Here is a 255,116-nt window from a genome sequence, read left to right on the forward strand (position 1 = left end):
CACTAGGTCTCTGCCTATTAAACAATGAACTGAGCAAAATGAAAGATTTAAATTATCAAACATTCATTATGTGTGCCCTCAGCATGGTAAGAATTAAGGACTCCTATGCATAACAGGTAATATGAAAATTAATAGATACACAAAATAACTTGAATGTGTTGTCAATCAACTATTTGTAATTCAAATCTCACTAAAAGAATATTAGAAATCTACTGCATCTATGTGCCCTCTTTCCTAAATTAAAGCATTCACAGATTTAAAAATTCATGACTGTTCTACTTTTGGTCACATCTGGGTGAGAACTACCAGCCTCTCCTGAGATCCACGTGTGTTGGAACTTAGGGTGCTGGGAAACCAAGTGACAGCCTCCTGATGAGCGGCTGTGACCTGGCAATCTGCAGCCACCCCAGGATGAGAACTACCAGCGTCTCCTGAGATCTGTACCATGTTGGAATTTAGGGCGCTGGGAAAACAAGCAACCAGCTCTCCTCCCTCATTAAGTGGCCGTGACCCTACTGGTATGTGGACTGAGAATCAAGCATCTCATAACCCCCCCCCCCCCGCTCTTAGCAAATGGGAGCCAGAGATCTGAGCATCTCCTGGGAGGTTGACCCAATGTAGCAAATGGGGGAATTTCCTTTACCATCTCTTTGAAGGCAAATATTTTTATCACTGTTTTAGTTTGTTCTGATTAAGGGTATTGCTCTATTCAATATTCTGTTTTGGTAAGTTCTATAATGTTCTGTATTTTGTTTGATTTTGCTATACTTGATTGAAATAACAACTATTGTGAAGATAACTAGATATACTACGGTACCTATTACTGTTATCCTGGTAACTTGCTGTGTAGTTCTGTACCTATTTCCACCATATTGTCTAAATTGGCTTTGTTGTCTTATTCTGTTGTATTTTACTGTCTTCAAAATAATAAAAAAGTTTTTAAAAATAAAAATAAATGTATTGTGTTCTATTTATTATTATTGATCTTGAGAAGTTATGTATAGCTCTTAAAAAAACAATATGGATTTAAGAAAGTTACACAGAATAAAAAGGAGTGCATTAACAAATGGGAACAAAATGTGATCAAAATAAAATCATTTTTAAGAATGAATTAAATTTTCACTATTATTAATATTTAGCTAAATCTTCAGTAATATATATTATGTAATTCATACCTAATATGTTTCTGCATTTCAGAAGTGAAATATCGATTTACTGAGATCTGTTGGTTAATTTGTTCAACAATATTCATTGAAAAGTTATTATATTTGAACCTTTTGTTGGAACTTTAAGGAGGGATAATAGATAACTAAGTTTTTCTCCACATTTTGCACCAGTTGAGAAGGACGAATTTGATTAAGAAGAAATAAAAATGCTACAGTGAATGCTGTTAGGCAACCTGACGTAGCTGCAAGGGGAACCATGGAATCCCTACCATTTGTGGAAATAGAAAGACACAGTTTTCCTCAACATCAAACAACAGCCCTTTCCACAGCACAGCAGAGAGCTGAGTCCTGAAGACTGATCAGGAGGGAGACGTGGACAGAGCTCTCCACCTAATTACTGCTGCCACAGATACCCACTGGTAAACTTTCCCTTCTTTTATGAAGAAGAACTTACACAGAAGCACAAACAGGAATAAAGAGTAGAGCAACCTCTAATTTTTCTCCTCCTCCTTCCTTCTCCCTCCACTTCACCATTCCTCTCTTTATCCTTTTACTCTTTGTCCTTCTTCTGTGTAAGGGATTGAATAAAGGGCCTTCTCACTGAGCTATGTACGCGGACACCCTCTTTTCCTTTTTTCAATTTAGAGACAGGAGCTCATTTAGTCATTAGTTGCATGCTGGCCTCAGACTTGTAACCCTCAACCCAGGTTGCTGGATTCACCAGGGTGCACTGCCACTTCTGTCTCTAATGTTTTCTTTGAAAATGCTCAGGATGTGATTTTGAAATCTAGTTTTTGTTTGCATTAAGAGTACTCCCACCTTCCAAACTACTGTTCTGATATTTCTACTGTCTACCTTTTGTGATTTCAGGCATTCTTTGCAGGTTTTAACCTAGCGTACTCTGTGGCATTAATTGCATGAACTATATTGGCTGGAGACAACATGAAAACTATAGAGAGGATAAACAAGGGGGAGTGGAAGAGCAAGGAGGAGAAAAAATGAAGGAGGAAAACTTAACCCTGTGTTTTGTCATTTTCCTTTTAGCAGACACAGCTCAACGCAATTCAATGTGTGGTTGAAAAGGTCAGTATAGATTCAGTACAAAGGTCAGACATAGGCACTAATATCGATGGCACAATACGATGTGTGCTAGGTTATTAATGATCACTCTGTGTGTTGCAGGAGACTTCAACAAAGACTTCAACACAAGTACGAAAATACCCAAAATACAAAAGTTCACTATTTGCTTGTTTTAGTGGTCTGGAGAATTATTTCTGCTCAGATACAAAATGTCTGGTCGCTTGCAAAACCAAGAACTTAGGGGGCCAGGGATTTAGCTCAGTGGCATAAGCACCTGCCTGGCAAGCGCGAGGAAGTGAGTTCAATCCCCCGTACTGCAAAAAACAAAACAAAACAAAACAAAACAAAAAAAAAAAAACAAACAAAAAAAAGAACTTAGTTTTCTTGTGACTTTACTTTTGCTAAATGTGTTTCAGTAAGTTATCAGTTCTTCTGCAGTAACCAAAGCTAACAATTTGTAAAGACATGCATGTAGTACATAAGAATGTAATCTACTTTGAGTCAAATTTCATAGTACTGATTTTTTTTCCCTAAAAAAGTATTTGTATATGTGTAAGTGAGTGTAACTTTACTAGATAGTTCCTGGATTTGAAGTAGCAGAGAGGGCAGATGGATGTTTTTAAAAAATGAAAATTAAAAGAAGATAGAATTAAACATAAACATACAAAGTAACAATTTTTGATAATTTTTGTACAGGATAGCAGTGAGATGGAAAAGATTTACTAATTAGGTATGATTTGAAAATAATTCTGAAGTGCACTTAGGTCTACATACAGACAATAAGGAGAAATATGGGCAAATTGGAGCTAATCAAAATAAATTTGTGTAAAAGCATACAAAGAATAAATGTTAATTAAATGCATTTTATTATGATTCCTTGTTATTTATAAAGACAGTGGTTCATTGAAAAAGAGTTATATCATATTAAAATACTTATTTCATACCATTTTTCTTGAATATATTGACTAAGCAAATATTTTTCAAATATGTGTGCATATATATGCATTTATATATAATATACATTTTGTATACAATAAAATTATACTTAATTTCCCACCATTTGCATATTTGTGGCAAATCACTTTTAATATAGCTCTTAAAATCTGGAATGCATTACCTTAGCAACATGCTGTTATAGATTAAAAACTGGTGGTCAACTTGATACCAGCTGGGTTACATCAGCATGGTGCTGAACGTAGATGTTCCAGCTGACGAAAGTTGCCAGCATAAATAGAGACGTGGCGAAGGAGAAGATGTGCATTGAGGTGCTGAGGCATTGTAGGTTCCTTACATGTGGCTGTTTGAACAATTAGGTTATCCTAGAGAAGCTCTGGCCCTCACATCAAGCATTGATTCCTGGTCTGGAGGGGAAGGCATGTATCTCTTGGTCTCCAGGATGATCACGCTGGCTTCCTGGCATGTACTTGACTGCGCATATCATTGGAGGAGCTTGGGGCCTCTGTGTCACTGAGGATGGCTGTTGTGCTTTTCAGGACAGCCCTGGTCTTTGTTGTGAGCGTGACTTCTTGGCTCCAGTGCAGAACCCTCATCCCACTAGCACAGCTCCTTCACCCTGCTGGCATAGACTTTCTAGCTTCCACCAGTGACCTTTGGGCCTTCCCAGCACGGATCTGTAAAGGAGACTGGCGTGAGACCTTCTTGTGGGTTCTAGACCTCCAGTTGGATTCATGGGAGGCGTTGTCATGAGCTGTGTCTTCATCTGGACTCATGTGGGACATTGCTGTGAGATTTAGGCCCTTGGCAAGATAGTCTATGTCCTTAGTGTTGTGGATAGATTTCCTGCATTTTCTTGTGTTAACTCTGGGTGGCCATTATAAAATAATATTATAAACTCCATGTTCTGATTCTAATTGTTCTCCTCTCAACCCCTGACTATAACACATGCAATAAAAATTACTTATTCTTCATTCATCATCATAATTTGTTGAAGTATTTCAGATCAGAGGCTAAATGCCAAGTTATTAACAAAGGACTTATAAAGAAAGTTTAATCCAGAAAATAATAGTAATATTTTTATCAATTACTAATGTGCTAGTGGTCAATATAAGTTATTAACTAATATTATTCTCCAAACACACTCTTGGTACTGTTTATGTCATCATTTTACAGATGAGGAAATGTATATAAAAGTGAATTATATTATTTCAAGTGCATGATGCAAGTACTATGGAAAAATATGTTTAGAAACTAAGTGCAGGCCAGGGATTTAGCTCAGCAGCTCAGCACCTGCCTAGCAAGAATGAAGTCCTGAGTTTGATCCCCAGTATGAAAGAAAGAAAGAAAGAAAGAAAGAAAGAAGCAGAATTAGTACACTTGGATGAAATAAGCCTGATAAATAATAAGATAAAAATGTTAATTTTCTTTCTTTCTCCTATTCTTTCTTTCCTTAGTTTTTCCTTTTCTGTCTTTTTGATAATTTCACTACACAATTCAGGCTGGCCTTGAACTCACTTTGCAGTCCACGCTGGCCTCAAACTTCAGTGATCAACGATCCTTCTACCTCAGCCTCATGAGTGCTGGGACTCCAATTTTGAGTTGAAACAGAAGAATCAGTTGTTTTTCTAATAAGAAATGGCAAATAATTTTACATAAAGAATTCTGAAAAACAAACATATAAATGTCTGTTACTTTTTATTTATAGAAATTCTTCCTTTTATTTCATTAAGAAAAAACCTTCTTATCTATTTTCCTCCTGTATGCAATAAGTGAAATCATAATTACGAAAGGTAAATTCCTGTAAAGATTTATGACTAATATTGTATGTCTGATTACTATTGAGATGCAGGTAGTGTATGATTCTTACAGTAATAAATATGCTAGATCTTTCTTGTTTGCTAATAAATTTTTAGAAACTCCTTCATTTTGACAGCTTAAAAGGAACCTAAATTTTTCATTCTCCAGTTTAATAAGGAAAATAGCTATGTCTGACAGATTTACATATGTAAGATTTTCTGAGCAGTAATGAAATTATATATCATGGCTGCATAATTTGCTCTTGCCAGAATAAATATGTATATATGGTTTCAAAATATTTTTTACTGTTGGGTAACTAAATAATTTACAAAACCCTGGTAATGTGTTCTCCAGTATTTTCAACGATCAGATACTTTTAAAATTATTGATTCAAAACACAAGATGATCATTTGTCACTGAAATGCATTGTAATAAATATAAACTAATAATATCACAAAAATATTGCCATAAGATCAAATACTAAGACCAGCTTTTTCCTACCTATAAAATTCCAGGGACGAAACTTTGAATTTAGCGCACTAACATGAATTGTTTAAAAGTATTTGAGAGACTCCTATGTAGTAGACCTGACATAGCTATGAATACAGTACAGGAATTTAAATCACAGGGCTAACTTCTGTCTACAGAAAATCAGGGACAAAAAGTAAAACAGAGATACAGTTGTACATTAAACCATAAAGATCAGGCTACATTCCTGCACGAAAACTGCATCAATGCAACATTTCTTGCTGGAAACACAGGAAATAAGAAAAAAAAATGCATACATGGGGAGGTTCCTGGACAGAACAATTGTAGGTGTCAGGCTCAGTCTAAGTAGGAGGCATACAGATACAATGGACTTGAAGTCTTCGTCAAGGTTTTATCCAAAAAATGGAGATTTCTGGATTAGGTCTGGGGCCCAATGAGGGCTAAAATTGTCCAAACTAATTATACTAGTATGACCAAGCTTCTGCTACAGGAGAAAAATGTGTATACTCTCTAGGGTTGAGCAAAGTTGAGGTCAATGAGTTTCCTACAGATCATAATGAGTGAAATAAAAAATAATTTTCCATTTTTGTACAGTCTTATAAGTATTTGAGTGTATATAATTAATGCTTATAACTTGGTGTGTCTAGACAAAACGTATATACTCATGAATAGAATCTTTCTTAAAATAAAAGAAAATGCTATCACTTATACAGCACGAACTGAACTGAAATATATTCTGTTAAGTACAATAAGTCAGCCATAGAAGGATTAACGGTGTGTGATTTTACTTGCATTTGAAATCTAAGATTTACAGTATGGAAGCTGATAAGAGAAAGGTGGTCCCAGGAGACAGGAAAGAGGGCAAGTTTCAAGTTAATTATCTAGAGGAATAAGTCCACCATCATGCCGATTGCTAATGATGAGATGTTATGTGCCTAAAATTCATCAAAAGGGCAAATATCTTAAGTGATCTTACCACAGGAAGAAAGAAAAAGGAAACTTTTGGAAGTGATTGACACATATCTTATCTGGATTGTGGAGACATACACATAAAATTTTAGAATTAAAATTCATTCTGAATTTTTGAATTACCAAATAAAATGAAAGGCATCCAGTATTTTTCTGTTGTATTTCTTATACTTACTTGCAGATCTCTGCTTGTCTCAAAAGTAAAAAATCCTGTTAGCATTGAATTGTTAAGAGATGCACCAAACACATGAGAGAATCATAGTATTGCCTATAATATCGGGAGAAAATCACTGCTTTATGGTCAAGTTGTGAGTTCTTATTTACAAATATGACATTATTTTAATGGCCAATGAATGACTTTGTGATGCACATGATATGGAAATAGAATCTGAGAAAAAAAGTATGTTAATACAAATTTTAGAACGAAGCACTAGAATTAAGAATAAAGATTCCATTTTATAGGATATTGCACTGTACTAAAGTAAATCAAAGTTAGTATGTGTTATAATAAAGTTTCATATGGAGACATTTATGGCACATAGTATATATGATATTTGGATATTAATTTTCATAAGAATTTATAAAATATAGCCCTTATCACCATATTTACACATAAATTTTTCACATCCAGAAATTGTACGTTTAAACTTGAATTTGAAATTGTTCATCTTTGAACTTGAATTTTTTACACTGATACACAACTCATGTTTCTATATAATAATTGTGTAGTATGTAATATTTTGACACACATACAAGTTGTATAATGTTTGTTCTTTTTTTTTTTTTTTTTTTCCTTTTCATTGGTACCAGGGATCGAACCCACGACTGCCTGCTTGCAAAGCAGGCGCTTATGCCTGAGCTAAATCCCCAGCCCCAAGTTTAAAGTCTGGTAAATGATATCTATCTCAAGCATTTGTTGCTTTGCACTGAATTTCACAGCGTGTTCTAACTTTTTGAAATATATGGCATATCATTATCTATATTTGATATATTTCTCAAGCTTGTATATAATATACTATATATAAACATATATTCATATTTATTTTTAATTTCTACAATACATAACAGCATATGTAACACATAATGAGTATCTAACAAGTGTTATAATCAAATTAGTATTACTTAAAACTTTCAGGACATTGCTTCTCAATTCTGTTGTTTTCTTAAATTCAATTGTGTCCATATATAGATATATTTGATTACTTCATCATATCTCTATGTGTACTGAAAAATTTTAAACTTGAAACATGCACTCCATCCACCGTTGAGGAGGCTTCCTGCCAGTAGCCAGCTCAGGTCCAGAAGGCAGTGGTCAGTGCTACCCCTGCACACACTCCAGCCCCCCCTGGGGACACCTCCTTCAAGTAGCCAGCTCAGGCCTGGGAGGTAACAGCCAGCCCTGCCCCCATGCACAATGGCTGCCCTCAGGGAGGCTTCCTGCTGGCTGGGGCCAGCACAGACTGGGAAAAACAGCAGCCAGCCCAGCACTAGCATACCCAGTGGCCACTAGTGATACCTGTAGCCAGCACTAGCCAGGAAAACCAAAACGTCACTCTTCAGAGAAAGTGTAGCCATCACAGGAAGAGCCTAGGACCTCACTACCTGCATGTCCAGAAGAAACCAGGAAACTATCAAGAGGAAGAAGCAAAGGCAGTCTCTGGCCTCCAACTCATGCAGAACAAGTCCAGCAGATTTAAGCACAGAAGAGATCTGGAGTTTCACCCCTGAAGTTTCAGAAGTGATGGCAACTGAAGTAATGAAACAACTTCATGAGGCTACAAAAGAAATTAGGACAAAATACTATTTCAGGTAAAAGAAGAAATGCAAAACATGATAAAATAATTGCTTAGCACTTCTAAAGGAGGCATAGCTTTAAAAAATAGAGGAGCATAGGAAAACGAGGGAAAACCTGGAACAAACAATATTAAAAATGTTTAGAATACATAAAAAAGATTCAGAGTTATCCAGGAAGTTAAAAAATTCCATTGAAAGATGGAAAAACCAGTTGAAAGAAACTGAAGATAGATTTTCAGACCATGAAGACCAGTTTGAAGCTTGTGATTGTAAAAGGAAAGATCTCTTAACAATAACAAGAAACCAGGAAATCACAATTCATTGGCTGCAAGATGACACAAAATAAATTCAGAATCATAGGTGTCAGTGAAAAAGCAGAGGTCAACACAAATAACATAAAAACTCTCTTTACAGAAGTACTAGCAAAGCACTTCCCAAGCAGGGAAAAAAGATGTGATTATCAGATAAGGGCATAGCTAGCCATAACTAAAATTCATCTACACCCATATATATAATAATCAAGACCGCATAAATTCAGCACGAGAGACTATACTAAAGGCTGCTAGAGAAAAGAAACAGATCATCTATAAAGGAAAACCCATCAGAATCACAACAGACTTCTCAACACAAACCATCAATTCAAGAAGAGGCTAGAATGAAGCACTTCAAATCCTGGGAGTGGGGGGGGCAACAACAACTTCCAACCCAGATTCATGTACTCTGCAAAACTATCCTTAAAAATTAGTGGAAAAACAATATACTCTCATGATAAGGAACAACTGAAGGAATTCATGACCACCAAACCAATGCTACAAAGAATATTGAAGGACATTCTAGAGAGAGATAAAAATGGCCATGGTTCCAGGAACAGTGGCAGAGGGAGATCACCAAGTGGGGCAGATAATTGAAATGAGGGCAAAAGTAGGCAGCCAAAGGCAGGAAATAGCATAGCACAGAATACCCAATATATGTTGGCCATAACCGTTGATGTAGATGGCCTCAATTCACCAATAAAAAGAAGCACAGGCAGAGTGGATCAGGAGACAGGATTCATCAATATGCTTTATAAAAGAAACACATTTAACTCAAAAGAGGGTCTATAGACTGAAAGTCAAAGGAGAGAAAACAATGTTCCCTATGACAGGTACCCAGAAAAAAGTAGGGGTAGCTTGCCAATCAACTGCAGAATGGATAAGAAAGTTGTAGTATTTTTATACAATGGAAAGCTCTCCACCTATAAAGAAAGATAACCTGAGGTAAATGGATACAATATGTGATCATGCACTCGGCTAAAATGGTTTGGACTCACAAAGTGAACATCATGCTATTTTCCTAGTATAAAAACTAAAGGACTAATGTTGAGTGTGGTGGCACATGGCTGTAATCCCAGCACTTGAGAGACTGAGGCAGGAGAATCAAAGCAAGTTTGAGACCAGCCTGGACTACATAGTGAGCTCAAGGCCTGTCAGAATTGCATGCATAGTGAGACCCTCTCTTAGAAGACAAAAACAACAACAAAAACCCTAAAAGAGTTAGTGGAATCCAAAATGCACAACGGGTATTGTGAAAGTGAAAGGGGAGGAAAGGACTGTGAAGGAAGGCAATGGCCATTGTTGATCTATTTCCTGTTTTTGAAACCTTGTTCTGTTTATTTTGGCTTTTTTCTGTTTTATTTTGTTTGATTTTATCATATTGGATGGCATAGACAGCTATTTCAGAAATAACAAAATGTATCATGGTAGGCAGCCATTACTGACTTCCTATTATATTGTTTCAAAGCCCTGTTTTTCTGTCATTATTTAGTTTTGATTGATCTTATTGTATTTTGTTATGTTTGATTTTATTATGTCTGATGGTATAAGCAGCTACTTTAAAGATAACAAGGTGCATTATGGTAGCCACTGTTGTTTTCCTATTATCTTACTTTGAAGTCCTGTATTACTTTCATTATTTTGTTTTTATTAATTTTATTTTGTTCTGTTTTGTTTGCTTTATTGTGCCTCATGGAATGGGCACTTATTCTGAAGGCAACAAGAACCATTATGGTAGCCATTATTGACTTCCTTTCATCTTGTTTGGAAGCCGTGTAACACATTCATTGTTTTGTTTTGATCGACTCTATTCTGTTTTTATGTCATTTGGTTTTATTGTCTTCAGAATAAAAAAAAAATTTTTTTAAATCTTCAGTTGTTGGTTTGCATGTACAAGGCCCTGGGTTCAATCTCTAGCACCAAAAAAAGAAAGAAAGAAAAAATAAAAATAAAAATATCCTAAATTGTATCAGGAGTTAATTACTAATGTTTTAAGTTTTAAGGCTAGTTATCTTAACCAGGAAAATTTTTCAGAAGGCATGATAAAATATACTGTATATCATGAAGTCTTTGTTGTGCACCTCTAAGAGATACTGGTAGACAGCTTTCACGTGCTGCCAGGTCTGACTGAAGAGACACAGTAGAAGATGGGTGCTCTCACTCCCGCAAGACTAGCTACTAGTTCTTTCCACTGGCCAGCAATACACAATGTTCTAGTTTGATCTTTCTGGCTCCTTCTTCTGTGAGTGCCTGGGGGTGTTCTCAGAATATATTCAGGTACATACGGACGGAATTTCACTGAGTTTTTGTCTAAGAAAGGCCAACATCAGCCTTTATACAATCTCCTTCTCCATATTCTTCAGGGAACACAAGCCTTGGGAAATGCACAAGTAAAGCAGAACCCTGAATGTCCTGGTAGGAACAGAGTGTTGCTGGAAAAGGGGAACAGGAAAAGACTGGCAAGGTTTGTGTATGAGAGGAGAGATCCACATATACACTAGGGCTCCAGCTCATCTATACAAAGGACAAAATCTGACAGGGTCACTCCTCTTCAGCCACTTTCACAGTGCCTGAGAAGGCTAAGCTTAAACAGGCCATGACAGAATCTGACAATCTCTACTCAATGGAAAACACAAACAAAACCAACAAAGACCTACAGCAGGAGAAGCTGCATGACACGACTCTGAGAAGTAGAGCAAATGGTTGGCTCTAAGTCGTGGGAAGAACAGGTACTGAGATAAGCCTCCTGACCTATTATACAGCACTCAAACCACAAATTTTCACTAGAAAAATTTGAAAAAATGCATGCAGAGGAAAACAATAGCAATAAGCTTCCAAACCAGACTAAATTCTGATTAGAGTACTAATGCACATGCTAAAGGCCTAACAAAAAAAGAAAATTGAAAAAAAAAAAAAAAAAGCAACAAAAGAAAGGATTGATTCTTTACCAAAAAAAAAAAGAAAATTGCCTTTTATGTCCGGAAACTTGCCTAGATTTCAACATATTATTATGAAGAACGTAAAATGGCAAGAAAAAGCAAGCTGGAGTGATAAAGCAAATTCGTAACAAGCTCAGATGTGACACCATTGCCAGAGCTTTCAGTCTGGGATCACTTGTCACACTAAACCTTCACCAAGTTCTGAGAGTAACATGGAAGATGGTTAATTGGAAATTAGCAAGAATAACATCATAAAACAAAACAGAATGTGAAGGCACAATACAATGTCCTAATGTACAGTGTCACCGCAGACCACCTAGTTAGTAGTATGAAGGAGTCCCTCCACCTCAGTAGTATGACGTCAGAAGAGGCCTGCTGGAGACCCTGCTGCAGCCTGCCCAGTCTTAAAGAGGAACCTGTCAGTCCTGGGAAATTACGGAGGCCTAATGGGGAAACTGAGCTAGAGGAAGCAAGGCAGGGTGCATAGCTTTGGCTCGCTGACAGTGTCAGAAAAGCTGAAGGAAAAAAATTGAAAGAAACTTTAAATATTATACAGAGACTCATAATGGCCTAGATTTCTAGATTTTAGTCAGAATGACCCTTCAATCCAAAAGCCTTGAGAATCTGAACTCCAGCAGACAGGTAATTGACAGATACCTTCACCGGGCTGACAGGTATAAAGATATCCTAACATGCAACTACAAACACACTTGAAACAAATTACAAAAGAAACTCCCAGTAAGAATTAAAAATTAGCACTAACTAAATAAAAGATAACAAGTTAAAATCTTAGAAATATAAAGAGTATAATTTACAGAAAACAATGGACAGGCTCAATAGCAAAATTGAGAAGGAAACTAAAAATTTTGTTTTACTTGAAGATAAAGCAATAGAAATTGTACAATAAATAATCAAAAGAAACAAGACAGAAAAGAAACTAGAAAAGTCTTTGGAACCTGAAGGACCAGTATAAAAATTTATTTGTGTCATTTAATTGCTAGAAGAAAGTAAGGCTATGGCCATTAAAGTGATAGAGGAGAACAGCTGTAAATTTATAGATTTGAGAATGTAAGCAAATATTAAACAAGTTAAATTGAAAGCAGTTTGCTTCAAGTGAGAGTTCTGATAGTGAGAATTCTGAAAAATATAAAGGAAAAAGTGTGCAATATACAGAGACAATAAACTCTTAACTTGAACAGGTGAATTCAAACAACAGTAATTTTGTCATAAGAAGCCATAAACATCAAGGGGTGTGACTCAGTGTTTTTCATCTAATGAAAGTGTGAGGGCAGAAAAGCACTGTCAGTCCAGAACTGCGTATGGAGTAATGCTTTCCTTTCCAGTGAAGAGGAACAAATTGAAAGCATTTTCAGATTAAGGAAATTTAAGAATTTATGTCACCAGGCTGAAGTCCAAAGAGTAACTAAAGGAAGTTCTTTATACAGAAAGAAAATAATGAAAAAAAAAAAAAAGGCCAACAAATTGAAAGATAAAAGTGTGGGTAAATACTGTAGACTGTCATTCTTTGCTTTAGTATATAAATTATGTTTGATAGTTAAGGCACTATAGTGCTACCTTATCTGATTCTTAGGGTACATAGAGAAAACATTTCAAAAAGTCGTTTTAATCAATGAAGGAGAATAAAAAGATATAGAGATTGCTATACCAATGAGCTGCAAAAATCGTGACACCAGTAGAATGTATTGTGTCTACATGAAACAATTTTATTAGGTGATGCCAATTTTCTTTTTGCCAGAAATCTGCAATCTACATTTTTCATATTACTCATACTGTTAGACCTCTTAGTTTTTTTTTTTCTAGTCACTAAGTATAAGATAGTATCACGTGGTCATTTTAATATGACTGATGTCAAATATCTCTTCATGTGTCCATCAGTTATTGTCAATTTCAATTTATGAAAAGAGTAACTATTTCACTTGTCAAATTAAGATAAAAGAATACTTATATATTATATGTATGTGCTGGCTATTTCAGGATTTGATAAATAAAAGTGTGAGTGGCCTACGTATCAATCAATAGGTGAATGAATAAAGAAAACATAGTATATATACAAAACAGAGTACTACTTCATTAAAGAAACATAAATGAATCTTTTATCAAAATTGATGTATCTTAAGATAATAATGTTGATTGAAATAAATCAGACACAAGCTTAAATTCTGCATGGTTTCTTATGTATGACAAAGTGAAATGTGAACTGTAAAATAAAAGCCAAGAAGAAATAGAAAAATGCATCTTTTATAAAAGCGAGGAGAACAGGAGATAGGAGAAGAAGGGGAAGAAAATGAGGATGAGAAAAAAAGATTTAAAGTGTATTAGACACATGTTCTATCTCCCTAGAACAAGTGTAATCATTAGGTACTTCAAATATGCTAAATTAAAAACATCAAAGTTGAGGACAAAAAAGAAAGAAAAAGAACTTTTGCATTAAGAATTGTCATAAAGTTTAGAAACCCCAAGCTGAAAGATTTCTGGATTTCATTCTACAATTCATAGAAGAATTAAATTTTCTTAAGAAAAGTAATGATAATTTCATGATTTGTGTGACTATAAGAAATTTCTAAGTATTACTCTAATTTCTATAATCTATATTAATAATCCTCAAGTAAATAAAGAGCACTGAGTGCTACCAATCGGAAAAAAAAGACTAGAATTGATTATAATGGAAACATACATATGCAGATCAATCAATGCTTTGTAGAATTTTAGAGAAATTGTCACTGTGGAAGGCCTGGAAACTGACAGATAATGCGAAAGTGTTTAATTTTTTGCTCTCTGTATTCTTCAAGGAATATATGTAGGCCAAAATATGAGCAGAATGGTCTAAGAAATATTGCATTTAAATAGCTTTTTTTTCATAAAATGATGTCATAGAAACATTTTGCTTTATTAAACGTGAAATTAATTTTGTAGATAGTGCTACTTTCAACACTAATGCTCACTCAAATCCTTAAGTAAACAGATCATGAAAAATTGTTTAACACCTCAATAAAAAGTTTTCTATTTTACTTGAGAGAGATGTCACAATTGATGACAGTCTAATACTGTTTGTGAATTTATGTCCCTAATAAGCTAGATGTGGAATCAAATCTTATAGGCTTTGTGAATACAAATCTGGGTATGTTTATTCTTTCATAACTTTAACTGGAAAGAGCACTGTATTTTATAACAACTATACAGATTATTCCAGGGCACACGGATAATTTAGACTGATGAAATCTTGTTGAATTAAAACATTGTTTTAAGACAGACACATTTGGGACAGAGACTGAATACAAAGCGCTGAAATTCTGCAAAAAAAAAAAAAAAAAAAAAAAAAACCTGAAGGAAGGAGAATTGTTAGTGTATCAGAGAGAAAAATCTATGACACGGAAAGACAAAAAAGATCCATCCTTATTGTCAACTATTCATAATACAGTGATAGATTTTGAAAGAAGAAATAAAAATGAAAAATATTTAAAAGTAGTCAGCAATTATAATTATTCTCTGTAGGTGTTCACAAAGTAGATTGACATCTAACAAGATACATATACTATAATAAAAAATGAGGAAATATTACTATTTTAAAAATATTTATGCACTGTCTGGGCCAAACAATACGAAACTTTTTTGCTACTTATTCAGAATAAGGGTTTCAAACAGTCATTTATAATTTAAATTGGATCTAATAGATCAAATAATTGAAAAATTAACAGGTAGTGAATAGCCAACCAAGAAATCCATTATCAACATCTTCACCATTATGTTTAATGGTTAGACATTTTATTGAAATTATACCATCAATGGAGAAAATAGAAAGATCAGTACAATCAGTACAGAAAATAGAAAGATCAGTGTAAAATGTGTTATTCAAATAAAGACAAAAATGCAAAAAGAATTCAGAAAGAGCCTATAAATTACTGTCTGTTGTGTATTGAATGTGTAAAATATGTTGTGTATTAAATCTGTGAAATATATCATACACAGAAAAATTATCGAGCAAACTTGATAAAAGTGTCATTTTTATATAGTCTTACATCATCATATAAAAATTCACAAAAATATGCAATTTTTTGATCATGCTATATTAAATAATTAGACTGCTAAGTGATGAATACTAAGCATAAAATAAAATATGTGAGAAGCTGAGTACATATAAAGAACTTCAAATATTTGACTCATTGGATTTTGCAAGATGGTACATTTGTGGTTGTACAATATGAAAGTAGTTGAAATTTTCCACAATAGAGAAGACATTACCTATGTTTGAAGGAGACTTCCAAGTAATAAGTTTTACATTTCTGCCAAATACATTTGAAAAAAAGTATTTGTCCATCAACTTGTCTTGCAAGTTTTAGCTTTAGGAAGAAAAAAGAAGAAGTAGACCCATATATTTTAGCATTTATGAAAATACCATTCATGAACTGTATATAAATGTTTAACAGATTTATTAAAATAAAGAACTTGCATGCATACAAATATGGATATGCACTGAAAAAGACTAGAATTAAAGTATGCTATTTACATGTATAACTCCCCTAAAGGAATGTAGTTATTGTGTATTATAAACAAGTAAAAATTTAAAAAAATAGATTCTATTAAACACTTGTGACAAAGTTTTGACTATCAGAAAAAACCATGATAGTCTGAAGGTACAGCCATCATTCTCTCATATTGCTGTATCTATTATGGATTCTAAAACAGTATTTTCTAAATAGTATCCCAGAAAAGATCAATATGAGATCCTATAGAATCAATAGAGATGGATAGACCATGCAAAAGTTATTCTCATGGGGAATATATGTGTCAATTAGCCTGGCTTAAAGTATAAAGTTATCTATATACTAGAAGGAAAGATAATTGCTTATGGAATGTATAAAGCATATTGCCTATTTTTTTCATTTTTCTCCATCACTTTATCTGAATGATTTACAGGACTTTTCTCTGTAGTCAATAAGAAGATTTCTTTATAAATTTTAGATTTGTAGATACCTCCTCCAAATCCATGAATTACCCAATGACATTTACTAAAGTATTTATCTTCTAGCACATAATATTATGTCTTTGCTATCATATAAAGGTCCTTGGTAAAACTGGATTTTATTTTTATGCATAATGTGACATATTTATCTTCATGCAATCCACTAGGGTATCTTTTCTTTCCCTATATGAATTGAATTACAATGTAATGGAATATGATACAATAAATGCATATATGCCCATATGAATGAACTAGTGAATTCATGAACTGATGTCTTAAAAACAGTAAGAACACCGTTGATTTTTTGGTGTAATAAGAAATGGGGAATCACAAAATATTTTGATTCAGAGAAAACCAATTTAAAAAGTCTTCTGAGGCTAATGTGTGGAAATCATTAGAAGCCTGAAGACTGCCGCATTATGTAAATCTGTACTACTGATGACAAAATAGTAGACAGTCAAGTGATGGATGCTAAATATAAGAAAAAAGTCAGTAGGTTTGCATTTTGTTTTTCTACTGATCTTGCTCCAAGAATTCAATGATGTCCAATTTACTCCTGCTTGTATAACGCTTAAAGCAGGACCTAAATATATACAATCAATACATAATTATTGAACTTTGAATGGAACAACAGATAAAAGAAGCAGTAATTCAACTTCCAAATATAAACAATGATAAAAATTATAATAATGAGTGATTTGTTTCATGTATAGAATAAGAATATGAAAAATAACACTGAAAAAACATGATCAGATTGAAACAATAAACAGATGTTAAATTCATATGTTGGTCATCAAAAGGAATTCACTTTTTGGATCATTAAAAAATGGAGTTGCAGCCTGGTCATGGTGCTGAATGTCTGTAATACCAGTGCTAGGGAGGCTGAAACAGCAGGATTGCTGAGAGTTCAAAGACAATCTGGGCTACATAGTGAGTTTTAGATCAGCTTGTCACAAAAAAGGGGAGTTATAATGAGTATAAAAAAATCAAACCAAAAATTTACATTAGATTTCTAAGTTATCCCTGTAGAATACAGAACAAAATCAAAGGGAGACTCCAGAGAGAAAATGAAGCAGTAATTTATTTGCTTTGCAAAACTAAATCATATAGCTAAGGAAATATTGCTGCAACCTAATTTTAAAAACAAAAGCAAGCCAAATCATTGGATAGAATATATGCAAGAACACATTAAAAAATAGTACAACTCTTAAAATACCTTTCTAAATGCCAATTTGGCTTCTGTTTGGAAAAGCAAGAACTAATTCTCCAGAATACGTTAGCAACAGAAATCATCAGCAAAAGAAATGTTTATGGTATGAAACATATGCTCCATCTATAAAAATAATATTTGTGATAAAATGTTCAGACATCTTACATCTTATGAAACTTAAAAGCAAAGTAAATTTAGAGTCGACAGTGGCTGAATATATAAAAACATGTACAATACCATAAAATCCATAATTTACTGTGTTATTTGACACACACCTGTACCTTTTGGGAATTTACAGTACTGCAACATATCTACAGAAGTGCCACTTTATATAAGCATAACACCTAGGTACAGAATGCTCATATTAAATTTACAGTTTGCAGAATAAGAAAATGTAAGGTGAATTTCAGTCTCATTACTCACTTTGAAGTAATAATTTTTGGAGATTAGCATGACTAGTTTATACTTGCATTCTAATATTGTAAAATAAATAATATCCAAATTTTCTTGTAAATCAAACAATATAGAAAGTAATTTGCAGATAAATATTCATAAAATAATATACTGTAGGATGGTTTTAAAGACATGACATATACATCTTATGATCAAAGGAGTACAAAAACTTTTTATAGTATCCATGTTACAATTTTTCCACATAATTCAGAACCTAGTTTGCTTGAGAATATTAGAATGAATGATATAAATAAATTTGTTATCATTGAGAGTGATCCATATAATTGAGAGTGATCTTGATATACAAGTTAAAGAGTTTTATACAAAAGTGTCACTGCTTCACACTTTAAAGATTCTTCTAATAAAACATATGTTTGCATTTATCATGGATGCATGTATATGCCAGTGTATTTAATCTATCCTTTTTTTAGTAAAGATGTTAAAATATTTTTGTAACATCAGTATACATTAATACTGTACATTTGTTTGATTTCTAATAGGTTAAGCTCAAGTTAGCATTTTCATTCCTCCTAAAACAATGGAATATTTGTGATACAGTGACTCAGTTCAGTGAGATAAAATTCACAAAAGGAGAAGGGTGCTGCGTGAAGTTTCCTCTGGGCAGCACAGGTGTCGGCTCCCGTTAGCAGCAGCAAGAGTGAGTCCTTAGGAGAAAGTGAGGGAGAGATGAATGGGTCAAGGTGCAGGGTGGTGGGAAAACTAGGTGCTAAAACACACAGCAACCTAATTAACTTTGAAGATGTTTCAAAACTTCAATAAATCTATGACAATGTTTTCTAGACAAATAAAAAAAGTTTAAAAATAATTAAGGGAAATGTCTGTTATTTAATATACTCAACTATCAACTTCTGGAGCAGGAATGTGGTAGGAGGCATTAGTTCTCTACACAACTAGCAACTAGATTGCGCATAACCAAAACAGGAAATATATACCCACATCCCATTGCATAAAATGGGTTTTAACTAAAAATATGTAATAAAAATGAACAAGAGTTTTAAAGTTTAGATTATTGAATCGCCAATTTAAAATCATTTCTCACTTAACTGAGATGTATTTCCTCTTTGTATGCACACAATTCTCAAGTGACTATAAAAGCACACCAGTTGTAGAATTCACACTTCTGAAATAGTAGGATATTGTGGCAAATGTTAAATGCATTGAGCACCATTATATGGTAGCTTAAATGTATTAACTGTTATTTTACTAGAGAAAAAAATTTCTGTTTATAAAAAGGAAACTTCCCATAGAAGGACAATGTGAGTTGGTTAAATGTAATATGTTCAGAGGAAATATGATTTTGCAGAGATTAAAAAGTGCAAGTATTCTATATTACAAATTCAGGCTAAAAAATTGACCTTTTAAATGGAAGTTAAGAGTTGACCTTGAGTGTGCGTGAGGGCATGAGGATCCACAAAGCAGTCTTCCAAGTTACATAAAATACAGAAGAACAAAAGAAAAGAATGAACTTCACTTCTAGTTTGGAAGGTATAGAGTTAAATATAGAACAAAGAGGAAAATAGAAGAAATAGAGAAGAACAACACCTATAAAATATTCTTTACTACTGGAAAAATAAAGAATGCACATGTACTTTTATTTCTTTTCAGGTTGCATAATTTTTTTTTTGCTTTTTACTGAAATATTCCATTGTTTTTTCCAGTAGTGAAGAGTATTTCTTAGCTATTGTTCTTCTCTATTTCTTCTACTTTCCGTCTTTCCCCCAAATTAGTAAGACAGCAAAAGTTCCTGAGTCAGCATTTGCTTTAGCGTCAGGTGACATCTCTAATTCCAAGTTCAGTTCCTGTTCCATCTCATTTCTGTGCTTTACTTTGTCTTTGTAGGAGTTGTCTCGTGTGTCTTCCTTACTGTAAACTGTTCCCAAATAGATATTCTAGGGAATTTTCTATGGCACTTCAAAGGAGTCTTCAGTCTGCTCAAAAGCAAGAAACAAAAACTGATCAGTCATATTAAAATCTTCATAAGTACATTATGAAGCCTTTGTTTTAACAACATTTAGAAAGTTGGGCTTTTTCAAATTGTTACCAAACAGGCCAGAATCACTAAAAACTGCTGAAGAAATATAAATATTTGCATTTCTTAATTAAATGTGAATTTCACTATCGTATGTCATGCTCATTTCATATTTCACATTGCCATCTATGCTTGCTACGGTATGAGAGTAACAAAAAGTGGTTGTAATGTAGTGGATAAATTTAACTCAAATTTCAGTTTTTCTACAACATGAATATTGTTTGCACAAATTGCTTTTCTTTATGTGTAAAGTATCAGTAATAGCTCTACAAAAGAATCATATATTCATAAATATTAATATTATAATATGTGCAAATTTCTTTACATGGAATATAGAAAATGATGGGTATAAAATTGATTTCCTTATTTTTTTTTTATTTTTTCTACTTCCACACTGTTTTTTGTGTTCTCACAATATAATTTTTTCCTTTGCTTTTTTGAGATAAGGTCTCTATATTTAGTTAAGGCTGTACTTGAACTCAGCAATCCTACTGCCTCAGCCTCGGTAGTGGGATATAGAGTGCAAATTAACCTTTTGATAAAACCCCAAAGATCACAAAAGGAATAAAAATTTTTATTTTCATGATTTTTAAGTGTAAATATACATGCATAACTGCTTCATATAAATTGTTTTTGATTAGTGCTGAAGCCATGATTCTCATTTGTTAGGTTTCAGGTAATTAGGAATTATCCCCAAATGATCATGTGTCTACAATTGGCCTTTTAAAAGCTCACTGGACAACGGGCTTGCTATAATTGAGAGTGCTGTTAGGAGGAAGGATCTGGTCTGAAGACGCCTGTTCCTGAAGGGAAGGATGCACCTCCCTCCTGGGCTTTTTTCTTTATCCTTTCTGTTTTCTAACCACAATGCCATGAGCTCATTCCGGACCCTTGCATCATTATCTTCCTACTTGGTCAGACAATCATGCAAGTATTGAGACTTCTAAACACTGTGATCTAAAGAAATCTCTCATCCTTTATATTATGGGTATGGGACATTCTATCTTGGCAGTAGGAACGTGCCTAAGACATCAGACAAGTAAAAAAAAAAATGAAATTGATCAATGATAGTAGTTCTATTCTGTTTTAACAGCTGGCATATCATACTCACAGATCAGCATTTTTTGTGAGTGTTGTGGCATTTTTTTAAATCAGCATATCTATGTAGACTGTCACTGATGTACTCAAGGATTATGATGTTTTCATACTAAAAAGTATGTAAGTAACTAGAAATATTCAAGTCAGGAAAGCCAATGTTGAGACAATGCAATTATAAGTCAGACATTAAAGAAAGGAATAACTCAATGCAAATCACTTGGGCATTTTAATGTTATGTAAACAGATTCAAATAAAGCTCCTGAAGGTATGAAATCACTCTTAAAGTCGATTATTTCCTTAAAGCTTCATTAAAATCCCAATGGCAAAGATGGGAGACACAGGAAGATAAGATTTCTTTAGATGTCATCTAGTAATCTTATCTTTCAGATATAATAATTGGATCTCCAAAGGTAGCATTTTTATGTTTATTTAATTGTCTCTGTAATAGGAGAAAGGGCTAAATATAATACACCTTTTTTTAAACAAAACTGTGGATTCAGTTGACTTAAGATGCAAGAGATGCTGCTGGAAGGTTTCTAGCTGTTTATTTCATTCTATTTCTTTCGTGGAATTTGGATTATTTCAAGAAATTTAATCCTAAATTCAAACCAAGAGTCCGAGATAGCTAGGTTTCTTCTGAGACGGTGGTTAAACTCTAAGGAGGAACTCAGCACCACTTGACATTCAACAGCCACTGATGGAGGCAAACAAAAACTGCATTGCAGCAAAGGAGTACACGGTAGCCCTTACATGTGTGGCTGTCCTGTTACAGGCCTGTAAACCGGTGCACTGTCAAGCATTGATGAGGTGTCTGTGTCCATGGATTGTCACAATGTGTCCCTCCCTCTCAGATTGGAATTAAAGCAGATTTTATAAACCCAAAAGGGAAAAACAAACACATCTTATTTCTCTTCTCATCTCCTTTACTTGTCTCTCATTACCCTCTCTATCCCTCTCTCATTCCCCCAATAATTTTTTTGTCTTTCTTTCTTTCTTTCTTTTTTTTTTTGTGTGTGTTTTGTACATTTATTTTGGTTGCCTTAATGACAGTTATTTTGAGCACATATGATTCCACCTAATTTCAAAATTCATTATTCATTTAAAAGTATGTCAATGATACACACACTTGGTGAAATGAATATTTCTTCACCAGCCACCAAATTTAGAAACTAGGACATTACCAGTACTGCTACATCTACCTGTGCATTCATCCAATATCTCATCTGCCTCTTTACACAGTAAATACAATCTTGAATTTTGTTTATCATGCTTACAATTTTTCATTTTATTTTATTTTCTGGTGGGAAGAACATCTATTTTGAGGTTTCTCCTAATACATTCATAAATATCAAATACAGTTTCATTAGTTGTAGGTACAGCGATTTAGAAAAAAAACTTATTTTTCCTTTCTTGTTGTCAACACCCATTCTGCTCCATGATGTTAGATTTTGATCTTGTATGAGTGGTATGAAGGAGTATTTATCCTTCTGTGACTAGATTATTTCACTGAGCATAATAATCTCCAAATTCATCCACAGTGTTGCATATCTTGGGACTTTCTGATTTTTCTTTCTTTCTTTATGAGTGTGTAGAATTCTCCTTACTTTATTTATTTGTCAATGGATACTAAATTTGTCTCCATATCTTGGTCCTTATGAACAGTGCCAAAATAAACACAGAAGTGCTAATATTTCATTGAGATCATGATTTGTACAAAAAACACACAATACAGACCAAGTGACCAGAAAACATACTTGTTAGTATTGCAATTAAGATGAGAAAACCAAACAAAAAGAAAAGAAAAAGAACATACAAGTGTTGGCAAGGATGTGAGGAATTTGAAATATCTGTACATTTCTTGTAAAAAGGAAAAAAAAAAACACTAGCAACTAGAGAAATTTATTTGATGGTCCTTAAAAATTAAAAATAGAGCTCTAAGATTTTAAATATCAATTTATTTCATATGTACATTATGCACTGCTAATATTATGTTGTTTCGTTTTTAACTGTATTTAATTTTTTGAAATTATAATTATCTTAGATTTAGTATTTTCATACTGTTTTCACTCAAGATTATGATTTTTAAATTATTCTATGTTGTATTAAACTCTATCTTTGTTCCTCTAAAATATTCCACTCTATCAGACAATTTGTTTCACCATTTTTGACAGGCAATTATTTCAATTGTTTGCAATTTCATGCATTTTTTAAAATATTGTGCAGTAATTTCTTCATGTTTAACTTACATGCACATAACTGTTTGTACAGTTTGCTTTCTAGAATTATTGATTCAGAGCAATGAAAATTCAGACATGATGCAAAATATATTCCAAAGTGTCAGCAGTTTAGCTTCCCAACAACAAGATATGACAGACTTTACTAGCACATATACTTGAGAGTTCATGGCACTATCAAGCTTTAAAATTTTTGCCAAGACAGTATTGTATTTCATTGAACATGACCACATGCTCTTTTCCTATCCACTGAAATTGTTGTAACTAATCCTTTAGTCCAAAGTTGCTCTTTACCCTAAGCCCCTAAATTTTAACTTGTCCAAAACTTTGAGAAAATGCTGCAGCACTGGGGAAGGAGGTGTGTCATCTTGCCTTAACTGCACATTCCCAGAACTTTTCTTCTTCCTTCTGGTTTCATTTATCTCCAATAAGCAGCTACCCTATAATCCATTTCTGTGTATTCTTATTGCTTCATTCAATGATGTGCTGTAAAATTATTTCAATATAACTCTAAACCTGTTAAAGTATAGAACAACTCATAGTTGCAAAATAAGGCATAATTTCCAATACATTTTACTTCTTTGTGGCATTTTTGAGGTTAGTTGTGATTAATCCCTTTTTAATGATGGGCATAAAGTTTGTTAGATGTAATAGAACAAAATTCGCCAAAAATCACTCTGTCAATGCAAGAGAACTAAGTTATCTGCCTTCTAAACCGATTTATCTATTATAGAGTTAGTATAGCATAGAGAATTTATTTTTACAGATCATCTACATAGTAATTCATTTAAAAAATCATTTCAAATAGAGTGAAACAAGATAGACCTCATACTGTATTTTGGAAGGCAATAATCAGTGAAATTTCATTTCATCATAGTTTTTAGAAACTACCTTTTTTAAAAAAGTTTATTTATGTCTGTTAATACTAATATAAATAAAATCAAATAGTACCAGGAAGCCATTTCAGTCATTTTGTTTGTCTAGACAGTTAAATTTATGTGCTCATACTTGGTATGATTTTACATGAACAGAAAAATATGTGATATTTTTATAGAGTTAAAATAAACATATTAAATATTTGGCTTTGAAGTATTTAATACTTTCAAAATTGATGAACAGAGTTGATTATCTTGCTTTTTAAAAAGATATTGCTCTATTCTTTAACGTCCAGCATAGCTTTCAAAATTCCCAGGTCAGGGAGGCAGTGGGAGGATGGAGGGCTAAAGGTAAGAGTTTAGAATGCAGAAAGCTGAGATTAGAAGGTAGAAAACTCTCAGAATGCCAACTTACAATACAGAGTCAGAATACAGAAAGCTCTCTCTGGATGGGAGGAAAGCAACTACCACAATGCATCTATGAATCCATTTGGCAAGTAAATGCCACGTAATAGCCCTCTGCCTAGCAACCTGCCTCGCAGCTTCAGGCCCTCTTAGGTCCTGTACCTGGAGCAGCTTGTTCATGTGACTCAGCCTCAGGGCTCTTTGTTCTTAGACCAGCCTCATTCCAGGTCTGCATGTGTGATCAGTCTCTGGTTTTCACCACTCTGATCTCCTCCTTTTCTGTTTTATAGTTTCAAGTGATGAGTAGTCTGTTGAAGTTGGAGAAGCTGTGTCTGGAGAACTCTGTAGAAAACTTTCTCATTTTTAAACACCTTTTATTTTGAGGAAACTTACTCACTAGATTAAAGATTCATAGTTCAAGGTTTTCAAGTCTCTGCATTTAGCAATTTAACAGCTTTATAACACATAACAGTAGTCAGTTAATGTAACTGGAGATTATAAGGTGCTAGTGATTTGATTTTTTTCATCATTAGCATATTACTATGGGATTGTTCTATGCCTCTTGTCATTATACTTTCTGTAGGACTTTAAGATCAAGTTAAGGTGAGACCTATATGAATTATAATTAATCTCCTGTTATCTATCGAGATCAGTTAAGTCTCTTCAGGATTTACCTTGGAACTATGCGTGGGAGGTTTTTTTTGTTTTGTTTTGTTTTGTTTTGTTTTGTTTTTTGTTTTTTTCTCCTTTTGACTTCCCTTAAGCATACTATGCATCACTGATAACTTTTCCCTGTTGTAGCACAATGTCCTTGGTCAGAAGATTGGGTGCTCACCAAGCTATCAGCTGTCACAGCAGAGATCCTGCTATGTCCTGGGTCTTCACTGACTTTGGAGGGCAAGACCAAAGTGTTGGCTGTCCTCCTTGCCCATCTGTGTTTTTAGATTTTTGGCCCTTCAATCTCAGTTGTCTAACATCCAATAGAAAATGTTAATGGCATTACATTGTATTGAGAGCATTGACCTACCAACCATGGATATTTTAGCATTTGAATCTCTGTAGAATGTTAACAGACAATAGCTATATATTTTACAGAGAAAATTAGAAATGAAAACCAAACATTGTATCAGAATGCAAACACGATGACATTTTTGTAACACATCTTTAAAATTTTGTTGTAAAATAGCCCTTTTAGTCAATCATTCCCATCTAGTACATAAGTTTTACTTAACTTGATGACCTTTAATGGAATATACATATATCATAAATTTTTGCTGAAGATAGGTGTTTAAATCTTAAAGAAAAGCCTATTACCATAGAGAATCTCTGTTTTATATCTTGGAAAACCTTGTGACCTGAGACAAATATATTTAATATATCATCAGGTTAATAACAGTCAATTGGCATAACCATATGAAAATGTTTTTACCAGAACATCTTTAAATCAAAAATCTTTTTGTCTAGAAAACTTATTTGATGATGACTATTGTAAATCTATCACAATGATATATTTTAGTAACATTTATTAGGGCATCCACCATAAAGCTATGGAAATCACTGGGGCTTCCGATTAATAAACAAAGGCTGGGATAACTTCCCAGGAAGCTATTTCTTTATTCACAAAATGGAGCCTTGACCAATAATTTTCCAACCCTGAAAGGTCTACAGTTAGTTATCTTAAAGATTTTTGAGGACCTGAGAAAACAAATTTGGTGTCACATTGACCAGCTGGAAACCCAGATAGAAGAATGTTTTTAAATCCATAACCCAAATAAAATTATGGTCAAATAATCAAAAAATGTAGAAAATAAAGGAAAAGAGAAAAAATTGAGTTCAAATAAAAAATGCTGTTAACTGATTGGACAAATGGAATAAACAAACAAGTACACATCTTAACAGACTGGACAAACAGACAGACAATTTAGAAAATCAGAATGCACTCAAATGTAACTTTGACTAAATTGAATTATTACAACTTTTATAATTTTAAAAGTTTTTAATTATAAATTTGTCAGAAATATTTGTAGATTGTTTACTGGGGATTTCTTATAAGAATGTGGAAGGGATAAAATAGTTTATCAGTAATTAATAAATATTTATCTATAATTAATATCTATAATTAATATATTTTAAAAATCTATTTTATCTTAAGAATACTAGTAACTTTTGTGTCCCTTTCTTTTCTTAACTTTCAGCTTGGTTATCTCCATGTGCTTCATCAGACCCTTGATTTCCATTTTTGGTTACCATCTCCTGGGTGTACTGGGTCAGTTCCTCCAGGTCAGGCCTAGCCCCATCCTTAACTATCCTTTGGAACATGATCTACAAGGCATAATTAACACAGGACTGAGAATCATGTCTTTGAGAGGTTTAATAAACTCCTTATCTGGGTATCAGTTCATGATACAGTTGAACAACACACTCTCCACCCAGAAAGAGTGTTCTGCATTCTTTGAAAGTATACCATCATACCATTGACCCCAAATTAGCACTGGGCTGGGTCACTTCCATTGTCTAGTATGAATATCATTTCAAAGGATCCATCCTTGTTTTTTTTTTTTTTTTTCTTTGCCTAACTGAGTTTTCTTTGTCTATGTAATTTTACACCTAGTAGAATTTTTTTAAAGTTCATAGTATAAACTGCCAAGTTAAGTCTATTAAGAGGTATACATTTTACAGGGAAGGATTCCTTTTGATTTTGAAGTTGAATTTTGAGTATATGTCTAGCTCATTCAACAAATTCTTACTCTTAAGGGCTACAAAGGATTTTCATGTAAGGGAAATATGAAATGCTTGGAATGAAGCTCTTGAGTAGGCCACTGTCAGTCTTAAGTGCCTTCAGGCAGCCAAGGATAGGAAAAGTATCCAAGTTATAATCAATGACATGTTTAGCCACTTCACCAGTATGGATAGAAGCATAAGTAAATCTTGAGAAAGTATCTGCTGAAATGTGGACCCAGCAGAGAGAGCTAAACTAAAGAATGTGAGTGACATCCGTTAGACAGAGATTACTGGGGTGTAATCTTTGGAGTTTAGCTCCCATAATAAATTTGGAAAGATGTAAAACGCAGGGAAAAAAATTAACAATTTGGAAATCCCACTTCTGCGTTAAATGGAACTATTCACAGAGAAACATTTTGATGGAAGGCGGAGTGGGAGGCAGAAGTCTGCTGAATGGCATCTGAGGGAGTAACGGTGACAGTAGCCAGCAATCTGTCTGTTGTAGCATTTCCCACAGTGAAAGGCCCAGCAATTGGGAATAAGAATGTAACATATCAGTAAAATAGGGGATAGTGCATGACCAAAGGACAACCTGGAGTGTGAAATAAATGACACAGAGCTTACTGGTCAGCGTGCATAGTGGCAGGTTCACTGTAGTACCCCACACCACACAAGTAAGAGCTATCTGAAAAGGAGTTAGCTAGAGTGGATGAACAATCTGGCAAGGCCCATATGGAGCCTGTAATTTAGGGGGTTTTGTGCAGAAAACAACAACCTGTATCCTGTGTTTGGGTGCCTAGTGCTCACACTCGCTGCTCCCACCTCTGGCTGTGGGCTCCATCTCTGGCCCCCACCCACCCACCCAGGAGAAGAGGGAAGTCACCACCCGTGCAGCCATGGTGATTTTTAAAATTTAGGTTGCTGTGGCTCCCACAGCCCTAAGTTGATTGTGGCACAAAAGCTGTGGCATGGGCAGGGTGCCAGTTTAAAGGTTCAGTGGGGTTCAGTGGCGTTCACATTGCACATGGAATGTGGGACTGGCGGGGTTTTGCTCCTCTGCCCACTCATCACAGCCTGCAGTGGTGCATTGACATCAAGTGCACACAGTGGCCCCTGAGAGCTGTCCCTGGCACTGAGTCTGATGCATTACACAAAGCAAGGTTGGGCTGTGCTCTCTCAAAGAAGCTCTCCATGGCACAGCGACATCACTGTTTGGCAGGTCCAGGGCAGGTCTTACTGGAAGTTTCCTAGAATAGGTCAGCCTTTCACATCAGTTTTGTATTTATGCTCATTTGTTCAATGATACCCTTGGTGACACCGTACAGATACTAGGTTTCACTGAAGGGGCAGGTAATGACTGTGCTGCCCTTACAGGTGTAGCAGAAAAATTTTGGGCAAAAGGTCCCTCATATCCACAGCTGAAAAAAGTTACTTGTTTTTGCCCTTTCCTCTAGAATGGATAGCCTGAGTGATAGCATTGCCAAGGTAGATCCGGGGCCACTGTCTACATATATCTGAATCATCTCACACAGCCTAGTCCATTTTTATTGGCTCATAAAACCTCTTTACACCATTTATTCACATTTTCTTTTTTTTAATTTTATTTAAGGAGAAAAAAAGCAGAGAAAGGGTACAAGTTATACAGATTTACAGAAAAAAATAAACAGTAGGAAATCACTAGTTAATGGATTACATATTGTCATCTTAGAAATAATTGTTCAAGTCACAAAATTAAAGCTTGTAAAGTGGACATTCCAACAGTGAGACTGCAAACAGTTCTGTTCAATGATCCAACAAAACTCAGTGATGTCATTATCTATCTTACACACTTATACATACATGCAGTTATATCGTTTAGAGCGCTTTCTTTTCCTCTCTTTTGTACAATGACAATTACCCATTTTGGGTTTTGTTGCTCCCACAGTTCTTATTACTTTTTTGGAAGGGAGTAGAACCAAATGTGACATAACAGAACAGAGTCAATCAAATCAAAAGGGTGGACACAATAGATAATGTAAAAGCATAATACAAGGTGATCAACAATGGTTACCATAATGCCTCCTGCTATCTCTAATAGAATTGCCTATATCATCAGTTATAATAAAATTGAACAAAACAATAAAGAACAAAACCGACAAAACCAAAACATTGGAGATATTATAGGTCTTCAAAAGTAGATAATAGTCAACAAGAACAGGCGTTATAATGAATCTCACTATCTTCACAGCTGTTGCTTATACTTTCGAACCTGGTACTATCAAGCAAAACATAATAGGGGGACATCAGTCAAAAACAAGATGGTGAGAGTAATACAGGGCTTTAAATCAAGATAATGGAAAGTCAAAGTGGGTTACTATAATATATCCTGCTATTTTTAATTTATTTTTCCCTTAATTAAAAGGATAAAAATAAAAAAGTAAATAATGAAGTGAATATTGAGATAAAAGAGGGCATAACAGCAAAACAGCATAGATCAAAACATAACCATTTAAGCAGAATAGTGTTTCACCACAAGATATTCCTGACATAAAAGTAGTTACCATATTGTCTCTTTCCTTGAAATCTTTGAGTATAACTTCGTACACTGTAGCATCAAATATATCAAAACAATGTAAAACCATTTAAGAGATTGACAGCATTACAGGGTATTTAGAATCAACCAACAGAAAACGAACAATGGTTTCTGTATAATCTCCTTGTCTTTAAAAGTTTTTGCTTATACTATCATATATAATAAAATCCAATAATATACCGCTTGTTTAGACCAATAGAGACAGAAGAACAAAAGTTTGATGAGACTTCAAAACAAGATGATACTAAATCAGTATTACCTATTAAGATGTCATTTTCTCCAAAATAGCTGTTGCTATCATTCAATCTTCTCTGCCTCATTTCTGTTGAGCTCTTTTTCTGTCATTAGTTGTGAGTTTGTCTTCTTTATTTTGTTTTCTGCTCCATTCATTGTGGCCTCTCTGCCACTATTTCTGGATTTTTTGTATTTTTCTTTTTAGAATATCCTGTAGTATTCTCTGTAGAGTTGAACTGGTGGTTGCATATTCCCCTAGTTCCTCTTTATCCTGGAAGCACCTTGTTTTCCATCAATTTCCAGGGATAGTTGTGCAGGATATATCAATCTTGCCTGGAGATTATTATCTTTCAAAGCTTGAATTATTTCCCCCCACTCTCTTTGTGATTTGATGGTTTGTGCAGAGAAATCTGCTGTAATTCTGATGGGTGTTCCCTTGTAAGTGGTCTGTTTCTTGTCTCTGACAGCTTTTAATATTCTGTTCTTGTATTGAATTTCTGGAATTTTAATTATTATATGCCTGGGTGTTGCTCTATTTGGGTTGTAGGTGGCTGGGGTCCTGTATACTTCATACGTCTGAGTATCTTTACCTTTTGCTAAATTAGGAAAATTCTCCTGGATTATTTCTGTGAGTAGCTTTTGTACTTCATTTGTTTGTGTCCCTACTTCTTCTTTTATGTTCTTAATTCTTAAGTTATGGATCCTCTTATCATCTTCTAGTCTTTGTATTATTGCTGTTTGTTTCTTTGTTACTTTTAAGAAGTTTTTCATTTCATTCTCCCATATTGCTAATCTGCCCTGCAATTCAGATACTCTGTCCTTAGTTTCTTTCAAGCTGTTATGCCAGTTTTTGATAGAGTTTTTAGTTTCCTGGTACTCTCCCTGCCGAACCAATGTAGACACAGCCGCCGCGTGGCGGGAAACCCAAATCGCGGCTTCCAATGGTGCGGGCTCCAGCTTCCACACTGAGGCTTTTCTGTTCCTGTTATAGCACCAGGATTGCACTCCAAGTTGGTTTCTCTCAGCTCAGTTCGTTCTCGGGTCAGCAGGGCATATCTCCACCTGCTCACGACTCCTTACTCTGCACCATTCCTGAATTCCAAGCTGGTTCTTTCAGAGAGCCTCCATAGCTGCTGCTATCTGTCCGCCATGTTCTCTCGCATTTATTCACATTTTCAAAGGTCAATTGTTGAACAACTAACTTAAAGGATGACTCCATTTTATGAAGGGTAGAAATCTCAGTATATGATCAGTAAAATCCCAGACTGAGAGGTTAAAGCAAACACTTGTTAAACAGTTAATGTTACGGTGAATTTTCAAGTGGAGTTCACAGTGAAACTCTCCTCTAGTGAGAACGTATCTTTTTTGTCCCCCACCACACCTTCCTTGTCTAATTGGTCAAAGCTAGGGGGTTTAAGCTTTATTTGGGAAATTGTTGTTCTGCCATATATATATATATATATATATATATATATATATATATAGAGAGAGAGAGAGAGAGAGAGAGAGAGAGATAGATAGATTTTTTTGTCTTTTTCCTTTGTATCTGTACCAGGGATCAAACTCATGACTGCCTGTTTGCAAGGCAGGTGCTTATGCCGCTGAGCTAAATCTCCAACCCCTCATGATTTGATTTTAAAATAGTTCTCTGAGCCAAATCCTCTGTGGTCATCTCATCAAGCATATTAAATCATTCTTTAACCCAAGTCCACTGAAAAAAATTAAATTTTGGAATTAATAATACAACAAACATTTCTATATACATTTCTGGTTCTTATGAATCTGTTTGCCCCATCTTTTATACCTGATGATATCAATATCAATACACTCTGTGATTGATATTGATACTATCAATGCACTTCTCATTTAGGTGTAAAATAAAAAGTGTCCCTTACTTGCAATTTCTTTGTCCCTCGGTCCTATTCAGGTGCTAATATGTCACATGCAGCTCAGCTCTCAAAGTTTCCAGGGGAAATGATGGTGGGCAGACGGAGCTATAAAGATAAAATATCGGAGCACAGAAGTTGAATTTAGGTGGATTCTTCTCTCCACCTAAAAAGGGAAAGGGAACGTTCGCTCTGTGTGGCTCATTTATGCACACCTCTGGCAGGTTGATGGCACTTGACATCCCCTTGTCTAGCAACCCACTTGGTAGCCTCAGAGCAGCTTGCATTCTGGAATTGGAGCAGCTTGTTCATTTGGCTCACCTCTTGTGCTCTTTGTTCTCAGAATGGCCTTGTTCCCGATGTGTGATAGATCTTCAGCTTTAGCAACTCCTCACAATTTACAAGTGAAATATATATCTTTTGAGTGATGTAACCTTTGAATGAATGAATGAATACTTAACATCTTCTTACTCACTTTTATTTTCCAAAAAAAAGATTCTGAGTTCTCACATAGTACTGTTATCAGACAACAGTTCCTAAACACCTGTTTTTTCTTCTCTCTTCTGTCTCTCTCATTCTCACTGTCATTTTTTTCAAGTCACTGCACTTCATCTCTGTTTATTTACATTTAATCCGACTCCTTACCTTACTCCAAGCATAGCTAAAGTTGTCTTCTTCTCAAAACCTTGCAGCAACTTTCTTTCTGCACACCCTTCATGCCAATATTTTCAAGTCTACATAATCAATCTGTTTTTGAATAAAGTAACTCCCCCAAAAGTTTAACTTTATCCACCATATATTTACATTTTCATTAGTAAGTGAATCTCTGCACTTTGTTGATTTTTTTCCTAGTATATTTTGTTATGTGAAAGTACATAAATGACTAATTAATACATTTTTATTGACACATGTAAACCTCACATGAAAATACACTAGTTAATACTAAGTTTGGCCTTTGGTTGCTTAACACATCAACTCTAAAATAAATTTGTTTACATGAAATTAGTCTATATTCAAAACACAGTTTATGCAGAATACTTTTGAGAATGTAAAAATATGATAGTTGGAGAACACATATTGCTTCACTTTTACCAATTTTCAAAACAGCAAAATGTGTATATGAAATGAATTTGACTATATGTGTATATAAATGAATTTAATGAATCAAAATAAAATATATGTAGAATAGATAATAAGAATGCCATAGCATGGAAATATAATAGAAATTACAGATAAAACAAAATTAAGCACATTAAATATTTACTCCAAATACATTTTCTTAAATCCAGAATAATGTCTGTGTACTATTAGACATAATTTTGGGCCTATTTCAAATTTTTGCTGTCAATAAGCTATTCAAATTAATCTGTCAATTATAGTATAGAAATTTTACCGTATTTTGCGAATTCTATGCAAATGCCCAAACTTCCAGGCTGAGACTTTTAGTTCTTTATATCCTAAAATTCATCACTTTTCACAGAGTAATATTTCAGCATTTGAACATGTATATTTTGAAATTTTTCTACAGTTTGTAACATGTTATCATGTCTCCATCAGATAAAAATTCTTTTGAATAAAAGTTCTGTAAAAAGCCTTCACATGTCCTAATCACAATATAGCATTATCCAACTCTGCAACTAAAAATGCTATGAATTTACCTTATGTTACTTAAATAGGTATCAACTATGTTCAGTGAGCATTTTAGGCTGATTAGATGATTATAAATTTACAGAAAATATCTAAATATTTCGGCAGTGATAGACCTAGCATCCTAAGTCATGGATTTCTCTTAAATATATCAAAAAATTATAAAGTTTGCTCTACTTAAATAAGAACTAGGAAATAGCATTTAGCATTTACTATAACTCTTAGCCAAAGTTTCATAACAGAGGTGTCTGGGATGAGCAGTAGCTAGAAAAGGGTAAAATATTAATGGAAGTTTTCTTAATGTTTCATTTTTAGAACCAGAATATGTTAATAAGGAAATAAAGAAGAGGAGGAAATTCATTTCAGAGAAAACACAGGCATGAGAATTCTGAGAAGAGGGAGGTGATATTCCTGAGGAGGGACTGATTTCTAATAGAAGGAAAAGTGTTCTATGATTGAGCCAAGAGGCAAAGGGGAGAAGTGCAGTGATGCAGTGACACCACAAAAGGGAACAAAGGGAATACCAGATAACCAAAGTGCTGTGTTGTCCACGGAAAATATAAAATATCAGTCCTGGGTGGCTCTGCCCATGCATATCCCAAGCATTTTCCTTCATCACAGCACACACTTTGCTTCTCTTTCCATTGAAACCTCCTCTGCCTCCATACTCCCAGTTAATTTCTTTATTTACTTCATGTCTCTGTGCAAATGTCGGAGGTATTTTCTAACTATTCTATTCAAAAAGCACAGTGGTCAGTTTCTGTACCTTGTGTTATGGTTTGTGTTCAGACCCCTCTGCCCACATACCCAGCAAGACTCAAGCAATCATGGACCCACCAAATATAGCTTTTGTAATTAGTTTGATATCTAGCACTCAGATTGATGGTATGAGTGCTGTACCCGCCCAGGGGTGCAGTGTAAGGACCAGAAAAAGGGTGTCTTTCTTTTGCAGCTGTCTTTTGCTGTTTGCTGCTTCCATGAACTGCTCCCCACTACCCTCCACATCTTGCCGCTTTGAGCTAACTGAGTATGTCCTGAATCTCTTCCCTAACTTTGGGCATCAGACATTTTTGTGTCAAGAATGAGAGAGAAAAGTTATCAACATGCCCTATAGCTTGTTTTAATTTTCATTAAGATATCATTAGCTAGCCTGTTGAGTATTCATTTATTTGTAACAAATATACATATGAGAAAATAAACAGTATTTTATTTAGAGTTACCTAACACATTACCTAAGACCACCAGTATGTGGGCATTCGCTGCTTAGTGTGTATTTACAGAGGGAATATATCGATTTTGTTGTGTTGGTGGGAATATGCAATCGAAAGCAGAAAGCAAGCATACAAGAGGGTTCAGAATTGATAAAACTGATAAAAAGATATTCAGAGAATGGAAAACATTGGTTTCAGATATTTCTCAGGAGACTTTCCAATCTTTATTGACTAATTAGAGCCCCCACCCATGACAGGGTGATTACAAATTTATTATGGTGTCATCTTCCGTGTGTCATTTATTTCTCTAGGTTTTCTTCAGTTATTTGGTTGAGGAAAAAGGCAGAAATTAAAGAGAATGATAGACATCTAGCACATGAGCGAGCAATCATAACCAAATATGATACCATTGAGAAAAAAATACTACTAAAATAAGTACAAATTATGTATAATTTAAAGAAAGTTTTGAATTTTAGTTAAAATAGATAAGGACTATTATTTTTATGTAACAGGTACAATGGAAATCCTCAAATATTAACACTGTATTTTCATTGTAATTCTAATTTATTTCCATGATTTCAACCTTCGAAACAAATGTCTTTCATATTATGTGACATTTCAGAACTCATAAACTTTCAGTGAGCTTAAACACATAAAGGGATAGTAATTAAAAATAGGTTAAATTTTTAGCAAAAAGAATATGCATATATATTCTTCTATTCTATATATATTTTCTTATATTCTTATAAGAATATAAAGAATATTATTTTATCATATTAAGGTGAATTACAAACTATGGTAGTAATTCAAATTCACAATATATGAATACTTGGGCTATTGCAAAACTTGGTGTAGTTAGAGTAATTGTCATTCACATTATGGCCACGTTTACATAAGAAAAATAATTTTTTTAACTTTACACTTTTGTTCAACTGAATTCTAGAACATAAGTGAATTTTTACTTTTGAAATGCAGACATCTCACTTGAAGTAATAACTTTGAGATAAATCATCTGTGTTACCAAAATAGGAAGAAAAACTCACCAATTTTGTCACAAATAAATAGCTTTTAGTAATGTTTTTAAAAAAAAAAAAAACAGAGCAGCTGACAAAAGCAGAATAAAATGTGTCAAGCTCTCTGTGCACAGTGAGAAAAATAAAATATGTTCAGAATAGGAAAAGGGAACTTTCAGAGGAAGGAAAGGAAAATGGAATTCACTACCTACCTACAAGGAAAGACTTCAGTAAATATATCACATTTAATTTCTTTAAATTTGTATGAAAAGTAAGTAACTATTTAATCACTATGAACAAGAAATCTAGAGAGAGAGTTCCTAACATTGGATTCATTACAAGCAAGGCAGATTTAGCTGTGTCTTCCTTGTCATTTCTTCTTTTTGAGATGGAACATGAAACCGGATACTTCCTTGGTAATGGAGATGTGTGTACCAATTTTGTATGTTGGACTCCATATACATGTCCTGGGAATGTTGCATGTGTGAGTCCCAAATGCTCTTAAAAATCTCTAATTGTAAGTCGCTACATTTCTTCTAGTTATTTGAAGACCTGATATGCTTTAATCTATAAATGTATTTACATGATAAGATATTGATTAAAACTGAGAGTTACTCCAGAATTGGTGCTTCTGACATCCCCATGCACCCAGAGTATTACCAGCCCTTCAAGTTGATGTGCTAAACTGATATTTACTGTTCAAACCCAGGTGCTCAGTGGTATCCAGATGAACAACCGAAGTGAACTTTACTTTGGTGGAAGTAAAAAAAAAAAAAAAAAAAAAAAAACTTTAACCAAAGTCAACTCTGGAGGTTCCATTTGACCATTTATTCCCCTTCTTAGTTATTTTCTCAAAAAAAGTAAAAGCATAGCAGCACAGTTTGTAATAGCTAGATCTTCGAAGCAGCCCAAATGCCTGTCAATTGAGGAATGGATAAAGAAAATACACGGGGCTGAGGAATGGATAAAAAAAGACGCATGGGGCTTTGTAATATACAATGGAGTATTACTCACCATCAAAGAAGGCAAACTGGAGTTACTTCTAGCTAAATGGATGGACCTTGAGATCAGGTTCTTAAGTGAAATAATCACACACATATGCATAAATATTGCATTGTATTTCTGGTATAAGAAGCTGAAAGTGTAAATAACAATCAAAATTTATAATAAAAATTGTGAAATTTTATGTAATTGTTCAAAAGGAAAGAGGATTAGGGGAGAAAAAAGAAAACACTTAGAAAAAAAATGAAAACATGGTTTTATAAATAAGGAGACAATGGGCATTGAAGAGACGGGAGGAAAATGGATAGAAAAGATTGAATATATATCATGTACAGGTACGAATTCCCTATGATGAATCTAATGTGATTATTGTGTATTTCTAAATTGTACCAATATACATAATTTAAAAAAATATTTTTAAAATATAGCTCTGAGGAGCTAGGAGAACTTCAAAATGCCACACATTACTATCTCACTGTGTCTGGTTGTGCAAAAGCCTTTTCTAAGAATGAAGAAAGAGGATAGAGAAAATAATAGGAAATAGAAAACTCCACACTTGTGTTTCCTCAATCTGAGACTTTCATATCCCCTCCCTTTCCAGGAGAAAGAAACAAACGCTCATCCCCGGGATCAATGTCTGATATTTGGTCCAATCAGCTGGCAGAAAGAAGGAAAGAGTGTGGTATAGATTATGGTCTCATTCTGAGATAATTTGGAATAATTCTTATCTCCAAAGACAAATCCCTACATTTAAAGTTTCATTTTTGCCTTGAAGGTACAAATGGTGATGCAAAATCATGTTTTCCAAGGTCTCGGAAAATAAATGCTTCATCCCATGCAAAAATGTCACAAGCACAAACACTTCTATCCTCAGACTTTCGTAAACGTCAGTGTGAGGTATTGTTCAAACTACGGCTCTATAATACTATGATTTGTGCACACAGATGTATGTTACGTAGCAAAAGTCTATTTCCCATAAAATATTGCAATTTGTGTACTAGAAGACATTTTTCATTTTATGGAAAAAATTAAAACTAAGTTTTGTAACAGTAATGGGAGATTAGCAACAGTTAATAAATTACATATTGTTATCTTTAAAGTAATTAGTGTAAAAAATGTGTACTGAAAATATTCTCCAACCTGATACCAGCATGGACTTTACTTTTCAAGGATCTGAGGTATATTACTTATAGTTAAACATGTTTTTTCAGCTTCCTGTTCCTCCCTTTTTCCTTTTCCTCTACCCTAATTTTTTTCTTTTGAACAATCTTTGAATTTCACAATATCTATTATACATTTTAGATTTTATTTGCTATTTATGTTTTTCACACTAGTAAGACAATACAATGTTTACACATATGAGCCTCATTTATTTTACTTATGAATATAGTCTCAAATTGCATCTATTAATTCTATTTATGAAAGTCTCAAATTTACCCTTCTTTATGGCTGAGTAATACTTCATTCTACAAAAGACTGTAACACTTTTATCCATTCCTTAGTTGAAGGGCATTTCAGTTGTTTCTGAGACTTAGCTATTACAAATTGTGCTGTTATAAACATGAGTTCAAATATATCACTGTGGTGTGATGTTTTGAATTCTTCTGGGAAGATATCCTGAAGCAGAAAATCTGGGTCAATTGAGATCTTTAGCTTAGGTTTTTCCTGGAATCTCCACATCGTTTTCACAGTGGTTGCACCAGTCTACACTGTCCCCAAAAGTGAATAAGGTTTCCTTTTTCCTGACAGCCTCTCCAGCATTTGTTATTGACTGATTTCTTGATGATAAATGTTTTTCTAGAGTGATATGAAATATTAGTCTTGCTTTAAATTGCATCTCCCAAATGAGAAAAGTTGTTGAACATCTTTTCACATATTTATTTGCATTTGTATTTCTTCATCTGAGAAGTTCATATTTATTTCAGATGCCCATTTTTGAACTGGATCTTTGAATTCTGGGGCTTGAGGTATTTTTTTTTTTCATTCTTATATGGTCTAGATATGTCCTTTGTGTGAGGAACAACTGGACATATTTTTTCCTCACACTGCAGGTTGCATTTTCACTCTGTTGGTGATTTTTTTTTTTTTTTTTTTTGTGCCAAAGGTTTATAATGAGGCGAAATTTTATCTGTTGATTCTTCGTAGTATTTCCCCTGCAGCCTGGGTTCAGTTCATGTAATACATGCCTACACTTATATCTTCAAGATATCCAACTACTTTCTCTTCCAATAGATCTGGTGTTTCTGTTTTAATATTTAGATCTTTGATCTATTTTGACTTTAGCTTAGTGCACGGTGATAGCCATTAGGAAAGAGGAAAGAGGAAAGAAAACTGGCTGATCATCACAGAGAGAGCAGTTCATGTTGGCAGAATTCACTGCTGGGCTGCAGCATCCTGTATTTGGAGGAACGCGAGAGTCAGGGGACCTGGTATCACAGCTCTATTCCGTGGGTCTGGATTTATCCACACTTTCTTTCCTTTCCTTTTTTAAGCTTCCTAAAATGGGGGAATTTGCCTGTGATCCAGTGAACCACAAGCAGGTGGGCTGCACAGCCATGTTGTTAAGTCCTTTCTCTGGGTTTTGCTTGACTTATGGTCTCCCATTATTAATTCATTTTGGTTCAAGGTGTGTGTCCCTCTGCTTTATCGCAATTATCTGTGTTTTTGGTTGAATTTCTCTGATCAGCTCTGAAAGAGGAGTCTCCTCTATTCAGCCACATTGTCTCTCCACCATCAGAAGATTTTTGATGGCCCAAAATATATTATTTTGCAGATTAATATTATAATTATTAAGTGCAACAAAAAATAAGATTGCTGAAGCACAGTACCAATCAGAAAAGAACATCATTTCCATGTAAATAGTGACTAATTATGTGGTCCAGTTTGGCATAATTATTTACCAAATGTTAAATTCTTTTTAAATAATCATATTGAAAAGGAATTTAACTCTTTTGCCTTATTAAACAAGAACATTTTATCATGACTGTACTCAAATTGTAATTTTTCCACATTCAAGTAACCAGCAACATCTTGGTTTGATAAAGTATTTAAGAATGCTCAGTATCTAAACAATATTTCCTTTTAACCAACACATCAAGATAATACAGAGTTTTTAAATGACCTTACTTTAAGTAAAATACACAAAATTTATTTTAGTTGCATAGCAGTTGACTAATGATCAAAAATAGTTGACAAGTCATAATTTTTAGCTGTTCTGTCAAATATATTTAACCAGAAGAATGTGTTGTTCAGTTAAAATATGTACATTTCTGTTTTTGTGTGCAACAAGTGATTATGCATAATCTAAGTGTGTGTGGAGCAAGTATGATGATACAGATGCAGAGTTGTCAAGCTGAATATGTCTGCACAGTGAAAATCAGAGACTAAATTATACTTGTCTTTTTTAGAATATTTTTACGAGAGAATATATATTCATGAGCACAGAAAATATCTGAAAGCATATATGTTAAGATTACCAGGGAGTGTCTAGATTGTAGAACTAAGTTTCATTTTTATTTAAATTTGTTCTAAATTTTAAGATATGAAAACTAACAAATCTACAGAAAAGTTACAGAATGGTTAGCATCAATGAAAGCTAAAACAGCTCAACCACTGAATCTTAAAGTGAAATGCGTTGAAAAAGAAAAAAATAAGAAAAAAAATCCATGTTACAAAAGCAGAAAACTAATTACTATTTATGGAAACCTACATTTAAAAATGTTTTCCCCACCAAAGTGTACAGGGTTAATTCTTTAAATAGTCTTGAATTATATTAGGAAAATCTAATGGAATCAGCTATAACTGGCCACCACCACAACATTAAAATTAACAAGGACAGTTTTCTAGAAGACGCTATGACAAACACAAGGATGTGCTCTCCTGGAAGCAAACAAGGACAAATTACTTTACTGCTGTTGTACAAGGTATTATCTACAACATTTATGACAAATACCTTAAGGTTACATTGTAGCAGCCATGCTTCAGTAACCAACACTATTAAAAAGAGTTTCAATCCATTATCTACCGAAAATCAATGAACTGTAAACTATTCTGCCAACCAGCAAAACAAAGTCAGGTCAAATAAATTAGGCAACATTGCATGAGATATTAGTGGATTTTGAAATTTTCAAACGTCAGCAATAAAATATTTTTCTTCATTAAGATAGGTGGAGAAATGAATACTTATTTTAGAAGCTCTGGTTTGCTGGTGGTAAGCAAAACACATGTCTTGCAATTGACATAGTGATAAATTGATATAAAGTAAAATAATTGAGAATTAATAATGCAGATCATTCATGGCTAATATTTAGCTCAGTAACTGCTATGTAACATTGTATGAAAAAGTAATATTGTCATGTTTTTGTCATAGTGTTTGAAAGAAAAAGGTGATTCCAAATCATCACCTATTTAAACAAATCGTATAAACAAACAAGCGGTAAGCTTGTGGGGAAGGGTGATACTGGGTGGTGTGTGACGGTGTTGAGAACACATGAGTGTCTGCAGCGTGTGTCTCACTGTTTTCACACCCAAGGCTTTCTGCAGCCAAGTAAGTATCCTCGGTAATGTCAGAGACATTTGGTAGAATTGGAATCTCCAAGCATCACTAATGATGACTTCTATGAAGTAGAACTGATGGAGAAATTGAAAACACTGTTTTATTTGAGGGCATCATCATGATGATGATCATACTTACCACCATAAGTTTTGGAGTCTGATATGGGCATTAACCTGAAGACTTTATAATTATAGGCAAATTTCACAAACTTGCTAGTGCTATAGAAACATACTAATTCTGATCTCATGATGACTACTAATATTATTTGTTATGGTCTGATTATCTGTATTTTTTTGCTCAAACCTAACTACCACATGATGGTATTAGATGAGACCTTGGAAAGTTGAATTGAGTAAGTGTTCTCAGGAAAGATGCCCAAGCTGACATTAAATCCCTGGTTTTTATGGACTTCTACACTCCAGAATGATGAGAAACAAATTTCTGTTTCTTATAAGTCACTCAGTCTATGATATTTTATTATGGGAATCTGAACAGTCTTGGACATTATTAACATTAAATAAATACATCTATGCAAAGTATCAGTACAGTGGGTGGTACTCACAATGTATCATATATGACAACTTTCATTATTATGCATAATTCAAATATCTGTTTTGTTCACATTTTTCAATGACTATAACACAAAAATATTTAATTATTTAAATGCAATAACTCTAAAATAAACATGAAAATGTGCCTTAACAATGAAGAAATAACCTAGAGCCCCCCAAATTACCATAATAAGCATTTAATAAAAGGTGGAAAAATTACTTCAAAATTCTCTGTTTCAAAAATGCACCTCGAGACTATAATGTAAAAACAAATAAATCAGACACACAAGCTTAAATATTGCATGATTTCTCTAATATGAGAAACCAAAAGTACACACAAAGAACTCAATGCAGTAATAACTCAGTTTACAAACACTTCTCTTTGCTAAAAGTTTGTTCTGCAAACAGAAGCACTCAGCAAAATGTTGCTTCGTTCTCCATCTCCATATCAGGTAAGGAACATGGATGTAGTCATTTTTCCCCAAATCAGGGAATTTGTTAAGTTCAGTAACCAACCAAAGCGCCAATGTAAGTGACAGATAATGGGAAACAAGGAAATAGATTTTTTTGCATATAGGAGTGTCCAGAGATGGAGAAGAAGTGAGCCGAGGATGAAAAAGGTTGTATTAGGCACGTGTACCAACTCCCCATCAAGAATATACTAATTATGTACCACAAGCATATACTAATAAAAAATTTAAAAATATATTGATAATAGCTATCCAGAAATACAACAGGACCGTAAGATACAAGTAAATTAAATAATATTTTCATATTATTGCAATATATAATTCATTAGGAAGTTCGCGGACTCTTTGAAATAGTGGTGGGTTTTAAGGTATTTGCTATGAAAAATCTGTTGTGAGAAAAATCAAGATGTTTCCCGTGGGAATTGCTATCACATTCTGACTTTCAGTGTTTCTTGTTTGCATAGTTGAATCCACTATGATTGTGCATTTGCTATTCTACCAAATAAAAATGCTGCATAAGCTAGAAAGTTTAGCAGTCTTCCATGAAAAGACGCAGAACAACTCGCAAGACACTGCCTTAAGCAGCTCAAAGAACAGAGGGCTGAAAGAAACTGATAAGCTCTTTTGACCCTGTATAGCTTAAGTAATGATACAACACATAACAGAAATATGAAATTTTGCTGTCCATGAGTAACCTCCTTGAAGATGAAAATACTGTTAAGATTGCCACAGTGGACTTTGAAAAGTAGAAAAGTCCCTCGTATATCCAACTTACATTATGTAATATTTCACTGTATCCTGTGTAGTTCACACATACGCATGTCAGTGCTAAGCACCCATCTGTCTTAGTTACTTTTTACTCCTTGCTGAGACAAAATACCTGTCTTTTGTATAAAGCTTTATTTCAGTTTTTGGAGGTTTCAGTCCACACTTAGTTGACTCCAAGGCAGGCGGATATGGCTGGGCTGCAGTTCATGACGGATGCAAACACACAAAGGAACAGGCAAAGAGCAAGACACATCTTCTTCCTGCCATTACATCACATCCTGGCTCCACCACTATGTGGGTGGAGCACTGACACCATCAATCCAAGCACTAGACAATGAACCAATCACAAATATACAATGCAAACTCATGAGGCCTGGGGGCCACCAATATAAACCATGACACCACCTAAAGCAAAACCTATTTAAAACAGCAATACCTTGATATCAAATCGGACTACATTCACTTTCTAGCACTGGAGTTAACTGAAAGTAATTCACCTCATGAATTAATGCAAGAAAATACTAGATACATGATACAGAGAGCTTCACATATCTAATTATTACATTTATAAAGGTATTTATCACAGTTTAATTACTATAACAATGTGTTTGACAACATAAACTTAAAAGTATCCTCCACGATGTTCTTAATGAAATTTCTAGGCTCAGATCTTCAATAAATAAGGCAGGCTTTAATTTAAGTAACATATTGGATATGATATACTGGTAAAATGAATTTTAATTAACTTTTAAAAAAATAAAGCCTTAAATTTGATTTCCTTAATCTTTATGTTCACTATAATGATTATAATAGGATTTTAAAATTTTCTCTGTCTTACTTTTTTAACACTACTTTAAAGATTATATGCTTTTTAAATAGAGATTAGGTGATTGTGTATTTGAAAGTGTGTATCACTGTATGTGTGGAGAGAGAGAGAGAGGGAGAAGGAGAAGGAGAGGGAGAGGGAGGCTAAGTATAATTTACCATGGTAAGAACTGAAGTCTGACACAAGAAAATATCACAGATACATCTTCAGCTTACTTAGGTTTCAGGTCTTTTTGGTTAACTATGATTGAATTTCTTCATAGGTCTCAACCTAATTCAATCATTAATTTATAGAAATAAGGTTCATTCTGGGGAATTGCACTGTCCATATGAGTCACCTAAGCTTTCTATTTTCTGATAAAGGTACTTTGGTGACTATGATATGTCACAGAAAGTCTGAAAATTATAGTAAATGCAATGAATTGCATTCTATGCTTTAATTCTAATCTTTTACTTAAAAAAGTAACTGACTCTATGTAGTATTATTATAAGTGTAAGGTGTGCAGCCCTATTTTCAACACTGGTTTACCTAAAAAGTTATTTCTCAGATGCTCAAATACAAGCGTGGCTGAGCTTTACAATCCAGTCTATAAAACAAAGAAAATTGTTACATAATGAGAAATGCAATCACTCTTAATGAGAATTCATTAATTTGTGTATCACAAGCTTGTTTTCTGAGATTTTTCCAGAGCAAATTTTATATAATCAAAGAGTTAGCATTTTATGTAATGGACCATGAAATAATGTTACTTGCATAATATGATTTTCCCCTGTATACACTGTGATTCATTAATGTACACAAACAGGCTGTACATAAAATTGTTATCTGTAGTACACTTTAGACTGTTATAAGAAGAAAGCAAATAAGAAACAATATTTTCTGCTTTACTTTCAAAGATTTTGAAATTTAAAATGTTTCACAATAAATATTTCCACATTACGGTTATTTCTGATAACAGTTTCTTAATAAATATTTACTACATGAATGAACAAAAATCTGAGAGACATTTAAATTTACACACAAAGAACCTAGTGGCATTATAAAATATGTTTGAAAAGAGTGTTTTCTGAAAAAATATCAGAGAAAAGGACTCCTGTTTCCTTTTGTCACATGACTTAAATTACTGAAAATTTTATGTTTTTCATGCATGTATAAAAATTATTTCCTCCTACACAGAGCTAGAATAATATTGGCCATCAAGCAAATACTTGGCTTGGCTTTAAATTTGTTTTAAATTTTAAAACTGTCACCATAGACACTGAAAACAGAGTATCTTTAAAAATCCATTACTAATTTTCCTACTGTTTGGCTTTGAAGGCCTTTAATGCATTCATTACCCTGTTCTGATTAGTTTTATACTGTTTGTTTTGTATGAATTCATTGTCTGTGAAGATACAGACAATTATGTAGAAGAAAACAAGAGACATTATGGCAACCACTGTATATCTCAAGTTGTCTTGCTTTGAAATCTATGTCACTTACCTTGTTTTCTTCTGATCTGCTTTGCTCTGTTTTGTTCTGTTTAGTTTTACCCTCTTTAAAATACAATTTTAAAAATCACCTGAGTAGAATTAATTGCAAGTTTGTGCTATTTCAATTTTAATATCATATCAATGTTGAAATGTTAGAAGATTCCTTACTGTTTTGGGTATTATTTGAGTGTGTAACCCAGACTTTCATGTACAAGAAGTATCGTCCCCATTGTGATGTTGTGAGAGGTGACACTGAGGTGTGATGGATCTTTAGAGTGCAAGACCTAGAAAAACATGCTCGGGGCAAAGGGGAATCACTCTTGCTAGGAGGCCTGGATCAGTTCTCATCAAAGCAGGTTGTTAGAAAGCAGGAAGGACCTTGAATAATTGGAGATCTTTCTATATGCGCCATGTCTTAGTTACTTTTCTCATTGCTGAGAAAAAATACTCAACACCCAAAAATTGAAGGTGGGAAGATTTATGTATCTCACAGTGTGCAGAGGTTTCAGTCCATAATCAGCTGGGTCTCGGGCAAAGTGGCTTGGCAGTGGGGTATGCCAGAGTAGATACAGTTCATGGGGACACAGGCAGCAAACCACAAGGGATGCGCACAGCACTCTTTGTCCTTTCTATCTTATCCAAGCTGCTCAGGACGGGTGGCACTCACACCCTTGCTCCTAGTGCCCTTAACCCGAGCATTGCATGGTGACTCGATCTCAGTGTCACACAGGCTAGATTCAGTCACCTCGGAAAAAGCTCCATCTATGATTGCATGAGGCTTTGGGGACATCCAGACACAAATCATAAGAAATCATTTCTCTTTCTGTTCCCCTGCCATGATATAATGTATCGGGAGGCAGGAAGTGGGGTTCATCAAATATTAGGACAATGGTTTTAGATTTTACAGTCACCAGACTCATGAGCAAAATTAATCTCTTTTCTTCATAGTATCGCTGACCTCAGATTCTTTTTCTATAGCAGCACTAAATAAAGTCACAAACTGGGAGAAATTTTTCAAGAATAATTATTTCAGATTTATGGCCTTTATTTTTAAAAATGTCACACCATAGAAATCAAGAAATAGGCACTTGTTAGAAAATGTTCTAATGGTCCAAGAAAAATTGACTCCTTAAACTGTTTGCCAACCAATATCCTAGTAGAAAGAAGCCATTTTCATTTAAAATTTACAACTCTATTGGTCTCTAAATTATTTCTTACAACATAAAACATTTAGTAAAACTATTTCTCTACTCTGAGTGAGGAGCCATAGAATTGTTCGGTTACAGCTCGTGTGCACAGTAGAGACCCATGGCTTCAGTCACATGGTTTTCATCACTGCTAAGTAATTACAGGTGAGAGGAACTTATTTCTAACAAAGTCTAATTTTAGTTACTGTAATTTATAAATACCTCTCTCTGCCTGCTAAATATTCCTTTAGAATACATTGATAGTAACTGGAAATTGTATTCTTAGGAATTTTTTTCTTTGCCTGGGTTTGACTTCCTTTGTGCTTTAGCTTTTCCAGTTCAAAATTAAGCTTTTTGTACAATTTTCAACTAATGGTGGTTATCCTAACTGCATTTATATTAGCATATTATATAAATCATGGCAGTTGGACTCCTGACACAGTTGGAAATTGATATGATTATAATAAAGTACAATGTTTAAAATACAGAAATATATTTTCAATTAAGCTTAATCCTGTTTCATTCTAAAATATAGTTGAATAATTTGAAGTAATTAAATCTTGACAAATAACAATATGTTAACTTACAGAAGAGCTTGCCGAGGCTTCTTCAAACTGACTGCTCAAGGTCAACATCTATGAAAGTCAAATAGTAAGAGTTAGATGACCTGAAGATATCTTAAACCTGTTACAAGAAGAAATTTTTTGACAATTGTTCTTAATCCTTTTTCCCTGTGAAATTTTAGTATCATGGTATACGTGTATAGTATCCATTTACCTTTGCTGACCCTTGGAGGACCACAAACTAAAACTACAGTAATATCTGAAAGGTTCCCACCCCCAAAATAAAAGTTTCCATTCCCTGGAATAATATATCGCATGTTGATGATGCATATAATTTACTAAGACATCACTGAACGACACACAGGAGGTGCCAGGACACAAGTTATATTTCTACAGAAAAACAAAATGATTCCTATTTATTGAGACATTATGCATTTAGAATCTGACATTTTATTATATTTTAGCCTATTCCCAGTGATACAAATAATTTAAAATCTCATACAAAGTACTTTAAATGCTTTCATTGCTTAGCTTGAGAATCTACCAGTCAAAATCAGTAGCAAATTTTAATGATCTTATTATATAAAATGAAAGATAAGGAATTTTTTCTAGACAACACAATAGTAATTTATAGGTTGTATTTGCCTTTTTAAAAAGTTGGGTCACAGTGTAATCATATTAAAAGTTCATTCAAACACAGTATTCTATTCAAATCAAGGATTGTTGTCGGAAGGATTGAGGTGGGGAGTGCAAGAGCTTAATTAAATCCCTCCTTCTTTTATCCATATTTTTCTCTGTAACTAATCCTTTGTCCTTTACAAACATACTCAAATTTGAACTACCTGTTGCTTTAAACACATAATGGACATAGGAAAAAAATAGAGTCCACTTTTAAGTTTTCAAGGATTTCACTGTTGGTTGGCTTTGGAACATAAAGTATGTTATAGTTTGAGTCTGAATGTCCCCCAAAGCCTCATACAGTGATAGAGGTGGGCTTCTAGGTTTGTGAATGATTTAAGGTCCCGTGCTGGGATTAGGGGTGTGTGTGCTTGCCCACGTGGGTGTGGCCTATATACAACATAAGGGCAGAGTCTTCTCTCTGTGCTCCTCACTTTTGCTCTCGCAGTTGTGCTGCTTTCTGTCACAAACTGTTGCCTCCTATCATGAGCCACCTGCCTTAAAGCCAGCTGATTATGGACTGAAACCTCCGCCAAATGTGAGTTAAATAAACCCTTCCTTCACTTTCAGTGTTGGATATTTTGTCTCAGTGAAGAGAGAAAAGTAAACAAGAAATATCCAAGATAAAGTAAATGCATAATTTTAAAACAATTTGAGATCATAGTTTTCTTGCAATTATAAGTAAAATTATATACGATAAACACAGTGAATAATATTTGAATACAAGTTGCTCACTAATATATTTAATTAGGTAATAAAATGTTACATAATAATTTTTTATTATTTTTGACAATTAAAATACTCTGTCATTGATATTTGTCTTCAGTTATTTTGATTTTTCAAATATCTAGCCAACAGAAGTTTCAAATTAATGTTGTCAAGTAATAATTTAGGTCTTTGTCTAATCAAACCATAAGGAATGACCTATTTCCTAATGCATCTACTCAGTCTTCATGGTGCCAAAAAGAATGCGTGCATATTTATTGTGTGTTCTACTTAAGAGAAAAAAATATTGAAAAAGATAATTTTTTCATTTCCCATCTATAAAAAGTGACATAAAATTAAGCATAATAAACCACTATGAAGAATTTACATATTTTGAAGAAAATGGTGATAAAAGAGTTAAATCTATCTTAAACTTGAGGGTGTCTACATTATTGAAATACAAAAAACTTGAAATGTATTAATCATGCTGCTGAACAACAATGGTGCCATAGAATTATCATCAGAAAATTGAATCCTTCTCCAGCAATTGATACAAAATAGAATTTTCAAGTAAATCATTTGTTCACTTGAAAAGATGTGTGCATATGTATGTCAATGCCATTGTGATCTTGTTTATGTTGTAGGGTTTTTCACATTTCCTCATATTGTTTTTATATTTAAGCAAATTTTTTTCTGACAGATCATTTAATAGCCACAGAGCCATCTATGGAATATCAAAAGCTAAAGTAACATAAAGTAAATTAAATTTAAAATGTTGATACCTGCAGAATTTTTAGGGAGCACTAATTTTTTTATCGCATATTCTTATATATTTGCCAGTTATCAAAGATGGCTCACATTCTGTTTTTATATAGATTAATACAGTTATTTTGAAACAGAGATACAACAGAAATCCTTAGTCCATGACATGAGCAACTCAGCTCAACCAAAATCTCAGCCCTTATCCCCCAGTGGCCTGGCATTTCTGTAGAACCCAAACTTTACATCCACACACTACATCACAGACTGTAGTCCATTCAGCTGTCACTATTCCACCATCATGTATTCACTAAATTATTCTTCATGTGATATTTTATAGTTAGTGATTTATCATATCTTAAAATACAATGGGAAGAAAACCTCAGCAATATTTGCCTCTGCAGTATCCTAATAGCATATATAATAAAGAATAAATAATATTTATTATTAATATAATAAAAATATTATGCTTAAGTAATTGTGAATTAAATTATCTGGAACTTTCACAAATTGCAGTTACACTGGTTTTCTGATGGATCTAAATGGCAAAATCTATGTTGTTATCAAAGTTTAGCTCAGAAATTTTTTTGAAACTAGAGGAGAAATAAATTTGTTTTAAAAACCTGATGCTGGCCTGTAAAATAATCTAATTTTTTTCTTTTAGTGTTTTAGATTCAGTGGCAATTGACTATTTACTACTGATAGTAATCATTTTCACATTTAATGTAGTAAATAGTGGAATCTTTGTAGACTGGGTGTGTGGGCTTATGGTAGATGGCTTTCCTGGCATGATCAAGAATCTGTACTCAATTCCTGAAGGGTAGTAAAGGGGAGAGCTTGTGTGAGGTTTGTGTCTTGATGTCCCTTCAAACTCTAATGCAGTCATGGGAAGCAGGCTTTTCTGAGGTGGCTGAATGTAGAGTTTGTGATTGATTCATGGTCCAATACTGGGATTATGAGTATGAGAGCTACACTCACCCCAGGGCAGGTATCCTGCATAAAATATAAGGGACAGAAAGAGGCTTGTCCCTCCCTGCCCTCTCTCTCAGGGTTGCTTTTGTGTTTTTTGCTACAAAAAACTACTGTCCCTCTACCATGTGCCACTGTGCTTTGGAGTCAGTGAATTATGTACTGAATTTTCTACACAATCTGAGTTAAACAAATTTTCCTACTTTAACTTGTAAGGATTGAATATTTGGTCTCAGCAATGAGAAAAGTAACTAAGATAGCTTGTCTACCCAAGTGAGGCTCTAAGATGCTTCCTCTGCACTGTCCAAAATTAACATATACAAATGTATAATTAGCATATATAAATATATCATTTATAAGTATATATAATGTACATATTCAATATAAATCCAATATCTAATGCACATGTCCATGCATAAAACCTGCTACATTTTATAGACAAAACCTTCTTGTGTATTTCTCTGCTAGTCTGACAAGAACAGGAAGGAATGATTCAACATAGATTAAATGTCCAAGGAACTCACTCTATAAGAAAAAGACTTATATGCCATTGACTTGGTTGAGATTTGAGAATTTAAAATACAATTAAGTCAATAAGATACCTGGACAGAGTGATAGCCAGACATTTTTAAGCAAAGCTGAAATGAGAGGCCTAAAATCTCAATTTAAATATACTTTTTAAAGGTTTATCCGGATCAGACCTCTTGTTCCAAACTCACAGGAAAGGAAACTAGCCTTAGAGGCCCACAGCAGGGACTGCCATAAAGCTGTTTTCTTCCCTCAGTAAAATTGATGCAAAGGCAGTGTGTTGGAAAAATCCAATGCTTTTGTAAAGTGGAAACTCAGTTGAAGGATGAAATCGCTCCATTTCAGGTAGCAATCTCTCTAGAAAGCCTTTCCATTTATTTGGTCAAAATGGAAGTTTTTCTCTTATGAGACACTGAAGGGTGAAATTAAGGCTTTACTATCCTTGACACCCCCGCTGAGTGGAATTTTGAAGAGAACTTGGGCCACGTTTTCTGCTGGAATTATTAAGGCATCTGCTCCAACCAACTAAAATTAACACTGTGTTTTCAACATCTGGAATTTGAAAAAGCAACTAAAATTTGAACAGCAACTTAACTTTACTTGTAATGATTTAAAATGTATATTTTCCTTTTATGAGGTATATAATATTACTTGTAAAATTGATTACTTAATAAAATACTTATTTTAGCATCATATACCATGTACAATTTGCATAGATATAGAGATACTTAAATATATATGCATTTTTATATTTTTGTGCATGCTGATTTCTTTATTGTACAATAAATATACACTTTTGTACACATCTTCCATATACATATAATCAATATACACTGTATTCAAGAATTACCTTGGGGTTCCATAAATTTTATGTGATTACCTAAGTGCTTATTAAAACAGTACAGATTAGAGGGGGTAAAAGGAAAATAAAATGCGTGTGTGCATGTGTGTGTGTGTGCACACACACACATGTGTGTGCATTTTAATTTAACAGATACTCCACTTTACTTTCTTTGGAGTAAAAGGCCATATAGCATAGGGATGGAACATGAGACTTAGAACACATTGATATTTGCAATTTAATATACTATTTTGTGATTGCAAGTCAGCCGCAGAGATTGAAAGACAATGCATTAGGGTTGAGGTAGTCACTAAACCTCTCTGACTCTCAAATTTCACTGGTAAAATATCAATAATTTTATCTGTATTTTAATCTTCAAGGCAAACTTACATAGCTACTACAAGCAATTTTTGCCTTAACTAGATGTGCAGCAAATAATTTCTCCCACATGGATAAAAATCTATGGAAATCCGTGGGGATCTTATTTATGAGTCCCAGCTCCATGAACACTGATCCAGTTGGACAATGATCTGAGTACAAGCGAGGGACTGGTTTGAAGACCTGGTCAAGATGGCCATGAAGCATCAGACTGTGAGAACACAAACCCTAGTACTCACGGAATTACTCCTGAGACTTACAAGGTACAATAAGAAAGAGATGATTAAGGTTCCCTATCATAGCCTAGAAAAGCAATTGCTTGTTTTCCCTGAGTCTAGTAGCAGCTTGCAGTGATTGTCTTCCCATCCTGATCCTACAGAAGCTGAGAACCCTCTGACTTTTTTTTCTGATGCTATCAACCACATCATGAGTATAGACTGCTCTCATACCTGAACCAACATATGGTGGGACAGCCTTGCTTTCTTCAGACTGATACAAACTCAAAGGCTTTTTCAGACTCCCAGGAGGCTTTAGGTTATTCATAGCTATTGAAAACACCACCATTTGGTGATACTGTTTATGTGATTTAACCAAAGTAATGTAATACTTACACAAAACAATAAATCCTAATATACTTCTTCTTGTGGCTAGATTTAAATACTGGACAGGTGGGAAAATACAGAAAGGAATGTACATGCCCATCTGAAATAAGACCTACTATTCCCTTTTGAGACTCATTAATAGGCTGAGGATGAAATTCTGGCCAAGGTCAGGCTAGTTAGGCACATCCTGCTGCCTGGAATTCTGTTAATAGTAGCACTAATCAAGTATGATTTATACAGACTTAGTGGAGTTGGTCACAGCCCCTAAATGTACAGCAAACCTAAGTTGTAGAGTAATGTCATTTCATTAGCTGTTGATCTAGTTGAAAATATATGAGAAACATTGGTCTAATAGCACAAATTTTCTCTTGTAATTCTAGAGGTCAGAAGTCAGACATGGATCTTATTTTCTAGAACTGTATTTTCCCCCAATGACTCTGGAGGATATTTTCTTTCTTTATCATTCAGGCTGTTGGCAGAAATGATTTCCTGGTGTTTGCAGGACTAAGGCCAATATTATTTTGCAGGACATTCTCACCTTTTAGAAACTGTCTGAAATGCTTGGTCTATGGTACATTTCCTTTCTACTAAGAATCAGCTACCATCTTCAAAGGCAGTGACAGTAGTTCTAGTCCTTATTCTGTCAAACACCAAGCAGAGATTTTGCCTTATCTTTCCACTTTTAATTAATTACATAGTTCTAAAGAGTTAATCTAGGAAAATCTTTTCATTTATTTACTTTTCCAGTGATGTACATTGATGCTAAGGTTTGAAACATATTAGGCAAACACTTGATCAATGAACTATATCTAATAGGTAGCAGGTATTAAGCTTCCTAATTAATATCAGCTGCTTAGCAGCCCCAAGTACCCCTTGCAAAACTCCTTTGCTATAAAAAGTTACATGTTCTCAATTTTCAGGAACTGAGGTGTGAACTTTTTTGGGAAAGTATGTTTTACTGCCGTAGGAATAATCTTACAAAAAATTTAGCATTTACCATTAATATGTAGGATCAAGAAGTAAATGACTGGAAGATGCCAGTTCACTGTAACCCTCAATGTCCCTCAAAATCCTCACCGAGAGCAACTATGAAGTAGGTACTTACATAGTTTGGTAGGTCAAAGTAATTACAATATGGCTCCTTTATGATATCTCAGTCTCTGGGTGATGACATCCTGTTCAACCATCCTGCCCTCCTTGGCAGCTGGAGTTATCTCTGGTCTATATGACACTCCTTGCAAACTGGAGAGAAGGAAGCTGGTCCTACAATCCTGTTGCCTTTGCTTTTCACTATTCTGTAATATTTCTGCTCTGGTCATTGACTTTCATTTTCGATCTTCAGTAGTAGGGGCAAACCTCATACTTGCTTAATCATTGCAACAGATTGACATGTGAACTCTCAAAGATAGTGCCCAGTCTAATACCACTAACATTCCAGGCATTATCATTTGAGAAGAAAGCCTGTACAGATGTATTTTAATGAAGGGTCTCATAACGTGATCATCTTGGATTTACAGTGAACCATGAGTGCAATGGTTGATGACCTTATAGGTCAAACTTCAAAGCAGGAAAACACAGAGATGAAGGCCATATGGAAACGAAGACAAAGACTGTGGTTATTTTTCCATAACTGAAGGAATTACAAGAGCCACAGAAAGAAGAAAAGAGCAGGATTTACAGGAGCCACTGATAGAAGAATAAAGGACAAATCTCCCCCAGAGCCTTTGGGGAGAACATGGAATGCTGGTGCGTTGTTTTGAGCTTGTAGCTTCCAAAATAAATTTATTTTACCTAAGTTACCTAATGTCACTAAATTAATGGTGACATTTCATGACACTCTTGAAAAACTAGTAAAGTCATTTTTCGGAATCATTTTGCTGTTGGGTACAATTCATGAATTTGGGATTCTTTCTCACAAAGAATACATACTTTCTTTTTTATTGGATATTATAGTCTGTATTACCAATTACTGTATGGTGGAATTTCCATAGAAGGGATTTTAAAGATTACGTTGCTTCTCTTTCCACAGTACCTACAAGAGGATCTTGTTCTTTGTCTTTTCTTTTTTACTAGCATTGTTCCCAGAGTCTACCATAATCAGGATCTTAAAACTCAACAGAATATTTGAAAAAAAACTATACATCTTGATATTTGTAACTTATGTCCTTGGAAAAAAGCAATGATGTATGCAAAGTATTCAGTACCCACAAGTATTGAATCTATTCTTTCATGTGGATCCACAGATAAGTATAAACTGTCCTATCTCAATTGCATTTTTGCTATAGAAATATACAATTCTATGACCCTAATATCTACAAATAGTAAGAGAACTATCATAACTACATTATAAATTAAAGAAGAAAAGTTTCCTTTGAAGTGACATTTGCAAGAAAGTTCAAATTCATTTCATATATCTCTAGGAGCATAACAACTCTCAGGCAACTCAGCTCTGTTTAGAGGACTTCTAAAAATTCTGAGTACAGTCATGACAGCAGCAGATGATGATTTTTATAGACAATGAAATGCTATTCTGAAATTTCACATTTTAATAATTAATTTCTGTAACACACCTGGTAGAATTTATGAGGAAACCAATGTTTTTCTTCTCAGTATTGGTAGAGGTTGGTAATAAATAACAAAGTATATTTGTTTTACTTAGATATTCCCCTTCAGATGCCTGTATTTCTACTAAAGTTTAGAAATGTGATCAATATAAGAAAGTTTCAACCCCTTTTCCATTACATATATTCCTTTTAAATGTTTTCCTGTATGTTAAATAATAATACAATTTAATTATCATTTTAAATATAGTAGTTACTGATAAATAGTAATTAGAGAATTTAGTATCACGACATTTACAGATAGTCAAAATACAGTTTATATCAGAGAATATTTCACTCCAAAACAGGAATAGGACTGTAAAATATTTATGTACTAGTTATATTGAGCACAACTGTGAAAAAATCTAATGTGAACACAAATGTAATCAAGCTGTCCCCTTCTTCTCTTTAATATAAAGAAAATATTTGATGCTTGAAAGCTAAATACGACTTATTTACCCTACAAATAATTAACAAAATTAGTGTTCAATTCCGTATTTTTCTCTTGAAACAATGGAATTCATTTTCTAAATTACCAAGCTATATTTTCCTTTAAAAACTTTGTATTTTGCCTATAACCTCAGCGCTTGACAGACTGAGACAAGAGAATTGCTGTGAGTTCAAGGCCAGCCTGGGCTACAGAGTGAAATCGTGTTTAAAAAAAGAAAAAAGAAAGAAAGAAAGAAAAAGAAAAAAAAAAAAAAAAAAAAAAGCAAACAAGCAAAAAACGAACTCCATATTTTGAAAAATATATCTGTGTTACTCCTGAAACTGTTTAATTGGAAAACAGTACAGGTCCATTTCAAATATTTCTTAAATGAAAGAGGGAATGTTGGTGAGATAGTTGAAAATCACCTAAAGCAATGCATAATCCAGAAGTTTGTTCTGTCTCCTTCTCAGGCCTCTTGACTGATTTCAGCTCTCCCTCATTTAGCTCCAAGTTACAGTGAGATATTTTCCACAGATCCAAATTCGCATTTTAAAAGAATATTTCCAAATATTAACAACGAGACTATGTATTTCTCTGGAAATTCTAACCATAATTGTACTTCGTTGCTTCTGATGTGGTTAATTCCCATACTACAATATATATTCTTAAAATTAAGTGGTTTGCATACCCAAACGTTAATCAGCTTCTCCACTCTGAGGTAGGAGTAATGTCAACCCTAACTATTGAATGTGACCTGAAATTTTAGAATGGAGTCCCGATCCATTCTATAGAGAGAATCAATGCATGCTAAAGTAGAAACTAGCTTTAAAATAAATTGAAAGAAAGACACAAAGCAAAACAGCCATCCCAGAGTAAGAAGTGGCCAACAAATACTTTGCAGAGGATGCTAAAAGAAAACATTCTAAAAAGCAATTCATGGCACGCTTGTTGATTTTACAAATGGAGCTCTTTTATTATCAAACACAGAGAAGAGTCTGAATTGATAATGTCTCTATTATAAGATAGAAGGTTACTTTAATCCAAATGCAAATAAATTTGAACAGTTAGCCACAACAGGATCTAAAGAGAAAGCTATTAGAAAAGGTCACAATAGGGCAATTCCCTTGGCTACCTAAGTATAACAACATCCTGCCTAAAGAGTAGGAAGGAGGTTAGTTTAGGAGATTATTTCCGCGCCTTCCCCACCATTACCATAGCACACAGATGTCTGCTAAGTACAGCTACCCCTGATTAACTGGCAACCATTGAATCCTTCCCAGAAATCCTTCCCTTGACCCAGGTTCTCTCGGTCTGCATTCTACACAAAGCGGAAGGCCGCAGGGCTGCAGTTTCCAGTCAAGTGTCTCACCTTCAAATCCGTTGCTCCTACCCCTCCCCTGAGACACATGAAAGGATCTCAGAAAAGAAAATTGGTTATTCAAGAAATTCAGTTTTCCCAAAGAGCTAGAAATTTCATTAAAACAACACAAAGCTGTGGAGCAGTGAAGGATTGGGGTTGGAACCCAGTTTGACCCCATCTGGAGACCTGAATTTAAACAAATTCAGTATTTCAAAGTCCCCGTCTGGTCTGTCCCCTTGCTTCATATAGATATAGGATAAAGAGGAATATTCCACACAGGTGTGGAGTCCACTGCGACCTTCGCCTCTGCTTCCCTGGCTCAGCCCCTCTGCACTGATGCTTGCTCCATCCCCGGTGGCACAGGGCTCATTGCATGACCTTCCAGTTACAGGCAAAGAGTACACTTACCATTATGCAGTCCACATGGATGGATGTTCTTTAAGTATTCTTTTCCAGGTATCTGTTTCCTCTCGCCTTGCAGGTATCAGTGTGAATTGTCATTTCCCATAAGGACACAAAATTGTAATTTGTTAATTAATCAGCTTATTTCTCCGGTTGACCTTCATGAGGACAGATGTTGCATTGTGCCCTGTCAATATCTTTATATGCATCATCATGAAAGACAGACACTTGATTATTTTAACATCTATTCCAGCTTCCTTCTAGTTTTTTCCTCATATAATGCTGAATGTCAATTTTTTTTTTTTGATCTCTTATAGTTAGAACTGAATAGATGAGTTACATTCTGGAAAAATATGGTACTCAGGCAAAGTATAATCTACAAGTGATTTCTGTGGAAGCTGCACAACCAGCAGGCTGGACTCTGGGTTCTTCCTTATGCACAATCTCAGTTAAAGTACAGCTGCAGCAGATGGAACACAGCATTCTGGTACAGAAAGTACCACCTTTTATTTAGGATGGTCTTGTGTTAACCTGCTGGGAGTCAGCCTAGGGTTTTCAAGGCTGAGCAGGCTTCTCAAATTCTTCCAAATCAAATTATGTACCTTTCTGTTGCATATCTAGTTTCTGTTATCAACAATTAAATTCTGAGCGATCTAATAATAAATAGTTTTCATCTTCACATACTTTATTATTTATTTTGTTAAATAAAAATTTTATTTAACACATAAAAATGTAAAAAATGTATTCACAAGTAAGGAAGCATGATTTTTTTTACACATATACATTGTGGATATATGGTCATATAAGATATATAAATCAGTTTAAAATATCCATCTACTCTAGTATTTATGGCAAAAACAATTAAAATTGTTTCTCCCAGCTTTTCAAAGTGTACAGCATGTTATCACTAACTATAGTCAAATTGTGCACAACAGCACACTAGACTAGCTAATGCTGTCACCCAGAACTCAGTGATCATTTCTATCCCCCTCTCCCACCATTTATTTATTATACAAGTGAATAAGTAATGAAAGTGTACATGGTCTCTGAAATTACAGAGAGTGTCTTAGATCAATATAAGTAACTTGTATTTTTAATGAAATGATGTAATTATATTCTCCTTTTATGCTTTTTGATTTATACATTACAATGCATGTGAAGTAAGTAATGAGAGACTGTACCATTTGAAAACTCATATTGTCTCTTCAAAACAGGAAACGCAAACTTTTCACCTTAGTTAAAAAATATTCATATATACTTCTTTATATGAACTAATACTAAAATCCAATTAAAATATTTCCCTTAAAAAGAATCACATGCTATTAAGTAAAAAAGTAGATAAAAAAATGTAACACTGAGACAAAGTAATAAAAACATTCCTCATATTTATGTTAGGTTAATAAGTAGCTATTTGTTGAAATTTAAAGGCTGGAAAGCATTAAAACTCAACACTCTGGATAAAAGGACAGAGTAGGGCTTTTAGAATTTGTGTAACTGCAAAATGTTTTCCAATAATTAGTCCAAGGGTAATGTACAAATTATGATATGCTCATTAATATGGATAACAACACTCAAGCTCTTTTTACCCTAATTGTGGCAAATAAATGGTTTCTTTGAGAGAAATTAAATTAATTCTATCTGGCATCATTCCATATACAATTAATTAATTATATGATTGATTTTCCCTGGCTGAAGGTGGAATTGTTCTTTTAATACAGACTCGGGTAATTACTGGTCCATATGCTGCTAGTCTCACACCTGCTTCACCTTGGCACGGCAAGGTTCGCACACGTCCCTGCTCTTTCCAGCCTCTGCCAAGGACAGTGCCAGTAACAGCCACCAACCTGCCTCAGCATAAGACGAGCCAGAATCCCAAGCACTGGGTGGCTGGTTATAAAATGTGGTTCATTTATGATGTCTTTTTCTAGACAATCTTAAGGTAAATAAAATTCTTGAAAATATACCATTTGACATCATCGTTTACAAAAAATAATTATCCCTATCACTACCCTCCCAAAAGTTCTGCACACTTGCAAGCCTGCATACTTTAGTGACACCACAGGAATCACCTGAGGTCATTTTCCTTGATCACAAAAGGTATCATAACGTGGTTTGAGAATACTGGCAGTGGCTTGCAATTTTTTAAAGTTTAATTCACCTATGTGTTTAAAAAAAAAAAACACTCTGTGAGACTGAACAATATAATTCATGTTCGAAATTTAAACTTTATTTCAGGAAAAGTCACACTGCCATTAATTTGCCATGAAAAAGTATGTTTAAAGTGCTTTTAACACATGTGTTTCATCATTCTGGCCACCTTGTGAAGCCGTTCTGAAGTCTTATTTCATGAGCGTGTTTAGTTCTCTGTATTGGCTGCTTTGATGTTCTGAATCAATTCAAAACATTTAATTTTCATGCTCCTTTTTGTCTTTGGGGAACACCTAGAAATCGCGGTGCTGCCTTCCCTGAGTAAGGTGGTGAGGACACAGCATGTGCTTTCCAGACTGCCTGTCCACTTGGCGGCAGCTTTCACCGTGTCAGAAATGCTTCTGAAAGTGGCGAGATCAAGGAGTTAAGTGTACTCAAAGTGGAAAAGGAGTGCTGATGGCTGTCTCTCACTTTAATCACAAATATGCGCTGTATTTTTTTATCAGTGTACACACATGTGCACAGAGACACATATATATGCACACACACTGTTCCTGGATCCCAAGTTATAAGCCTACTAAGCCAGAATTTTGCTTTAGAATGTGTCCTATATGGATGCAATAGGGCAAAAAGGCAAATTTAAGAAATACCACTCTAACAGATAAGAATATTTCATAAAACATTCTGCTTCTATATTCAATTATGTTTTTCTCACCCTGTAAATTCTACTGGGCATATATTCAGTGATATTATTTCAGAATGGTGGAATGGAAACTGACTGTGAAATGTGCATGTGGTTTATAATTATTTCTCCCTTAAGTTTATTGACTTCCTATTCACTTGGCATTAAAGTAGAACTAACCTCACATATTTGAAAAAAAGAACTGTAATGAAAAATTAAATCGAATTTGGTTAAAGAGCAAGTAAATGATTTTTGCTAGTTACTGATGTGTTGATGTTTCCTCTTTTCTGTTTTCCCATAATTTAGGGAGAAATATAGAGGCTGCCAAATGTTGTAGGGATTTAAAAACCATTAAATTAAGCATAATAAAGTGATAGGGAAAGAGAAAGTGATGGCCAGTAGCAGCGAAATATGAAATGAAAAATCTCTCAATTATGTCAACAACCATTTTAAATTTAACTGTGTGAATTAAAAAGCTGTAAATCTAGCAAGTGGATAAAGTACACTCAGCTGTACAGGAAGCCAACGGTCATCTGAGTAAAAATAAACTGTAATTTCCCAAGGGCTACTACATTGCCTTCATGAACCTAAATTAATGCCACTTGTTTAAACTCAGTGGCTACATGTTGGAAAATGTAATAGAATTGTGAATTTTTGTGACACAGAAGCTATTTTAGCTATTAGCCCCAAACTGTTCTTTTCTAAAAATTAAGAAATTAAAATGCATTATAAAAAGTATTATTTGGCCAAAATTGCTCTAATTTTAAGCCTGGACACTAAACAGGGGTTTCATTCTCTCATTTCCCAATATGTCCCCTTTCTCTACTACATGTGACAAGAGCTCCAATTGAACCAGCTGTCAGTAGTGTATTAGAGACACTGCAAGAACATACATAAATTCAAGCCAAATACATAAGCTACGTCAGTGACTCTCAAGTTTTAGATGCAATCGAGTATATCTGAAAGTCTCCATATAATAGATTTTCAGTCTCGTATCTAGAGTTTTTGATTCAGTATGTGTAGGACCAGGCATTCTGAGAACCACTGTGCTGTATAACAAAAAAGTGTTCAAGTGTTTTAATGCATATTTCCTTTATATCCAGTTGTCTGACAGTACTTGTAATATTCAGCTGACCATTACAATACTTTAATTGTCTTATTTTTTCAGAGCTATCCTGTGCTTTCCCCCTCTAATTTAGGACTAAAATTATGTGGAACTACCTTGACCTGTAGCAGTCATTATTTCCAAGATCAAATCTCAAATTTTAACTTAATCAAGTAGCTAACAATGATGTAAATAAACAAGAAAGATTCTCTTTTGTGCATGCAAAGAACATTTACTAATTTTGTTCTATTAATGACTGTTGTTTTTACAAAGGTTTACAAAATTTATTTTTGGTTTCAGAAATAGTTTCTAAAAATTGTATTCGTTATGTACATTATGTATTAGTCAAGTAAACTCATGCTGACATCTTGGTTCCATAGCTAATTTTCATTTCTCCATCCCACACTCTCATGTCTTAAACATCTCACCAGTTTCCATTAGTCTGACCATTTCCTTCTTTTCTAAAATCTTTCACAAAATAATCTGTTGACCAAAATTCTTCCACAAATGACTTTTGTCTTTCTTTTGTTGCAATTAAGTGTTATTTAAGGAAAATAAAATCCAAAGCTAAAATTTCAAGCATCACAGACTTTAAAGAAGCTATCAAAGTTCAAAGCTGTTTTTGAATCCCTTGAAATTTGATTTTAGTGTCTATATTTATTTAATTCTGCTATATTTTCAGGATTTCATGGTAACTATCTTCATCAAAATAATATGCACTTTGATTTCTCTTACATGAGAAAATGAACATATAAAGAGCAAAATAAAAGTCAGATAATAGGAAGAAGGGAAATAGACTTTTTTTCAGATGAGAAAGGGATCAATAAATGGAGGCCAGGAGAGATGAGAAGGAAGGAGAGGGGAGGAGCGTGTTAGGACGAAAGAGCCGAGACGTGCTGTGGGCCTCCACCAGCCGCACACACATACTGCAGTCATTCTGTACTGCGAGCATGTAAAATAAAACATGAGACCAAAAATAGATCACATACAAATAGCCAACTAGACATTTATCGTTTCAGTTTATTTCTGAACTGACTTTTAAAACCCCAGGACAGGGGCCAGGGATTTAGCTGAGCAATAGAAGTGACTGCCTGGCAAGTGTGAAATCATGAGTTCAACCCCCCGGCACCAAAAACATAAAAATTAAACATAAATATAAATGAATAAATAAAACCTCAAGGCAAATGATTACTCCTAAAATGTATTTTGTAAACTTGAAACCAGAGTCATTTCATCTGCCTTCTGTTCTTACTGGGAAAAATGATGGCGTTCTTTTTTTAATAAAATAATTTGAGGTTTCTTCACATCTAACATACACTCAGCATATGCTGTTACATTTTCTGTAAAAATATGTTAAATTTGTACAGTCTTGCTGCATAGCAACCAAGAGCTCCTATGTAATAATGTCTAATCCAAATTAAATATAGATTGTTCTTTAACATTTGAAAAGCACAAATGAATAGAATAATTATTTCAAGAACATTAATACATATTTTATTTAAAAGATTACAAAAACAAATTCCACAGTTCATTCCTATTTCCAATTAACTGATTTTGCTTCATTTGCTTTATATCATTTATTTATTCTCTTCATTTGTTTCCCCCTTCTTTCTCTTCTTCTGTGTGTGTGTGTGTGTGTGTGTGTGTGTGTGTGTGTGTGTGTTTCATTTTTTTCTTGTTTTCTAGCCATGCTAAAATATGTTTTTGGTAAGCAAGCACCTCGCCTCCCTGGTAAGTGGCTGTGGTGTGGCAGGCTGCAGCCCCTCCAGGGGGAGAACCACTAGCATCTCCTGAGATCCGTGCCATGCCTGAACTTAGGGCGCTGGGAAACCAAGCAACCAGCCTGCCTCCCAGCTAAGTGGTAGTGAGCCTACCCGTGCAGGGGCTGAGAGTCAATCAACCCATTTTCCCTACCCCCTGTTAGCAAATGGGAACCAGAGATCCGAGCATCTCTTGGGAGGTTGACCATATGCAATATAGCAAATATGGGGGATTTCCTTCTACCATCTCTTTGAAGGCAAATATTTTTACTACAGTTTTGTTTTATTCTGTTTAATGGTACACCTCTATTCAATGTTCTGTTTTGGTAAGTTCTATAATGTTCTGTATTTCATTTTATTTTGCTATACGTGATTGAAAGAACAACTATTGTGAAGATAGGGATACCTATTACTGTTATCCTGGTAACCTGCTTTGAAGTTCTGTGTCAATGTCACTACACTGTCTCATTTGGCTTTGTTCTGTCTTGTTCTGTTGTATTTGACTTTATTCAAAATTAAAAAAAAAATAAAAAAAGTCTTTGGAATCACATAGATGGGCTGAAAACAATATGCTAAAATCAGTTAGTGTGCATATTCTAGTCCAAGTATGCATAACCAATCATTACATTGCATTTAGTGGCTTCCAGCCAAAGGAAATGAAATACAATTTGATCAACATCAGTGCATGTAGATACAGTTCAAACAATTCTTGTATTGCAGGGATGTATATGCATACCAATCTATACATTTAAATGAAACTCATAAATTTTAAATATATACACTATTATAATTTGAACCTGAGATGTCCCACAAAGGCTAATGTGTCAAAGGCTTGTCCCCAGACAATGTCATTATTGAGATGCATTTGAAACTTTAGGAAATGATGGCTCCTTCAAGGAAGTAGGCCACTGATGACTACCTTTTGAATGATATGATTTATTTCTGCCCCATTCCCCACCCACCTCTTTCCTAGCCACTAAAAGTAAGCAGATTTCTCCACTAAGTCCTTCTGCTATCATATTTCTACCTTGCCACAGGCTTGAAAGCCAAGAATTCAGTCAAGAGCAAAAATAAATCTTTTCTACTTTAAATCAATTTTCTCAGGTATTTAGTTCACAATAATGGAAAGCTAGAAAATATACACAAATATGTATATATGCTACTTTATGCTGAATTTCACTGCTTCAATATAATGATCAAAATCAGTATTACACTTACATTTTGTAATTTTATTATTATAATGCTGCAGACTACATATAAGACACATATAAAGATGTAATGTCATTTAGCTAAAATTTCAATTAAAACATATTTTTTGTAGTGACACAATTGAGCAGAATGGGTACAAAGGCTTTGGTAATATCTAGCTTATATTTTTCAAGATCACTAATGTGTTTCACAACATGCAAGTAAACAAAATGCAGAGTAGTTAAAATGTCAATTTTTCTATAGAACAATGAAAAATTAAGTAAAACACTGGTAATGAACTTTGTCAGGATTCTAACAAGGAGTTAAATGTTTAGAAAACTAAACAATCAGCACAGAAGAAAAACTAATCACTGAAGACAACTTATGTAGGGTAAGAAATCTTTGTGGTACTTTCTCATCTCTATTGACCAGCATTATCCTGACCCAAATCTAGAAAAGATAATAAAATGAAAAGACTTTTAGACAAATACACTTAGAAATATACATGAAAGTATTATAAGTATTATAAATTCAATACTTGGAAAAAGAGTCCAACAGTCTATTCAAAAAATGTACACTATGAGCAAGTGGGATGTATACCAAAATGCTAGGGTAGTGTCCTGTAAGAAAAAATTTTAAAATACCACATTACAGCTAGGAATGTAACTCAGTGAAGTTGTGCTTGCCTACCACTCACAAGAATCTGGATTCCACCCCGAGAATCACCAAGACCAAGACCAAGAACAAGAACAAGAACAAGAACAAGAACAAGTCCAAAACATACTAATGGAAGGAAGAAAGGAGAAATAAAACATATCATCATCTCAAAGGAAACAGAGAAACATTTGACAAAACTCAGTAACATCTGAAGGAGAAAAATAAAACATCAATGAAGCAGGAGGAATGGTTCCCTAAGATAGGAGACAATATATGAAAAACCCTTATGTAAACTAATGATCAACGGTAAAGCCTCAGAAATTTTTCTTCGTAAGATCACATACAACACAGGATGCTGACTTTTACTGTGTTTCTCAACATCATACTCTAAATTTTTGCCAGATGTTTTAGGCAAGACAAAGAAATAAAAGACATTCAAATTGAGCAAAAATAAATAAATAAAATGAAGGAAACTTTCTCTTCATTGATGATGTTAGCTTACAGAGAAAATTCCAGCAAAACAAAGACAGTATTATAACAAATTCAGGAAAATAATAAGCAGCACACAGAAACATCAGTTGTACCTAAGCAATGAACAATATAAAACTAAAATTTTAAAAATTAATACTATTTCCACTGTCATCCAAAAGAAAAAAAATATATAGAAACCAAACAGGTAAAAAAGTTATAAACTGAAACTTACACAAGTACATGGAAAGACATGCCGTATTCACAGATAGGAATATAGTACTTAACACTGTTAAAATATCAAAATGCCCCAAAGCATTGAGCCATCTCAAGGTCATCCCCATCTGAAACCTATTGGCAAGTTTGCAGAAGTAGCAAAGCTCAAATTCATGTGAGATTTCAGCAGATACTGGCTATGCAAAATGTTGAGAAAAGCAAAGTTGGAAACCCACACTTCCTGACTTCAAAATGTTCAACAAATAAATGGTAATTTTTTTTAAATAGAGCTTTTACAACCATCATCTGGGAATATTTATAAATTAATGGAAATCATTTTATGACAAGAGAACCAAGACCATTTGGTGGCAGAAAAAAAAAATAGTTTCTTTCCAAAATGCTGCTGAGACAACAGGATATCAACATACAAAATAAGGAAATTGCACTTCTGTCTCATACCATTGACAAAAATTACTTTACATTAATCACTTACCCAGTTTATTTTTTTATTTATAGTAAAATTATAAAATCATAGGGACAAAATAGGGGCAAATCTTGGACTTAGAAGTGCATTTTTAATTGACATCAAATGCATAGGCAATGAAAGAAAAAATACATTGAATTTTTCAAAATTTAAATATGAACACATCAAAAGACAAAAACTGAGAAAATGAAAAGAAAATATGAAGAACTGGAGAAAACATTCAGAAATCGTATTTTATAATAGTTTAGAAAATACATGAGGAATTCTCACAAGTTAGCAAGAAGAAAACTAACACAATTAAAAATGACAAAAGGCTAAAATATACATTGTGAAAGAAGGTACATGTATAAATGCCTAATTAGCACTTTAAAATATGCTCAATATAATATCAGGATTGCTGGGCTTGAGAGAGGGACAATTTTGTAGTTACTCTGTTCCCTTGGTTTCCCTTGGGCATAATGAACATGTTTTAGATCTTAGGTAGAGTGGTGTTTGTGCAGCATTACGAATGTAAGAAATGCTAATAAATTGCTCAATTTAAAGTAATTAATCCTATGTGATTTCACTTCAATAATAAAATAATAGTCAATGGCTTAGAGTTACTAAAATTCTTTCAATTTTCAGTAATCCACTTTTATTTTAAATTTGTTTTAGTTTTAATTTTAAAGAATTGTGATGTGATCATAGTCTCATGTCATTTTATGTAAGGTTGTAAATTACTTTTTTATCATTGCTGTAAAGAAAGCTAATATAAATCAACTTGTAACAGCTATATGAACTGTTGATCACATTATAAGTAGATTACTAGTAGTATGCTATTCACATCAAACACAAAAAGGTATACTTTCAAATCTAATTGTCATACTTTATAAAGTTTACTGCAATTCCAGTATTATATAAATAGTTTAAAATATCAGAATTTACAACTTTAATTAGATGTGTGATACAATGTCATCTTTCTCATACACTTGGAAGTGTGTGTGTTTGTGTGTGTGTGTGTGTGTGTGTGTGTGTTTACAAAGGATTGAACCCAGAGTCTTTTCACTAAGCACATCTTTAACTCTTTTCCTTTTTTTAAATTTTGAAATAGGATTTCCTTAGCTCACTAAATTACACAGGCTGGGCTTTACACTCCTGCCTCAGTCTCTCAGAGTGCTGACATTATAAGCCTGCAGCATTGGGCTTGGAAATTTTAAAACTAACATACAATAATCATATAGAATAAAAGACATGGGGATTGCATATAAATCTAAATATACAATCAAATTTAAATAATGAAAATCTAAATATAAACACATATAAATACTTATCCATGGTGACACATTAAAGCGGATGTGCCAAATACCTAGTGGAGACTGAAATTTAGTGGTAACTAAAAAAAATAAGTATCTTTGAAGCCAAAGTCATTAAACAAAATGAATGCAATGTCATTCCTTGTATGTAGTCTCCTGTCAGTAAAACAAATCAATTAGGAATTGACTTTGATGGCCTTTTAACTTTCAGTTGAATTTTTTATTTTCCTTACACACATCAATTACTGCCCTGTCACATTAGCTTCTAAAAAGGGGCCCATTATGTGATCTGAATGAAAAGATTTCAGTTGCCAAAATAGTTCAAGAAAACAAGATTCCAAAACACTGCACTAAAGGCACATTGACAACTGGATAGAGTCTTACTGAAAAGAATACTGACCACTTTTCCAGGAACATTTCGTTTGAAAAAGTATTATCTGCAATAGCAAGTACAAAGCCTGCACCTCAACAGAGGAATTAAGCCATTATTAGGACAATAATCTGTGTCCTACAATGAATAACACAAAGCACCATTTAAGCCATAGATACCAGGAAAAAAATAATGGCTGGGGTTTGTCGTTCTAGCTGTCTGCACCTTGAGAGCATACCACTAAGGGAAATAGATGAAACACACACACACACGTAAATATTGCATTGCTTCTCTGGTTTGAGAAACTAGAAGTGTAAATAAGAATTAAAATGTTTACTAGATATTATGAAGTAGGAATAAAATGCACATATGGTAAGGAGAACTAGAGATGGGGACAGAGGAAATGAAGAAAGGGAAAAGAAAAAGGTGAGGAGAGAAGATAAATGGACACAACACTTTGAGGGAAAGAAGGATTGAAGGGAAGGTAGGGGATGGGAAAAGAGAATTAAGACATATGTCATGTTTATCTTTATACAAAGGTGGCACGGAGGGGACAAAATTCATATGATGAATACGATCATTACGTATATCTAAAATGTACCAATAAATGAGAGAATTTCAAAAAAATTTGGACTGCTCTTGATAAGTACTAGGTTCCGTGTGTTTATTATCTCTTAATTTATTATGTCTTCTCTCATTATAATGGATACAAACCTGACTCTTCATTTCCTGGTTCTTGTTTGTCTTCCTCATGTCTTGTTTTTGGTTCTAAAATGTTAGTGAGCAAAGGGAGAAGAGGGAGATACAGAAGTAGAAAAATGGCACTAGGACCAACTCGTGAGCAGCCTCAGGTTGTGCATTCCCTGTGGCTCACGATGGCTTTTATTTAACTCCAAGAAGAATAAGTCTCGTCTATCTGTGCCCTGCACTATGGTTGTCATGTATGTAAGATACTGATTCTAGAGTTCAGCTTCACGTCTCAAATCTATCTAGGAAAACCCACCCACCTTTCATGTTTCAGTACTGGGATTCATAGATGACTTATTGGTTACATGTCACTACACCGCTCTTTGTTCTTTTGATGTTAAATTCATTCATTTCAAGAATATTTTAAAATGCTAGTCGGTGAGAGGAAGTGTGCTAAGCAGAGCTGTTTTGTCCTCCATCTTTTTACCCCCAGCTTGGCCACACACTTTCCTTCCTGGCACTTTCTGCACACTGAATCTTATGAGTCACAGGTCTAGAGCACAGTTTACCCAGCTGTGATTCACATCCAAACCCAGCTCTACCTCATGAATGAAGCATATTCTCTGCATTTTTAAAACTTATAATTTTAAAAATGCAGCAGAGTCTTACACGAACTAAATACCTTATTTACAATCTTGATGTTTACAGCAAATGTCTGCCGGTTCCTAGCCATGAGTATGACTCCCAGGGGCCTGTTAGAATGTTTATATGTAAAAGTTTATTAAGCAGATGCATCAAATAACTTATACCATGAAGAAAATTTGTGACAATAAAAATTTTAGTTCATTTTCTCTAATTTATTCTTCTGAGGAAGATTCTATACAGTTCTAAAATTTTTAATTTCTTTAAACTCTTTTCCATATAATATGCACACAATCAATAGCAACGCAAATGTTTTCCTCCCATGCACATATGGGATAATTACTTCTGGTGATAGAGGAATTTATTACTCTACCCACTATAGAAAAGCCAGTTTTTCATCTACTAAGCACTTTTATTTCAGTCTAAGCTCAGTCTCCAACAATTTTATATGTACGTTATGCTGAGATCTGGCTAAAATATATACATTGCTGATCTATTCACTGAGAAATGAGAAAAATGAAATAGTTGGCATGTGTCCATTTTCTTTATTTATCTTTAATAATATTATATAGATATTTACTGTGCTAATATATTTTATAAACCACCACATAGAAATTCAAAACTTAAGAGCCAAAGACCAAACATTTGCAGTTTTTTTACACATTACAAAGTGACATATACACGCTATTTTTCATATTGCTATAATTTTGTAAGAATTTTTATTTACCAAAATATTATAAAAGAAAACCAAGAAAAGTTTCCAACAAATAGCTAATGCTAGTGAATTTAATTTCTGGATGTACTATAAGTTTTTATAAACATTAAATCATATTAATTATTGTAAATGTCTGCTTATCCATATGCATAAATATAAATTGAGTTCTTTAAAAATGTTGAATAAATTATGCATCCTAATAAGTATATACCAAGGACATAATTTACTAATGGCCACAGAGTAAAAGGTTCAAATACATATTCATAATTTCATTAAAATATATACTGTGACTTACTTTTGTTTTTATAAGGCTAATTTTCAAATGTCTTTGTAATCATTTAAGATGAAGACTGCATTCCGATAAATAATGACATTGAAGTTCGCCTATCTGATGCCATCATTTTGTGAACCACACTAATGCCATAGAACAATGCAACAATATCACTATTTTCAGAAGCTACAACAAATCAGAGTCAACATGCAGAGATTGTTTTAGAAAAGTCTACGATAGTGATTTATGCTTTAAAAATGTTACTACTCAAGTTATAATATTCCAGTCTACTACAAAAAGTCAGATGCACCACTGTTTTCCTTAATTTACAATGTATATTACATATGTATATTACATAAACATAACTATCAAATGGAGATTAAATGTATAAGGTCATTTACATAAAAGTAATCTTTGCTTTTGAAAAACTGTGTAGTTTAAAATTGACATTCACTTTTCTTAAAAATCTATCTCCTGTAACATGGAAGTCAAATAAATGAAGTGAAAAAATCCTCACTTTTTGTATTAGTGGGGATTCATAAAAATGTATTGAATGAATCAAGACATTATTAATGTCCCTTAAGTAGCAAGTAGTTTTGTGTCTGCCACAAACTTATGGTAAATATGATTAGATATAAATATACATAGTAAGAGATCATACTTCCCTTTAAATAGAGACAAGTGTGTGATGTCTGTAGTAGTTCATTCCATGTGATAACTCACTCAGGTAGAATATTTACATACAAATGTAGACATACATAGACACAGTATACACATGTGATATGTATATTCATATATCTATATGTGATACTCATATATGGTACACACAGATGGTTACATAAAATACAGAGAGATATAGAGACAGAAAAGACAAGAGACAATGTACTAATATATGATATTTAAGTACATATATATGTATACACACACACACACATATATATATATATATATATATATATATACACACACACACACACACACAATGTCATATATACGATGCTAAACTGCCACCATGTTTTTTATTATGATAAAAATCTACCTTAATCTTTGGATTTTCACTTCTTTTTGCACATCATTGGTTTGTTTGACATTTGGGGACACCTGAATCTTGACATTTCAAGTTTTTGTGGTATTAGAATTTTGATTTTTAACAGCTACATAGTAAGCCATTATGTTGGTTTTAGGAATCTGTATTCTCAATGAAATAGATAAAAGTCACCATCAAACATCAAACTGTCAACATCAAACTGATAAACACTTAGACAATCTTACAGTCTTTTAAGTGTTGAACAGACCGAGCTTCCATTTTGGCTAGACTTTCCAGAATCCTGCATTTCCACAGTAAGCCCCATTACAGACCAAAGAACAGCAGTAGTCCCAAGGAGTGCAGGCCTGATCTTGGTGCACCCTCGTGACAAGATATGCCAGTATCACCTACAGCAGCTCCGAAGAGCTGCCATAAGCCCTCATCTCCCCTGACTGAAATGTCTTCTACCCTGGCATTTTACTACAGTTAGTAAGGTCTCAAATTAAGGAGAATGAACTACTTCTTCATCCATGTTCCTATTTCACTTTATTCTTAAGAATCATTCTGATATGTTATTGATTGCAATCTGCAAGTGCATCTGCCTGTATGGACTCCAAGCCCACATCCAGTACGGTTGGTAAGTCATTTATCTTTCCATTTGAGCATGGAGAGTAGCTGCTGACAGACAAATGTTATAATTATTGTTTGTCCTAAGTAAATCAAATAGGAAAGTGTATTTTTTATAACCAGTCTACATTACATACTTCTGTTAAGAAATGTGGAAAAAGTTTCTCTACAGATTTGTGAGATACAAATACAATATTTGAACAGATGATGAATCTAAACCATACCAGTATCACTGACAATGACATTTACCTTTAGATATTTATATTGTCAAGTCATGAAGCACTGATGCATTTTAACCTTGGATTTGTAATAAAACTTAAAACTCATAAAAGAATTGGGAAAATTGGCACTTAAATGTTTTTGGCCATTTAGCTTTTATATTTCATATGAGTATAAAAAATTCATATGATTCACAATTATGAAGCTATTAGTGAATTCTAAAGATTTTTAAATCAACTGAATAAAAAAGAATTCTATATTTAGATACTGTAGATACTTTAATGCCAGAACTTGGAAACAAGCTGTATATATATTACAACATATTTATAATAAACCACAAATTTATAACTTTAAGTCGATCACTGGAAGTACATTTAAAAATCTTCAAATTGCTTATTTAAAAATGAAAAAAATTTCTATCCCCATCTCTATTGGCTTAAAGTGATAATATCTAAACAACCTAGATATTCCAAAGTTAATTTTTAAAATTTGATACTGTTTTTCACATTTTTATCATAATTATAATAATTGTTTGCAAAAACAGGTACATTTAATTGACTCTAATGATTCTGAGACAAGACATCAAAGAACAGAAAGTCTCTGGTAAATTTAAGTGTTTATGTGAATACTTATAAACAACAATAAATGCTGTTGTCAGGTTGCTCAGCATAGTGGATAAGCATATTTATTGGAAACAAGATAATAGTTTTGATAGTGCTAACACAAGGCTATAAAGAAAACAAAATTAAATCAAGATTCATTTGTCTTCTTGTGTCATATTTTCATCCAAAATTTGTTACACTGTATTTCAGATATATGAGCAACGCTATTTTTATTACAATAGAAAAAAGAGCTAGCTGTCAGGTACAAAGAGAAATATTCGGATTTGGAGGTAGACAAGGGCAAAAGCAGGTCCACCTAGGCATCAGAAGGAAGCGCACAGTAAGAAAACAGGCGTTTCCAAGAGCACCACACCTTGCTCTCATCTTGCAGATCAACTTGCGATGTCTTGAAATCAGGATCTTGAAAATTTGTATTTAATCTGCTTTTCCTGTCCAAGAGCTTTTCCATTTCTTTCAACTGGTCTTTCAGTCTTCTGTTTTCTCTCTCCAGTCCTTGCTTTTCTGTTTGAAGTAATTTTGTGCTGTCCCACCCTGAGGTACTTTCTGCTTGCAGTCTCTCTAGCTAAATACAAAAAACACAAACACACAGCACTTAATATCTGCAATTTCCAAAATTACCCAGCAAACAGTCCATAACTAAGAAGCTATGTGGACAATCTAATTCACACAATTTTTAAAAAAATATTTCTATTTGTTTGAAAATTGGAAAGCTGAAATGTTATAAGAAAAGAGGTCCCTTAGATAAATATAGTAATACTTAGCTCATATTACTGTGACTGTTTGGACAATATTCATTAAATATGTGTATCAGTGAAGAAAAGATGAATTATTTTTCAATTTCCATACTCTATTAACGTATGTGTCTTTATTAATGTATATTTATGAATTAAAAAGAAAAAAATCATTCATGGGGAATTTCCATTGCCCATATTTTACCTATATGTTTATTCTTTCATTTGTCTGATGAAAGAAAACTTATGCATAAATGCATGCCTTTTAAGTTCCAAGATTGGCACTTCAGAACAAAAGAAGAAATGCAAGAAACAAGAAATGTTATAAAATAGTACATAAATTACTATGGTTCCAGTACTATGAAATATAGTCAAATGTATGAAAGTCAGAAGCCAGTTTGATTTTCATAAATTAGAGGTTAACAAATTATGGTGCACAGGCTGCAACTGGCCCACTTACTTTAAAATGTTCTGTAATAAGGGAGTTTTGTTTTTAATGAACTCTAAGTTACAGTTAGATAGAATCAAGAAGCTCTGACTTTTAAATACACATGATATAACTGTAGATATCAACTCTGTGCTACATGTATTAAAAATTTTAAGTTTGTTATTGTTGTTGTTTTGTTTTGTTTTGCTTCATTTTGTTGGTACTGGGGATTGAACTCACTACCTCACACTTGCCAGGCAAGCACTTATGCTACTGAGCTAAACTCCCAGCCCAATATGTAAAGATTGTGAAAAGATAAATACCTGAGGATAGAGAGATAACTCATCTAATTTAAGCATTATACAATGTATACATGTATCAAAACGTCATATTCTACCATATTATGTGCAATATTAATTCATTTACATCAGCTAAAGAATTAACAAAAAAATAAGGAAAACCAAAAGCTCATAAGGATGGGAAAAGGAGGAGTTTTTATAATTGTTGATGAAAATGCAAGTAAGTACAGTGCAGAGGTTACTCAGAAGCACAGAACAACGACAAGAGCCTGTGATCGCACTCCTGGGTTATGTGTCTTAAGGGAAAGGGATCCTGTACTGAAGAGGGAACGTACTATGCTGTCATTACAGCACAATCCACAGTAGCCAGAGACGGAAGGAGCAAAGAGGTCCTTTGACAAGTGAATGTTTACATAAACTGTTAATAGAGGTTGGAAGAGGATAGGAAGTGGAGGACATGGAGCAGGAGTAGGTAAATGGGCACCAAAGGCCTGTCAGTGGGAAAGAAAAGAAGTCCTAATATTCTGCAGCGTTTACAGAACAATTAGTTGTACTTTTTAAGATAACTAGAGCAAACAATTTGAATGTGCTCATAACATGGAAATAATATTTGAGGACATAGAAATATTCATTACTCTGATTTAATTATAAATCTGGGCTGTATTATAAGCTTTAAAACTGTATACCATAAGTAAATAAAAGAATTATATGTCAGTGAAAGTAAATATTTTTAAAAATCACTAGGTTTTTCCTCTAAAATCTAATCCTGGACTCTGTACTTGAATCCTAACTTTATTTCTAAATAAGCTTAGTCAGGTAATTTTATCTCCCTCGTGTGGACAATTTCTTCTTTAACCTGACAGTTTGTGAGAAGTGACAGCATTCAAATTTATTGGAAAACACTTTGTATATCAATGTACTACACAGAGAAAAATGTGATATAACTATATCATATTTGCACACACACATATGTCAAATTGTCAAAGACATTTATTGAATGAATATGATTAGAGAAAAACCCTTAGACAACATAAAGAGTTAAATTTAGTGCTGGTTTCCCCATGTACTCATTGATTGATTCTGAATAACACACTTATTTTTGTGGTATTTATTGTTTACTTAATAATAAAAGTCATAGAATATTAGCCCAATCAGATTATGGTACCAGAGAGTCTTAATTAGATCAAGATTCAAAATTCTCTGTAAACTGTGTAAGATGATTAAAATGTGAGGCATTTAATATCCAATTGTTAAGAATAAAAATTGTAAATGATTTGTTTTGTACAGGTAGCTTTTAAATGGTTTAAATACAATCTATTGTTATATAGTATTATACTACTATAAAGCATGCTTCCATAACACAGTAAATTTTAAAAGAAGCATCAACTTGTCAGCATTAATATTATATTTCAATAATATCCTTTGAATTGAGTTTTGATATCGAAGCCTAAAAATTGCTTTTATGTGATTATATATTGTATCTTGTTCCAGAAAATGTTCTGTTCTCAAATGAAGAGATGCTCTAACTTCTCTAAAAAACCAAAATTACTTTCTTGGCACTAGACTTCATTTATCAATCAAATATGGTAAACTATGGATTACATTTTAGAAGGTGTGATTTGACATTTGAAATGTCCATTTGGGAATATGAGGTAAAACTCAGAATTCACAAATTAATTTAGAACATATTACTTTAATTAAAATTAATGCTTAAACTTATCAGCACAAATATAATAAATATGTAACAAAAATAGTGAACAGCTTGATGAAAAATTAATGTTATATGAGTGGATATATTGTTGGATAAAGAGAAATGCAATGTTATTTGTGAAGGCTTTGTAAAATTATAGACACTTAAAGGAATTGATAAAAACAATATAACGGTAGCAAAAGTGTAACTAAGATCGATAATAAGTAACATGATCTGAATAAGCACTCTAAGTCTTAAAATGAGTGAAGTGAGAAAACTTTCCAACAGGAGTGGTAACGATGATTAAATAATAGCATCGGATTTTTGCTGGTCATACATTTGTTACATTATGAAAACTGTTTCATATGTATTCATGATATACATCAAAAATTAAATGTCACCTAAAATGGAAAAATAAGAATATAGTTTCTTCTTGTTTTTTTCCCATAAAATGTACAAAATTCACTACATTGATGAGATACTCAATTGAAAGCAAGTTAAAATAACGGAAGAAGAATGAAGTTCTAATTCAGGTTTTCATAGTTTGTCATAAAATTTCTAATACGTTTTTTAAACGAAAATGAATTTCATTAATTTTCTTCAAATGATCAAGGGAAAATCCTAAATATTTGAAATCAAACACTAATATATTATGAGTTTTAATTAACAGTGTATTTTAATGTTAAACCTTCCAGATTATACAGAAATTATTGAAAAATATATTTGAAAATTTTAATGTACAAACATTTATTAAAGTGAGCCCTAGAATAATTGCCATTTTATGGTCTATTAATACTAAACATTAGAGAACAAGACCAATAAAACTTAGGCATTGTAAACATTACAGGACTTCCAAAGAAGACAACAGTCAAAACCAGAATGGGCATCTTAGTGAATCTTATTGCCTTCAAAGTAGTTGCCTATATCCTCAAACTTGATACTATCATATAGAATGGAACAGAGTCTAATCAGTCAAAACAAGATCATGGGAGTATTACAGGACTTCAAAACAAGTTAATAGGAAATCAAAAAGAGTTACTATATATATATCCTAATTTTTAAAATTTTTCCCTTAAGTAAGACAAACATAAGAAATGACTAAATAATTTTTTAAAAGAATAAGGGGGAGATTGAGATAAAACAGGACATAACAATATAACAATAGAGGTCAAAGCATGACTGTTTCAGCAACCTAGTACTTCACCACCATATAACCCGACTTAATAGTAGTTACCATAGTTTATGTCTTTTTCCTTGAAATATTTGGATAAAACTTCATATACTCTAGCTTCAAATATTTCCGTATCAAGAAGCCCAGAATAAAGCCTTTCTAATTAATGAGTGAAAACTTTATAAGGCTTCAAGGGCACCTAATGGGGAATCATGATTACCACATATTTTTATATATTTGAATCATTACTTACATTAGGGAAACTATTCGGTATTCACACATGCGAGATTGATTTATTTCACTTATGAGTATGGTCTCAAGCTGTGCCCATTTATTGATAAATATCTCAATGTGATCCTTCTTTATAGCTGAATAATACTCCATTGTATAGAAATACAATATTTCACACTGAGAAAAATACATAAATACCCAACATTTCTTCTCTTTAACAACTATTTTTGGGATTCTTCTACATGCCAGAAGCAAAAGAAATAGTGGCTATATTACTTTAAATCTCAACTAAATATGTGAAATATGTATAAATTGAGCACATTTTCAAGAAGGGATAAAAATTCCTGAGTACCATGACAATACTTGCCGTCTGCCGTCTGTGTGTGTATGTGTGTGTGTGTGTGTGTGTGTGTGTGTGTGTGTACCATATCTGGGCTTTAACTCAGGGCCTGACTGCGTGCTAAGCTACATCACAGGAATTTTACACTTATTTTGAGACCAGGAATCACTAAACTGCCTAGGCTGACTCCAAAGTTGTGATCATCTTGCTTCTGCCTACCAAGTATTGGGATCACTTGCCTGCACTATCAGCTTTTACATAGCGGTACATTTTACTGTTACCTGACACCTCCAGAGTTTCTCTCTACATTTACTCTGACCTTCTCATTACTCTTGTCCTAGCTGCATTGCAGTTTTGGGGCAGATGAATACGTGAGGAAGAGAGGATTTTCAGTCAAATTACAGCTAGTCACAGTTTTCCCTCCACCGTGACTGCCTCTATTTTCTTAAAAATAGAACCAACCTCTTCTCATCCTTTTGGCTAAGATCAGGTTAAAAATAAGATGACGAAAATCTTTTCTACAGTGTAGAGAGGAATACATTAATTCTCTTAGTGAGTATACCAAGCCCCCAAAGTCAACATAAATATTTAAGTCATAAATTTGTTTTCTAAGGAACAAAATATATCAAAGCCAGTTCAAATACTGACAGATCAAATAGTGCTTAAATTGTTTCATTAAATTTTTTCAAGATCAACTGAGCAAAACTTCCAAGAGAATGCAATATGTGACATTCTGCAGGTCAGAAAAGTCAGCTAGGAGCAGTATGATTGCTTCAGTTATGGACTGAAAATACGCAGAATCTTCACATTGAAAAAGACAACTATTAAACTTCATTATGTATCCTGTGATTTTAGAAGAAAGAGGCAGAGGGAAAGATTTGCTGTTTTTCTGGCAGTAAGATACCCTTAAGAACAGTGACTAAAACAAGGAAATATACAATTGTTATTTTAGTATAATCCTATAAATCTGCACATACCACATATGAGGGATTTGGGGGTACCAAGAAATAGAAGAAATTTTCAAGGTAGATGAGAAGACCTGTCTATGGCTCTTCTAAATTTCTCTAATCCCATTCCTAAACTTTTTGTACTCATACCACACCAACAGCGGGAAACATACACAACATATTTTAACAGGGTCTGCTATTTTCTGAATCCATTGAATTACAGTACAGCCAAATTTTGTTTGTGCTTTGCTTTTGTTTTTATATATTTCTGAGTTCTTTTTCCTTTTCCTGTCTCTTTTCATTAACCAATATTTCAGAACAGAGGCAATTTTCTTGAATCACATTTAAAAATCTGGCAACTCAAATTGGATTAGGTTCCTATTGTTGATGCCATCCCATCTTTTAACTGTCCCTATCTAAACATGTTTGAGGCAAATATAAATTGGGGGAAATCTGCTCACAAAGAAAAGTTTAGAACTAAGCTGTCCATAGTTAAACACAGTTCAATGACAGCCCACTTCTGCTTAGACAGAACTCAGCAGCTCAGTTAATGATTTGGTTCCCTAATGTGTGGCATCACATATATTTTAATTTTATTTTATTTAAATCCTTCAATAATTTCTAAAAGTAAAAATTGCTTCAATAATTCAAAACAAAATGTGTTACAAATTTAAATATTAAAGACAAGAGGCCAAAACACATTTCTGATTGAACAACCATCAAGCACTGTAAGCAACTTTTTAAAAATGTGTCTATAAATAAATCTAAATGTTTTAGAATGACAAGAGAAAGTACATTTATTAAGACTTCAGTTATTTTTGATAGAGAAAACACACAGATTTCTCAAGGTAAAAATTGGTGATGTTTAAGAAAAACCAGAGAAAAGCTTTAACTTAAGGTCAAATAGGGAAATAGTTCTTTTTTGCAACTTTACCAAACATTTATATGCTAGACTAGTTTTATAGGAAAGTGCGAAACTTTATACACTAGATGCTTATAGAATTTGAGAAGTGAAGCACTTAAAAATGTAGATCTTTGCAATGATGTCTCATGCCTGAATTATAGCACTAAGGATGATAAGGCAAGGGGATTACCACAAGTTCAAGGCCATCCTGGGCTCCACAGTGAGTTCAAGGCCAGCCTTAACTACATAGTAAGACACTGTATCAAAAGAAAAAAAAAAAATTGTGGATGTTGTGATCTTCTTCCAGTAATTACAGGATTCAGAAGTTTATATAGAAGTATCTATAATAGGACTTAATTTTGTACATTACTAATTACACCCTCAACTCTGCTCTATTATGAGGCAAACACATAATTCTTAATAAAATCTGGCTCAGAGCAGAGGCCATGGTGGAACTCTCAGACCTGTGAGACCACTAATGCTACAACTGTGGATCCCATGCCTTGGCTAAACCACAGCCAATTTGGAGCTATCTTTGGATTATTTCTCCCTTGCATGGGACAGCAAAAGCACCAGTCAAAGAACACAAAAGTATGGAACACGAGATTCAAGAGTATGGAACAGAAGTGTACGGAAGAGGAGATTCAACCTGGCTGAGTAGAGGAGGAGTCACGTCCTAGAAGCTGAGGAAAGATCCACTTAGAAGGAATGACTTGGCAGATCTGACTCTTCAGCATGACTGAATAGAGGATGAACCATGTTGGAAATACTCAGAGAACATCAACAAGAAACACAGTCGGGAGGAGAATGTATCGTAACAGCAAAGACACAGAGACAGAGTAACGAAACATAATGTGGTGACTATGTCTGAATTCTGCTGTGAAGATTGCACCCAAAGAACACTTTTCAGACACAAACTCAGAACTTTCCACAAGGAAGAGAGAACCAGCTGGAGACTGAGAGCAGCTGAAATCTGCTCGGAAAATGTGGGCTACTGCTGGCAGATTGGTGTTCTGTAGTAAGCAGTTGGGCAGTGACCTAAATTCATAGCCTGAGGCACAACTGCAGGACAGCTGATGGGGATGCAATGATAGGGAGGGGTTTAGTGCCTGAACCTGTGTCCAGAGAAGCCCCTTGTCTGCAAGCCACGCTCCACACTGTCAAGTTTCCAAAATGGATGAGGAAAAATCAGCCGTGGGAGACAGCTGTGGTTGGAGAGCGCACCAGAGGGCGTCCTGCCCTGGGCCTGGAGCCGGTGAACACAGACCTGGATCATGTGATCAGAGGCCAGGTCAGCTCTGGACTGGAAGGTCACATGGCCACCCTGTCCCCACTGTATGCAGGTGTCTGCATCCAGCACCATGCCAGGGGCAGATTGCCACCTTAGACTTCTTGCATCAGCAGTTGGGTTTTGGCTTGTGCTCTGCTCCTTATTTCTAGGCTTTGAAAAAGAGCTATGTGTCCAATACAATAGAAAACGTTCTTTTTCATTGTGCTGTTTTCCTCTTTCAATTCATTTCCAGCCTCCTTCTAATCCCTTATGTGTCCTCTTTCTTCTATTAAGGGCATGTGTGTGTCTGTGTATGTATGTGTTACCCTGCCTCTTGCCCTTTTCTGCCAATATGTTTTATACACGGTAAGGGAATTCTCCTTTGTCCCTTTTTATTTCTTGTACTTCTATCCATTTCTTTTTAGTGACTACTTTCTCCTGTTTCTTATCCCTCCATTTTTGTTTTTTTTTTCTTCTACTCCCTCTTCATCTGTCTCCCTTCAACAATTACTATTGAATGTTTTTTTTTTTTTTTTTCCATAAGAGGAGACATAGTTACCACACTTATTGTGCATTATCCATGTGTCAATACTTGGGCAGTTATGATGTAACAGAAAATCCCCCTCTCAGTCAGTGTACTTCAGTTTCTTAGTGACCCAGGAAATAGTGCCTGTTCCAGTTCCAGCTGTATCTGTCTTTTAGATACAGCTGGCCACTGTGTGCATAGCTGGTCAGTATGATGCACACTGTATAAACCAATCCTCAGTTGACAAGCCATTTTGCCTCTGTACTTCATACTTGCTTATCCCATAGAAACCCCAGAGCACCAGCGATCAGGGCCAGACCCCTTGAGGGATCCCAATCAGTGCTCATCATTGTAAAATATCTGCCTCCAAATTCTGGATGTTGCTGTTTACTGTTGCAATAGTGCTTAAACCATAAGTGAATTTCTCCTCTAAGATAAAGGGAGATTCTAAAGTAGGCCTCACTACAGTTTCTCAATTCTCCCAATAAGTATCACTGTATTTGGTTAGCTTGTTACCACTGTAGCGGTTTTGATTTTATAGGAATATTTCTGGGTCAGTGGACAATTTCATGCCAGTGAATCGGTCTGCTAATTCTATCACATACCGGGAGCGGGAGCGGAACAGCAGGAGGGACTAAACACAAGAACTCAGACTGGATCAAATTCTACAAGAATCCCTGCAAACTAGCAGAAAGAAGCCCTGAACCCGAGTTAGTCTGGTTACTGCAGTGAAAGTCAGAAGTCACTGAGGTCTGAGCACTCAGAGGCTGATAAAGGAGTTACATATGAAACACACAAAGTCTTGTGAAATATTTAATCTGTATTCTCATTGGATGTCTTAAAGGCTTGAGATTTCATTTTGCAATTTTTTTTAAGAAATGGAGGGCCATGGTATGTTCTTTTTTATGAGTTTTTGTGTTTATGACGTTTTTACTTTGTGAATTTTTTCTTCTATTGGGTCTGATTTAATAGATATCTAGGCTCTCTCCCTCAGCTCCCTGTCTAGCTACTTCAAATCAACCCTCTCAGTATTATCACATTTCTTTATTATTTCCCCACATGTGCAAATTCTTATTGCAAGTTTTTGATTTCCCTACTTAGCTCCCCCACAGTCACCCCTCGTACTCCAGTAATTTTTTGTCATTTTTTTTTCCTTTTGTCTTTTTTGAAACAGAGTCTCCCTATGCAGTTCAGGATGGCCCAAGGCTCACTTTGTAACTCAGGCTGCTCTTGAGCTCACAAGGATCCTGGTGCCTTAGCCTCTGGAGTGCTGGGATTGCAGGTGTGTGTCACCATGCCCAGCTCGCTTCTCCAGTATTAACTCTTGATCCTCCCCAGCCTAAACTTTGGCTCTTTCAAATCTTCCCCAGCCTGTTGCTCTCTGTCAGCTGCTTCTGACAACAACATAGCTTCCCTTGATCACAGAGCAAAGCTTTCTCCCATACCTCACCCTTCCCCCACAGATATCCTCTGAAAACTCTTACTATTAACTCTTAACACTACCAAAAGTGTTCTAATACAATAGACCCCACATTAATTTTTTTCTTATTTTTTGCTATTTGTCTCATAAGCTCCTCTACTCCCAGTGCCTTATACACCTCATCCAATAACTTGGCATTTTTCTCTCTCCATTTTACCTACCTCAGTGCAGAAAAGTCACAAATAATAAATTGTCATATTATGCACAGAGGACAGACAAAGGGAGAGAGTGCAGCTGCGGGGATGATCCCACAGAAATCTGAGTAAGAAAGATTCAGTTCACCTGTAACTACGAGAATTTTAAAGAAGGAGGTTAGAAATTATGAGTGAAATTGATTTACCAGTGCCTTGATCAGGGGTTTCCAGCCTGCAGAAATATGATTTTTAAAAAAGAAACGAGGTTTCTGTGGTATTTTGATATGGTAATCTGAACGAACTAATGAACTCATTTATTATGAACATATAAAGGAATACAATCTCTATACAAATCTCCTGTATGAAGAAAATACAAGCATCAAAGTTTTAAAAATACATCTCACAAAACCATTACAGAAGAGAGAAAGTCAATAATGATATAACATGAATAGAATTAAATCAGAAAAAATTAAATTCTAGAACTGAATGCTTATCAACTAACAACTTATCAAATGATTACAGAACCACAAAGCCTGCCCTGCCCCGTGGAGTTGGTTCACGTATATGACACATCACAATTCTGTATTTATCCTTTTTCCCTAACTTTTCCTCAGTCTCGACCCTTTTCTTATTTGAGAAATCTGTCTCCCTGCTTCCTATTATCTTTTATTTTGTTATTTATTTATAATTTGGGTTTCTTATGTAAGAGAAACTATGAGATATTTAGACTTTCATGTCTGATTTATTTCAGACACACAATATTAATATCAGTATTAATAATATTGTCTGGCAGTGCATTCATTTTCCTAAATTTGACTCAAATTTAGCTTCCTTTATGGCAAAGTGGTACACCTTTGTGTGTAAATATCATATTTGTTTTATCCATTCTCCTGATGAGGCATATAGGCTGCTTCCAAGATTTAGCTATTATGAATTGTGCTAGTATAAACATGGGTATGCATGTATCACACTAATACAATGTCAGTCACTCTTTGGAAGAAAATGCCTAACAGGGAACTAGCTTGGCTAAATGGAATTTCTTCTTTTAGTGTTTTTTTGAGAAATGTTGGTACCGATTTCCACAGTGACTATACTAGTTTCTATTCCCCCTCAGCAATGTAGAGAACTTTCTTTTTCTCCATAGGCTGGCCAGCCTTTATTAGTATTTGATTTCTTAATGATGGCCATTCTTTCTGGGATAATATCAGCGCTACTTTAATTATATTTTCCTTGTGACTACTGACATAATATTTTTTAATGTATTTGCTGGCCACTTGTACTTTTTTGTGAATTTTTTTATTAATTTTATATGTCTGTTTTTATCACATCCTTCATTTGAGGAGGTTCTAATTTTTTTTGAAATTCTTTATTACAATGTTCTACATACTATTTCCCTCTCTGACACAATCCTTTCCCCTTTTGTAGGTTTTCTTTTTGATTCTGTTGATTGTTTTGACCTATGGATTGTTTATTTTGCTGTTCAGAAGATTTTTAAATTGATATGATTCCATATGTTGGTTCTCAAGCTTTCCTGTGTAATTAGGGTTCTTTTCACAAAATCTTTGCCTGTGCCTATGACCTTTAGAGTTTTACCTATATTATCTCTTAGCAGGTTAAATGCTTCTGTTTAAAGATCTAGTTGTACAACCAACTTTGATTTTATTTTAGTTCATGGTGAGAGATATGGGACAAGTGACATATGAACAAAGAGTTTGATTTAATATCAAAGGGAAGGCAATGGGAAAAGGAAGAGATTTAAAACGTGTCATTTACAAAATACCCACAATGAAGGTAAACTTACATCATAAACACGAGGTATTATAATAATAACAATAACAACAGAGAAAGGGGTTTCAGAGAGAGATATCAGGAGGTGGGTGGGAGGAAAGGGAACAAAAAAGAATCCAGGTGTTCTGCATACATGTGCTTACTGCTGAAGACAAATGTAAATGTCACGTATTGCAAATATGTATTAACAAAATAAAATTTTAAATATAGCTAATAGGTAGACTCTCAGAAGAAATAGGCCATGCAGAAATCTCAGCCTTCATCGAAGGGATCCTTATGGACAGCGATATTGGGGTAAGTCATCATTTTATGCCTACTTGGGGAGGAAACAAATAAGTATATATACAGGCATAATTAAAATCCAAAATTTGAAAAGGGAAAAATTCAAATAAAAATTAAGAAACTGTAACATTGGAAAAAGGCTTGGTAGTTTTCTAGAAAGCTTTGCATATATACATACACTATGAATTAGGAATTCCACATTTACAGAAAAGAAATCCTATTGTCAAGGTTATTATAAAAGACCTGCAGAAAAATATTTACATGAGACTATGCTTACATGTTTATTTGTTATGCTCAAAATATATTAAAGAGAAGATTGTTCATTTTCATAGGAGAATTGATAATAAAATTTCAGTATATTCATACAACAAAGCACTATCATCTTCTAAAAGAAAAAAGAAACAAACTACTCACAAAATTAAGATTTAAAAAACAACATGATGAATAAATCACTCACATAGAGTACTGATAATACGTTTCCCTTTCATGAAGTTTGAATTAATCTGTGGAACTTCTGAGTTTGTTTGATAAATGATGTAAATCAACTTGAGAATTTTCGTGGCTTTGCAGATGGTCTGTTGGAAGAATCTACATTAAACGTGTGTTTGCATAACTCATGCTGCATTCACCAGTGTCATTCAATATAGATGCATTAAACTCTGTGTAAATTGCATTTTAGGAAAAGAAGTGAACAAGACTGAATATTAAATTCAAATGGAAAATTAGAAATATGCATATAAATGAAGTATTTGTTTCTCTACTGAAAAGAAATGGAAGCAATTATATAACCTGAAAAATGAAGATGTCTAGCACTCAAATAGTTTCAATAAGATAATCTGCTTTGCTTTTTTTTTGTGGCTGATGTTTGTTTGATTGTTTGCTTATTTACAAAGGTCTTTGATTCCACGCTTAGTGTATGTAAGTACAGGGTGAATGCAGAACATACTTATGTTTCTAAACAATTAAGCACTCAGTGATTAATGAGGAAATGTTACAAGTGTTTCAAATGCCAAATTTGAGACAATTTGAAAATCCAAAACAAAAGCAATGCCTTAGTCCATTGGGAAGCTATAACACAATACTGCAATACATAAACTTTAAACCAGCGCTACCAAAAACACTTTAAAAAATCACACATAAAGAAAGGGGAGACACCACTACAAAAGATCTCAAAGAAAAATATAGATCTAACTGGGAGAAGAGATAAACCAAAGAAAATATAATAAATAATGGAAAACAATAAAATGAAAAATTCAGTAAATATAATAATGTCAATATCAAGAGTCTTAACTTCCTAATTTATAGTTTTATTCTGCTATGATCCCCTGGAGAAAATAAAATATTGTAATTCTTCTATATCTATTTGAAGAAACTTGATATTCTATTATATGATGTGTTTTGGGAAAAGTTGACTATACTGCTGAGAAAAATGTTCATTTGGTTGTTGGGTGAAACAGGTTTAGATATTTTTTGAGTCAATTTGCTCAATAGTGTGGTTTGACACCGATTTTTGTTCAATTTATGTCTAGTGCACTTGTCTATTTTTGAGAGTACAGTATTAAAGCTACCTGCTCTGCTCATGTGTGTTTCTCTCTCTTTTTATGCCCAGTAGTTTTCATTTTATGAAAGCAGGAGTGGCATATTTTTGTAAAGATGTTTACAATGTTTGCTGTTCTTGTTGCATTGTTTCCTTTACCAGTATGTATTGGCTTTCCTGTCTATTCTGATCACTTTTGGCTTGACGTCTTATATGTCTGAAATAAAATAGCTCTTTGACTTTCTGGGTATGTGCTTTGTTTTTATATGAGATATGTCTATCATAGGAATCATCTGCTTGGATTTTGTTTTTTTGTCAAATCTGTCAGTCTAGAAAAAGAGATTGAAGAGAACATTAGGATGGAAAGATTTTCACTATTCCTGGATAACCAACATCAATAGTATCAAAATGGCCAGACTATAAAACCAATATATAGATTTAATGCAGTCATGATCAAAATACCAACAATTAGAAAAAAATCAATACTACACTTTATATTAAACATGAAGAGACCCACAATGGACAAAGAAATGCTGAATAATAATAGCAAAACGGAAGACATCATAATCTTGGATTCCAAGTTATATTTCAAAGCTGGGGAGAAAACATAGAACTGGCGAAAAAAAAAAAAAAAAAAAAAAAAAAAGACATGTGAATTAGTGGACCAGAATTGAGAATACAGAAAAAATTCCTGCCATCTTCAGCCATTTGAGCTTAGACAAACAAGCCAGAAATCTGTGCGAAACAAAAGCAGCCTCTTACACCAGTGTTAATGGGAAAACTGCTTATGCACATACAAAAGTCTACACTCATATCTTTCATCTTGTACTAAAATAAAATCAAAATGGTTCAAATAATTAGATATGAAAACACTAAATCTGCTGAAAGATAAAATAGGTAAAACAGAAAACTGGCTGCACAACAAAGTGTAACAACCACCAAATGGGTTTTAATCAAATTAAAAATCTGTGCAACAAAGGAAGTAAGAACAGAGTGAAGAGATAACATACAGAATGGGATCCATTTTACCACATATTCTTCAGATACAAGACTAACATCTAGAATGTATAAAGAACTCAAAAATTGATGGAATCCCCACAGCAAAAGACCTAACCAAATTTAAGCAATTAAAACGAACATTCATCTACCAAAAACGAATTAATATATCTACATGAAAAAATGTTCAATAACTTTTTGGCTTTTACAGAAATGCAAATCAAAACAACACTGAACTTCTGTCTTACTCTAGTATAACGGCTATCATCAAGAATTAAAATATGAGCTGGAGATATAGTTCAGTGGCATAAGTGCCTGCCAAGCCCCCAAAAATAAAGAATTGAAAAAACAACAAATGTGGCCACGATTTAAAGGAAAAAGGAAACTTAGTGCACTGTTGCTGGAAATGTAAACTAGCACAACCACTATGGAAATCATTCTGAAGATTTGTGAAAAAACTAAATATAGATATCAGTAAATTATACATCTAAATAGACAACACTCTCAAGTTTCTGTTCTGTGTTTCCTGGATACTTCCCTCTCTCAGCTCACAGCTGTGACTGGATGGGTATTGTCTGTCAACAAGCTAATATTAAAAGACAAGAACACAGTAGTGATTCAAGAATTGATCATTTTGCTGTGTTAACATGAGCTATAAGTGCATGTGAGTTTTACTCGTAGTGGCCCTGAGAAGGAGTGGTGAGAAGAAATCTGTCCAGGACCTGGGGAAGGACTCTCATCACACTGCTCAATAAAGAAGCAAGTGACCTGGGAACAAAATAAAGAAAAACACTCGAAAATTTTGGATCATTTGGCTGCTCCCAGGTTCCTTGACAAAGCAAGGCCAGTCTGCTAGGGACAAAGAGACTTTGGCAATAGGCAGAGAGATGCACATCTGTGTATAATATGAAAAATGTAGATCTTCGACTTCTATCATATTCCTTGGAGATTTTCCATAACACAGGGGAGATTTGCTCACCAGATGAACAGACAATAAATTCAGTTACCATCAGCCACTCTTTGCTTCTTTATCAGAAGTTAAATAATGGGAATAAATCACACGATTACCATAGCCTCAGTTAAAGGAAGAATGTGCATAGATTCAATGGGTGGCCTTCCTCTACGCAAAACTGATTTAGCTATTCTCCTGTTGAATGTCAAATCTGTGACCATCAGAGAACAGGAGCCACTTGGAAGCATGTTGAATATGTCAAATCTTTTCTTGATTTAATTTTCATAAAAAATGAAAATTACTCTGAATGTAAATTTTTTTCTTCTCCTTTTTTCTTGTCTTTTTTTTTCTTGTCTTTTTTTCTTGTCTTTTTTTTTTTTTCTTGTCTCTGCCAACACATTGACTGAAGGATTACAGCACATGGTTTTACCAAAAGCATCCAGAAAAACATCATCTATAACCTAAGAAAATCCTGAGATCTAAGATGGAAAAGAATTGGGTATATTATCAAGAGGTGGACCTATGTTCCAAATATCACTTTGAGATTAGCACTTAGCCTGCTAAAATGAGATGGTAGAGGGACACTTCACAGAGACACAGCCATGTGCTCCAACTCACAGCTAGCACGTGGAATGTGTCCCAGAACCAGTGGTAGCAATGTGAATGACCTTTCTCGCCATCATTACCATTGTTTTGCTTCACAGTTAAATTTATAATTATACTACTACACAGACGTAGATTAAATTACAGATAAAACATGTTTCCACTGTACATTATAAACATATAGTATTTTTTGTATGTTTCAAGGTTTTTATTCACTTACTGAGGTTAAATGTTTAGGGTATTTCACAAAATATTGCTTTAGTTTTGATTGCAATGTTAAAGGGGCACTTCAGTGTGACTTTGTATATATAGCTTAAGTTTTTTATTCTTGAAGAGGAACATTTCTCAAGTCTGAGTCAGTTGAAAAGCTCAATTACTCAAATATGTCAGTGAGCCAAAGTCCAACGGGAACATTTGTCCAAATTCAAAGACAAATGTCAATTTCTATGGATCGATTATGTAAGAATCTTCAACTTGCCTGACCTTTTACAGAAAAGTTCTTAGACGTTTATGGTGGAGAAAAGAATTCCCCAAAAGATTTCATAAATGTCAAAGTATGTACTTGAGTGCTATTTGAAATTTAGTTTCCAATTACTTCTGACCAGATTCAAAATAATTTGTGAAAAAAAGTTGTAAATGGGTCTTACCTGGGACCAAGTAAATGTCCTTTAAATTCCCTAATACACGTGTTTTTATCTCAGCTCTCCACCTCATCGCTTCCTGTCCCTTCCTCCACCCGCCACAAAGTAAAATTGATGGTGAGAGTGAGAATGTTTCTCTTTCACTTTCTTTCTTGTATTCATGAGTTGTCACCATGTCAAATAAGGAAAAGATTAGAATGACACCGAGGATTAATGGATATAACATAAGTGAGGGAAAATCTTTGTGGAGGTCAAGATGTTTAACTCTGAGAAGAGGAAAAATAGAATAGTGCAGACAATTCAAAAGAACAAGAATGTTAAAAACTAAACAAACCAAAAAAATGGTCAAGACTATCAGATAAACACAAATGTCAGTATTACCAAAAAGGCTTGACCATCAATATCAGGAAAGTAACCACCTTTTTTTTTTTTAATTTCTCTGCTAAATCTTAAATTATAGAGCCAGTTTATGAGGGTCCATGCACAACAAATAAACAACAAACTACAGTGAAAAGAATAAACACCTGTACCGATGATCAGGAGAGCAGAAAATGATTATACACAGTGCTAGTGCCACAAATTTGCACGTAGATATTAAACATTAAAATATAAAGAACTTGAAACTTTTCTTGCAGCAGTAGGACAATTGCAGGTTTCTTTTCCCATAAGTTTTCCTTATTAATAATGGTAGTAACTATATCAGAGTAGTTTTGTTGGAAGTATTCCACTAATTCATAGCATGTAAACAGAAATAATCTGTGAAAAATGTTTAATGATAGATTTCAAGTAACATAAAAATATTGTTTTAGACTCATTTCTTCATTTTTATTAAAAACATCACTCATAATACACAATTGAAGAATAACATATGAAATGATCATATTCTTTTCAAGATTATTTATACTAATAAACAACAGGAAAAATAGCCTGGCTGTCTTATGACAGTGAAGAAACGTGATATGATGCTATTTTAGGTAGCATACAACTGTTATCTGCATTCAGCTGATAAAATTGTACAGAACAGGGCTTAGGATTTAGCTCAGCAGCACAGGTGCCTGCCTGGCAAGCATGAGATTGTCAGTTTGATCCCCAGTACCCCCCAAAAAACCCCACAAAAGTAAACAAACAAAACCCAAAATTATATGGAACATTAAAAATTCTATTAGTGCCTTCAAAATAGCAGCTTGACCACACAGTTCATAGCATTGGAAAATTACCAGATATCTATTTACCAGTAATTAAAATTCATATTTGCAATTCTTTTTTCTTTAGAGATTAATGACTCAATTCCTGATAATTTATTGTGTTGTCACTCCATATCCAATTTAAAAGGCTAAAGGAATACATACTTTAGTATACACATTTTTTCTTTAGTTAAGATATTATTTGTAGCAAAGATATTTTATAAGGATGAAGGAAGACATTAATGATAGGTAGGTAAAGAAAGGGAGAGGAAAGATATGTGTTTACTCGGATCTATTCTCCAAACACATATTTCCGATCAGGTAATCAGAGCTCCAAATTGAGCTCAATGAGTCAAACTATTTTAAATATTTATTTGCAAATTTCTGTTCATGGAATAACATTTCTCAGGTAATCAGCTTAAACAGTAAAGACTCTCAAAACAACAAACTCTGTTTTGAGTCAGTGAACACTTCTAGCAGTCAACTTTCTTATCTGTAAATTAAGCATTGAATAATTAGTGGTTTTATTAGGGCATTTCTATTTTAATTTTCTTTCTCATAATTTATCTATTTTGCTGTTAAAAGGAAGCAATAGATGTTAATGCACATGGCATTAAATGTCATTTAGAATTTAAATAAGTCAAATAGTTATTATTTAAATGCAAGCAAGATTTATCTACCCTTTACAACCACTGATTTTTGTTTCCTAAAATTAACCACTTGAACTTTAGACTTATTTTTTCTGACATTTATATAGTCATATTAACTCTATTCAACTTTGAATATTTGTATTAACATTCTATGATGGAAGAGTTATTTTATATTTTCTTCCTTTTATTTCCCTCTCATAAGCCATCTCCCAATAGAGAACATGGTTTATATTCTGTCTTAACATTGTAAAACAAATTTACCTGTGATCTAAATAGGGTACTACATTATATGTATTTCGCTGTACATTTTTGCATTTATTGGAGTTCTTGAGTGTCTCATTTTCTTGTGCTTAATTTTTAATGCGCTTATCACTAATCTGGAACATTCTTATGCAAAGAAAAATTTCGTAGACAAATGAACAAACTCAAAATATTATCTAGCAGTGTCATTATGATTAGACATCTTTCTACGTTAAGTTCACCAGAGGTGTCTACTTTTACCAGAAATTCAGAAACAGTTGCTGAACCAAATCTGTTTGCTTTTATTTTCTAACACTTAGTCTTCTTTAGAGTACTTTGTGAAGTAGTAGGATAAATAATAATTCTTTGAGTTTTGTTTAATTTTTGGCTTAAATACACTGTTGGTTTTTTTTTTTTTTTTTTTTTTTTTTTGGATAATTGTATAGGAATAGACTTTGAACATGTAAAATATCTTCTTTGAGAATTTTGAAAACCTAACTCCACTGTTTTATAATTTCTGGAATTGTGTTTTAAGACATCAGATAATATTTTTATTGTTGATCATTGATCTTCTCTCATTTGTTTCCCTGTAGTTGCTTTTAGGCAGTTTACTTTGGTCATTTTAAATTTCTTAAATTTCACGGAATGGAGTTTGTGTGTTCCGCAGGCTAAGCACTTGGATGGAAAGTTTCTTTTTCAGTATCTCCTTGTGTTGTAGTTTACTTTCTGGAAGATTATTGCAACTTAAAACCCAAATCATGCATGTTCGTATTTGTTTCTGTTATAATTTTACTTATGAACAAATTTTTTTTCTAGCCATATGGCTATTGCATGTAGTATTCTGTTGTTTTCCCTGCTATAAAAGAATCTTTTCAAGATATCGAGTATAGAATTTTTAAAATGCCATCTCTAATACAAGTTGGTTCAATAATAGATTTTATTATTTATATAATTGTTATGCAACTTGGTGCTCTGCGATACACACATAGTAAAAGATTACCACAGTGAAGCATATTAACCTTTCTCCCATCTCACATAGTTTTCTATTTTTTTGGGGGGGAAAGAACAGCTAAAACATCTGCTAAATCTACGTGCTGTGTAATTTTGTTACCTGTCACCCTCATGTTACACATTAGATGGTTAGACTTCATTACACCTGGTACTTTGTATCGTCTGTGCTGAGTATTTCTACTGCTCACTCTGCTGGCAGCTATTATTTTGTTGTCTCGACATTTTAAAGATTTTTATTTTTAGACTTTGCATGAAAGTTAAAGTGTACATTTTTTTCTGACTGATTTTATGTCTTATAATGTCTTTCATTCTTAACCATATTCTTGGTACACTGAATATGCATTATACGTACACAATTGTTTTATCCATTTGTTCATAGACAGACCCTTAGGTTTTTTCCATAACTCTGTTGTTGCAAATAATGGTACAATAAATATGGAAGTGCAGATATCTGTACAAAGATTTCAATCTATTTGGATGCATATCCAGAAAAGGGACTTCTGGGTCATATATATGGCTGTTCTATTTTTAACTTATTTTGAAACCAGCACAATGACGGGATCATCCTGAATTCTCATTAATGGTGCACATGCATTTGCTTTTTTCAAATGCTATCAGTACTGTTCTTTTACTACTGAGTATTTTCCTTTAGGTTTCCCCATTTCCACTTTTTAACTTCATGGTAAAACTTTTCCATAACTGGGAATTTTGTGTAATTCTTAATTAAGAATGTGTCAGACTATTGGAAATTCAAGTGGGAAGGGTCGTGCTAACCAGTGGGCTGAGGCTCATGGAAGTTTGGGTGTCTCTGATTAGGTGTCTTTGAGGACACTGTCAGGAAACTGTGCTCCACTTGTGCATAACATAAATTTTTCTTCAGGTCAGGTCACTTGCTAAAGCATACCATGGTTTCTCTCTTCATCGTGTACACTTCTGTTTGTTCGCTCTGTTTTGAGTAGGGCACTCCAACCACAGGTTCCACATAATACTCCATGGTTCAGAGTTCTTTTGTTGCAGCTTTCTCAGATATTAAACTTCTAGTCCTCCTCTATAGCTCAAATATACTTGTTGCCTTTTGATGTGAGATAGAGAAATCTCTGATTGAAAAACTTCACACATGTGTTTGCCCCAGTTTCACTCTGACCCTCCATTATTATAGCTACCTGTACTCTGTGGGTCTTGAAGAGAGTAAAAGAAAATGTCTTGAGCACAACTGTGCTGTAAAGAATTTGTCTGCCTCTTAGGCTCCTCTGGAAAATGTGACAGTCTTTTTGTGTTTGTAAGATTTTTGAGTATTTTTATAGAAAGAAAAACCTGAAATAAAATGTGTTCTTCAAACAATGATTAAATTCTGGGTTTGTTGAGGAAGAATATTAAGTAGATAGATTAGATATATATATATCAAATCAGATTCTAGAAATTAAGTAATGGACTTTCTAAAAATGCAAGACAATGTGAAAAAGAACACACTGAGATACTATATCATGAGTTGTCACTGCCTTAGCTCATTTCTCTGTCAGCATTTGATGCTTAAAAATAAAGGAAATGAGAAAAATCAGACATACTTAGGAGAAAAATCACATGGATAGAGTTATGGGAAGAAACCACATGGCTATTCTGACATTTGATATTTCTATCTTACCCTGTGCTACAAGAATGAAGTTATATATCTGTATGCAAATAATTATCTTGTTTATTAATTTTTATTCAAGCAGCTTAAACTCTGACTTCCTAAATTTGCATCCACTTTACTCCACTTTGCTCTTGCAATGAAAATTATTAATGTCTTTTAAATGCTTAGGAGTATTCCTAAATTATAAAAGGATAATCCTGGCTGAAATATTTTTGAGTTTTTGAAAAATGACATTTTCCATAATCAAGCATTATATTATGAAGCTGTAGCATAGTAAAAAGCATATAACTTCTCTTTTTCAGGACTGGTACAAAAAAGTAATGCTTCTAAAAACTTGTAAAGAAATTAAACTCAAACAGTAAGGTGAATATTTAAAAAATGATTAATCGTTGATAGTGCAAAGCAGGGTCACATAGTGATCAAGGTAGTGAGGTTTAAATCTTATTCACAATTTGACCGGAGCATGTTATTTTATGATTCCTCATGCTTCCTCATTTACAAAAAAGTGAGAGAGAAAAAAGAGGGACAGAAAAACAGAGAGAGACAGAGTCAGAGATGGAGGAAGAGTAGCAGAAAGACATGACATAAATAGAAATAAGGAACATGTGTTATAATGGAGGTTGAGAAGTTCTAACTTCAGCAATCAGCCAGCTGAAGAACCAGTTAAATCTGATGTTTTAGTCAAGTATAAAGGTAGGAAAAAAATCAGTGGTTTCCACTTAAAGCAGTTAGGCATCCATAGTTTTCTCTTTCCTCAAATTGTATGTTCTTATTCAGGTCTCTGATTGATTGGATGGGGCCTCCCCATATTAGTGAAGCAGATTAGCTCTACTCAGTCAACTAACTCAAACACTCATCTGATGTAGAGATGCTCTTATAGATACAGCTAGAATAACCTTCCTCCATTGTCTAGGTGCCCTATGGTCTAACTGATACATGAAATTAACCATAACGTCACCTAATAAGGTAGATACGCTGAATAAATGTTTTCCAATATGATCAATAATTATAAGATACATGAAACCTATAATGCATTCATGAACATTAGTCATAAATAATGAATAATACACCATCTGAAAAAAACACTAGGGTCTCTGTGCATCTCTCATTACTTTTCAATATTTAAGGCAAAAATAAACCTATCAAGTAGATTTTCTTCCTTTTTTCTCTTTTCCAAGATACGTGTGTCATTGCTAAATACACACTAACAAAATTCCTCAGGTTAAAAGATTCAGTTCAAGAACAGCATGTTTGCAGTTGAACTGATCAGTACTAAAAATCAATCTGATGCAACACTTAAAAATAATTGTTCCAATAACCCCCTGTCCATACCAGAATAAAAAAGTAAACAAAGTTTATTTATAAATGCATAGAACCATTTTAATTAATTTTTTCCTTGTTTAGATATTTGAAATATAGGTAACTTTCTAATACTATTTGATGAGATCAAGCACTTTTATGGTGCTATGGCCACAGACTCTAATACTATTTGAGAGAACCATCTTACTCATTAAAGAAGCAATCCGATTCAACAGAGATTCAGTGGCCATTGGCTTTCTTCCACTGACTCTTTAAACTAGAGGCATCAAATGAAAATTGGGTTTAAATGTCTTAGTTGACTAATCTTTATATTTTTGTCTTTTAAAACATTATACTCAGCAGTCTGTATCAATTACTGTCTTCATCTATGAGGGCTGTTTTAAAAACAGTAATTTAAAATAGGGAGCTTATAAGCAATGGAAGTTTACATTTTATAGTTTGAATGCTAAGACAGCTGAGATAAACCAGTAGATGGGTAGCTAGTGAGGGCTGCTTTCTATTTCATAATTGTACTTTCTCTTTGGCTTCTCACATGGTAAATGGGATGAATTGTCTCTGAGGTATTTTTGAAGTCCCTAATGCTATTCACAAGGGCTCTATTTTCATAACCTAATCAAGTGCCAAAGGCCACATTTAATGCCATCACCTTGGAAATTAGGATTCAAGCAAATGAATTCGGATAGGTGGGGCAACACACAAACACTTAGATTGTAGCAATGGCTAATGTGTTTTGCAAACATCAAAAATAACATCAAATCTTACTGTACATGAATAAGGACAACTACCCCTTGCCTCATTTTGAATTTTTTTTTTTACTTTCAATCTTGTAAATGGTTAATATGGAAGGCTTTTTTGATTACATGCTTTATCTTCCCCTCATTTAATCAATGGTCATTTTTCAAAGCACCTCTTATAAATTAATCATCCAAAATCAGGAAACTCCAGTATTCAAAATGTTCCAAAATTATAAAACGTTGCCTTACATCACAAGGAAAAAATTTCATGCCATTCAACTTTGTTTCATGAGAAATCATTTAAAACACTGTGTGAAATTGCCTTCAGGCTATGGACTTAAGGTACATACGACCAAGATGATTTTCATACTTAAAGTTCTGATCAGATATTTGCAAATATTTTTAAAATCTGAAAATATTAAAAATTAAGCACATTCATCCTGTGTAAACAACACATTCCAACACAATGAGACCAAAAAATCTACTGTCTAAACTTCTTTTTTTTTATTTTTTCAGTGCAAGGAATTGAATGTGGAATCTTTTCACTGAGCTATGGCCTCAGTCTTTGCCTTGTTCTGGAGACAGAATCTCACTAACTAGATAAATTGCTCAGTCTTTCATTGAATATCAAGCCTTGTACCTCAGCCTCCCAGAGTGCTTAGATCTCAGGTGTGTGCTACCATGCCTGGTTCCGTCTTAAGTTTTTATGTCATGTTCATATTAACGTGAGATTTGGGCAAAAGATGAAAAATGTAATTGCTCATTTGGCAAAAGGGTGCATTACTAAAAGGTCTCAGTTTATATGAAATTATGTTTTCTGGGAAATATTTTTGGGAATAATTGATATTGAGGACTTAAAATGTTAGTGGCATATTAGGAAAAATCTCCTAAGTTTGCTTCTGGCCATATGGCAGGCAATTTCAGCACTTTAGAAGAACTGGACAGCACTTGCTGACCAAAGGGCCAGGAATAGTTCAAGAGTGTGTGTGTGTGTGTGTGTGTGTGTGTGTGTGTGTATCCTCTAAATAGCATCAGAACAAAAAGGCATCACACTGAAGATCTCACATAGTTTGAAATTAAAAAAAAAAACACATCAGGGGCTCTAGTAACTCTCGGGCTGACTTCTGAACAGAGGTAAACGAGTCTTTAAACTAACGCTGAACAGCTTTTATTAATAATTATTTCTATCCCATCCACAATCTCACTGGACTACATTCCACAGAAGAAATAAACCTCAGTTTGTAACTGAACCATCAGTATGGTTTAACTAGAAAGCTCTTCCTACATGCGCGATAACCAGGAGTATAATTCGGATGGAATATCCAAGCAAAAGAGCTTTAAATATTTGATTTCATCTTCCACAGTGCAAAGCTTTGAAATGTTATTCAAGGTATCTGACATGTCTCATATTATACGACCACCAGCTTTCAGTCATTATTTCCATTGTATATGTTATCAGTTATCAGGTTTCAGCAAATGTGAGACTTTTGGCCTTAAGAATTGATTTATTTAAACGTATATTTGTCTAAATGACCAGAAACCATGACTATCTGTGACAGTTTGATTTTAAGTTTCCCCAGGCTATTATTTTCTCATATCAAAGATAGTTTCATAGATTTTGCTTTGAGATTTGTCAATATGAAACCAGAATATTTAAGTTCCTATCACTGACATCTGAATTAACCTGCTTATGACTTTTCATATTACGTTTCAGAGTTGTACAACCATTCCCAATATAGTCATAGTATTTTCAACAGTCTAAATCTCTTTACTAGAACCTGTAAAGTCAATAAGAGGTATTCTGATACAAGAGATTGAAATCAATTAAAATCAGCACCTACTGTGACTAGCTCAAAATATTAAATTGCCATTCTGGATTTTTAATTATGCAATATCCTCTTAGACAATGGTGATATTATTTAACTTATTTGTAAACAGAAGCTCCAGTATATCATCTGAAATATCTGACTGGAACAAATTCCTCTTGGCATCCTGCAAATATGCAATGTAACTCTGATACATTTGGAAACATGCAGTGAACTACTTGCTTTTTGAAGAACATTGTGCCCCTCTCTGATGACAGATTTCTAAGGGAAGATCCATTTCCCATTTACACCACAATGAAAGACAAGCCCCTAGCACAGCACTACTATACAATACAGTCAGAATTAAAGATAGAGCTTATGTTTTAAGAAAGCATTATGAAAACAAACTTTTTCATTTTTTAATGCAAAGTAAAAATATTTGTTCTCTTCTCGGTATGTTCTTTTCTCCTACCATAAAAACCCTATGATGAATTTCTTTCAGGTATACTATATAGCTCTTCTGATTTCATAATATTCCCAAAATCAGCACACTTGCTGATATCTACTTTATCATAAGTAGAAAATAAAGGTTTTTTCACTTTGTTAGTATTCCATACAACCAATTTTAAAAATAACATTTATTTCATGCTAACAATATAGTGTCCTTGCCATATCAGCAGAGTGCTTTTTACTTGTCTTTTACATTACTTGACTTTCACTTTGTCTGGCTAACTGCTGTCCATCTTCACACGTCAACCTTGGTATCTTGCCTTTACATTTGCGTATATCACTACACTTTGACAATTAAAACATGTGACTCACTAAATGCGATGGTTAAGCTTAATTGATAATTTGACTGGATTAAGAGAATACTGGAGAGGTGAATGATCCATGTGGGTATGATGCTCATCAATGGATTTATCCAATGATGTCATAGCTGACTGCACCATGACAAGGTGGCGTCCAGTTTGAAGTGGGTCACTGGGAGACTGAGTTCCTTTGAGAGTACATCTTTCACTAGTTCTGTTCTGTGCTCTCTGCTTCCTGCTATCTTACAACACCCTGTCATGTTGTTTTTTGCCTTAGAGCGAGCTGACCATACACTGAACCCTCTGAAGTTGTGAACCTAATTAAACCTCCCCATCCTTTACGTTGTGCATGTTGTGTATTTTGTCTTAACACTAGGAAAGGTGTTCAATACACTGCATTTTGCCATGTGGGTCTGCTTTTAACTTAAGTCCACCATGGCATAACTATGGAATCCTCAGTGTTCAATCTGAGTGCCAAATAGATAAATATTTTTTAATAAATCATTGAATTAGACATTGACCGAATGAGAATGTAGCCTCATTATTTTGTTGTTTGGGGTTTGCTTTGTTTTTTACTTCATTATTACTGCATTTTGCTTATGCACACAGAACTAAGTTTTCTCTCACATGGAGAAAAATGCCATCCCTGAGCCTCTATCAATAATACAATATTTCTGTGCATGAAAAAATTATAATCTTACATAAAAAAACAAAGATGATTACTTGTATAATCACTGAATTAAAAAATTTACCTATCTGGTCCTTTTGCAAGCAGCATTAATTTGGAAGTAGTAGATTTCCTGAACTGGATACGGCAGCATATATCTCTAATCCCAGCACTCAGAGAGGTTGAGATAGGTAGATTACAAATTCACCTAGCCTGGAAACTTAATGACAATGAAATCTCATCATGAAATAAAGTATTAGATGTATCTCATTGCCAAGCCCCATGAGTTCAATTCCATGCACTGAAAGAAAAAGACTATGTTTGAAAAATGAAATAAATGATATAGTTGTTACTTTCAGTATATATTACATTCATTTAGAATTTTGTAAAAGAATAATTGACCTTAATAACTTTTTTTTATTATGTGGAAAAAATTTTAAGCATATAGAGTAACAGAAACAACATGTATCTTTGGAAGAATACTAAACAATAGTCAGTGCCATTGTGGGTAATTTATTAATATCAAAAGGAAGTTTATGAAACAGTGGCTAAAATATCTTCAGTTTTTACCACTTCAGTACATTAATGGCCTTTGTCCAAACATCATCTATGGATCAACATCTGAGGAAATACATTCAAATTCTAGGAGAAGCAGGCATAGCAAAGCATTGTAGATTGAGAAGTTATGGAAAAAGATTCTAGGTGAAGCAATCTTTAGCAAAGATAGCCTCTTTCCCATGGGAAACTTTAAGTCTAATTTTGGAATGATTCATTCACATTAAAAGATGCATTAACCAAAGCCACATTTATTGGAAATCTATTTGGTAGCAGAGTATATGGTGCACTTACTTAGAGATTGTACCTTTAAAATTCAAACTCCCTTACACTTGAGAAGACACATAAGTGTAAAAGAATTCTGATATAATTTTGTAGTGCTAATAACATTTGAAATTCTTGATGGTTTATGCAATCTAGGATATTCCAAATAAAATGTGAGACAACACATATTTACCAAGTGTCAACTATATGTGGTGCAAAATTTTTAGTTATTAATATATATGAATCAATTAAAATTTTAGGTGAGATTTGAATACCACTTTACAGATAAGCAAATAAAATCAGAAAATCTATGTAATTAATGAAAAGCTAGACACCAGATAGCATCAGGATAAAAACTTAGACTCGGGTCTTTTGAATTTCCTAAATGTTGAGTAAATGAAATACATAAAATTTCAGATTAGTACGTGAAAAAGGTGAAACGGCTTTTTAAAGAAGGAGCTGAAACTGGGTGTTTTAATTGAATGAGGGTGTTTTAATTGAAGTTTTACTTTTAGAAAATTGTCCATTCACAGGCACTTCTAAGAAATGCAGGGAAATCTCATGTGCCTTTATCTGTTCCTCCAGTGATAACGCCCTGCAGATCTAGCACAGTACTGTACCCAGACACCCACAGTGACACCATCAAAGTAGGAATAATTTCACCACCACAAGGAACCATTATTTGGCTGTTCTGAAGCATCACTACTCAATCTGCTCACAATTGCATTATTTGTAACCATTAATGTATTCTCTGTTGCTAGATTTTGTCACTTTAAAAAGGTTTCATAAGCAAAATCACAGAACTCTGCAGTCCTTAGTTTTGATCTTCACTCCACCACTTCTCTGCATATTCACCCAGATTGTTTTAAATGTCAAGAGTTCATCCTCTTTCATTATTAAGAAACACTGCAAAGGATAGATTTAATGGTTCATTATTTGCTCATTGAAGATCATAGATATAGTCTCCATGGTTGGATGTTTACAAATAAAATTTCTCATGAAGTTCCACCTAATTTTTTTTTAGCATAATTTTCTATTCCTATGAGAAAAACACTTGGAGTTAAATTGTTTGGTCACATAATCATTGCTCTTCTGACATTTTCTAATATTGTTATCTTTTTAAATATTTCATTTATGATAAATGTGTGATTCACTGCTTTGCATCCTCACTAACATTTATGTTAACCTTTCTGATATATATGTAGTTAAATTTTATTTGAGCTTTATTTTACATTTCCCTGATGATTAATATTTTAGCATATTTTCATGTGTGTATTTTCTATAGGCATAGCCTCTGAGTTCTTCATCTGAAAATATCTTGAAGGACATTTTCTTTTTTCTTTCTTTCTTATTCCTTTCTTTCTTTGTTCTTCTTTTTTTTTCTTTCTTTTTTGAAATGGCAGTTTAATCAGAAGATGTTTAAAACTTGAACAACTGTGTGCCACTTCCAGAATGGGTTTTCCTTTGTGGTGCCCTCTTATACTGTCAAAATATTTTTCCTAATTTTCCATGACCTTGACTGTGATTTGAATACACATAGATATCATGGGAATAATATTTCTTTGAGTTCTCTAAGCTTCTGGAGTGTAAATTGACCCTTTTCCTAAATTTGGGGAGTTTCACCTCCTTTTAGCAGTGTTAACCGCCCATTTCTCTTTCCAGTGACACTATTATAGGTTTTTATTGTTGCTATACGTCTCACACATGCATTAGCCTCCATTTTATCCAATCACTTTTCTCTGACATTCAGATAGAATATTTCCATTCACTTATCTTTGAAATCATTGATTCCTTTCTTTATTTCATTCATTTTTTAAAAATTTCTGGTATTTTTAATTCTGTTTCCTACATTGTACCTCCATTATATTTTCCATTTGTTGGTTAAGAATTTCACCTTTTTCACTGAGAATTCCTGTTGTACTAATTTGTTTCACACATACAATTGCTGGGTTAAACATTTTCATGAGAACTATTTCAAAATTCGTGTCAAATAATTGAAACATCTCCATATTCTCATGATGGCATCTCTTCATTGTCTTGTTTCATGTGTTTTGAAATAGTCTTAATCTTGGTATGATAAATAACATTCTATTGTATTCTGGATATTTGGATCCATATGCCATAAAAATGGATGACACCCATGTTGTGTTTTACATTTCAGTGTGCCTAACATGCTGCTCTGTAGTCAGAAGGGAAAGCTCTGTCCTGTTGCTGTCAAATGAAGGCAAAAGTGCAGGTCACCCATGTGGCCTCAGCTAACACCTGAATGGGGTGGGTGAGGATCACTGTCTCTGGTAAGGTGGGGATGAAGCACATGCTTCCAGTGGGGCTTCTCCTGACACTGCCAGAGGCAGGACCTCACTACTCACAGAGAAGGATGAAGTCCTGACTGTGTTCAGGCTTTTCGGCTGCCTTCAGTGGTGAGGAGTTCTGCACGGCTGGCCAGAGTAGACCTAAGTAGTCTCACATGGACTTTGCTAGTAGGGATGGTAATACTTCTAAATATCTTTCTGTGGTATTTAATTTGTTTCAAGCATTATGGTGGCGCATGCCTATCATTCAAGCAATTAGGGGGCTGAGGAAAGAGGATTTCTCTGAGTTCAAGGTCAGCCTGAACTGCATAGTGAAATCCTGGCTCAAAAAGACATATATATATATATATATATATATATATATATATATATATATATATTCCTCTAAAAGTTTTGTCTTACTAGGAAAATGCTTCCTTAGTCTTTTAGCAAAATCCAAGTGGCATCTTTATTTTACATGTTTGTTTTTCTGTCTGTGACTGTTGGTGTTCCCAGGTTCTTTACTCCAATTCTGAGCCTGCAAGCCAGCAGACCTAGTAAACTCACCACTATGCCGTTTCTTGACTCCTAAATGCCTATATGCTATGCTTCTTCTCTCTGAGAAGTTTCTGAATGTTTGAGTTATATATATTAAAGTTTTAAATTATACTTAGTGAGAATATAAATGGGACATTTGTATATATATATATATATATATATATATATATATATATATAATAAAAACTAAATATTCTCTTGAGTAGTCTATATCATTTTTTAGGAACTTAAGAAAGAAAACTATATGCCTAGGGTTATGACTTGTACCTAAGGATCCCCATGAACTCTTAATGTATCGTGAACTCTAATGTAGTCACAGGTGGAACTTTTTGGAGTTGGCTTGACCTAGGTTGTGTGATGCTGGAATTAAGGATGTGAAGCTCCCTGGGTGTGAGTGTTACCTGTCCAAAGTGTGAGTAGTCTGGGTGGAATATAAGGACAGAAGGAAGGTTTTCTGTTTTGTTATTTGATTGCCTCTGTGGCTTTGCCTTGGTGTGGACTGTTTCTCCTCTGTGATTCTCCTCTATCATGCCATCCTACTTTAGAGCCAGGTGACTATGGATTGAAAACTACAATAAGCTTTTCTTCCTTTAAATTTGGGCATTGGTATTTTGTCTCAATAATGAGAAAAATAAGACACACAGATATGCATGCGCATGTGGAAGTTTATGACAGTGCCAACAGCATATCTAAAAATATTAGCAAGTCCATTCAAGTTACTTTTAACTAAATAGAAGTACAGTTGCACACTGAATTATATGCAAACATAAAAAACCATGATATATCTAAACAGACTTGCAAAAGTTATATTTAGTTATCGTGTAAGTCCAGTTTATTTTCTACATTTTCTATTTCTCTAATAAACTTGCTTAGACCTGAATTTGTTTAAATAATTAGAAGTTAGTATCCAAAAATAATCATATCACTTTAAAAAGAGGATTTATCATTAAAAGATTCTTTGGACCAAAGTTATTATTGATGTTTAAATGCATATTATAAATTTGAAAATAGTTGCTATCTATTAGAAAAATAGATCTGCAATCTTGAAATTGGAAAAATAGCAAAACAAATCTACTGGAGGATTGTTAAAATATCTTGGAAACTCTAAAGACTCAATCATAAGAAAATAAGCTGATATTTTAAAAAATTATCCAAAATATTAACACATAGTGCACCAAAGATGATATAAGCATAGGAAAAATGTTCAATATACATGTGATAAGGGAATGTAAATAAAACTACAAGGACATACCACTACAAAACGATTAAAATGACTGAAATTTAATATATTGACTGCACCAAATGCTGGTAAAATTGCAAAGTGAGTATTCACTCATTGCTGGCGGGAATGGAAACGCTGCAAGCATTTTGGAAGATAGTTTAGCAGATTCTTACACAGCAAATATATCAGATGATCCAGCAATACTAGCATTTATGCAAGTGAGTTGAAAATTTAATCCCACAATAAAACCTGCATGTAAATGCTTAGAGAACTTTTTTTATTAATGATAACCAGACTATGGGTGCAATAGACATTTTCCAAAATGTAAATGGATAAACAACCTGTTGTACATTCAGACAATTCAGTACTAGAGAGAAATAAGCTATCAAGCTACAAAAGATGTGGAAGAGCCTCACATTCATATTGGTAAGTTAAAAAAGGCAAACTGAAGTTTGAAAAATGGGATTATTTCAAGCATATAACACTGTGGCTGAAAATATGCAGAAAACAAAAACGAGGAGCAGTTGCTAAGGTTTCAGTGCAGTGAACTGTACCCTGAAAATGGTATACACGTGATATAACACATTTGTCAAAATTCATAAAGTACGCAGCACAAACTAAACCTTAAAGGATAATACGGGTTTTGGTTGATAATGTATCTCTGTTGGGTCGCTGACACACTACACTGATGACAGATATCAGTTGTAGAGAAGTCTGTGGATGAAGGGTGGATATGTGTGAACTATTCTTTTTCCTAATTTTTCTATAAACTTAAAACTACTTTTTAAAGCTTTATCATATGTGTATATATATATATATATATACACATATATATGGATTCTAATATATAACTATGTATGTATCAAGGATATATATATATGAAATACCCTTGTTTTTTTTAAGGAGAGTTATAAGGATATATCTATGTATCTATCTATATATATATATATATATATATATATATATATATAAATAACCTTTTTTAGAACAATTGTATAGAGCATTATTTGCATGTTCTTTCTTCTGTTTGTATAATTACCTGCTAAACAGCTTTCATGAAATGTGCAGTGCTTGGCAAGGAAGCTTCTCAATATTGAGCACAAAGAGAAAGTATCACCTACACTGATGGTTTAAATCGTTTTAGAAAGAAATAATGCAACCAAGCAATCATTTTCCCTTTGAGTAAGATTTACACTTTTCCCCACAATAATTTTATGTGACCTGTGCAGGACAGACCAAGAACGGCCTTGGTGAAAGAATACCTAACTCCTCAGAGCAGTTTGGAAATAATTTCTAATATGAAAGCACTGTCTCAGACAAGTTTTTATTTACAGTATGTAATTTTCTCAAAATTCCTGTGGAATGACTGTCATTATAACTAATATTTTAGTCAGGAAACTCAGACACAAAGAAGCTTAAGGAGGAGAACAAAATAAACTCATCAACATGTGATGGAGATGTCTCCGGTTCCAAAATTTCTGTGCTTCCCATTATGCAATGTGCAGCTTACATAAAACATACTCCACAGTGATCTTGGGCTTAGTGAATTTTAAAGGAAACAAAATGCCTGCTACAAATCACTCTTCTCCAATCCTATATTTTACTAACTTCATTCCATTTCCTAACTTGTTCCTACATGTTTGTATTCAAGATGTTCTCCAGAATCATCTGTTATCAAATAATTTGTGGTTTTCTATTTTTAATTCAGCAACACAATTTTCCCTAAAGTATAAATAATTCAACCCCTCTTCCTGTCTCCAGGGACAATAATTCAACCAATATCTCTAAGTCTAAGAAAGCACTGTGAGCACAAATTTGTGAAAATATATTTATTGTTGCTGCAGACAGGAAGGGAAAATAGATGTTTCTACCATACTACTTTGCAAAGTTAAGAAATAAATTATTTATGACAAAAGTGAGTTTATTCTACATCTCAGTATTGCTAACTACCAGTAGCAGCATTAATTCCACCAAAATCTGTGTGCCACATGTCTTGTAGGTCACTGATTCTGAAAATAAACACATATAATCCCAGGAACAGATTGAACTTTAACAAGTATTTGCTCATAATAGCTCTTGTATTGGCTATCAGGTGGCTTTGCAGTCAAATATTTTATGTTTCTAATGTTCAAATAGTTCAGATCTAGTCATCAGTAAATATTATTCCATGGTGTTTTAAATCATATATAAGCTAAAAATCACTATATAATCAACACACACATTGTTGAGTAACCAAATCACCTCAGATATACTACTTAGAATAATATACAGCTTAATGATTATAACATATGTTGTTCCTTTTATTCAATATCTTACCTCTGATTTCAACTCATAGATGATTCTATCATTGCTGTTCTGATAATTAGATTCTTCTTTTATATTTACTGATGCTTGTTCCATTTCATTTTCATGTAGCTCATGAAGAATGTCAAACTGAAAGAGAAAAACTTTTAAACTATAATCACATGTTTCTATAATATCTGGCTGTAGGATTTCTACACAATTCTTTCATTGTCTTTATGTCTTTTATTTTTCTTATTATTATAGCTTTTGAAGTAGAATCATTAAAATGTTTGTAGTTGAAGGTACTAATTTGCTTGGGAAAAATCAGAAAATGGTCACTAATTCCAACTCATGAATTGAAAACTGAGCAAGACACCATTACTTTCATAGGTTTTTAAATGATTGATCAGTTAATTTCTATATTTATCCCGTTAATCCTGACCTTTTATTCCTGCATATTAATTATTACCTCAATATTTTAATATTTGTATTCATATCTGTTTTCTATAAAATATAAATGGCTAACTATAGCAGAAACAAATTTGGATGATGGAAAAATATATACAGTCGCTGGACTCGTAAAATTTATATAGAACAGCTGCAAAAGCTGTCAATACATTGCCACAAGAAATTACTATATAAAAACTTAAGGTTGAAAACTTTGTAAATTTTGCCACAATATATAACAGCAACGATAATGATAATTGTAATAATAATAATAATTATTATTATTATGTTTTTCTTAATTTTATAGGTAAATGTTTGCATTATTCAATGTGTATTCAATCTCTGATAAGTTAGAATTTAAAAACTAATATCACACTGTACACTTAAAAGTTTAAAAACTTCATGACAAAATTCATGATTTTGTCAATATTATTAGTAATATTCTAGGCTCCAGGAACTGACCTCGATATGTACTCCTTTAGTTAATGCTAGCAGTAATCTTGTATATTAAATTTTACTATGATCATCACTACAGAATGGAAAAAGTGAACCACAGAAAATCTTAGGCAAAATAACCAGAAAAATCAAAATTTAAGAATATTTTTCCTGAATTCGTTATCTAAGCCTTAAATCAACACTGCACCTGCATCCATGTTGTAAAGTTATTGAAATAATTTTCTGAAAAGCTATAAAATGATATAGGAAGTGGAAATACAGAAAGCACAGCAGAAGACGCCAGAACTCACACCCACTAACGTGGAGCACAGCAGGGAGGAGGCTGATGTCCCACAAACTATGCAGGGGATCCATAGTCAGGACGGGACCGTGAAGAGCACATGGAAAGTGGGAAGAACTCCACCTTTTACGGTGGATTGTTACGATTTCCTGTTCATCATAATGTAAGTTAAATAGACGGTGTGACTTTTTAATCCCGAGCCGAGATGAAAGAGTCACTTTTTAAGAAAAGAACAGCAAGTACAAGTGTAAAATGAAAGCAGCGGGCTGGTCTCGGTTCACCAGGGAAAGTCCAATTCGTTCTGATAACTCGGCGCCCCTAACTTAACTTCTGAGATCCTAGTGTTTAGTCCAGAGGGACCCGTATCAATAAATTCTCCCCTTGTGAAAAGGAGAAAATAAAGGAAAGTTCTCTAAACAATAAGAAAACCCCACATCAACATACAAAGCATTCTCCTCCATTCATTAACACCAGGGGAAAGTCAAGGAGCTCTGAGTACGTAAATGATTTAAGAACAGAGTTTTTTGTTTTTTTTTTTTGTTTTTGTTTTTGTTTTTGTTTTTGTTTTCAGAAAAGTAATTAATGTCTGTTTCAGGAGCCAGTACATTCCACTTATAAATTTCACTTCATCACAGGCCGGTTTCAAAAATCTTAAGAATAATAGATTGCTCTTTGGTAATTTTTAAAAAGTACAAATCTTTAGAAAAATTGACTTAGAAGATGGAGAGGCTAAACAGTGTCCTAAAGTTTGGCCCTTCCTCCTGGGCTCTTTCTGCATCACTCTAGCAGGCAGCTCACAGGTCCTCCTGGCCCAGCACGCCTGCATTCTCCAAACATTTATCACCAGCCTACACTTCACTCTTGAATTTCAGGTGCCCATCTCCGACCTCCTACTTAACACACCGATAGATATCTCACACTTACCACACAGAAATGGCAAACTTAGACCTTCTCGCTCAAATCTGTGTCTTTATTAGTTTTTGCTGTTTCAACAAATATCAACTATCTTTGGCTTTCATCAAGCCAGCAGTGTTGGTTGTTGACTCCAGTTTCAAACATGCCAACCAAATTAAAATCAGTCACTCAGCTTCTCCTTTGTAAAATGTAATACGTCCTGTTCTCTCCACTTCCAAATACTGTCTTGATCAAAACCACCATAACCTGCCACTTCAGTTACGTTAATAGCTTCCATATTCACTGTTTCTTCCCATGGCACCACTCAAAATAGAAACCAAAGAAATCAACTTTCTAATTCAGATCATGCCACCCCTCTTCTAAAATCCCTTTACTGTCTTCCTAATCCACTTAGTATGTAAGTCAAACTCCTTTAATGCTTTTCTCTATATCTTCTCTGCCCCTATTTCCTACTTCCTGCCTTTATTCTACTCTTCTTGCTTTTCTTGTATATTCCAGACATAATGAGAGTAACATAATAAATAAAACATCACACAGATGCAACTATTAAAACAATATAAGGGAAAATTGATTAACCGATTATTGAAAAAACTGCTTTCTCTCCTTGAAACCAAGTTAGTTTTATTTATTTTAAAATCACACTTTGGACACAAAATAACCTTAATCTTGTTGATAGTTTTTCAACTTTCGTTTCAGATTAATGAAGCTGTAACAAAATCTATTGAGCAACTGAAAAATTTGAGAGAAGTAGATTCGGTTACTAAAGATGATTAATTTAGCAGCATTATGTCACCTGGAAATGATATATCACATTAGTTAAATTGAAAGTGACAGGATTACGCAACATCAGATAAAATGAGTGAGTCAGCATTGGAAAGCATGTTCTGAGTACACTTCCTTTTATTTAATACCTATTTATTTTCTGTAAGGCTTTTTTCCCCTTGAGGTTGCACCATAATATAATTCCATAATTATACTTTAAAACCCTTCTTTCAATACTGCAGTGTTTATGAAAACTTAAACTAGGCAACTTGCCATGTCTCTGACTTCAAATATATCTGCCATAATTTTCTCCAAGAAATTTAGCAGTATTTGATATAAATATACATTGTATTTTCAGATATACAAGGAATGGTAAATCTGCAGATGTCTAAAGAATCAAAACTATGTTATTCATATAAACAAAATATTTTCCTACTAATGTAGATACGGCTAGAAAAGCAAAATTTATTTCAAATGGCTCAAAAAATATAATCTAACATATTCTGTTATTTTTATACTATTTCTCATTTCATCTGTCAAGATGATTAAAGAAGATTATATAATTAGACTCCATAATTTTGTTCTTTGTGAAACAGTACATGGAATATTTATGTCTATATCATTAATGCTGCAACATAATTCAATCTCTCCTGAACACCAAATCTGCCATTTCTCCTTCAGCTCTTCATAAATGTCACTGCATCTTTCATGATGGAGAAAGAGAAGCCATGCATAGTAAAGCTCCCCAACCACCTAGTATAAAAATCTAAATGTTTGCATTTACATAAATCTTTCCTCTTGCCACAGAATTTAAGTGACTGTCCTAAGATCAAAGAATAATCATTCCATTGGCACTTAGGATTGACAATTTTGACGTCTTTGCCACAAAAATTATTCCTTTTCTGTATATAAGTTGTCTCGATTTATTCCCCTTAAAATTTTGCTGCTTAATATTTTTCATTTAAATTGAGTTCAAGGAAGTGTGAAAGGTCAAGAATAGAAAAATCTCCCTCTATTCCAGACTTGGAGTTTCCCTCCTCACTCAGGACTACATTGGATTCTGTATTCCTAGACTTTCCAATACACAATATTTAGTCCACTCTCAAATGTCTGAGAAAATTGGACATGGTTTGAACAATGCCCTTGTTTAAAGTCTATCTTGGCCTTACGTGTAAAAGGACTTTCCCTGCTACTCTCTTGTCAGATCTCTACGTAATTTTCCCTTTGTTCATTTGTCCTGCTTTGTGCCAATCATCCAGTCATATTTTCTCACTGGGTGCTCCATCCAGGGCAACCCACCTACTTCTACAACCTCAGCCACCATCTCTTTGTTTATTGTTCAAATTTCTCATCTGTACTCATAAATCCAACATCTTTCTGTAAGGGTTAATTCAGAAGGTTGCCTTGTTTGGATTGAGAACTGCCTAGTTTAATGTAACACACCTCTGGAGTGTTTGATGGTCTAGAGCGTGTTCCTAGAGTGACTGGAATGCAGGTCAGTGAAGTACGGGGGAGGGAAACCCACCCTGGCTATGGGTAGCACTATCCAACAATCTTGCAGCCCGTATGGAACAAAAATGAAAGAATGAGGAACCTGTTAGCCCATGAAACTTGATTCTGCTTGAGCAGGTGCATTGTTGCTGCCGTCATCATGGTTTCTTGAGGCTTTCAATGCAAACTCGTATCAGTGACTCTCTAGGGAACTTCTGGTCCTTCAGCCTTGGATCTGAACTGAAACCTGGGTCCTTCTTGTTCTCCAGGTTCCGGCTCTTTGAACTGAGCAATTACTGGATTTTCTGGTTCTTTATCTCTCAGTCTGCCTTTGTGGAAGCACCTGTCCTCTGATCCTGTAGGCTAATCTAATAGAAACGCTTTCATCATTATATATAAATCATAACACCTATTTGTAATTGCATGAACTATATTGTATTTATTATATTTATTGGTTCTCTTCTCTGAGAATTTTAACCTATAAACCTAACATTGCCATCTCAATTTCAAAACAAATTTATAATATAATTAATTCTCTTTCTCCATAAGTTTTTTTTTCAGTGATACATCGTTTTAATATTTGGCCAACTGATTGAAAAAGGTGGAAATTTCTTAAATTCTCCTCTCATACATCCCTTGAAGTCACACATACAGTTAGCCACCAAACACTGGTATTTATTTTTTAATGTACGTATTTACAATTCTCAACATCTCTACTCATGCAGTAAGTTTAGAAAATTCAAATGCTGCTTTCTGGTGATCATGACAGACTCCCTACAGTGTCTCTATCATCTTTGCCCCCAAATTTCTTACTCACTTCAAAGTCGAGTCATTGTGTTAAATTGCAATCAGGCCGACCCAGGTCAACACTTTTCCTACACTTGCTCTCTTCATTGTCCTCGTGTTGACAGGTACATTTTCAATTTGGCACCTGGAGGAAGTGCTGAATATCAATGAATTCAGGGTTAAAGGCCAAGTTTTATCAGTTTGTCAGGTTCTAGTATTATATTCTCCTCTAATAAAAGAGGAACAACGTAAGAAGGAAATGTAACCAAACAAAAGGACACTTTAAATTTCAGGATATCAAACAGCAAGGTTACACAGAATTAGGTATAAATGTGCAGAGTATTTTTTTCAAATGCACTGAGAAATTACAAAGTGCTTTAATTCATAGCTTCAAAATTTTTAACATTTTTTTCCAAAGTAAATGTTACCTAATTCTCTCCTCTCACCTTAAAAATAGTAGATAAACCAGTTTTGCTAAATTATAATTTGATTGCATCCTTCAGCTCAAAATAAGGATCTTAAACAGCTTACCTCAATCGCTTCTAAATTCTTTGGGTCTCTTTATGTATCCACTACATTTTTAAAGTCTATCTTAGAGCAGTGTTTCTATGGCTTGTGTCTAATATTTCCCCAAAGCCTCATGCAGTCATAGGTAAGGCTTTTTTTAGAGGTAGCTGAACCTAGAGTGTGCAATTGATTCATGGTGTGATTAAGGACGGATGATTACTAAATCAGTTGACTGATTGGTTTGGCACTGTCATAAGTCCAGTAGCCTCGATACAATTTAAGGAACATAAAGAAGGGCCAGTCTTGTCCCTTGATTGCTTTGAATTGTTTCTCTTCTGTGTGCCCTGTGTGCCATGCCACCCTGCTTTGCCACCAGCTCTATGGACTGACAGTGCTACAAATTGTGAGCTAGATAAACCTTTCTATGCTTAACTTATAGGTTTTGGGTATTTTGTTTCAGTAGTAAGAAAAGTAACTAAGACCAGTACATTTATTTTTAAAATATTTCTAGTATACTTAAAGTACTGATATTGTGTAGTCAAATTCAGCAGTGTAGCTGTATACAAAATCAGTACTCAAAGATCAATAACAAACTCACCGAGAGAGATATTAAGGAAACTTTGCCTTATACAATAGTATCAAAAATATGAAGTATTTAGGACTCAATTTAACAAGGGATGTTAAAAAAACAAAAACAAAACAAAACAAAAAAAAAAAAAAACCTTTACATTGTAAGCTACAATACACTGAAAAATATTAAAAAGGATACCAGAAAATGGAAAGATATCCTTTGATCATGGGTAGGGATAACAAATACAGTGAAAATAGCCATAAACAAAATTGTTATACAGATTTAATGCAGTCCTAATCAAAATACCAATAACATCACAGGATTAGAGAAAACAATCCATTCATTTGGAACCAGAAGAGATCAAAATAGAAAAAGTCATACTGGGCCACAAAGGAAAAACAGGGGATATCACAATTCCTGACTTGAAATTATGCTACAGAACTACTGTGATTAAAAAAAAAAATGTGGTCCTGGAAAAAAAATATTAAAAAAAAAAAAAAAACAGGCTCAAAGATCAATGGAACACATTAAATGATGCAGAATGATCTCCAAACATACTAGGGCAATTTATCTTTGACTAAGGGACAAACATGCTTACTTGAAAAAAAGATTGCTTCTTTATTAAATGGTGGTAGAAAACCTGGCTTTCTACATCTCAAAGTTTAAATCTATACCCCTGTCTCTCACCAGGCACTAAACTAAAATCAAAATCAAATAAAGATGTAAGTATTAAACAGAAACACTGAATCTGCTAGAAGATAGAATAGGTAAAACTTGAAGGCATAGGTGTAGGCAGAGACTTTATGAACAAAACTTCAGTCACACAGAAAATATTACAAAGAATCAGTGACTTATGAAAAAAACTTTGCACAGCAAAAGAAACCAACAGAGTGATGAGAAAACACAGTATCCGAAAAATGTTTGCCTGTTGTCCTTCAGACAAGACTAATGCATAGAGAAATAAAATAAAAAGATCTTTTAAATTTAAAGACCCAGTCCAAAATGGGCAACTGAAATGAATAGACAATTCACAGGTAAAAAAGTGAAAATGGCGAATAACTATGTGAAACAAAAGTTCAACATCACAGATCATTTGAGAAGTGCAAATTAAAACAATGCTGAGATTTCATCTCACTCTAGAAAGAATGGCTGTTATCAGGAAGGAAATCAATCAAATACAAATACTGGCAAGGATGTGAGAAAAAAGGAACTCTTTTCTACCGCTGGCGGGAGTGTAGACTGGTGCATCTTGTGTGGAAATCAGTGTGGAGATTCCTCAAAAAACTAAGACAAGGTTTCATTTGACTCAGCTATTCATCTTCCTGGTATCTTTCTGAAAGACGTAAAAGCATCATACAACAGCGATATATGTATAGCCATATTTATAGCAGCATTCCTTGTAATATCTAAATCTTAGAAATAATCCAAATGTCCATTTATGGATGAATGTAGAAAGAAGACGTGTTTTTTTTTTTTTTTTTAATGCAATGGAGTACTTCTGTCTCATAAAGAAGGATAAGCTTGAGCTTATCTAGCTAGATGGATGCCTCTTTGAGGCCAAAATCTTAAGTGAAGTAAATTGACATAAGTTTAAATATTGCATTGTTTCTCTAGTGTGAGAAGGTGAAATGGTAAATAGGGACTGAAATATATAACAGATATTGGGAAATAGGAAGAAAATATTCAAATAGGAAAAAGAACAATAGGGAGAAAAAGGGAAAGGAAAGAAGGGAAAAGAAAACAAATTCAATAGAAAAAATGGAAACAAAACCTTTATGAATAAGGAAGGGAAGACGGGTTGGACAGGGGAGAGACTTGGGTAAAAAGAATCATGATATATTACATGTGGTTTGAATTTCCTATGACAAATTTGATCAATATGCATATCAAAAATGTACAAATAAATTAATTTTTAAAATATTGGCATTGTAAATAAAATGATTATATTGTGTTTTATTGTAATAAATGATATCTAGAAACTTTAGAAATCTGTAATTGCTATGGTCTATTCAAAATCTCAAACATTCTAATTTTATTACTTAAAAATTATTTTTCCCTTCTTGTTTCTCTCCTTTTCCCTATCCCAACTGTTCTTTCCTTTTGAGTACTTTGTTTCTCTTTCACATATATATATATATATATATATATATATATATATATACACACACACCCAAACACACACACACACACACACACACACACACACGATAGATAACTATGTGACCAATCTCTGTAAGTTCATCCAAAAGAACAGGCTGTGCTGTCATTGTTTGATCATTTCAACATTTTATTCATTCCTAAAGCTTGTAACCTGAACAACTACTTCTAAGATAACAATATGCAATATATTAATTAGTGCTAACTTCCTACTTTTTTGAAATCCTGTATTTATTCTATCCTTTTGTCTATTTTGCTTTTTTGAAATAAAAATATTATTTCATTTGCTCCAGACTATAATATTGTCATGTATATTAATACTTGAAGGATTATCTTACTTTATGATATTCAAGAAAATTTGTATGCAAGTAATGTGTACATATGTTATGGCTATATGGCATCAAATGATAAATTTTTATTGGATTTAATAATCTTAAGCTTTATGGGACACAGTTGTTTAAAAACAAGATACTAAATGTTAGCTCACGGTAACTATTAAACATAAAATAATCTGTTACTGGAAATGAATCATTTAAAGAGATAGAATTTTGTATCAATAGATGAAATTACTTATTGATAGAATATATAGAAATTATGAACAATTTTATTTTTTGTTAATAGAGACATTGAAAATGTTATTCTCACATTAGTTAGAAGTGGAAACTATTTTGCAATTGGAAAGTCACTGTTATAGTTCTTTTAAATATTTTTTCTAATCATATGACAAATACACGTTTTTCTAATGCTGAATGTTATTCCTTATTACATAGCAATTACCTAATCCAGGTAGGTCTACTGCAACTTTTTTATGAAAAAGAAAATTAGAAACCAGATGAAATTACAAAAAATTTGTGACCCAATGAATAGTTTGATTTTCATCACCAATATATAAAAATATAGCCTTGTTAGGTATACTCAACTGTGACAACACGCATCAGAGTAACACTGGAGATTGGTCTTCATTTGAAAAGTGAGTGGAATTTCATACGTGAACACAGGAACTTGCATTAAATCTTGGTCCCCTGGCAGGTTCATGTATGAATGATTACTTATGAAAGTTGTAAATCTGGGACTGAAAATCATGTAGCTATTTCTGTGGAGAATTGTGGGAAGTAGTAATATGTGGTAGTGGCAATTATTTTATGTTGTCTGCAAAATTCTCCATAAAAACAGGCAGAGCAGTCAATTTAACAAGATAGAAAATTGTGTATATAGGTAATAGTTTTACTTTGCATTTTAGATACTCATGTTTTAAGATGACCCACTGACATTTCAAGTGAAATTTCATATGACCCATTGCGTATTATCAACATTTATTTTACAAAATTAAAAGTAATGAACAGAATCTGAGACCATAAAACTATACAATTTGGGGTAGACATACTTGGCAAGTGTGGAAAGCCAAAGAAAAATCAATAGATGAAACTAGAAGAGAGTTCAGAGTCTGAAGGCCCAGAAGAATTAAAATTCTATACACTTCTCAAAAATAAATACAATAAAACCAAACAAACAAAACAAGACACCAAAACATCCTCCAAAAATACCTATTAACTAAGAGAAAAGTGCCAAGAATACAACCTGTATTGAGACAAAAGTAGTAACACTGGGAAAAGATTACAACAATGCAGACAAAAATGATATATAGATGTCTTAGTTACTTTTCTTTTTTCTGAGACATAATATTTGATGCCCAAAGATAAGCTAGGAAAGCTTTACTTAGCTCACAGTTTGTAGAGGTTTTAGTCGATCACCAGCTGGTTCCAAGGTAGGGTGGAATGTTGCAGAGGGGCAACAGTTCACAGAGGCAGAAGACATCAAAATCAATCGAGAGAAGTGGAGAGGTAAGTGTCTATCACCCCTTAAATTATATGCAGGCTACCAGCCTGAGGTATAGCACTCATGCTCTTAATTACAGCATTGGACCTGAACTCAATCAAAAATTCTAAATTCTTCCATCTCCGAAAAAGCCTGACTGTATGAGTCTTTGGGGGACACAAACTATAGCAAGGTATTAGAACCAAGAGTTTTAGGAAGGCACAAGGCTGTAGCTGTGGACACTTCATACAAATATTAAGTATAATAAACTCTAGATCAGTGAAGTCAAAAATGTTCCTTGGTTCATCTTCTTATTTTTGTGACTATTAATTTATATAATAATGAGAATGAGAAAAACATAATAGTGAGCCATATATAATGCAACTATAAAGAAAAAAGGGTGAAAAATACGTTCTTATCTGTAATGAAAACATGCTATAGATAATGAGACACTAGAGAAATACATGACACAAGCAAAGAAAAGAACTAAAATTCCCAGTGTAACCTGGATAAAACTATTAAGATGTGAATAACTCTAAAACATCAAAACCAGAATTTAAAATGAAATAATACTCAGGAAAAAATTATAAATAAAATTAAAACAATTTCACTTCACATTATATTTTCATAAAGTTTGAAAAAAAGCAAGCAGCATTAGGATCTCATGCATTTTAGCTGAAACATATTTCCATGAATATCATAGAGTGGTTCTCTCTGGACGATCGTTTTCATTTTATTTCTTGCATTTTTGTGTATCTTCTAGGTTAAAATAATAAGTATAGAAACTAGAAAAAGAAAAAACACTTCGAATAAACTAGAAGGAAAACAAGAGTAAATAAAGGAAATGGATAGTGACCGGAGAATATAACAATGAAGAAAATATTGGAATCCCAGAAGTAATGAAAAAGATTTAAAATTATTTCAGAAGCTGTACCAGAAGAGAGGAATGAATGGCATTTAGTATGTTTATAAATTTTCCTAATCCTTTCCACTGAGAGCACTTGGAAATAATAACCATGTCAGTAGCAATGCACTGCAGCTATCTATGCGCAGACTGTGCACATTTTGAGATATTTTTCCCCAAGCAAACCGTGGCTTCATTAAAGAAATGGTTCACTGCAGGTCTAAAACACAGTAATCTGCTGTATCTTACCATTCCAGAGAATAAGAAACATCCCAACTGTACTTTGTAGAAGTATAAAAGCTTCATTCTTCCAAATATGGTATTTTTTAAGAATTAAAATATAATAATTGTAACAGATCAAAATTTATTCAATAAACTGAAACTCATAGTACATAATTTTATAATAAAAGAGAAAATCAAATTTAATCAACCTTGAAAAATCGTAGTGAATCTATTCACTGTTTTGTTAACTGACAGGGAAATATACCGCATTAGGCTGAGTTATCCTAATGAAAAATAAGATACATAATGCATACCTGTTGTATTAATTAGAAATTATTCAGATAGTCATTTTGAATAATTGCTGCCGCTTTGTGATACTCTTTGGCTCTCAGTTGCAATAAAGTGAAGGTCGTTACTTGTTTCATAATCCAAGATTATATATTGTCACTGACAACTTGTTTGTGCCCACTGATTCATTCAAAGGCCAAACAAAAGTCACTTAAGTCTCAAAGAATTATTTACTATTCTTAACATATTTATCTACAAGGTAATAAAAGATATTACACGTTCAACAGAGGATCAATAACAGCTTGCAGAGAAAGTTGATCTGAGAAATTTATATTTCACCGAAATGTTATCTAGCATATATTTCCACATACAATAAAATACCTAATAAGGGAATATAATAAACTGTCACTAATTATACAAATGCATTTATATGTTATATTTTATATATAGATATATAGAGAAATAATTATGCAAACTTATTTCATCATTGTGGAGATGTTACTTTGTAAAATTATTTACAAGTACAATTCCTTTAGAAGTCAATCACTTCATTCCATTTTTAATCTGAAAATATCACTATTTTCCCCATAAGGCTCAGATTACTCATTTCTAATAATTTTAGATACTAGATCACAACAAATAAATTTTACTTCTTAGTCACAGGCTCCAAGTAAAATTTTTGGGAAAGGATAACATCAAATAGTCCAAGTGTACAGGGAAAAAAGCAAGAATCCTGTACAGTAGTTGTGGTTTTGATAAAATTCTGGTATATACTTGGATGCATCAGACTATACAGGCATCCAGTTAGTTTACATTCCATAAAAGGACAGAGGTGGACTAGATTTTGTTCTAAGTAATTTTCCAATGCTCTAAGAAATTGAGGCTGACAGTCTGTCGATAGGAAATTAGTTATAGGAAGAGTAAGTAACAACTTACAAATCAGGTAAAAATTTAAGTATAACATGAAAGAAGATAATGAACTTTTACATTAACTCAACAAAAAAGAAAAAGAAAAGAAAATTTCAAAAGAAGTTATAATTTATGAAAACATTTATAAGTGTATTATTTATAGAGTATATAAGTGACTTTTAGCTTTTAAAAAATCATGTTAAAGGAAAACAAGATTAAAAAAAAAAAAAAAAAAAAAAAAAAAAAACTCTTCCATTATATGATCAATATAACACTGACTGCTAGCCAAAAGGAACAAGAGACAAAATTTACCATACTCGGAAAAAAAAAAGAAAAAGGAAAAGCAGAACAAAAACCATGAAAGAATTGTAAAGACACTGAATATTAAGTAATCCTTAAGAAATAAGAACCAAACAAAAACAGATTAAAGATTGCTCAGCTTCTTCTTGTAGAAAGTTCTCAGTCCACAGAAAAGGGAGGGCAGAACTTAAAAGATTTCTTTTTTTTTTTCTTTCCTTTTTTAAGCATCTGCATTTAACCTTTATAATACATAAATACCATTCATCATGGGGAATCAGTACGAATACACACAATGCCTGGCGATCCTTTCTGAGGAAGGGGTATGGGCCAGCAGTGTGCTGAAACTCTACTCTTGCAAGGAAGGGCCCTGTCCGGCCGAGAACCTGTAGATGAGGGCTGCAGACTGTGCAGCAGGGTGGTGACTAATTCTCAAAAGAGTGAAAAGGGGCCTAGGATTTATGCAAGGCCAGTACTGGCATCATCATCTTGATTCCAAATCCCTCCTGGAAAACTTCATTATTCACGTTGGTTATCTGAAGTACCTTAAATAGCTTTGTTTCAGAATTCATTAAGAAAAGGAGCCACAGATTGGAAGCTCCTGTGATTTCATCAGACAAAGCTTAAAAGCTTCCAACCCAGAAGAATTTGAGCCAGGTGTGGTGAAGCACATCTGTAATCCCCGCTGTCAGAGAGTCTGAGACAGAAGCCTTATGTTCAAAGACAGCCTGGGCAATTGAGTAAGATACTGGCTCAAAATGAAGTTTTAAAAAAGACTGGAGGTATAGTTCAGTGGTAGATCTCTTGCCTGCTATGCACAGGCTCTCCCAGTAATGAAATTAGGTATCAGGACAAAGGTCAAAAATATGAAAATATCAGCACTGAGCCAAGTAAAGTTTGTAATAACAAGAATCCAGTGCCTATTATACATTATGCAAATGAATATGTGATTGATAAGAAGAAAAATCAGTCACTTTAAACTTACCCAAAAAGGACAGGGACAGTACAATTGGTAGGGACCAAAATGACCTCAGTGTTCCCTTTAGCTTTAAGGAAATTTAGACATGTTTATTTGTTCACATAGGCCTCTCACTTCTTGGAAAGTTTACTTTCAAAAAATTCGTATAATTATATATTTTTTCTCTATCTTTTGAAAATAAGTCTTTTTCCCACCACTTGCTGGTCATGTAAAATTCTTTCCAAAGACCTAGAAACCATCTCTATGAAGTACGAACTTTGAAGGATCAATGACCTTCCCTCCTGGTAGCTGGGAGTAGGTGGGACCTGAGTTCGGTGACTGCCAATTAATAAACACAATGACTACCTTAGCAAACACAGATGGTGTAATTATAGAGAATAACATTTGAAAACAGTAAGATCTCAAGGTGATTGACATGCCATTGGTCAATCCTAGCATCTATCAGGTTTTTTCTATAGCTCATCCTATGAGACCTCATATTTATCAATGAGCAAAAAGAAAGGCAACTTGAAGCTCTCAAGTAAATGGTGTTTCTAAGAAAGACAAAAACTATTTGAAAAGAACATAACCAACATTTTTCCAAAATTAATAAAAAGTGTTTAATTCTTGAATTTTGATCCATGAAATACAAAACATGTTGACATCAGATTTCTTAAAACTAGTTTTCAAGAAAAAAGTCTTAAAAATTGCCAGAGAAAGAGACACACTGATGTCAGCATCATGGGTGAATCTGTAGATATTTATGGTGATTGATGAAAGATAAACAAACAGTAACGCAAGTGGTTTGATTCTATTTATATACAAATATGTGAAAACTAATTCAAAACGGTGGAAAGCACATTAGTATTTTCCTGGGGGGCCACAAGAGTATACATATCATAGCCAAGAGGTTGTGGAATTGATATCTTCAAGGCCATGGTATTTTAGTTTCCAGAATTGAGACACATTCCTGAGAAGGAGGTAGAGGGTTTTAAATTGATTTTTTCTGAAATCTAATAGGATTAGATTTTCTGTAATAAATTGGCATGAAGGTTAGTTGAACCTTGAAGTGAAATACAGAAAAATAACAATGTTATCATTTAGATAAAAAAATGTTCCCCAAAAGTCTCATCTGCTGCAAAGTTGATTGAATCATGGTGTACTCTGTTCTCATCAGTGAATTGTTCGTTCCCCTGATGAGCTCAGTAGCTAAATGTGCTGTTGGGTGATGGTCCTGTCTGGAGGTGAATCGCTGATGGCATGGCCTGGAAGTGTGTACATGTGTCCCCAGTTCCTCCCTTCTTTCTCTCCCTGGCTGCTGTGAGATGAGCAGCTGTCCTTGGTCAGGTTCTTAGAATCACCTGATTAATCCACTGGAAACCAGGAGCACAAAAATCCTCCTTTAAGCAGTGGGTGTTAGGTATCTTTCTCAGTTATGGGAAAATGACTAACACAAAAAGTATAAACATAAAAGCATAAATGGCTAATGATATAGGTGGAAGGTTATTTACTGCAGGATGGGTCACAGGAGCCAAAGACTGAAAGAGAGAATGTGTATCCTTGGGAACACAATTAAAAAACTTTGGAACAATAACACTGACACATTCTACAACCACTTAAAGACATGACTTATAGTTGTGTCCATAAAATGTTGATCACCAGTGTAAGTTATAAAAAAGTTTATAACATTATTCAGTATTTTAAAAATCACAAAATATTGGAAATGCATGTAAATATTTACCTTTACTTACATGCACACTTCATGTAAGCATATATAAATGTCTATATAAATACTATATATGTAGATGTACCTACAATTCTATATATGATTTTATGTTTTATATGCAGGAAGATAACCTTATTACTGAGTGATGTAATATAAATAGAGCAGAAGAGAGAAAACAAGCGAATATGCATGCAAAAATAATGTTTTCATTGAAATTAAAAATAATATAGGGTAAAATACATAGATTTATGTAAGATTATATGCACATAAAATACATGTGCATTTTAAAAATGGAAGTGGAGAAAACAGTAGCAAAAAATGAATCATTTCTTAAAGGATAAAAATCTGCCACTAATGTGGAATGTTCACCTAATTTTGTTCTAATCTCTGGATCATTTTTCAATAAAAGCTTTTAAATATTGTGGAGCAGTGCATTTGTGGAATACAAGTTAGAGGCTCTGTCCTGCATACTCAAAGGAAACATTCTCCTAGTTCAACGGAAAATGTATTATGCATACTTTGCGGAGAGGAAATTTGGGCTCATTTGTTTCCCAAATAACCAGCAATAAGTAGAATACTTTAAAAGATTTCACAACTCTTTGCTCTTTGAATTCAAATTAAATAGAAGATGAAAATGGATTCAAGGATATATACATACGTATTCTATATTATTATCTCAGTTTTGGTATTTTAGTCAATATAGCTATGAAACCAAATCATTATTGTGACTTAATAAAAGTATCATATACAAGTATTTTCAATATATTATTGATTTTAATATATTATATTATGTAAAAGCCTTTAAATGTCACAGAATATCACATTCTTGGTTACCTCTTCTTTCTCCACAACCTTGATGTTTTTTACCTAACAAATTGAAATTTCATGACTTCAATGTTGGAGGAAAAACATATTTTAGATTTTTGCTTATAGATAAACAAAATGTTGATCTTATAGATAAACAAAATTAGCATTAATTCTTAATTTCATTTAGCATGAAACTACATATAATCACAATAGTCTAAAAGTAGGGAAAGTCAAATAACATTTTAATGAGTTTTATTGACGCTTAGAAGTATGATTTCATCACATATCTTCATCAAATTATTAGTGCCAGCTTCTGTTATATCAAAAGAATATTTTACATTTTTTGCATGGTTTTAGAATTGAAATGTTTTCCTTTGATTCTCAGCCCTCTCTCAAACATGAGATAATGTCTTTATATTAAAAACCAAAGTTTTCATTAAAAGAAAATAATATTTAAATTTGTGTCCTTTGACCCAGACATGCCTCAATATTAAATTTCCTAATGTTTTCGTCTAAATAAGGTTTTCGTGTGTTCTTTATCAGAGTATGACAGAAAAGGAGTCTTACAGAGATGATGGAAATTCTATTTGAAAATTTATAACAAACAAAAGAAGTCAATGCATAATTCCAATGTATGATATGCCCACAACAGGCAAATCGATAGCATAAAACTAGTTAGTGATTATCTCAGACCAGATAGAGTCAAGAGTAAAGAAAAGTGACCAAAAATGGACATTGGAGTTCTGTGGGCTGATGAAATGGCGCTAAAGTAAATTAAAGTGAAAGTTACACAACCCTGTCAATACATTAAAATCCATGACAGTTGAATTATATGGTACGTGAGAATGTAAAATGCAAAAATTGTTTTAAACAAAAGGATTCCAGAAGTTATATCTTAGAAGTTCTGCTGCTGGGCGAATTCTTAAACAACCGGAATCTTAACCAACTTTGACTTCTTAATGTATTATTGGAACTCTAACATTAGAAAGAACAAAAATCTTGCTCACTTTTTAAATGTATTTTATAATTTAACATTGAGATTGGGGTTGAATGTTGCGGATTTCAAACTTCTTAAGCTGCCAGTGTTGAAATGGGACTTGAACACTTTACTATATGAGTAGGACACTGCTTATTTCTTATGTAAGTGAGGTACTCTTGGAAATACTCTGTCTTTTAGAAATTTTAATAATTTGGTGACAAATCTGTTACCAATTCCCTTTGCCTCCTCTAACATGGCATTCTTGAAATCTGGCGAAAGAAGTATGATCTGTGCAAATCTTTTCTGCAACCAAACAGCTGACGAAATCACTTTTCCGCTTTGGGACTTTGTGCTTTCTTGTATAAACAACAAAGATTTTAGAATCAGCGAAAACCACCTATGTAGTGACAGAAAATCTCAGAATAATGTCAATAGGTCAAAAGAAAAGAGTCATAATTTTTAGCAACTTTTCTTCTCTTGTCCTACACCGTTTATTTTCCAGCCTCATTGAAGTGCACCTTCAGGTGCCTATTGAATTCTGACCAAGAATGAGACCCTGAGACAGCAGAGCAGGCCCCAAGCACGAGTAAAGGGACTGTTTCTACCTTTATAGGGAAGGGACTGTTTCTGCCTATATAGTGATATATATCACACTAGAAGGAAGCCTAGCCATGCCTGCACTGTTGGCGCACTGGCAGCTACATGAAGAACGTGAGTTTGCAGTACCAGCCTGCTGTTTACCATGCGGAAGAAACACGCCACCAAGCGGATTGTTGGAGAATAGAGACAGGAAAGCGCCACAGGTTAAATTCAAGTTTTATGGATCCTAAAATCTTTAAAACTTAGGGATAAAGAAAAAAACTGGAAATGACTATTTATTTATAATGAGAAACACCCAAAGATGCAGAAATTTTGAAATCTGACAAGTATCAGATGACAAAAATCAGAAAAGACAAAATTATAAAGCCCAGAAAAATAACCAAACTTGTTGTGGATTGGTAACTGGTGGTCCACTTGTAGCCAGGTAAATTAAATCATGTGGTGCTAAATGAGGATGTCCAGCTGAGGACTGTTGCCAGCTTAAAAGGAGATCTGGAGAGAAAAATGTACGTTGTGGATTCGCCTAAATGGTGCTGCTGTTTGGAGCTGTATTTCTCCTGGAGCAGCTTGTATTCTGGCTGCCCTAAAATAAACTCAGCTGTTACCCCTGGAGGCGCTTTGGACTTTGTCCCTGAGAGTGGCTGCAGTTCACTTTGGGGAGCTCTGCTCCTTACTTTGAGCATTGCTTCTTGGCTCCAGAGGGGAAGACGATGTGCTGCTCAGTCTTCAGGAGAAGCTTGTCATGCTGGCTTCCTGATTTGAACTCGGCTGTTGTCATCATCTGAGGAGCTCTGGACTTCATTGTTGCTGGGGATGGCTGTGGTACTTTTCAGGGAAGCCCTGGCCCTTATTTTGAGTGTGGCTTCTTGGCTCCAGTGTAGAACCTTTAACCTACGAGCACTGATCCTTCATCCCATTGGCCTAGATTTTCTAGCATCTGTCACTGATTTTTGGGCCTTCCCAGCACAGATCTGTTTGCATGAGTCGTTGCTGTAGGCTGCAGGACTTCAGTTGGACTTGTGTGAGACATTGTTGTGGGCTCTAGGTTTTCAGAAGAATTCATGTACGGTATTGTTATGCAATCTAGGCCCTCAGGGTGTTGACAAATTTCCTGTACTTCTTGTATTTAACTCTTGTGACTATTACAAAATAATCCTGTAAATTATTTGTCCTGTATTGTCTCATTCTCTTTGAAACCCCTAAGACACTTGGATACATTAAAAAAGTTTAATAATAACTCCTATATAGTAATACATTTTTATAGATTTTGAATTGTGCTTTGATCAGCCATTACTATGACAATGACTTTGTATTATCATTTTTCAACAGAGGTCAATCTTTCTTCCAGAATAGTTGGCCATTTTATAAAAATTATATTGGGGTAAATCAACTCACAATGTATAATCTATTTGGTATTTTGAATATTTACTCTTTGAAGCATGTGCCTTACAAGCATGGGAATTTTAAGAAATTATATTTATGTATTTCCCATTTAAAAGTATAGTACTTGTCAAGTATGTTTTTCTGATGAGAGAACTTGTATACTGACTACCCATACAGAAAAAACAGCCAAAAAACATTCTTCACTACACATGACTTGCATGACTCCTCCACGCAACTCTGACTTGGCAGGATTCCAAACACTTGCATAGCTACTGCATGGACAAGAGAGAGGACTGACTGCAGGGGTGGTGACGACAATGTCAGTATGCAAAGAGACTAATATATAAACAACTTTAATTAATTTATTTTAAAAATTGCACTAAATCTCGTGACCATATATACACATTCTAGGACCTCTGTCAAGGTCCTGAAGGGACCCTAGCAAGGGAAAGGCGAGAACTTAAAATTCTTCAGCTTGATTCTCTGTCCATCTCTGCAGTGAAGGATCATGCACCATATCTTTCACAGAGTGAAATGTAGTTTAGTGAAAATGAACGAATCCGATATCTTTATGTAAGTATAATATATATATGTATATATATATATATATATATATATATATTTAAGCCCACCTAGTAATCAATATGAAAAGAAAGTTAAAGCATATGCTTCATTTCAAATTTGAAGTTACTAGCTAAGATCACATATGGCTGTATCAATGCCAATAATGCAAAGAGCAAAAGAATAAAAAATTGTAGACTAGAAGGAAGCCAGCACTTGAATCGAGTTATGGCTCTTTTCTTAAGGCTTGTATATTAACCAGGGTTCTCCTGTGAAACAGGACCAGTAGACTGTGTTTCATATACATATGTTTCATATACATATGTGTATGTTAATGTACATATGTGTGTTTATACATAGCTGCACATATGTGTATACACACAGGTAGATCTACACCTATAGAAACATATATAGAGAGAGCATGAAAGATTACATGGGCTTAGTCTTACAATCTGCATTTCTCAAGTTGGTGACCCAATAAAAGGCAGGAAAAATTCAATATCTCATGGGAAGGTAGTCACTCAGACTCATAGTCATAGGAATATCAAAAATTTGTTCTACTTAGCCTTTCAAATTAGGGAAGGAGAACCATTCACATTGGAAAGGGTAAATATTTGTATTCAGTCTATGTATTAAGTGTTAATCTCATCCAAAATATTTTCAAAAATACACTGAAGATGTTTGACCAAAAATCCAGTGCTCTCTTTGGCAGCATATACACTAAAAAAAGTCTAAGCAATTTGTGACTTCTTCAAAGCAACCCAAAAAAATTAAGCATCACAGTTCATCTTGGGGATCACCATGATCCATGCCAGCTTCGTGATCTGGTAGTGTAAGGCAGTAGATTTGAATTTGGAATACACATTAGAATAATGAACCTCTCAAAATAGACATCTAAGAAGTACTTCCAGCCAATTAAATAAAAATCTGTAAAGAAGGTCCTAGAGATTCAAAAATCTCTGTCTGTGTCTGTCAGTTTGTCTGTCATCTATCTATCTCCATCTTTCTATAGTTTTAAAAATGCTTTCTAATTAATGGTGAATCTAATGAATTCTGATTCAGCACAACTCCATCAAAAGATCTTATATTCGTATTATTCATATGAGAATCACCACACAACATTCCATCAGCATCTAATTTTGTGCCCACCAAAAAAATGCTTTAAAATAAATAATTATATAATCTATTGGCTTTGATTTAATTTTAGTACCATATCACAAAGGAAAACGGCCTGAAGTGAAAATCACACATTCTAAAATACGTTTCAAACAGTATCTTCTGTTCCAAGATATCAGTATGTGTTATCAACCTTCCCAGATGATCCCTGGAAAAAAAAAAATACTAGGTAGAAGACTGTCTTGCTTGTGGTTTCTTAATTCTCACCTGAATCACAGACGCTAGAAGGGACACACCACACCCTTGAAGGTATGTAGATGTGTAGATGATGCTGTGTGTCTCTAACAAGCCTATATCCCCTTCTCACCCCAGAAGCTAAGCTGAGTTCCTGCTGTATTTCGGTCTATTCTCTTGGATAAGATAAAATTGTAAAATTGTTCCACAATCGAATGATGCTATCCCATGATTGCCAATGACCCCGAAGTAATCTAAGTCAAGAATTTAGCTTGGCAAGTGTATGATGAGTAACTAGAATGTGGTCCAAAACCAGAAATAGAAGATTTGTGCTTCAAGGCAATCTATGGATTAGAATGTGGAAATGGTGTGATATACTAACATTCCAGGATTACACAAAAGTGGCTTGCACAAAAGTGGCTGTTATTTTTGTGGCTTTTTTTGTTGTTTTGCTTGCATTTGGTTGTCTTTTCCTTTCATTTCAATTTCTTGCATACTGTTACTATCTACTCTTCTTAAGTGAAGGAACTAAGATTTCGGTTAGATACTGCATGGTTCGTTTCATTGCTGTTCTCATGCTGCTTATTATTAAATAACTTTATTTCAGGATACCCAAATAAAAAATGTTTCACATTTTATTTTTCAGCTCTCATGATTTTTTTATTTCAATGAGTTTAAAAGTATATGTCTTGAAAGTGATTATTACTTTTCAAGTACTTGATAATTCTAAATTTATCATTTCAGTTGTTTTTATGACACAGAGAAAGAATTTTTTAAATGGGATTACATTCCTGTTTTCTAGCTGATGTTTTAATCAGCTATATGCATGGCATATCTGGTGACTACTTAGGGTAGCCGGAGAGAAGGGGGGAAACTTTGAATTCGTGAAACGTGGACCATGGAAAATTCCACCAGGTAGGATATAAAATAAACTATTTTGGAGTGCTAACCATTACACAATGGAACTCACAAAATACAATATTTCATGAGATATATGTCCCTACTGTGTGAGACATTACCTGTGTCTGAGGTAACTTAATCTCTATGTAATTTGCTTTGATACATTGTCCTTTTTTTTCTTTTAGCCTACTATTACTATTATACTCAAAGCTATTAATTCATATAAATTAAAAATTAACTGGTTTCTTCATATTTTGTTTTAAACTTCAAAATGTCATTGTCCAAGTTAAATAAATGAATGTTATCTATTTTCAACATGTTCGTATTTTTATCATTTTAATTTGCTACATGAAAAGTGGATTTTGAATAGCCTAAATTTCTTTTGTAATTCTCATAATATTCTTACAGTTAAATACGTCATTTCAGTGTTCTGAGGGTTACCTTGGCAATAGCTGTAAATTACCCACCAGCAGTGTAATTAATTCTGATGTATATAATTTACTGCTTATATTACTCTTAATTACATTTGTTTAAAAAGGTCTTGAAGGTACTTAAACTGGGTCCCGCATGCTTCATTTTTCCTCTACATTTACAGAATTCTAACATGGTGTTTTATCTACCATGCTGTTAGCCTGATAAGCTAATTTATGTCACACAAAGAACAAGCTGAACATATTTCCATGATGGATGGAACTTCAGGGAAGAAGTCTCACTGTAGTGTCCTGAAAAAGCTAAAGTCCTCTAGATGCAGTGCAGTAGAATCTCCAACTTAAAAAAAGCCAAGTGTAAAAGTTCAAATACCTTCCTTAAACCAGAACTATTCCCAGCTCTCAAGAACAGAAGTACATTTAACTAGTAAAAAAAGTACTCACAGCACTTCATTTAGTATTAATCACAAATTTTTAAGGCATTTATTCAAAATCACATGTAAGGACACTAATAAAACAGGCTTCATCTATAATAGCATAAAACTGATAACTCAATGGGAATACATAAACTAATTAAATAATAAATACATGTTTTGGTACGGTCTTATAAAATTTCAACACTGCTTTGACACAAACTAGAAATGGAAACAAACTGTGCATATGAATATTTCCCCTTTAGCAAAGGAATATATAAACTGAAGTGAATAGCGAAGGATAACCAGCTGGAAAGACAGGCAGAGTTGTCAGGTGGTGTTGCATATGGAGAAGAGAGCACAGTCTGTGTCACTGAGTGAAAAGAAGTTAGGTTCTTTTGATGAAAGCAAAAAATTACCACCATACAAGTGAGCTTTCCTGTTGCTGAAACCAAATGCCCAACACCCATATCTTAAAGATGGAAATGGTTTGACTTCACTTACATTTTCGTGATGGGTGGCTCCAGTGAAGGACCATCACAGTGCAAAGGCATAGTAGTGCAAAGCTTCTCTATCCATGGTGCCCAGAAGGCAAAGCAGGTGAATAAAGCCACAGAGAAAAAGGTGAGGAACCAGATATGGGCCCCCAAAATCACACCTCCATTACACACCCAGACACATCCAACTGTGTGGTTTACTCATTCTCCAAGCCAAGTAAGTTAAAAATTAAGTTTAATTATCATATCTCAACCCTTGTCAACTTGACACCCCACCACATCTCCTGAAGACAACAGCAATTTCCTAATTCCACCTAACATGATACAACTGTCCAACCTAAAGAAAAATTTCAATAATCTCTTCCACAATGTCTCAATAGTTTTAGCATTTTTCAAAAGTCCAAGTCAAATTCTCACCTTAGACTCAAAAAAACCTTTGCTGTAAACTTGTGTAAAATTGAAAAGTCAAATTACTTAATGCCAAGATACAACGGTGCGAGGTAAATATTACCATTCCAAAAGGGAAGAATAAAAAGATACTAAAGAACAGGACTAAAGCAAGACTGAAAACCAGCAAAGCTAACACTTATAACATAATAATAGCATATCTGGATCCAGGATATAGTGTTGAAATGTGAGGTGCAAAGAACTGGGACAACCCTTATACATATGTGCTTGCTGATTAGAGCTTATGTGGTCTCTCACTTGGCCAGGACGCACTTATGGTCAGCAGCTTTCCACAGCAGGTATGCAACATTTCTGGAATCTCAAACATACTTAGGTCTCCATTCCATCTGGCACTTCATCCTACAGCTTCATGTACTACTCCTCCACAGCTTCTTGCCTGGTATCAGGTCTCTTTTTGAAATTTGGGTGAGATTCTCTATGACCACACAACTCTTGCAATCTTCGTAGTGGTAAAACCAGCATGATACAGACTTTGCTAAGGTCGGCTGTCAGTAACTAGCTTCCCCCCACCATATACATGGTTATAGAGGCTTCTGAGTGCCTAAATAGCTGAGCATAGTGAAATGAACCCTGAGGAGCCAATTCCTTAGGTGGCCCCTCTGGATCAAAGGACTCAAGGGCTCTCTTCTCAAATAAAATATTTACATTTTTATACACTTGATGATTTCTGAAATACCACTAAAGCATCATTCTTTTTTGTTCCAGTTCAAAATACTCTGTTTCTTTCAAATTACACTGATCTAAAAAAAACCACAGAACCTCTTTTGGCCCCATCTATACCTGTGCTTCTTTGGGGAAAGAGTTTAAATTGTTCAAATATTTTTGTTGTTCTTGTTGCCAATTCTATCAATCTAGCTGAAAGTCGGAAGTACATGCCATAGCCTGAATTTTTGAGATGCCTTGAAATTAATCTACCAAATAAATTAATCAACTGCCTTTAATCTCAGTTTCCTGCAAATTTTATGCCAGAATATAACACAAATGATTTCTGTAATCTAATTACTAATGAGGACCTTTCTCCCAACTGAAATCTTCTAACCCTGGCCTTTAGACATTCCTCAGCATTGTGGTCTTCTGAGCTCTAACCAGAATCATCCATCAGTTTCCGCGTATAGCATTCCTGGATTCATCTAGCTTTTGTTTTCAAATCTTTCCATACTTTTCCCACAAACTAGTTTCAAGTCTCTAAATCATATGGTCAGGTATAGTTACACCAATGGTTCTATTCTCAGTACAAATTTTCTGTATTAATCAGTTTTCACATTTTTGAACCAAATATCTGACACTCACAAGTTAAAGAGTAAGATACTTCTTTCATTTGCACCTTGAGAAATGTTGGCCCATGAATGACTGACTCCAAGAACATCATGGTGAAAAGACATGGTGGAGTAAGATTAGTCCCTGATGCTTAGTTCAGAGGTAGCAGGGGGCCAAAGCAGCTAAGTAGAGCCAGAGAGGAAGATGTAAGGGACCAGATGTGTACCCCAATGTCACCTTCATGGCTCACCCACGCATATCTGAAAGTATGATTTATGGATCCTTGAGGTGGTTCATTAGCCAAGAAAATCGACTATTAAATTTCACAGTCACAGACAGTAGCTGTACGCTAGTGTGGACAGGACAGAATGACACAGAAGGGACAGGAGAGAGATTGTAGGAGTAAAGCACATGACAATGTAGGACACTTTCGCTACTCAAAGCATACATTCCCGGGGATAATCAAATATTCCCCTAGTACTCCAAGTATCTCTGCATCTATTACTCCTCCCACCAATAGGAAAAGGGAATTGGCAATTTTTTTTTTCATTTTACAAAGAACAGCACAAAGGAGAACAGAACAAATCAAATAAGAACAGAAGAATGCAAGCAACGTAGCACTTTACAAGACAACCAGATATCAACAAAAGCTGCCATAATGTCTCTTTTCTTCAGAATAGTTGAGCATACCTTCACACACAATAATATCAAACAACAGTATAGTATAAAATCATTCAAAAGAATGAAAGCATTACAGGGCTTCAAACCCAAATAACAAAAATGAACAATGGCTACTATAATATCTCATTTTCCTCAAAAAATACCATCATACATAATAAACTCAAATAAAACACAACAGGATACAACCAATCAAAACAGAAAAACAAAAGCATGGTAGGACTTCAAAACAAGATGACAGTAAGTCAGCAGTAGCTTGTTTTCTTCAGAGTAGCTATTCATACCATCACATATAATAAAATAAATAAAAGAATAAAACCAGTCAAACCAATGAATGAAAGCATTATAAGACATCAAAACAATCTAATAGGAAACCATGATTATCATAAAATATCCCATTATATTCAAAATAGCTGCCTCTACCATCTAATAGCATAAAATCTAGCAAAACAAGACAGAACAAAGCCAAACCTATCAAATTTTGTACACAATGCAAGAGTTCAAGATCAGACAATAAGAAACTAGCAGTAGTTTCCACCTTCCCCTCCCAGGTGTTTCCTCCTTGATCTTACATTTAACTACTTTGCTTTCGGACCCCATTAACTCCTTCTGTTTCTTATTCTAGGGTTCATGCATATGAGTATGAACAGTTTCAGCCATGACCATGATCTCCAGTTGCATCCATTTACCTGCAGGAGCCTTCAGATTATTCTTCTTTATAGCTGGGTAACTTTCCACTGCATGAAAATACCGTATCTTTCTTATCCATTCTGCAGCTGATGGGCAAGTTACTCTGGCTTTTTTTTTTTTTTGTCTCTTGTCACATGAAACAATTTTTTTCTCCTTTGATTTTCAGTCTATTTTCAGTTAGACATATATTTCTTGTAAACTGTAGATCGAGGGATCTTGTTTTTGATCCACTCTCCTTGTGTTTCTTTTTATTGCTGACCTGAGGCTATGTACATTAATGGTTATAACCAGCATGCATTGGTTTGTCTCTGCCCTGCCATCTTCCTGTTGTTGACCCTACACATTTCCCCTTCATTCAATTGCCTGACTTGTTCTGCAGTCTTCTTCTGCTGCTGTTCCTGGAACTGTAATCATTTTATATCTCTCTAGAATATTTCTTAGCACTCTCTGTAGGGTTGGTTTGGTAGTCATGAATTCCTTCAGTTGTTCTTTATCTTGGAAGTATCTTATTTTTCCATCAATTCTGAAAGATTGTTTTGCTAGGTAGATCAATCTGGGTTGGAAGTTTAAAGGAGGAAACTGGACACATTTATTTCTGTTCCATCCTCCACTCCCATCCCACTTCTATGGGAAAGAAGTATCAGAGCGGTACATATATTCTGCAACCTTTCTTGAGAACAGTGACAGAGTACCCCTGCAAGGGAGTATAAAAGCTTCTACTTCTTTGGGTATGTAAGTAAAGCTCTTAATATGAGGGTTTAACGTTAAGAAACTCACTGTTATGGTTTATATCTTAGTATCTCTCAGGAAACTCATGTACTCAGGGGGGAAACTTTTAGAAAGGAGTCAACTATGGGGATGCTGTAGTTGAACTGGTGTTAGGAGATAATCCTGGTTAGAAACGGGTGATTGGAGGTTTGACCCCCAAGAGCATAGCTCTTTCCTTGATCCTCTCTTTAATAGATTCCCTTCTTAAATATAAGCCAATTTCTTCACAAATTGATCTGTCAGCAATGATGAAAACAATATTTTAATTAGTTCATTTATTAATAAGTTAGCATATTTATAAGTACAACTATGTTAGGAAACAGGTTGATTCCCGTATCACAAACTAATTAAATGCTTACCAAATCTATTTCATATTTTGGAATGTAACATACCTAAACATATTTCTCAACATTTTCTACAATTCAGTGTTGCTATGCAAATCAGTGCTCACCTACATGTTGTAAAAGAGAAAGTAACAAATAAGACACTCCTTCATGATCTTCCCATTTTTCTGTTTTCTAACATTTGATCAAATGCCTGCATCCACACATGTGACCACTGGGACCCAGAGGACAAAGAGTTAGTGAATAGAAACTACCCTCAAAACAGGGGTAGGAATTGTACATGAGTAAAAAATAATTGTGTCCCAGAACTCAGAGAAGATGGATGAGTCAGGAGGATCTGTCATTTGAACCCAACATGAGCAACTTGGCAATTTAACAAGTCTTTTTTTAGTCTCCAAAAAAGAAAGACAAGAAAAAGAAATGAAAGTAGCTTAGTTTGAAGATTTTGGATTCAACCCCTGGAGCTATAAAGTGAACATCTTTTAGACAAAATTTTATCCAAAAATTCTGAATTTTTTGTTATTGTTTACTGGAGTAGTTACAGTAGAAATTTTATGATATCATTATGGGCCATCCATTAAATTCTCCAAACAGGTAGGTGGATTTGGATTTCCTTAGGCTTACAAGTTACTTGAAAGGCAGCTATTAATCTAGTAAAAGAAAAGTGATTGTGGTATTTTCAGTTAAAGGAAAACATGATGTAATTTAGGGATTTACAAATATCATCCACCCGTGTTGGTAGAGGAAAAATGAATTAAAGGAGGTCAACAGTGGTAGTGAAGTGACCTGGAAGACAAGAAAAGTAATAGATTATGAGCTCTGTCTGTAGAAGTAGCAGAAGGAAAAGCATCACAGGAGATACACTTCGAAAAAAAGAACTGAAAAGTTACAATCAGTTTCAGTCACTTTTAGGAATAATTTTTCAAGCCACAAAAATTTCAATGAGATCACATTTCCAGTTAGTTTTGACCTTGTAGCTCTGCTAGTGTTCTATTAAACAACTATTTCAAATAACTATCTTTAAGCACCAATTCTTGATCTCTACAGAGTAACTCACATATGTCATATTTTTGTTTAGAAGGTAGGATATAGGTATAGAATTTTAGCTGCTTATTACTAACAATTTTAGTTTTCTACTCTCCCCACTTCATAACTCTCTTTTTGAAGTTTCTGAGATCAGACTTCAATGTAAGTTATGAGTACCATAAAGGATTCCAAAGTACCTGTTTCTTATAAATTTTTCAAAGTTTCTATATTAGCAATTAATATATTTTTATGATTACAAAAAACTCAATAAAATCTATAAAAAACGTGCAGTACCAGATAAAATCACACAGGTCTCAAGAAAAATGAAAAGGCTACCCTTCATTTTTCAGCTTCAGACTAACGTTAGTAATATTTTTATATATGGCAAAGGATCCCTTCCACTATAAAAACAATCAGCTATTGACTTTTAAATACAGTATCATAGTTATTTGTAATCAATGGTACTTACATAAGTATTTGATCTTCTAGACTCAGAGATTTCATAGAAATGATTATTTCAGCACTACTGGAATTTATAATCTAATTTAAATCAATATATACAGACATTCGGAAGAGCTGAATCAGTATTAAATTTAACACAGGAAAAGCAATTTGGATTTAATTACCACTAGTGCTCACTGTCTTGGTTGCATTTTGAATACTTGGATTTCACAATTTAATTTCTCTTTTCTAAATGTCAGTTATTTAAGAATGATTTTTCTCTAAAGAGCACCAGATTTTAAATACATTTTTAAAAATCTAGGTCTATTAAGCACATCTGTTTCCAATTCAAACATTGCTAATCTCTCCATTAGCACTTCTTAGCTCAAAATATACTTGCTTTCAACAATTTTAGTATCTACAAAATAATTGCATTCGTATGTGATTATTTTTTACATAAAGAGCCACAGTAAAAGTGGAAGTCGCTATCAAAACTTTTGAGGAATAAGGAAAGATACCATGGAGTTTCCAGTTATTGCAAGGAATTTTATGAATGTTAACAACTCAGACATTGAATATTTTAAGTTTATATTGATTATGATGCCATTTTCAAGTATCTTATAAAATCTTTATTCTATTACAATCCATTAAAAAGAATTAAATAATTACATGTAACTCAATATTTTACTAGTTCTGTTTTTAAATATTTTTAAATTTTCATATTTTATAAAAATTTAAATATATATGCATACAGCATTTGTTCATGAATCTCTAAATACATCACAAGTTCCTAGTAGGAAAGTAGAAATATTTTAAATTTCATAAAAAGTGCAAACCATGTTTTTGTCTTTGTTTATAACTTTTCATTACCTACAATAAAAATTATGTGTTATTGTCTTGTTTAACTTCATAGTTCATCTAAATGAAACATAAAATCAAAACTTTTTCAGCAGTGTTTTATTCTAAAAGCCATATCAATAGCTTACCAACTAAAGTCATTATATTGCATTAATACTTAGAATCAACCATAGACTTAATTTTCACAGTAAAATGCTCAATTTATTTGTTCTCATACCTATGTATCTTTGTTAATCAATTTAGAGTGGATACTTTCAGATTTACTACTAAAAAGAAAACATCTTAAGAAGAAACATTTTAAAATATATCAGTATATTGCTTTGTAAGTCAACTCAATACCATGAATTTTCCCCAAAACTTTTGCTACATAAATATTACATTACTTGAACAAAAAAGTTTTTGAACTAAAAGTGACATTATCAAGTCTATACTGCACACCAGTGGCAGGAGATTGTATATGCAGGTGAGTTTTTTTAAAGACCAATTCTATATTAAATATTAGCTTTCCTAGTCATATTTAACATTTTTATTGCATATAAACACACTCTAAGAATAACGTGATTTTTGTGTTGAGAACTATGCTTTCTATAAAATGTTAACTAACTACAAATGTTCACTCTAAGAATATCATTTTCATTTAGGTACCTGTACACATATAAATACTATAAATCTACATATTCATGTACAGGAGTGAGCTGGTGCACACCTAGGTATACTGCACACACACCTGCTAAATGTGAACCTATTTGGAAGAATTTCATGTCATTATTATTGCTCATTTTTCCTTCCTTTTGCTCATTATATTTTCTGTCATATCTACTTGGAACAACATTTAGTAAACAAAACGTATACAATTATTTTAATTAAATTAATTTTAATTAATACATCAAAAATTATATGTATTGGGTACTATGTGATTTTGCAATATATTGGGTACTGTAGAAATCATGTTAAAGGTATCTACCACCTCAAACATTTGTTAGTTCTTTATGATCAATACATTCAAAATACTTTTCCTAGTTTTCTGAAATATATAGTACTATCAGTACCACAATTATCCTATTGTGAAGTAGCACACTGGATCCTCTTCTTAGACCTAAAAATTAGTTCGTATCTGTTGCTTAGTTTTTCCTGATTTTTCTCCTTCCCTTTCCTAGTGTTTATTTGTCCCCAGTTTATTCTCCAATTCTATGAGATCGATTTCATTTATAGTGAGACTTGCAGTACTTTCTTCTGTCCCTCGGTTCACTTAACATAATGATGTAAAGTTTCACCAGTAGTGCTTTCAATGACTGAATTTTCATTCTTTTTATTTTTAGAGTGATAAACATTTGAGAATCATTAAAATTAGAGGGCTAATGACAACATTTTTTGATAGTTCAATAGAAAAGAAAAAAGTAAGTGGTTTAGAACTATAATGTCAGTATGAAAAGAACCTAAATTTACTTGAGATAAATTGTTAATATCAGATATCTTTACAAAAGATTATAAAAATTGTTTATTCTAGATGACAGGCTATAATAAGATATATTCAGCAGTCTCTTCATATGTGCTTTGAATGGCTCATTAAATGCGGTGTGTAGCTGATCATTAACCATATATATATATATATATATATATATATATATATATATGGTTATTATGTATACACACATATATATGGTTAATGATCTGCTCGCACTTGCCAGGCAGGCACTGTGCTGCTGAGCTATCTCCCCAGACCTTACATAGTGTTTTGTACCTTACATACATACAATTATATTTTCTCAGAAAATACAAGCAAAAACTAGCATGAGCTGCAAAAGTGTACTGTGTACAGCATGGCATCTTATGTACTTAGTCTGAGTAAACTACTGAGTTTTGCTTTCAATAGTCTCCTTTAGAAAAAATGCTCTTAGAGGAATTTTCTTACAATTCCCTGTTGCACACCATGCCTTCTGCCTTTGCTCACTGGGGCACACTGCGAACCGTGGCTTCTGATTCTCCCCTCGCACCATTTGCTACCTACCTCTTTCCCATGTGATGCCCTTGACCCCTTCAGTTCTTCATATTTCCATTTCCACAGAGACAAAGCTGACTCCATTTGCTCTATTTCTTTTTCCAAAGCTGCACGCATTCTAAATCATTCCAGAATTAAAAATAAAGCAAAGTAGACATGATTTTAAATAATATTAGGAATGTATCAAATTTTCTACTTTCTAATTTCTGATGTGTAATCATTAGTTGAGAAAATGTTTTTCAACTTAATAAAATTATAAGTATTGAATAAATGTGTTATTCTGTTAATTAGCTATAGTAAACATTTAATTTCACTCTGAAAGCATTAAATGTCTACTTGCTTTGTACTATATATTTCATGCCTTTTTCTCAATTCACATTTCTTTATTTCCTTACATAGCAACGTATTACATATAAACATATATATGTAATTTTAACATGGTTTTGATTCATCTTCATATTGTGACTGTGCTTGAATGAATTCTCTGAGATGACACAGAATGCTTACATAAGAATATATTTTAAATATTTGAAATTTGTTTTAATAAAACAACTTCACTGGGATCTTTATAGTATTTAACATAATTTAAATTTTCCATTTGTAGAAGTGAGAACAGAGCTAAGATTAAAACCTTGCCCTTTATTTCAAAACCATTGATCTTTATCTTTGGCCACAGTATTCATTAGAGTGAGTCACTGAAAATAATTGTTTTACTTGTGGTTGTCAGCACATATTGACCTTTGCAAGTGGGCTATCTTCATCTGTGTGGTAGGTTAGATTACTATTTAAAAACACCATTCTTTTTCTTTAGTTTCAAGGACAGAGCTGATTTCCTCATCAATTAATTCCAGGCTTTGACAACAAATATTATTTTATATAACAAAAGCAGAATTTGATAAAGTAATTATGTGTTTGGAATCTAGCTAAATTCTGATTGTTATGTAACACACTGAGATATTTGTGATTGTTAGTCACAGCTTTATTGTATTTATGGCTAATAAATTTATACATGGATCTATTTCAGTGATATTGTTTCACTAGAAAGCTTTTGAATACATTCACAGAGCTAGAATATATATGTAGAATCAAAATTGAATGTCATGTACATATTTATAAGAAACATGACTTTATGAAAGCAATATATGAAAATAATTCAAAATAGTCGTAAATATATCCATTTAACCCAGTCAAATGGATGAAATATCTATTAAAGACGTATTAATTATACAACCATGAATCAAGCCATAATATTAAAAAGAATATAAAAGAAACAGTAATTAGCTTTACTGCAGAAGATTAATGATTCAAAAATGGAATCTTTATTAATGCAACAAATATATCAAAAAAATCAACATAGACATCTAGGTATTATGAACAATGCCTATGAATTATCTATAGCTTCCAGTTAACATTGTCAGCCTAAATTTTTGACAGCTGAGCAAATTTTGCCAGTATAGTTTTCTCACTTTTTACTGTGATATAACTTTTGTCTTTAGTGGCTGTGTTTGGAATGCTAAGAAGTATAAAGCACAAAGATAATTAGCAAACAGTAACGTTTTTGCTATTAAAAAGTCTGTGTACAAGTGTTTGCATGCTGAAATATGTGGCATATATCTAACATGTGAGTACTTCCAAACTTCCAGATGATAATGTACATTAGAAAATTAAAAAGATAATGGATATTGGCTAAGACTTGTGAATTTAAGGTGAGAAGTATGAAAAATTAAAGTTCTAGGATTGTAACTTTATGGCAACATTCAAGGTAAGCATCATGCTAACTTATTAGATTTACATGCATAAAAATTTGGAATATTTTGTTAGTAACTGCAAAAATTTTAAAAGCAAAAAAATATTAAATTAGTAAAAAGAGATTTTAATCAATTATATTTGTGTATATTTCTCCTAAAATCAACTATGAAAATTATTTGTTTATAAATAAAATTATAGAGAAAAATTATACTTGGTAATCTCAGAAATCTTAGATAATTAAATTCACAAATTATGTATCACTTTTTGATATTGCACTTTGGAAATTCAAATGATAAAGATTCAAATTTAACTCAAACTTCTCAGAACAAAGTGGCTCATTTACTATAAAAGCAATATATGATTAATATGATTACAGAATTTATGATTACAAAATAAGTATGGTCAAAATTATTAGAGAACAATTTTTTCATGAATCTATACCTATTTCAAAACTTTTTCTAAATGTGCATTAAATTTTCAATTTTAATTATATGAAAAAACCCTAAAGTAAAGTTATATCTAGATTAGGTCTAAACCTAGAAAATATTCAACAACAATTTATAAAATAAAAATAATGTAATTTACTAAAGAAAACTAGCATGAATAATAACTTGTTTTACTACTACTACGACTAGTTGACAACATTTCAAATATACTAGTATTTGGAGTACATGTCAATTAAAATAAGTAATATATTAGTTTCTTTCTAGATATTTTTATCTTGTAAAAAGCTGTAATTTGGTCATAAAAGTGAGAAGACAGGTTATGAAAATGTGATGCTTGAATATTTTAGTATGGTTTTATAAAAAATGATTTCATAGCTTTGTGAAATTGAGCATTAAAGACATTGCACATCTAAATTTATGCAGCAGAGGGCACTCTATAAAACCTTTATTTTATCCAAATTAATTGTTTCACAGAGATTTTCAAAATTGATTAATCTTATATTTAAATATATAACTCAATTTAAAGAGTATTATTATTTAGTGCTACTTGATGCAATATAATCCTATTTAAATGACAAGAAAGCAAAGAAATCCTAACATTTATTCTAAAAGATATTGCATATTTCATGCATATATTCTGTAAAAGAATAAAAATATAGATACTATATTAAAATACAGCATTTTGAAACTTACAAAATACATTTTTAAAAATAAAATGGCTAAAACACAAAATTTACAGACTCTTAAAAGCTAAGCTGTGTAAAATTATTTTTAAGGAAAGATGTATTTATATTTCTTCCCAATTCTTTCATACTTTATTACCCAGTATGATCTCATAGTAAATGGAAGTAAAATTTGAACATCTAGACGGGAAACTATTCAAGATTATTCTCAGAGGTGAAAGATCTAAAACATAAATATCTATAAATAAATACTGACCATTTCAACTGTGGAAAATTTCATAGAAAAATTATCAGTATTTTCTGAAAGAACTTATTAGTGTCATAATATTTTGTGAAGTCCAAATAGATAATTACTAACAATATGACTCCATGTAGATGCCCATTTTTGTAGTAGTCTATAAAATTTAGCAGTTTCCTAACTTTGTACTTACACAACTATTTCCTTCTATTTTTCTTGAAGCCAAGGGAATGAACCCAGGGCTTATTTACAACTTCAGTTTTTTTGTTTTGTTTTGTTTTTTGTTTTTTTGTTTTTTGAGATAGTTTATTTCAGTCTAAACTGCTCAGACTGGGTTTGAACTTAGGAACCTCCTGCCTCTGCTTCCAACGGAACTGGGAGTACAGACATGAACCATCAGACTCACTTACTGTACTTGGGATGTCTTTAAGTCTTCAGAGATATATAAATGTTCAGAGCATAAGGAGCTTCCAAACACTGAGAAATATTCATAAAGCTGAATAGAATTCTACATGCAAATAACTGAGTAATTTTAGTTCTGTCGATGTAGAAATTCTTCTCAGGACAATAGTGGAAAAAATTCCCTGGGGTTAAAAAAAAAAAACCTTAAAAATTTAAAAAAATTATAAAATTCCCTGAGTTTCCTCTGCTGGTTCTTGTGCACTTGTCAGGAAAAATTTTCCAGCAGATAAAAATTCACACCAAAAAAAAAAATCCTACATTCATATCTCCATAAAATTCCATATGGAAATCTTTGAAACATTAGACATTTTGTAGCCAGCAACACTATATCCTCAAGGGAACATTCTGCTGTGATATTAACAAAAAAAAAAAAAAAGACCCCAATTGCCTCATGTTATTTCTATGTATATATGGATTAATGGATACATGAGCCATGACTCATGACATCTGAGGGATACTTTCTCAGGAAGAATTATAGATAAACAAAACTAAAACGAAAAAGTCCCTTCACTCTCCCTGTAATCTGGCTGTGGCTACGCATGGTATACGAAAATTTTGTTGAAAACTGGAGAATTTACTTATCTGAATCTTGTTCATTGAACACAAAAAGTCACAAATGTATTTTGCATATATGTATGGGGTAAGAGCACTAACAAAGCATACGATTATTATTAAAACTGGTACCTTAGAATACAAAAGGTTACATCAAGGGAAATGTAACATACTATTCCTATTAGACTGAGAATGGGTTTGAGAAAAGTTTATTACTACCAAAAACTAAGTCCTTCAGGAAATACAAGCATGAAGGATCAAATTTGACTGAGACTTTTAGGTCTAGGTAAAATTGCCAATATGTATGCAAACATAAATTTTATTCTTTTTTCCACTACTATCTCTGGCCTTTATTAGGAATATGTTCCTGCTAGTAGAAAAGTATTTAATCTGTACACAAATGTTTGTGTTGTCATAGTCTATTAGTAAACAAGAGATTTGAAAAATAGAATTAGTAGTGCTAGAAAATTTCAGAACTAATAGGAAACTGGCTGACAGAAAAGGAATGGCAGATGAAGGGCTTATGATATTTGTGAAAGACTTGTCTGCCTGATCACTATTGCAGTCCATTTAAATCGGGGAAATTAAAACCACTATATAGTACATACTTATGCAATATAGTGGGGATTATATATATATATATATATATATATATATATATATATATCCATCTTGTTTTTCTGGCTGTTCCTGTTAACAGTCTTGTAAGTAAGGAAATGAACAAATAGTTACTTTCAGATTTTATTTTATTTTTTAAATACATATGTATGTCCTGGGGCATACAAATCCATGATAAAAGTACTTTCCAAAGATGTCTCCCACAATGACTGCAACTTCCATTCTCATAGCATAAAACAATTTTGCCACTCATTCATTGAGACTGCACTCTCCCTCAAACTTGAATTGACCTTTGAGAAAGGGACCTCTCTAGGTCTGCACTAAGGGACCAGAAAGATGCTCAATGACTTTTGAGGCATGATTAATGAAACAATGTATAATAAATCTTTGAATGTTCTTAGGATGTTCACCTGCCATCTAACCAAGTCAAGCAGTCACAAAAACAGAACATGTTGCAGGAGTTCCAACAGAGGATCCAGGAAAGAACCAAAGCCAACCAAAAGTAGGGTGAATGAGTGAGACTTCAGTAATCCAACTTTCAGGCATTCAGTCATCCTCAGCCTTTGAGCCACCCAGCGGATGATGTATCTGAGAGAGAAGCTATTTATGTCAAGCCAGGCTCGAGACTCACCAGCACAATACACAGTGGCTAAGGCTCAAGAAATCATGAGTTAGGAAGGATTGATCCAATAGATAATTGGAACACATGGTCACTACCTCTAAGATTGCAAAAGAGACAAGAGCTTGCTAGACTATATAACTAGAATATATCAACACTAAATGGGGATCTAGGTCATTCAGTAACGAGTTCAGTGTTTTTCCTTTATAACCACAATGGACAATGTTTAAGAAATTCTATTCTGTGATCAGTATCTCACAAAACTGTAACTTTCCTGTTGATATGAAACATATTTGTTCATTTTTACTGAAATGCTTAAGTCCGATAATGGTGTAAAATAGATAATATGCTGAAATTTTAGCCATATGTAATAAGAATTCAAGTGCAATAAGTATAACTCTACCAGAGATGGTGAGAACATGCTATGATAAAACTCACTTTAAAATAATATTAGTTAACAAGTTACAAATTTTCTTTCAAAATTCAAAATGTGAATATATATAAAAATCACTTTTCAAACTTCACAACAAAATGACTACACATGGGTTAAATACATTTTTAATGCAAAGTTATCAGACTTTTCAACTTTAAACGGCTTGAGTCCCAGACTTGGTTAAAGGAGACAATAATTAACACTTACGCTCTTTCTTTCCACAAGGTTTGCTGGAACTTATTCAAATGGGTCTGCAACGCTGAAATTTTAGTTCCTTCCTCCATTAAAGGCAGGTTTCTCGCATGCAGTCTGAGTCCAGGGACCATGGCACAGTTTCCAGAACCAATAGTCTTGAGTAAATCAGTAAAATCTGAATTGCTCTTCATGTCCTCATTTAATTTATAAAGGTCAATGACCACACCTTCCTGGGGGGTGGAAAAGCATGGAACAATTTTATTCTTGAACAGTTTAATTTCCCAGGAGAAAAATCAGGAAAAAAAAGTTTTTCCAAAGAAAATTACTGTTATCAAGTGTTATCAAATCCAGATTTTCATTTCATTATCATTCCCTAAGAGTGTTGTTATATGACCAAGCTATATCTCATTCCTATTGAAATTTATTTTTCTATGTTCTCTATTATTACAATAAATTAATACTACAAAGGTTCTGCTATATTTTTGTTTTCTTTTTCTAAATACAGCTAAAACTAGCTCTGAACAGACCTCAATAGGTGTAAAAAGTTGTTTTACCAATTTTTCATGAATTTTTCTTTAAAGTCACTTTATCACAAGCTCCAAAATAATGCCAGCTGATTTTTTTTAAAAAAATGTTTTTGGAGGACAGAGTAGAAAAATTTTTCAAGCAGGTCTTCAATATTTTAATAGGTTTATTTATTGAATTCTAGTTAACTAATCAAATCTCAGATAGCATTTAATATACATATCTTAATAATGGGAATCAATTTAATAAACATGGACTATTACAAAATACTGCTTCCAAAATCATATACCATAATTTCAAACTTCACTGAATTTATACTATAGATATTGACCTGTAATTTCAAATTTCCCTGTCTTACAAAATTTAAAGGAAAAAAAAAACTCAGTTCAATCGAAATTCCAATAATTAATTTTAATATTTTCTTTCAATACTTCATATAATAATTGCACTGTCTTGAAAACAACAAAGTAAGTCATAAATTTCATTTGATTTTCTTTTTAAAACTTTACTAATACCTGTTAGTCTTTGACCTTAACGTATAGAGGTATGTATCATGAAATGAAATACTAATAATTGAAATGCATGCATGTGCGAAAAATCCTTTACTTTCTCAAATTCAGCCAGCTGACCTGTAATAATACAGAGATATTTTGTGGATTCTGAACACATTATCTTAGCTGTGTTTCCTCATCCCAGTAATTTTATTCAAATTTATATATTAATACAAATGAATTTTGAGGCTATAAATCAATATATTCCCAATAATATACATAAAGTTATTAGCAGTTTGTATGGTCAAGATTTTAAAAATTAGAAGCCCAAATAAGCAATATTTCAAAGTTTTTCATTTACAGAGGAATCTAGTTTATATACAACATAAATTTCAACCAAATAGATCTGAGATTTCCGGCCAACTTACAAAGCTGCAGGATATTAACTAAGGATCTAAGAGACGCAAGTGTACAGTAAATGCAGACAGTATAAACTGATACTATGGTGAGAGACTACATGAATCCCTAAAATTTCCTAAAGTGTGTTCCATAGGTCATTAAGAATATATATAAATATCAGAGTGAAGGGGTGGGGTGGAGTTTCAATAAACAGCTAGATTGAACAAACTTTTTTAACGTTTTATTTTATGTAAAATTTTCAGAAACCTTGACACTCAAGTTATACCAAGAACATCCAGATGTGGACCATATGAACAGTTTGGGTTTTTCTGTGTTTATTCAAGGTATCATTTCACAAAGAATAAATTGTGAGGCCAAATTCCCAAACCTCAGAAAGTATTTGAATTACCCTAGAATTTTTTAAAATTATTATTGACATAATTAGGATGAATAGAGATAAATGTTTCCAAATACTTTTAGCTCACATTAAGAAGTGCTGGGTTTTTTTTGATATAAATATTAATGAAGACACTGCTGAATCATGTACCTCAACAATTCATATGCTGAAGTCCTGGCAGCTAAAATCTCTGGATCTGACTATATAGTATTTGGAGATAAGATCTTTAATAGGGTGGTAAAGTTAAAATATGGCCATTAGAATGGTGTAATGATGTTGGCCATGTAAGCAGAAGAAATTTGGGAACAGATGTATAGAGAGAGAAAAGATGACATGAAGACACGCGGAAAACCCGGTACTCTATAAGAGGACGGGCCTTGAAAGAAACTAACCTTGTTGACTGACACTTTGTTCTTAGAATTTTAACCCCTAGAACTGTGAAAAAAAATTTTTGATTGCTTAAACTACACAGATATTTGTGCTTTGTTAAGCAGTTCTGGCTAACACACACTCTCCACTGCATTTATCAGCTCCCACCCGGTCCCATCACAACATACAACACTAAATCTGCACACAAGCTCTGGTTTCCTCCTTGGATTTTTTTCTTACCTTACTATTTGTGTTCTCCTCTCTAGGAAATTGTCTTCTCACCAAACACTCTCCAGTAAATTCGTACATTTGTGAAGTAGCCTGACACTGGGCTTTATTTTCGTAGGACATGTCTACAGTAGCAGAAAGCTCCAGGTTCTGGGTGATGTTAGCTTCTGATGCCTCCTTTTGAAGTGACGGCTTTTGTTTCTGTTTAAGTGCATTCAACTCCCTCACTGTCATCTCTAATTTTATTCTGAGTTGTCTCGCTTCCTCCCTGGCACTGTTCCTTTCTGCTCGAACTTTACTCCATTTTTCTCTCCAGTTTGCAGTACAATCTGACCACCATCGCATGGTCTTTTCCATCTGAGCTGCTCTAGCCTTGACTTCTTCAAGTTCCCAGAGCTGAAGTTCTTTGCAAATGTCCCAGCTGTTGGTGCTGAATGAGTGAGCTCTGTTACTGTGCCTGGCATGAGATTGCAGTCCATAATGCTGAAAGCAGGAATTAATGGGATCTCTGGGGAAGGAGGCAGGCACCACCTTGTCACAGTGTGGATTTATTGATGACTGTTGCATCTAGAAGATTTGTGGCTTCTCCAATAATTGATGAACAGAATCAAAAATTGATTTTATCTTTTAAGGCCTTAAAAAACACAGAGAATAAAATTACGTATTAACATTTCCCCTGCAATTATTAGAACAAGGCTTACATGGAAAAAACAAGATTAAAAGGGATGTATCTTTTCTGTGTTGCATATTTCTTTTTAACATACCTAAAAATATAAAAACTTTTACAAACTTGTAATTTCTATAAAAGTAAAAATTACTGACAAATTTTACCAAATAAATATCAAAAAAGCTGTAAGTCTGAAAATGAGGCTAGCATGTGATATAAATAATTCATTACAAAAAGTCTAATTTTATTACGGTAATATTCTTTGTGATATTGTCCATCACAAAATAAATTTGTAGTACTTATTACCCACTAGCTACACAGTGGTCTCCTTTTCCAGAGTGAATGAAACCTCCATTTGTTGAGATAGAGTGCAAACTCTAGTCACACTGTGTGGACAAAGTCACTCACAACCCCAGAGGCTGAGTTATATTTGATCTACATCTTCCATGTTGATCTCATCCCTTTGACTGTTCAGTAGTGTCAAAGCAGGCATATGATAGCTACGGAAGGAAGGAACATCAGGAGGAATTCTGTTTACTCTGCTTTCCTCCTGCTTGTACAAAGATATGTTTGAAGAAGCAAGTATAACAGACCTGTCGTCACATTTAAAACGATGGAACAGAAAAGGAATAGAGCCTGATTTAATGCCTAAGCTGCTGCATGAGACCTAGAATGTTTGCTTATGCATTCCTTGCTTCATGAGAAGGATTATCTGTATTTGAACTGTGATGGTTGCGTATTTTACCATAGGGAGCAGAGAGCACATCTAACTAATATATACATTAATTTCCTACTTAGGTTAATACTGTGATAATACTAAGAATAAAATATTATGAATAAGATATGCTTCTTGTTCTCAAAGATTTCATAGTTTAAGATGCAAGCATATATAAATTTTACAGTGCATAATTTACACCAGAAATATTGTATTTATTTATTTGCTCAAATTTTTCTGGAGTCAATGATAAATTCTCAGGGAATGTTCACGGTGGACTCACAAGTACTGTTAATCACAACTCTCTCTTCACTATGAGTATACTTCTCAGCATAGATAATATTTAATAGATTTAGAAATTTCAAAACTTTGTAAAGGAATAGAATTAATTTTCCATGTAAGTACTAAGGAAAAATTAATTTGAAAATACATAGTATTTCATCAATATGTGTGCACATTACTTTGATTAACATCATAATGTAGCTTTATTGTAAAATACAACAAATAAAATGTTTACTTTCATTTTTAAAATAAGAAATATTTCATTTTTAAAAGTTTTACTCAGATTTTAAAGTTTTTAAATCTTTTTTTTTAAATAACAAAGTTTCATAATTGTTGAAGATTACTCATATTTATTCTCAGGTATAATTTTATGGTATAAATAACTTTTGATATTTTATGTGCATGACATTAATTTCTCTCATTTTTAAATTTTATTTTATGTAGTGACAGATCATAAACTGTCTCACAATGACCCATCTGTTTCATTATCCTGAAAAATTTACAAACCATTTCTTCATTTACTTGAAAATATATTAAAAGTTTTAAAGACCATACAATAAAGACTATACAATTAAAAGACTTTAAAATATTAATTAGTATACACTTTAATTTGTAGTAGAAAACTCGTATTTTTCAAGTGTTCTATAAAGCTGTCATACCAGTTATTCCCTTATTATTGTATTTATTATAATAATATAGACTCAGGATTTTAATTATTTTATTAAAATTGTTATATGCCCAATCACATGTGAATTAGTTCTGAGTTGGAGTACTGTAATAGTTCTCCTCATTTACTGTAATTCAGAGAGTAATGATGATATGACTGACTAAATTTCTTTAACCATTACTAAACCACAATCAATACAAAATGAAAGAAGTAAGTTTTATGAGAAACACACACATATATAAAATACTTTTTTCAATTAGAATTCCAAACTGAAGACAATTAAGTTAAACATACAAAGTTCATCTTTGCCATTTTTCAAAGTAAGTCAGTAACATAGATTTCTAATGTCCTTCAAATAGCTCCTTAACTTTCATCTCACTAGTATTTCGAGGACTCTAAAATTGTATTCTGGCACTTTGAGAATTTGCCTACTAATTAACTATGTATTGCTTTCATATCTGACTGAATTAAAGTAAGTTGTGTTTAAGAATTCAGGCCTTGAACTTGAAAGCATTTCCTGCTCTAAAATTTTTTTTTTGTGCAAAGATAACTTGATACAGGAATATTTAATATACAACTATATTTATTAAATGAGTCATTTCTCTCTATATATGATACTACCTTCATGGAGTTTGTGGAAGGCTTTGAAAATACTTGCCAGTGGTTATAGCACAAGGTCTTTAAGAAAGGGAAAGTATTTTAATAATACAATTAATATTTAAATTTGGTTTCTTGTGCCAATTTCTACATTATAAAAATGTTCATGATCAGACTAATGTAGATAATTTTATACACACATACACATACATACATATAGTACTGATTGTCAGGAGTTATAAATGGATTTCACTGGGCTAAAATCCAAGGAGTTAACACATATGCATTCCTTTTTGGAAGCTCTAAGGATTCACTTTCTTGCCTTTCCTCCTTTTTGGAGACTTCCCACATTCCTTGGCTCCTGGTTCCTTCCTATCTTTCCATCTTTAAAGCTAATAGTAAACAGTCAAATCTTCCTGCAGATTGGCTGCACCAGTTTGTCTGTTAGGTAAGGCAAAAGTTTCTCAGTGCAGCAGAACTCATTACTATGTGTGTCACCTACAGGACTTTTAGGATATTGGGCCATCTAAATGGACTGCAAACTATTACACTATTTTTTCCAGTTTCTTTTCTATCACTTGAAAGAGAACTAACAGACTTTTAAAAATAGGGAATGTATAAGAAAAATGAAATGTACAAAATAAAAATAATTGCACATAATAAAAGTGTTGTAGGAAAATTTGAAACAGTCAGTTCATCCCATTATCAAACATCTACAAATTTGGAGGGAGAAGAGAGAGAAGAGGAGAGAAGAGAAGAGAAGAGAAGAAAAGAGAAGAGAAGAGAAGAGAGGAGAGGAGGGAGAGGGGAGACAAAAGGGAAGAAAACGAAGGGAAGAGAAAAAGAAAGAAAAGAAAAGCACTTGACTAGCACACGAGGCCCTGTATTCAAGGCCAGCCATGTGAAACACACACACACACACACACACACACACACACACACCTAAAAAACTCCAACTTCTAAATATCTTTTTTCACTATAATGACATATGTTAATTCTTTCAGAAATGTATTTGTCACATTTCCATTGTAGACAGTATGCTAAAATATCTCTTACTAAATCATGCAACAATTCTTCTGATCATATCATTGTATTTCGAGTTGATTCCAGTTTAAGGCAACTGAAAGTTCTGGGGTTCGCTTGTTGCTCCATTCTTCCCTGTCTCTACTTCCCATGCTGCAGCCACGAAATTGTCTTTTCCTTGTGCAACCTCACTTGTGTATTTGCTGTTGTACAATCAGCTGGCCATAAGTACGTTCTCTGCTCACCTCACACAAATCATTCACTGGTATCTTTAATTTGACAACCCTCTCACTCCCTGTTCCATGGTCTGAAAGGAATACCTCCAGTTGGCTACATTCTCCATGACAGTAAATACACAGGATATTATCTTTATATCTAAAATGTTGCACAAAAGAATCCGTTGTACAGAGGGCAGGAGTTTAAAGGTTATTGGATTTTAGGTGCACTACACTCATCGTAGATAATGCACTCAGCTGAATGTGCTGTTAGGAGCAGGACCTGTTGGAAGAGGTGTGTCACTGAGGCCCTGACCTAGAAGGGTGGATTCCTGTCCCTGGCTCTTTTCCTCTTGTCCTGCTGCTTGGTTTCAATAAATTGAAAGAATTCCACTGCCATGCCTTTCCACCATGCAGTTTCTGTCTTAGTGCAGTCAACTATAGACTGAACAAATTGATACTGAGTCAATACAAAATTCTTCTTTAAGCTATGATTGGCAAAAAAAAAAAAAAATGGTTCCAGAAAACTGGGACGACAGAAGTGTGGTTGTTTTGTCTATACCCAATCATGTAGTTGAGAATCCACTGGATTTGATTTGTGGAAGGAGGTTGGAAAAGCTTTTAGATATGAACTAGAGAAGACATAGAATGCTGTAAGTAGAACCTGGTGGATAATTCTTCAAAACCCTCATAAGAATGTAAAAAGTAAAAATCAACCTCATAAAGTTTTATCTGGAAAATAAATATATTGGAAACAGGACTAGAGATTATGCATATTACATTCTGACAAAGAATTTGAGTAAGTTTTCTCAATGCACTAAGATTATCTATGTGATTGAAGTTAAAGGTACCTGGCTAATTGATCTGGTGGAAATTTAGATGTAATCCAATATTCAGGCTGTGACATACATATTAACTGGTCACTAACAATAGCATTCTCCTCCATTTCTGATACTCTGTCATCACATTGGTCACTTGTGCTGTCTTACATTTCACAGGATTTTTGTTATCCTGAATTTCTACATGGAATCTTTTCATAGACTCTATTTCTCTTCTAGGCTGGTGATTCATGTTTTGAAATCTTTTGCTTAGTCTGCTAGTTTTTATTAGTGTCTTCTGTAGTCTCACTGATATTTTATTTGGTGCAATATCGGTCTAGTGATACCTTCTTTTTAAATTTATTTTTATTTAAAGAGAAAAAACATAACAAAACATCAAAAGGGTACAAGTAATACAGAATTGCAAAAAAATAAACAGTAAAAAAATCACTAGTTAACAGACTACATATTGTCATCTTAGAAATAGTTGTTCAAGTTACAAAATTAAAGCATACAAAGTGGACATTCAAACAGTGAGACTGCAAACAGTTGTGTTCAATGATCCAACAAAAACTTAGTAATATGGCTTTCTGTCTTACACATTTAAATATACATGCAGTTATATTCTTTAGAGCACTTTCTTTTCAACTCCTTTTTTATAATAACAATTACACATTTTAGGTTTTATTACTCCCACAGTTCTTATTACTTTTTTTGAAGAGAATAAAGCCAAAAGTGACAAAATAAAATGGAGTCAGTCAAAACAAAAGGATGGACAGAGTACATGATGCGAAAACAAAATACCAGGTGATCAACAATGGTTACCGTAATGCCTCTTGCTATCTTAAAAAGAGTTGCCTATATCATCAGGTATAATAAAATTGAACAAAACAGTACAGAACAAAACCAATAAAACCTAAACATTAGAGAACTTACAGGACTTCAAAAGAAGATAATAGTCAAACCAGAATGGGCATTATAGTGAATCTTATTACCTTCAAAGTAGTTACCTATACCCTCAAACTTGATACTATCAAACAGAACAGAATACAGTAAAATCAGTTAATACAAGATGGTGAGAACAACACAGGGGTTCAAATCAGGTTAATAAGAAAACAAAAAGTTACTGTAATGTATCCTGCTATTTTTTAATTTATTTTTCCTTTAATTAAAAAATAATAAAAAATTTTAAAGAAGTGGAGATTGAGATAAAAAGAGAACATAACAACACAAGTCAGAACAGAACAATTTAAGCAACATAGTATTTCATCACCAGATAACCTGACATAATAGTAGTTACCATAGTGTCTCTTTCCTTGAAATATTTGAGTATAACTTCATATACTATAGAATCAAACATATCAAGACAGTGTGAAACCATTCAAGAGAATGAAAGTATTACAGTGTATTTAGAACCAGCTAACAGAAAACAAACAATTGTTTCTATATTATCTCTTTGCCTATAAAAATTATGTTTATACTATCACATATAATAAAATCCAATAAGATACAACATGGTTAAAGCAATGGAGACAGAAGAACAACATCTTGATGGTACTTCAAAACAAGCTGATATTAAATCACCAGTAGCTATTATGATGTCTTGTTTTCTTCAAAATATCTGTTCATATCATCACAGACAATAACATCAAACAGCCCAGAATAATACCATTCCAATTAATGAGTGAAAACATTGTAAGACTTCAAAGCAATATAATGGGGAATCATGATTACCACATATTTTTATGTATTGTTACCATTTCTTACAGTAGAATCTCAAGCTGCTTCATTTACAGTATGGTCTCAAGCTGCTTTATTTATAAATATCTCAACATGAGCATTATTTATAGCTGAGTAGTACTCCATTATATAAAAATACCACAACTTTTTTTATCCATTCCTCAGTTGATGGACACTTAAGTTGTTTCCAAGATCTGGCTATTACAATTTGTGCTGCTGGATAACACGAATGTACATTTATCACTGTGGTATGATGTTTTCAGTTCTTCTGGGATATGCCTAGAAGTGGAATCACTGGAACAAATGGGACTTCCAATCTCAGCTTTCTGAGAAATCTTCAGACTGACCTCCACAATAGTTGCATCAATCTACACTCCCACCAACAGTACAAGAGAGTTCCTTTTTCCCCACAGCCTCTCCAGCATTTGTTGGTGATGGTTTTCTTGATCCTGGCCATTCTATCAGGAGTGAGATGGAATCTCAGTGTGGTTTTAATTTGCATTTCTCTGATGAATAATGATGAATATTTTTTCATGTATTTATTTGCCATTTGTATTTCTTCAGCTTAGAATTGTGTGCTCATCTCAGATGCCCATTATTGGATTGAATCTTTGAATTTTGAGTGTCTGAGTTATTTTTTAATTCTTTATATATGTTCTAGACAGAAGTCCTTTGTGAGAGGGAGAGTTCACTAAGATTTTTTTCCCTGTTTGTGGGTTTTCTTTTCACTATGCTGGAAATTTATTTTGACATGCAGAAACTTTTTAATAAAAGGTGATCCCAATTATTGACTCTGGGAAGTATTTCCCGTGCAGTTTAACCCCTTTCATGAATTCTCTAGCTATCCCTAGGTCTTCAATGTTTCTACCCAATTTGTCTTCCAGTAGATTTAGTGTATTCTGTTTTAATATTCAGATCTTTAATCCATTTAGATTTTAATTTAGTACATGGTGATAGGCATGGGTCTCATTTTAGTTTTCGGCATATGGAGAGCCAGCTTTTCCAACACCATTTATTAAAGAGACTGTCGTTCTGCCAGTGAACCTGTTTGGCCCCTTTATCAAAGATAAAGTGGTTGAGTGTGTCTGTAGTTGAGGTTGTATCTTCTAATCTATTCCATTGATCTTTGGCTCTGTTTTGGTTCCAGTACCATGTTGATTTTACTACAGTTGCTTGGTAGTATAACTTTAGTCTGTAAAATTGCTGAATAATCTAATTTCTATTAATGAAATTGAAAATGTAATTAAGTCCTTACCTACAAAGAAGAGCCCAGGCCCAGAGGATTCACTGCAAAATTCTACAAGAAATACAAAGAAGACCTAATGCTGACATTCCTCAAACTCTTCAATGAAATTGAAAGGGAAGCAATCCTTCCTAAGTCATTCCTAGAAGCAAATATTACTCTAGTACCAAAACCTGAGAAAGACCCATCTAAAAAAGAGAATTACAGACCAATCTCCCTAATGAACACAGAAGCAAAAATCCTCAATAAAATATTGGCAAATAGGATGTAGCAAATCATCAAGAAGATTATACACCATGACCAAGTGGGATTCATCCCAGGCATGCAGGGATGTTTCAACATACTTAAATAAATGTAATCCACCACATCAATAAAGCCAAAAGTAAGAATCACATGAGAATTTCTATAGATGCAGAAAAAGCTTTTGGTAAGGTCCAATATTCATTTATAATAAGAACCTTACAGAAAATTGAAATAGATCATCTTTATCTCATTATAATAAAGACCATCTATGACAAAGCAACACCCAGTATCATACTAAATGGCCAAAAATTGAAGGCCTTTACTTTAAAATCAGGCACCAGACAAGGATGTCCCTTATCACCCCTCCTATTTAATATAGTACTGGAAGTACTAGCCAGAGCAATTAGACAAGAGAGAGAAATTAAAGGGGTAAAGATAGGAAAAGCAGAAGTTAAATTATCATTATTTGCAGATGACATGATACTCTACATAGAAGACTCCCAAAATTCCATTGAAAGACTTTTAGATATAATAAATAAATTCAGCAATATAGCTGGATACAAAATCAATGCTCAAAAATCAATAGCATTCCTATACACTAACAAGAAAATCACAGAGAGAGAAATAATAGAAGCCACACCCTTCACACTAGCAATGAAAAAAATGAACTATTTAGGAATTACTCTCATGAAAAAAGTGAAAGACCTTTACCAGGAAAATTATAATACACTGAAAAAAGAAATTGAAGATGATCTCAGAAAATGGAACGACATCCCTTGCTCATGTATAGGAAGAATAAATATTGTGAAAATGGCCATTCTCCCAAAACTCTTATGCAGATTCAATGCAACCCCAATAAAAATACCATCAACATAACTCATAAATCTCAAGAAATCACTCCTAAAATTCATCTGGAGTGAGAGGAGACCCAGAGTTACAAAGACAGTTCTAAGCAACAAAGGCAAGGTAGTGATACCTTCTTTAAGCTAGCCAAATACTTATTTTCCTGCTTTGTTTTTCCCTTAATATCATTTCAACATGTGTGTGACCTATAGATTCCTCCCCTATTGTGCCCATAAGTCAACTTTTGGGGAGCTGGGAGTTTAGGAAGATATTATTTTAGCTTGTCCTGTCATATTTCCTTCAATATTTTACTTATTAATGCATTGCAACTTGTGGCTTGATTGTTGAAAGCTGTGTTTCTAGTATAAAGACAAGTTAATATCTTAATTAATGTCTCAATGTTTACTTTTCAGTGGCATCCTCTGGGTGTGTCTAATTATTGGCTTTTATCTCTGTGATAGGGTTAACTCCTCCATTTACTTGAGATGGGAGCCAATACATAGTTGGTCCAATAATCAGTTCTTAAGGAATGGATCACAGTAATATTACTGACTGAAAAGCAATACATATATATTGGCATCCCAAGAACACCAACTAATATCAACAGCTATGTCACCTTGTAATAAAATCAGCACCAATAGTGTCAAATACAAACAAGTATTGACAAACTTTGAGGAGCAATAATGTACCACTTTTAAACATAGAAAATCAATCTGTAATTATAGCATGAACTCCAACACAAATAAAGTATTGACATGCTATTAGCCTAAAGTAAATAACTATTAAATAAAATAAGTTAGCCTCTTTTAACACTGAAACATTATTCAACAACAAGAATGTAAATACGATTTATTAGTCTTAGTACTTACATTAGTGAAGACAGAGGTCATGGGAAACCAGAGAATAAGAAAGAAAACTTTGAAAAGCTAATCTGTGCAAACAAGGAGGAGAGATAAGTAGAATAAAAGGAAATTAAACTTGTTAGAGAACAATTGCAGGAATGCACAAATAAGAGAAGAAAAAAGCAGATGGCAAAACACAGAAAATAAAAAATAAGAAGGAACAAAAAGCTGAAAGAAGAAAAGAGAAAAGGAGAGAAAACAAACTAAAATATAGAAGGTAGAAAACCCCTTACCTCTTGAGAAAAAAAAAAAAAGAAAGAAACATGAAAATTAAATAAAAATTGAGTCAAATAATAATTCCTGTGATTTTGAGTAAGTGTTTTATTTTTTCCAAGGTGAGCAGTCTTGGGATCCAGCCAGCCATAATTTTCTCTGCCTAGTGTTAGTGCCTATAAATTTTGGAGACACCATTCCTTCACCAGAGGCCCCTCTGTGTGATCATGCCTGATGCTAGTGACTGTCCCAGCCTAGGCATAGTCCTGTTGATGATGATGATGGGAAATGTGATCAGCCTTCTAGTCTCCTCTGGGTGTAGCCTATGGAGTGAGGAATTTAAATGTACTAATGGACTTAATGTCAAGAGTCATGGGGTTCTTCTGTTTCCTTCTTTTTCCCCAGGCATTCTCATCCAGAACCAATATATAAACAAGTCTTCACATATGCTGCACTATGTCATGGAGAAACAAAAATGTAGAAACAGCTTGGGTTATGGATGTTCTTGTCCTGTGGAGAAGGGGTGCACTACACATTTAGAGTTGGCTTTCTTGCTCAAACTAGCTGAGGGGCACTGCTTACACAGACTGTTAAACAGACCAGATATATAGTAAAGTCAGGAGCAAGACCAGAGCCAAAAGAGGTGAAAATTTAGAATTACAACAGAAAGTACCTGTGAAGTAGGAGTGTGTACTTGATTACTGATATTAAATATAAGCAAAGTGCTTTTCATAGTGTTAGGCCTTGTGTAGGAAACCACACCCCCTGCAAAGCCCCATGCACCCACTGGTTCTGAAGGTGGATTTCTGAAGATTTCTAGGGTGTGTGAATGTGAATTAAAAGTGTGGTATTGTAGCATATGATTAAAGTGTATATAACTAAATCAGTTTTACCATAGTTCCAAGTGTGGATAATAGAAGCCCATGCTTGGTGTGGGTGATGAATTAATAGGGTTGTAGCTGCATATATTGTAAATGGACAGAGAGAAGGCAGGATAAAGCTTTTACTTGGTACTCATTGTCACTTCTTTTTATTCCATAGGACTGTTTATCCTCTGTGATGTCCTGGCCTGCCACTCTGCCTTAGACCAAGCCAACTATAAACTGAAACCACTATAAAATGTAAACCAAAATAAACCATTTCTCTCTTAACTTTGGGTGTTAGGTGTTGTGTCTCAACAACAAAAACTGTAACTAAGACAAATTTTGGTACTGAGAGTGGGCTTTAGCTTGCTTGTATTGGGCCTTGTGATTCAGTACTCTTTGAAACCAGTTTTCAGAGATGTTATCCCTGGAATGCTGCAAGCTGAACTGGGTGTGAGATTCTAGTCAGAATACAGAACAAAATACTTACAGAAATGCATCCAGTAAAGGTCAGACTCAGGAGGTTTTGGTTAGGAATAAGGACTGCGTTGACTGTTGGACGCCAGACCATGTGTGTTATGCTTTGTCCAAAAATTTGTCAACATTTTGCTCATATCCAGAGACTTTTCCTAAGACTGAGATCAAGGGGAGTGGACTAATTTCTGATAGAAGAAATTTCAAAGCAGTCTAATTTTGAGGTGAATGTATGGTTATTATTGAGAGCTTATAGCAAACTGTACTTTAAAAATCAAAAGCAAAAACCCAGAAGAATAATTTAAAAGTTTTGAGTTTGGAAGGAAAGAAAGCTTCAATAAAGTTATAGCATACAGAGATGGAGCAGAAGAGAACTTGGTTGCTATAAGGGAAGAGGTCAACAGAAAACATGGATTGTAGACATCACAAGAGCCAACAGGATCCCACCCTTTGCAGCCTCAAGACTGTTTTAAGAAAAGAGCTTCCATAGAGCCCCAAATTCCAGAAAGGTAGCAAGCAGCCTAGAGGATTTGTTTCTTGAGATTGGGTTGATAGTGCTCCGCAATCCAGGTATTTGACCATCACCAGCCAAGAGAGAAGTAAGTACTGCTCCAGCTGGGGGAAGACCTTGGTCCACCCATGTGGTGCTGGTTTTAGATGCATGCAGAATGGGTTAGCTGTGGGTCATGAAAGCTTCTACCCATATTTCAGAAGAAGAAACACCAGCTAGTGCACCCCTGAGAGGGCAGTTGTGAATCAGTGAATGTGCAGGGAAAGGGGCATTTGAGATCCTAGAAAGCAGGAGAAGCCAAAATCATGCATTGTCTGAGAGAGAGCAGAACTGGCACAAGGGTTTAGCCATGGGAGCTACATCCAAATACAGTATTCAGAGGTGGAGCCACGCAAGCCCTTTGGAGTTCACATCTGGCCTCAGACTGTTCTGAACGCTAGAAATGGGATTACAGGTTTTAACATTGGCCCTGTTTGATTTTGGAGATACTTTGAACTTATTCCTTTCTATCCCCCACCCACTTGCTTCTTTTGGAATGGAAATGTTTATCTTATGACTGTATGTCATAAGATATTGTATGATACTGTATTTTGGAACGTCTTTTCTTTTCATTTATACAGAGATTTGTAGCTATGAGTTTGCCTTAAATCTCAGCGAAGATTTGGACTTGAACTTTCCACGGTGTTGAAATTGTTAGAACTTTGGCAACTCTTAGAGATGGACTGAGTCTTTCCTATTAACAGGAACATGTCAGTATTTTGGAAGCCAGGAGCATAACCCTGGCTTGTATATTTATGTCTTCCCAAAGCCTCAAGTGCTCAGGTAGCGCTTTTTGAAGGTGGCTGGAAGGTGAAAAGTGGATCTAGAGTATGTGAAATGAAATAAGTATGTGACACGCAATTAAAGGTGTATGTTAACTAAATTGGCTTACCATAGTCCTGACTGTAATGAAAGACTATCCCAGGTGTGAGTGGCACCAATCAATATGTTTCTAACCTGTATGGAATGAAAAAGGGCAAAAAAGGGCAGATCTCTGTCACCACCACCCTCGCCACCACTGTCACCATCACTGCTGCTGCTGCTGCTCATTATCTTATGGTTTCCATGTCACAGATTTTTTCTTCTCTACCACACTGTTATGCTATGCTACCCTGCCTTGGAGCCAACCAAGTGTGATGCGAAACCTCTACAAAGAATAATGTACAATAAACATTTCCTCCTTCAACTTTGAGTGTCAACTTTTGGGTGTTTTGTCTCAACAACAATAGCACCTAAGACACCCAGTGATAATAGAAAAGATGTCTTCAAGGTATCTCAAGAATTAGCCAGCTCCTACTCATTAACAGATACAGTATAAAAGGGAAAATTATTTGAAAGATTTTTGCTTTGAAAGAGATTCCAATGACACCCTGAGAATTTACCTAGGCAAGTATCTATCTTTCATTCATCCAGTCACTTAAGAGGCCAATGGAGCCATGGTCCAAGAAAGCCTGACTTCTATGCAAGCTGGCAACAGACCTTTGTATCACCCATGTGGTGCTGATTATGTAGAATGAAATCTTCCACCTAGATTTTTACAAAAAGGTCTTGGAGGCCAGTTACTGTGCCCCTGAGAAGTCAACATATGAAGCTAAGTTTAAATCAGAAAGTTCAGTGAAGGCCACAGGAAATGCAAGCAATAAGGAAAGCTGACCAAGAAAAAACACAGGCAGGATGGGCCAAACCTAAGAGAGAGACCATGTGAGCTGCAACCTTCAAGAACACAGAACTGAGGATGATCAAGTCCTGTATAATACACTTCTCCACAACCTGTCTTGGATGCTGAACAACAAGCTATAGAATTTAATGCTTTCCCTGCTTGTTCTTGGTTTTACTATGGTCAGATTCCTATTTATGCCTCCATTTCTTCCCTTTGAAATAGAAACATTTATCCTATATATAATTATATGCTGGAATGGTTTTAACATTCTTTTTTAAAAATTTTTATAAGGCTCCATACTTAAGAGTTTGCCTTGAATCTCAAAAGAAACTTTGAATTTGAACTTTTTAACAATGGTGGAGTTTGCTAAGACTTTGGTGACTTTGGGAGATTAAATGTATTGCTATAATAAAATACACCTTGTAAAAAGGTGGAATATTATGGTTTAGATATAAAATATGCTTCAAAAGTCTCATTCAATGATGGAACTTTAGGGAGAGTATTAGGTCATCAGGGATCATAGATTATCAATCCATTGATGAATTTTTAGCTGAATTTGCTGTTAAGAGATGGGGCCTGTTCAAAGAGGTGGACCACTGCAGGTGTGCCCTGAAAGAATACATAATTGTCTCTGCCTCCCCTATTCACTCTCCGCCTGCACTTGTGTCCCAGTTACTACACTCTGCACCGTAACATTTTTTCCTTGGAGGTAGACAGTTATTAACTGAAACCACTAAAACGATGAGCCAAAATAAAACTTTAAATTCTGAGGTATTTTTTCCAGCTAGGGGAAAATGACTAATATACATAGTATAATAAAATGGGGTCCAATGATTGTTTCAGTGTATATAGTTACTGCTCTCCCTTAAGTTTTAGAAAGTACATTTTATAGGAAACCTTCCTTTGATTCATTTTTAAGAAACATAGGACCTCTAATATAAATATAATGATAATAAAACCCATTAAAATGACAGAATAGATTGATACATATTCAAAAATAAAGCTAAAGAAATAATTCTTATTGTATATATAGGAGAATATGCTTTGATAAAAATAGAGATAAAGAAATCATGCTTTAATATTAAAATAAAACACTGAAGTTTAAAATACTATTTTGAAACATACACACATGGTTTATAGAAAGTATATATAGTTTGCGTGAATCTTAAACAGGACAAGAATACATTCTGTGGAATATTTTGTGGGATAACACTAAATATTAAATGTGAAAACATTTAATATTTGAAAACATGAGTGAAATCATTACAGCAAATGACTTCAGTGTGTCTCATTTTGCTGGTGCTTGAAAATTATATTTGAAAACTCTTTACTGTAGCAAATTATGTGAACAATTAAATTGTATGCTTATTGCTGCAAGTGACATATTTTGAAATTGATATTTTCAATTACAGAAAATAAACAACTAAATTTTATAAAATAAATTTAGATAGCCCACAAATTATTTACAGCTGATATGCTACTTTCTGTTATTATGTTGTATAAAACTAGCATAGATTTTAATGTTTGTTAATCATTGCAATTAATTTATAAATTGCATGATTTCATCAAATAGGGTTTTTTCTTTATTTTAAAGAAATAACATGAAATTCATACAATAACCACTGCCTTTTTTTAAGTGTCACTTTATTCTCATGCTGTCTATGAAACCAATAGATCACACATTCAAACTAATGGGAAGTCTTTTCTTTATCTAAAGTGTTCAATAAAAATTGAGAGAAAAATAGGCTGAATAATGTTGCTGAATTATTCTCATTTATTTAAAAATAAACTTCATTTCTTTGAAAATTATTTCAAAATGGTCTCACATAATGACATGATGTTATCACTAGATTTTTTATGCTTTTAGAAACTAAAAAAACTACAGTAAAATATTACCTTATTGGTCAGAGACAAAAAGTGGCCAGTTTGATCTCTTTGGAACGTGAATGAAGGCAAAAATGGAGTATCAAAATCTGTAATCCATTTTGAGATAAATCAATGCATCATTTGCAATGGATCTTAGAAATATTAGTTTTTGACAGACTACAAATTATTTTTTATGATGCTCTACCTAGCAATTATAAATTAAGGTACAAAAATTTAGAATTTCTGAGTGGATATACTATTTATTTTTATTTAGAACATACTTGAGATAAAGAACAAACATAAGAGAAAAAATGGCAGCTTTCTAGGAAGCTGATAGAAGTTATAGAAGTTTCTAGGAAGCTGATAGAAGTTTCTCCAGGGAAAGCAGCCCAGATGCTAGAATCTGACAACATGGAGAGGGCCAGACAATTGGAGAATTATCCTCACTAACCCAGGAGGAAACTGACAGAAAAATAAAATTAGGAAGAACAAGGAAAAGTGCAGGTGGAGGGCTGAATCCCAACACGCTCACTGAGACCTGTTCTGAGCTGTGCTGGGCACACTGTGGAGTCGGACAATTCAAGGTCACACTGAAGCCATAGCTGGTGTGGTGCCATAGCAGGAGTTGGTGAGTACCGGGCCCTTGGCAAGAGAACGTGACACAGTGTGGAGTGGAGTCAAGGTAGAAAGCTTTATTGGTCCTCAGTGAGTGCTGGAAATTGAGTCCCACTGCATGGGAGACTGACTGGAAGACATCTTGGAGTAGGGCAGAGCCCAGCACCACAGTGGCATCAGTCATCCACCCCTAGCCCAGAGAGGACTGGTGGGAGCAGCTTGGGCTGAAACACACCACTGGTCAGGAACGAGTAGCCAGGGATGAAATTATTCCAACCCTATAATGTCCACCACAGCACAGTGTAAAGTGCTGAAGGCACTTGAAGGTTGACTACCCCAGAGGGGAGGGGCCAACCTGCAGCATCCCTGCACACCACCTCAGATATCAGCAAGCTGGAGAAAGCAGCAAGCCCCCAGCCAGCATGCTTTAGAAAAACTGGAAGTCATACAGAGACGGCCTGAGACCTCCTCCACATACCTGTCTGAAACCAGAAACATGACAAGAGCAAAAGATAAGACAAAACCTCCAGCTGCGGACTCTGGGAAAATTAAGCCCAGCAGAGGTAAATACAGAAGAGTACAGCAACCATGCAATGTTAGCCACAACATCAGCAGACACAAAGAAATGCATTCATGACTTCATAGATGAACTTAAAACTGAAATTCTAACCCAAGTGAGACAAGAAATAAAAAGGTTAATTAAAGAAATGCTAAGCCCCTCTCAATAAAACACAGAGGAAAGATGGGAGGAACCCAGAAAAAGAAGAGAAACCTTTGGTGAAGAATATAAACAAAATCTAGAATACATGAAACAGATCCAAAGATACTACCAGGAAACTAAAACTCCATTGAAAGCTGGCAAAATGTCTTGACAGAAACTAAAGTTAGCCTTTCAAAACTTGAAGAGAGATTTACAATGTGTGATCATGAAAGAAAAGGCCTATTAAAAACAACAAGGAACCAATAAATAACAATTCAAAGGCTAGAAGACAAGAGGATCTTGTCTTCTTAGGAATAACTTAGGAATAAAAAAACACAAGTGAAGAATCAGGAATAACACAAAAGAACTACAAAGACTATTCACAGATATAATAAAGGAAAAGTACCCCAAGCATAGGAAACGGAAATGATATCCAGATAAATGAGGCATACAGAACTCCAGTCAACTACAACCAAAACAGAACTACACCCAGATATATAACAATCAAGATTCCAGAAATCCACCACGAGAAGAGAATATTAATAGCAGCCAGAGAAAAGAAGCAGATAACCTACAAAGGACAAATCATCAAAATAATGACAGACTAATCAATGCAAACTATTAAATTGAGAAGATCCTGGGGGGAAATAGTCCAAGCCCTGAAAGAAAATAACCTCCAACCAAGATTAAAATAACCTGAAAATCTCTCTCTTAAAATTAATGGAGAAACAAAATGTTTCAAGACAAAGAGGAACTGTTGGAGTTCATGGCCACCAACCCAACCCTACAGAAAATACTGAAGGATATGAGAGAGAGAGAGAGAGAGAGAGAGAGAGAGAGAGAGAGAGAACCAGATTCCAGCTACAGTGGCAGAGAGGCCTCAATGAACAAGGAGGACAGTGCAATGAAGGAGAAAAATGGACAAATAGTAGCAGAAAAATACAATAGCAGAGTTGAGGCAGAGAATATGGGCTATAATTTTTAACATAGATAGCTTAGATACACTAACAAAAAGAAACACAGGCAGAGTAGATTAGGAGGCAGGATCCATCGAGATGATCTGAATGGGAAATATACTCAGCCTGAAAGAAGGTTAACAAACTGAAAGTCAAAGATGAGAAAACAAAGCTCTAAGTGACAGAGAACCAGAGAGAAAATAGGGACAACGTGTCCAGCTGCCCCAGATAGATAGGAAAGTTATGACACTTTTGTGCGGTGTAGAACTACAAAGCTAGAAAGAAGGAAAACCTTGTGGCTTTAGTAAGTAAAAGAGTACAGCTCAAGATCAACTCAGGTGTGAAAAGGTTCAGCACCACTCAAATAGATAATGGGTTCCCCCCTTAATTTAAAAACTAAAGGAATTAGTGGGACCCAAAATATACAAAGCATCCTAAGAAAGGGAAAAGTAAGGAATTGCCTAAAAAAGGAAGGCAGAGGACATTGATAATAGTGTACCAGGATTTAAATGCCACAGTAATCTTATCACTCTGCTTAGTTTGATTCTATTTTGTTCAGGTCAGTCTACTCAGACTAGATTTGAGGGCACGTATAGCTATCCCCAAAATAGCAAGCTATAGGACAGTAACTATCCGTAATTTCCTATTAACTTAAACTGAAGCCCTGTATTACTTACATTGTCTTACTATGACTGATCTTATTTGAAGCTAGTTTGTTAAACTGCTGTTTTGCCTTGACTGATTTTATTTGAATTTGGTATGCTTGATAATATTAAGTCTAAGAATAGAGGCAACCACTCTGAAGATGACAACATGTAATAACATACCCATTCCGGTTTGATTATTAACTGCTTTTGAAGTCCTACAATGTCTCCAAAGTTGTGTTTTTATTAAAATAGCTATTCAATGCTATGTTCAATTATTATATGTTTGATGATGTGGCAACTCTATTGAAAATAAAGAGAAAGCATAGTAACTACTGTAGATCACCTAAAAATATGGTTTTATACGTCTTTTTCATTTCCTGTTTATCTAAGAATTTGGGGTTTTTTTGTCTTGTTATGATCTATTTTCCCTATGATACAGAAAGGATAGATATACATGTAGAGATTCACACATGAGGAGAATTTCTAAACAATTTACAGGAACAGATTATATAAATGCATGAGGTAATGAACAGATACTCTGAAGAAGAGACACTAAGAAACCCAGTGCTAATTCTGTAACATTACGATATAAAATCTAGCAAAACTATTATTCACTGTTCAGAGTGGTATTAGTCTAGTCTCTTATGTTCAATTTCAGCATACATTAAGACAGCTACTATGAAAAGAATGAGGGACATTATGGCAGTTACTATTGAGTTCCCCAACTTCAGGTCTTGAAGACCTAAAAAGCCTTCATCATCCTGTTATGATCAGATTAGTTCTATAATGTTCAGTATGTATTCACTGTATGTGAAGATGGGGACAACTATTTGGAAGAAAACTAGAGACCATAAGATAGACAGTGAAGATCTCCAGGGGACTTTCTTTGAAATCAGTGTTTCTTAAAATTGTTTCCTTATGATCTGTTGTGTTCTGTTTTGGTATGTTTAACCTTACCCTCTTTAAGATATGGGCAGTTCTTTTGAAGATAGCAAGAGGCATTATAGCAGCCATTGTTGATCACCTTATATTTTGTTTTTACATCATATACTATGTCTATTCTTGTTTTAACTGACTCCATTTTGCTTTGTCACATTTGGTTTTATTCTCTTCAAACAAAGTAATAAGAACTGTAGGAGTAATAAAACCTAAGATGTGTAATTGCTATTATAAAAAAGAGAGGAAAAGAAAATTCTCTAAAGGATATAACCGCATGCATGTTTAAGTGTGTAAAACAGATAACCATATTACTAAGTTTTTGTTGGATCATTGAACACAACTGTTTGCAGTCTCACTGTTTAAATGTCCACTTTGCTTTAATTTTGTAACTTGAACAGCGACTTCTAAGATGACAATGTGTAATCTATCTATCAACTAGCGATTTCTAACTATCAGTTTTTTTGAAATTCTATATTACTTCTATCCATTTTTCTGTTTTGGTTTTTTTTTCTTTAAATAAAATACATTATAAAAAAAAGAACAATTATAAGAAAGGTCAATTTTAAAATATTCCTGAAATTTTATTACCAATATATCAATTTTGCTATATAAATACATTTTACCTAAAATTAGAGTATAAGTTTAAAATATATTTCATATATATATTATATAATTTATATAACATTACCTATGTATATGAAAACATGGCAGATGTTGAATTCAAATAATTTTCAACCATTATGTTCATCTCAAGATCTCAGTGAACACAGTACAATCTATCCCAATCCCCAATTAAATCTAATTCCATTTAATACTGCCAAAGATAGTGTCAAAATATCCCTTAAGTCTTTAAACCAAAAAGTAAAATTAATATTGCATAGTAGTGGAGCTATTATACATAGCTAAGATAGGAAGCTATAGACATACTATAGGGAGACAGCCAGGGCTAGGCCTTCAAGGGAATCAATGCAAAAGATGAGAACAAATTACAACTTTGGCTGAGGCACATCAGTCAAATGCCAGGCCTCAAGGAAAAGATGGAATGACCAGGCCTACATAGATCCCAAAGAGATAAGTGGTAAGTTGGAGATTATCTGGCCCAATAAAGTCTAGATAGATACCAGCTACCCATATAGGTGACCAGGACCTCCTGATCCATATCTTCCTTAAAAAGTCTTTATTCTTTTCATGTACTCTTGCTATATGACCTGTTCCTCCTTTGGATCAATATTACTTAAGTGGTAATATTTGTAATCTTATTGTCTGATCATACTGTTGACCCAAATTATTCTTATCTCATAACTTTGTACTCAATTTATAATTTTGTTTTATAAAACTTCCCCTAAGAAGTGGGGTACATGACAACCGACTTTTGGGCCCCACTGTCTCTCTCAATAAATTTTTCCTATTCTTTACCTTAACTGTTTCTTAGAATTTGGAGAACATGAACTCACTGTGCCTGACATCCAGCCAGCTGAGAGTTACACTTTTTTCCCTGTATCATTTGGAAGTTTGCATCAAGATAATTGGAAGGAGATAATAATCTGCTTTTGTTTTGTGAATTATCAACTATGATTCATTGGGTAATCAGAAATCAGCACTCTTGTTTGTCAGTTGCTTATTCCTTGTCTTTTTATACCTTGCTTTTTGTTAAAAAGAGTAAACTTAAATTGAGAACATGGGAAGATTATGATGTTTCTTTGAAGGGACTTTTTTTTTTCTGGAAGTCTCACATTTCTGCATTTGGATGTACAAGTTACTAAATTTAGTGGTACTCCTTGTTTGAGCTGTTTGACTTGTTTTGACAGTTGTGGTTTGTTTTTATCTTAGATAGACTCCCTAGGAAAAAGTAATGTTGGATCTTAGCCTAGTGGACTTTGATACTAAACAAAACACAAATTTATGAAATGCTGCAAAATGGGTCTTTAATATCAGGAGGTCCTGGTCACCCACATGCGTGACTGATGTCTATCTGGATTTTATTGGACCAGATGAGTGTAATCGCCAAATCCAGTTTATATCCGGGAAATACATGCCTATCAATCATGAAATTCCAAATGTATTAAAAGACAGTTTGGCAGCCATTCTTGACTGGGAGGACAGGTTTTGTTCAGACAGCCTTGGCCTGATCCCCTTGTACACTATAGAGGGGAATGTTGGGTTTGCTCAGCTTCAATTTGCATTCTGGTCTGATCTTTCACTGGGGAGGAAGCAATCTTAGCTCTTGATGTTCTCACTTTCACCTTTCCAGGATAAGAGTGAAGACTCATGGGGCAGATTGTCTTAATAATTCACCATGAGCATGAGAAGATAAATCTTTCTTTTTCTGATGTCACTTTTCATTTCCTATAAATCTGTATTTTCCTCTTTTGGAGGCATATTTCTGCCAAAGGTCAGAGAATAAGAGATTCTGAGAAAATTTTAGTCCCTGACTGTCTCAACACTTTCCTTCCTTTCCAACAACTAAGAACTTTCAAATTGAGCCCATTGAAAATGAGCTTTTGTTATTGCCAAAGACAGGGAAACCATCCTCTATGGAGAACACATACCCCATTTCTGGGTCAGATGAGACATCAGAATCTTCCCTGATCAGGAAAATACACATAAAGGATGTCCATGCCTAGTGTTCTGGGCATAGTTTCCCAGGTATGGAAAACTAAGCCTGAGACCCAGTGGGAAAAAACATCTTCTGGGGGAGACCACAGGATTTATATCTTACTTAAGGGATCAAAACACATTCTATTTGAGGGATAATTCCCCAGCCTCTTAGCTCTCCCCTCCTAGGCCTAGGTATTATCATTTAGTGTGCAGGGGTGGGAAGAACTTCCATTAATGTGAAAATTGCGGTTACTGGACAATACGTACAGGTTTTAAACTGGATCTTATCATATCTAAAGGAGGAGGAGGAAATTAAACCAGTATTTTCCATTCTGCAACCCAAGACTCTAAAACAGCTAAGAGGATTCCGATTAAATGCAGGTTTTGGTCAACTTTGGATAGCAGGATATGGTGAGATCACATGACTCATCAACAAATAAAGGAAACTCAAAAGAAAGATATCCTTTTTTTTAAACCTAGGAATCTAATTCCCAGACTGCATTCCAGAAGCTTAAATAAGCACTTCTAGATGCTCCAGTACTGAGTCTACTGACAGTGCACTTTCAATGCATCCATCGATGAAAGCGGGACATGGCTTTAAGAGTGCTTACACAGAATCAGGGACCTGCTCAAAAGCCTAGAGAGTATCGGAGTCATCAATTAGCCATTATAGCAAAGTGATAGCCTACATGCCTAAGGGTTGCAGCTTCCATAATCCTGCTGGTACCAGAAGTTTCCAAGCTGACTTTAGGTATCACTATAAACACCTCAAAATATGGCAAATCAAAACAAACAAACAAGCAAACAAAAAAACCCACAAGAAATGATAAAAATTTTGGCTTCAGAAATCACACCAGATTTGAACTTCCTAAGAGCTTACAGAGTAATACTGGGCAGTATGTTTACCAAAATTGGGATTTTATTGTCTCTACTTTTAATTTAAAAGCTTTATTTATTTGTTAACATTAGACTTCTAAAATATTGAATTCATTAATATTTGCTTTTCAAGATTCAAGTGAACAAAAACCCCACAACTATGCCAAAACTTTTGTTTCCAAAGTAAAATCCTAAATCATTTACCGCATTCTCAGTTAACCTGAAAGAATGCTTAACCTAAAAGAGGTTAAATTAACAGTGTCTCATAGATATGAATAAGAAGAGGCTCTTTGATGTCAGTTTAATTCAGTAATATATTTCACACCAATTTGAAGGAATGCACAGAGCTGCCAAATGCCATTAACTAACTAGTGAGTTTACTTAGGCTTAATAATAGTTTCGAGAGTACAGCCTACATGATTATCACATTTAACCTTGAAATTCAGTTATGAAACTTTTCAAACAAACAAAATTTATTCTTAGATGCCTGTTTCATTTTCCCAACTGTACATTGTTTTTGTTAATGTCATACTAGCTAAAATGCATATTTTATCAAAAAGCTAAAAGAAAAACAAGGATTAAAAAATTGTAGAATACCTTTAGACTTTTATATGATTTTCCTGTGAATATTTCCATGGTTTTCTTTATTGATTGTGCTTATTAACAAAGCCACAAAAATGTATATAAATATCTGATTAATACTGTTTATCTTGATTTGATCTAATATATTTGATCTAATATATAATAATTTTCAGAATAAACACTGATGACTATATCAGTGTCAGAAAATAATATTTACACTTTAAAAATACAAATCATATAAACCAAAAAGTATTTTAAAATCCAAATTTCTGAATCAGATCAAATAATATAGGGAAAAACTAAGAAAGGTAGAGCAATTCCATAACACCAATAAAAAGTTATATAAAATTGGAATCATCTCCTGATGGTTGAATAAATCAGCATTTTAAAATAATAAAGGTTAATATTTAAGTTAAATATTCTGAAGATTCATTGAACACTACCATTGCAGAACACACATAAACTGAACTAAGAAGTAGTAGACACTCCTCAAATAATTGACTCACATTATAAATTGTGCTGATTCCTATTTCTGCGGTATCAACTTAACACAAGTCTAAAACTAGAAAATCACACTAATTTATATCTTGCAATTCTGAAGGTCAGAAGTCCAAAATAAATCTCATGGTATGAAATAGACAAGACCACGAAATGGACATGAAATAGACAAGACATATACATCCTTTTTCTTCACACACTACAGAGAGAATTCACCTCCAAATTTTCTTCCCTCTTGGCTCATGAACTTTTTCTCACATCTCTCCAACCCTTATGTATGTTAGGAGATCATCATATCATCTAGGTCCTCTTGTGGTCACATCTGACCCACAACAGTAAACCGAGATAGCCAATACCCTAAAAAACACTTTATTTAAATTCACTGAAAAACATTCTTTATCAAGGAAGGTAACATTTTCAGATTCTAGAGATTATGCTATGTCTTGGTTACTTTTTGCTCATCACTGAGACAAAATACCTGAAGCCCAAAGTTGGGAAAGGAAAGATTTATTTCTTACAGTTTTTGGAGGTTTCAGTCAATACTCAGTTGGCTCCAAGGCATGCTGGCATGGCTGGGCCACAGTTCATGGCGGCTGCAAACAGCAATGCCAAAACCAGCCAAAGAGCAAGACATGCCTTCTTCCTGCCATCACATTACATCCTGGCTCCACCCCTATGTGGGTGTAGGACTGACACCATCAATCCAAGCACTAGACAATGAACCATCACAAATGCACAGTGCAAACTCATGAGGCCTGGGGGCCACATACATAAACCATGACATGCTAGAAACATCTTCAAAGGGTTACTATTTGGCTTTTCTCAAGTGACCTAATCAAAGGATATTGAAATTTGAAACCACATAGATATGGTTTTAAATTTTTCCTGGCTGTATCACTATGATCTGCCTGACTTAATTAATCCATTTGAAAATTTTATGAATAAAATAAAGATTTAATATTAATATATCTGAAATATGATTGTTTCAATTTTGTCATATGAGTTTCCTTTTCCACTAAGCATGCAAAGGTCATTTTTTTCAAAATATCAGCTTACTGTATCATCCCAGCCTTTCCCATCCATTACTGCTCCATCTCTCTATCCCCATGATGAACTAGTTTATCTAATGTGTTGTTTATTTCTAGTGATTTTACTTTCTCATGTTTCATGCTTTCATCAGGCCACTTGAACTAGAAAGCCGTGTACTCCATTCTATGGAAATGTTACTCACAAAGATAATTAATGACTTCAACATTACCAAATTAATGTTTACTTCATTTTTATCCTTGCCTGACTTGACTACAGCTGTATTCAATATACCTGAAAACATTTGAAAAAAAGTTGAAAATCCTTTCTTTCTTTAAATACACTAATCTTTCATTCTCTTTTTAAATATACTCAGCTGATTGTTGCTTTTCCTCCTCCTTCTTGGCTTCCTTTTCTTCTCTGACTTTTCATCCTTATAAATGGGAGAGTAATAAGAACTCTCAGCAGAACATCTTGTCCACTGATTATAAATCACATCCTCAGGCCTTTTACTTATGTATTATAATATATTCTATGTATCTTGCTTCATATAGGATATGATAGAAATAAAAGAGTAAACTGTATGTCATAATTACAAGTCATTGTGTCTTTCCATGATATCTCAATAAAGTTGTTTTTAAAAGTAAAAAATAAAAAGTGGTGAAAATATTTAATTATGCCTAATTAAAACTTATTAATAATTCCTTGTTACAATGAAGGAAATATGGAACTTCTAACTACAGCTTTAGTGTTACAAAAATGGCACCACCTTTCCTTTCTATTTCTCTCTTCAAATGACTTCCCTAACAATACCTTCTTTTCTTTCTACTTTTGTTACTATTTTACAGTATCTTGGATATATAATGGCTTAATTTTGTTTTTTCTTGTGAGAACAACACTCATGTCTAGTATTTTAACAATGTAATTTCTGTGACTTCATAACTTCTTAGAAGCTCACTAAACATTTGCCAAATTCATAAATTAATATTTATAAAACAACTGAAGGAGTTCTAGATATAATTTGAGTGCTTTTTCATAAACTATGATTTATTAAAAATGTCTTAATATATTAATAGCAGACTATTTGGTATAAATCATTATTTGTTAATATTTACAAAAATTTTGAGATAAATATTATTTCACATTGAATAGATGATAAAATCAAGATTTAAGCATTTTATTCAAGTCTCATAGATAATAAATGATGAGGAAAGATTTAAATGAAACCTTTCCAATCACAATACTGTCAATGGTGTGATCTTACAAATGTATTATGCAAGAAAACATGTTTTACTAAATACTAAGTACAAATTGAGTTTTAGCAGGATGAGACTAATGGGAAAATGATAATTATGTCAATTCATTAGAAAGAAAATATCAAAAAGTCTTCATGGATGAGGAGTATTTCAACACATCAAAATGGAATATAAAGATGGTGTAGCTACATAAACAAAGGCCTTGATAATGGAAAGTATATGAAATATTCAGAACTAATAACAATAATTTTCCATTGATATTTTTCTACTAACAGAAGACAGAGAAGAGTGTACTATGGCTGGACTGGAATTTGGTTCTATCTACCTGTGATAGTTAACCGATTATGTTAACTATAGTAAGAAATGTCCAGCTACATATAATAGTTCAAGTTAAATAAGCTAAAAGAAATTGTTACATTAAAGCCTGTAAAATAAATAAATAAATAAATAGATAGATAGATATCCAAATAAATTGGATCAGTGTAGTTCTGGGTGTGGCTAAAGGGATTTACTGAAGACAGAAGACCCACCCTGGGTATGAGTGGCACCAATCAACAGACCTGTGAATGGAATAAAAGGGGAATGAAGAAGGATGGCTCATTTCTTTCTTTGGGGGGAGCTCCAGACTTCATCTTCATCTTGGATGTCATCTCCTGGCTTCCAGTGTAGACACTTCAACCTTCCAATTCAGCACATTTTTGCCCCTGATATGGACCCTCATGTGACATCACAATAAGCTCCAAAACCTTGACAAGATCATCTGATTCCCAGCACATGGACACCCCTTTTGGACTTTTCCACACCAGACTATATGGGCAGCCACTGTACGTAATCTTGTAAATTCTTATATATTTGAGTATCTCCATTAAATATAATTGTCTAGTAACCACTGACTGATACATTACCATTTTGTATTAGTTTCCCTATTGCTATTTTAATAAATTCCCATAGATTAAGTGTCTTAAAATTGCACAAATTGTCATTTCAGAACTTTGAGCATCACAAATGTAACATGGATCCACAAGTTAGTATTCCTCCTGGACAAGCTGATGGGGCTGGATATAGTTTTCTTTTCCAAATTCCAAAATCTTCATCCATCTATTGGTGAGAGACTACTTCCTGCAACTTTTATGTCTATGACATGAAATCTTTCCTTTCTGACAATCCTTGTAAGGACTTTTTGATTATATCAACTCACCCAGATTTTCTAAGAACTCAATGTTTTCCTGTCCTGAGTAGTTTATTTATTTGTTTCTTTTTGTTTATTGCATTTGTACAAATTTATGCAGTTTTCATTTATACTGTATGTATGTTTGAAAATTGGGACATAGTTTACTACAGGAAAGTGTTAATTGGTGGATCTTCATCCTCTACATTTTCTGGACAACTGCACATGGATATGAAGTACTATATGTATTTACGATTCCTTGGCCCATACTACTTTGTGGGGGTTGGTTATCACTATGCACTCCCAGTCCCCTTCATGACAGATTTCTAGATATCTTTGAGAAACAGAAAGATACACTACCTGAAGTTCACACAACCATCATACTCATTAATGTTCATAGTATTTTCTATTCTCTGGGTAAACACTTTGTTAATAGCAGAATAGCCCTGTGTTTCGCCACCATCCTTTGCTGGACCCATTATCCCAGGATCACCACGGAAAGGAAAATGCAAGGGTTTGTTGAAACAGTGAAAGTAGAGATCTTGAAGTGTTTTAGTTTTAAGAATGCTTAAGGCTTTGTTTAAAAGGATAAAATGTAAATAGTAGACTTTCAAAGATCAATTCAAAGATATAACTCTTTACATTTATATAGTGCATTTATTTTAGTGGAGTTACATGCTTGTTTTGTGTGATGTTTATGATACTTCTCTTAGAAAATTATGGGTGCTTGGACCAGAATGAGACACACAGTCAGTGGAGGCAACATGATTTAATTTAGCTCCTTCAAATTTCAGAACTATTGATACTGTATCAAATTATTTCTCTAACAGACATTCAACTCTAAAATCTAAACTGACACAAACACCACACGAAGTCTGAAGCATCTCATTCTTAAATTAGAGTGATGTTTAAAAGCATAAATTTAATTTTTACCCATGAGATCGCCTGGTATCTACAGAATTTGGGAGAAAGTAATACTTTTTATGTTTCTTACAAGAAAGTTAGGTGGATTGGACAAAGAAGAAAGTAAAAGCACACCACATTCCATGCCCTAATCTTACATTTTTAGCTTCAGGCAAACAAACTTTTTAACTTCACAATATGTGACAATCCATTAGTATACATTTGTCACACATCATGATCATATTCATCATAGGGGATTTGTATCTATATATAATATGTGTTAATTTTTCTTTACATGAGAGAGAGGATAAAGGAAGGAAGGAAGGAAGGAAGGAAGGAAGGAAGGAAGGAAGGAAGAGGAAGGAAGGAAGGAAGGAAGGAAGGAAGGAAGGAAGGAAGGAAGGAAGGAAGGAAGGAAGGGAATTTTTTTTAAAGTTAGGAACCTCCATCAAAAGGGCCCATGTCAAAAAACAGCCTTATTCAGATTTATGCTTCAAAAATTGTGCCATTCCTTTATCATTTATTCTTAGACTTGTTACTCAAAACTCTGTTTGTAAAAACAGAAAAACTCAAACAGTTCTTTCAGAGTATAGTGGACCTCCTTATGGGTCACGCTATGTATCTCACCTTTAGGAGACTTGTGAGGTTTGACCCTGGGTGCATATAAATCCAGTGACAAAAAAAGAATTGTAGAAGTGTGTCTTGAGGGATCAGTGTTAGGTCATTTCATAGCTGCATAATGGAAGAGTCGGTTTCCTCAGGTACAAAAGGAGAGGCAAACACCAAGGTAGCTGTGAATTATGTTATGATTTGTATCCCAGATATTTCCCCAATACCTCTTCCTCTCATAGGTGGGGTTTTTCAGAGCTGGATGCACCTAGGGTCTGTGATTCTGATATTGAGACTGTGTAGTATTAAATTAGTCCACTCATTAGCATATTTCTGGGCATGGCTGCATGGACTGACGGAAGACAGAAACCCCATATTGGGTGTGGGTGGCACCATCCAAAATGACTGTATGCTGGATAGGACAAGAAGGAAAGGAAGGCTGCTTGGTGTTTCCTGCCTGCCTTGCCATAGACTGTTGGTCCTCTGCCGTGCCCCTGTGCCATGCGGCCCTGCCTTGGGCCAGCCAATTATGGACTGAAAGCTATACAAACTGTGAGCCAATCTAAAACTTTCCTTCTTTAACTTTGGGTGTTGGGTATTTTGTCTCAGCAATGAGAAAAGTAACTAAGAAAAGTGGCAATGAGTTTGACAGTGAGATCACCTCTTCCTCTGTCAAAACAGCCTCATGAGAATATAGGAGTTCAAGGTCTGTAGCCTCCCACGTTCTTCCTAAACATCTCCATGTTAATTTATTGGACTGTATTCTTTTCAGGTCAGTATCCTCACTTTGTCTTCCGATACCCTTTGAGGCTGAGTGTTTAACTTGTGCTACAATTCAACCAATAGAATCATGAGGGTTTGTGTTTGGGTTTCAGCAACTTCAATCCTATGACTAAAGAAGAGAAGAATCTCCTTCAGGACACACGTAGAAACATTTAGATTGTTTGCACATTGATGGGGTTGGAGATTATTTTCCTTTATTAATCTGCCCTCATATTTAAAAGACTTTAGATTGTTTTGCATACATCTAGGCCTCATGCTTTTCCGTTAGAAGTTTATTCAGAGATGCTAAGAACAACCAGTCAGCATCATTAGATTTGCTACTCTTCTAACAATGTTTTAAAGTATTGTATAAAGTCAATAAATTCCTCTCATCTCGCAGGTGGTGAATTAGGATAATCAAATAGATCTTCAGTTTGTATTACCTTAAAGAGTTCATACTGTGTACTTTAAGTACTCTACATTATCAGAAAGAGAAACCACAGCAAATTTATATCTCACTAGGTTACAGCACCAACTGCAGAAATTACTGATCATTAGAGAATCTTTTCTTTGCAATTTGGTTTCCTTAGATCCACTGTTGGTACAAAAATCCATATTATAGTTTTCTAGAGGAACATAATAAATATAAAATAAATGTGTCAGTATACAAAGGGTTCTACTAGGTAGTTTTATAAAATCAGAAGCTGTAAAATCTGGCCAGCTTGACAAGTCACAGAGGTACCAGGCCCTGCCCACCTCAGAGCCCCAGCGCTGCCCATCAGAGAGTGACCAGCCTAACCTATAGGTCTTGGAGAATTTGAGCTCTGCTCATCAGACCACAAGGCTCCAACTCTATAGTTCAGTGGTGTGGCCCATCTTGCTAAATGGTGGGTCCTGGAGATTCCAAACTCTTCCCATCCAGTAGAAGGGCCCAGCACCATATGCCAGGTGTGTGCTTTGGATAGCCATGCCCTCCAGAGGCTCTGAAATCCTCCCAGCCAGACGCAAGGGCCAAGCACCACTACAAATCAGAAATGGATGAGTCCCTATGGCCATCTCTCAGATCAGAAACAAAAGAAACCAAAATGACCACTGATGTGTTAGAGAACAAGAGAATATATTAACACTTGAAGGTTGAATAACTTAAAGGTCACTACAAAGTCACCTGTGTGAACCTGTGTTGGAAAGCCAGAAATTTGCACTGAACCACTGAATATTATGAAGGTACTGGGGACTAATGTACAAAGGTGATATGTAGGGAGCCGAGTGACAGGCATTGCTGCCTAGATGTCTCTCTCTCTCTCTCCTATGGGCACTGCGTCTGCCTACATTAACCATAATCCTCTTCTGCTTACGTCACTTATCCGGATGTGATGGTAACCCTGTTGTATTCATCTGTTTAACCTCTTCCTGTCCCAGCTCCCGCCCTTAGCCTATAAAAGGTGTGATTATTTTCTCAATAAACCGGAGGCTTGATTGGGTTAACATCAACTTGCCTTCGTCTCTTTTTGTCTCCCCCATGTCTTTTATTTAATCCCTGTTTCTCCTCCAGGAGTTCCGAACTTGTTGATCTGCAGGCCGGATCAGTGATAGGGAAAAACAAGTTTCTTCTGTTTTATTTGTATATTCTTTTCAAGTTTCAAACCTACTGGTTGGTGTCATCATCAGCTAAGATAGGTGTTCTGCTCCCAGTTTGCTGGCCTACATGTTAATCATCCACAGACACATCTAGAATTTACTAATCTTCTAAGTAGTTCTTAAGTCAAGCTGATATAGTAAAATTAACAATCACTCCATATTATTCAATGTCTTGAAATATATAAAAATATATATCAATATCTATACATGGCTGCTCACATGACAAAATATTAATACTCAGTCTAAAGGTTTTACTTAAACTTTCAGTTGAAATATAATAAGAAATGTTCAACATTTGGAAAATTAGGGTATACTGCAAGAAATGTCCTAATTTCATGGAGAGACAAAATAAAAGGTAATGTGAATACATAAGTATTTTAATGCCACAAATCAATGTTACATCACAGGTACATATGAAAAGATATGGTAGCTTAGTAATAAAAGGGAGCCTAGGTCAAATATAAATCTGCTCAAATTCTTAAGTTGTATTTCAGATCAGAACATTCTACTAGGATATCTTCTATATAGTCAGTACTGTGCTACACACTAAAGATAAGGCAATGTGTCAAAGTATAAGCACATGTATACAGCCCAAACATACATGACATACATGGAATCAGTAGATTCTCAGCTAGACCACTGTGAACTTTATATTGACTACATTTTCAATTTTGTTTTGCCAATAGTGATCAGTATTATCATGATCACTAAATCACCTACACTTCTATATATTTTCACATTGAGAAACTATAATTTATTCAGTCGCAAGAATAACCCTTGTGAAGACCAGTGCTAACTCTATTTAATTATGTTATGATTTGTGTTTGAAATCTCCCCCATCCCACAAGCCTCATGCAATCCTTGAGGTGGCTGAATCCAGCATTTATGATTGGTTTATTATCTAGAGCTGTGATTGGTGGTGTGAGTGCTACACCCACCCACCCAGGGGTGGGGAGCTGGCATACAATGCAATGTGCCCTTTCATCCTGTAACTTGTGGATGCCAGGAATGGTTGCCCCTCAGCCATACCATCCTGCGTTGGAGCCAGTTGAGTGTGGACGGATTCCTCTAAAAACTGTAAGATAAATAAACCTTTCCTTCCTTCACTTTGGCCATCAGGTATTTTGAATCAGCAATGAGAGAAAAGTAACCAAGACAATTTATAAGTAAAGTTTAAGAAGCAACTTTGTCTTCTTCCATTTTCTGTTGTTTTCCTCTTTACTATTTCATTGATTTTTGCTCTTTATTATTTTCTTCCTTCTTTATTTGACTTTGACTCTCTTTTTTTCCAGTTTCTTGAGATAAGTATACTCTTTTGAGAATTTTTCATTTTTCCAGTGTAAGAATTCAATTAATAAGTTTTCTTTTTTGGCACTTCTTTAATAGCCTTTTAATTATGTAATATGTTATATTTTCATTTCATTTCATTCCACAATTTTCGTATCTTTGGAAACTTCCTATTAACTAGTGGATGGCATCGGTTAAATTCTGTCTCTTTGCAGATAGTTTGTTATTGGTTTCTAGTTCTAATCTTTGTCTTAAGAGATCATACTCCTCATGATTTCAGTTGTCTTAAATTTGCTAAATGTTGGTTTTGGTATGGGACAAGTTCCCATGGGGGACATTATATGACATTTTTAAAACAAGTATATTCTATAATTGTATGGTAGAATATTTTACGTGTGACAATTCAAAGCTATTCATTTATTGTTTTTTTTTCAGTTGTGTTATAATAATATTCTTTGAAACAGGGTCTCAAGGCTTACTATATAGCCCAGGTTGGCCTTGAAATCATAGGAATCCTCTTGCTTCAGCCTTCCAAAGTATCCTTAATATTGTGGCTAGTATTTTTACCAGTTGCTAAGAACCATTGTAACTCCTATTTTTAAAATTTTTCTTCTTTGTCTTTCAAGGTTTGGGTTGGTGTATTTGGAATCACTGTTGCCTCATGTGAACTTATTTAGAGATGATTTATCTTTCTACTATATCAATCCATTTAACCTTAAGTATCTTTACTCCCCCTAGTTTGCCATACTGAACTTCTGTAATGTAAATATGGCCTTTCTTAGATTTTTAAAAGTTAATATTTGCCTAGTAAATTTTCTCATTCTTTTATTTTTATGACTTGATTTGTGGAGGTTTATAATATTAATTGATCATTGGAGGAAATGAATTTCTTCACAGTATGTTCATGTTTTTGTTTGTCTTGCTTTCTTTATAAACTCTGACAATATGTTTTTCATTGTTATAATTCCATTTGCATTTAAGCTAATGATATTTTAGATCTAATTTTTAATAATTTTCTATTTATTTATTTGCCTTTTTGGATTCTTATCATTTAAGCATTTTTAGAATCCACTTGCTGAACATTTTAATATATTTCTTTTAACAGTTTTCATGTGGATTTCTCTGGGAGATAAAAACATAAAAGTGAGATTAGAGTCTACTGGAATTGACATTTCCCCCTTCAGACTCCCTGGTGGAAGATATCTATTTATGTCCTTTTAATTTCGGCTTTCTCAAATAATAATTTCTTAATGATACAATGGTTTACAATTCTATTTCAATTACCCAATGTGATTTATAAAATCTGTGTTTTTTCTGTACAGTTCTTCTTGATTCCTCATGCTTCAAGATGCTTTCTTTTATCATTCCCTTACTACTTGAGTAATTTCCTATGGCCAATTTTTAAATATAAGTCTGTCTGACAATCACATGGTCTTTTATTTTTCTTTTATATGATGTCTTTATTTCCCTTTTATTCATGAGAGGTAATTTCACCAGGTATATAATTTTCTCTCTTAATATTATTTTTATTCAGTACCTGAAAATACACCAGATCCACATAAATCTTATAGTTTCAGTGAGACATTGACAAGTTGCAGCTACTATCCATATAGAAATGCCAAGAAAAAAAAATCCAAGAAAATCTTTTAAAAAGTAAAAAAAGACATAAAAACAATGTAAGACCACAGTAATTAACACAACAGGATATTGGTGCAAGGAGAGACAAATATATTAATGGAAGAATCCAAATAAAGATGCACATTACTGAGTCACTAAAGGATATTATTTTTCCCTTTATACTAGAGAGTGTCAGTTCAACCATGTATCCATTATATTTATATATGAGGTGTGATTAAAAATACGGGGATTTTTTTTAAATTGTTATATGAACATTGTTCTTAGCTCCCCACACTCACAAAAATATACTGCCCCTCACTTTAACACAAATCCTAGTTTTGTGGCCATTTTCTGAAGAAAGGTATGGAATTTTTTTCATGATTATCTTTATTTGTTCCTTAATAGTTGCCTTGATGTCCTGAGTGCATAAAAATATTTACTTTTCGTGGTCATTATAACTAAGTAAGAGTCAAAATTCACAAGTTGCCATATCTGATGAATAAGGAGAATGAGGACACAAGTCTGCCCTTCTAGTCTGCCTCTACACAGATGCTAATCTGCAGCAGCACACATTCTATTTTTAATCTACTCTTCCAAAGACATTCTCAAAAGAGGACTTCCTAAACTGCTTCAACAAGTGACAAAATGATGAGACAAGCATGCTCAAAGTGAGGGAAAGCATTTTGAAAAGAATTAATGTCAATATATATTTTACTACAATACATTATAAAATGTAAACATTCACTGTTTACAGTGATCATCCTTTGTAGAACCCCTTATAAAACTACCATACCACATATGAGAATAATCAGCTGCAAAGAGTACAAACCTAAAAGTGTAATACAAAACAATAAAGCTTCGAGAAGCTATGTTCATTAAGAACAATAACTCATGACATTATGGTAAACAGATTTCTAAGCAGGATACAAAGCATTAACCACAAAGTACAATATTTATAAGTTGAAGTGTGTTTGAGCTAAGAATTTCTGTTTATGGAAAAACATTGCCAAAAGAATAAAAACACAAACACAATACTGTGGGAGAGGGTATTAGTCATGCATGTATTAACTCCAGATACATAAAGTCACAAATTGGCAAGAAGCTAACATGATTTTTATATAATAGCTACAGCCTTGAAAAAATGTATTTGTGAAAGAAATGTTCACAGTCTATAAGAACATGGAATGTACTTATTCCCCCTATTACTAAGAAAATACAAATTAAAGTTTCAATGAAAACCATTATCCATTAGAATTATCGTGCAAGCATTATTCCCCATAATTCAAGATTGAATATATACATTGTTTATGAACTAAAGATAGATACATATATTTTGCCATAGTCACAAGATGGAATATTATATGAAAATGTTGATGGAATGTTTGCATTATGTGAAAAAATTTCACAAAGTGCTAAGTTTTAAAAGTTAGAAGGAAATAATACATTTTGCATGTTCTACTTTATGATAAATTCAAGACCAGGCACAATTAATTACTCATGATTGACAAGACAATGTTTACCCAATAATAGAATGGCAATGACAGGGATAAGATCTGAAGAAACTTCTAGAGTGCTAATAAGATTTTATTATTAGATATGAGCAAAGGGTACCTAGGTTTATTATATCAAATTCACTGAGCTATGTATGTTGCAATCTACCAACACTATATTAATCCATCAATATATCAATATTTAGATAGAAAGCAACCAATTGCTAGATTCTTTACAATTATTTCAATTATATAATTATCCAGGTTCCCAGCTTTCCAGAAGCTTCTGGATTAGTTATGAAGACAGACATGATACAAAAAGAAACATCAGTTTCTGGCTAATGTGTCCAATGCCTGGTAGTAAGAGAAAAAACTTAAGGGGAAAAACATGATTAATTTTGAAACAATAATTTTAATAGCTAGAAATTTCTTCCTCTCACAGAAATGACTGAAGGAATGTTTTCACACTTTTCCTAGAAGCTTGAATTCAGAAAATATTCCCCATTTTCTAAAAAGAAAGCATAGAGTTTACTGTTGCTGGGAATCTGTGAGTTTTGTTTCTCATGCTATAGAAATAAACCCTTGCTCTCCTGAGTTATTTCCCCTCCCAGTTTAGTTCAGTTTTACTTTGTGTAAGCCAAAAGATATACTTCTCTTGCCACACATTCATCATTCCCAGTGCCAACGTGTTTATTCAACTTCTAAATATCTTCACTGACATTCACTTTTTGGATCACTGGATCAGTTTCTAACTGCCTTCCCTTCTAGCTCTACAGTCAACAACCAGAAATAAATTTTTGCATTTTCATGTTATTTTGTCCTTGCTGAAACCCCTGCAATTGCTTTCATAGTATCAAACATAACAAAGTAGTATAAAACCATTCAAGAGAATGAAAGTATTACAGAGCATTCAACATCAAATAACAGAAAATAAAGGTTACTATATTATCTCATTTTCCATAAAACTTTGATTATACTATCACAAATATTAAAATCCAGTAAGATACAACATGATACAATCAATGGAAACAGAAGAACAAAAGTATGATGGGACTTCAAAGCAAGATGATATTAAATCAGCAATGGCTGCCATAACGTCTTGTTTTCAGAAAATAGCTGTTCATATCATCACACATAATAAAATCAAACAAAACAGAATAAAACAATTTCAACTAATGAACAAAAACATTATAAGGCTTCAAAGCAGTGTAAAGGGGAATCGTGATTATCACAAAATCTTATGTACTCTTAACATTTCTTACACTAGGGAGACAATATGGTATTTACACATGTGAGTTTGATTTGTTTTGCTTATGAGTATGGTTTCAACTTGCATGCATTTATTCATAATTACCTCAATGTGATCATTATTTATAGATGAGTAGTACTCCATTGTATAAAAATAACAAACCTTTTTATCCATTCCTCAGTTGATGGACACTTGTTTCCAAGATATGGCTATTACCAATTGTGCTGCTATAAACATGGGTGCACATATATCACTTTGGTATGATGTTTTCAGTTCTTCTGGGAATATGCCTAGAAGTGGAATAACTGGAACAAATGGGACTTCCAATCCCAGCTTTTTGAAGAATCTCCAGACTGACCTCCACAGTGGTTGCACTCCCACCAACAGTGCAGGAGAGTTCCTTTCTCCTCACAGCCTCTCCAGCATTTGTTGTTGGTAGTTTTCTTGATCCTGGCCATTCTTTCAGGAGTGAGATGGAAGCTCAGTGTTGTTTTAATATGCATTTCTCTAATAACTAATGATGATGAACATTTGTTCATATCTTTATTTGCCATTTGTATTTCTTCATTTGAGAACTGTGTATTCACCTCAGATGCCCAGTTTTGAATTGGGTCTTTGAATTTTGGGGGTCTAATTTTTTTTAATTCTTTATATGTTTTAGACAGAAGTCTTTTGTCTGAGGAACAGTTCACTAAGATTTTTTTTCCCAGTTTGTAGGTTTTCTTTTCACTATGCTGGAGATTTCTTTCGACATGCAGAAACTCTTTAATAAGACATTATCCCAGTTATTCATTCTGGGAAGTATTTCCCGTGTTGTTTGATTCCTGTTCATGAATTCTCTACCTACCCCTATGTCTTCAAGATTTTTACTTAATTTGTCTTCCAACAGATTTAATGTTTCTGTTTTAATATTTAGATTTTTCATCCATTTAGATTTTAATTTAGTACATGATAAGCAAGGGTCTACTTTTAGTTTTTGGTGTATGGAAAGCCGGCTTTTCCAGCACCATTTATTAATGAGACTATCGTTCTTCCAGTGAACAAGTTTGGCCCCTTTATCAAAGATAAGATGGTTGAGTGTGTTTGTATTTGTGTTTGTATCTTCTAATCTATTCCATTGACTTCAGATCTGTTTTTAGTCCAGTACCATGTTGATTTTATTATAGTAGCTTTGTAGTATAATTTCAAGTCAGGATTGTGTTGCCTCCTGCTTACTTTTGGTGCTTAGAATTGCCTTTTCTGTTCTAGGTCTCTTCTGGTTCCAGATGAATTTTTAGGAGTAATTCCTCTAGATCTAAGAAGTACGTTATTGGAATTTTAATTGGGATTGCATTGAATCTGTATAACAGTTTTGGAAGAATGACCATTTTCATAATATTTATTCTTCCTATCCATGAACAAGGTATGTCTTTCGATGTTCTGAGATCCTCTTTGATTTCTTATTCATGGTATTATAATTTTCCCAGTATAGAACTTCTACTTCTTTTGTGAGATTAATTCCTAAGTATTTCATTTATTTTTATGCTAGTTTGAAGGGTGTGGCTTCTTTTATTTCTCTCTCAGTGATTTTGTTGTTAGTTTATAGGAATGCTATTGATTTTTGAGTATTTACTATGTATCTAGCTACATTGCTGAATTTGTTTATTGTATCTAGGAGTCTTTCAGTGGAGTTTTGGGTGTCTTCTATGTAGCGTATAATGTCATCTGTGTTTCCAGCAGTGTTCCAAAGCTTCCTCTGGGCCTGTTGGAAATCTCCTCCTATGCCCTCGGCTCCTGAGACCGAATGCAAGTTGCTCAGCATGTCAAGCCTAGTCAGGCCCACAGAACCTCCTGTGCCACCTCTGGTATTCCAGGAAGCTGGGCAGGCTCCTAACCACTGAGGGTGATGGTCCAAACCTCTCCCTGGCCTAGCACTGATGCACTGGAACTCAGCTCATTTGCCCTTAGCTCCCTGAATTGAAAGAAAGTCACTAGGCATTGGCCGGTGAAACCTACAGAGCCCAGTCCAGTGTCTCTGGAAGCTGGGTGGTCACTAACCCACTGGAAGCAACGGTCTTAAACTCTCTTCTGGCCACACCAGTGCACTGGAACTCACCTTGCGTGGCCTCAGCTCCCCAGGTTGCTTAATATATAATTTCTTCCAAAACAAGTATTTATGCTAATTCAAATTCCCTATTATGTTCTTTAAATATTTTTCTCTTATTTAAACTGGTTCAAGAAAAAAGTTTTTTCTACTTATTTATAACTATACAATCTGATAGCTATATATAGACACAATTTCTATGAAGAAAGTTTTTTAAATAAATATTTTGGTCAAAAAGTAAATTTTGTCACAAATTCACTAAAACTTTGACTCTTCATAAAGCAAATTAAAGAATATGACATTAAGGCACATAGATTTCAATTTAATTTACAATAAAATTATTTGAATGTATTTCTTCATTAAAATAGTTCCACAATGGAAACATGAAAAGTTGTTTTCCTTTGTGCAAACGCCACGATTTAAAGCTCTTGCAATCACCTATATTTCAACAACAGAAGTGTTCAACAGTAAAAGATTAAGCACTTGTTGGTGAAGATGAATGTTCAATACTGAGAGCATGTGTATTCTCTATACAATTTAATCTCATTCAATGTTAACAAAAAGGCAGGCACATTCTGTGACTTATTGTCTGGTCTCAGCGAGCATGCGTGGTGCATTAAATCCTAACTCAGCCTAACTCCTGTCTCTTCTAGCCTGCACTTCACGTCTCTGACTGTTTCCTCTCCCACATGCTGAGTCAGTTTGTTGTCCAAGGTCATCATCCTGAAGATCAGTATTTGTCCTGTCTGTTGTCTCCTCATCCCTGCATCTCCCTCAGAGACTCACAGCTCTCCTCCTCTTAATCACTTTGTCCAACCTTTCCAAAAGTCATTTCTTAAAATCTCTCCTTATGACATAAATTGCTTCCTTTCATAAAGTTTGCAGTCTGTTATCACAGACATTTTCTGAAAGCTTCCCTGGAAATTTTATGTAGTGTATAGGTAGCCTTCAGAATTAGGAATTATTTCTTTCAAAATACTTTTACTAAAAATCTCAAAATTTACAATTCTTGAGAATAAATAATCTGTATTCAGGAAGCATTTAAAATGTTGCTGAATAAGACATGTTAATGGTAAATATTTTATTTTCTAAATTGTTGGAGTAAATTTGGAGAAATTCTCTTTGAATTTTTTCCTAAAACTACTGTAGAATTACAAAATTAAGTCATGTTGGAAGGTTTTTAAAATTGCATTTTCATTTTAATCAGATAGAAAGCTTTTAGACAGCTACATCTGAGCAGCTATGTTTCTTACTGTAATGCGAATATTTGCCCATTTTATAAAATTTGTTCACTGACATTTTATAAATAACTACCTGAAGATAAAAATAAGAATCGAATCTACCCAAAATAAATTTGTAGAGCCAGGGATTTAGCTCAGCAGCATAAGCGCCTGCTTGGCAAGTGCAAGGTCATGAGTTCAATCCCGGTATCACAAAAAAAAAAAAAAAAAAAAAAAAAAATTGTATAAAACAAATTTTGACGGCCTTTTCCCAAAGTTGTGTCCATAGGTATTATTTTTTATTTGATTTTTGTGTTTTCTTAAGGCATTATTATATATAATACTCTTCCAAATCTTTCTAGGGTTAAAATTTGACTGAATAATTATTACACAAATTAGATCATGCAACATTAAAAGCAAACAGTAAACTATACTAATGTAGCTTTAAGATGTTTTATAATTTCAGTTTATTAGTGCATGCATGTAGTGGATAATCCTTGTGTGGAGCGAGTGCACACACCTCATACTTCATCCCCTTTTCCATCCCTCTTTCCCTCCTCCACACATCCATCAATCCTTTTCTGGGTATTTTTGGTTTTTCTTTGTTATATGTTTGCAAAGTTTTTACAGTTATCTTCCTTTGTCTTTACTTGTATTGTCATTCAGTTCAGAGTCTAAAAGCACTTCATCAGCATGTGTGAAACCAATACAAAATAAAAATCACAAAAACAAATGCATGTAAAATAATGTAGTCTGAGGACCATTTCATCAAACAAGCATACACACACAGTAATTTCCACTCTTACTTGCTTGTTGGTACAGTAGAATAAAGATGATAAGGATAATTTCTTAGTTTTTGAACCTTAAATGTATTAATTCAAAAAAGGTGCCTTGAATTTTTACTATGTCCAGTCATATCAGTCTGAGGGCTGAAAATGTACTGAGAGTATTGGAATTTAAATGTGTATATTAATGAAGCTTGGAGTTTGTTTGTTTGTTTTGGTACTGGGAATTAAATTTATGACTTTGCACTGGCCACTGAGCCAAATTCCTGGCTGAAGCTTATATTTTGATTACTCGTCAGATCTGACTTGCTGATATTCAGAAAGAATTTTAAAAGTTTTCCAAAGATTACTATAAAGCAAGTTATCTAGAAGTTAATATTTTAAGTGAATCAAAATTCTGTTATGAATTAATCAAAGCAAATTATTTCAAATGCATTAGAAATCTCAAGTGAATCAAATCGTGTTTACAAAATGCAAACCTTGACTAATCCTGTTTTTGGGGTTTACTTAATATTCCAGAGTAGTGTCTCACATGTAATTATTTGCACATTTATGTGTTTTTATGCTATGAAAAATGAAAGAATTTCGGAAAGTGAACTGAACTTTCTGAAAGTTCTCACAGGATTTTATTTAAACAGGAAACCCAGCTGCCTCCACTCACCCACCCATGTCAACATGTTCAAAATGTGGTACTGCAAAAGCTGAGTTCAGTCACTCAATATTCCAAACTGCCGGTCATGTGCAGTCTTTGAATTATGATCCTCTAATAATATAATTGCAGAAGTTATTGAGTGAATGTAATTTTTGACCAATATGGAATTTCCCAAGCTTCATAATTATGTTTATTGATAAAATATGTGATTAATGTGTTTTGAAAGAGCAAGGCTGTGTACCTCAGAATAGGGTAGGGCAATTTTCAGAAAAAGTATTGCACCTCTTTAACTTGAATGAAAATATATAAAAGTAACTAGTAAAATGAGTTTTACATATAAAAATAAATGTTCATTTACAAGTTTATATTGTATTATAATAGTATTGAACCACTTATTTTCTCTTACTAGGGAATATTCTAATATTCATTAAAACTAAAACAGGAAGATATATCAAAGGGAATATTTGAGTTATTTATAATTGAATATTCTTATATTATGTAACAGAAATAGAAATGATATATGTATCAATGGCATAGCTAAAGTTTATTCAGCTCTGGGTACTCTTTCAATTTGCAGCCTTCCAACATATCTGAATATGTTCAATTATTTAAACACTGCCTCGCTAAAGAATGTGTCCCCTGAGGCAGATTCCCCAGCTGTACATCACACCCTCAATCCTCGCTATGCCACTGATTACATAAATTCCTGCAAATTTTCCCAACATCCACTAATATGGATATATTTACACAAAATGATGACTTTTTTGTCATCCATTTTCCTTAGAATTATAGCATCATTACATTTTTATATGTTATTTTCAGATTAAAATATTATCAATCACAATTTTCTCTAACACTTTTCAATTTTAACCTAACAGAAATACATAATCAGTTTCCAGATAGGTCATTTCAAAAGCACAATGTGATAATTGTGCAGTGAACAAGCTACTTAGAAGACTGGAATAAACTATAGATTTTGCTGGAAATGTTTCATTTATAAGATTTTGTAAATTTGAAGAAAACACTTGAAGTCAATACAATGTAAATGTCAGATTTTTTTAAATTAGTTGTTATAAACTCTAATGAAACTTTCTCCTACTATTAATTCCTGCCCAAACTTTCCTTGTCTTACTCAAAATGAATTAACAATTTATTTAAAAATGGAAATCTCTACTTTTCCAGTCATCTATTTAAGCGTTGATATTTCTATTTTTGATACAGGAAATGATAACACTGAAATTACTTTAACTATAAAGTAAAATTCTTAACATAGTTGCTAAGATATGGAGTCAGTTTTCATTTGTTTTATTTTTGACATGATTATTTACTAAGTAATGAAAACGAAAGGATTTGGATTTTAAAATGTCAAAACAACAGGGATTAAATGAACAGTATTTATATTTCTCAAAAGATCTAGACTTCCAGACTCTGAAATAGAAAATATACGTTCAAGGAAATCTACAGAGTCAAAGATAGGACTACACTCCTGCTTATGAAAAAGTTGCTTTTATTATTTAGCCTCCTATTCTATGAGTATTTTCTTCAACTCTTTTCCTTTTAATTCCACTAATTACATTATTTTATATTGCCCCCCAAATCCCAACTTTTACTTTTTGATCTTAAATATCCCTTGATTTCTCAGGTTTATATACTTCATTTGACTGATAAAAAACTAAATTGCACATATTCACAGAATTGTCTCATTGTTTTCATCATGGCTTCTCTTCACACCTATTTGAACTTCCAAATCGTGACATTTTCTTAAATGATAGAAGGCACATAAACTGCTGGCCCTGGTTATTTCATCAGGCATTATATTTTACATACTTGTCAGTATCAAGATAGCACAAATACATAAGGATGACATCAAAATTGAATAGCAGCACCCTGGGAACAATGATTTACCTGTGCAAAAGTCTTATCTTTGAAGGTCATTCAAATTTACTTGGATTCAATTACAACAAAGAGATAAATATAATGCCTTATACTGATCTATGGTTGCTATGAGAATACTTTCTAAGTGTTCATACAGTATTTTACCTTAGGACTCACAGTGCCATTCAACATGGTAGGACCTGCCACATGTTTGACCACTTGAAATGAAGGTAGTTACAATTTGAGATTTTTTTGTCAATATGAAATAGACTTGTTATGGAAAATAAAATTGTAATTTACTTCACTAAGAATTTACATTTTGGGGAGGAGGAGGTACTGGCAGTTGAACTCAGAACTCCATGCTTGCCAAGCAGGTGCTTTGCAGCTGAACTATATCCTCAGCATATTTACTGCATTTTGAAATGTTAATATTTTGACATATCAGGTTAAATAAGAGTGACATTAATTTCATTTTTTTAAAATTTATTTTTAATTTGTAGGGAAGCTGCTTTAAATTGCAAATGATGATGGAAGTATATTTCTACTAGACAATGCAACTGTAGAGGATAAAAATTTCTTTTTCATGAATAATTTTAGAGACATAAACAATATGTTGCAATTTTTAAAGCATGCTCATTGTGTTCTGGCCGCATTTCTACACTGTCTTATGCAAGTTTCTGGTATGTGGTTCTAATTAAGATGATCACTTGAGACATTATTTGCAAAGCTATGCTTTAAAAATACATTCAACTGATAATGAAAATATACACTAAAGGAGCTTTATCTGCCATTTAAGTGCCATGAGAAGAACACTTTTATTTTCTGCCATGTGATCACATTAAGCAGAATAGGTGACATTGTATTACCCACATCAAAGCAAAACAGACATTCCTTGAAAAGCTGGATATGTCTGCTCAGTATTCTTATCTAAGCACTGATCGACAATTCCCAATAAAACGTGTCTAAAGCCATTTGTTCAACTGTTTGAAAAAATGATTGAACTTAAAAATATATATCATTGTTAAAATATTGGCTGCATTATACATAAAAGAAAAAAATAATATTATCAACTCATATTTCCTGAGCATTACTATTAAATATAATTTTATTTTGTTTTTGGCAAATGAGTAAACACTTAGAAAAATTGTAGACTTACAATTTGTTAAATATAAAAAATTCTGTCATAAACTTATCCCTGCCTAAAGATTGTTCTCCAATACAGTTCTTAGGACCAGTCAAAATCTGATATAAACAAAGGGAAGAAAAGTGAGTAAGTTTCTTGACAAGACAACAGTCTTGGCATGGGAATGAATAACTAAATGTAGCTACTGTACCTACTGAGATTTAAACTGGCAAAGTAGCAAAGGGACTGAATATGTTTTTGCAAAACAAACATTTAAGTGCCTCACCATGCTAGTATTTCTTCCCATATTAATAAGAAACACTACACACTACCTCTTGCTATTGGTTTCCATATTTCTCCACTTTGACCCAACTTGGAGCTCCTATAATTCTCTATTTGTGCCTTTGCAATCTCTCATTTACTTCATTCTCCCCACTATTCTGCATTTCATTAACAAATTCGCCCCAGGTTGCACAACATTGTGTCCACCTCACCTGCTTTGAAAACCCTAGTTACCGGAACCACAGTGTCTGATCAAGCTTGAAGAAAGTATGTCCTTTCGTCTCACTTCAAATTCTTGATGTTGAATCTCAAAGGACTCAACTACTAGCTAACTCTATCCTATTTCTCACATGAATTCACTACCCAGTTTACTAAGCTCCATCCATTTTTAGCTTCAAAATTATATCTTCCTTGTGTCATCCCTGTTGATAAAAAAAATCTTTTATTCTGTTTCACTTGGTAAAGAGAAATAAAATGAAGACAGGTGGCTACACCATGTGTCAGTCTCATGGACACCCAGAAACCTGTTTATATAGAAGAACTGTCCATGCGCTGACATCCGGTCTGCGTCCTGCATCTTACTGCCCGCTAAGCTACTCAACGGAATCATGACCATCAATGTAGTACTTCTGCTTCTTTAGATAATTGCTCTTCCTTAACATCACGGCCACTCTGTATGCACTTTCATCCCATTCATTCGAGTATTTCTTTTGTGGCTAATAATTCAATAAAAATTAGTTCTAAAATTTTCTCTGATCAGTCAAAAATATCTTCCCTGAATACAAAACTCATAAAATAGAGTAAGTATGCATTGAATACGAGAACTACCAACTTAAATGTGAAATTTATTCCTTGTTTGCAGTATTAATTTTTTCTCTCATGACAAAGGAAATAATGAATCACCAGAAAAAAGTGTGGTTTATTTAGCTTTATGGAATATTGGAGTCAAATTTTAGATTGTTGTCTTACTAACTTCCCTCCACATCCTATTATTCCAAGGACTGTTTCAGTTGATTCTCCTTGACTTCCATCAGGGTCATATTCCTAAAATACCAGTGCAGCATGGAAGAAATGGACCTCAAGACAGAAGACAGTGTTTGGAATTCTGGTTACAGAACTAACTGTATCTGCGACTTTAAGTAAATTGTTTAACATTTCTGAAGGCCAAGTTTCTTCAAGTGTAAAATGGAGCTAATGTGTAAATGAAGGTAATTTGATTAGTGCCCGCCTAAACTATGGATATGTATGTTGATCAGTTTACAATCTTGCACATAAGAAATGCTGCTTTTTGTGTTAGCAGAGTGATGGTGGTGGTGGTAAAAATGTTGAAAAAATATTCATTCTCTGTTCAGGAACTTATAGTTGCCTCATTGTACAATCAAAAATAAAAAAAAAATACTCTGTGTGAGTTTTAAGATGTTCCAAAATTTTTCATGTTTTTATTTACTGAGCACAATACCTGCTACTCACAAAAGTGCATTTTTATGCTCCAATCACATAGATTACTCATCATTATTAATCCATGCTCTATGCTAGTTCATGTCTCAAAATCTTTCATGTCAACTGCTTCTACAAAGTAAATATTCTTTTGTTGCTTTCTGATATTACTTAAGGTTCACTAATTTCCTAATACTTAGCTCAGAAAAAGGAGCTCTTTCAAAGCCACTTAAATCTTTCAGCATTAATATCCCTACTAGAGGGGGACTTTGTAAAGCTTTGGCTAAATTCAATTAACCCTATAAAATTGTATTTTTAAAAAACATGTGATACTTCTTCAAGTAGATGTGGCCTGAAATCATTTTTCACAGACTTGGCAATCACAGTCATTATCTTTGTGGCTCTAATACTCAGATGAAACATAAATTAGAGGACTCATTGATAGTGAGATACAAGAAACTATGTCCCAGGGATTAAGCAATTATTGAATCCAATGAAAATATATGGATATTGCCAAAAAGAGAAAATTAAATATTGTTTTACAGAACTACTTTTAAAGCTTTTGGACACCAAAGCAATTCACATAAATTAGTTTTCTATATTTTTCCAGAGATTTTAAATACATTGTTTTGCAAAATCACAAAACATACAAATATAATCTCACTAGCTTATAAAGATTCTAATGTAATACTTTCATAAAAATAGGAAAAAATTACAATTTAAACATATTTGATGTTGTATAGGTAAGTTTGTGGATGAGAAAACAGTTTATTAACAACAAAACAAGAAAACACTGAAAGTTGTAATACTCCCATTAAAAAGTTTAGCAAATATATATTCATATGAGTTTAGAAAACAGGAAAAAAACTGGTGTTGATAAAATAAGATTATGAAGAAAGATCATTATGTAGTTTGATGTCAAATGTTAAATATTGCTAATTGTTTTCAGAATATTTTTCCTTAACTATGTATTTACCTATAGACTTACATGCTCACTAGTCAGTTGAACACTGATTTTTGCAAAAAGCATAAACTAGTGCTTCTCAAATGTTTCCCAAGATTTTTTTCTTTAGTTCCACAGTTTATTTCTATGTAATTAAATGTCAATTTTCTTTTACCAAGTAGATTTTATCATTTTATCCTCTGTTTCTATCTCCTCCACAATATGCAGATAAAACTAAAAATTCATTACTAGTACTATGTTTAAAGTTAATAACAACAGTATTTCAATATGAAAATTCTCAAAATGAAAAGTACAGTCTGTATGATAATTTTAGATTCCTGTTCTAAAAATATACATTACTTTAAAAACAGACTAATTCATATCCATATGGAATTAGAGTTATTGTTCAATATCAAACTGTTCTATTAGTGTCTAATCTTAGAGTTGCAGCTCTTCCCTGAATTTTGTTTAGTACAGTAATTTTTTAAAGGCAGAAAATATATGACAAGATGTCAGAGTAAATAACACTCAGAGTGAAAAAAAGTAGAAGAGTAAAGGATGAAATCAGTCCATTTTAAAAGAAACTTTCAGTCCTGTTTCCCAGACTAATAGCAGATTTGCTCTACATCTTGCAAGCAACTGTCTTTTTTTTTTTTAAACTCTGAGATCAACACATGTTCTCTTCCAACAGGAAAGTATAAAATGAAGCAGAAAACCACAAGGTTATGAAACTCTTACCCTCTGGACTTGTGGAGTTGCTCTAGCTTCTCAATGGTACGCACGTGTAAACAACCGTTTCCTGCACTCTCTTCTGTCTTGTGCAGCTCCAGGGTCCTGGCCAGCAGGATTATTCCAGCATTGAGGACACACTACACCAACTCAAAAAGCATTCCCATTGGTTATGAAGCTTTAGCAAAGCCAATATCACAACACCCTCTTTGGATTATAAATGAGCTAACCAAAATAAAACCATTTAGTGTTCCCTAAGCATTAAGTAGTATGTTATCTAAAGCTTTCCAGACAAGCCATTCAATTCAGTATGCTCTGAGTATAAAAGGAAGAAAATAGTCACCCTTTCACTCACCCATATGCTTAGCATATTAAAATCAGAATTCATAATAGAAAAAACTAATAAATGGAAAATAAAAATTATTGTAGTACTGCTCAGTAAAATATGTACAGGGAAATTATACTGCAATTCACAGGAACAATAGAAAATGTAATTTGTTCAATCTGATTTGTATTAGATCACCAAAAAATAAATCACATTTTATAAACTATCCAAGTGCACAAATCATATTACAAAACTGGGTGTCAGCCCTTTGATCTGAGGCCTGTTGGCAGCAATTGTGAGCTTCAGTCTCCATGGCCCTCTGACATGGTTTTCCAATGACAGGACTAAGCTGTGGGAAATACTCTGATGAAAGTTAATCCTAATCTTAAATAACAATGCATGATGCCTCCAGTTTCTCACTATAGAGGCCATTTTGCTATGCTGAAACCTTACTTCTATTTGCCCTTCAAACTAAAAAACTTATTAAACTTATTAACCTGAATGCACATCTAATTCTCTGCCTCTAGTTCACATCCTCCCATTTTTTACAATTTCACACCAAAATATTTGTATCCCCCAAACATTTTCCCAGTAAGTAAAGATTAATATTCAAACATTTTACAAATAATAGTGCAAATTAATGTAAAAATGCATGAATGGATAAGTGGATAGATGAATGGATATTTTATAAAACTATTAAAGAAAACAGAACTATTGAGAATGCCTTGGAATTACACTAGTTGTAAAGGAAATGAATTAAAAAGACATACCTTAATGCATTGGGTGTCTGGGTTTTCAAAATTTCTCTTAACAACTATTTTCTTTTCTCACTATTTTTATAAATTGAAGGAATTAGTTTGTGGTACTGACATCATTCATAGATGCTTATCATTGATAAATTTTTTAAATGCTAGCAAAATAATTCAAATAGAATTTTTAGTGGAGCTTCTGATTTGAATTCAGGTGTACTTCATTTTGCTGCTACAATTTTAATGGTTTTAGTAATATTTTAGGATTATCTTAAAACAACTTTCTCAACTGTGTTGATAAGTGAATCTTTCTTTTAAGGAAGCCAATTTTGGTTATGACTGCAGTACATTAGGTAACTTCATATTTGGATTAGAAACATGCTTTCATGAAATCACAGAGTACAGTTGTGTGTTATAAAGGTTCCCTTCACTAATCAAAATAAACCTGCTAGGAAACCATCTTTTTATTAAACTATTTTTTCCTACCTATTTTTTAAATAGGTATTAGTTTAGGTATTATTAAATAGTATTAAATAATAGGTACTATTTATTAAACTATCTTGCCCTACCTGTTTTCATCAGTCAGCTAAATCAAGTCAAAATATGTAACTTTTATTGCAGCATTGCTGGAGATGATATTTTCTTCCTGCCATTATTTTAAATAGAAATCATTATCTCTCAATGTCCAATGTGCTTCATAAACACATTACGTATTCTCTGTGAAAATATATAAGCTGTAACAAAAAGTCAACTATATTGTTATATAGTCAGTTGGAGGAAAAGAAAAGTAAACCTAACTCACAATTCTAAAATAATTAAATAAGGAAAGATCTTGATGCCAAGCAGACCTAAAATTGAGCCTCAGCTGAGTGTTCAAACACAAATAACTCTGACTTTTTGTTCCTACATTTATAGAGTGGTTGTTACAGCAGCTTTACAAAGAGATTGCAAGAGTTAAGAGATAATGAATATAAATGCTTTCAATGGTACCCAACACCTGAATGAATCATGTGCAATATTACTTTAAAGTAATTATGTCAGCCTAACTACAATATCCACAAAATAATTTTAAAGGAAAGTTTTATGACCCAACATTAAATAAATGTGGATATGACTTTTATGAAAGATAACACTGATTTTTGCCGACTCTGAATGATAACTTCATGATTGTGGTCATGTTCTGGCACCGACACTTAGGAGCTGACAAAGACACTAGGATACATTGCTTATGTTTAAAGTGCAGTCTTTGTGAAATTGTAAACATTTTAGACAATTTGGGGGATATATATAATTAGGAGAAAGTGACACAGAGACATAGTTACTTTTAATCAACATAACATTTTACATAATTGGGGTTAAAAATTCAGACATTGAATTTTACTCAAACTCAACACAGAAGTGAATGATTAACTGTTCTTTCTTTAGCAATATTGTTAGAATGTATTCCAGTTTTTGGAAAGATTCCTCAAACTTAGCAATGTGGACATTTGGACTTTGTTATGTGAAGTCATTCTGTACATGGGAAAGTATTTATCAGGATCTCTGAAGCTTATCTGCTTACTAGTAGCTCATCCAGTTGTGACAAGCACAAAAGTTTCCAGACACTGCCAATGTCCCCTGAGGGACAAAATCACTATCAATCAAGATCCACTGTTTAGAGTGACTGAAAATTGGAACCATGAGATTAAAATATGATTTATCTCCACTACTAACAAGTTGCCAAATTTCAGGCCTTGGTAACATGATTCCATATTTCAAGCTTTACTTTTACCATATTTATAGTCAAAATTAGATGATGTTTAAAGCCTGCCTTACTAAAACATGAAGTCCTCTCCCTGCATGCCTCCCTCCTTCCCTGTCTCTTTCTCTCACATACAAAACTCTCTGTCTCTCTCTCTAAGACACACACACACACACACACACACACACACACACACACACATTCTTCATGATGTACTTAAACCAATAAGGATAAGCACTTTATTTTCTCAGAAGAATGCATTATCTACTACACTGATGAAAAGTGTTTTTTATTACGCTAAAGTAAATCCAAATTTAAAACTTTTTGCATATTTAAAATGTGGAATAAAATTTAAAAATTAATTGTACTAAATTCATTTAGAAAACATATTTTGATTCCAAATTTTCTAACTGCAACCTCTTAATAAAACACTTACATGGTCTCTTTCAAGACAGAACTATATTGTTGGAGTCAACATTAAACCACCTTGTGCCAATGTGTATAGATGAATTTTGCCCCACATACCATAAGTTTTCTTTCCTCTCTAGAAAGGTTTTGTGCTTTTGTTAATATCTCTTTTATTTATAAAAATAAAGAATACCCTACAGTCTCTGAATTAAAACAAAATGACATTTTCTTGTACCGTGAGATTTTCTTCTTTCAGTCATATACTCTAGTTTTGAACAGACCACAGAAGTTAACAAAATGGTAGTGCTAACTAGCATGATCTACTTCAAAGAAAATTTGAATCAACTCTTAAGAGATCAAGCTTTGTTACTGACTTCAATATATTGTCTGTTAAAAAATATATACTTAACTTCAATGGAGAAAAATTTGAGAAAGGACAATATATATAAGTAGACAATTATTTTTATAAAGATGTATATAAATAATGGTTTAATTGTAAAGCATGGGATATGCTCATTAAAATACAATGAATGTTTAAATATTTAAAAATGCATCACAGTCAAAGACATACCAATATTAGTCCCCCTCAAAATACTTCCTCTCAGTTCAAATACATATAGTTCCTGAAACAGTTCTCAAAGTGCTCCTTTTTGAGTGTCTGTAACTGTACTGTGGTGAGTGCCTTAATTTTTGAACTGAATCAAAATGTTTGTGGAAATTCATGTGAAGTAAAAATCCACCTTATTCACTAAATCTGGCATCACACAACTTCTGGCTTTTCTTCAAAGTGCATGGAAAAATTGATATTTTGAATCACTTTAGGACATTAAGACAACCCAAGAAAGCATGACTTAAAGCACTGATGAGAGAGGCTCCCGAACTGCTCCAGAAAGGGGCAAGGGTATGAGATAAGCATGTTTGAAACAGGGATCGATATTTTGAAGGGCATTAATGGCAATATGCCTTTATTGTGAGAAATTTTAAAACATTGAACATAGTTTGTGATCACGTGTCACATTATTGGGAAAGTGTCATCTCTTAAAATTACTAAGCATAGGATTTATAAAATACTATATTCAATTTGATTTTAAATAAATTATACTGTTGGTTTTCTTCATGAATTTTAAATATATCAAATCAATAAAAATAGTAATATTTTGGTGATAAGCAATATAATGCATAATTCTAAAGGAAAAAACTTAAAAACATGATATATCAGCCTGTATTATAAATTCAGTTGTACTGATAAGGTATTGGCAGCATAGTATAACTCAAAACTACAATTACGTATTTAAATAAAAACTATATTCATATTATTTAAAATCAGAGAAAATTTAATTGCCTGACTAAATGATGGAAATTGTTTATACATTAGCTATAATAAAGATAGCTTCAGAATTTACAATCTATTACGTATAGATTCTAGAAATCTTCAAAAATAATTTAATGATTATTATTCTATTTATGGTATGTTATATCTTAAGACCTTGAAGTTAATTTATACTATCACTTCACTCAATCTGCAGGAATCAAAAATTCATATAATTACAAAAACTTCTAAAATATCTTTGATACATTTTTTCTCTATTCATTTTCCAAATCTTGCTCTGTAAAAATTTATAAAAGTTCTAGTCAATTTCCAAATAACAAAATAATATTTTAGTGTTTTGACAGCATAAGGTCAAAATTACCCTGTCTTTATCTTTAGACTACCATATATTTCAAAATGTTTTGAAGGGAATGGAGTACTTTCTCTTTTTTAATATTTTCTTTAAGAAACAAAACAGTGTATATTACCCAGAAGTCATTTATGTCAAAATTGAAACTTCTCCCACTAAAGCCTTGGATTCCTGGCCAACTTGGAAACTTTCCACATGTGTAAATTACGCTAACAATGAACCTTGTAAGTCATCCACAGACACCCCAGGACCCATGGATCACTTAGAAAAACAAGTAATAGAATAGAACTGTTATTTTACAGATAAAGAATCTTTACTTCAGTGAGGAAAAATTATATATCCAAATTTTTAAACCCACCCACTCATTATGCTTTAATTTTCTGCAAATTTAAATATGCTTTTGTCAAAGGATAACATTATATACACTATAGAGTTTAATTTTAAATATACCATAAAACATAAGCATAAAGGAGACTATCACCCATTCCATCTGTGATGAGTTAAATAAGTAAGGTGTTTTATAACTTTCAGGACTAATTACTTACCAGATATTACTTAGAAAGATAAATTATGCTTTGCTAAACTTATTGGTTCCAAAATACATTAATCCAAATATGTTTCCCTTTTCAGCTAAAGCTTACTAATGTGGTAGGATTGTTCCTTCACTTTTGCAGAATGATGTCTTAGCAAGTCTTGAAGGTGCCACCCACCTCCTGATCACCTGACTTGGTCTAGATTGTTAGGTCATTGTCTACACTAATGCAGGTCTCTAGAAATCACACTGTGACAGAGAGTGGAAAAATTAACACATCTGTGGCAAGACTGACCATTTTAAGTGCACATAAAATGTTTCTGATCCAAAGAACATCAGCAATTGAGTAAGGAACTATGGTGCCCCCAACCATTGAAAAATTTGTAGTCTTGAATTCTGATGGTTTTCATGACTACTGGAACTGTCCAATACAGATGCATATACAGCTAACATGCACACAAAGACACATATCATTTGTTATTAGAAAATGTAAATGGAAGAAAAAATAAGGAAATACAGTATACCTACTACAGTGGTTATAATAAAAATACATATAATGTGTTGAAAATGATGCAAAAGAAATTAAATTTATATTACTAATAGGAACATAAAATAACATATAGCATTTTTGGAAAACAATCTGGCAGTTTCTCAAAATACTAAAATACACATTAAAACTTTATAAAAATCTACATTCACATATAAACTTGCACACAGATGTTTACAGAACATTTTTATCACCAAAGGCTGAAAATAGAAATAATCTAATGTCCATCAATCAAAGAGTCAATAAATAAACTGTGCCATATTCATACAGTGAAATACTATTCAATAGTAAAAGTTAAGTAATAGTTACACTACATCATGAAAGATACTCAAAAACATAAGTAAAAGAGGCCAGTCAAAAAAGACAAAATATTTTTTAAGTTTTCACTTATATGAAATTATATGATGTGTCCAGAATAGAAAATTACACAAAGACAGAAAGAAAACTATTTGTCTATGGTTAATGTGAAATGAAATGAAAAATGATTATTAATGAGAAAAGGTTGTTTCCAAATTTTATGTCACATTGATTGATTAAAACAGCTCTAAAACAGATTATGATGTTTACAGAACTCTGATTAAACTGAAGCAATTAAATTGTACATTTTAATTAACTATTGCATGGCATGCAAATTAGAGCTCAATAAATTATTTAATTTTAAAAAAAACAGTTTGTGAGATGGAAATTTTCCATAAGCTATCAGATTTTCTTATAATAATTAGGAAGACCCTAGAGAATTACTAACATCACTTAATCTTTGTGAATCCTATCTTTTTTCCTTTTCCTCATTGAGTATTTTATTTCTTTAGTAGTTTTCAAACATTACTTAACAATCAAAAACTATTTGATTAACAATCAAAAACTATTTCAACATGAATCCATAATGCTAATATACTCCTGTACAAATTATATTAATTTGCATTATTATGTCAATATGTGACATATTATTGAAATTCTATGAAAATTCAAATTTAGGAAAGATGAGTTTCTGAAATATAAATATCTACTATTTTCTTCACATTTTTCAGTTTATTTAAGAAATTCAACCTAATGCTTTATGGAAAAGACATAATTCCCAGAGCATGCTCCTACCTGATTTTCTATTGTGATAGTCTCTTTGAATACTTTTCTGATGAACACTATGTGTCAGTCTCCCGCTACACTGCCAGAGTAATTCTTTGGTATTTGTTTTGTTTTCTGAAGTACTGAGCGATGAAGACAAAGTAGGAAGACTTGGCAAACTTGTGGGAAAGCTTCTGCAGATGGCAGTCAGGGGCTCTGAATGTCTATGGCATTAACAATAGCACGTGTGTGTGCAAATCTTACTATTAGATTAACATTTACCAAACTTAGGAAATGTCAAGCGCTAAGGATTCATCTTTTACATACCCAACTATCTTTCTTATGGACATTCTAAGTTTTTGTTTTGCTATTTCTTTAAGGTTTCTTCTTACTCATCAGTTTATTGTAACTAAAAATCATTTCAACCAGAAATCATGACTCTTTCTTCATAGGCATATTTACCCAATTCTCTGAATTTCTACAGAGTACTTCTTGTACCCCATTTAGCCTTTTACCCCTAGTTTCTATCATATTAGCTGGATAAGAATTTTATTTTCAATAAATACTTAATAAGCAGATAATTTACTCCATTGGTTATGCATCAGGGCCTTGGATTTCTAACATAAAAATTGAGTGCATTTTGAGGAGGTTTCTCACATCACTATAATTTGGTCTTCGCTTAGATGTTTGTTTATTAATCTTTTTGAAAGATTTTTCTTAATAGCCCAAATCCTGATGTGCTTTCAGTCAATAATATCTGTTGAAATATGACACTAAAATTTGGTACTTTACTTGTATCACTTGGTGAAAGCTGCTCAATTTTAAATAAAAATGTATCAGGAGTTAAAAATGCATTCCTGGTAATGACATTTCTACCAAAAGATATTCAACATAAACTCAAACGAAGAAAGGAGTTGATAAAAAGAAAATGATGAGTCTTAGAAAATTCTGGAAAGTAAAGACCTAGCAACCTGTAATGTTGTCATTAATTTAAAATATTTGAAGACAGACACATGAAGAAGAAAAAACCTACTAACTTCAAAATTTTCAAGTACATCAAATTATCATAAGAAGCTTTTAGTCTACCATTAGATAGGAGGTGTTAGTTTTGGGTTGTGCCTCTCATTTTTTGATATGAAAATGCTACTTCACATGTAAATTTATGGGTCAGTGTTCTAATTAACATCCTCACACAAATCTTATCATTTCCAAGCTAGTTTCTAATCTACAGCATCTACCTTGTCAACAAGCGATACCTCAATAATAAAAATCTTCCTCTGAAAGATCAAAGAACAATTTTCAATTGTCTCACTACAATATGCTAGGTAAATATGATTTTTAAAATTTTTTAAATTTTATTTTAAATGGAGAATAACATACTTAAAAAAAAAAAAAAAAGAAAGAAAGAAAGAGTGTGTTAGTTACCTTTTACTCATTGCTGAGACAAAATACCTGAAGCCCAAGTTGGGAAAGGAAAGGTTTACTTCTTACAGTTTTTGGAGGTTTCAGTCCACACTCAAGGCGAATTCTTTCACCTTTGCAGTGAGGCTGCCTAGGGTGGGGACCCACTTCCTGGGATGCTGCAGGGCCATCTTTCTTATCTCTCTGTTTCTTCTCAGGAATCAAAATCTCAACTCTGTCTTTACAATCCACAGCCTTACTGGAATTTTTCTTCTGGCCAAACTCACAGTATTGCAAATTATCCTGCTAGGCTCTTTGCTCTTGATTTGCAACATAAAGGTGGCTAAAACCCCCCAAAAATAACCATGCCACAGCCTCAATGTTCGATTGCTTTTTAATTTCTTTTTCAAGATTAATCAGTCCATGGCCCTTTGTCTCAGTCTCGGGCAGAGTCTCTGGGCATGAACAAAATGCAGACAAACTTTCTGCCAAGCCATAACCCAAATCATGGGGAGTCCAACAACCAATGCAGTTTTTCTTTCCAGCAGAAACCTCCCAAGCCTGGTCTTTTCCATGAGGTGAAAGCCTTCTGGTCTCCTGAGTTCTGACCAGAATCTCCTCTACAGAACAGCCTAAGCTGCTCCAGCTCTATGCATCTAGGCAACATGTCTGAAACTTTCCAAACTCGGCTCACATGCCATTTCCAAAGCCTCTCAAAAAACATGGTTAGTGTGATAGCTCAGACCCTGAGATAAAATCCAAGGAAGCTGGAAATAAAAATTTAGGGAACAAAAGCTTTATTTTAGCCCAGGCCTGGTGATACAGCCTCCGGGGGTCAATATGGAAGACTGCATGCCTTACAGCTAAAGGGTTGGGTTTTTAAAGCCAAAAAACCACAGGAATGTTGCGAACTTTGACACAGTTTGATAGCATCTGGGCTTCTTTGTATCTCCTGTAATTTCCCTGTGGTTAAACATTCTTAAGGAACAGTACATTTGATTACAGATAGGCTTTAAAATAGCTTTAAAATAAAGCTAAAAACCACAAAGCTATCAACCTATTTCAGATAACATTCTTGGTACATTCCAGTGCTCTCTGTGGTTCTCGGAACAGCACACCTTGCAGAAGCATGTAGAAGGGGGTTAGAGGGATTTACAAGGAGCTGAAACTTAAGTCTTTACTGGAAATGGAATTTTAATCTCTATTGAAATGGTTCATACAGAACAGGAAGGAGGCACATTGGTTAGAACTAGGCCACAACATTCAGGTATAGTCACAGCAAACGACCCCACTCCTTGGTACCAAATTCTGTCTTAGTTACTTTTTACTCATTGCTGAGACAAAATACCTGAAGCCCAAGTTGGAAAAGGAAAGGTTTATTTCCTACAGTTTTTGGAGGTTTCAGTCCACACTCAGTTGGCTCCAAGGTAGGTGGGCATGCCTGGGCTGCAGTTCATGGAAGGCTGCAAAGAGCAAGCAGGAACCAGGAAAGAGCAAGACACACCTTCTTCCTGCCATTACATCACATCCTGGCTCCACCCCTATGTGGGTGGAGCACTGACACCATCAACCTAAGCACTAGACAATGAACGTTTAACAAATGCACAATTCAAATTCGTGAGGCCTGGGGGCCACAAACATAAACCATGACAAAGAGTTATACAAATAACAACTATAGGAACAACAAAAAACCCAAAACAATTATAATTTAGGCTTTCAAAACAAGATGATAAGAATTTAATAATGTTTGTAATATTGCATATTGTCTTCAAAAGAGTTGTTTAGATTACCAAATATAAATATGCAAAATTAATCTAACCATATGAGCATTAACTGTTCTTTTCTAAGAATAGAATTAGTAGTAAAATCATTTTAACTATGCTATGTATATATAAACAAATTTACAAAATTTTCCTTTTCTCTTCCTTCTTTTCTCCTTTGCCCTATCCCAGTTATTTTTCATCTTTGAGTGGTTTCTTACTCTTTCACAGTATCTATTTGGGATCTTATTTACTCTTTAAGTGTCTTATACTAGGAAAACTCCATTGTATAAAAATACCATATCTTTTTTATTCATTCCTCTGTTGATGGGCATTTGGGTTGTTTTCAAGATTTAACTCTTACAAATTGTTCTGCTATAAACATGGATTCACTTATATCACTGTGTTATGATATTGTCAGTTTTTTCTGAGAAAATGCCCAGAAGTGAGATACCTAGGTCAAATGGGACTTTTAATCCTAGCTTTTTGGTTTCCACAGTATTTGCACCAGTCTACAATCCCCCCAACAGTGGAGAAGAATTCTTTTTTCCCCAAAGTCCCTCCAGCATTTGTTATTGGTTGATTTCTTGATCTTGACCATTCTTTCAGGAGTGAAATGAAATCTCAGCACTGGTTTAATATGCATTTCTCTAATGACCAATGACACTGAACATTTTTTCATATATTTATTTGCTATTCGTATTTCTTCATAAAAGAAGTGTGTATTCATCTCAGATGTCCATTTCTGGATTGGGCCTTTGAATTTTGGGGGCCTGATCTTTTTAAATTATTTATATGTTCTAGATAAAAGTCCTCTGTCTGAGGAAGAACTGGCTATGATTTTTTTCCCAATTTGTGTAATTCGCTTTCAATCTGCTGCAGATTTCTTTTGACATGCAAGAACTTTTTAAAAAGATAAAATCCTCTTTGTTGATTCTAGAAAATATTTCCCATGTAGTTTGATTTTTTTTTTCATGAACTCTCCGCCTACCACTCTGTCTTTGAGATTTCCACCTACTTTGTCTTTCAGCAGATTTTTCTCTTTTAGTATTTAGACTTTTGATTCATTTTGACTTTAGTGTCTTTTGGTAGATACGGGTCTAGTTTTAGTTTTCAGAATATGGAAAGCCGGTTTTTCAAGCACCACTTATTAAAGACACCGCCTTTTTTCCAGTGAATTTGTTTGGTCCCTTTGTCAAAGACAAAGTGGCTGAGTGTGTTTGTAGCTGTGGCTGTAGTTTTTAACCTATTCTATTGATCTACAGGTCCGGTTTTGTTGTTGTTGTTTTTGCTTTTACAGTACCATGCTGATTTTATCACAGTAGATTTACAGAATAATTTCAAGTCAGGGATTGAGAGGCTTTGCCTGTGTTGTCCAGAACTGCCTTTGCCATTCTAAGATTCTTCTGATTCCAGATGAATTTTAGAAATGATTTTTCTAGATCTGTGATGTATGCTAATGGTATTATGATTGGGACTGCATTAAATCTGTATAATAGTTTTGAGATATGACCATTTTTACAACATTCGTTCTTTCTATCTATGAACAAAGAATATTGTTCCATTTTCTGAAGTCTTTGATTTCTTTTTTCAGAGGAATGTAATTTTCAACATACAAATCTTTTACTTCCTTTATTAGATTGATTTCCAAGTACTTCCTTTTTTTGGGTGCTGTTGTGAAGGGGTGATTTCCCTTTTTTCTCTCTCAGTGAGTTTGTTGTTTATGTGAGGAATGCTATTGTTTTTTGACTGTTGAATTGATACCCTCCTACATTACCGAATTTGGTTATTAGACCTGAAGTCTTTCAGTGGAGTTTTGGGGGGTCTTCTACATAGAGTTTCATGTCATCTGCAAATTAAAATAATTTAACTTATTCCTTTCTTCTACTTATACCTTTTATTTATCTCTCTTGTTTACTTGATCTGGATAAAGTTTCTAGAATTATATTGAATAGGAGTGGTGATATTGTACATCCTTGTCTTGTTTCTGATTTTACATTGAAAGCTTTACACTTTCACCCATTTAGTAAGATTTTGGATGTTGGTTTATCATATATGGTTTTAACAGATTGAAGTGAAAACTATTTCAGTTTTCTGTAGAGTTTTTAATCAATAATGAGTATTGAACTGTACCATTCTGCATCTATTGAGATGATCATGTGACTCTTGCCTTTGATGGTATTGATATGGTGTATTATGTTTATTGATTTGCATTTGTTGAACCACCCTTGCACTCTTGGGATGAATTCCACTTGGTTGTGGTATATAATCTTCTTTATGATTTGTTGCATTCTGTTTTCCAGTATTTTATTGAGGATTTTTGCATCTATATTCATTAGGGAGATTGGCCTGTAGTTCTCTTTTTTGATTGTGTCTTTCTCTGGTTTTGATATCAGGGTAATACTTGTTTCCAGGAATGAGTTAGGGAGAATTGCTTCACTTTCAAGTTCATTGAAAAGTTTGAAGAGTGTTGGCACTGTCTTCCCTAAATTTCTTGTAGAATTCCACAGTGAATCCAATAAGACCTAGGCTTTTCTTTGTTAGTAAGGTTCTAATTACAGTTTCAGTTTCATTAACTGATTCCTGACCTCTGAGAGCCTCAGAGATGGTGGGTGGTTGTGAATGGACCTTCCTGGTCCCCAAGAGCCTCCTCATGAAGTGCTCACAAATGACTATGTGGGCATAGATTCTACGTATTATTTTTTATTTTGTCCCTTTAGAATCAAAAATTTGCAATAACTATTTTAATTATGCTGTATTTAGAAAACTATTTTTAGTGTTTGCCTTTTTGTTTGTTTCCAGACAAGAAACTCTTAGAGTTACTCTTTAAGTTATTTTATTTGAGGAAAGTAGGACTGAGTTCTTTATTTGGGTATTTTATCATTATGTCTAATTTAAAATTTTATATATCACAAAATAATGCTTTTTCTGACACGATAGTATTCTTCAGATCTTCCTATCAAAAAGCTTTAAACAGGTCTGTAAAAAAAAAAGGCATAAGAAATGTTAACCCACACATGATATGAAAGTTAGAAAAGGCAGAAAAAAAATACTAAAGTCCACTTTCATTGTGAAGATATTTGCTTCAGAATTGATCCACCATGTTGAGGATGACATAGGGAACAGGAGAGAAGGAAAAAAGGCACCATGATGAACTGGGCCTCTGATCACATGGACACTTACATAGAGCTGGAATCCAAATAGCTATAACTTTAGTGTTGACATCAATAATCACTGTATATTCTACTGCTGCAGGGACCCAATCCTTCTATATAGCACTCTTCCCAAATAATAAATAAATAAACAACCTATGTCAGATCAAGCCTCTGGATATATTATTCAGGTTATAAAGAAAATAATTGTATACTTGTTTAAAAAATATCAAAGGAAAAGAATAATTTATAGATAAAATGACTTAAAATACTAACCAAATGCAATGCATAGATTTTATCAAAATCTAATTCTAAATAATCAATTTAAAATGATCACAAATTATGAAAGACATTTTCCCTCTATACCAAAATTTAGACATTTTTTAATTTTTCAAAAAGTAACAGTGCCATTTTTAGAAATATATACCAAACATACATTTTTCACCAACCAAAGATAAGTTAGTGAATATATAAAAGGATATTTAATAAGATCATTATTTGAAAGTTATTGCAATAGGAGAGATTGAACCTAACATAAATATCTTTCAATAGTAAAGAAGTATAAATACTTGTATATCAATACAACAAATTTATGTTCAGTTGTAAAGAGAAACAAGGATATGTCTGTATATAACATTAAAATGATAACTAGAATATAAAGTGAAAACAGCAAAAAGTAGAAGAGAAAGTATAATTTATTTATGAACACGATATGAATACATGTATATATAAAATATGTATATATTATATATTTAATATATTTTATGCACTGTCATTCCTAGTATCTCCTAGAATGAGTGTTTGCAACACAAAGAAAAGAGGTACTGAAAAACTCAAGGAGTAGAAACCTAGTCCTGATTTGAATAGAAGTATCAAAGAGAATACACTGTATATTTTATAAAAATGTGTATAATTATAAATATGCAGCTACATAAGTATTTATGTAGATACACATAAATACACACATATACAGATCATATATATATGTGTATATGTTAGAATATATAATATATATAATAGAGTATCTATAGATTAGAATATCCAATATATATTAAAATAGCTATTAGAATATCCATATTCTATATATAGAATTTCTATATAAAGATGTATTAGTTATATATATGTATTTCTATATATATATTCCTATTTGCTGAATATATATTTTAAATATATATTTATATATTTTTCATAATTATATAGGAATATATATATTCCAGCTTTATTAACGAAAGGCCTAGGGATAATGATAAATTTATTAGCAAAGATTACACATAACACCCAAAACATCATGTCCAAATATAATTTTCCAAACTTACTTGAATTAAAATAAAAATTTAATCAATAAAAATAATATTCTCAATGTCTGCTGGAGGATGTTAAATCACTTATTTAATTTTGTCAGATTTATTATGTTTTAGTCTTTCTTAATATATAAAGTTTAATTAAAAATCATATGTTTGACATTCTAATAAGTAACAGCTAACATTTAAAGAATAAAAGCAGTATTTAGAACCTATTTTCTCTTAAGTATGAGCAAATTTCAGTTTGAGACAAAATTTATGACTGAGCTGGTAAGTACAGTATTTGACTAAATGAAAATAGATGGTGTTTTATTGGATCTTTTTTCTTCATAAAGGAAAGAAACGAATATTTGAGGGTGTGATAGTTGATTGCTTGTGTCAACTTGAATAACACAAGTTCAACTAAATTAGATCAGCAATTCCACACCCTGGAGATGGAGGATCAACTCTGGGTGGCATGTAGACTGGATGGTATGAAGGGGAAGTGAAGGCTGCATGTGCTTCTGTTTTTTGGAGGAACTCCAGTCTTTGCCTTCAGTTTCGACTTCATCTCCTTGCAACCAGGGTAGCCTCTTTAGCTTCCAGTTTACTTTCTTCAGCTTGCTGCAGATTTTTCAGCCTCCCTCACAAACCGATTGGCCCCGGATACGGACTGTCGCAGGACACTGCAATGAGCTGCGAGCCTTTTCTCAACCTTGTGGCCTCCAATGTGCAGACAAACCCTCTACAGTTTTCCACATCTGACTCTGTGCATGGCCGCTTGTTTATTCTTATATATTTGTATATCTTGTGTTATACCTGTTTCTCTAGTTAACACTGACAGATACAGGAAGGGTATATTTACTCACACCCATGTGTTGTGCTTATACAAAAATTAGATCATTAGTTTTATTTTTTGTTCATTCAACTGCTTTAATACTAACAGACATCCAGATATTTCAAATATTTATCATGTAAAACTGAATAAATTTTATAACTATTAAAATTTCCACCTTTTGGTTTGGGGTACAGTTAGCGCAGAAGTGAAACATTTGTTTAGCACGTGTGAGGGCCTGGATTCAATTCCTGTCACTTAACAAAAAATTCCTTGCCTTTAACCACAGTCCATATATAATGAGCTTTACACTTCATATACTTGTGGGAAAATATTACTGTTTTTAAAGAGGAAAAATGTGTTCTGTTTTAAGAAACAACACTGTGTTGACCGCAGCTGCTAAAATCATTTTTCAGCATTAGTTTACAATATGCTATATTTATCATTGATGTTATAGGGCAAGGAATTTTAATCCTTAAAATTTCAGAAATTTCAGTAGATTAGCTGAATAAAAATATCAATTAATTGAAATATAGATGATTACTTTTAAATCCTTTATTTTGGATAACCTTTATCTTCTTTTAACCACTTACGAAATGAAATGACTTCTTGGATTCTTCAGGGCATATCAAATTAACCTTCTCTCTTTCCCTGGCTCTCCTCCACTGTTGCTAGTATTTCACTCACTCTCATGTCTATGACTTTTGGAATTCAAATTATTTACAGCTGCAGACATCTGCTAACACTGCCAACAATGACAAGGTTTAAAATTTAAGAGAAAAAACAAAATTTCTTTATCTTAGACACTTTTATTCTATTTCTAAAGAGGTTGTTTCTAGTAATTAAAATATATTAAAATATATTTGGACAATAATCAAAATTAACCAAAATATCTTTTACAAGTTTTAAAAGTTCACTCTGTATTTTTGAGTGCAGGCTGGTATTAATTCAATTTTTTTTTTATTTTGTGATTTTTTCATTTATATTCCAGTTTTCATGATTCGTGTCCCAGGAATGAAAACTTTATTATATTTATTTGCCCTTTTCCACTTACCGCTCTCCAGCTAATCTCCCTTTGTCTGATAACAATTTGTTGGATTTTTAAATATTTTAATCATCTGTATATTATTTGTTTCTGAATTTTTTTTGTGTTAAACCAGCTAGATTTTCCAAAGGAAATATTAAAGCCATATTTTAATTTGTTTGTTTAGAGTGATCAAGACAAAGTCGCTTGCATTTGACTATTACCACTTCCTCTTTCCTTGACCTAAAGACATTATTCATAAATCTCAGTTTCCAAATAAACAGAAATTTAATATTTTGATTATTAAACCACTTATCAAGTGATATACATCATAATTGAATAATAAAAGACTTTGACTAAGGAAGATTACCCAAAGTTTGGAAAACTAGTGAAAGGAACAATAGTAAAAAAAAAAAAAAAAAAAGAAAAGAAAAGAAAAACCTAAACAAAACAAAAAAGACTACAAGCACTTTTGCTTTATTTCATAAAATATAATTTTAAATTATTTGGTTTTTAGTTGACCAGAGTTTATGCAAGCCTGTAAAGTGCAAGGCAAAATGGAAATTTGGATGTAGAGCTTTCTGGAGAGAGCCAAGAGACACAATGCCTTAAATATTACGCACAGCTGCAGATAGTTTGTCTTCTAGAAGTTCTAAAAGTATGCTGCTAAATAACGGATCTATCCTAATTATCTGATTTGCCTTTCAACTATTCCAAATTATTTCAAACTTGCTCTTTCACTTCATCTGGCAACACAAAAAATTAATAAAGTAAAATCCATTTCAGCAAACAAATCTTAACTGTGTTGAATGGTAGTAGATTACACGCAGACTCTGGGAGGCTGTTTTCAAATGACAAATCAGTGCATTCAAATATGAAATTGATGCTCTTGGAGCTGACAGAAATTATATAACTTGATTCTGCTCCTCACTACCTTTCATTCTATACTTTATTGCTGACCTTGGAAGTGTATAGAATTGAAATAACAAAGATCCAAAGAATTACATACAAATATAGTAATTCTAAAACAGTATGAAGCAAGAGTGATCTGTTTACTTCAAGATACCTTGCCCAGATATTTAAGAATTACACATCATGAAAATTCTTATTTGCAAAACAAGTACATGTGTGCACATGTATGTGTATACACTTGTGTTCTTGTTATTTCAAAGGAACAATTCATATGCAGAAAGAAAAATTTTCTTTCATGACAAAACTAAAATTTCTACCTGGATGACCAGTTTGTATATCAAATTTCATACAACAAGATTATTCCTCATTTCAACGTTGTTTTACATTAACTATTTGTGAAATGACGTTACCAAAGCAAAAGTCATTTCATCTGCTAAATATTCCTAGGAGGGGCAAGAATGCTAATAATCATATGTAAAATTATATGTTTCTCTGGAAACTATAATCTCATTAAAGACAATAATGCCATTTTTGTGATGACTGCCAAACAAGCTAGTATTTGTATACAAAAAATACAGATCACAACAATTATGTCACCTTGCCTAAAGCATACAATCAGGAATAACTATAGCATCAAGCATAGTGTAGAAGTTAACAAACCATGGTAACTACTAAGTTGCCACCTTTAACTATAGGTACAAGATTTACAGGTATGCAAAAGAATCCAGAAAATTATATACAGTAAATATCTCCTCAGTAGAGTAGTTTTACCCTCAGCAAAGAAAATTTTAAAAGCATAAAAGGAAAAAATAGAAAACTAAAGTAGAGAAAGAGATCACAAGCAGGACTGAAGGCCAAAGGAAGATTACCCAAACTTTGGAAAAATAGTGACAGGAAGAATAGTAAAAGAAAAAAGAAAATAAACACCTAAACAAAACAAAACAAAAAAAGACTATAAAATATTCACACTCATGAAGAAACCAAAATAAACAATCACGAAAAACAAACAAACAAACAAAAGTAAAGACAAAATCAGATTTCTCAGTGTTTTCAAGACTATAGCTATCTTCTAGGATCTTAGACTGATAGTAATGTCAAATTCAGGGCAGTCTCCACTGTCTCTGGTAGATGAAGGAGGCAGACAGGCCCAGAAGTGTGCTGCAAATCTGCCATAGTATCAGGATAGAGTGCTAGATAATCCCAGCAAGCCTGCAGTAGAAACGGAAGGGGGTGTGAATGCTGTGCTGTCAGATTCACAGAGATTCAGGCTGATCCTGGCTTCTGGTTGTGGCATTGGGGTTCTTCTTACAACACTTGGCGTCTCTCACTATTGAGACCTTGGCTCCCTAATCCTGGACATCTTCTGTGGTTGTCCTGAAAGACAAATTATTCTTTTAAAAACCTTGTTCTTTTGAAACTGCCAAGCTCTGTAACTGGGTCATGGCTCTATAATTATTTCCTTGATTGCTGTAACTATAAAAGCATAATCAAACATGCATGATGTTAGACTTTACCAAGATTCATGACCATTAATCTAGTCTTGCAACTGATGATCATAAACCTAAGCATGTAACCAATGATCTCACCCTGCTAGGTAATCTAAGAATTTCAGTGCTGTCCTGTCTCTCCTTTGTATCTCATGCTTATGTGCCACCTAAAAGTACTAGACCGCAGGAACTGGGTTCTGATTCAGTGAAGACCATTTCCAGCCAAGACAACCAATGTAAAGTAAAGCTGTTCATTTGCTTTAAATCCTGGGTGTCACTTTAGTGTTTCTGGCTGCCATAGCAGTCCCTCAGCCAGTCACTGGAATCTCTGAGATGAAGGCAATGCATGGCTGCTCTGACTCCTGGGTTCAGTTTGCCACTCCCTAAAACTGCACCAGGCCAAGCACCCTCTCCAGGGGATGTTTTGACTGGCATCACTCAACAGCTGTTTTAGCTCACCTCCTGTGATGAAATTGGGTAACTGTGGGTTAACAGCACAGCTAAGCTTCCTGAAGTGGTTATGACCTCAGCTATGCACAGGTACAGCTATAACACACTGTTAGTGGAGCCCTATTACAAGGCCTGCAGTGTGGAGGCCAGAAAGTAATCAATATTGCCAAGATTGGAGAGACACTCCAGAGACCAGATGAGAGTCTGCATGTGTTTCTAGAATGCTCTGTGAGGCAGGCCACATTACAACCCCTTTGATTCAGAGTGTTGGGAATTTAGGATCAGAGCAGATGGAAGACACAGCACTAAAAGACTGTGGAAAGATTCAGTTTTATTATGTTAGTGGGCTGATGAGAATCTCAGTTGCAAATCACCAGCCTTGTCTTGGGGAACAGACATTTATATATGTTTTAGGCAGAAGGTACAAAAAGTTAGCAGGAAATATGAAAAAGGCTGATAATAGTTAACTTTTTATAGTTGGTTACATATGTCTTATCATATGTTACAGGCATATTTATCTATGTAAGATAATTGAGGTTACTATCATATAACAAGCAGGAAAATCAATCACCATCTAAGACTGAATTGAGTTGGCCATGAAGTGATGGATCTCTGGGACCTTGAAAGTATAACAAGATGCACTGTCCAGCAGAGTTACACTTTTAAGTTGCAGCTAGCACGGAGTATGTCAAGGCTAACTGAGTTTTATAATTTTCAAGTTGTAGGAACAGACAGTTCATCCTTATTTGGTGTCAGAAATATGTCTTAAAATGTTCTTATACATTTTAAGTTGCCCTTACCTATTGTAAACCCAAAAATCAAGTTCAGTCATCAAAATATTGTAATCTTCTTTCTAGTTTTCCTCTCAATCCAAAAGGTTATATTTGCAATCCCATTGAGATGTTATTGGAATTCCAGCTGGTCAATGCCAATCTACCACCACCAATGCAACCCACGGCGAGAGTAAAGACACTAAGACATATTCCAAGTTAAGGGCAGCCAAGAGGACTCAAGTCCATTTCCTGTGAGGACATGTGGACAAAGGCCTCGATCCTAGGCGTCTCCGAGCATTTATTATCTTGTGAAAAAAGGGGAGGGGTGGCTCAGGGATGAGTGATAGTCAGGATGTCGGGGATTACTGAGTAACTTGAGCTGGCTGGCCAGGTGCAAGGATAGCATCTCTGTAATTTGCAGAGATAAAGACATGCAGAAGGATCAATTTACATAACCTGATTAAGGTAGCAGTGGAATTGTTTTGTGGGGCTATTGCTCCGGTTTGGGATATGCAAACTCTTGTGCCCTGGGGAGTCATAGTTCTTATCTTGACACTCATACCCAGTTGACATTCCCTGAGCAAACTGCTCTACATCTCGCCAGCTCAATCCTGTATTGTGGAGAGCACCATGCTGGGAAACAGGACTGTCTGATGGCTATAGACTTTGTACATTAGCACCTCAGCTAGCCTTATTTGCAATGCTTAGAGCCAATTGAAGAGGGAAGGAAATACCTAGCCAACGTTTCACATATCAGTGTAAGGAAATGAGTCTCCAAGTAATCAAAGTCACAGCAATTGTTTTGGATTCAAAGGGAGTCACTGGAGTTCCTTCCCACACTTACCCTTATCCCCATTTTTATGAAAGGAAAATTCTTTTTTCCCAGTTTTAACAAGCTTATAGGGGAAACTAATTTTCAAAAGAAGCTTCTCAAATCATTTAGACAAAAAGTGAGTTAGAAACTGAATCATACAGGGGGCTTAAAGAGCTGACAGGAGGGCTATATCAACCTGAGCAAGGCTCCTTGTTATTGTTATGTGGGCCAGGTTAAGCAAGATTACAGGGTCCTGTTTCTGGCAAGATCTGGAGTAGACCCGAGGATCCCAGTAACCAGGGTAGATGTTCAGATTGGGACCAGAGAAGCAATGACACAGAGGCTCATGTTTGGGTGAGAAAACACAAGGCGATCCTATCATAGCATTTAAAAAAAATTCAGCATTTGTCTGGAGCGAGGCACTGGATCAGGTTACAGTGTCAGTCACCGCATTTTGAGAATTTCTTTGTATCCCAAGGAGCATGTAGGCTTCCCATTACTTGGGCTGGAGAGGCTTGGAGCTGGACCATTAAGGACTGGGTATCAGAGAACGTGGGAGGATTTGGGTCAGTCCCAAAGCCAAATAAGATAGGGATGTAAGCAGCACACAGAGCCAGCAGTCTTTGCTTAAGATAAAATCAACCTGCTGGAAAGCAGCATGAGTCCCATTTTTCTTTTAATTTTAACAGGTCTGAAGCAGTTGAGATAGGACTCTTGGTGTGCAACAATTGGTGTTTTCACCCCTTGGAAATGGGGAGCTGAATAGTGGAGATAAAAACCTTTTGAATATGTAACAGCAATGTAAGATTTCTATAAGTGCTATTCATTTGAAGACCAGCAGGTGGCCCGAGGCCCAGACAGTGTCATGGGGTTACATGCATGATATTGACTAGAATGATAGGCACTTTTGTGCAATTCGAAGGAGTTAGAGATTGGGTGAGGGGAGACCATCCATTGTACTGAGGGCTTTTCCAGCTTCGTATACCATAACTGTTTCTCGCTGGGCCAACATATATTGGCATTTTTTTAATAGTCACAGTACCAGTTGTATAAGTTATTGTACACATCATTCAGATGAGGTTGACCTGACCAACATATTTTATCATTGCTTTAATAAGTTTGGTCCCAACTCAGATCACCACAACCAGTGTAATAATCAATCCTTGTGCTGAGCAGGTATCAGCACAGGGTCACACCAGGTTCACAGGGGTTCTACCTAGTGTGGTTTACAAGTTTTTGTGTGCCCACCCCCAAGGTGGCTTGGAACTCCCCTCTGAGCAAAGGATGAAACAGAGTTACCCCAGTATACATATCCAAGGGACAAGGATAGTAGCTGTTTCACGGTTTTGACGACAGTTTAGGGTACTCTGTCCAACATTCACAAGACAGAAAAGAACAAAGGCAACATTTTCTGGAACTCCCCAATCCTCTGGGGAGATCGTCCAAAATCCTGTAGCAAACACCCCAGTTATGGTGAGATACGAAAGTAGAAGCCAAACTAGGTAACAGTACCTGAGATTATTAGCATTGACATCTCCACTGTACTCTGGCTGTTCAATCTTCAGCCATGTGTAGACTCACCAGCTTCCAGGGGCGACAAGAGCAAAGCTTTGAATGTGTTGTCTCTTCAGGGTAGTCTTTGAGGAAGCTGATACATCAGGGTACGCCTTCTGGCAATCACTGGAATGGGTTCTCTTGATCCTGGAGTGATGCATCCAGGGATGGATCTCTGCTACTTTTTACTACAGTGGAAGTAGTCAAAACAGTTAAATATGGGCCCCTTTTCTTCAGTCTCCAATTTAGATCATGTCACCTGGGTTATGGGTATGAGCAGCTATGTCAGTGGAAAAGAGTGACTCTTCTGTTGTATGTTTATGTATCTGGGAGAAAGTTTTTCCTAACTGAATAAATTGCTCCTGCCAGGTGATACTGACATGGGTCTCCTTGGAGACCCTTTATTAAAGTAGGGATCTTACAAACAGAGCTTGAAAAGGGGTTTATCTAGTGTGCCCTTGGATTGTCTTTATCTTTCAGGGGTTCATAGGTAACAAATCTATCATGGTAGTATTGGTAGTATTTAGTTAGTACTGTCTTTAGGTTTCAGTTTATCTGTTTCATTTCGTCAGATCTTTGGGGTCTATAGGCAGTGTGAAGATTTTATTTAAGGTTTAGTTCTTTAGCTAGCTGCTAGGTTATCTCTACTATGAATACTGGCCCATTATCATTGCCTATAGTCAGAAGCAACCCATATCTTCGAATAATTTGCCTTCTGCCGCCGTTTGGCCCCTTGTCTGTTTTTGGTTTCTAAGGGTGATGGTGTCTTTTACCTTTTGATGTCCCTTACTGTGTATGACAGATATCTTTTTGAGTTTCCATCTAGCAGCCAGAAACTGAAGCATTTCAACTTTATTTTTTTTATTAAAATGTCAAAAGGTCATGGTCCTTGTACAGTATTCCACGAACATGAATTGTAGCAAATTCATATTGGAACCCTTACATATATTTCTTTTCATATTTTGAGTTGGGACCAAACATATTTTGAGTAGACCAATGTTGAGGAAGAGTTCCCACTAGAACCACTTCTTCAGTGGTAATAATGTCACAGCTAGCTCTACATTGTCCTTTTTTTTTTTTTTTTTGTACCAGGGATCAAACTTGTGACCTCACACTTGCCAGGCAGGCGCTTATGCCACTGAGCTATATCCCCAGCCCATATTGTCCATTTGTGACAGAGCTACTTTCATCCACGAGTAGCATGGACTCAGCTACTAAAATACCAGTAAAACCATCTTAAGACCAGGCCAACTTGCACAGAACTCATCTGTCAACATAAGGCAGTCATGGTCTGGCTGTCCAAGCTTCCTGGGCAAATAGGTGGCTGGGTTTTGAGCTCTAACTCACTGGAAAGTAAGCTGGGGATTTCTAACAAGCAGTCCTTGTTACTGGGTGATGCAGCTATTTGAAAGGCAGAGGTATCCCTGGCTGTTTAGGTGTTCAAGAACAGTGTGGGACACTTGAACTGTCAAGTTGTCCCAAAGTCAATATCAAGTCTGGGGTCAAGGACCCTAGACTGATTAGAAGCAAAATACACAGTCACCTCTATCTTTGAGAGGAGGTCTAGCCCTAAAAATGGAATAGGACATCCAGGCATGGGCAGGAATTCATGTTTTATGAAATGTCCAACAATCTCACAGGATCTACTTTGACAAAGTTTTAGGAGCATACCATTGGCCCCTATCACTTGAGTTTGTCAGGAAATCAAGGGGACAACAAGCTGAATGACAACAGAATGTTCAGCCTCACTGTCCACCTGAAAAGTCATGGAAGTCTGGTGATGCATTTTTCATTTGTTTTGTTTTGTTTTCCTGGTTTACAAAATCTTTGTGGGCTCTCTAAAGCAGCTGGGAGGCATTTAGCTGCGCAGTCATCTGTTTTGAATCTTTTCCCAGATATCAGAGGCACATTGTGTCACAAAACAGAATTTATCAGTTGTTTATTTTCTGGGTCTCAGGATCAAATGGGAAATAATTTCAGTAGGGCTCACATAGTTTCTCATAAAATTTAGGTGTACTTTCAGTGGGTTCCTGAATGATTTCAGAAATTTGGACATGTTGATACACATGTAAATTTTTAAAATTCATTTTATAACCTTTCGCAATGTACATAAGTTTTCCAGTCTTATCTTCTTTTTTTATTTCCTTAGTAGTACAAGACTTTAATCAGACAGAATCATCTATCAAAAGTTAATCTCTTACATTTATAGCTTTTATACTTTTTTTATTTATTATGAACCTTTTAAAACAAACGTGGCTACAACTGCTTGAATATAAAATGCTCCTTTCTTTCAGACAGTAAACCTGTCTGACTGCCCACAGACCTCCTAGTAAACTTGAGTTAGTGTTTTCATTTTAAAACACTAGAGCAAACAGCAAGTTAACTCTATAATTGTCATTTAAGATTCTGTAGTAAACAGGAAATGTTTTATATGTGCAACTCATTAAAATTTATAATTTGATGAAAACCTTTTTGACCTGACGGGACTTTTTCCATTTACAAGAGCCAGCCTGAAGGCTCCAGAAGCCAGGAAGAGACATTAGGCCTTGGCTCATTTTGCATTTTCTTTGAAATGCAAAGATGACCCTTTGTTTCCTTTAATTTCCAACTGGCAGGCAGGGTTGGTCACTCAGGCATTTTTAATTAGCCTATCTGTGGTACCCTATTTGTCCATTTCAGTGCACTAAAGTTAAGCAACTTGTGTCTTTATTTATTACAGCACAGGTCACTTTTCAAGCATAAGTGGGCCTCCTGTATAGGAGGAGCACAGAGTGGTATCTGCAGATGGGTGAATGGAGGTGATGACTGAATGGATTCTCCAGAGCTGGGGGTGGAGAGTAAAGCCCTGGCTGGTTTCTGTTGTTGCTCACATATGTGGGAGAGAAGCCACCACTAAGACCAGCAGGCAAAACAAAATAACTCTTTCAGCCTCTTGGACCTGTCTGGAGGATTTAGAATCTAGTTGATCCACTTTTACTACCAAGACAGTTTATTTTATTTTTATTTTTTTGGCTGGCTCATGTCCAGAGCCAAGGTGGCGGGTTTCAGCAGAGAGTCAGCCAGACAACAATGAAGGGAAACAGATCAAAATGCCCAAGTGTAGCAAACTGATTTTAAATTTGGTTAACAATTTTTAAATTCAGAGTGCCCTCTGGTGGTAATGAAGGGCATAGGTGTGGCCATTTAATTTCATAGAAGGTGCAAAATTATTGAGGTTTCATTTTTATTTTGTAAAGCTTTTCTTGAAGTTTTTCATCATATATATAAGGGGGACATTTTACTCTGGCTTGTATCCATACTCTTTCCCTGTAGTGTGTGGGGTGGACTATTGAATGGTCACAACAAAAGATGAGATACCTCCCAGGAAGTGATACCATACATAGGTGCTCAATCAAGCTCCCTGGAGGGGATGCTTTCTCCGTGATGCACAGACAGAATGGCCTATGCTTATGTCATTCATTACAGACACTTATTTAATCATTCAGCAGGCATTTAGAGATTAATGCAATTAAGGCCTCTAAACATTGCGATAATGCCTAGCTAAATCCAAAACAAAAGCTGCTAATGCAAGCTGCAGGCACAGGCTGTGGGCACAGCCTGCTAGCACAAGCTTTGAGGGTTGAATAAATACTCACTTCATCAGTGTAGGGGACAGAATTAATCAATAGAAACTGACAGGCTAACTCAAGGGCATCCTGGAGGCAATCTTACTTTGTCTGAGGCCTTATCTTGTAGCATTCCATGCCCTCTTTGGGGTCCAATGAATCTGCTGCTGCCAGACAGGGGATCCTACACCTTGACCACTGAGAACTGAAAAATGAAATGGAAGGTGTGCCTTCTCATTTGCAGGTCATAGAGCTAGTCCCTGGTAGTCAGCAGGCCTCTACCAGTGATCAAAATCATCAGCATGGTGCATCCTGGATGAGCCCCGAGGAAAATATTTTGAGATTCAGGATCAGACCAGACTGAAGACACAGCACCAAGGAACCTTGGAAGGTATTCAACTTTATTACAGTTAGAGGCCGATGGAAATCTCAGTTCCAAATCATCAGTCTTGTCTTGGGGAAAAATAGACATTTAAATATGTTTTAGGCTAACAGGAAATACGAAAAAGACTGGTAATGGTTAATTTTTATAGTTGGCTACATATGTTGTCATATGTTACCAGGCAAGGTTACTATCATACAACAAGCAACGAATCAATCACAAAGGCTGAACTGAGTTGTCCTCGAGGTGATCAGTCTCTGGAAACTTGAAGTCAAGCTAGTATAACAAGATGCATTGTTCATCTGAGATACACTTATAAGTTGCAGCTGGCATGGCGATATAAGGGTAGCTGAGTTTTGTAATTTGCTAATTGCAGAAACAGGCTGTTCTTCTCAGTCTCATCCTTGTTAAGTGTTAGAAATACAAATTTTAAAATTTTCTTTACTTTTAAAATTGCCCTTACAAGAGGACCTGAAACCCTCATGGCCCTTATGATCCAGAATGCAGTTAATATTCTCTGGAAGCTACAAAACGATGTATGGGCATGAATATGACCTAAGTTCTGGAAGTCATCAAAAAGGTATTTTTCAGCCAACATGTGGAGATCGCAGGGAAGCTGAATAATGGGTCAAGATAAAGGCCAAACTCATCACCATGGCCCTGGACGTCATACCAATAGAGAATCCAGGCACATAAAGGAAACCAAAAGAAAGACAGAAATTGCTCCTACAAACCATGTCCCGCCCACCCTCCAAGGACTAATGCTTGCATAGCAAGGAAAAGGTCATTACAAGTGCCAGTGTCCAAAGCTAAGAAAAAGATGGCTGAGTAAGCTGAGACCCCAGAGGTAACTGGCCCCACTTTCACAGTAGGCGGTAACTCTCTCTTTAAGAACTGAGAGGGACTGGGTTTTTGATCCCCTACAGAACACATAATCCACATGAAGGTGAAGGGCTACTCAATAAAATTCCTGACAGGCCTAGAGGTGGACTATTCAGTTGTGACATCTCCCACTGAGCTCCTAAAGCAACAGACTCTTGATATCAAAGAGATCACAGGACTCAAGCTTTTTGCCAGTCACAGATTTGTAAGATAGGAGGCCATGAAGTGATGCATTAGCTCCTGTGCATGCCAGGTTGCCCAGTTGCCCTTTTAAGGAGGAATCAGTTGGCTACATTGAGAGCAATAGTTGACTTCAGGCATGGAAATGTGCATGTCAATCTGCCACCACTATGGCTAATCTTGACCTTGAATGTCCCTTGGGAGAAGGAATGGAGGCTTCACAACAGGCTAGTCCAAAAGACGCCCAAGGAAAATAGGGAATTCCTTGGACAATAGACCCACGTCGGAGCAGAAGACAATCCACCTGTCCTGGTCATACATGAGCCTCCAGTAAGGGTGGAACTCAAACTGGGTGCCACGCCAGTTGCTCAGCATCAATACCTGATCCCTCAGTGGAAAATTCAGCCAGACTTAGAGGAGATGCAAGCTTATGATATTCTTGTTCTCTGCAAGTCACCCTCAAATACATCTCTCCTTCCAGTCAGGAAGGCAGACACTGGAGATTATCATCTGGTCCAAGACCTCTGAGTGATCAGCGAGGGCACAGTGAACCTGCACACTACTGTTCCAAATCCTAACTCTACTGGTACTGTTGTCAGCTATCGTAGTGGTTTATCTGCTGGGATATGGAAAATGATTTCTTCTGCATACACTTGGACTTGGAAAGTCTGCCTCTTTTTGCTTTCCAGTGGGAATCAGTCAGTATTGGACAACTTGGTCAATGCATCTGGGCTTGGCAAACACAGGTTTTAAGCACTGCCCCATCACTTTTCAGGAGGCATCAGCATGAAACCTCCATTTGTCCCCTGTGGAAACTCTGGGATATACTTGGTTGCAGTATGTTGATAACCTCTTTCTGGGAGATAAAATAAAAAGGATGCAAGAAAGGCATGGAGCAGCTGCTCAGACACCTGTGCCAGAGGGAAAGGAAGTGTTCCAAAAAAGGGGGGTCACAGCTGTTCTGCGTGGAGGACAGATACTTAGGATTACATCTGTGCAAGGGAGAAAAAAAAAAAACAGTGTAGCCCAGAACATGGTGGTAACTGAACAAGCCTGAGTCTAAGACCCGAAAACAATTGTGTGAGTTTTGGGATCCTCAGGCTTCTGCAGAATATCCCTAACTATACTATTTTGATAAAAACCATCTGTGAAACTACAAAGGGGAAAAAAAGGAACCCTTACACTTGGAAAAAGAATAAAAAACCACCTTCAAGGCCTTAAAGGAAAGCTTCAAGTGATTCTGGCATTAGAACTTACTGACCTGAACAAGCCTTTTACCCTCTACTAGCTGAACAGAAAAAGATGGCTGTCAGGGTTCTAGTCCAGATCCTTGGTTCCTGGTAATGGCTAGTAGCCTACTCGTCAAAACAACTGGATGGGGTAGCACATGGTTGGCCTCCTTGCTTGATAGCTGATACCAGTGAAACATCCTGCCCGCAGAAGAAAAATGAGAACTAGTAGCCACCTTCTGCCATATTTCAAAAGTCTCAGTGAGGACTATGGAAAGAGCAAAGTTAGAGACCCAAGTGTATTTAGAGACAAGGGGTGGCAATTCATTACAACAGTCTCAAAGGAAGGCATCCTGAGAACAACACCCACAGGCTTCCAAGTTCATAAACTAGTCAGCCTCCAGTGTGACTACAGCATGGCTCTTGTCTCTTGCTGCCATTGTCCTTCAGCCCAGTGAAGGTCTCGTCTAGGTCAAGATGATTCTGTATCATGGTGGGGGATCCCTGGAGCAACTCCTCTCCAGAGTTACTGCTGTTTATACCTTACTTTGGTGAATTCTCATCTTCTATATGCAGAGCAGCACCTGTGAAGGCAACCAATAACTGTGACCCCTACCTGTGTGTCAGTCAAACAGGGAACTCTATTATGACTCTTCTGTTCTTTCACACCTACTATAATTGTGATGGTGAAGTTACTGGGATCTGTGCCATAACCCAACCACAACATCTGTACACCTAAGGACAGTGCCTGCCTCTTGGCTTCAATCCAGAAATGGGAACCACATGAGAATTTGAATTTGGGGCTGTGTCTTGAAGGGAAGTAATGTTGGGAAAGAGGGAAAAGTGATTTGGACCCCTAATAAACAGAACAATGAGGGCAATGCCTGGAGGCCCAGTAACCCTAAATTCTGATGCTTGTGTAGCCATTAATTCTGCCACCAACATAAATAAACTGTATTTCCCTGGAGGAGAGAAACTAAATTTCCTCTTGTTGGGTGTGGAGGCCTAGTGGGAAAGAGACTACAGATATAATGATAAATATATCCCCCCACAGACAGAAAGGAGCTGGTGCAGTGACCTACTGGGGTTCAGCTTTATATACTAGTCACATATGGGAAGGCCACCTAGTAAATAAGATCACATGAAGAAAGATTAAAGCTTCCACCCTCCTGCACACTGGGGATGTGCAGCCCAGTCATTCATTATCCTAGACCCCCAGCACTCAGAATAGGAAGAAGGCAAAGATTGCAGGCTTCAAATAGATGGTATGGGTTATGACTCAGGTAAAGTTTCATATCAGGAGACATACTTATGTCCTGGACACCTCTAGCTTCAAAGTTTTCTATTACTTTTACAAGAAAATGCCCCAACAACTGTCACAAATTCCCTCATGACCTGAAACCTCTTCATGGGACTAACAGAGAGCATAGCCCACCCTCTGAACCTCAGCTAGCATTAGGTGTTGGGGGAATATTAGTGGCAGAGCAATGGTCCCAGGAAGCCAGCAAATGAAATGAGGCCAATAATGAAACCATCATATTGGGAAAAATTATGAAATTTGGGTCACACAGCTGTCTACACAGAGAATCAATCACTGGGTCCAAAAGACTAGCATCAATGGGAGAGGATGCCCCACCCAAAAAAGAAAAAGATTCCAAGACTAGGTAGGAGAAGGTACTTGTTTTGAACATATATTCTTTAATAATGCCAAAGGGAGGTATACTAGATAGGTGAAAATAGAGTCCATGCTAAACACCCAGTATATTGGAGTGAAAGATATATTTTGGGCGTGGTCAGATCATTCTGTTTCCTTCTGCCCATATTCCAAGGGGAATTTCTGGGATCCCTTGTGTATGCTCCCTCATCTGAGAAAAGGAATTTAACCATAGGTAATTCATCATTGGAAAAATGATGAATGACCACCTGAGAAAATAATCCAAAAACTATGGGCCAGCCAAGGGGCTGGGGATGGGATGTGGGGATACTGAACTCCCATTTATATGTTAAATAGAATAATTAGACTGAAGTCTGTACTAGAAATCATAACCAATGAAACTGTGCCCTGAATCTCTAAGTTAAGCAATAGAAAACATTTGAAATGCAGTAAATCAAAACAGATTGACACTAGATTACCTGCGAGCCAAAGAAGGAGGAATCTGTTGGAAGTTCAAATTTAACCAGTTGTTACAGTTCAAATAGATAGTCAAAGACAAGTGATAGAAGAAATCACTAGAAAGATACAGGAGTTAGCCCATGTACCAGTCCAGACCTGAGAAGGACAAAATGGGGGAAAACGTTTAGAGAATTGTTCTCAACTTTAGGTGCTTTTAAAACATGGTAGAAGGATTCATTGCTATGGCAGAGATCTGTTACCAGTGGCAATACAGGTCTTGAACTCTATAGTGCGTGCTACAATACAACAGAAAAAACTTTCTGAATTTTGCAGGCTAACGGGTATCAATCTGTGGAAGACTACACAAACATGAATACTGATAAAATGAAGCATGAAGAAGAAAGCTAATGGGTGAGTTTTCAGCAGAGCCTCACAGGGGGTAGTGAGAGAGAAAAGCAACTCTTGGGGGTGAAATTGGGCAACTGTAATTTAATTTCACAGCTAGGCTTCCTGATAGTTATGGCATCAGCTTTGCACAGGTACAGCGGCAATGTAATGTCAGTGGAGCATAACAGACTTGGAAATTTCCTCCAAAACTTGCTGCGTTCCCTCAATCACTGTTTGCCCCCTTAATCGTTGCCCTTCTTCTCTAACATCATTTCACACTGACTCCCAATAAAAAATCCCATTTGGGAAAAACAATATAAAAGGAGAAACAAAGCTTTGTTTAGAATTCTAAGGGTGACACGAGTCCACTGTGGAGACACCAGCAAATACACTGCTCTTCGTTCCTAAACTCTGTTCAGTGTTTTGTCATGAATCCCACTTAGTTTCTTGCCTCGGTTCTATCCACTGCTCTATTCTTCTGGCGCATTTCTCCGTGGAGTCCTCTATAGATCCATGCTTCCTCTGGCATCCAGGCAATCCAAGCATCAAAGAAAAAGTGTTAGAGTCAAATGAAACAACACAGTCCAGGTTCTTGTGCATGACAAGCAAAGAACTGTCCAGCATACACCTCATAGTAAGAAGTAAGTAGCTATGTTTTTTGAAGATCATAGCAAGCACAGGCAGAAGAGCAAAAGGAAAAAGTTGAAGAGGAAGAGGAAGCCGTGTGGAGTACAAACACAACTCAGGCTTCCAGTATTTAAAGTGTCAGAGATCTCTAACCTCAGGTGCCTCTCATCCCTTCCCATGGTGTTGGAACTAACGATCTGCCACCTCAGGCATCACAACTGCCTAAGTTTAAACATGACTCATCACCAGAGTAGTGTTATCCTCAGGGCGAATGAAGGGAATCAATCATTGCAACTGAGGAGCTAGAAGCAGTTTTAGGTAAAATTAAGACTTTCAAATAGAGAGAATGCAACTTGAGATAGAGAACTAATGGAAAAGTAACCACAAGGAGGTAACCTTAGATCAAAGATATGACCAGGCAGTTTTGTTGGCACTAAGAGCATGCTAATCAGAGTTACACTCACATGCATGGAGAAACATCCAAAAACTTCAGGTATAATATTCCAAGCTGTAAGTGTGCTATAAAGACTGCACAATAGACTGTGCTCTTAGTGGCCTATAATTAGGTCTCTGAAAAACTGGTGACAGGGTTGTGACCCCTGTTGTATTGACTTGGATTCTGAGTCTTCCTTGGAGTTGATATTTGTACGCATTTTCATTTTTCATGACCAAAAGAGGTGTGGCTGCACAAATTTTCCACTATACTGCAAAATTCTAGGTAGAGGCATCGAAATATGCAGCCTATGCTGGGCATGAGAATTATGGCCTTTAATCATTTACAGTTTGCAACACCTCCATATGTGACAGATCTAGTAATTACCCTACAGAGAATTCCTTCTCATTGAATCAGTGCTGAGAATCCGTAGTTTCATACGTGGAAGTTTGTAAATTTACTAGAATAAATACAAAATAGGATTCTCTAGAGTTTTTTATTGTCTTCTTTTTCTATTACCTTGCCTTTCTTATTTCAATGTACCATTGTATTTTCTGATTTCTTAATGAGATGTTTCAGTGCCACCTATCTTACAATTTCTGGGTTTTGCTAAACTACTTTTTATCAAAATATTAATATCTAAAATAATTTTATTTTCATTTTTCTATTTCTCATATCATTTACTTTTATTCTTCCTGAGTTAATTCATTGATTCAAAAAATATGTATTGAATATCTTCTATGAACCAAGTGTGATAATTTGCTAGATACTAATTTAATGCTTACTAAGATTATTTGAAGAGGGGGCTGGGGATTAGCTCAGCAGCATAAGCACCTGCCTTGCAAGCAGGCAGTCATGAGTTCCATCCCCGGTACCGATAAAAAGGAAAAAGACCAAAAAATATATATATATATATTATTTAAAGCATAGTTTTATATAAATATACATAAATCTTAACCAAATCATGTACTTTGATATTTAGAATTACTCAATTTTCTCACTTTATTAAATACAGTTGTTTGAATAATTTATTTACTTTGTAGTTTAGTCATTATTAAAATTATATTTGTTATCATTTGGATCTTCAACCTCCTTGAAAGTTCATGTGTTGAGGGTTTATACCCTATGGCAACTATATTCTGAAGTGGAACGTTTAGGAAGGGATTGGATTGACCTCATCAATGACTGAAATATGAATTTATAAGTTAATTGGCTTTTGAGAACTGGTAGAAATTTTAGAAGCCGTGGTCTAGTTGGAGGAGGTAGATCATTGAGATATACTCTGAAAAAGTTTTTTTTTAAAAAGATATACTCTTAAAAAGTCCCTTCCTTTCTTCCTCTCTTCTTACTTCTTGGACAACATGAAGTAAGCTGATTTGCTTTGCAATGAATGTCTGCCATGATTACTGCCTGGCCACAAGCCTGTGAGCTGCGAGCCAAATGACTCCAGGCTGACATTCCTAGAACTCTGAACCAACATAAACTTTTCTTCTTTTAAATTGATATTTTCAAATATTTTATCATAACAGTGAAAATCTGCCTAATACAGTATTTAAAATATTTCAAATTTTTAGTTTCATATTTTATAAAAGTTTAGGAGTAAAGTTTTATTGCAAATGCAGTTGTAAAATACCAAGTACAAAGCTAGCATTGTCAGATAAAATACTGGAGCTGTGATGATGAAAAATGAATTACATAAATGTAAGATGTCTCAAATCAAGTTCTACCTGAGCATTCTATACTTTCATTTAGTAAGTATGGCAATTCTACATACCATTCCTATTATTTACAAGTTGTAGACTAGTTTTTATTGATCTTTAAATAATTTTTGAAATTTTTCATGAATTTTTATAAGGAAATTAAATTCTCAAATATTGGCTTTAAAATTTGGTTTATATTCATCAATACAATTTTGTTACTAATAATTTGTTTTGTTTTAATCCATTATAGATCAAGTACATTGATATGTTGCTTCTCCCATTTCAGTTACTTTTTGGACAATTTTGTTTTTTCTTCCTTTGCACATTTCAAATAATGTAAGCAAAACGAGAAAAGTTATAATTTTCAATTTGTACTTTACTTTGCAATTTTTATAAATATAAAACATCTCTATTATATTTCCTGCAATAAAAGTATTTCAGAGAGTTTCTTTCATACATACAGGAGGGAAAAGGATTTCTTCACTTGAAGTACAGAATATTGCAAATTCCATATTGATGTGTTTACATTATTAATAAGAGCTGACAAAGTTTGGCATGAAGGTCTAATCACATCAGGAAAGGAGGGATCTCTTCTGCCTCCAAATCCAACGGTTCTTTGAAAAATGGAAGTTTTAATGCTTTCTCATTTCTACATTCCACGTACTTTATTGAATGATTGTGCTGTTAAGTTACTTGCATTTCCAGATGAATTTAGGTCAAAGAATTGAAAAGAAACCTTACATAATTGACTTCATTCTCCACAGCCTGTTTGGGTTGCTATAACAGAACACCGTACATTGGTTGGCTTATGAGTAACATAAATTTATTTCTTATAATTCTGGTGGCTAGAAGTTTAAGATTAAGGACACATAGATTTTGTGCCTCTTGAGTTTCATCTTGTCCCTGCATCTTCCCATAGTGGAACAGAACTGCAGAGCTCTCTGGTGCCTCTTTTGTGAAACACAATCCCATTCATAAAAACGCTTTCCTCATGATCGAACTATGTATTGAAAGTCCCATTTTCTAGTACACTTTCGAATTGAGGGAAGGCATTCAGCCTGTTATTATCTCTATAGCCCATCTTTGGTTCTAAGCCTTCCCTCTCTATGTCTTGATTGTAGCATCCATCTACCAATTCTATGTGCACATTCTTAGCAACGAGAAGGAGATTTGTCACTGAAATTTTAAAAAGCTTTGTTCAATTAGGTTATACCCATACTAAGCTTAGAAGAAGTCCTTCTGGTTCTTTAAAATTCAGATTATATCAACTTTTCACTAATATTCTAGTGAAAATCTAGAAATGTCTTTTTTAATCTGCTGAGTTTGATTAGGATTACAAAACACAGGAAAAGAAAGTTACTTGTGTTTGTTATTTGTGTTTGTTCCATTTTGTCGTTTTGCTGAGAACTGTTATTTTCACTTCAGTTTGTTCATTAACTTCCTTAAATTCTTTCTAGAGTAAATAAGTTATGACTCACTGAACAATATACCTTAAAAATACTTTCATTTAATAAATATTTTTATGGTCTCTCAAGAAGGAAACTGCTATGTACAATAATAGAAGATTCATCTATAATCAAAATGATTTAAGCAAAACAGGAAGGAATTGAATGTTAAGCAATTTGAGTTTTAAGCAAGGTTTTCTTACAACCCATTCCTATACTTAAAACACAGAGAAAATATTAGAATAATGTTTTATAATTTAAAAGGAACAAGGAACTCACTTGTTTTTATTAAACTCTGGATACACATACTAATATTGCCTATATATAAAGAGACTCCTAAAATTCTTATCTTTGTGTCTGTGTGTTTGCACTATGTGTCTGTGTAACTATGTGTGTAGGGATGCCATTAAGTCTATATGTAATACTGTGATTAACTGACACCTCTCATCTTCCTATCTGCTGAATAGAAATATCCTAGACTCTAGATTGCATCACTTTTCAAGTCTTATTCAGTCATATTATCTATGGAAAACAATTTTATATACAAAAAGTAAAACTACTGATATAATGAATACCCTGGTATTCATAAACCATTTAAGAAAGTAAGACTAAAGAAAAATATAGTGAAGATATGTGCATTTACCATTGCTATTTAATCATCCTTTTGGGGTGCTTTTCTTCTCCCACCACACTGTCACTTATGATGTGTGATATGTTAACTTGACTTGCGGAAGAACCTTGGAACAGATTAGTAAATCGTAGTTCTATGTGTGTCTGCAGATGACTGTTATGTAGGCCAAAAAACTGAGACAGGAAGAACCATCCCAGATGTAGTTGGCATCCACCAATAGGCTTGTAGCCTGGAGAGAATCAAATGGAAAGAAGGGACTGCTCTCTTTTTGGAGGAGCTTTGGTCTTCAGTGTGGTCTTGGAATATTGGTCTCTAGATTGTGTAGCTGCTCATCACAGACTCTTCAGGGTTTCAGTGCACACTTTTCAGCCTTCTGACTCCCACTGATATTGGTGATTCTGCAGGGAACTTCCAGGTCTTCAATCTTCAATTGCTCCTGCATCCTCTGCCTCCAGCACAGAGATGACCATTTCGGAGTCCTCTGTCTCTGATGGGGAAGAGGGGTGGTTGTAAGTGTTTTACTTCTGATGCTGTCAGCCTACCTAATAAATTCCTTTGTAAAATGATGCATATGTTTTATACTGACTATGTTCGCCTGGGGAACTGTAACACAGATTTTGGTACTTAGAGTGGATCTAGAGAAACAATATTGTGGAGAATTTGCCTACTAGGTTTCATAGTTCCTGGTTCAAATTTTGTGAACCATGGCTCATTATTTGATGAAACATAAACTTCCCATGGTCTCTCCTTCCAATAATATAGAGAATACTGCTACGTAGTTTGTGGTGTAAATTATTTAAAGTAACACAAAAAATAGATCTATTTGATTACCTTAATTCACCACTTGAAAATTTCAAGGAATTTATTGATCTCGATATAATACTTTAGAACATTTTTAGAAAAGGAGAAAATATAATGACGGTGACTGGTTGCTCTTACCTTCTCTGGACAACTTGTTAAAGGGAAATCACAGCCTTCGGACATGCACAAACAATCCAAAGGTTTCTAAGTGTGGAGATAGACTAATAAAGGAAAACAAGGACCGCAAAGATTCAGATTCCCAGTTTTGGAACTGTGCGAACAATCTGAGAGTTTCTAATTGGATCCTGAAGGACAATCTTTTCTCCCTTGGCCACAAGGCTTAAGTTGCTAAACCTCAAACATAAACCCTCATGTTTCTTCTTCTTTTACAGACTTTTTGTGAAAAAGCAAAATTTTATAACAAAATAAGAGAGTAACAATAGTTGATACACTGTGTATCGTTATCTTCAAAACAGTTGCTTAGATGGCAAAACATAAATGAAAAACATTCATTCTTACAGAGAAGAAACCTAATAGCACAGAATTTTCTTTTCAATTAACTAGTAAACATAACAAATTAGCATATGTATTAAAATATTTTTGAAACAACAGAATAAGTAATTTGGCGGAATATTTGAATTTCTCCCTATTTTTTATTTACCAGTGTGGAAATTCCTCAAAACTAACAATAGAAATTCCAATTGACCCAGCTCTCTCTATTCTAGGTATCTTCCCAAAAAGAGTCAAAATCAGTATATTCAGGGATGCATGCATAACCACGTGTATAGCAGCACAATTTATAAAAACTAAATCTTGAAACAGTGAATATGTCTATCAATAGGTGAATGAATAAGGAAAGTGTGTTATTTATAAACAGTGGAGTACTACTCTACCATAAAGATAAACATGAGGCATTTTTAAGTAAATGAATGCAACTTGAGAATATAATGTTAAGTGAAATAAGTCACATGTGTGATTAAATATTGCATGGTTTTGCTTATTTGAGAATATTTATACACACACAAATAAAGAGCAAAATATAGGATAAATAGAAAATATGGAGAAGTTCATAGTTCTATCAGTAGAATTACAGCAGGAATTTAATGCTCAGTCTGAAGGGGTATCTAAAGTGAAGGTGAGGTGACTGATCAGTAAAGAATAGGAGTCCCATAAACTGAGATGCTGACGTTTAGGAGGAATCTGATGAAGTTTGGGACACTGAACTCCTAAACTCTGGTAAGTTTATTTTGGTAGAAGAAGAAACACCCCCATCCTCAGAGGCAGAGGTATCTCCATTCACCCTTTATGGCGTTGGCCTTTTCTCCTAGCCCTGGGAAAGCTAATCCTGTGTGGCCTATCAAACAATGACTTTCCCTGATTCAGTTACCAAATAAGACAATACAGATGTTCCCCAAGGCCCACTCTTCGCACTCACTTGAACTGTGTGGATGTGCACCACAGTCCCAAAGAACTGCTGGGTTTTCTATTTCGTAGAAGCCTCATACGCAGGGGACACAGAAACAGAGTTTAATGGTTTGGGATAATGGTAAAAGAAACATGAACCTAGATTAGCTTATTTCTTGATATAGATTCTTTAAATGGAGATTATTAACTTAATGCCTTAACTTATAGAGATAAAACATGAGTGATAATTTATTTGACTTGTCTGAAATACAGATCAAAAGTTGGGCATGTGCATGAGCAGGAGATGCCTGATAAACTTTTATCAACTTTTGTTGATAAGGGCATTTGAAACCCCTGAAAAGTAGAAATGCTGGAGTACATTTGCCTCATAAAATCTAATCATTCACACTGGGAGAGTCCAAAAAGTGCATCTTTTTACTAATGCCTTAGGAATGCACTTGTTAAAGAAACCAGCATCCTTGAAGAGTTTCATCATTGCTCTTTTCTGTATGCTCAGCTTTACAGTTCCTCAACTGGGAAACTTAAAGTCAAAGTCTTCCATTGGACCCTGAAATAGTGGAAGCAAGTGGCTGTGCTTAGTCACCACAGCTGAGGTAAGCATACTTCTCAAAATGGACAGGAAAAGCCAAAAAATGGGTAGAATGATCTGTGCAGTTATGTAGTTGGCTCATTACTCATGGTGTCAGCAGAAGTGAAATATAAAAAGCCTGCTAAAAATTTTACTGAATTTATATTAACAGAAAAAATTTAGGGCAAAGGAACAAAAATCTGCTTCAAATTTTAACAGAAAATCATGGCGGATTAAGCAACTCCAGACCTGAGCCACTTCAGAGGCCCAGAACCCATCAAATCAAGTGAAGGCTAGGTATCTTTGAGGAAGGAGCTTGGTGCACCAAAAGGTCACACTGTTATGTTTCTCCAAAGGAGCCTAAGTCATTTTATCAGGGTAACTATACATTGGGATAAAGAAAATGATCAGACAATTTAGGGACTATTGAACAGTGGTTTTGAACACACACTGATTTCAGAAGGTCCAAAATATCAATGGGGCCCTCAAGTAAATGTAGGGACCTATGGAGGTTAGGTGATCAATAGAATTTTAGGGAACATCAGACAGTGTGTTCAGAAAGTCCCCAAATTCACTCTGTGGTCATTTACCCAGTTCCAGCATGCTTTTAAGGACAGATGTGCTTGGGAAAATCCTCATATGGATTCCCTAACCTGAAGTGTGAGCAGTATTATGATATTGGGAAATGTCAGATGGAAACCATTAGAGTTGATATTGCCTGGGAAAATAGTACATAAAAAAATATTGCATTTTTGGAGGTACTGAAGAGATTAGTGCCATCACCAAGTATTTGAAAGATGTAGTGGTGGTGGTTACCATGATGTTAGTCAAGTAGAGAATACAATTTCAGTTGCTGGGCTAGACATACTTTCCTTGCCTGAGTAGATTAACACCTCTCTGGTATTCGGCATGAAGCTACTGATTGGGTAAGTGTTTATTCTCCATATTTACCTAAAAATCCACCAAAAGCAACCTGATTTTGGCTAATAAAGGTAGCAATCCACTTTTACTTTTCTATATCAGAGGTACATTAACTCTCTAACCCTGTCTCAAACCTAGTTTTCAGGGATCTTAATAATTCTTCTCTTTCACAAGATATCACATTTGTCTACTATACTCATAATATTATGCTGATTAGACCAAGTGAGCAAGAGGCAGTTATCCCTCTGGACTGAGTTAGTGAAGCATTTGTGTATTGGTGGATGGAAATAAATTCAACTAAAATTCAAGGTTCCTCTATTTTAGTAAAATGTCTAGGAGCCCATGATTCTTGGACATGCAGACATATCCATTCTAAAGTGAAACATAAGTTCTTGCATCTGGCCTCTTCTCTAAGTAAAAACGGGGCACAGCATGTAAGACTGCTTGCATTTTGGAATCAACATGTTCCTCTTTTGGTGTATTACTCTGGCCTACTTAAGTTACTCTGACTCAGAAAGCTGCTAGTTTTGAGTGGAGTACAGAATAAGAGAAGGTTCTGCAGCAGGTCCAGGCTGTTCTGCCATTGGGTCATACGATACAGCAGATCCAGGGGCACTTGAAGTGACAAAGGCAGCTACTTGGAGCCTTTAGCAGGCCTCCATATGTAATCACAGTAATTTTGACACAAGACTCGACCATCCTCTGAAGCCAACTACTTTCATTTTGATAAACAAGTAATGTGTTGTTACTGGTCCTTAGTGGAAACGGAATACTCGACAGCGAGACACTAGGTTACCAGGACAAGTGAGGTGCTCATCATACCCTAGATTCTATCTGACCCACCAAGTCATAAAGTTGGGTGTTCACTCCATCAAAAAGAAATGGTATATATATATATATATATATATATATATATATATATATATATATGATTGGCTCTGAGAAGGTTCTGAAAATACAAATACACTACATGACAAAATTCCCCAAATGTCCAAGGGTCCTTTCCCCAGTATAGTGCCTCTGTCCCCTAGCATGCATCTATGCCCTCATAGGATGTACCCTATGGTCAGTTGCCAGGAGATGACCAAGAGATAGTTTACAGATAGTTCTACAACCCTTTTCCAGGATATCCCTGAAGGACAGTGGTAAAAGGAAATCTTCACAGTGAGAACTTCAGGTAGTGTACCTGGTAGCACATTTTACCTAGCAGGAAAAAAATGGCAAGATGTGTGAATATATACAAAATTGTAGTCTGCCGAATGATCAGGGACTTAGGAAAAAACATGACTCAAAAATCAATGACCCCCAAGGACATTTGGGAAAGATTTATATGGATAGAACACTTCATATAGACAAAGGATATGAAGATATTTACATCTCATCTAAATATAAAAAGGAGACCTCAGCATAAAACGACTTTAATAATCAAATGGACAGCATAACCTCTTTTGTGGATAAAAGTCAAGATTTTTTTTCCTCAGCTACATCTTGTCATTTCCCAATGGGCTCATAAATAAAGTGGCCATGGTCATAAGGCATGTTCTTAGCACATGGACTTCCACTCACTGATCTTAACCTGGTTATAGCCACTGCTGAATGCCAAGTGTGCCAATAGCAGAAGCCAACATGGAATCCTTGAGATGGTACATTCCATGAGTGAGCAGCTTGTGACCTGGTGACAGGTTGATTACTTTGGACCAGTCATGTCATGGAACACAGCACTTTCTCCTTACCAGAAAAGACATTTATTCCAGGTATAGATTTGCCTTTCTTGCATATAATGCCAAAACTATCATGTAAGGACCAACAGAATGCCTTATCCACCATGAGGTATCCAACACAGTATGGCTTCTTAACAAAGAATGCACCTCACAGACAAAGAAATGAGATAATGGGTTCAGTTCTTGCTCATAGAATTTGATGGTACCATGTTGCCCAAAATCCAGAAGCAGCTAGATTACAAACATGGAATGGCCCTTCAAATATACAATAATAGCACCAGCTAGGTGGCAATACCTTGCAGAGGTCAGATAAGATTCTCCAGAAGGCCATGGATGCTCTAAATCAGCATGCAATATATGGTACTCTTTTGCTCATTGTCAGCATTCATGAGTACAGGAATCAAGAGGTAGAAGTGGGAATGATACCATTCATCATAAACCCTAGTGGCCGACTAGCAAAATTTTTGCCTCCTGTTATTGTAACTTTATATTTTTCTGGCCTAAAACTCTCAGTTCCATAGTGAAGGTTTTTATCAGAAAGCACAACAGTAATTCTATTGAACTAGAATCTAAGAGTTCACTCTGGTTATTTTGGGCTCCTCATGCCTCTGAGTCAACAAGATAAAAAGGGAGTAATGGTATCGAAGAGGGTGATTGACCCATAACACCAAGAGAATATTGGACTTCTACTCTAAAATGGGGGTAACAGCATGTTACTTTTATGAGTTTCTTTTGAGTGTTTCCTAGTAATACTCTTCTGCATAACTGAGATCAATGGTACATTACACTGAACCAACACAAGCAAGACGGCAAATGGCCTAGCTTTAGGAATCTATCACATCACCTGATAAAAAAAATCAGGACTTCCTGAGAGCTTACTGAAGGCCAAGAGAACACAGTGTGACTTGTAGAAGAACAGTTATAAACACCAGCTACAACCCTGTGATTAGTTACAGAAGTGAAGATTGGAACTGTGATGAGTATTTTTCCTATTTTGGTAATATATTTGTACATGTATGTGAGTATTAAGCATAAATCTTTGTTTTAATTTATTGTAACATAATATTAATTAGCTTAATATAGATATTTAAGTATTATTATGTTTACCTTATGATACACAAGTTATGGAATATCAAAAGAGTATCATTCCTGCCCACCAAAATAGTATTTCTTTTTATTATGGAAAAGAAATTATTGTGTTTCTATCTGTATGCAGAAGTTTTACCATGGTAGGTATAATTATATATTTACTCATAGATTGGGAGCTCTGGCTCCAAAGTGTGCAGATAGCACACTTCCCTGTTTTACAAAGATAGCCATTGTGAGTTGTTTTTTTTTACTTTTGGTCCTGTCAGCCACCTAATGAACCCCTTTGTATAGTTCCACATATCGATTTCATTTCTCTAAGAAAAACCTAACTAATCCATCACTGAAACCACTATCCTGAGTTGGTTGAAATTTATCATTCCTACGTATGTTTTTATGCTTTACTACATATATAATATACTAGTTAGGATTCCATTATAGAACACACATATTCTTCCTATGCTCCTGCTAGGTTAAATGTATTTTCTACCACACATTTTATAGCTTTAGGTTATGCTGATGTACACTAGCAAAAAGAGCTTCGTTATGTTTGTGCTATGCCTAAGTTAAATGGCCAAATTACTTGTAAAGTCGTCATACTGTTCTGTATGCGTCATTTTTCTGTGTGACCTAATTGATATGTTAATTAATGTTCCCCTCTACAAAGAACTGTAAATTCCTGGGAATCTAACCTAATTGATATGTTAACCATTGCTGCCCTCTGCAAATTACAGATGTTAACTAAAATTGAGCGCTAAAATAAGTTGACAAAGGATTGTTAATTCCTGCGAGACTTCTCTGTCCTCTGCCAAGGAAAACAAAGGTCTTCCTCATTCCTTAGCAGATCAAGGATTATTCATTTCCTGATCCACCCCTATAACCCCTTACTTTGTAAACCGTGCTTTCTACAAAAAGTCTAAAAAGTTTTGAGGGAGACACACAGCTTTTGCAAACTCCAACTGCACTATGTCGCTGGGACCAGGATAAAATAAATCAGCACTGCTTATTAAAAACATGTCTTGCCCCATTTTTGGACTCGAGGTTGGGGGGGTTAGGGGCTCATTTTTGGACTACAAAAATGCCTGCATAATCTTTGGTTATCTGCTGTCATTGCTGCCTGCAGTTGCTGATAAAGGAGCTCCTAACACTACTACTGAGTAAAGAACTGACATTTATTCAGTGAAAAAAACAGCTGTATGAAGCTGCCACATCAGGAAATTTTGACCCCCATTGCTAATTACAGACCTATCAGTCACTGAAATGGAAATCTACTTCAAACTCCACCTCTTCAAGCTTCTACATTAAAGTACAGTCTCTTTAAGGTACACATACGTGCAAAAGAGTTTCATCTGAATCTTTAGTTCAGGAAGTGAGATAAGGGGTTAATATCCAAAATATATAGGGGAATTTTACAACTTAATAACAAACATCACAAGTAAACCAGTTTCTAAAATGGGTCAAGTACTTATATAAACATTTCTCCAAAACACAAAATTGACTATCAGGTATAAGAAAAGGTCTCAACATCATAAATCATCACTGAAATGCAAACTTTAAACACAAAAAAGATAAATTTTGATGATTTGGAGATGGTAGAACCGCACTATGATATTAGTGCAAATATAAAATGGCACAAACATTTAGTATAAAGTTTCTTCAAAAATTAAAAGTGTAACTATCTCCCAGGTTGTCTAACAATCCCACTTCTACTTACATATCAAACAGAATTTAAGTCAGAATTTTGAAAAGCTATCTGCATTCCCACACTCATTTCAGTAAGGTCCATCAATAGTTAAGATAAAGAAAACGTGGCATATATATTACTCTAGTTAGGATCTTGACTACCCCTCAAAGGCCAGTGTGTTAATTGATAGGATTATTCCCAAAAGATGAAAAATATTTCCAAAAGATGAGAAGTATAAAACAAAAAGTGGCCTTTATTCTGAGACCACGGAGAGAGATGGCCGGCAACCCCCACTGCTGGCCTCTGGCGATCTCTCTGGCGGATATGTGGAGTTGGGGTATGTAAGTAGCCTTGGTTTGGGGTGGAATCTAAGGTGGGCTTTGGGGATGCACAGGTAGCCCATTGGTCCTAGGTTTCACACCACAGGTAAATTCTCAGAGGCGGGAAGATGGCATCACAGGTAGATTCCTAGGGAGGGGAGATAGGGGCTTCCTGCTTCCGGTTGAGGCTTTCCTGGCTACAGTGTGCTGTCTGGGCCAAAACCCTTTCATTAATGACTTGGTGCCAAGCTGTGCCACCACGGGGAGCAGCAGAACTATTAAAGAGATGGGGCCTAGGGAGAGAAAGTTATGTCCCTCGGCATACACTTGACAAGGATATTGGGATCCCAGTCCCTTTCTGTGTCTCTTGTTGTTTCCCACTTGCCATGCGGCCATCACCTGTTCCCACCACTATGTATTGCTTTGCAACAGGCTCAAAATCAGCCAATTGATCATGTACTGAAAACGTTGAAAGCATGAAGTAAAATATATTTTTCTGCTTATTAGTTAATTATTTCATCTATTATGTCACTCTGAGAAAAGTGCTGAACACATACAATGAAACTTTATTTGGTCTTCGTAAAGAAGAAATCCTGTCCTATGTGATAACTTTAACCCTGAGAACATTGTGTCAAGTAAAATAAGCTCATCAGAGAAGATCATTGCTGCATTGACTACACTTATATGCAGCATTTAAAACAGTCAAAATCATAGAAGTGGAGAATAAAATGGTGGTTACCAAGACCTGGAGGAAGAAGGTGAAATAGAAAGTTCTTTATGGTATAAATGTTCAGTTATTCAAGATGAGTATGTTCTACAGTCCCCCTGTACAACCTGAGACTTACATAAGAATACGGTATTATGCACCTGAAAACTTTGTTAAGAGCATAGCTAGCCTGTAAAATGTACCTTAAAAGGAGGAGGGGGCATGTGAGGTAATGGATTTGTTTTTACCTTAATTATGATGATGGTTTCATGGTTGTATGCATATGTGCAGCGTCACAGAGCTGTGTACATTAAATATGTGCAGTTTTTCAATATAACAATTGTATTTCAATAAATTCATTAATGTTTTAAAAGATAATAACCGAGTAATGATACAGAAACTATGCAGCTAAAGAGAAAAAATTAACTAGTTTAGGAGCAAATACGTATAGTAAGAGTATAAAATTTAACACTAAAAATAAGAATTCAGAAGCAAACTCAGTGAAGACATTGTAATAAGATTTAATATTCTTATGATCAAAAACCACAGGAATTCTATGATTAGACACTTAGTCATTTCTTTGTGCAATCTTAGTGTGGTTTAGATTACAAAAGAAGGGACAACATATTGGGTAACAAACTATTTAAAATTCCTTTCTGAGAGAAGTTAAATCTTCCAACAGTACTCCGAAATTTCTTTTTGATAAAAAGTGTTTATATTTGAAGACATTTGAATTATTTTTTCTCAGTAACCTAGAAACATTTTCTTACCTGTTTAGACTCTATTAGAGTCTATTTAGAAATAACAAAAGTAAGGTAAATTTAAGAGTCTAGAAATTATGCAAAGTTCAGTTCTTTCAAAATAGGTTCTTAATATGGTAGTGATATATTGACAGATTTGTTTACAAGCATACATCTGGAGTCCATTTATAAGGATTAGGACAAGATGTCTTGCATTGTACATATTTTAATACACTTACGCTCTTAGTAACATTAACAGTCTATGCTGTCCTGTGGTCATATAATTGATGTGACATTATAAAGGATATGACTGATTGTCTAATCTAAATAGAAGAATTTCCTTGTCATTTTGAGAAAACTTAATATTCTAGTTCATTTTGTGTAGTTACAGCTGATTATCTGTGACTGAGTAATTAAAAAAAGAACAGAGATGTCTTACAGTTCTTGTGGATGAGAAGCCAGAGATGTGAACCTGATGAGGTCCTTTTGCCACATCATCCCATGGCAGAGGCAAGAAGCAGAGAAAAGGCAAAAATAAGAGGGCGAGAAAGGTCTGCATTTGCTTTTGTAACAACTCTACTTCTCTTACAATAACTAATTCACTCCTGCAATAAGCATATAAGTCATTTCATGAGTGCATTGGGGATTAAGTTCCCAGCACATGAATTTTGAAGTACCCTCAAATCGTAACACACAATAAATGGCACCAATTAGTCTCACTTGACTTTCAAACATAGTAAAAACTAGGTTAGGAATGAAGTCATTCGAGGACAAAACATCTCTTTTATTCTTAAATTATATTGTAGAAAGCAACATACACTGTACTGTGGTGGGGTGAGGGCTAGCTGACTTCCAGCCTTAGTACTAAAAACAGAAACTAGAGTACCCATATGCTTTCCCTACATGAATTTGGCCCCCTTTGCATGTAACATGGTCAAATTAAAAAGAAAATGCTTCTTGCTGTGGTTAGGTTGGTCCCCAACATGAAAGCAGAGGTAAGTTTATCCACACACTTCTTGAATTTCTGATAAGTACATCATTTCCACTGCCTTTCTGTAGGAAGTGACAGAGAAAATAAAAAATAAAAATAAAAAAAGACATCTAAGAGTACTTAACAAAAGTCTCTCGCCCTGATTCTACAATTGAAGCATAGGTTTGTCCCAACACTGTTCAGCTTTTCACTCTCTGCTCAGTGCTAATCCATAGTGGATCAGAGATAAGGCTATTCTACTAGAGAAAGCCAACACAGTATTACCTCAGATGCCCAGCTTCAGCCTTCATTAGATTTCACACCAATGTCCATGACTACTGTATGGATAGACTCGAGACCAATTTTAGTTACAAATGATACATCACAAATCACTCAAAATGGCGATAAAACATTTTTTAATACATACAAAATGATACAATATGAATACTTTGTTTCTGCTTCATTATCTCAGAGGCTTGGACAGGGTGACTTAATGGCTGGAGTAACTAGATATGTAGGAAGGGAATCCTTTGGGCATGTCTTCATGCACACGTCTCCTGACTGATTCAAGGAGGTAAAATCTGTCAGATGGGACCCTTGCTCGTGTGGCTGCCCAACTCCTTACACATTGCCTCCCTGTGTGCGCCCTAGGATTTATTCACAGCCTGAAGATCTCAGTGTAGTTGGGCTGCTTATGTCAAGTCTTCAAAATAAGTGCCCTAAAAGAACTAGAAGGAAGCAATATAGCATTTTCTGACCTATCTGCAATAGTTAGGCATTTCATATCCAAAGCAATGTTCTTTATAAGTCATTAAAAGGGCCCAGATTTCAGGCAAAGAGATATCAGCTCCCAAATCATATAAGGAATATAAAAAGAGTTTCAGATTTGTTTTAAAACCGACATAGTCTAATAACTGTCAGTGTTTATTTTGTTCCTTAAATGTTTGAAATTGAACAGAATGATACATTAGTAACCTCCAAGACACGTCTGCTATCAAGATGAAAATTACCTCTTGTTCTATAGTCTATCCAAGCTGTATCCAGTCAAGAATTTGAGCACAGTAAAATCGAAGATATTTGATGAAATAAATGATCAGATATTCAAATAGTAAGTTGCCTAAATATCTCAATAAAAAATTCCAGAAACATGGAAATATCCTACATAGCATCTTATCCAGTTTTTCACTAGTAATTCTCTCCAAGGGATTAAATGTATATGTTTCCAAATCAAAAGACTTTACAATCCAAAGGAATTAAACTAAAAATTTTTAAATGTCTTTATTATTAAACGTTCAAAGACATGAAATCTTCCCTAATTTTTTTTTCTGCTCAGTCTTATATAAAAATACATTAAATAAACTGGATGGATTTTTTTCAGTAGGTTCAGGCTGAGAAGTGTTTCACTTACTAAACTGATATAAGTATCTGTAGCTTCCAAAAGTTATATTAATTTTGTTCCCGGGTCATGGGTCAGCTTTTGAAAATATTTCACAAGTTCAGAAATGTTAAAGGATAAGCCTCTACAGGCCTCCACTCACAAAAGGATTTTGTTTAATTGCAACAGATTTGGTCCCTGCAGAGATGGAGCACAGAACTCGCCAAGCATTGGGAAAGATCCAGGTGCTAATTTTCTGTGTTCCTGCTCACACCCCAACACACTTTCAGGATTGAATGACTAAGATGTGTGTAATGAATATAAGCTTCCAGAGAATTTAAAATAGAGGTTCCAAGGCAAAACTTTTAATGTATCTCTCATTCCTAGGGAGACTAGGTTGTCTAACCCATTATATCATTTAAGAATTGTGAGCTTTAAAAATTGTTAACAAGCAATGAACAAAGACTAAGCTGTTGAAACAGCCTAGATGCCTGTCAATGGATGAATTCACTTTAAAATATGGCATGTATGCACAATGAAATACTATTCAGTCATAAAGGATGAAGTCACGTCATTGGCAGAAAATAGAAAAAATACATTATCGTTATATTGTGAAATAAGCCAGACTCAGATAGTTAAATCCTGCAAGTTTTCTCTTGTATGAGAAACTAAAGGAGTGACTGATGACAGGAAATTAGGAGGTAGACTTTTGGAGATGGGAAATGCATCAGAAGAAGAAAGAAGGAGTAATGGAATAGAAAAAGATCAAGATTTGTTAAATGCATCTACCATTTTACTAAAATGAACCTTAAGATTCTGCATTACCAAGAAGCATAAGAACAATATATTTTTTATAACCTTATGTTGTCCAAGAATCAATGCCAGATATGCAGAGATTCCCAGAAAGAAAGAAGTATTACAAACTAGCTGTAAATTATGTCAGCTAGACTCTTCATAATGGAGATGATCATTACAATGTCCTCAAATCAAATCCAGCAATAGTAATAATTATATTATACTACTTTATTTATATTATAAATAATTATATTGGTGCCATATTCCTATTTGAGGATTTATCAAATTTAGAAAACAAAGTAATCTATGTCTGCTATGCTTGATAATAAAAAAACCTTTATTTTTATACTTAGAAATGACACTTAGAAATGACAAAGATGAAGGAACTCTAAGCCATTCAAGAAAGAAGGTAGATGATGAAAATTATTGCTTTCAGCTCCTACTAGAACACTACTTATCTGTGTCAATGGTTGATAACCAAACTTACAGTAAGAAGAAATTAACCATTAATTATTTCTGCTATTATGTTAACCCTTTATCAGTGGTAGCAAACTTATGGCATGTATGCTGTAGTGGTCTGTTTGTGATCATTGAAAGCTCTAAAAAGTTCGCCACTGTCCCATATGAATGTGTTCATCTCTCATAGAGTGGAATTCAGAATTTAATAGTGTCATGTGGATAATAATGAATCATGTCTCATAAAAATGCACAAATCATAGTACTTGAGAACTTATTTGAAAACATTGTCTCTATATAAGTAATAAAGATGTAAACCAAGATGAGATCACAGTGGAATCACTAAATGACTGTTATCTTTATAAAAGATGATAGTACACAGAGACACAGGAAGAGAAGCTTTTGAAGAGTGAAGCCTCTGTAAGTTAAAGAAAGGATGGCCAACTATTGCCAGAATCTAGGAAAGAGGTATGAGACAGATTCTCCCTTAAGATATCCACAAGGACCAAGCCTTCAAACTTTTATTCTGAAGCCAGATACTAGCCTCTAGAATTGTAAAACAATACATTCCTGTCATTTTAAACCACTGACTCTGTAGCAATTTGTTACAATAGCTCTGGGGAACTAATATATAATCTGCCACTATTTTTGGTGTTTGACTGCTGATGGGCTTTAAGTTTTACCCTTCTTATTTCCCTTCTACTCTGCATCTGGGTAGCTGATAATGGTGTGCAGGTGCTCCTGTTGGTATACGTGGGAATTTCAAACTACTTGTGGAAATCTTCTGTAAATTCCACTGAACTTGAAAAGTTGATTCTGTTCATTTTTCCTCCTTATGCAAATATATGTTATCAAAGAAAGGTGTTTCAATACTTTGTGACATGCAACACATTTCTATTTTCTGTATTCAATATGGTATGCAATATATTTCTACTTTTACTGCATGGCATGCAATTTACTGCTCTAGAATGGTCTCATATGAGCTGAAATCAGTCTCCAGCTGAGACACATTTTCACTTAGCTCCATTCCTGTGTCCTGTCCTCCTCTCCCAGGCTCTTCTCCTCTGAGACCATTGTCTCATTCAATAAACAACTATCCAGCAGGGCCTCTACTAGGAACCACTTGAAAAATACTTGATGTTTTGTGTGAGTTTTGTCTTTGTTTCTGTACTTAACTAAATATGAGGTAAACCATCAAAGAAAAACATTAGAAAATATAGCACCGATATAATTATTACTACTGCTGGATCAAGAAACTGTTCAAGAAGAACATTCTGCCTGACTCATTGCGTTAGATGACAGTGATAAAAGGGCATGCATTGTGCAGTGACACTCATACTGGGTTTGAACAAGATGCTAGAAAAACACAGTTGACATTAATTCACTGTCATTTTGGAGAAAGACTTCCGTTCTTCAAAAAGTAGCAAAACAAGCCAAGGAGAAACCTGCCTGCATAACCTTTATAACACCACAAGATGTCGATGTCGCTCCAGTGCAGTTTTCTAGGATGGAAAAAACCTTCAGGAGAAAGCCAAAAGCTACTCTGCAAATACAATTATTCAGAATAACACAGCAAAAATGTATCTCCAGGCTAGTGATGTTTCTAACTGATGAGCTTATGCAGGTCCTCATGTATCATTATCATAAATAGACCCCTGGTTGAGAAGTTCTGTACAATGCGGTAAAGACGTGGGCTAAGAAGTGTGAAGGGGCCTCTGTGCACTTGTGTTTCCTTGTCAAGCTTGCCTTCCTTTGCATCAGGAGACAAAAAGAAAAACCCCTGCCCGAAAATACTATGGTGAAATTTGGAGTATGAAACACACATACATTTAAAACACAGTATGTCACAGTCATGTTTCTGTACAGATCATCTGCGAAGAAACAAAGATCAGGACATCAGACATGACAATGAAAATGGCAGGAAGCAAGGAGTGGTATTTTTTAAGTATTGAAGGAAAACAAGATTAGTTACTAAAGAAATGCCCCTTTAAGTGTTATCATCAAAATATATATTTTGGTAATAAGAGGTTTCATAAATTGTTCAACATAAAACTTCTATAATCATGAGGAAGGAAACACTCAAATGAGCTGTTGTAAGAGTAATGGGAAATAAAGCTGATCAAATAACATCATCAAGTTGTTTTCAGTCTAAAAAGCCAATTGTTAAAGAAATTCAAAAGGAAAGCTTTCTAAAGATTCTCAGTCTAAGTTTTTAGAAAACCTCCTCAGGAGCATGTTGAGAAGGGAAAAGATAAAAGAACTATTCATACCCATTCACAAACTTTGTCTGCATTGTGCCAAGTCGCAGCAAATAAGATGGAAATGCTAGAAAATGGTAACTAAAATTATCCAGTGTTTTCTTCAAGCAATGTATTTAAGTGGTTTTGATTTTTAGCCTAAAAAATTCTGAAAGGAATAAATAAGGGTACTCATTGGCAGAATACTAAATTAAGAAGCTTTGCTTTAAATCTGAAATAGGCTTCAACGTGTGACATTTGAATCACCATACATAAAACTCTTGACATTTATGGATTTCTATTTGTGGATTAAAGACGTACGATGAATAAAATTTGTCCCTAGGCATGGTGATGACAGCAATCTCTGGCTATTGTCATACCGTGGCATTCAGAGCATACTGCATCATGCTGACTGTAAAATGTAACTGGGATTTTAAAATAGTATACATACCCATTGGTACCTGCTGTCTGGGCTAATCTGTAGTACCTGATAGCAATGAAATACTAGACAGGCACTTTGTGTTTGTCTTTGCAGAACTATACATCTCCTGTCACCAGTGTCTCTTAGTAAGCCCTAAAACCAGCTTCCCTAGGGCCCATAACTATTCTCTTCTCTCCTTCCCAGAGGATGGGTTTACTTTTGCTACTATAGCAACCACTGTTGCCTGCTTTCTGACTTTTTAAGCTTAGTAGTATGGGTTTCCTTGCCAAAATATTAATCTGGAACCTCTCAACTCCTGAAATCTTCAAGAGCTTGGCTTTGTCCATTTTAAATCTTTATTCTAACTAAAGCCTGGGTTTTGTTACTTTTTTTAGGTGCAGATAAATGTATATTATAACACTTCCTGAGAAATGCAGGCATGACTTGGTCTAATAAGTTGTCCTGTGTTCCGCAGATGTCATCAATCCTTTTTTCCCTCTTTCTCTTTCTTTTTCTTTTTACTTTTTCTCTTCCTCATCATACTCATTCTCTCTCTCTTTCTCCCCCAGACCCCAAGAACTGAATCCAGGGCCTAACTGCAAGAGCTCTGCCAGGGTTATATCCCAACAGTTTAACAGTTTATTTTAAGACAGCATCTCACTAAGTTGCCCAGTAGGCTTCACATTTGTAATCCTGCCTCAGCCTGTAGAGCAGTTAGAAATAGACGTGTACTGCCTTGTCTGGCCAGATGTTGTCATTTTCACAACAAGAAAAAAAATGGAATTTAAATATGTCTCCAGGCTAATAAAGGCAAGTTAGCTTTTATGTGGCAAAAATAATTACAAAGTGGAATGAGAAAATTCATGCATTGGAGTGTGAAATTTCGTTTTTAATAGTTGAATTTTATAAAGGGTGTTGGGAGACTTCTTGGGCAAATTGTCATTTTAGGTAAGGTTTTGGTGGTTAATCCCCTAAATTTCAGTTTATGCACCCATAAGGAAGAGGTGGTCATTCATAATAACGAGGTTGGGAAGTGATGTTATAACATACGTAAGGTATAACTAGTGCAACAGGATCCACTGCAAGGGTATGAGATTTTGTTTGGCAAAGCCAAACTGTGAACTCATCCTCTAAAAGTAAGGGAGTCAATATGTCGAACAACAGAGTCTCAACCAGATGATAGATTGTTAATATTTTACTAGAAAAACTCTATAGCTATATTGAAACCTGTATCTCAGTGCCGATTTTGAACTGTTTAAAACTAACTAATGGTTCTCAGGTCACCTGCCTCTCTCGTACTATCACAGGACCACTTCTTTCCTGTCTGCTCCCCATCAACTACAAGGAAATTTTCAGAGGTCCTAAAAAAAGATTTGTAAATCTGAAATACTAAAGAACCAATATGTGATTCTCATAGCTTACCTTTCCTTTATTTTTCTTCTTTAAAAAACTACATTTTTAGTAAAACACTTATTATTAATTAAAAAATATATAATATATAAGTGAACTACTTATTTTTAATTGTGAAAATGTGGTCTTAAACTCCAGAACAAAAGGAGAGTGTGTGAAAAGCGTCTGACTTTGATGTTTTATTTTCTGACCTGTCTCACTTTCCTTTCAAAGCCACCTGGATGCCTTTGATTCCATCACTGGTCTGTTATCACTCATGAATACTACTAGTGAATTATGTAAACATAATAAAGCATATCAGGTCTCAGATTCTTTCTCTCAACCTTCTGTACGATTTGCTCCCATATCTTAAATCTTTTCTATACAGTTCTGGTTAGAAATTGGCCATCTCCCATTTGGCTCTAGTTTAAATCCACCTATTGGAGATTTACACTACAGAGTTCAGAAAGGGAGACATACTCCTTTCTGGTTGGTGTTAAGTCAGGATAGAGCTTGGTCTGTGACATGGCATGACATGGCAGTTGACATGGCATGATATTCAGATGATTCGTTTTCTATACATAAGCTTGGAAACCATGATATCTTAAAACATTTAAGAGAAAGCTAGAAAACTAAAGAAATAATGTTATGTTATCTGTGGTCAGGTGAGGGTTACAACTATAAAAAGCCTTCTAGAAATGGAAAATATCCACTTAATATGTAATTAGCTCCCCCTGAGCTCTTTTTAAGGTTTATCATAGAAATATTAACAATACTTATAATACAAAAAGCCTGTCAGTGCTACGTGGCCCACATAAAAGAGATTCAAGAGTTTACCTAGAGCACTATATTTTATTGAAATAATTCTTCCACTTTCTTAATTTTAACATTTGAATAGTGGAAAATTGTCAAAATAGAGAAAATTTCTTTGAGTGATATTAGAATACTAAAGTCAGAAAATTGAGAATCATTTTTTAAGTAAGCGTGAAGTATTCAGTAGACACTATAACAAATATGAAATGTAATTATAGATTTATAAAAAATTTCCTCCAGAAAGGAATGGGATTAAGTGATTTCTATAAATTTCTATTGTATTGCTAAAGTAACAACACTGTTCAGATATTTCAAAACCTCAGAAATAGTTTCAAAGCTCTGATTTTCACTGCATTTAACAATTCATACTTACATGAATTAGCAAAATTCAGATATGGATTATGTGATACAGTACATAACAACTGTTTGTCATATATTACATATCAGATATATTTATATTTGTAATGACTGAAACAGCTTAGAGGCAATGGAACCAATCTATCCACACAGCTCAGATTTTAATTCCTAAAATCTAGTGAAAGGAGCCAGAAATTTTTTTTGAAAAATAACTGAGACCAGGTCTAGGGAGGGAAATTTAGATGAGACTAGGTGCATTCAGGGTGCTGTGGTCTGAGACTACAGAGGGAAATTTAGAAAGACAGATGAAAGCTTTTATACAAGTAGCTGAAGTGCCACGTAAGTGTTAGTACACTCAGATAAATGAACACAGGAAGCAAAGTATAGCATTAAATTGTTGCAAAATGAAATGATGATTAATCCAAATATACTGTATCTATCAAAGTGTTGAGCCCATGATATGTGAAATGATATATATTAATTTAAAAACACCAAAGAAATCCAGGTGGTACACTCCTACAATCCCAGCACTTGGGAGGATGAGGCAGGAGGATTCTTGCAAATTTAAGGCCAGCCTGGGCTACACAGTGAGTCAACAGCCATCCTGACTTATATAGGGAAATCCTGTCTGAAAAAATGAGGTGAACAGTAAAAACAAACAAAAAAGGAAATCAGAATATATTTCTGATGGATCTCATTTCTCAATACTTTTAGAATTGTGGAAGCATTTATTTTACTAAGGAAGAATAAAGAATCTAGCTCAGTATTAAATATAGCTTTTAAGAGACTTTTTTTGACTTAAGGGGATGGCCTCATTAATGTGATATACAGTCAGATGAAAACATAAATGAGTCATACTCTACTATCATTTTAAAAATCAGCAAGATTTACAAAACTATTATGCATACGAATAAGAGATTGCACTTTAAAAGTTTTTAAAAATCAGAGGAAAAGATGATTATAGGTATTAAGTTTATAACTAATTACTTGCTTATCTGGTGAGGTTAAGAGTTTTAGGAACACAAAGACGTTTTATTATGTGAGTGAGTCACTCTTGAAATTATGAAAAAAATGGCAATATAATTAAAAATAATGTTTAAAATATTCTTTATGGGCAATAAGTTACATGACTCCTCTGAGCAAACATTCTAAAAATAAATAATCTACTTTGCTGGACTATTAACTGACTTCCACAACCAGATCAGTGCCTTTGAAAGTCAACGACTTACAAGTAAACACAAACATGTAATAAGAAAGAAAATACTGGGGCTGGGGATTTAGCTCAGCGGTGTAAGCACCTGCCTTGCAAGCAGGCGGTCGTGAGTTTGATCCCCGGTACCAATAAAAAGAGAGGGAAAAAAGAAAATAGTACCCCTCTTTCTGTACTTTTGTAATGGGAATAGGTAAGAGAATCTGACCTATTGCAATAATAGACTGAAATTTAATCTGAGACATATCATCAGGAATTTCTTAAGATGAAATCTAAAGAACTAGCCTGGAACCAGGCTGGCTTTACAGTCGTCCTCCTGCAAAGCCTCCCAAGGGCTAGAATTACAGGCATGCACTGCCATATCTGTTTTAAATGAAATCTTACGTTTTGTATTTTGTATCAAAATTTAAGAGGACCTTAAACTGGCTATATTTATGAATTCTACTTAGGTGGGTCAGCATAACCGTGAGCCCTTAGAAGAAGAGGAACATTGGAAAAACCGGAAACGAAAGGACAAGCTCTGCCATCGCTCTTTTGCTGGGCCACAGTTCAGTGACTGTGGACCTCTAGAAGCCAGACCTTACTCTTGTATGCATATGAGCAGCAGTTTCCCTAGCAACCTCTGTGCGCCTGTAATCAGGTTCTTCACAGAAGCCTCTGGACAGGAAGAAAACCTTCTAATGCCTTGGATTGGGCTGTGTGGGTCCTACAGCAGAGAAACTACTTTAGTTTCTTGGATTTCTAACCTGTAGAACTGGATAATAAAATTTTGTTACCTCAGCTGTGCTAAAAGAAAACTAATACATTGCTTGAGTGTTAAAAGCAGGCATTTTGGAATTCAGTGCTGCAGGCTCATGAAAGTATTACTCAATATGAAATTTTGCTGTCTATGACAAGGCAAGCATATCTGCTCTTACAGCTTTACATCCTGGGAAGATTGAGGTGAGGCAGCTTTGTTTCCGTGACTTTCTATAAATTTCCATCATGGTTTTGGTGGACATTGTCAGCTTCCTTTCTTTTAATGCCTATTTAAATTATCCATCTAAAAACTTTCACATCATTTACTCTTAAAATTCTTGTGCTTTTAAAAAAACGTTCATTTGTAAAACCATAACCTTCTTAAAGAAGCTAAGATAAAAGATGCAAAAGTGCTTCCTTTGTGTCCTCCTTGGTCTGAAGAATAAAATCAAGCATGGAATTAATATGGGTCTTTTTTTAAAAATCACAATAACATTCCTAACCTAGGTGAAGTGCACCTTACAGGGTCTTGATTATTGTCATTATTTTTAGCTCAGTAGTATCTGGATGGACAGCATTTCTTGCAGCGTTAGTGAACAATTTAAATGGCATTAGAGGGCTGAGAATTTAGCTCAGTGGTGTAAGCACTTGCCTGGCAAGGGCAAGGCCATGAGTTCAATCCCTGGTAACAAGAAAAAAAAAAAAAAAGTATTGGAAGGGTGAGGCAATTACCTGGAATTAACTATCATGGAAGTTACTTCTCTGGAAGTAACTATCACGATTCTTAGTCTATTCAAGTTAACATGGACTTCTTCCTGAATATCCCCTCCCTGAAAAGAGCCGCCAAAGAAGAAACCAGGATGGTATGTACATTTCCCTCCACTTCACAGTGTTTCAAAAGAGAGACAGTGCTACCATCTTATGTACTTTTCTCTCATTGCCGAGACAAAAAACTGGACACCGAAGTTAAAAGGGGAAAAGTTTATTTAGCTTACACTTTGTAGAGACTTCAGTCCAAAATCAGGCTGGATCCAAAGCAGGTGACTTGGCAGAGAGACACTGCAGAAGAGAGCCAGTTCACAGCATCAGAAGACAGCAAAAGCAAGCAAGGAAAGGGAAAGGCAAGACACTTTATGTCCCTTATAATGTCAGGGTACTAGGATTAGGCTGGCGCCAAACCAATCAGTGGAGTGATTTAGTAATCACCCATCATTAATCCTAGCATCGCACCATGAATCAGTCACACACTCCAGATTTAGACACCTCTAAAAAAGCATACCTATGACTGCATGAGGATTTGGGGAGACATCTTGACATAAACCATTACATCTACCTTCTTAAAATTCTCAGGAATAATTTTTAGTAAAGATTCCTCATGACAATTTTGTGACAGTCCACAAAATGCCTCCTGAACAACCCCTTATTTCAATGGTTTTTTTGCTTTTCATCAGCAACTCGTCCCATGTAGGTGATCTTGGTTGTACTGATTCTGCTAGGCTCAGATGACTCACTTCAGGTTACAGAGCCCAGCTTCCTTTGGTTGGATTCCATTTGGTAATCACTGAATACGAAGTTCAACTGAAGGAGATTCTGAACTTATTTTCCCTTTTGTTAATACTGAAACTAGCAGGAGAACTGAACTTTTAGCCAACTTTCCAAAAGTTTTTTTTTTTTTTTTTCTAATTGCTGGAATTTATATCCCATCATTTCCTGTTAGCGTTGGAAAGTCTATTATTAGTCTGTTAACAGCTTCTGCTACTTCAAATCAAGCATATTTTGGTAAACACCTATGCATCAGTAGCTGATTTTTATCAATTTTTTCTAATACCTAAATTAAAACTTTAGTAAAAAATGACTCAGAAATTTTTTAAGTAAGCTGGCTTCTGACAACTTCAAATAAACAGAAGTCAGTCACAAAAACAAAACAAACTCACAGACTCCCAAGTAGCACTGAAAAATCAACGTTTTTGCAGGAAATGAATACAACAGGGCTGAAACAAAAATATAGATCATAGATAAATGTTGTCTTACAGCAAAGTGTCAGAGAAAAATGGTGGATTTTTTTTTTTTTTTTGGTCTTGTTGAGATAGGGTTTGGGCTGGCCTTGAGCTCACTTTGTAGCCCAAGCTGGTCTTGAATTCACAATGATCCTCCTGCCTCAGCCTCCCGAGTGCTGGGATTAGAGGTATGCACTATGATGTCCAGCATCTATTCATAAGGGACATGATTATGAGTATAGTGTACTTTAGAACTAAGAGAGCTCAAGCTGAAGAACAGGTGGGTTTTTAAATACCATGTCGCTCAAGTGTGCATATTAGTCCCTGTAAAAGAAGCCCCAACTCTGGGGGTATCAATTTGACCAAACAGAAATTATTAGTATTCCTTGAATTAATAAAAAATGCTGAAAGTTTCAAGAAATCCCTGGAAATTCCTCAGATCTACGATTATAAAAGCAACCTTATTAATCAGCATGTTTTGACTGTTTCCCAGAGACTAGCCACTCAGAAAATTTAGTAGAACAGTTCAGCACAGTCCCAGAACTGGTAGAAACTAAACTTCATAACATGGCATGTTAACTTACTTTCCTGATTTATTGTTTATTGAAGGCTGATATGTATAAAAGCATATTGCTGCATTTATTTGATTACATATTTTTCATCTTTTATGTATTACTTTGGAGAATTATAGTACATTAAAATTTTCCCCTGATGCTAAACCCGAT

At 34.2% G+C, this 255,116-nt stretch overlaps 1 protein-coding gene across 1 annotated transcript; it reads right to left on the reverse strand.

Moving 5' to 3' along the window:
* Positions 1–69,961: 69,961 nt before the first annotated feature.
* Positions 69,962–195,919, reverse strand: Ccdc102b (coiled-coil domain containing 102B). Its single transcript, XM_063231492.1, has 6 exons — positions 195,572–195,919; positions 147,449–148,070; positions 145,040–145,257; positions 139,042–139,150; positions 107,128–107,244; positions 69,962–73,481 (listed from the first exon to the last, which is right to left on the reverse strand). The coding sequence occupies exons 2-6, from the start codon at positions 148,001–148,003 to the stop codon at positions 73,215–73,217; spliced, it is 1,266 nt and encodes a 421-aa protein (XP_063087562.1). The 5' UTR covers positions 148,004–148,070; positions 195,572–195,919; the 3' UTR covers positions 69,962–73,214.
* Between the last annotated feature and the right edge of the window lie 59,197 nt (positions 195,920–255,116).

The sequence above is a fragment of the Cavia porcellus genome, unplaced genomic scaffold (assembly GCF_034190915.1).
Source record: "Cavia porcellus strain 051 isolate PalLab524CR breed Dunkin Hartley unplaced genomic scaffold, mCavPor4.1 scaffold_20, whole genome shotgun sequence".
Lineage (NCBI taxonomy): Eukaryota > Metazoa > Chordata > Mammalia > Rodentia > Caviidae > Cavia > Cavia porcellus.

Excerpts from the sequence above, each read along its gene's own strand:
- Ccdc102b (XM_063231492.1), bottom strand. The coding sequence starts at position 148,003 with ATGCAACAGTCATCAATAAATCCACACTGTGACAAGGTGGTGCCTGCC. Across the intron at positions 145,258-147,448 it reads AGGAGAACACAAATAGTAAG|GAAGGTGTGGTCATTGACCT; the intron begins GTAAGAAAAAAA and ends TCCACCCCCCAG. Across the intron at positions 139,151-145,039 it reads ACCTTGTGGAAAGAAAGAGC|AATGCGTGCAGCTTTGGAAA; the intron begins GTAAGTGTTAAT and ends GGAATGATTTAG.